The sequence below is a fragment of the Cricetulus griseus genome, chromosome 3 (genome assembly GCF_003668045.3).
Source record: "Cricetulus griseus strain 17A/GY chromosome 3, alternate assembly CriGri-PICRH-1.0, whole genome shotgun sequence".
In the NCBI taxonomy this organism is placed as follows: domain Eukaryota; kingdom Metazoa; phylum Chordata; class Mammalia; order Rodentia; family Cricetidae; genus Cricetulus; species Cricetulus griseus.
Window position 1 is genome coordinate 36765214 of NC_048596.1, and position 288358 is coordinate 37053571.

Below are 288358 nucleotides of genomic sequence, written 5' to 3' on the forward strand. Positions count from 1 at the left end.
CTTTATCACGATAAGGCAGGGTTTTTTTTTTTCCATTCTATTGCTTCATAAATATTACCTTAATTTTTGTGGTTTATTTTTTCATGCTAAAAAATGAAATTTTAGAGGGAAACTCTATTTCTTTTAAAAAATTTACTTTTGTCCAAAAAGAACTGGAAAGTATCCTTTAAGCCAGACAGTGATTCTGTAAACCTTTAGTCCCAGCAATTGGGAGACAGAGGCAAAAAGATGTGAGTTCAAGGCCAGCCTAGTCTACAGAACAAGTTCCAGGACAGCCAGGGCTACACAAAGAAACCCTGTCTCGGAAAACAAAACAAAACAAAACAAACAACAAAATTATCATTGTGTAAAGTCAGAGACAGGGCTCTAACTTGATCTTTTTCAAAATAGATAAGAAGTCAACCATCATGATACAAAAATCTTTCTTTTGCATTGATTTGAAATGCCTTATTAATTGAACACTGAATTCCAGTCTTCTTTGTTTTATTTTTGAGACAGGGTTTCATGTAGTCCAGGCTGACTTTGTTGGTGTCTGAGTCTGGTCTTCAACTTCAGATCTTCCTACCTTCACCTCCCAAAAGCCTGAATGAGAGGCCTCCCATCATGCTCAACAGTCCAGACTGTTTTTAAAGAACTGAACAGAATAGGTTTCAGTTCCTATTGCTGATAGAACAGTTTGATAAGTTCTAATGTAGGCCAAACTTACTTACTCATTTTTTCTCCCAAAATATTCATAAGAATTCTTGAAGATTAGTCTTCAAGAACTTTACAGTCATTTTGTCAAATTATAAAGAAAACCTCTGATGGTATATTAGTTATAGTTTAATATATACATGATATTTAAAAAACCTTTTGGGGGAGAGAAACCCTCACATTTATCCTTAGCTTTAACATTCATTTTATCACTTGATGAACACATCATTTCATCATTTTTTCTTTTATATCCTATCATAAAAATGCACAGCTTTATGTACATTTCTGTTTAGCTTCTGGTGGCTTGTTTAGTGTCTTTTGTTAGTATCTCTTGTTAATAAGCATGAATTTTAGCCCATATATAACAACTTGGTTATCCCTAGAATGAAGGGAACTTGGTTTTTGCCTGGTGACTTTGTTTAGTTTTAAAATGATGCTATTACAGTTTGCTAATATCATAGTATCATAATATCATTTTGCCAAATATCATAGTATTTCTTCATATTAATTTCATCTTCCAGCTTCCATCATTTATATTTTTATTGCCTTAAGTCATGCATGACTTGTAGCTTTCTTCTAGGACTTTGGCAGTGACAATCTTTTTTTCCCCAAAAAGATGTTCTTAGTAACACATTACTCTTGTGTGACCTACTTGATACACTGCCATGAATGCCAGTTGTCTAGTGCTCCTACCCACTAGAAGGTGACCCACCAACCCAGTAAATGGATCTATTTTAGGGAGCGTCTGACAATTCTCTGACTCGATGCTGTGCTGGTTTTGTAAGATCTATAAAGAAGAAATGTGAAGTATAGAATATCCAAGTTAGAAAAGTAGATCAGCAATCCATGAATTTGTGTCCAGCCCTAATTTTCTGTGAAAAATTATCAAGACTTTGGATGTATAGAATAATTGAATACCCAAAGTGTACACTTTTACTTTAAAAGATGAATTAATTTTTGTTTTATTGTGCCCTACTTTAGGATGCCCTTTCTAAAGAATTACCTTTTGTCTAAAGTACTGATCCCATTTGGGGGTTTAGCAGCATGGATATTTTCTTTTTTTTTCCCTTTGTTTTTTTTTTCTTTTTTTTTTTTGTTTTTGTTTTTGTTTTTCAAGACAGGGTTTCTCTGTATTATTTTGGAGCCTGTCCTGGAACTCATTCTGTAGATCAAGCTGGCCTCAGACTCACAGAGATCAACCTGCCTCTGCCTTCCGAGTGCTGGGATTAAAGGTGTGTGCCACCAACACCCGACCTAGCATGGATATTTTCAAAATTTACTTGTGAGTAACCATTGTGTAAGGATATCAGCAACAGTTTACAAAAATGTGTTTGATGCCAATGTGAAAGGAGAATACTAATTTATAACATATTTGTGTCCTTATTTAGACATAAACCTTTCTTATTTGTTGGGCTCCCTTTTACAAAAAAATCTGATTTAATTAAATTATGTTGTATGAGTAGTATAGGATTTACCTCCTCTAAAGTTGGGAACTATGGGTGCTAGAGAGATGGCTTAGCTGGTGAGATGGCTTCCTGCTCTTCTACAGGAAAAACTCACGACTGCTGCAACTCCAGATCCAGGAATTCAGCATCATCTCTGGCTTCTGAGGGCACCTGCACACATGCACACATGCATGCATGCACACACACACACACACACACACACACACACACACACACACACACACACAGATGCACCAATTTTCAAAATTTAAATGTGGAAGATATTGAATGTTATAACTAAGCTAATTGTTGTGGTACTGTATCTACAGGTATGTGTACTATCCTTTTAGCTAACATTTTAATCACCTGAGCTACCTAGATATGGGGCATGGAGAGAGTCAGAGAGGCAGACAGAGAGAACTATGTTAGTGGACTGTGAACCTGGAATGAACGATATTCTCTGCAGAGCTAGAGAAAGAGGTGGCCAAAGCCCTGAGGATGACCCAGGATGACTTCACAGGATCCACCCCCTCACACTTCTGTCCTCCAATGATCATTGACCCATGCATCCTTCACAAATCTAAAGAGCAAAGCTGGGTGATCCTGCCTGACCCTTGCAAGACTTAAGGTCACATGAACAAATACTCCTGTTCTCTGAGCTACTGGGTGGCCTCTAAAAGCTGGCCGTGTCCCCTGAGTTGCCTGTAGACTTCACTTTGCCACCTTTGATCAGTCATCTGGCACTGACCCCATGGTTTTAAGAGTGTAGGCTTCCTCCTGCTGTGCACAAAGAAAGCTGTATATAGGAGCTAGGTCACGTTGCCTTACTCCTAAGACTAAATTCCAGAACTGTTTTTAAGGGCCTTTGACCATGTGATATTTTACATAAATACTTTTAAAGACAGGTCAGTCTGTCTCCCTCCATTGTATACTATTGGTTCCAAAAATTCATAGCTGATCCATTTGCATATCAAAAGGCAAAGGAAAGAAAGGACTGGAATGAGAAGCAATGTAAAGAGTTTTTCAATTCTCTGTCTTCTTATTTTGTCAGCTTGACACATTTGTGGGTGGAAATGGTCATTTTAGAATGGGTATGGTGGCGGCTGTGCCTCCTGTGTATTCGGTTTGGGTTTCACAAGGTCACCTGCAAACTGAAAGCCAACCAACCAAAAGGAAAGCTCAGAAAAAGGTAACTTTAGTATCTTTCTTCTGATCAGCCCTCTGTGACAGTCACACGTAGCTATTAGCTGTAGTGTTTGGCAGAAGCACAGCTCTGGGACTTGGACTCCCTATCTGCTATCTTAATAACTTGACATTTGTAGTATGGAAGGAAACTTAAGAGAAAGAGCCTGGTACCACTGCAAAGATAGTGAGATTCAAAGACAAGATGCTGTAAGACAGAGTCAGTAAATTCAATGCTGCTTTATCCTGACTAAAGAGAATCAGGAACTTCCCTTTGGCAGGAAGATGTTGGGCCATGTGAGTGCCTGCCTCTTTCCAAGGGAATCCATAATGGAAGGTGGTCCTTTGATTATATTCATTCCTGCCTTTCCTTGAAGATCCTTTGATCTGACTTCCTTATATTACTGTGTCAGTAATGTAATCTGTGGCCACATATGAACACTAAGTCCTACAGAGTGGCTATGAAACTGACTTTTTACATAGTTTTAAAGTTTAAAATATGTATGTGTATATGTATATATTTAGTTTAGTCCCTTGAAAACATTTAACTATGTTTGAAGTAAATGAGTATATGAGCCTACCATTTCATTTGCAAATTTTATGAAATCCAAATATAGTCAAGAAATTCCAGTTCCCGATAAGACGAGGTAAACATACTTCGCTCTGTCCCCTCCCACTGAATGCAGCCATGAAGCCTGGCTGGAATGCATAGAACAGCTATGTGCAGACTGTGGGAATAAGTACTGGCTGTGAGATGAAGGAAAGAGCCCACAATTTGAAGTTCCACCAGGTTGGCAAAGGAGGGAATAAATCTGACCTGCCCCTCACTTCATTGTGCCCAGAAGAGAAAGCTTGTGCTAAGCCTCTGAAGACTCAACTGACTGAAACCACAACCCACAGAAAGGGGTTGGCTGCTTGAAACTTAGCAGGACAATCACCTGCAGAAACCACAGCAGACCATTCTCAGCAAGCCTTAAACAAGACCCACAGCCTCGTAATGCAGCATTCCAAATGTCCGGCACACCATGCAGAATGGCTTTATAACCAGCCTTACCTTGCCTGGGGTGAACTGGGGGAATCCTCAGTTCAGATGGAGAAAGGTACTCAAAAGAAACCAATACAGAGATTGGCACAGATGTTGGGATGCTCTGGTAGATGTCAAAGCAGCTATTATAAAGATGTTTGACAAACCAAGGAAGACACTTTGAAGCAGATAGACGATGGAAGACCTCAACACCTGCCTGGGGGATATATAGAAGAGCAGAGTTTAAAATAAGACACAGAAATACAAGAGCTGAAAACTTAAAGCCTAAGACTCAGGATCAAAGGGGAAGCGACAAAGGAAGAAGTCAGTGGAACAATGTAAGGACAAAGAGAAAAAGAGATGTGGGGTTGCGGGTAAACTAAGCCTCAGGACCAGTGGAATGATGGTGGATGAGTAATGCTTCTGGAGTGAGAGTTTCAGAAGAAAGGGTGTCAAGCATAGCGCTGGGCTTATGAATAGGGGGACTCTGAGATGTGCCTGGTGATCCAAGATGCACAAAGCTACAAGCGGAATAAACCTGGAGAATTATGCTCTCATTAGCTAACTACTAAAACCCAGGGATGCCTGTATTGAAACCAGGGGCAAACAATTCCTTGCCTGCCAAGGAACAATAATCTGGCTGACTGAGGGATCTAAATCACAGAAGCCATCAGCAAGAGACACTGATAGGGTAGAAAATTATTTAGTTGTCAACCCAGAGACCTATGTCCAGCAAAAACATTCTTCAGGAACTTAAAGATTTTCTCAGGTGAATGAAAACTAAGAAAATCCAATAGACCTGACTTAAGAAAATTGCTGAATGTTGTTCTCCAGAAAGAAGGAAATAATGCCAGGAGGAACTTGGACCATCTGAAGTGAAGGCAGAGAAATACTGACTAACTGAAGAATACCTCTAATCTCAATTGGGGCCCTCAAATATGTGGACTGGTTAGAGAAAAAAATAAACTTGCATTACCTGGTGAGGCTTTCGGTGAATGTGCTATGTGAGAACTGCATAAAAGAGGACAAAGGTACATACATGTTAAGGACTTTACATTCCAACTGAAATAATAGCAATATACATCAAATGTGATGCCTGTATTATAATCTCAAGATGAACCATTTAAAATCCACTGGATGGGACATGTAGTTAAAACAAACAAAAAACCCAAAACAACAACAAAAACACATATACACACAATAAAATGGATACTACAGAAATGTACATGAAGCCAAAACAGGGCCATGAACAAAACAGAAGAATAAACGCAGGGAGAAGAAATAATAAGATGCAAATGCTCTAAGCAGGCCAATTAAAGGGCATGCTATCAAATGGATAAACACAGCCAAGCATTTCCAATGAAAACTTAATATCTGAGATGAGGCATGCAGCAAGTATAACTTATGGCAAATTATGTAACAGAAAATGTATAGTTCCCTAGTATTTGTATTTTAACTACCTGCTAAAGTGATATGTGGAGTTAAAGTATTAAAATGTCACAGTTCTTTATACTTTTTAAAACTACGAATGCTGGGAGACTTCGAATTACTTGTGTATTGTGCATTAACGTTACCGTTGGGTAGCAATGCTGCAGTAAGGGAAGGCTTCTGCAACACGATGAAAAGGAATATTTCAAGGGCCAGGCAGGAGCTGCATTGTTTTGTTTTCTTTGATAAGACATTAGGAGATTTGGAAGTTCTTTCAGAGCTTGATTCCCAGAATCAGGACCCAGTATAGAGCTGTCAATCAATCTGGGCACACAGAGCACTTATGGCCACTAAAATGTCAGCATCACAGTACAGCTCCTGTGACTCTGCCATTCCCACAGCTTTCTTTAAGGATGGTGCAGCTGTTCAGCTACAGTGGAGAAGGAGCAATACTAAGTAACTATTTTACCTAGTGCCTTTCACAAATCAGTAAGTTTTATTAGCCAGGTCTAAAAGTGCTAAAGCCAGATTATATCTATCTATCTATCTATCTATCTATCTATCTATCTATCTATCTATCTATCATGCCATATATAATATAATATTATATTATATCATAATATTATATTATATTATATTATATTATATATTATATATATGCCATTATTCCAGTCTGGAACCAATAAACAAAAGTCCCTAGTTCACAAGCAAATGATCAATAAAATGGTTGAATAATTTTTATGTAGCAAAAAATCATTCCATAACTTTGAACCAACATACAATATTGTTGAATAGTAATAATTGTTATAGAACAATAAGCAGGCAAAAACAAAAGCAGAACAAGACTACCCAATAATAGGCAGTGTGGTAGAGAATGCAGAGTGGGGTCTGTGCACTGTCTGCCTCTAAAGAAGCTTTTCTTAGCTGTGAAGGCTGGAGCTTTGCAGGAAGGGAAGTCATATCCAAAACTCTTGGCTGATGTCCTAATTCTTAGCAATTATAGGCAGTCCAAGGACCATGGGCATACTCTAAAGGTGAACTCACTCTCTTGGACTCATCCTCTCAATCAAAGCTTGACATTCAGCTAAGATCCATTCTGTTTACCTCTCTGCCTAGAGTGTAAACTCTGTGAGTACAATAAGCTGTCCGTTTTGCTCCTAGGACCAAATGAAATACTGCCTACTTAGCTCAGAGGTGCTTACAGATATGCTCAAATCAGATAACAAGTGCCAGAATCTCAACTTAGCCTAACTGGCAGGATGTGGGAAAGCATTTTGGCCTCTCTAAACCATTCTAAAGATCACTTCCCTTTAATGTGTCTATTAAAACATTTACCTCATGGAGTGAAGATATACTTGTTGACTGAGGTCAATCTGACCAGCAACCAAATTATGGATAGCAGTTGGTTCTAGTTACTAGGAGCATAAGGAATTGAAAGATAACTGCAGGTGTGTGGTTCTTGTACTGGACTACAGTGAACTTGCTGTGAGACCTGGAATGTGGTGTGGCTCAAGGCCTCTGGCCTGAATATCATAAATTTGAATCATTGAGATATTCTCCATGTTAGTCTGGCTCTTGTGAACTTTTTTGTATGTACAAAACTTCAGAATTCTATACCAGTTTTGAATGTGCTTCAGATCATTTCTATGGACAGGCATGAAGAGTGATAAAAGAAGGAATGTCTGCATTAGAGATTATAGAAATAATATGTTCTCTTTTTTTCAGGTGAAATTTCCAGTATTTTTTTCTTATTCCTGCTATGTACTGTCTCTGTCCTATTTTGGCCTTCTGTGGCTGTGATAAAACACTGATCAAAATCGATTTAATGAAGGAAAGGTTAATTTGGCTTACAGATTACAGTCCATCATCCAGGAAAAGCCAGGGCAGGAGCCCAGAGCAGGAACTTGGAGGCAAGAACCGAAGCAGAAACCTGGAGGCTGCCTCCTGGCTTGCTTCTCCTGACTGTTATACAGTTCAGGGTGACCTGCCTAGGTATAGCACTGCCCACAGTGGGCTTTGCTCCGCTGTATCAATTACCAAATTAAGAAAATGCCTTACATATATAGCCACACACCAATCTAAATTGGTGTCAAGTTGACAGCTATGACATATTGTCCTATAATTCTGATTGTAGGAGGCCCCAAATGGTCTCACTTATATAAATGCTACAGGCCTGCCTATCTTCTGGAGGCTCTGGTAAGAATCTATCATCTTGCCTTTCATGGATTCTAAAAAGAAGCCCAGAACCTCCTTTTCTCTTCAAAGCCAGCCATAACTGGTTGAGAATTCTGTACGTGTACCACTGGAATGCTGACACACCTGTCTCCCTGTTCCATTTAAAGAAGCCTTACAGTTATATCAGGCCCACAGGATAATCCAGAATAGTCTTATTTTAGGTTGGCAGAGTATCCACCTTTCACATTGCCATTCTGTATAAGCCAGTCATTTCAGAGCTGGTGATTTTTTTTTTTTTTTTGTCCCTCCATCCTCTTTTCTCATTCTAAGTTAGTTAGCTCGAGTCAGTGGAAGAAGTTAGAACAAATAGCATCCTAGGACAACTGAAGAATTTCTCTTCAATGGAGCCTGCCTAGTCTCTAGCTGTTTGTCATTTTTTAGAGATTTGTTTTAAATTAGGTGTGTGTGGGGTGGGGGGCGTGTGCACACAAGTTTAGGTGCCCTTGGAGGCCAGGGCATGCTGGAGCGACAGGCAGTTGTGAGCCATTTGACGCAGGCACTGGAAGCAGAACTTGGCTACTTTGCGAGAGGTGTAAGTGCTCTTCACTGCTGAGCCATCTCTCCAGCCTTCTAGCTGTTTCTTAAAGCTGGTAGAATGCTTTTTCTTAAATCCAGGACCTTGTTCCTGTGTGTGGAAAGCCAGGACCTGTATCCTCATAAAGGAGTGTGGACGTGTTGCCTCACCTTAAGTTTTTAACTTCTAATAAAAGATACCATGAATGTTTTTGAGTTCAGGAGACAGTGTTTTTCCCCCTCTGATGAGCAGGTGGTTGAAAGTTGTGTAATGCTGTTTTTCTGAATCTAAAATCATAATGTCCTTGTGAATATGCTCATTAAAATAGAAAAATTGGACTGTCTTCATTTGCATTCCGGTCCACTCTTTTGAGTAGATTTTTATATCTGGTTCTTGCTATAATTATTTACATCTCTGGTGGAAATGCCACATCCATTTGCAGATTAATTATGCAATTATCAAAGGCCTAGAGAGACATCTCAGAATTCACTGTTAACATGTAGAGACAACCCATAGGAAGCTGAGGAGCTAAAGCAGAGATTTCCTGAATGTATTTCTAGTGGGCAATGAGATTCATACATGCCTTTAGGTTGACAGTGCCATGCAACCTTCCCCTTATGAAGGGTTTTGGAGGAACACAAGTGAGTTGGGAAGGCTCAGTGCCCAAGCTCTGTGGCACATTTACTGAGATCTCCTTTGAGCCATTCAGTTGCCCATAAATGCTAGCGAAGTGTATCTTCCTCAGTGCCAGGACTTTGAAATGCAACGAACGCTCCCATGTTGTCACATGCTGCAAGGCATGAAGTGGAGGATACATCACTCCTTAGCCTGTACAAATTGGGGGTCCCGTGGAGTTGTACAAATCACTATTTTCAAGCCTTACCCTGGAGGCCTGGAAGCTGCAGGAGAATGCCTGCAGCTCAGTAAGGAACAGATTCACAATTCTTGTGTCCCATGTGACTAGACATGTGTAGTGACAGGGACATAGAAGGAGTACCTGAATTTTCCTAGTCTCTAGGGTACTGAAAAAGTTCCTTAGAGGGTGAGCCCTGCCTGAACCAAGTCTTGAAGGATCAACAAGTGACAACTAACAAGAAACAAAGTGAATGGTTTGCTTGGCCCATCTAGCAGTCTAGGACAAGAAACAGAGCTGCTTGCAAAAGCATCACGCAATGCAAGAACAGCGGACACAACCTCAAATTGTGTCCTTGGGGATCGTCTTCAGAATCCCTGGAGGACACCAAAATCAGTAGATGGTCAAGGACCTGAGCATAAAATAGCAAAGATTCTGTATGTAAACCACTTATATCCTCCTGTGTACTTGAAACTATCTCTAGATTAAACACAATACCTAGTTCAATGGAAATGTTGTTGTCTTGGTTAGGGTTTATGTTGATGTGAAGAGACACCAGGTCCACAGCAAGTCTTAATAAGGTTAAAACATTTAATTGTGGCTGGGTTACAGTTTCAGAGGTTAGTCCATTATCATGGTGGGACAGCATGTAGACAGAAGACATGGTGCTGGAGAAGGTGCAAAGAGTTCTACATCTGGATCAATAGGCAGCAGGAAGAGAGAGTGGCAATGGGGCTGGCTTGTGCTTCGAAAACTTCAAAGCCTGCCCCCATTGACACACTTCCTCCAACAAAGCCACATCTATTTCAGCAAAGCCACATCTACTCCAACAAAGCCATACCTCCTGATAGCACTACTCCCTATGAGCCTATAGGGAACATTTCCATTCAAACCATCACAGCTGTGTAGACAGTTATTATGCTACATTTGTTTGGAAAATAGTAAGAAGAAAGAGGCTGAATCTATTGAATGTGGGCCCAGCCTTTTTTTTAATGTTTTTCATCTGTAATTAGTTGTGTTCATTCATGGATGTGGAGCCCAGAGCAGCAGAGAGCTCACTGTGTGCCATTGTGACCCAAGGGTGAGATTCATATGGCCATTGGAGGAGTGGGGTGTATACACAGAACACTGGACATTTCTGTTCCCTGGTTCCCCTTTAGTAAAACAGGTGTGGGAGTTTCAGATGAGTTATCATAAGTATAATCTTTCAGACAGGGCCTAACATAAGAGCAGGCAGTACATGCTAGCAGGTATTGTTGACAAGGGTGATCACAATCGTATTATACAAGGTTAAAAAAAAAGCAGTCTGCACTTCCCATGCCAGTAAGTGTTGACATAATAGTGTTGTCAAGGTTTTCTTTGGGTTTTTGTTTGTTTGTTTGTTTGTTTGGAAGCTCTGTAGATTTATAAACTTTATGTCATCAGTTTTGCAAACTTGATGATACCCTGGTAAATCTGTTCACAAAGAACCATCAGAGACTGAGGAAGACAAATGCCATTTTGAATCCATTTATACTCACAATGGAACCATCAGATGGAATGTTTATGGCAAACTGGAATGATTTCTTCCCATGAGCCCATGTGTAACAGCCACTGGCTTCTTAGGGAGTCATGGGAGTGGGGGCAAATGTATTTATAGAACAGTAAACAGCTTTTCAAGGCACTAGACTAGCCTCTAGAATTTGGGCATCTTCCTTTAGCTTTAGGAATATAAACATTTCCATCACTGGCTTGTGGTTACCATTGAAGACTAGAATATTACTTGTATGTTCTACAAGTAATATTGTGAAGAAAAGTTGTGAAGATAAATAAATTCAGCAATAGTTTGTCAGAACAAAAAGTAATAGTGTTGGCAGATCCAAAGAATTGAGTCTTGTTATTGCTGATAAAGTTGAATCCTTCATTCTGTCCTCTATTCTATCTTGTGGTCCTTGTCATGTCTCTGAACTGTAAACATGAGAGTAGCCAGAAAGTTTGATTTTATGCTTTAAAGTGTAACCAACAGGGTTTCTTCAGTGATTTTTTTATTAAAATGCTGAAGATTTAAAATACAATGCATGCATTTTTAAATAAAATTAGACTTTTTAAAAGTGAAGGAAGTCCATACTAAGACGTGGTTTTTGAGATATGCATTCTGGGCATTGTTTTTAAGTGTTTCAGCCCCAAATGCTTTACTGGAATGTTACAGTCACTGCTCATTATCTTGAATTCACTTGCAGGTCATTTGTTCTTAACTGTTTTTCTTTCTTTCTTTTTTTTAAAAATGAAAAAGTGAATATTCACCATGTGTTGCTCTAAAGGAAATCAGTCACAATTGTTCATAACAAAAGGCATGTTTTAAAATGAAAGCTCTGAGCAAAGCTGCTTTGGTTTTTAGTACTTCTACCAGTACAGATGTTGGCATTGTGAACAAACAGCTTATCTTTGGCGTCACTGTAATGGTCCATTCCCTGGAGCAGCTGGAGATGAGATTGTGTTACAATGAAATGTTGATCAAATGCTTACACTGTAATGAGGAGTTGCAAGTGTGACGATGCTGTCCTTAGTCTGCCCTGTAACAAAACATACTCAATCTGTATTTTTATTGGTGCCACATGGAGAAAAATTGTCCTCCTTTATCTGAGTTGGAATAAATTTGAAGTAAAACTCTAAGCAATAGGGCCAGAGCTGTCTTTAAAAGTACAAGGCATCCTTTTTCTATAATTCTGCAGCAAAATAGCACCTAAGATTTTAAGAAACAGATGTAATTTATTTGTGCTATCTTGTATGTGGATAGATATTAAGCAATCCTATAAAGTGATTTGCTGACTTACTGGGAAGGAACAATGAACACACCAGAAAAATTGAGACAGTAATGTTTGAAAATACACAATAAAAGAGCAAGCTTAAAAAAAAAAAAACCCACTGCTTTTTGTCATTAACTCTCCGAAGAATGGGAGTACCAAGGTTGAAGTGAATGCAGTGAGCGCTCCCAGGTCTTCTTTGGGATGTCACTGCTCTGGGCTTTCTCAAAGACTTTCACCAAGCTGTGGAGTGCTTATCTCTGATATAAATGTTCTGAACTAAGGAATTCAGTTTAAGAAAATAATTGGATTAGTAAGGGTCATTATATCAATTGCTGGGAATACCATGTTTTCATCAATACATAATTAAAGTGTGGTCCTTTTATCTAGTGGATGCCTTGTAGGTATATAGAATGAGGCACAGTGGGACTTGTGGGTATCTACTATACAACGTTATAAGAAGTCCATGATATACTCATACTTCACATACATTGAAATTGAAGGTGTAAGTCTGTGTTGATATAGAAAAGGTGTTCACAGTAGATAATATGGAAATGGCAAGTTAGTGAGCATTGGATGTATAAAAACAGACAGGCTTGGAGATAGATGAACACCCAGAGTGTTTCTGTGACAATATCACAGGTAGTTATTTCTGGTATATTATTGGTCATTTTCATCTGTTACCTCCTGTGTGTTTTTAAATTTTTGTATAATTAACAAATATCTCACAGCCAAAGCCACCGTGGAGGGGTACCGCGGGCCCTGCAGCAAGATTGCCTTCAATGTTGATGAAGCACGTAATATAGTCAGAGTGTTAGGGGGTGAGGGCTAGTCAAAACAACCAGTGGACCACAAGCATGGTAGACAATCCCCAGCACACTAGGTTTAGTTGGGAAAAGCTTATAAATACACTGTAACCTGTGTGGTGGTCCAGAGGAGTGCATATGGGTCTCACATGGCCAGTTCATGTTTTTTGGAACACTACATTTGATGGAACCTGTGCTGTAAGATGGGAGAGCCATACTATGAACTACATCATTAATGTTTTTACAGTCTTGATTGTCCTGTAACCAACTAAATATGTTGGGCTAGAGCTGTTAAGAGTTTCTGAGTGTATCCTTTCCCAAACACAAAACAGTTACTTATTAATGTGCTAGATAACAAGCATGCAATATGCGTCAAAGCTATCTCTTTGACCCCAAATAAACACACGGACGCTATATTAATTATTAAACTGTTTGGCTGATGTTTAGGCTTCTTATTGGCTAGCTCTCATTTCTATTAATCTATGTATTGCCATGAGGCTGTGATTTACCTGTAATTCGGCATGTTACTCCTTTGGCAGCATGGCATCTCTTTGAGGCCTCCCACCCCCACCCCCCCATCTTCCTTGTCTGGGAGCCCCACCTATACTTTCTTACTGGCTACTGGCCAATCAGTGTTTTACTCATCAACCAATAAGAGAAACATATATACAGAAGGACATACCCCATCAGCTATCAGCAATCAGTGGATGGTCATGTTACTATTTCACCTTCTTCAATATAATGTTTTTATTAATACTTTTGAAAATTTCATACATACATACAGTATTTTTGATCATATTTACCATCCACTTTTGCCTTGAACTCCTTCTGTGCTACTCTCACTCCCTGACCCCTCCCAATTTTGTATGCCCCCCCTGTTTTTTTAAATAACCCATCTGCACTACCTGTAAACTCACAGGTAGTGGGGATCCATCCACTGGAACTTAGTTGACTTACCATAGCCACACTTTTTTTTTTTTTTATGCAAACAGCAAGAGGCTTTATTGCAGTTGTTTAATGAGCTAACCCCATTAGCAGCTAACCCCATTAGGTTGGGCCTTTCATCCATCCACCATGGAGGATGGCTGGGAAAAGACCCTGAGAAACCCCAGGACAAAGATCTTATAGGACAGCACATAAGGGGAGTGTCTAGAGGTATGCACAGGCTCAGGATTGGTGTGCCCCCAGGCGTGGAGGACTTGCCCTGTGTTGATTGGTCAACTGGTTGTTATGGCCCATAGGGCCTCCCAGGATGGTTGCTATGCTCTACATGTCATTGCTGTGCACTTGTCCATAAAGCACACCCAGAGCCATAAAGCATAGTGCCACCAGCTAACCTCTGATTGGTTCCTTGCCACGAGGCAGGGATCTGACCTCCTAGTGACCAAGGCAAGGTCAGGCAAGCATATGTTAGGCTGTTACAGCTGCAGGGCCACACTCTTAAAAAAACCACACCAGCTCCTCCTTTCTCAGAAGCCATCAGTCATCAATAGTTCCTCATGAGGGGTAAGGCTCTGAGCCCTAACCTGTTCCACATTGGAATGTTAATTGGTCTCCTGCAGGTGCTGTACAGGCAGCCACAGCTGGTGTGAGTTCTCCACAGCTGGTGTGAGTTCTTGGGTGCTGTGCTCCTGCCACCTCCAGAAACACCGTATGACTCCAGCTCCCCCCCATCTCTGACACTCATTCTGCCCCCTCTTCCTCAATGGTCCCTGGGCCTTGGGAGATAGGCATGTGACACAGATGTCCCACTTGTAGCTGAGCACTTCACAGACTCTTATTCTGTCTGCCCTTTGACCAGTTGTGAGTTTCTGTGTTAACCACTGTACACACATACTTCTGTGTTAATCACTGTACACACACACACACACACACACACACACACACACACACACACACACACGCACACACGCACGTGTGTACTCTCTTCTTTGATGAGGACTGGAGCTGTACCAATCTATAGATACAAATATCCAAATCTATAGTCTATAGGGCAGTTTGATGCTGTGTCTACTTGGCAAAAATAAATAAATAAAATTAGTAGTTTCACTCTTGGGCCTATGAGCTCCCTAACCATAGGTTCTTAGCCAGATTTATAGTACCAGGGATGTAATTTCATTTCACCTTTTCCTGACCATACTGAAAAAGACTTCCAAGTGTTGTTAATATGGCAAAATGATTCTAATCCCAGAAATTGGCAAGCATGGACATGTGCACTGCAGATCTATCTTTTGTGTGCGAATATTGATGGAAAACATTTCAACAATATGCCATCAACTCGAATCTAGGCACTTAATAAATATCTATCGTGACAAGGTTGATTCCATCACAAGAGTGGAAGTGTAGCTTGATAACAGAGAAGGCTTTCTGCATATTAAGTGGACTAAGTGGAAAAATCCTTAGGATCATCTTAAAAGGGACCGGGAACACTTTGCTAAAATTCAGTAACTGGTTATAGCCATAGTTACTTGACTACGTACTTGACAAAACCCAGCAAACTGTATTCTTAGGAAGAATTTGTTTACTTCTTGTAAATTTGTCAATTTAACTTTAAAAAGAAATATAATCACATTGTGATAACAGAAAACAATCTGATATGCCTTCCTGAATACATTAAAATTTGGTAAAATAAGGGGTTTAGGAGATGACTCTGTGGGTAAGAGCTCTTGTTGCCCAATCTTGAGGATGTGTGTTCAATTCCTCAGCACCCTGCCATCACTGAATACACCAGTAACCACAGCACTGGGAGGAGGGGCTGGAGGCGGCAGGGAGAGACAGGAGAATGAGGGTCCCTGGGGCTTGCTGGCCAGTCAAGGTAACTGGGAGGGGACAAATCCAGGTTCAGTGAAGAGACTCTGTCTTATTGGGATCAGTAACTCAGAGAGTGATAGTGCAGGATGCCCAATGTCCTTTATCTGGCTTCCCCTCATGCTCATGCATGCACGTACACACATGCACACCAAAATTTAAAATTTGGTAAAATAAAAATAAATAGAATATGTCCTTTTGGATACTTGAGTTAAAATATGTGGAAACTGTCTGCAAATTATGAAGCATTGGGCCTTCTTGGTTTTTAATTGAAATGTTGCTTTTCAGTTAAAATAAGATGGGTGTTAGAGGTGCACAGCTGTAATCTTAGCATGTGGAAAGCAGAAAGTTCACAAGTTCACAAGTTTGAGGTCAGCTTAGGCTAAATGGTCAGACCCTTTCTGTCTCTTTGGGGAAAAAAAAGATGCTGATATCTGTGGGAAACTAGTCTTCACCATCCTCAGCGTGTTCATTCTTCTGAATTCTTCGTGCGTGGAGATTGTTAGCCTGGGGAAGTCTTCTGTTTTTTGACACATTGTTAAGATTAATTGAGCCTCTAGGTTTTACATTTTCTAAAAGCAATTTAGGTATGAAAATAGGGACAGATTTTTACTGTCACATCTGCTGTGTCCCCTTTCTAGCTCACAGCCAGGTCTAGATGTTGTTGGAGCAGTGGCACTAATTGCATTTTCCCTTTGCTTTTGCCAAAGAAAGGGAGACATATTTATGTTGTTAGTGAGGAAATGGATGAAACAGAATCAGCACTCTAAAAGCATTGTGAGTTACAAATCAAGAAAGAGAGGGGAAATAAATCCTCCCCAAGTTTGCAGAATGTAAAACCAAAGACTGTTTAATAGGCTTCGAATAAGTATTTGTAGCCAGTTACTGTGCCCTCAATTCCATCTCCATCCATCCTAGGTCACTTTATTCCAATGACCTCAACTTTGTCTCATCCATATCTCTGTTAACACCAGTCACTTCTCAGGCAAGAACAAGTGTGTCCCTTGTCACACTCCATGTGATTCTGTGTTGCTTATTTTCCTGTGGCTCCACAAGAAAATAGGAAAAGGTGCCTCTCTGGCATCCAGATTTAAAATTGAAATTTAAAATTTAAAAACGGTGGTTCTCAATTTGGATTTGGTAAAATGCCTCAAATGTAACCCATTTCACTGTTCCACCTAATCTCCTCTGGCCTCAAGTAGAACCTTCCCTCACAGTCATCAGGCGCCCCTAGTCTCCAGTCCCTACCCAAAACAAAATCACAGCCCTATTCCTCCAGCATTTCTGCGATATATGACAAGAGACCTCTGTCCTTTGTATGTAACAAGCAGCACTCACAGATGCGCACAGAATTTCTCTCTAATTTTTCCTCCCCTCAAACAGTGGTCAAAAGCCTTCCTTTGCTTCTGAATGAACTCAGAGGAGCCTTTCCTTTTACTCACTCTTAAAAAAAAAATCTCACTGTTTCATCTGCTGACCAGGGATGCTGTGATGTTGGCAAAGACTCCACCCTCCTGGTAGGCGACTTCCTTCCTCAGTGAGAATGTGGGCAGGCAGGCAGTCTTCCTGCACCTTGCTGAGGTCTGACCTGTAGGGGTCAAGGTGAGAATGAAGGAGAAGCAATGGGAATGTTTTGACTTAGTTGTTTGGAGAAACTCTTACACAATTTGGATTCAGGAGGGAAGATGGGAGTCCATTCATTGTCAAGAAAAGCTTGAAGAAGCTTGGAGCACACAATAGGGAAATGTGATATGGTCTAGAGATAGGTCAGCCTTCTCTAAGGATTCAGATTTGAGTGCTTTTGGCATACTAACCTTAGCAAACACTGTAGGGGTGCATGACTAAAGTGAGAGAAGAATCTCAGGCACACTAGGGATCAATCCTGATGGATAGAAAATACCCTCACTCTGTGCGATAGATGCCCTTTTGACTTGAAAGAAATCATCTGCTCCCTCTGAACACTGATTTAATACTCATTGACAAGCATTTGGGTAGGGACTTCTAGTTTCTATTCCTTTGCAGGAGTTTTTAATGACTGCTTTGGGATGAATAGGGAATATTAGGAAAATTTTAACTATAACTATCTTGTATTCAGAGTTTTTGTCAGGACCTCTGGCTCCAACATAAATGCACAGAGAATTAATATGAATTATAAATGCTTAGTCAGTAGTTCAGGCTTATTACTAGATAACTCTTACAACTTAAATTACCTCTCTTTCATGTTGGACCTCCTGTTTCCTCTCTGGCTGGCTGGTGACTCTCTGACTCTGCCCTTCTTCTTTCCAGTGTCCTTAGTCTGGTTCTCTTTATTGAACCAATGACAGCACCATATATTGACACAGTATAAAGGAATATTCTACACTATCTCATCTTCAACTCCATCAGAGATCTGAGCAGGATATATTACTTGAGTAAACAGAAAGTGCAGAGCAAACAACTTCCAAAACTATAGAAATGACAGAAACAGCTGGCTGCCTGGACTGTCACCCAAGTTTCCTCTGCAACGTTGGGGCATCCATCAAGCCCACTAATATTTTTGAACACATCAAGCCTGATAATATTTTTTTAAAAAAAAATGAGACCCAGGAAGATAGCAAGTTTGAAGAATCTTGGTATTTATGAGGTTGATAGCAAATGATAATTAGCACTCTGCCTAGTGCTCAATGCTCAGCTGCTTACTCAGCTGAGATCAGTGAACCTCTCTAAGCCTTATTTCCACATCTGTAGAAGAAGATAATGATCCTTGCAATGATTAGCAATAGATTGAGGAATGCTCCCCTAATACTTAAAAGATACCTGGGACCAATGCCCTCGCTAGGCGTAAGCTGCCACTCCACACTCACAGTGACAGTGGCACTGTCTGCTGAAAAATAGGCTTTATTTTAAGGGCAGAAGTTTTCAAAAGGTGTGCAGGGCCAATGAGATGGCTCTGTGGATAAAGGTGCCTGCAGCCAAGCCTAAGGCCCTAATTTAGACATTGAGAGCCCACAGAGTGGAAGGAGAGAAACAAGCCCTGCAAGGTGGCGCTGGCTTCTGCATGATGCACATGTACTTGCACACAAACTAAAATTTAACTTATAAAAAGAACTGAGAGTGAAGAAGAAAAATCCTTACCACTTCCTAATACATGGGAAATTTAGCTCCATGGGTTATAAAACTCCATTTCCTACTAACAAATTAAACTACAGGTTTAAAAGCCATGCCTACTAAATTTCAGTTGTATTCAGTTTAACAGCTTGCATGAGACAGAAGGTTTCAGAGCATCTAGCCCTTCCTGTTTTCTGTGGCATTTGCTGTTTAGCTCAGAATACAGCCGTGTAAAAGGCCACCACAAACCACAAGCTCTCCTCTTTCTAGGTAGTAAAACCTTACTATCTTCAAGTGTCTTGGAGGCTAGGAAACTTGAGGCTGTGTCATCCTCTCAGCCAAAAGAATCCCTAAAATGTGTTGCTTAGGAAGCTTTAGGTCGGGACGTTAGCTTCAGAGTTCTTTAGAACGTTCCCTTTCTCTCAGACTCTATTGGTTTCAGCTACTTAAAGGCAAAGACCTGCCTCAAGGGACATTAGCAGTTGACACTGGGGTCTCCAGATATATATGCTGTTCAACTTGTTTGCCAGGCACAGTCAAATGTGTGTATCCCTGTGCAGCGTGTTGCATGCTGAGAACAGTGACGTGACTGCAGTGATTCAAAGCAGGGTTTTAAGTGAATAAATCAGAGGAAGCCTCTGGGATTAGTCCCAATTGAAAAGTTCAGCACGACCAGGGAAGGTTGCATTGCTGCGGGATTAAAAAATGGCTGGCTGTGGAGAACAGTATTCATGATCCAGCCACATTCTGAGTGATGGACAGACTCAGCCCTGTGCCACCCATCTTTCCTCCAACACACAGACTCAGAGCGGGGATCGCAACGGCATGCTTTGGACCAGCTTTCCTTCTCAGAAACCCTCTGCCTGATTGTTAAATGAATCCTTTGTTTCATACCTACCAAGTTCCAGAAAGGCCTGGCTTTAAAATCGCTACAGTCTAGGGGAAGAAGATGAAGTGAGACTCTCCTTCCATAGATTAGCCTGGGAGCGAGACAACAGAGAAGGCCCTCTGGATAGTGAAAGACTAGAGCAGGATCACCCTATGATCAAGGCACAGGGTATGTTAACAAAAAGAAACCTGTTTGTGTGGGGCCTTTACTGTCTGCAAGCCTATTATTGGCACCCTATTATTTGATCCTTATAACAAAGGAAATGTGTCCCCACTTCACAAATGAGGAAAGTAAGGCCTAAAAAAGTTTCCGGATTGATACAAGGCTGGAAGTATAATAATCTGATTTCAGGTTTGGTGCTTTCTTTGATTATAGTCCTGCTGAGTGCTAATTTATGGAGATTGTATAGAAAATTTCTAAATACCCATGTGTTAGTCAGATTTTCATTACTATAACAAAAGACCTGAGGCAATCCACTTAAAATGAGGAAAAGCTCATTTGGGCTCACAGTTTTGAAGGTCCCCGGTCCGTAGTTATTTAGCCTTGTATTTGGAGGCAGTGTATTATAGTGGGAGCGCATGGTAGAAGAACCCTGTTCATGGAGCAAAATACTGATGTTTCACAGCCACTTCAAGAGTACAATCACCAGTGATATAAAACCTCCTTCCTTAGACTCTGCCTTCAAAGGCTTCCTCACCTCCACAACACCCATGATCTGGAAGACCCAAGAATGTACATGCAAATAGATTCTCAAACTTGAACATTTTCATTTTATTAACTTTATACATTATGTGAATCTATCAATTCTTTTTACTTTATACATGGTTTGAAAGTCATCATGTATTTTCCCCCTTCTTGACAAATGCATTGAATCTTGCAAGGAAAAGAGTACACAGGAAGAGAGAGACGCATGTAATTATAGAAAATAATATTTATTATAATCTTGAATTATGACCTAGGAGAAGTTCAGTGCCAAAGAGAAAGTGCCAAAAGATGAATGCTTATGGTGTTGAGATGTATGAGAACGAGATGTTCCAATCTCATTATCTATTCTATCTAAAAGATATAAAGGAGCAAAGAGTAGGGATTAAAAAGATATTTGAAATTAACTTAATTTCTTTCCTGATGCTCTGCTTTGAAAAACATTAGAAAGTAACTACTGTTCGCATCTGTTTACATGAACCTGACTAAAGGTATGGACTGAGTGTAAGCCTTTCTAGCCTTGGACTTTCTGTACATGAATATGGTTCCATGCAATGGTGTGATAGTTTTTAGCTATTATTTAAAATGAAAGTTGAGAAGGGTCTGAAGATCTATATCCCCTTGGTAAATTTCACATTGTTGCTACTACCTGTATAGTTGGTAGGTAAGAGTTCCCTCAAAGGTACACACCATAGACCTCTCAATAATATAGAGTGGAGTGACTGGTAAATTTGTGAGACTCATAATTCTCTTTCATCCTAAGTTTTTGGTAGCTAGACTTGTGACACTACACCTATATCCATTGCCCATCTGTGCTTGAACAGTCCCCTCTGAGCTCTGTAGATGCTAGTTTAATTGCTCCATTTTGTACTGTGGGGGTACCAGCAAAGCAACAATGCTGAACTGGATCAAACACCATACTCAAAGCTTGCCATGAAAACAGCAGGAGATAGTGGGCTGGGCTTCTTTCCTTCCTGCTTTCTCAGAGGTAGCCACCTTTGAAGCACTATGGGATCAGAGCCAAGGCCCACTCACAGCTCTTTTAGTGATGTATAAATGGTATCAGGAAGTTTTCAGTGCTTTGTGAGGCCACTGGAGTCTGGGTGCTTCAGGCTTCAGGCAAATGTAGCTTCAGGGGTGTGTTTCTGTGTGCTTTCTGCCTACTATCAAGGATAGAAAGCTGATCTTTCATCCATACCGTGTCACTGGGATGGAAACATTCCAGTTTAGAGTTAGAACTGGGGTTAATATTTGCACCAAGCATCTTCCTTTCCACTGAAGTGTATTCCTATTACTGTTCTGTTCTTTCCTCCTCTGTTTGCATTCCAGGGCCTTGTGTTTCTCACCATGTGCACATTTTGAGATCCAATACTATACATAGTGAAACACATACATTTCAAGTGTTTGTATTTGATGTATGCTTACTACACATATGCACACCTTGTCTCTAGCACACAGACAAGAGTGGGGCATCTTCTGTGTTCCTCCTGGTCAGGACAAAACTGTACAGTCAGTTTGGGTTATTTTCACTGGTTTGGGTTATTTTCACCCAAGAACAAGACCATAGTGGGCATATTGGAGTAGGCCTTTAATCCTGGCACTTTGGGAGGTAGGGACAGCCGGTCAAATCTCTGTGAGTTTGAGGCTAGCATATTCTACATAGTGAGTTCCAGGCCAGCCAAGATAGAAAGACCTAGAAAGACCCTGTTTCAAAACAAAAGAATATGACCATAGAGTACATACTGTGTTTGAATTTTTCTACCCGGGATTATGCAGTGACTAAAACACCTCTTTGAGTAAAGAATGCCTTTGTGTAAATTATATATTCATTCATTTGTGGTTATATGGGTGTTTTTTTTTTACTTGGGATTATTAAAAATAGCAAATCAGTAATATTTCTCTTTTAGTAGAATTCAGCATTCATCTCTCTTGGATTTTCAATATATCCAAGAGTGAGATGGCTTCTTAGGTAGTGCATAATTTTTTTATGCTGACAGTTTCTCCTAAATTGATGTACCAGTAAACACCCCTAAGCTCACGTGTTTTCAGAGTACAACTTTCTTTTGCTTTAGATTAGTGATGCCAGTTAATATGGGATGTTGAGATATTTGCTACCCATCTCAGATTATGCTCATAAACATACATGTGTTTACATTTCTCACTTATTTGATATAGATTGACAGAAACTTGCCTTGTCAGTGAAAAATGCCACAGAAATGAAAAAGGCACCATCCATTAATTTTCAAAAATCCAATAGTAATCACAATAAAGTTTACTGAAGATGTCTAGTTTTATGGTGTAGAAGTGAGCATGAATTTCAACTGCACACACATAATATTTAATTCATAGAATAAAATCAGAAAGGCTATTTGACTGGGGTTTGGTCCTTCAGATCCTTCCTCTCACACAATTCATTTGCAACAGTTTGAATTGCATTTTATGCCTTCAATTTTCTCTAATTTGTTCTTGATTGCTTTGAGAGGAAGCAGTAACTCAATATATTAAACCCTGCTTAGAATCTTCAGCACTGAGCATTTTAATTCTGTCAAGCTTGTGTCATGGAAGGCTGAAAAGAGATGGAGCCACAGAGCCCAGGTAACTTACCTGTGTGGGCTGGAGGCAATATAACTAAGAATAATATTCCTGGTATTAGAAAACGAATTCTAAAAGAGGTGCCCAGGATCAATCTAGAAAAGCCTGTTAGGCTAGATTTCCAAATAAGTCTTCACTTCCCTTTTGGACAGACTTACTTATTTCATTCAGTCATTATCATTCATTCACACAGTGGCTCAAGAAACACTGAATAGTGTGTGGCAGGTTATCCTCTTGCTACTGGGCATATAGCCCAGAACAAATCTGATTTTGTTCATAAGGAACTTACATTTTTAGATGGGGAAGAGGCAAGAAGATATAGACATAGAGATTAGAGTGAGATAGAAGTAGAGATAGCAAGATCATGTGATACTCCCAGAGGAAATATGAAAAACAGGGTAAGAGGCCTGGAAAGGCAGGCAGAATACAGGAAAATGCTTTTTGGCAGGGGGGGGGGACACGACATAGGGACTTCAGAGAGAACAGCCAGTGGGACTTGTGCAATGGTGGGAAGGAACTAAGCAGTGTGGATGTCCACTAGAGGAAGTTTTTTAAGAGGGTTAGGACAGTATCTAGATGGCCTGCAGGGCAAAGAGGCCTCTGGGGTTGAAAGTTTAGAGGAGAGGTCAGCAGGAAAGCAGAGACTAATCAGGGAAGCTATGGTCATTGGAATGGCCTTAGCCTTTTTTTCAAGAGAATACTCAAAATCCAAGGATTCTGAATAAGAAAGCAATGAGTCAATTTTCAAAAATGATTATCTTGAAAATTGGTTAAAGTGGACTATAGGGGAAAGGCATGGAATAAAAGTAAGTTGAGACTTCTAACTGGTATGGCAAAGGTGTTTTATTTTGTGGGATCATCAAAATCACTGTTCTTTAATAATTTACACTAATACCTGGACACCAGACATGGGTAAATAATGACTGGCTTATTAACAATAATTAGTAATCTTCTATAGATATTTTAAAATAAATTCTATGTCTAAGAGTCTTTCATTACCTTCTATTTTTATGAACATTTTTCTCTCTGCTGTTTTAAGTTAATATACCATTCCTTGCAGCCATCCACACTGGACACACCTGAACCTTGGTCACTTTTGACTCACCCCTCTTTATCCTCTGAGTAAAAAGGTGTCTCCCAAATAAGTCTTCTGCTAATCCCAGCCTTTAGAGAATCCTTCTGTCTCAGAGTTAATCATCAGATTCCCCCATAATCTGTGCAAAACTCATCAAGCAACAGCTATCAGTTTTTAAATTGGGACCTTGATTTATATTGGCTCCGGCCTTTGTTCTTCCATATTGCTGGCAACTGGGCCTTTTGAGATTTTTTTTTGACAACTGGCCCTTTCTAACAATATCAGTAACTGATTTATAACATATAACATCTAGATCCGTATTTAATTTACAAAACTGCAATAAGGCAGTGGGAATTTGGAGTGCTGAAGTGACCGGGTTGAATAGTGACTGCTCCTTCTATATAAAAAGTCATCCATGAAAATCCTACCTGTCCTTCAAATCCTGTCTCATACCACTGCCTTTATACTGCCACCAATATGCCAATGATTTCTCTGAGTCCTGAAACATCACTGCACGGAGAAACAGCAGTAGGCATGCTAAGGCCTTGAACCCACAGAGGCCAGGTTCTCTGTGGTTGTTACTTCACCTCTGGTCTTCCCTGGAAATTGGAGTCAGTAATTCCTACCACATGAGGCTGTTGTGAGGATTTAATGAGTTATGGCATCATGTACATTAGTTCTGTAACAGTTATGAATACTTAGCATTATTTTTAACATCAGGATCCATATTTAGTAGACACTTCAAATAAAACCTGTTTGAGATGAAGGGGAAAGACATATGGACTGAGGAAAAGGAGACCTGGATAGCTGTGCAATGCTGAATGTCACCGATCCCTGTATCTTACTTTCTTCAGCTGGAAAAAATTACTATCAGTTCATAGTGGCCACATCTGTATCTAAAAGTCACCCCAACCCTACCAAAACTGAACTCTTAACCCCTGTGTACCTTTCCTATCTACTTGATATTACCATCTAAATTACCCATTTCTTTGAACACCCAAACTTAATCTATTGGCCAATCTTGCTGATGGAACCCTGATTATACTGAGTCCATCTACTTAACTTCACTACTGCTACAACCCTAGTCCAGTACTCTGCTCTCTGCAGCAGCTTCCTAATCTACCCTTGCCCTCTTTCCACTCATTTTCCACATAGCCACACTGGTGTTCAGAGCATAAACCAAGCTTAGAGTAATGCTGTCTGCCCTGAAGTCCTACTTCCTTGGGGGCTGAGATGGATCACTGGAGCTCAGGAGATTGAGGTTAGCCAGAGCAAAAACACAGTGAGACTCCATCTCAAACAATAATATATAAAGCACAAACCGATTGTTCCCCTGTCTAACACTCCTCAGTGGTTTCTCTTTATAGGATGAGATACTCAGTTCTTTGCCCCCTAGGGCCACTGTCCCCATCACTCTTTTTCCCCCTGCCCCTCCCCAGACCAGCCTTGGCCCTTAACATTGGTTGGAACACTCAGCCCCCAGCAGTCCACATGACTTGTCAAGTTATAACCTAACTCTGCCTAAGTGCCTCTTCTATGGGTAGTGCTCTACACAACATCCTATTCTTACCCTAAAGGCTTGTCACCAAAAGTCCCCTATTTTGTCATCCCCACCCAGTAGAAACTAAATGTCCTCACACAAGTCTCATTTCCTAAGCACAGTATCTGGTACACAGGAAGTAGGTATGCTGGGATAGGAGACTTGACTGAATAAATGAACAAATACAACCACTCTTTTAATGAGATACAAAGCTCTGTATTAAGTACATAAGCCAAAACCAGTTATTCTTTAAATGTGTCTATTTTTTCCTTTCATTTAATCCACATACCGAGTGATCATTAGCGATAGAAATATGACAACTTAAAAAAAAAAAAGTCAGAAGTCTTGTTCCTCCCCTCAGCCTTCATTTTGCTATTCTCTTCCTCGGTCCTCCCAGACTCTGCCTTAGTGTAAATTTCCCTCGTCTCTGGCGTTTTCCCTGTAGGTTCCAACCGCCCTATGTCTTATTCTCCAGACCGCAGCCAAAGAACAGTTCAGCTGCTCCCATACCCCTCTGCCGTTCCCTGAAAACGCCTGGGAGTTTTCCTTGCTCTTAGGAAAGACCAGAACTTGCTCTTGTCCACCACCAGGCTAACACTTCTGGTTCCCGTCTGCCACCTAGCTGGGTAGCAGGGGCTTCCCGCTTCCAGGACGCTTTTACAAAGCGCCACCAAGTTGCCTCCTTTAGATCTTAGAAGACCGTGTTCCCTTCCCTCTGGAAGCCCATCCAGAGTAGGCTGTGCTCCATCATAAAGCCCCGCATCGCCACGGGCCCGTCTTTCTGAGCTCATACTTGCTTCACAAACATAAACTTCTGAATGCCGGGGCCTTCACAACCTGTCTTCCCGCGAGCCCGCGCCCAGCGACTATTTGCGGAAGGAACGAACTGATGAGCCGACCAACCACAGCTCGCCCTTCCCCGCCGCCGCTGCGCCGCAGTCGTGACGCGCTAAGCTGGCGCCGCGAGGACGGGCGTGTCGGGGCGCCTGCGCGACGGGCACGCATGCGCAGAAGCGCGAGCCTGCTGACAGATTCTCGAAGGCGGCGGCGGCGGCGGCGGCCTTCGGCCGCGGGGAATGGGAGTCTCAGGGCCCTGACTGAGCACCGCCCCCGCCTCCCTGCCGAGACATGGCTCAGGAGAAGATGGAGCTGGACCTGGAGCTGCCCGCGGGCACGGGCGCGAGCCCGGCGGAGGGCGGTGGCCCGGGCGGTGGGGGCCTGCGGAGGTCTAACAGCGCCCCCCTGATCCACGGCCTCAGCGACTCCTCGCCGGTTTTCCAGGCCGAGGCGCCCAGCGCCAGGCGGAACAGCACGACGTTCCCGAGCCGCCACGGCCTGCTGCTCCCGGCCTCGCCGGTCCGCATGCACAGCAGCCGCTTGCACCAGATCAAACAGGAGGAGGGCATGGACCTGATCAACCGGGAGACGGTCCACGAGCGCGAGGTGCAGACCGCAATGCAGATAAGCCACTCCTGGGAGGAAAGTTTCAGCCTGAGTGACAACGACGTGGAGAAATCCGCCTCCCCAAAGCGCATCGATTTCATTCCGGTGTCTCCAGCACCGTCACCCACCCGGGGAATTGGGAAGCAGTGTTTTTCACCGTCCTTGCAAAGTTTTGTGAGTAGCAACGGATTGCCTCCAAGCCCTATTCCCAGCCCAACCACCCGGTTTACTACCCGGAGAAGCCAGAGTCCCATCAACTGCATCAGACCAAGTGTTCTTGGACCATTGAAAAGAAAATGTGAAATGGAAACTGATTATCAGCCAAAGAGATTTTTCCAGGGCATCACCAACATGCTGTCTTCTGACGTTGCACAGCTGTCAGACCCCGGTGTGTGTGTATCCTCCGATACCCTGGATGGAAACAGCAGCAGTGCCGGATCTTCCTGTAACTCACCAGCGAAAGTCAGCACTACCACCGACTCTCCTGTGTCGCCTGCCCAAGCAGCCCCCCCCCTTTATTCCAGTAGATGAACTTTCGTCTAAGTGATTCACCAGTCTTGAGCCCCCCTCCCCCAATGGAGAGACAGAATCAAGTTAGAGCAAGCACTGAACTTTGTCGATTAAGTTGAGGCTGTTTCCTATTTGACTCTTCCCCCTTTTTTTGGAAGTTCCTGAAATGTTATTCTAGAGAATTTCTATGTCAGGTTCCTGCGGACGCCCTTAAATTCAGTGTAGTAATATTTTCGGACTTTTTATCAATAAGTGTGTTGAAGCATACATTTTACGCTGCTAATATGTCTAAATACATATGTTATCCCTTGATTTTTTAAATAATTGAGAGCTCTATTTATTTATGGGATTATTAAGTTCTGATGAAAATATAAATGTTGAATTTCAGTTTAGTAAACTGATGTTTTAAAATTCCATAATTCATGGCACACTAATTTTTAATGTTTTCAATGATTGCTGTTTTCCATCTATTGAAGAACTTACCTACTTACAGCTTTAATGAAAACTGGTAGTCATATCAGTCCATTGGTTGTCTAGCTTACCCAAGAGTCCTTGGATGTTTAATGTCCTAGGCACAAGATAGGAGGGGAAATAACAAAAGGAGAAATTATAGCATTTTGCAGCAAATATTTTTAAGTTAAGTATATAAAAGTAAACATTTAAGAAGGACATTTTCTAACAAAACTTTAATAGTAACTAGTAAGTCACACCAACATAACTACAAAAATGAAAAGTTTCTTTTTGAAAACATTTTTAACCCGAAAGTTCATTCTCTTGGGTATAATCCTAAACATTCAATGGGACAGTGCCTTGTAGTCTTAGCTCACTGTAGAAGGCAAGGCTACCCCTTCAGAGATAACACTGGTGAAATGGAAACATGTGGGAAGCCCTATTGACTGTTGGGAGAACACCCAGACAGACAATATTCTCTCAATCATTGATAGACTTTAAACTATCCAGTCATGTTCTTAAAATTCCTGCCAGCAAAAAGCCAGAGCAGCATTTGCCTCGTTTCTGCTCTGCCCATCTGTCACCTTTCCCCTTGCTCAGGAAGGAAGCCGCTGTTTCCTTGCCAACAGGTACTTCCCACCTCCTACCAAGCTAAGGCATAGCTAGACCAAGGTACCTCTGATTTGGATTTCTGACAGTGTGATACACATCTCTGTGGTTGGAGCTACATTGACAGCATTGGAAATGTTACTTAAAGGCCCATGGTGTACAGGAGATCAGTGGATAGTCAACACTGTAATTCATCACTTAGGTTTTCTTCAACGTGGAATTATGGGGTGCTTTTCTTTTTCGATTAAGATAAATAGTAAATGGCTTTTATATTACACTTTATAATACTTCATCTTTCCTAGATAGTTAAGGCAGAGAGGCAGATGAAATGAGTAACAGATCAAAAGGAAAAGGTTAAAGAAAATAATACTAACACTTTTAAGAAAAATCATGACAAAAATTCCTACTTACTTTTTAAAGTCGTTGCCTACAGATTTTAAGAATTATATGGAATTTTTACAACTATGAGAATAAATGGAACTGGTCAACTCTTGACAGTTGCATCAGGTTTCAGTGAAATGACATCAAGGGTAAGACTGTGTCTGTATGTTTAACATTTTCTGGGTAATAGTGTATTTGTCCTTACATCCTAATTGTTCCTCATCTTAAACCTATATATCTGAGTTTCCTGTTGGGTATCTTGACCTGCTTCCAGAGGAACTTTAATAACTGCAAAACAAAATTTACTGCCACATTTAATGTGTTCTTGTAGGTTGATGTCATCGATGCCTCATTTCCTAAACTAGATGCCATGACACATCTGACTTCTTTCTGTTACAGTGTGACCCCAAGTTCTGTCAGTTTCTTCTAAACTGTATCTCTAATTCTACTCCAGCTCCCCTTGTCACCTGCCTTCCTGCGTCTTCCCTCCCTTTTGGTTTGGTCCTCACACTGGCTCCTGAATAATCTTGTTACACTATAAACTTGATGTTTTTCACTTTTGTACCCCAAAACTATGTCATAGCCCTTATAGTTAAGGTAGTTCTGTAACAGCTGGCTATTGTGATCTTCAGTGATCTGGCTGTTAAGTACTAAAGTAACTTCAGTTCTGATCTCATCTTAGTGCTCACTTCCCTCCTGCTGCTACAGACACTAGACTACTTGATAATCCTTAAATAGGCTATATTCTTACATGGATTTACGTTTAAAATCTCTGTGTGTGTGTGTGTGTGTGTGTGTGTGTGTGTGTTGCACACACACTGGTCAGGACAGTTTGTGGAGTTCATTCCTTTCATCGTGTGTATTCTGGGAATCAATCTTAAGTCATATACATATGTACATGAAGTCAGAAAGCGGCTTGTGTGAGTTGATTTTCTTTTCACAGTATTGGTTCCACTTGGTGTTAGGAGTCTAAATTTACCCACAGAGCCATCTTGATTCAGCAGCCCTCCCTCAACTTTTTAATTCCACATGAACTTTAACTGAAAACAGTGTGTATATAGTTTATAAAATACTTAAACAATGTATACATGTGTATAGTCTAAAATCTGCCATTTACTATGTAAACTTCATTATCTCTTCCTACAGGTAACATCTGCTGACAGTTTGGTGTGCACTCTGCAAGATGCATTGCTCCCCATTTCCCTACAGGGAATCAGTATGAGTCGGCAGCTCTCTTCATTTCTTTTACCCCATGTTTAGTCACTCACCAAGTCTTACTGATTTTATCTCCTGGAATCTAACTCCTGGTTTTAGTCTCCGCTACAGCAAGATCCAGTCTATTGTATCCTTCTTGGGCTTCTCTCCCAGTGGTACTCAGCATACTCACTCCTGTCTGCTATCTGTTCATTTGCTCAGAGTTGCCCTCTTAGAGTTGCCTATTTCCTGTTCTTATGAGTATACCAAATGTATCAGTTGTGGCTTAGGAGGCCTTGAAGGATTGGCCCTTGCCTCTTCCCTTGTTTTTCTGTTCTACCCTTGGTATAGCTAGCTTTCCTCTTTTTTAAAAAAAAAATTGTATTTATTTATATGTTTATGGGTGTTTGCCTGCATGTATATCTGTGCACCATGTGCATGCCTGGTGTTCACAGAAACCAGGAGAGGGCCTCAGATCCAATCTTCTATAACTGGAGTTACAGTTGTGAGCTTTCATGTGGATGCTGGTAATTGAACTCAGGTCCTCTGGAAGAGCAGCCAGTGCTCTTAACCTAGAGCTGTCTCTACAGCCCCCACTTCTGCTTTTTAAATGCCTGGTATTCACTTTTATCTACATCCTTTTGCCAGGTCATTTTCCTACAATGTATTAAAGCCCTTCTTTTCCTTAACTGCTGCTTTTTTATGGGTGGTAAATCTTAAGTAAGCTAAGGCTTTAAGAGTTTGTATGGGCAATTTGCATCACCATAGCAACTTCAACCATCCCTCCTTAGCACATGGACATCTGCTTCCAAAAACACATTTTTTAAAATATTAGTGTCCCTAGTTCATAAACTTTGACCTAAAGCAATTAAAAGCACTTAATTAAAGGTCCATTTTGTCATAACTAATAAACTTCTGCAGTATATTTTCTTTTATTGTGGCTACTTAAAATATATATTGTGAATGAAAGAAGTCACACTGGTTACCAAACCCAAAGGCTGCTGGATGCTGGGACCTTTAAGAATACTTAAAAGTGCTTGCCCTCCAGAAGGACCTGGGTCAGGTTGCCTTCCATTCACATTGATCACATTGATTCACATTGATCAGTTCAGCCCATTGCATAACCTACCTCAAGAGACCATTTGAGATGGCTGGCAGGAAAACACATAGCCTGAACTTAGTGAAAGACTGGGGTTTTTTCCCTTTCATTTTCTGGATTAGTAGAAGATTAGAGAGAGGAAATTGCTATAAGATGAGGCAGGGAAGGCATTGTAACAGACAGTCCTCAGTGGGTATCAGAAAATAAAGTGTTGGCCTTGGAAAGCAGAACTAGAAACATCGATTTCTTCTATAACAACAGAACGACACCTGCAGCTGTTGGTTTGCTCATGCGGTGGTTTAGGGTTCAGAGTTGTGGTGGAAGAGTTTCCATATATATGATCAGCAGTAAGTGGGCTTTGCATCTGCTCCTTCAGTCTTGTAGTTAATGAGGAACATGGAATATTCGAGGGCAGGGTCAGGAGTGAATTAAATGATTAATAGCCTAAGAATGTGTAAAGGAGAGGCTTAGGAGTGAATGGAAGGCTAGCCAGGCCACAGCGAGTTCCATTTGAATCCACACAAAGAAGCCAGTTGAATTGCCTAGGTTTGGGAGTTAGCTAAGTAAGTACTAGTTAAAGGGCCCTGTGACACAGTCATTCCTTGGAAAGGCATTGGGGATGGTCAGAGGAGTGCAAAGTGATGTCCCACCTATTCATAGTTGAACCTTATAGTCTGTCACACCAATGTGTATGAGAGCCGGTTCTCGTTGTGGCACTTTTGGTATATTTTTTCACAGATGATTTTATTTAGCTAAAAGAGCTGCCCGAGAGGCAGACTTCCATCCAAATTCCACTTTATATCATATTGCTCCTAAAAGCCCAGACAGTTTGTTTGTTGACATCGAAGTAAATTTTTTTTCTGAAAAATTGAGAATCTTTATATAAAGTGTGATGAAGTACTTTCTGTGTACCCAACATTTTTAGGGTCTGGCTGGTTTTCAATGTAATCATTTCACCATTTACCCGAGATGAGTTTGATATCTTGGCCTTTGTTTTTAAATAGGAAATAGGGGTACATTGGTGAGGACATTTGCCTGGGAGTCCTAAGCTGGAAGCTTTGGTGCTGGTTGCAGTGATTATGAGCAGACTGCAGATCCAGGTTGCTGGGTTCGGGGGCGGGGACATGTTGCACGGGGGGAGGCTCAGTGGATGCAAGGCCCTAATAACAGTGCTGAACAATGAAGGAACATTCAACTGACAGCTGTCATTATTGTATGCTTCTGAGCAGTTATTTCCTTCTGTAACTTCCGCTGGAATCAGGTCCAGCTCACTGGAAATGCAGAACAAGTCTTATTCCTCTCTTTTAGCCATCCTTGCTTTATGAAACCAGAACACTGATCCTTCTCTCATGGCTGCTGCTTGCTTGGGATTTTAGAAACCTTGGCTACCTTCTTCAGTGAAATAAGGCTGTCAGTGACCTGGCAGCTAAACTGTTTTCAAATGATAATTCTCTGAAGACCCTTTGCCTTCCCAGGTGGGGGAAGTCAGACTATGTAATAACTCAACTTTTGTTGACAATAATAAAAGTGACTAACAATATTATATACTATTTACATCTGGAAGATCTCAATGCAGCATTTAGTATGGGCTCAGGCACTATTTTCATCACACACACACACACAAACACACACACACACACACACACACACACTTTGTTTAATCCTTCTGATAACCCTCTGAGGTGGATACTATGAATTTACTATGACTAACAGATGAGAAAACCAAGTTCTTTTTTAAAATCCCAGTTTATTTTTTCCCTTTTGAATTTAGTTCCTTTTTGTTTTTTGTTTTTCTTGGCACTTTATTTTATTTGAGAAGACCCTGTTTCCCCAATAGTTTATTTGCTTGCTAATTTTGTTAGTGCTGCCATTCTGTTTTTAAATTAAATGATATATTTCTTTAAAGAAACAAAATGACACATTTAGGCATCATTATTGTGTTACAGGAAACTATCAGGAAGATTATTTTCTTTCATCAGAGGTGGAATATTTGTGTGTATGTGAGGAAATCATTGCAGAGCTTTGCATTTTAAACTGATTGGCTATTTGAAACTATAAGAGATGCTTGAACCCTCTACTCTTGGCTTTTTAATGTTTTGTCTAAATAAATATGACTTGTTATTCTGTTGAATGGATATTCATAGATTTTGTTGTATTTAATTTAAATTGATTCAGTTGTTTTTACATTTACTATTCCTATGAAACCAAGCCAAGAACCTCTGCTATTAAAAAAGACAAAGAAAGAAAAGGGGGAAAAGCCCTTTTGTGCACATTTAATCCAAGCACTCAGGAGGCAGAGACAGGCACAGATCTTTGAGTCTAAAACCAGCCTGGTGAGTATAGCAAGGGCAGAGGTATATAGTGAGACCCTGGCTCCTAGAAAAATAAATAAATAAAACAAAAAAACACTGTAAAAACTTCTAAAGGAAAACATGGAAGAATTTAAAGATGATCCCAAACTTCTTATAAATAATAAGATCCACTGGTTTCTACAGAAGCGCCTCCACTGCCCCCCCCAAGACATTTAAATGTGGAGGACTCAGTCTTTGAGAAAGTTTTCTCATTTTTAACTTTACTTTGTAGAAAAAAAATACTACCTCATTGTTGACTAAAAAGGATTCAAACAAAGAAAATCACTCTTTGCTTGTATCTTAGAATTGGTATTTGGCATCAAGAGCCACATCATGTCCCTTACTGAACTTTTGAAACAAACCCATTGAAGACATGCCCCCACTTTCTTCCTTGTTTCCTTTCTCAGTTTTCCTAAATAGGTAGGCTGGACTTTATTTGTTTTGCAAGGTTTACCGAACTGTGTCTGTGTCTGTCTGTGTGTGTGTGTGTGTGTGTGTGTGTGTGTGTGTGTGTGTGTGTGTGTAAGAGAGCACATGTACTTGTGAACACACATAGATTATTGTGCTTTTTATAGCATGCTTTATACTTTGATTTTTAACTCCTCAGATCTCAACTGCTGCCCTTTAAGTGACAGCTATAATGGATGTGGTAGCTGTACTCACAATCCTTTGGTTCCTGATTTTTTTTTAAATTTGTCCTTTTTGAACTTCTGAAATAAATACTGGTAGCGATATACAAATCACTCGTTAACAAAAGCTAAGGCAGCATGCTTCAAAGTGAAAACCCGAGAGCCCATCTTCACTGTCTGTAGTAGTGAGACAGGACCACTGTGGCTCTTCTTCCAGTTGCCTACTGGGGTCCCTGTAGCCTGACTACCCTCTAAGGCTTCGCTAACCAGGCATCTGTGAACCAAGACAATAGAGAAAGAGCCTTTATGCCCAAGTGAAGCAAGATGGTTATTTGAGGTAATCATTCTTCCCCCTCACTTAAAGGACAAAGAAAGATTTCAGTGTGGCCAAGCAGGATCACCGAAACTCGAGTGACAAGTGGCTATTCAGGTCAATGTCTTCCCCTCTGAGGGAGATCTATGAGCTGTCACTGAGGGAGCAGGTATTTCTTTTAGCATCCGTAAATGTCTGGAGGGAGCTGTCACACAGGGCTGTCCTGTGAACAGAGTGACAGTATGGCTTTCTTGCACATTTGTTTATTCTTTGTTTCCCTTCCTTCAAGATGTAAAGTCAGGATGCGTTTAAGAATTACTTAACGTTACTCTCTTGTTGGTCTCTGTTTTGAGTCCACTGGAGGAGGAGGTAACAATGAAAGACAATATAATATTAAGTACCAGGTGACTTGGGGTCAAGAATTAAAATTCACTGTTATCATTTAAAAAGAAAAAAAAAAACAAGCAAACAAAAAAAAAACCCCAAAACTCTTGCAACTGAAATTAAAATACCCTATCTTTCTCAAGGCCTCATTTACTATGCTGCTTACTACAGAGACTTCTGAAATGTGCTTGAGTTGCACCTCTAATGACTACCACTTAATTCTAAGATTAAATCAAAGCAAGCAGTGTGAGAGACAGCTCTTCCTCCTCCACATAGCCCTTGGATTCCAGGACTGCCCACACAGCTGCCCATAGTTCCCGCTCTCACATCTGCCCGTGCCTTCTGACAAATGTGCCTGACCTCTCCCTAACATGACTCTTCCTCCTTTCTTCTACACCCCAGTTGGCCCTTTAACCAACTCCTTAAAAACTTACCTAAAGGGGAGCAGTGGTTCTGATGGTCCTTGGTCCTCCCAGGGCACTTTTTGAGGATCGTCTCATCAACAGGACTTCTCCTTATCAAAACCACAGCAGACTGAGTTACTATGGGCTTCCTTGCCTCTTTCCCATGCAAAAGTCAGAACTGAGTCTTTTACTTTTGCCCCTAAGACCTGAGCACAGCACATTAATTACCCAAGCTCTTATTAAGTGGATGAGTCAGTGCATAAGTGGATGAATGAGTGACACATCTTTGTTTTTGATTCTTGTGATATTTGTGGGGAGATTCTACTTCTTGAATCGACTGTGACAACAACTGATTGAAAACCTGGTCATTAAGCACTTACTTGGGAACACTGTGTCTTTAAGTGAGAGGAATGCAGTAAGATTCTTGGTGGAAGGAGTCTAGTCACGTGGCTAAGCTCTTAATAGCTTCCTAAGAGACTAGAAGTTCATTCATTAAGCAATTTTGATTTGGAAACCTATTATGAGCCTCCCACTGGCTAGTCTCTTAGGGTATATTCATATGAGAAGCCAAGCTCCCTGGTCAGCAGAACACATATATATTGTAATGGGAGGGGGTGTTCTGTGTGTGCATATATGTAAAGTGTAATTTGTTAGGTATTTAGAACAATAAGGAGGTGTAGGAGGCAGAAATAGATTTCTTGAAAGAAAAAAATTATCTGTGCAGAGGTTAGAGCAGTGATGGGTAGAGAGTTCCAAACATGGTTGGCATGTGATTATTGGCTTTGATTTTGAGTGAGGAGAAGCATAGAAATGACATGATCTGTTTTAGGTTTTTGTAAGGGACTTTCTTGCAAAGTTGAGAATAAATTTAGGGAAAGGGGCAGGGTAGAAAAGAGGCTCATTAGGCAGCTTTTTTGGCAATCTAGGTATGAGACAATGGTGATTTGGGTAAGGTTGATAGTAGGAGTCAAATTCAAGGTGTATTTTAAAGGTAGAGCCAACAAACTTTGCTGGCAGGTTGAAGGTGGACAGGAGCAAGAGAAATCAAGGGCAATTCTGTAGGTCTGAACCTGAGTAACAGAAAGCATTGGAGCCGCCATCAGCTTAGCCTTGGAAACCTGTGAGTGGAGTGGGATTGCAGGGCTATGTATGGCTGTGGAAATACAGGTCCTTGGTATCCGCATTTTGGATGTTTTGGTTTTTGTTTTTAAGGTGATCTTTAATAGACATCCAAGTGGGAATGAGGTCAAAAAAGCAGCTAGATGACCAAGTCTGGAGTTCAGGAAAAAGGGCTACATTGCAAACACACAGGAGTCAACTGTCTGCACGTGTATTTAAAGTTGAGACTAGATGAGTCTGCTAAAGAATTAGGCATTGGCAAAGAGAATAATAACTATGCCTCGGGGTACATCTAAGGCTTGGGGTACACTGTGACACTGAAAGACCAGGAATGGGGAGATGAAGAAGGAGCAATGAGGGAAGTAGGAAAACCAAGAGAGTTCTGTACCCTGGAAGCCATGGGAAGAAATGGGTATGGTTATTGATTGTGGGTGTCCACTGCAGCTGGTCTGACATGTAGGATGAGAATTGGTCAATGAGCTCTGTTCACGGAATTCGGTGACATTTGAGTAACAGGTCCCTTTCTTCATGAGAGTCATTTCAGTGGGGCACTGCGGGTGGGACCCTGATTAGAGAGGCAGACATGAAGAGGATGATGAAGAGAATGGAAGGAGCGTAACCAGAGTCAGACGAGAGAAAAGTCAGATGGAGGAAAGAAAAATGAAAGAGGTTCAGACAGGAAAGTCAGATGTGAGAAAGAGCAACAGAGGAAAGACAGACAGAGGGAAAACAGACAGAGGAAAGACAGATGGAAGAAGTTCACACAGGAAAGTCAGATGGGAGAAAGACAGAAAGAAGACAAGTGGAGGAAAGACAGATGAAGGACAAATGGATGGAGGAAAGACAAATGGTAGAAAGTTAGATGGAGGAAAGATAAACAGAAGAAAGACAGACTGAGGACAGTCAGATGGGGGAAGGACAAACTGGGGAAAGTCAGATGAAGGAAAGACCACAGACTGATAGAGGAAAAACAGTCTGAGGAAGGTCTGTCTGAAGAAGGGTTTGAGGCCAGAGCAACTGGAGCAAAAGGTCACCTCCTGCTTCCTTCCACAAGAAGTTATTATAAAGCACGTCACAGGAAATATTCTCTTTCACATATATGATTGTAGTTTCAGAAAGAAATACACAGGAAAAAAATCAACTGACAGTTTTCTCCCATGTCCACTTTGGCATTTTGTAGTGGAAAAAAAAATCTATAAATTAGTGTTTCTACTGCAATCATGACCCAACTGTTAGAACTAAAACCTTATGATTTGTCTTCACATGTGTTGTCTGATTCATTTTCTCCTTTATCATTTATTTTTCTTTATGACTTTTTCTCTACTTATAAATTAAAACAGTTTCATGGCACAATTATTTCTGTAAGTTTGGCCCAGTTTCTTAGCCTAGAGGCATTTTCTTCTTTGGTGAGTGCTGTGAATTTTAAAGTAGTTCATGATCCGCTTTGGTTTTATTTAGAAACAGAGGGGTTTTTTTTAATCCATTTTGAAAATTATTGCTTAATAGTGAATGTATTCTCATAGTAAAGTATCAGTAGATGTCATCTGGAGCATTTTTTTCCAGTCTGTTCTGATCCTTTGTAGATGACTTAGGAACAGCCAGACCATGTTCATACCCCAGAAGGCATTCTTCCTTCTGGGATTACTGATCTTGGTCCTGAGGTTACATTTTGATCTTTCAAACTGCCTGCTCTGTGGTGCATCTCTCGACTCTTCTCCTGTGGGTAGTGTGAGTTCCCTCTGCATCGTAACTGCCTACTGCCTGAACCCTTAATTTCTTGTTCAATGTGTATGTCTGTAAATATGTATGTCTGCATGTGCATGTGCGTGCGTGTGTCTGTGAGTGAGTGCATGTGTCTGTGTGTTGTATGTGAGTATGTCTTTGCATATGGTGTGTCTGTGTGTGAGTGTGTTCGTATCTGTGTGTAAAGTGTGTTTGATGAATGTGTGTATGTGTGTGATATCTATGTCTGGATGTATGGTGTGTCTCTTTGATATATGTGTGTCTGCGTGGTATGTGAGTGTGTGTAAGTGTATGAATGTGTGTTTGTGGTATGTGTAACTGTGTCTGTGTAACTGTGTCTGTGTGTATCTGTATGTATTGTGTGTGAGTTTATGTGAATGTGTCTGAGTGTGAGTTGTCTGTGTATGAATATGAGTGAGGTCTGTGTGTGAGCCTGTGTGAGGTGTCTTTGTGAGCATGCATGAGGGTTCAAAGAGCTCAGCCTCTGCAGACTGGTAAAACCATGCTCCCTTTCCTATTCTCAGCTTTGTCATTTTAGGCTAATTTTATGAGCCTGTTTCTCACCTATTAAATGGGAGTAGTTTCTACTTCCCAATATTGTAGGGATTAGAAAGGAGGAAGATGTAAAAGTATTGAACAAACTAGGAGCAAACAAATGAAAATCTTAGAAATCTGAAATATATATAAATGCATATATATATGCACATATGATGTCAGTACCCTTCTCTTCATAGACCTTTCCTGAAGAAAGGTCTGTTTGTTTATTCTTTCCCTTCTGCTGACCCTCAGCTATGGAGAAAATGCAATGCGTGTTTGTTGGTGACAGCAGATGCCTATTAGGAGCCTTTGGAGCTGCAGTGTATGTGTCTTGATAGGCTTTGCCCTCTGATGAATGTGTTGACCTTAGAAAATCTTCCAGCCAAACTCCCAGTGCATAGTCTAGAGAAACAGTCTTTCTGATGGCCAAGGATTCTGCCTAGATTTTCAAACACTTGTGAAATCTGCCATCTTAGCCCCTTGTCATACATTTTTTTCATGGCTTAGAAATTGGCTCTTCGTCGGTGTGGATGGTAGGCTTGCAATCCCCTGATCCATATCTAAATCCACGTGGCCAGAGAGGCTGGGAAACAGGGAGTACCCTAAGAGAGACATGCATGGTACCCTGGAGAAGAGGAAGGGGACAGGATATCCTGAGTGGATTGGGAACATGGGGTGAGGGGAGAGGGAGCTGGGAGAAAGAGGAGGGGAGAGGAGGAAATGGGGTAGCAGGAAGGTTGAGTTGGGAGAAGAATAGAGGAGAGCAGGATGAGAGAGATCATAATAGAGGGAGCCATTATAGATTTGAGGAGAGATCTGGCACTAGGGAGATTTCCATAGATCTATAAGGATGACACCAACTGGCAATCTAAGCAATAGTGGAGAGGCTACCTTAAATGTCCTTCCCCAATAATATATAATATATGCCACCCTAGAGACTTCATCCAGTGGCTGATGTAAGCAAGAGGCAGACACCCACAGCAAAACACTGAACTGAACTCCTGGAATCCAGTTGCAGAGAGGGAGGAGTGATGAGCAAAGGGGTCAAGACCAGGCTGGTGAAACCCACAAAAATAGTTCTCCTGAACGAGGGGGAACTCATGGACCCCAGACTAATGGCTGGGAGGCCAACATGGGACTGATCCAGACCCCCTGAATGTGGGTGTCAGTGAGGAGGCCTCGGCAATCCATGGGACCTCTGGTAGTAGACTGGTATTTATCCCTGGTGTATGAATGGACTTTGGGAGCCCATTCCACGTGGAGGGATGCCCTCTCAGCCTGGACACATAGGGGAGGGCCTAGGCCCTACCTGGGATGACATGACAGACTTTAGTGATCCCCCATGGAGGGTCTCACCCTCCTGGGGTAGTGAAGGGGGGATGAAGTAGGGGGGGGAGAGGGAACTGGGATTGACATGTGAAGCAGGCTTGTTTCTAATTTAAATAAAAATATTAAAAAAAGAAATGGCTCTTCACTGAGCCGTACACCTGGAATCCAGTTGTAGAGAGGGAGGAGTGATGAGTAAAGGGGTCAAGACCATGCTGGGGAATCCCACAGAAACAGCTGACCCAAACAAGTGAAAGCACAGGGACCTCAGTCATAAAGCTGGGGAAGCAGCATTGGACCGAACCAAGCCTGCTGAATGTGGGTGTCAGTGAGGAGGCCTAGACAGTCTATGGGACCTCTGACAGTGGAGATCATGTCATCCCAGGTAGGGCCTAGGCCCTCCCCTATGTGTCCAGTGTTTATCCCTAGTGCACAAATGGACTTTGGGAGCCCATTCCCTATGGAGGGATACTCTCTCAGCCCAGATGCAGGGAGGAGGGCTAGGTCCTCCCCAAAATGATGTGACAGACTTGGATGATCCCCCATGGAAGGCCTCACCCTCCCTGGGGAGTGGATGGGGGCCAGATGGGGGTGCTGTTGGGAGGGAGAGGGAACTGGAATTGTGGGATTGGGTTTGTTATGTAAAATAAGATTGTTTCTAAATTAAACAAATTAAAAATAAAACCTTTAAAAAGAAAAAAAAGGAATTGGCTTTTCTTGTAACATAGTTCATCAATTTTTATAAATTTAGGAGAGGCGCTTAAATCACATTCAGTTTTGAGCAACCTTTTGTATGCTTTGCACCTGAATAGTGTGAATAGGGTTGGAAGTAAAGAAATAAATAGGCGAAAACCAATTACATACCCTATGAATATAAGAGATAAGCTTCCATTTAAAAACCAGAAATGAAGTGAATGTCACTTCCCTGCCTTACCACTGTTTGTTATGCACATCATTCCAGACCCTCTGTGATTAAACACGTACAGAAATAGCCGGCTACTGCCGCCCAGCCAGTTGGGGGACTGTTTTTGCTCTATCTAACGGAAATCATGAGCAGCGATGGAAGCCCACAGGTTCTTGTCTTTGGCTGCCACTAGAATGGTGGCTATTGCCACCTTCACTGCTGTTCTGCTCAGCCACCACATCTGCCATCTGCTCTTGATGTTACCAGTTCAAAAATGGGGGTGGGGGTGGGAGGGACAGACCCTTGATAGAAGGCAGTGGATTTAGTGTTGCAGCACAGGGAGATGTCTTCTGGTTGACTCAAAGAGTGAGCCAAACAGCCTCAAGCCTGTGGCAAAGATGTCCATTATGGGCAACCCCTCATGCAAATGAAGGATTGTGTTTACACCAAGACTAGTCCTCTATTTGACTGCCTGAAGGCAGTCCTCAGTAGCCCAAGCCAGGCTAAAATAGCCACTAGAGCTTGGTAAGGCTTGTGTTGGGAAAGCATCTGATGTGACTATTTGAAACAATCATCATTAAAAAGTAGTTGCATTATTGAGCTCAACTTGTGTGTCAGTAGCAAGCAGCTGTGTTGCAGTAGAGCCTCTTCAAGGTGTCCATGAACTATTCAAAGCAGCAAATGGTCTACTGCTCAAAACAGCCAAGCACCAGGGAATGGTTTAACACCTGTAAGTTACAGAATCAAATCATCTGGGGGGGGTCCCCAATAACACTAAAGTGTTGCTTGTGATAAAGGCCTATCATTAACACTGATAGTATTTAATAGACAGGTGGTATCTGTCTCATTATTATACACTTGGCTCTGTTGATTGCTTTTATCCCTTGTAGTACACTCTATCTGTTAACCTTGTACTAGACAACTAGAGCACTCCTCTGGGTATGTCCTACAGGGCATCTCCAAAGATGATTAAGTGGCTAGAATTGCCTTAAATGTGGTGACATTCTGTGAACTGGAAGCCCAGATGGAATAAAGGGAGGAAAGGAGAGAGCCCTCTAACACAGGCATGCTCTGTCTTCTTGGCCATCATGGTGTGAACTATTAGGCTCCTCCATGTCCAGCCTTGATGGACTGAAAACTCTGATGCCGTGAACCAAAAATAACTATTTGCCTCCCTTAAGTTGTTTTGCCTTCAGTATTTTGCCACAGCAGCAAAACCCCTAATGCATTGATGTTTTAAATGCTCTTCTGATTCATTGTAATAGTTGAGTGTTATTTTCTTCTCTGAGTATACCATATCATAACTGCCCAACTGTCACTGTCTCTATGGGAAGTTTTTTAAAAAAATTTTAACTTAAACTGCTCTGATGTACACCTATACAAATTTAAAATGTGAAGACCACAAGTAGCTTTTGGCTGTCTTAGTTTCTTTTCTATTGCTGAAGAGACATCATGACCAAGGCTGCTTACAGAAGAGTTTATTGCAACTTACAGTTCCAGATGGTGAATCCGTGACTGCCATGCTAGCAAGTGGCTCCATGGTAGGGAGCAGCACCATGGTAGAGAGAATTAGGCAGGCAGATACAGTGCTGGGGCAGTAGCGGAGAACTTACATTCTTATCCACAATTAGAAGGCAGGAAGAGCTAACCGTGGGCTTTTGAAACCTCAAAGCCAGCCCCCAGGGACAGACCTCCTCCAACAAGACACACCTCCAAATCCTTCCTATAGTTCCAGCATTGCAGACCAACTATGGGGGCCATTCTCATTCAAACCCTACCATATTTGCCTTGCCAATATAAAATGCCTGGTATGTGAACTTGATTCTGTTTTGTTCTTAAAATATTTTTTAGTTTGGAATGATTTATTTGGCAGTTGTGTTCAGAGTTCTTTTGTCACTGGAAAAATAAACCAAATGTTCTCTGAAAATAGTCTGTATTTCAAATTTAAAAAGTCTGAGAGAGGCTTCCCCCCTCCCCCCATTAATCCAAACTAGAAATCTCTCTGTATCACCCTGAACTGCCTGGATCTCCATATGTAAACCAGACTGGTCTCAGATGCTCACAGATCCGACTCACCTGCCTTTGCCTCCTGAATACTGGGATTAAAAGCATGTGACATTCTACTCTACATATGCTAGATTTATGGCTATCAAATGTGGGCACCAAGCAAGAATCAATGTTTGTTTTAAACTGTAAGGGTATTTTGGTGTGTGTATGTGTTTTAATTTAATGTTTTTATTTCTCTATATTTCTGCTCTTTCAAAGAAGATAATTGTTATTCTGTTAGGAAATTGCTACACCATTTTATCCCAGAATGTAAGAGGCATGCATATGGCATAATCAGATGTTCTTGTAACTATTTCCTGTCTCAGTGGCATACTTTTCCCTAACTTGGATTTAATTACTTGCAAATTAAGATCCACAAAGAGATTAAGAGATAAGATGCACAAAAACTATGCAGTCCAGATTATCTTTTAGATTTTGTATATGCTGAAGATCACTGTGCATATTGCTGTCTTTACATTGAAAAGGCCTTGGGCTGCAAATTCCAAGATGCCAAACAAAGTTGAAGGAAACAGAGGAAGGAAACAGATTTAGACTAAATAGACAGACAGGCTGTAAGCAAACTACAATGCTCTTGTTTAAGTATTTTCCACATTAAATAGGTGTGTAGTATGATTATCTTACCATAAGTTTTTAAATAAATGAATTTGCATCCATGATGGCTTTAATGACTTGTGAATTGCCACATAATAGCCAGTGTGGATATCTGAAGTTAAAATCTGTTAGAGCTCAGATTTGAATTAAGCTCACTCAAAGTATAATGACTCTGTTATTAATTTTGGCCTCGTTTTGTAAGGAAGATTTTTTTTTTAGTTTAGGAAGCCAAATTAACAAAATCCTGGGGAGTGATAATTGGGATGAATTTCTGATACAGTTATAAACTTTTGGCTTGACAAATATTTCCTGAGCATTTCCAGCCATTGAGTTAAGTGAAAAACTTTAGTCCATTGAAACCTTGACTTCATGAAGTTTGTGTTATAGCAACAGGGAATTGCAACAGAAAGAAAGATAATACAATAGCCGCCAGTTATAAATGTTAGGAAGGAAATAAACAAAGGCTGTGACCTTGAACCACACTGAAACACCTGCTTTGGGAAGAGTAGTTGAGGAGAAACATCATTGGCAGAAGAGCAGGGGCATAAACAGACCTAGTCAAGAACGGGCTTGGTTGTTTGAGCAATTGAAAGCAGGCTTTGCAGGCTAAGGCATAGTTAGAAGAGCATCAGATGAGGTTGCAGTGCGCGGTAGACAGTGACTGGATAAAGGCTTGTGGAACAATGAAAGGAGGTTGAATTTTATTCTAGCGCAAGGAAGGCATTATGGAATTAACACGAGGGACAAATCTAAGTCAATTTCTATCATTCTTGTCACATGAAGAATGGTGGCAGGGGCAAAGGGGAGGATCCCAAGTTAGGGCTGCTATGTTTGTCTAGCCAAGACACGTTGGTTCCTAGGCTGAGGGTAGCAGCCGGGAAAGAAGAGTGAAAGGTGGCTTTGTAGGTTCTCGGGACATAAGGAAGGGCATTCTGAAAGGGCAGAAGAGAGTCTAGATTAACTCCTAGCGCGCTGACCTGGATGAGATGGAAATCCCAGAGGGCCAGCAGGACAGAGGTATGTGAGTTTTGTTTAAGGCTTTAAGATGCCTTATTCTAATAGGCTTGTAAGGGTTCCAAAGGGAAGTGTCTCTGGAGCATGAGCTGATGACTAAGGGAAGATCTAGAATCTAGCTAAAATTACATGTGATGCCAGGCAGGATGGCTCATGCCTGTAACCTTGACATTGGGGAGCTTGGGGCAAGAGGATGTTGAGTGCAAGACTATCCAAGGAACAAATACTTTTTTGTTTGTTTGTTTGTTTGTTTTTCAAGACAGGGTTTCTCTGTGTGGCTTTGGAGCCTATCCTGGCACTCGCTCTGTAGACCAAGCTGGCCTCGAACTCACAGAGATCCACCTGCCTCTGCCTCCTGAGTGCTGGGATTAAGTTGGGGTGGGTGGGGGAGTCAGGAGAAAGAGAAGAGGAGAAGAGTAGGGGAGAGGAGGACAAGAGGGACCAGGAAGTTAGAGTCAGGGGAAGAATAGAGGAGAGCAAGAAAAGAGATATCATAATAGAGGAGTCTTATAGGTAGGTTTAAAGAGAAATCTGGCACTAGGGAAATGTCCAAAAATCTACAAGGTTGACTTCAACTAATAATCTAAGCAATAGTCGAGAGGCTACCTTAAAAGTCCTTCTCTGATAATGAAATTGATGACTACCTTATATGGTATCCTAGAGCCTTCATCCAGTAGCTGATGGGAGCAGAAGCAGACACCCACAGCTAAACACTGAGCTGAACCCTGGAACCCAGTTACAGAGAGGGAAAAGTGATGAGCAAAAGGGTCAAGACCAGGCTAGAGAAACCCACAGAAACAGCTGACCTGAAAAAGGGAGAGCTCATGGACCCCAGACTGATAGCTGAGAAACCAGACACCTTGAACGAGGATGTCAGTTTGGAGGTCTGGTTAATCTATGGGGCCTTTGGTAGTGGATCAGTATTTATCCCTAGTACATGAATTGACTTTGGGAGCCCATTCCACATAGAGGGATACTCTCTCAGCCTAGACATGGGGGAGATCTAGGCCCTGCTCCAAATGATGTGACAGACTGTGAAGATCCTCCATGGAAGGTCTCACTCTCTGTAGGGAGCAGAAAGGGGATGGGATGGGGGCTGGTGGGGTGCAGGGGAGGAGGGTAGGGTGAGGGAACTGGGATTGACATGTAAATGAAGCTTGTATCTAATTCAAATTAAAAAAGGAAAAAGAAAAAAAAAAAAAGACCATCCTTGGTGCTTAACAAGTCTGAGGCTGTCAGACCAACCTAGTAAGAACCTGCTTCAGAGAGAATTGCATGTGTGAGTCCTGCCATTGACAGGCAGGCTTCATTTGAAAAGACATTTGAGTGGAATGTAATACACTTATTTTGTCAAGGAGGTAAAACATTTGCCACTGAAACTACAAAATAATAACAAAAGAAACTAAAGGCTATATAAAGGAATGAAAATATGGCCTGAGTTCACAGGTTCAAAGTTAATATTATAGCCAGGTGTTGGTGGCACACACTTTTAATCCCAGCACTCTGGAGGCAGAGGCAGGTGGATCTCTGTGAGTTTGAGACCAGCCTGGTCTACAGAGCGAGTTCCAGGACAGTCTCCAAACCTTCAGAGAAACCCTGTCTCGAAAAACAAAACAAAACAAACAAAAAAAGTTAGTATTATTTAGATGTCCATACAATCCATTTTATAGACATTATAATATCCTAAAAATCATTTGGAACTACAGAATACTTAGATATGCAAAGAAATTTTTAAAAAGTAATGGAGGCATCACACTTCCTAATTTCAAAGTGTATTACATACTATAGTAATCAAAGCAGCATGGTACTGCCATAAAAGCAGTAAATATAGAGACCCAAGAAATGGAATTAAGAGGCCAGAAACAAACCCAGGTATATATATCGTCAGCTGGTCCTCAACTACAATGCTGGAAGTTCACACGAGGGAAGGGGTAACTCATTCAACAATTTGCACCAGGGAACCTGGGTGTCTGTATGCAAAATAACAATACTTACATTATACACAGAAAGCAACTCGATGTAGATTAAAGACTTAATAAAATGCCAGAAACTATAGAAATCCTAATAGAAAGCACAAGAGAAAAGAATCAAGAAATAGGTCTTAGCAATTATTTACTGAATATGGCTAAAGAAAAAAAAGACAGGAAGCAGAAACAAAAATAAATAAAGGAACAACATCAAATTCAGAAGCTTTTGTGTAACAAAGGAAACCATCATAAGCACCCAAAGGGAACCTATGGCATGGGGGTAGAATGGGAGGAACCCTTGCCAAACATGCCTGATATGTGATTTAGATCTAAAATGAGTATAGAAATCCTACAAATCAATAGCAAGAGAAAAATAACCCAGTTTTTAAAATAGGCAAAGCATGCTTGCTCATGTCAGTTCTGATGAAATGGGTGACTTGCATGGCAAGTCGTCAGTTAGAACCTGCAGATTTGTGGCTAAGTTCTTCGTTACTTCCAAACTGTAGGAATTGACATGGTTTTATAGTAAGATTTTAAAGTTATCCCTGTGGTTATAATATGCCCATGAAAGAATTAGATTAGGTCAAGGTAGACTGAGTCTCATGGAAGATATATAAGCAAAAATCCAGAAATAGTTTTTCAGTTAAGGATCACTTTGCTTTGAACTTGGAAATATATCCATGCAGGGCCATAAAGGTCATTTTCTGTGCTTAAGAATTTGAGGTTGGGGCTGGAGAGATGGCTTAGGGGTTAAGAGAGCACTGATTACTCTTCCAGAGGTCCCCAGTTCAATTCTCAGCAACCACATGGTGGCTCACAGCCATCTATAATGAGATCTGGTGCCCTCCTCTGGTGTGCAGGCATGCATGGGGGCAGAATGTTGTATACATAATAAATAAATAAATAAATCTTTTTAAAAAAAGAAAAAAGAATTTTAGATCTTAACAAAAGCAATAGGAAGGTACTGCAGGATTCCAGAGAAAAATGAGGTACACAGATTAGCATGATGGAAATGTCACCTTAGCAATAGCTGTCCCAGACAGGTAGACTAACTAGGGGTCTACAGGAATCCTCCATGCTAGAAATGATTCAGTCTCTACCAAGAGAGTAGCAGGAAAATGCAGAGAAAGTTTGGGTTAAAGAATATTTTAAAAGATGGATTGGAAAAACATTGATTCATCAGATGGTGCATTGCATTTTGGCTTGGGGGAGACTAACTGGGTATCTGCAATAGCATTCTCCAAGTTGGGTAGAATATGACTAGCTGGAATTGGAGCACAATTGATATGTCACACCTGCACAACACATAGGAACCGTGAAAACAACTGTGACTATAAAGGTTGAGCTCTGGAAAAGGTCTGGCTGGGTTCAAGAGTTATTTCAGAGTCATCTCAAATAGATTATGGTTGAACCCATTGGTAGTGGGGATTATGCAAAGGGAGGTAGCCAGGCGAGGGGAGGGGAGACTCCAAGAAGCCTGGCGTACATGAATATTTGATAAGTAACCTGAAAGAGAACTTGCCAAAGAGATGAGAACGCTTGGCAAGTGTTTGAGAAACTGAGGGATGATTGAACATAAATAGTCCTTGTTGTGCCCTCTCTGAAGCCATAGAAGAAGATGGAAAACATATGACAAGTGTCCAAGATGCCCTCACTAACAAAGCTTGTCTTTAAGTCTCCTCAGACTTAAACACCAGTGCCACAATGACTGAGAATGCCAACCCCCAAAAGGGGGGATGGCACCAGGGTAATGTTAGTAAAGAATGTGAGGAAAGGAGGTTTGGGGTAGGCAAAGGACAGCATTGGCTATGACTAAGCGAAAGTTGGCCCCTCAGTGCAAGAAGACTGATCGTTTAACAGTTCAATCAAAATTTGAGAGCCTGAATGGATTGTGAGTACCAGTACTTCAGAGAACTCAGGGAAATGCTGGATGAAGAAAACAACAGGCATCTACTTGCATACTTGGGGTTACCTTGAGAAAGCAGCTTTGTTTTTCTCTTCTGTCAGTAAGTCAGGGGCGGGGGTGAAGTGAAGACGAAGAAAATCCATTAGCATTGGGGATTTTGACCTTACACATAAAGCGAGTGAGACAAGGCTACAGCTTAAAAGGAGGAATAGCACAAAGAAAGCTTTGGGAGCAAGGGGTAAGGTCCCCAGGCAAGAGGTAAATTCTCATGTCCTCTGGTTGAAGAGCCCTCTGAGAAGAAGAGGTTCAAGACCATGGAAAAAGCATGACCAAGGGTAGAAGACTCAGACGTGTGTGTGTGTGTGTGTGTGTGTGTGTGTGTGTGTGTGTGTGTGTGTGTGTTTATGTGTGTGTGTGTGTGTGTGTGTGTGTCAGTTTTGTGTTACAGTGACAAAATGACCTGAACTAAACAACTAAAAGGCTCAGTTCCAGAACTTTCAGTATGTGGCCCGATTGTTCCGTTGTTGTGGGGCTGGGAAGCATAGGCTAGAGCAAAGCAGCTGACTTCATGGTGGCCAGGAAACAGATAGCCAGGAAGCCAAGGACAAGATACGCTTCCAAGTTATGCTCCCTGGGACTTTCTTCCTCCAACCACACCCATTTCATAATTTTCATCACCTCCCAATAATGCCATTGTATTACAAAACCATCAAGGGATTCATTTATCCATTGATTAGAACTGAGCCTTCAGGATCTAATCACCTTTCAGTGCTTGGATCCACCAACAGGAGGCCAAGCCTTCAATATCTGAGCCCTTGGGAGTGAGGGTCACCATAGCTACCATGCATGACAGAGTACACAAAGCTGTGAGAAGAGAAACCATGGACCCAAATGAATGGGCATGGTACATGTGGTCTCAGATGGACAGGGTAGGAAACAAAAGGACCATCATTCCTCTGTGAAGCAGGAGCAGGGTGCAGACAATTGTCATGCAGAAGACTTGAGATAAATGGAGTGTTCTGTGGCCAGACTAGCAGACTGACCAGCTAGAGCACTTTGAACCACTGCATTCCCCACCTCAACACTAACATTGTGATCTCTGACAAATCATTTAGGCTCTTAATTGCCCCTGTGTTCCCTGTCACCAAGCAATGAGCTATAACAATGAGTTATTGGAGGAATTCCATGAGTTAATTCATGTCATACTTATTAGAATGCCTGGCACACAAGAGAGTGTCATGTGTGTTATGGCTTGGAACCATCATTGTGGTAGAGCTGAGGGTGACTGCAATCTTGGGCAAACCAACCACCTATCTAGGTAAATGAGAGTGTATTGACCAGGGGAGGGTGAGCTTGGCAAAGAAGAGTCATGTTCTGCTGGGAAGCCCTCAGAGGAGAGAGGCACTCAAGATGAGCACACCAGGTCATGGAGAGGCTGGTTCAAAGAACACAAACATTGGAGGCACAGGCAAGGGGCCTCTAAGAACCTGCTAGTTTGTAAAGGAGTGAGCCCTTGTGAGTGCTTACAGGAAGCCTATGAAGCCAGAGTGCCTTCTGTATATAAGCCCTTTGCCGTGATTGGGCAGTATAGCGGAGGGAGTGGCCAAGTGACACATGATACCATTCTGTAGGGAGCCTCACGTGTTGGGGCCTCTTGTAGCTGAGGGTTTGAAACTGATCGGTGATGGGATCACTGTTGCCCTCTGCTTGTTCTCCATGTGAGAGTAGCTACAACTAGTAATGATGCTGGATGCAGAGCAAAAGCTACCTGCTGGTGACACAGCTGAGCTGTCTATGTTGGGCACTCCTCACAACCCAGACAAAGAGCACAACTCTCTTTCCTGCTCTCAGATGATGGAACGGTGGCACAGATATGGCGCTGTCTGGCCAGGCCATGCAGCTGGGGGGAGGGGCGGGGGAGGCAGTGCCATCATTAAAGCCGGCAATGTGGCTTCACAGACTGTTTCTATCCACCCAGCTACCATAACTTGCCTTTTTGGAATTAGCTGGACAGAGAGGGGATTAACATGTGTAGTTTAGGGTGGTGACAGGGTCATACCGGCTCATGGAGAGTGTACTATAAAGAGCTCCAAAGAATGGGGTGGATGCATTATAGAACTATGAGGCCCTCCCAGACCAGCAAATAGCCGGGGAGAATGGCTTGACTTAGCACTGCTGGAAGGTCATGTGGCTCTGTCTGTCTTTCTACAGTCTATTAAATTCCCAAGTCCAGACTTCTACTCTGCTGTAATCCTAGCTAGCTCTGCCTCTGTGGGACCTGACAAAACCCCTAGCCTCTGTTGTGGAGGTTCTGTAGAAATAGACCCGCTGGCTTAGCCTACTTGGAGTGCCCCTCCTCCACTGTCAGCCAGATTGGGCGGTGGCAAGAGTTAATTCTAAGCAGAGGGAAAGAATCTCTCAGGAATCCTATAACCTTCAGGAGTTAGTGAAGCTTGAAAACTTTGACACTTTTGACTTAACCCCAAACTTCCATGCCCCAGATAGAGCCCAGATGCTGAGCTGGTTCCATTTCGCACCCCACATGGGGTTACCTTTTCATCTCTAACTGGATTCAGAGCCTTTGAGAAGTTTCCAGCCACATTCCAAATCTGGTGTTCCATTACATATTTTCTACTCTTGAGCAAAGTTTTTAGAGATACACTTTATGTGTGGTGTAGGTGGCTGCTTCCCAAGGCCATCCAGTCTGCAACTGACCATTCTCTCGGTTTGGCCTACCCTGAAGGTTAGGATAATCATTGTCTCTTACCAGACACACCAAGGTCAGGCCCTTTCCTGCCCCTAATGGCTCTTTTTAATCTGCTCTGACATCTTGTCTATCCTTGAGGCTGCAAATTCTAGACCTCTGTCACCTCTGTCACCTCCCTCACCTCCAGACCTCCTTGTTTTGCTTCTTTTTAGCCTTGATTCTTCCAGTCAGTCACTGGTTTATTGACTCATTCGGCTCCCTACAAGCCTTAAGCCTACAGACAGCCAAGCACATGTCAAACTTTCTGTGGAATTTTAATATTCAGTGATTAGTAACTGATTTATGATCCGATGGCCTTGATTTTTTTTGGCTTTGATTTTTTTATTGCATTTTTATAACATTACATATAAGCCCTCTGACTGTGATGATTGAATACTTGTTAGAGGCAAAGCCAAGTGAAAGCATTAACTCCTAATCCTGCTAAAGACATCCTCATTATTACTGTGCTTGTGTTTTGACTTCTCTTTTGGGTACCTTGACAACAGTACTCTTTCTTATAATCCCCAGTGTGCCTTATGTAAAGGGTCCTGGAGGAAGTGAGTAAATGAAATGCCCTTCTGGCTGAGAAACAGTCTCTTAAGCTATCATTTTGATACCCTTTTCGCCTCTAACTAGATACTTATATTTGTGCATAGTTCAGAATCATTTTGGTGTGTCTTGCCTGTTGTGCTGGTTAATTGTATGTCAACCTGACAAACTAGAGTTGAGAGAACCTCAGTTAAGAATATGCTCCCAGCAGATTGGCCATTGGCTTGATTAATGCCTGATGTAGGAGGCCCTGCCCATTGTGGATGGTGCTACCCCTAGGTAGGCGGAGCTACTGCTACCTTTAGGCTGGTGGTCCCTGGTGGCACAAGAAAGCAAGCTAAGCAAGCTAGTAAGCAGCACTCCTCCATGGCTTGTGCTACAGTTCCTGCCTCCAGGTTCCTTCCCTGCCTGAGTTCCTGCCCTGATTTCCCCTAGTGATGGATGGACTATGACCTGGTAAGAGTAAGATGAAATAAACCTTTTCCTCCCCAGATTGTTTTTGGTCTTGCAATTTTATCACCACAATAAAAACTCTGACAAGCAAGCTTATTATTAGACCAGAGCCATAGAAAAACATTAAAAAATTTCCTGGTTGAACATTTTCCTCCTGCATATAGTTTCCCTTTCCATAACTTGATTTTCCATCCTCCCCTGCAAATGATTTCTAAGGTCTTTCCAACTCCCCCACTGTGTTCTTTCAGACTTCCTGAAAGGCAGAGGCCCTGATACCTGCTTTATCAGCGATTCTTTAGGGTCATTAGCCAACTGTCCTTTATAGTAATATTTCTGACCTATGGGATACCTGTGTTGCTTTGGCTTTCTCAAAAGAAGACAAACCAACCCCACAAGTACTTTGTAGCTTAAAGCAGAACCAAGCATACAACCAAGTTAATATGTCTTCTACTCATAACTGCATATGGTTTATGTCATTGAACAATTTCTAGGGCATGAACATTTAAAATAAAGGGAGGCACAGCTTATGAAGATTGAAAGCAAAGTATAGAGAACAAAAAATTGAGAACTTACATCATACCATCAAGATTTGATACTTTGAAATTAGCCCTTTGCTACATCTTCCAAACAGTGAGTAAGAGACAGTGGAAGAATTATATGGAAAGAAGTCCAGCTTTTGAGGTTTGCTGTGATTATCTCCCGGTGTGACCAGAAAGATCTTTTTTAATGATATTTTAAGTTAGTAGAGTCCTTTTCCACATGCCTAATAGCATGGCTTTATATGTATTTACTTTCCTGACTGGTTTCTTCCTCCCTCTGGCATGCCTGCCAAATATGCACAAACACATTAGGTCTTTGTGTGTTTAGGATTTAAAAACAAGGTGGGGAATATCCGGCTGTGTTGGTGTTTCCATGAGAGACCCAGTGTGTGACACTAGTCAGAAGGCAGCATGTGACTCGGAGCTGTTTGTACCAGCAACTTTCTTCTGCCCGTTGCTCATGGTGAAATGGTTTAAAAAAAAAAAAAAGGCTTATGAATTCTTTTGGCATAACCTTTGTTGGGAAAATGAGTTACAAGTGGTTCATTTTATGCTGAGCCTTTTGTTATCACCATTTAGAGCCGTTCTGTTTGTTCAGTTGGTGGGAGCCATTCTGTGGGTTGATGCATGTGTTTTATGATTGAATACAAGAGCCTACAATTTGTTTTGATTGATCTCCATTTGGATTCAAAGAGAGCAGGTGCTGTCATTTGGAATTAGTTTTGGCAGTGGCTTGGTTATATAAATATTAGAAATACAGACTGAAGCTTCATTTAAATTATCTTTCTCCATAAGAATAGGAGAGATTTATATTGGACATTAGACTCTGGTTCTATTTTTACAACTTCTCATATAAACATGTAACATGCCATATATCTGGACATATGTGTGTATATGTGGCTTCCATTGTGCAGAAATATAGCATGCAGACTTTCTGCACTTCTTTAAGAGTTTATGCAAATACTATTTTCTTTAAAAATCTGAGAAGAACGTGATTTCTTAATATAACAAGAGGGTTTACTTTTCCTAGTCTGAAGAGTATAGACATTTCTAACTTTGGAAACTATGTCAGGGGTTATTTTCAGTTTGGTGTGGTTTGGGGGCTTATCTTTACATCTTTGAGAATGACCCTTTGCAGTTTCAACTCTCTTTCCCCTTCGCATGCTTGTTATTGTTGTTTGTTGCCAGATGCCCCCTTGAGGGATGCTGTGCTGCTTCTCAAATGCAGTGGGAGGGTTAGGGCAGTACTTCCTTCCCAGCGTGGCTGTTTACACTTGCACATAGCTGCCTCTCAACTTGTGTCCTCCACAAACTGCTTATGTTAAGTTTCTGTGCTCCTCAGATATGGACATGGGACTTTCTGTGACCCTCACAGACTGGCCTGACCCAGTTCCTCCTGCAAAATTCCAGCGCAAAGTACATGCCACATTGTGTGTAACTGTTTGCATGTCCCTCCCTCCCTCTCTCCCTCCTTCCCGCCCTCCCTCCCAGTCTCCCTTCCTCCCACTGGTGTGATTTCTTTGAGGATGATGGCCCCCTGGAATCAGGCTCACTACCTGACAGGTGATACTGGTTAATCGTTTATCGAATGAATGAAAGAATGGATTTATCTTTGTTTTTATAGCGAACATGCAAGGAGAATGACTACAGTAAAAATGATTAGAAGTGAGTGACACGCACAGATGACCAAAGGCCACACATTTTATCTGTCTTTTCTTTTTGAGGAATTTAGAAAAGGTAAATGTGCATGCAGCCTGAATGGCATGAAAACATTTAAATATGGCTGTCATACGGAAGCTCAGTTTCCATAATGATTAAATAATTCATGACTCCTCTCACTCCAAATAGGATTGAAGTGAGGCTGCATCTGAGGAATATGTTAACGGCATCACACCAGAACTCCTTACTGGGTCAGCAGAACCCAAGGTAGAAGAGAAGTGGATCAGAGCCATAGGTCACAGAGGGTCAGCAGCAGAAATGGACAGAACACCCAGACTGTGAAGCTTCATTCAGCATTAGTCCTAGTTAGCCCACTTCCTAGGTGTTTAATGAGCTGTTTTGTTGGTGAGACCAGGAAGGGCTTGGACTTAGTATCCCTTACCTCTGGTGTCTGTTTGTTGACCTACTTGGGTAATTAGCCACTTTTCCTCTTCATTTGACCTTGCCTCAGACTCATCTATGGCAGATTAAAAAGACTGAATTATGTGAATCTAGCTGGGAATCTGGGGCTGTAGGCTTCCTGCTGAAGTCTTCCAACATGGCACCCCCAAGGATAATTTAGCATCTAAAACATTCAGTGGCTGTGGTGTTTTAAACAGTTCCCCTACGACCTCAGAAAGTAAGAATGCCCTCTGGGTTAAGACTCACTAATGTAGAACATGTTTTACATGAAATAATTATGTAAACTAATATTGTAGGCCAACCTTTAGTTGTATTTACAAATTCAAAACTGCAGCCTAATATGTACTACTCTTCTCGTTGCTTTATTTAAGGAGTAGAAGGTGGGGTGTTACCACACTGGAAAGAACATTAGAGTTGAAGTCAGATAGCTCTGAGTCAGGTCTCACCTCCCCCACCTCTAACCTGGACTGCACGCAAACTGTCCAGAGTCATAGTCTCACTCTGCCTGTCACACTTAAGCTCAATGAGGCCAGAGGTAGAGCTCAGCAGCGTTTGGTTGGGATCCACTGGAGCTCTTTCCCAATTCTTAGAGTCACAAAAACTAAGGGTCTTCCGCCAGCCGCTCACAGTCTACCTTTCCCTTGAGAACCATGATCCTTAGACTCCTTCCCTCAAATCCACCCTCCCACTTTCAATTTCATTTCCATCTTGGTCTTTGTCCCAACACTAGCATGCTTGTCCTCAGTTTTTCCTCACTCTTGATCTCTTCTGTATCACAGAGAATTCATCCGCCTAGCTTGGTACTCTATGGGATCAGATGGTTTTATCAGGTGGTCCTTAGGAGCCTCAGCTGTAGTTTAGCTTCTGCATTCTGCCAGATAATAGGTTTCCTCTACCCTGATAATGGGTTTTTCCACCGACGCAGTAAGCCAGATCAAGCTGAATCGGAAAAAAAATAAAATAAAATAAAAGAACACGTTTATTTGAACAAAGCTACTCCCCGGTGGGTTCTCTGGTCCCAGAGATCAAGGCAGGAGAAGTCACACGTACAAACTAAAGCCTGGAGCTTATATAGCCTGTAGATGAGGGGTGATGCCACAAGCTGGGTTTATGCCCAAGTATGGTCAAAAGCTGACTGCTTTAGGTGGGGACTTGGGCAGCTGGTAACTTCAGTTGAGGAACTGCCATAGCTGCCAAGAATGCAGAACTGGGCTTTTGGTGCCTTTTCTTGCCTGGAGATTCTCAGAGAGGGTGGGGTTTGGAGAGAGAGGAATGGGGTTTTCTGGATCAAGCAGGAGTGAGCAGGAGGTTCCAGGGGAACACTACCTTAGCCAAAATGCTAAGAAACTAATACAGTCCATGTCTCTACCTCATCAGCAGACACCTCTGCTTTTGACATCTCTTAGCACCCTCTCCCCTTGAGCCTCTGGCCATGAAAGCAACAATGAGTTCCTGCTGGTACCCATCCATCTCTGCCTGTCTTTAACCACTACCTCTTGCTTAGCATTTTTTTTAAAAGATACAGTCTCCCTCTACAGCCCTGGTTGGCCTGGAACTCACCATATAAACCAAGCTGGCATTGAACTCACAAAGATTCTGCTGCATCTGCTTCCTAAGTGCTAGGATTAAAGGCATACACCAACCACCCAACCCTTGCTTAGCTTTTCAACTCACCCAGCACTTTGATACCCAATTCCATGCATTAAATTCCTTCTGATTTCTCTAGTAGCCTCTAATAACACTCCTTTTTTCTCTGTTTTTCTCCATTTTTATTTAAATTAGACACAAGATTGTTTTACATGCCAATCCCAGTTCCCTCTCCCTCCCCTCCTCCCCTGTCCCCCACTTACACCCTACCTATCCCATACCATTTCTGCTCCCCAGGGAGAGTGAGATCTTCCATGGGCGGGGGGTGGAGGGGTGTTCTTCAGAGTCTGTCATATCCTTTGGGATAAGGCCTAGGCCCTCCCCCATGTGTCTGGGCTGAGGGAGTATCCCTCTTTGTGAAATGGGCTCCCAAAGTCCATTCCTATACTAGGGAAACGTACTGATCTACTACAAGAGGCCCCATCGATTTCCGAGGCCTCCTCACTGACATCCACATTCATGGGGTCTGGATCAGTTCCATGCTGGTTTCCCTGTAATTCCTTTACTAGTTATAGAGGTTTATATAGCCTCCAAGCCTTTAAGGCATGCTGAAAATGCTGGTTCATTACTCTTGCTCTGCATGGGTAGTAACTAGTAACTTGCTTTTGTGTGTGGCCCAAGAATTTGAGTTTTCAAAAATTCCTACAGGAAGCCTACACTGAAGTAGGAGATTCTTGAGGTATGGATAGGGAGCATCACTAGGTTCTTCCAACCTAAGGCTTCCTTTTTACAAATCAGCCTTCCAACAAGAGTACTTGCCCTCAGGAGGTTAAAATGACTGTATCCCATCCACTTTATGAAACAGTGTACTACAAGTATCAAAATAGCATACTAAAGAGATGGCCCAACTGTTGAAAGCCTATGTGGACCCGATTCCCATCCCCACCTCCAGTGGCTCACAACCACCTGTAACTCTTTAATTAAAAGTAAAAATAAATTCTAAAGCAGTAGCAAAGCTAAATTGAGGAATGTTGAGAAGCTGTTTGCAATGTTAAGTGAGATAATGTGTGTGGCATCATTCCATATGTCATAGAGACTCCTGAAATGAAAAATCACAGTCATTAGGCATGATGGCATACACTGGTAAACCTAGCACTTGGTGGTCTGAGGCAAGACAATCTCTTGAGCTTAGGCTGGCCAGTGAGCTCCAGAGCTCTACCTGCTAGCCTCTGCAGCACTAGGATTAGAAGTATGCGCCACCCACCATGCCTGGCATTTTACATGGGTGAGGGGATCAAAATCCTTGTGCTCATACAGAAGTACTTTATCAACTGAGCCTTCTCCCTGGCTCCTAATTATTTGTTCTTTAAGGTAACAGAATGCAGATAGTACACACCAGAAACACAGATAAACAATCAGATTCACAAACAACAACAGACCCTCTCATTTCCCGGCTTGTGCCATGTTAACCAGCTTTCTATCTCAATATCTTACTATATGGCAGTAGAAGATGACTGTTTAATTTCAGAAGCCTTTTTAAAATGAGTTTTAACTTGGAATCATGAGTCAGATTGCATTGCAACACATTTCCTAAGGAGATTATTTCCCTAATTGGCTGTTGGATTTTCTACATTCTATGCCCCTGCAGATACTATGAATATAACCCTGTCCAGTTCTTATCAAAGTGTTTATTGTGAAGCATGCCATTCACAGAGGACTGCCTGGAGGATATGCAGTCTGCTCCTCACTGGGAGAGTCTGTATTTTCCTCACAGTTTGTGTCAGATCATCAAATAGCTGCCACCTGGGATCTCTACATATTAGTTTCTTGTCAGTTTCACTTTACCAGGGAAGATGAATGAAAAATAAAAGCTTGGTCATTGGGGAATTTTGAACTGTGTGTTGAAAAAAGAAAACACACAACTTTCCAAATGAAGAAGAGAAGTCGGTCCCAAAATAGACTCATGAGGTTCTACCATGAAAGTGCTTACCTATAAATGAGGGACAAAGTAGAGATATAAGAAAGGGATAGAGAGCTAACAGCCTTCTATTGCCCAAAAGATGTATTCATGAGGATGAAGGGAAGATATTTCTACACATGGAATGAGTTGGGGTGAGTCTATGTGCTACTCCTGGAGAACTACTAGAAATATTTGCATCAAATCAGAATTGAACCAAAAGCAGCACGATAGGAGAGACAACCAAAGAAAATGGTAAGCAGCAAGCCTAATCAAATGTACTAGGTATATTGTCCTTTGCTCTGACAAAATACTGGACAGAAGCAATCCAAGGAAGGGAGGGTTGGCTTTGCCTGACAGTTCAAGGGGATACAGTCCATAAGGCAGGGAAGCCATGGAGGCAGGAATATGGGCAAATGGTCACTGTATCCAGAGAGCCAAGACTGATGAATACTGGTGTTCACCTTACTTTCTCCTTTCCCCTTTGTGTTTAGTCCAAACCCCACCCCATAGGATGGTGTTACACACATTCAGGATGCATCTTCCCTTCACAGTTAAACCACTCCAGAGTCTCTTACAGGCTCTTAAGGTGTATCTTCAAGATGATTCTAGTTGACATATCCAGCCAAGTTGACAATAATGATCAACTGTCACAATTTATGGCCAAGTCTAAATGATGATGCTGGGACTGTGAGCCTATCTAATGTGCCTGTCTGTGGTTAAGGAAGAGAAAAGAGAGGTTACAGGTTGGGCTCTCTAGAAGCAGGTGCTAGAACTCTATGTTTTGGGTGCATGGTATTTATGAAGAATTACCTGTTGTGAGAATTGTGCTAACTTCAAATTCTTACACACATGATCTCAAGTGAGGATGAGGTTGTTTGGTTAGGCTCTAAGCAAGAATGGTTCAGGAAATAAGGAAAATGTCCCTGTGTAGACAGGGACACCTGGTGAATGTGCTGTGGGGTGAAAGAGGCCAAGACTGGAGTGATGAAGCATAAGCCAAAGAATGCAAAGATGGATTGCCCCACCAAAAGTTAGGTAGAGGTGAGGAACGGATTGACCCAAAGTCTCAGAGAGATCATGGCCCTGCGAGAGCCTTGGTTTTGAACTTTCAGCCTTGAAAACTGAATAAAAACCAATTTGTCACCTTAAGCCTATGGTACTCTGATAAAACAGCCCAGGGAAGCTAAAACAAGCTATGAGTAAGCACAAGGCCAAACTCCCATGAAGAAACCACAGAGCCTGGGCTCACTGGTGAGGAAGAGTACTGCCTTGTCATCTGACCACAGAAAGGGCTGCCCCAAGGAGGTTATGACTGCCCCAAGGAGGTTATGACCTAGGGTGACTGACTCCCTGCAGAGGCTGACCTAGAATGTGCTAGCTGTGAGCTGAGATGTTTACTGACCCTCCCCCCACACATACACACACACTGCCATACTGGCAGTTGTTTCTTCTCAGAAGATCTGATTGGTAAATCTTTGAGTATGCTACAGTAAGCCATGAGAAAAGTGCCTGGGTATCAGGGACTTATATAGTCATTTTGTTTTTACTGGAAAAAGTATCATTGGGGATATAACTCAGTGGTAGAGTGTTCATCCAGTATGGTAAATGTATTAGGTTTTATCCCCAGCATTGCAATACCAAAAGAAAGCTTTTAAAAAATGATTTAAAGTAGAGAGATAACTAAGAGCAAGTATATATGAAAGTTTTAAATTACCAGGAAGAAAAAAGGAATTGAATTGTAAACTTGATAAATCCAGCAAAGGAATGAGAAACAATGCAGTAACAAGTATAATTAATCATAAGGACATATGTTGGAAGCAAGCCAAAATATAATTTTCACAACAGATGTTTTTTATCTCTTATAAAATGGCAAATTCATATTTAAAAACATAGAAGTACATTTTAAGCTATTTATAAGAAATACTAGTAAAAACAAACTGTAGAGTTGGTGGGAGCAGACTGAATCTGGTGTTTTGGTTATTTGGTGTATGGTAAAATTTAGAATAGCAAACTTGGGGACGTAGCTCAGTGGTAGAGTGCTTACCTAGCATGCATCAGGCCAGAGGTTTGATCCCCAGCAGAAAGGGGACACTGGGGAGAAAGCAAGCCCTTCCATTTAACCAGGTATGTATGGAGATGCTTATGTATAATCCCAGCACCTGGGAGGCTGAGAAACAGGAGGATCGTGAATGCAAGGACAGTCTGAGCTGTATAGCAAGATCCTGTCTCATTTACTACTGCGTAGCTAGCCCTGCATTCAATCCTCAGTGCCACTGATTTCCCAACTGTTCCCTTTTTTCTTCAAGCTACTTCCCAATCTCCTTCATAACAAGATTTGAATCCAACACCCTTGAACTGGTAGAAGTAGCTTCAATCTGATGCATTCAAAAAGAACTGGTGGCTTCAAAAAAGACATCATGTAGAATGCCTTCCGTTTTATTGTTAGTACCTTTGCTTTTCCTGTTAATAATTCCTCCTTGGGCTAGAGAGGTAGCTTGGCAGCAGAGCACTTGTTTAGCATATTCAAGGATCTGTATTCAATCCCTAGTACTGGCAAAAATATTTCTTCTCTTTGGGGTTTAAAACTTAGATAAAATCATTTGTTTTTTTCTTTTCTTTTTCTTTCTTTCTTTCTTTCTTTTTTTTTTTTTTAAGAAAAATGTACATAGCATTCCTCAACAGGTTAATGATATCCCCATTAAGTGTTTGTTTTTGTTTTAATGGTATGTCAGGCAGTCCAGACTGGCCTCCACTTTGGTATGTGTGACATACCAAGGAGGCCCTGGGATCTTCGAGCCACCTGAGTGGTAGACACAAGGAGGGTCATGAGATGGGTGTTTCCTGACTCAGACACAAGGGCCAGCTTCATCATCACACCATCACCATGGCTGACTCAGCCTCGCTGGCTTTGGTGGCTGCTAAAACTGAATCCTCAATAAGCCTTCTTTTAAGATAAATGGGAAAAAAAAATCACTGGGAATGTGGGTCTGGTGATGAAGTTACAGCTTCTTTGGCTTTGGCCAGGTAAAGCTAAGTTGTGAGAAACTCCCTTTGGCCGCTTTGGAAAATCAAGATAAATACTCAGATATCCATAAAATTCATTATTGGAACCTAGGCTGAAACATTAGCAAATAGCATGAGATTTAATTGTTCTTAAGTGGGTATGACCAATCCTGTTTTTCCTAAATCTGGGTGAATAGAGATTGGGGATATGCTATTGCTTTATGGAATTGCATACAACTGTTCATGACCGAGTTAATATGCTAATTACGAACTGGAGTAAGTTTGGGTTTCAGGATAAAATAAGAACTGTAAATTCTAAAGAGTATACATCAAAAGCTCTCATTTTACTTTTAAATATATTTAGGAATTATTCTGTTGAAAAATTCAATTTAAGAGTTTTCCTTGAGGGAACTAGGAAAAATAGAATGCCAGTAGTTGACAGTAATTGCTATTGTATACCTATTTGTCTTTATCAGTTCCCATGTAGTTATTGAGAATCTGAACTGAGATCTTTTTTAATCTTCAAAATTTTCATTTCATGCCATCAAATATATATATCATATATATTTGATCAAATATCATATATATATAATCAGAATGTGGGGGAGAGAAGCTGAACACAAGCCTAGTTTTAAGTAAAAATAATTTTAGTTGAATTTCCTCCTTGAAAAAGCAGGGTCTTAAAGTCATACAATGATAAAAATAATTTAACAAGCCAGGCAGTGGTGGTGCATGCCTTTAATTTTAGCACTAGGAAGGCAGAGGCAGGCAGATCTGAGTTTATGGCCAGCCTGTTCTACAGACCTAGCTCCAGGACACCCAGGGTTAGACAAAGAAACCCTGTCTTGAAAACAAAAAACAAAAGTAAATAAATAAATGAGCAAGTAGCTTGTTTTTAGTTTCAGAAACTGTATACGGTTACCAGACTCTAATCTCATGTTAATAAGTCTATAAAACTGAGTCTTTTGTTGTAATTTTTCTTTTTCATATGTTTAGGTTTTTTTTGCAAATAGTTTAAGGGACTTTTCCAATCCTAATTTTATTGTATTTATTTATTTTCTCTGACTTTCTGTGCACTGTGTCTGTGTAGGAGCCCTTGGAGGCCAGGAGAGGGCATTGGAAGTGGAGTTACAGTGTCACATGGGTACTGGGAACTGAACCTGGGTCCTCTGCAAGATCATTAAATGCTCTTAACCACTGAGCCATCTCTTTAGCATCCTAATTTTATTTCTTACAATGCAGGTATGCATTTAATTGATGCTTTGGGGAGAGGGAGTTAATAGAAAATTAAAATAGCTCTTCCTTAAAAAATATAGTGAATGGAAATATCCATAGAACAATTAAAAGGAATTCCAATAATAAACAGGCTGTGTACAATATTTGAGTCTGTGTACATACCCAGAACATCAGAAATGAGGGAATAGATGTTTGTCAGAGTGCAAATGGTTTGAAATAATTCATTAACAGTTTAATGGGAAATATGGCTATAGAATTTAAGATCTAAGTAAAATGGATGTTTTTCTCACAAATTGCCAATTACTAAAATTTTATACTGAAATGTTCTTGAATTTTATGAAATGTAGCATTAGTACCAAAACCTGATAACAAAGCATCCAGTGTCACCCTTCAGTGTATACTTTTTTTTAAAAGATCTTGTGTGGTGCACAACTGCAGTGAGTTCATGACTAAGTTGATGATGTCATGTCCAGGAAACACAGTTTTCACTAATTCCTCCTCAACCTCTGTCTCTTATGATCTCTCTGCCCCCTCTTTCATGGTATTCCATGAGCTTTTGGGGTGGGTGAGTCAATATAGATATTCCATTTAGGATGTCCACAGTCATTTAATTTCTAATGTACAGTTATTTTTAAACAGGAAGATTCATATATATACACATATATATATGCATGCAATATATATATATATATATCAGTACTGCTAAGAGCAAATAGAAGTGTGTGTGTGCGTGCGCACGCACATGTGCACATGTGTGCACATATGTTCAAACAACAAGCATAGAGAAGAGTTGTTTACAGCAGTGCAACAAATTGTTAATGTTGATTATCTCTAATCAACATTATAATTAGTATAATTAGTATAAGACCTAATTTATTTTTACATTATACCTGTCTATGGTTTAAAAGTTGAATATGATCACAAGGCATGATGGCTTGTGCCTGTAATTCCTGATACTCAGGAAGCTGACGTAGGAATATTGCAAATTCAAGAATACCTGGGAAACTTAGCAAGATCTTGCCTGGGTATACAATAAAAAGGTACGGGGTTATAGTTCCATGGTAAAGTGCTTGCCTGGGTTCAATCTCCAGAGCTGATGTCTCTTCTATGCTAAATATAATTATAGCCAAAAAGTTTGTGGAAGTATTATTTGGAGTATAACATCTAAGCAACTCTGATAAAAATCAGTCGATTATCATATAACTACTGCTGGAAGACTATTCACATGTTAAGAAAAGAATCCTGTATGAAAACTAGTAGGGCAATATCCAAGCCAGCCTCTGTTGGTTGAGTTACTGCTTTTATCTGTTGGAGACTCTGTATCTAGAAGCCAGTAGTGTTGTCCTTCACTGTGGCAAGTAGGGACTTCGAAGTTAAATTGGAGACTACAGTTTATTTAAAATATATCCGGTCCTGTGGTTTATCCTCTTGTCACCCTCTTTATTCACTCCTTTATGTGAACCCCTTCCTAAAGTTTTACTACTCAACCCTAGAGCCACACCTGCTCCTTTGGGGGAAGAGGAAGTGAGGCTATCTCTTAATATTGACCAATGATCTCTTTTTTAACAGGAACCTGGGGGGACAAAAGCAGTGTCAACAATGAATAGGCCGCCCGTCGCTACCAACTACAGATGACTTGCCATTTTATTTACAAAGGTAAGGAAATGTATTCTATATCCCTCTTCCTGACAGATGCTCTATACAGCACTTAGTTTTTCTGCTGTATCTGTATTTGCCTACCTAGTTCATGACATTCAATTTTGACCATATCAAATTCCAAACAAACATCAAACAAACAGGACACAGAAACTTTTGAATGTGTGTCTGTATGTGGAGGGACAAAGCATGCAGGGGAGGAAAATGCCATGAATTATGATGCATGGCTGACTTTTAATCACCTTAGAATTCTCCTTAATTTTAAACAAATACTCTACAGCAAAATATTAAAAAGGATGCTGACTTCATTTACAACCCTCTTTAGGTAGCTTACCAGTGCTTCTCAGACTATCTTCCCTCCTTTCTTTTATAGAAATAGGATGATTATAATGTTGTCATCTATGCTTATCTTGGCTTACACACTTGTAAGTACATATTGTACCCAGTGCAGAAACATAACAAGCCTAAGTAAGGGCAAAGTGTAACCCCACTATCCCAGTTTAATAGTCCTTTGTAGTTTGCTGCTGTGACCCTTAGTGTTGTCATCTTGGGAGGTCTGGTATCTCCAGGGAGACTGATCTTGGTTGAGTCTACTGAAGTGGGAAGACTGGCCACCGTGGGTGAGAGTTTTTGTGTTCCCCGAGCACTGGTTCTGGACTGTATAAAAGAGAGTGAGTAGAGAACAGGCAAGGAAATCATTGTTTTCTCTGCTTGCCAGAGACATAATGTGAGTAGCTGCTTTGGGTTCCTGGGCTTTGATTTCCCCAGTGATAAACTGAAATAAGACCGTTCTCTCTTAAGTGGCTTTGGTCATAGTGTTCTATCACAGCAACAGGGAGAGAAGACAATAACAACTTTGAACTCAGTTGACCCTTTAGGGGTGATGAAGGGGGGATATCAGTGAATATTGATCAGCGATTTCATTTCTAACACTACCCTGGGGCAGAAGAAGCACTGTCAACAGTGAATAGGACACCCATCACTACCATGACCCTCCCTTATCTGTTTTGTGCTTCTCAGAAGAAATTTAAATGAATTGAGTAAACTGGCATAGTTTCCACCCCCTCTTCCCTACTGTCAAGTCAGGACTGATTCACAAAGTAAAGAAATATACTTTGAGACTACCTGCTCACTGCCCTTCATTCATGTCAATTAGTCCATTTCCCAGAGGGTTGTTTCTCAACTCCCTGCAGAGTGGCTGTTGAAGTGTTTCCATTTTCAAAGCCTAGGGTCTGAGAAGTGCAGCTGCTCACATGGCATGCTTCAAGGAGGTCCTTCTACTCTTTGCTCTAGGTTGCCTTTTTATCCTGAGCTGGTATTGCTAAGTCTTTCAAGCATTTTAATCTTCCTAGCGTTTTATTCAAAACCCATCAAAGTACTATTCTAGGAAAAAAATTCAGTTCTTCTTTAAACAAATAAAGCAGACATTCTGTGAAACAGAATTAGACTCCCCGTTCTAATACAGACAGGTTGAATGGAGTCCCTCTGAGAATAAAAAGAGTAAGAGGGAGGTTGATTGTGTGAGCAATACACCTAGTGAGGTGAGTTCATCCAAGTCCATACCTTCATTCTCCTGAATGGCCTTAGTCATGTTGGACACCCGCCATCAGGGGTGAACTCAGTTATTTAGCTCAGGTGTAGAGACATGGCTGGCTAATTCTTTGATGCCACAAACACTGAACTTATTAAAATCCCAGGATTCAAAGGCTTGTAGGGAAGTCAGATCTGTCTCTCCCTGGGGTATTAAATGCCCTTCATGTAATTTAAGATCCTGAAGTATTTTTGGAGCCAATGGTAATTAGCAAAGAGTTCCAAACTGGACAGTGAGCAGAGAGTAAGAGACTTTGGAGCATTCAACCCTTGATGCTATGTCTTCATCAAACCTCTCCCTTCAAGGCTCAGGGATCTAAATGACAAAAAGAGGCAGAAAGATTGTAAGAGCCAAGAAGACAGCATCTTCCAGACTCAACAGGACTGGAACACATCTGAACTCACAGAGACTCTGAGAGCACACATGAGACCCCCATTGGTTCAAACCAGACAGAATCCACACTGAGAGAGGGAGTAGACACAGAGTCACACCCCTAATCAAGAAACTATTTGCAGTTGATTCCTGCTAGGAAAGTGAATATCAGTTTTCTCCAATGGAGTTTCACAGAGTATGTCAACCACACTCCAGAGCAGGTCCCAAGCCTAGGAGTAGTTGACCAACAAAAAGCTTACTTCATGTTTGTTTTGATATTCTTTTTTTAATTTGCTTGTTTTTTTTAATAATGTTGTTTTTTGTCCTTTTCTTTGAGAGGGATAGACATGAAGTGAGTAGGGAGGTAAGAAAGATTTGGGAAGAGTTAGGGGAGGGGAAAGAATATGACCAAAATATAATATATGAAAATTTTTTAATAATTTAGGAAAGATCCTGAAGTATTGTGGCTCCCTGATGATGTAGGTACCCTTAATTATCACAGAAGTAACTGGCTCTAATTTTTTAATGGATTTGAAGTCAAATATGAACGCCTATTAAAAAGTGATTAAAATACATGTTTAAATATCTAATGTCTATCAGTTAGAAAAATGTTTTATCTTAAATGCATTAGAAAAAACTCACAGGTAATAGTTTTGCATATGTCAAAATTTAAAACAGACTAAAAGGCCCATACCAGCATGGAAAAATTCTAATAAAGTGTTTAGTAATAAAATAATAGTCCCATAACTTAGAATTGAAAATGAAATTACTAATACTACTAGCAATTATAGGTTTAAAAACCAATGATTAAAATACTAAAATACTAAAGACCCTAATAGATAGAATAGCAAAAGTATGGACTTTAATCTTCACTAGTAATTTTCAAAAATGAAAATTAAAATGAGGAGAGAGCCCTTATTTGACCCATCAAATTATCAAAGATATCTAAACTAGAGTAGTCATTATTGCTCGATAAGGCAAGCTCCCACTCACTACAGATAGGGCTGCCGGTGAATATAGACTTCTTGGAAGGCAATTTACTAGAATATTAGTAAGAGCGTTAAAGTGTTAATACTCTGGTATGGCTTAGTCATTCTTGGAATTGAATCCAAGATAACATTGATATTGGACAAAGACATAAATAAGCACAGATAATTACTGTATTATTTGCAGAAGCAAACATTTTGAGCCACCTCAACTATCTAGCAATATTAGCATTATTAACTAAAGTACTGATATACAATTGGATTCACACAGTGATGTCTTATTGTATCTAAAAGAAAATATTCTTCTCCCAGGGAGGATTTTTTTATCATAAAAAAAGACACATGCTTTTTATATCAGTGTTCACTGAAAACACCAAGATGGATACTATCATTTTTCATATCAAAAAGCATATGTCAAAAGGAAGAGACAACTGTGCTAAAATGTGAATCATGGAGCTGCTTACGGGAAATAGTATTAAGAGTGGAGTTCTGTGTGTGTTCTGATTCATAATTTTGGTACTTTCCAGATATTTTTTTACAGTGAGCTCTTACAACCTGAAGCCAAAAGATTTTAAATAGCTTTTAACAAGAAATCTATCGACACGAAAAGGGTTTAGGCTTCTTCAGACTTACACAGTTAAGTATACTTGCAATAAGTACCCTTGGATTTTCTTTTTTCTGTTTACTTTGTTTGTCTTTCTTTGAAACAATGGCAGTAATGACAACAAAAAATATGTAAAATATATTTTTCTTTAATAGCATTATTATGTTGTATTGAAAGAGTAGCATTCAGATTTCAAATGGAAATATTTCTCCTTTGTAGATGTCGTCAACTGCTGAAAATGGAGACACAGTACCTGGCAAACAAAACGAAGAAAAAACCTACAAAAAAGTGAGTGTTTTACTGTCTTCAGAAAGTAGGAGCAGTCTTCTACTGTTTGCCAGGTTGATGTTGGTAGGCCTTTCTTCCTCCATTGTCTGCCATCTTACTTTCTCTTGCTGTTCCACTGAATTAGCAAAACCTTGGTGGCTTAAATGATATAGTTCTAAATGTCAGATGTCTGACGGGGTGTGACTGGTGTCCATTGAGCCGAATTCCTTACAGAATTGGTGGGGGACAATTTGAGTCCTTGTTCTATCCAGTTACTAGATGTTGCCCATGTACCCAGTATCTCAAGGTCAAGAGGAGTCTTTATTGGGCTGTGTCCTTCTAATACTATGAAGGACCAGTGAATTGCACCATGCCCTCTCAGATAATGCAAAATAATTTCTTTATTTCAAACTTAGTTGATCAACAATCTTAATGTTCATTAGCCTAAACTCTTCATTGGCACATAGCAAGGCATATTTATAGGGTCCAAGGATTAGGGCGTGCCTATCTTTGAGGGACATCTTTCTGCACACCCCAGTTGCCATGTGAACATATCTGGGGAGACAGTTATTTTTCTGCCTCTCTTATTATTCATAGGAAGAAGACTCTCAGTAGCATGTGATATTCTATGTCTAGCATATGAGTCCTCTGACTCACTGCCAAATACTAAGTACAGTCTGTCTTTAAATTAGGGGGGTGGGGGAAAGGTGTAAGTGTGAATTGCTGGCACTCCCTGAAGTTTTTAAATCTTCTACGATCTCGTGTCTATTTCCCACAGACCTTTTTTTCTAGGCTTCCAAGTATATCTTACCAGTCTTTGAATTTGATAAAATTCTTGACTCTTATCAATAATTAGCACCATTGTACCCAACTGTAGGTTAACCTTACACGTTACAGCTTTTAAAAGTACCTGCCCTCCTGTTCCCTGGGATTGGGAGGTTTGTGCAGTGGAGACTTACTATATCTCTTTTTTTGTTGTTGTTGTTTCTCTTTGATATTCTTTGATGGACAACTGGTGTGTGTTGTGATGTGAACATTTCTCAAGATGTCTGCTTTGACTGTGTTTTTAGGTCATGTGTCTGTGTGAAACATTGGTTTCCTAAGTACTCTTTTACTGTAAATCTTTTGAACTCTTCTTTTCTACTCAGAGAAGCCTAGACATATGAACATGGACATTGCCATCTAAAGTGATGGTGTGGTGAGGGAAAAGATGCTTCAGGGTGAAGACTAAAGAATTCCAGATGTCAGGTCTTAGAAACCTTCTGTATCCAGCCAATGATACTCATACCAGTTCTCAACTTTAGACATGGCTGGAACATCAGTTGTTTCTTCTTTCCCTAGTAAGCATGGTAACAGTTTAGAGTCACTTAAGTCACCAGACTGTCATTACTTTAGGTCAGCATCAGGCAGTATCCTCAGTCAGCATCAAAGTACACCAAGGATCTGGACTGAAATCCTTTGTCATACAAACATAATAAAAAGAACATGATCACAAGTGTGCCCTGGTCAAAATACAGCAATGCTGGGAAGATTCTACAATTAATGGATATTTTGAGTCAGCAATATTGAGAAAGTCCTAAAATTGTAAAGCTCAAGTGCTATAATAATTCCTATAGATAGAAAGAGACAAAAGAAGATTAAGAAGACCTGTGTGTACACTCACATGCACTTGCAGATACACCAAGAACCTTTTAAGAAACACAATAGTATAGGAATCTTTTGATGATCTAATTAGTAAAAGGAATCTTCTTAAAAGGAATTACTCTAGCTGTGAGGATGTTCAGAGTTAATGAATGTTGACTTGAAGGGGGGAGGGGAAACTAGTTTGGTTTTTTTCCAACAATATGGAGAAGTGTGGATTAAATACTGCACAGATTGTTGGTACCTGGTTGGGTAAGTAGTCCCAAAGAATGACAAATTTGCTTCACTCCCTTCTTCTCCATCAGGACAGTGCGTGAGTTGCCCCTGTAGCTTCATATTATACCCATGATCATCATGAAAACATAAAAGTAATATTTTGTAAGCATACAGAAATATTGGAAATGGTGCTCACCCCCAGCATCATGCTACCTTGCATTTCAATACATGTGTCTTCAAGTTTCTTTCCTTGTTCTGGAGCTCTGATGATGCAGTATGAATCTGTTTAGTAAAGAGCCTTGGTGAGCCATTGTTTCTCAGGGCTGAAAATAACCCAGGTTAAGGACATCTCCCTTCCCCATGAGCTGCCAGGAACAAGAAAGACCCCAGAGGAGTCTATGACTGGGAGAAGGAAGATGTGAAAAACACCTGTAGGGCTCAGTAGCCTCTAATGAGGAGCCGCTGTGGACTATTCTTAACCAGTGGTCTTGTGCTTTCAGTACGGGGCACCAGATTTGACTGGCAGCAGCCAGCAACATGCAGCTTCATCAGTGTAAAGATTTCCACGTGTTTTAGGGAACAGTCAGTGTTGGTGAACTCCATGCTCTACCACTGCCTTGATCATTTGCACGTGATTGTTGAGTCAGCTGCTTTTGGTTCTTCCAATTGCTCATTTCTCTAATCTATTATCAATTCTTGGCAAGCCCAGGAGGAACTAAGCATAAACCCATAAGGTTAATGCCTTCAACTAAGGGCTAAAACAAATCGGGTTTTAGCTGTGTAAAACAAACATGTTGCCCATTAAGGCAGGCATTAATGGCCGCCTCTCTGTGTTTACAGAGTCTAGGATTTCCACTCTCGGTTAATTTGCTGAATGTCTTCCGCTGGAGTTGTAAACACAAAAGCCTACAGCAGCCAGGCAGGAAACAGGTTTTGCTATAACTATGGGAACTATCGTAAGGATGAATGCCTTCCTTTGGGAGTGGGTGGCAGTCAGCTGCTGCTGCCCGAGCTGTGCATGAATGTACACCCCAGCCTGTCATATACTCCGGTTTTTGGGTTTTTTTTTATTTTTTTTAGGATCTTGATGTAAAGTCTCCCAAGTTTTTAATCGTCAACTAATTCAGACGTTTGTTTGTAAGTTCACTCCGGGCAAAACAACATGCCAGTGTAGTGGAACCTTTCTCACCTACAGACAGCAGCCTGTTTGCAAACTCTGACACATTCTTACTCTAAGAAAATGAAAGAGGGAAGAAAAGCATGCAAAAGAAATGTTTTCAAGAATTTGTCACTGCTTCCCAATATGGTTCAGTTTATTTGGGAGAAAAATATAGTCCCATATTTAAAAAAAAATTAGATAATGACCCAAACCAGTATTAAGTGTCAAGACAAGCATCGGGCATTTTGTTTGTCACAAGTCCCCAGGAGCTGGAAGATCATTGCTGTCTCCCAAGTTCTCCGAAGCTTCTACGCTCGGAGAGCATTTTACTGGGGTAAAAATTTCTTAATGTCACCAGCATGGTGATTCATGCCTTTAGTTAGTCCCAGCACTCTAGAGGCAAAGTCAGGCAGATCTGTGTTTGAAGCCAGCCTGGTCTACAAAGCAAGTTCCAGGACAGCCAAGGCTACACAGAGAAACTGTCTCAAAAAACAAAAAAAACAAAACAAAACAAAACAAAAAACCCTAATGTCTCTTCTCCTTCTGTCACTCCTTTAGTGTCTGTGCCTTCTAATTTTCTTACTTGTCTATATGATGGGGCATTTGATGAGCATGACACACACTTGGATGAGGGTGGCTTGCTAGAAGGATGTGTGTGTGTGTGTGTGTGTGTATGTGTTTGTGTGCACATGCATGCCTGTGTGTGTGTGTGTGTGTGCACATGCACACACGTGCATATGTGTGAGCACACACACCCACAACATAGACATCCCATTTAGGGTTGAGCAATGAGCCATCATTTATTCTCAGTGCTTTAGCAAGTCATGAGTCTCTGCATTATTACTGCCCACTGTAAAAAGAAGCTTCTCGTTGTGACGCACGCCTTTAATCCCAGCACTCGGGAGGCAGAGGCAGGTGGATCTCTGTGAGTTGGAGGCCAGCCTGGTCTACAGAGTGAGTGCTAGGAAAGGCTCCAAAGCTACACAGAGAAACCCTGTCTCAAAAAACCAAAAAGAAGAAGAAGAAGAAGAAGAAGAAGAAGAAGAAGAAGAAGAAGAAGAAGAAGAAGAAGAAGAAGAAGAAGCAGCTGCTTCTCTAGCCAGGGTTGAGGGCAGCACTAAATGTATGCATATAAACAGAAATACTTAGAAGGCAGTTTGACAACTTGTTCATTTATCATAACAATAGCAGAGGTTCCCTTGGGGGCTTATGATCTTCTTTTGACAACATTTACTGTGCAGCAGGCCCCAAATCCAAGCAAAACATGGTTTGTTATCCCCATAAGAACTATTGAATCACTGGGCACATCTTGCCTGGCAGGTCAGTTTGTAGCAAGCAGAGTCCACCAATGGGTAAAGCCATTGGTGACTTGATGACTTTTACACACTAGCTGGCTAAGGGACTCCATTTTTAGTCTTTGTTAGTAAGCTTGAAGCTTAAACAGGTATGTGCTGATTACTATAATGGATGGTGCAGTTGTAGGCACTAATGCTTTAGTGTGTACAGCTGGTAGTGATGGCTGTACACACCTACCAGCGGTATAGGGTGCATGACGTCAGAGGACTGTGGCACCATTGACTTTTCTATTCAAGGAAATGAGAGTTGGCCACAAGTTAACAGAGGAAACGATGATTGAGGCAAATTTCTGAGAAAGTTTGCTCATGTAGTCAAGACCAGCCTCAGATTCACAATCCTCCTGCCTCTGGCTCTTCAGTGCTGAGATTTCAGGTGAACTTGACCATCCTCATCAAGACAAGCAATTTTGGAAAAGCATCGAAATGAAGACTTGTTTGTGACTGGAGTGACTATCAGAATTTTCCTGCTACAAGTAGAGGGTATTGTCTTGTTTGTGGGACTTATGTCCAGATAAGAGACTTAGAAGCAAGCAGGAGTCAAGGCATGCATCTGTAGGGGTGGTCAACACTTGAGTGAGGAGATGCTGATGCTAGAGATCCAAGCTTCTGCATTTTTTGTATGGATTTTGAACTCACTAGGTAGACCAGGCTGAGCTTGAATTCACAGAGATCTGCCTGACTCTGCCTCCAGTTGTTGGAATTAAGGATATGTGCCACCATACCTGGCCTCTGTGTTTTTCTATAAAGATGTATGTGTGTGTACCACGTGCATGCCTGATACATGCAAAGGACAGAAAAGTATGTTTAATCCCCTGGAACTGGAGTGATAGGCAGTTGTGACCCACCCATTGTGGGTGCTAAGAACCAAACCCAGTTCTTCTGCAAAAGCAGCAAGTGGCTCTTAATCATTGATCCATTTCTCCTGCTCCCAAGCCCCTTGAATTTTCAATGTCATGAAATTGCTTAGTCCTATCCCTCGGAAAACAACAGATGTCGGGATGGCTGAGTAATATGTCCCAGATCACCTGGCAGTTCTTTGCTGGGGAGATGGCTACTCTTGGCTGATTTTTTGTGATCCCAAAGTTGGAATTGATAGAGTTTCCCAGCCACTGGGGCACCTGCTGTTATAGGAAGTGTTTGTTGTTTGCCTTTCTGCCTCCATCACTTCACCTCTGTACCTTGTCTTTCCCACCTACTTCTTTCTAGGCCTGTCCACAGCACCCTTCCTCCCCTAGGAGAGCCAGTTCTGGGGACTACAGGCTACAGTGGGAATGAGGGGGAGGGGCGGCAGATGTCTGCTGCTTTTGATACCAATGAGTCTCTAACCAATTTCCACCATGTCTGGTAGGAAACTGAGAGACCAGGACACACATGCATAGAGGCCTTGACCGAAGTGCCCCTGTTTCTTTCATCTTCTAATCTATTTTTCAAGACCTTAGAAGTTTCACTGCAAAGCATCAGCCAGTTTCCTGTTGGTGGAGCAGGCAGTGATGAGGTAGTGGTGCCTGGCCCTTACCACGTTTACAAGGCCAGATGGCTTTTATTACTTTTAAAGTATGAGTAAGGTAATGGCCCAGAGACACTTTGATCTAAATCGAAGCACTTGTTTCAACCTAAGCTCCTTTATGTAGTCTTTGTGAAGACATACAGCTGCCTCTGGAGAACTCCGGAGTGGGGATCTCAAATTGAATGAAACATATCTGTGTATATCTGTTCATGCATACTTAGGTTGGAATCATATGCATATATTACCTATTCAAAAATTGACTAAGTCCTTTTCATCATTTGGGTAGGGAAAAGAGCTGGCCTGTGTCTCATGTCCTGATCACTCTTTCTTTCCCTTGATTCTAGAAAGCCAACCCCACCTCCCTAAAACCTGCAAACGTATACCCTGTCCTGTCCTCTTCAGCTTAGCCTAGATATCTGTGTGAATGTATTGAGCAGCAGTTGCCATGAACAGCAACTCCCAGTCTCTAGGAAGAGGAACCCTGTGACATTTTGAACAGCTTTCATGTTTCACCATAATCTGAAAACTGCCTCCCACTTCTCAAACAGAAATTGTCTTACATGGAGAGCATTTAAGGTCTGAAGACATTTTTTTTTGTTCTCACAGCTTGAGAAATGGTGCTGTAAACTATGTGGAGATAGGGGCCAAGGACGCTGTGTCTTAGAAGGCACAGAACAGGCCTGTCACAGGGTTGTCTAAATGTCACTAGTACCAAGACTGAAAGTCCTTGGCCTAATCAAATTCGGTCTTTGAAGAGGAGGGAGAATGTGAGTTCTTCTCTTCGGATGCCAGTCTATAATCTTGTGCTTTTTTTTTTTTTTTTTTACATTGATCTGTGTCTTCATTTTCCTCATTTATAAACTTTAATGGATACATGCCCTGGCTATCTCACAGTGCTATAAGTTTCAAAGGATTTAACAGATGTGAACACACCTGGATAAAGTAGGATGCTAATGAGTAGAGTCCCAGTATTTCTTAATGAGAGTAAGATCTCTCCACCTGAGATTCTCCACATTCGTCTGTAGGAACAGCAGGATGGTCATGTGACTGACACCTCTCGACTAGACTCATAGAAATGATTTATTAGCATCTGGAGGTCAGCCTCAGTTGACCTGGACATGGCAGAGGGAATGGGGCGTGTTGAAGCTGGATACTGTCCTTCCCCAATGCAGTGGCTTATGACATAAGAAGCAAAGATGATAAGCTTCTAATAGTGGGCTGCCACTGGGATTTTAAATTTGAGCCACAAGGAGGTGTGGAGTATAATTAAACAACCACATCAGATTTACAAGCATGTATAATGATAAACCATTATCTCCTTCTCCACATAGTACATGCCGAACTCCAGACATCTCAGCTTCTGTAATACATGTTTTCAAAGATTCCTTTATTACTTTCTGAAAGATGTCACTTATCATTGAGAAAATAAATCAGCAGCTTCAGAGAGAGCCCCCAGGGAAGCAAACCATCTTGTCAGTCTCTTTCTCCAAATGGGTTATTGGAAGGTGGTCACGTTCTGCATTTGCGTTGGAGGAAACCCTGGAGTGGTCAGGTATGCCCCATCTGTACCCTTCAACCTCAAAAGGTCTATCTTTTCATCCCCAATTCCTGTAAACATTACACTGGTGTCCCTAAAACTCTCCCTATAGGAGCTGCCATTCTAAGCTCATAACCTGTAATAGGCCAACAACCACTGCAATGCAGTTGTTTGATACTAGGATAGAACAGGGTGGGGGGGTGTTTCTGTTTGTGCTTCCAGCCCCCATTGGAGCTGTTGTTCCTGCTCACAGTGAATAATGCTACCTTTGTTTTCTAACCTAAAGACTGACTATAAGGTGCTAAGCTGCATGCCTCCTACACAGCATGGCCAGGGGTTCTCATCTGACCAGAAGTCATCCTTATCCTAAGGGCCCATGACTTGTCCATTTTATCATGACCTCCCAAGCTTTGTCTGTTTCCTTGCAGATTTTTTTTAAAGAAGTCACATATGAGAAATATCAAATGATAGAATTCTGGAGTTTGAAAAAATAAAACCAGTAACATAAGTTTTAGTTGTATACATACTTAATAAATACTCATAGGATTCTCACCAGAGTATTTTACTTAGAGTTTTACAGTTGTGTGGAGTGTTGGCTATTGGATAATTTTTATGGAGTTCCATTTAGTTTATGATATTTAAAATCCTATTTATTTGATGAATGAAAGCATATTATAAACAATTTCAAAAACCAAGCTAATGAGAATACTAACATTAAATGTTTACTATATGCCTGATACAATTCTAAGTAGTTAAGAACTATTCATTTTATCTTTGTAAGAATCCAGTGAGGGCATCAATGAGACGGTTCAGTAGGATAAGTCACTTGCCACCAAGTCTGGGACATACAAGGTGAAGAAAAGAACTGACTCCTGAAAGTTCCTTTTGGCTGCCACATATGCACTGTGGCATATGTACACATACACACACACACACACACACACACACACACACACACACACACACACACTTTAAAAGAACCCCATGAGGAGATGCGCCTGGTTCTCTGTTTTCATGAGTTACAAATCCATGGACTCAACTGTAAGCATGAGTTTTCTGTCTCACTCAACCAACCATGGACTGAAAACATTTAGGGTGAACTATTTCATTTGTATTGAAAATGTACACATACTTCCCTCTTGTCATTGTTCCCTAAATAGCACAGTGCAGCAGTAATTGGCATAGCATTTACAAGGTATGGTATGTTTTCACTAATGTGGAAATGATTTAGAGTATACAAAAGCATGGATGCTGAATACAGGCGATAGTCAAATTTAGCACTGTTCTATAAGGGACTTGACAGTGTCTATAGATTTGCATTTCCATGGTGGGGGGCTGGAACCAGTTCTCCTCCATGAAAGGAGACAACTGTTCTGTTATTCTCATTTTAAAGATGAGAAAAATTTGTATGGAGAGGTTGAATAACTTGTTTCCCAAGCATAGTAAGTGGCAGACTAGGATGGATGTCCAACCCTGACTGTATTCAGAGTCTGCCACACTCCCTTCACTAAGGTCTGGACACTGTGTCCAGAGAGTGGTGCTGCCAATGATGTTAGGATGGCCATTCTCAGCCTCAGGTGATGGTGCACATCTTAATAGCTCACCTGGGAAGCCAAGGCAGGAGGAAAGCAAGTTCCAGACTAACATGGTCCTTAGAGTGAGACTCTGTCTCACAGGAGGAGGTGGGGGGGGGTTATGTATAGTCATTCTGAATTATCCACTGTAGTACAAAACCAGTGACACAAATAAACCTGGCAATTTGGGAATGAGAAAAAGACATTAACATTATACTAAAACATTTTCCCTGCTTCAATGATCCAAAGCCAATTTTTCTACTCCAAAGTCTTACCTTAATACAGAATCCAAGCTCTAGCATGGAAGACACCTTCTCTAGACAATAGTAATTTTCCAATAATTTTGAAATGAGAAATGAATATATTTTCAGGATATTGGCTGAATGCTGAAGAGAAAAGATTAAATAAGGTGACTGATTCAAGATGTTTTCTTGAGGGTGGAGCTCAGGATTGACATCGAGGAGCGAAATCTACTTGACAGATGAGAAATATTTTGAATGAGAAAATTAGGAGGAAACCACCTTGGAAAACCTAGTCAGCTGAGAGTAAGGTAGATTCTCAGGGGCAATGCTTCACTGTTGATCTGCTTGGAGCAAACAAGTGGATAGAGAAAGCACTGGGCAGGTGTGTGACTGCCCAAATGCTCCCCTGGGGGAATCAAGTTCTCCCAAATGAACGCCTACATTCTCTGATGAGTACAGCCCACCATCTGTTGGTCCTGAGTCAGTGACTCTTATGCTAGAAAAGGGAAGGGTGCCTGCTTAGTCCTCTGTGGGGAAGTGATGATCTTTGAGACATTCAGCACATCATCAAGAAGGGAAGGGAAGGGCTGGGTATCGTGGCACACACCTTGAATTCCCACACTCAGAGAGAGGCAGGTGGATCTGTGAGTTTAAGGCCATCCTAGTCTACATAGTGAGTTCCATAATGGCCAGGGCTATATACTGAGACCCTGTCTCTCAAAGAAGAAGGGGGTGGGACAGAGAAAGGAAGGGAGAGAGGAAGAAAGGGAGGAAGGAAGGAAGGAAGGAAGGAAGGAAGGAAGGAAGGAAGGGAAGGAAGGAAGGAAAGAAGGAAGGAAGGAAGGAAGGCAATGTGTAGGGAGCCGTCCCTGCATTCTCCATTACAAGATGGCGCCTGCATCCGGCAGGCACCGAATGTAAACAAGATTATTGCGCAGGCGCTGGGTAATTTTCCATTCCTTGATCTCTGCCTATTCCGTGGCGTCATATGGCCTGATGAGCTGCAGCCAATCATAGGGTGACACGTCCCAGGCGGCGGCTGCCAGCCTTTATTAGGGGACGGGATTCTTGGCTCAGGGTCTCCGCTCTGGGAAGCTTATGCTCTCCACTCTCAAGATGCATTAAAGCTTGTCTGCAGAAGGATCCGAGTGTCCCGTGTATGATTTCTTGCTGGCGAGAAATACAGAGCGCGCGGGACATAGCTTTAATGCATCTTGAGAGGAGAGCATAAGCTTCCCAGAGCGGAGACCCTGAGCCAAGAATCCCGTCCCCTAATAAAGGCTGGCAGCCGCCGCCTGGGACGTGTCACCCTATGATTGGCTGCAGCTCATCAGGCCATATGACGCCACGGAATAGGCAGAGATCAAGGAATGGAAAATTACCCAGCGCCTGCGCAATAATCTTGTTTACATTCGGTGCCTGCCGGATGCAGGCGCCATCTTGTAATGGAGAATGCAGGGACGGCTCCCTACATATCCCCCTTTTTTTATTAATTAATGAAAAGGCTTTATATTATTACAAGCAAATAGGTCACCCATATGTTGAGGGATAGAGGTAGAGGTTGTACCTTCCCAAAATCAAACATTAAGACTGTGTACGGGAGTCGCCATCAGGCTGTTAGCTTGACCCGAAGCGCTCTCGACCTGTCCTCTGCCGTTTTTCTGGGAAAGGGAGACTAGGGCAGGCAACCCTTATGCAGGACAACATGCCTCCCAGAGAAGCCTGCATATTGTGTAACTCTCTGTGCGATGCCTTGCTCGACATCCCTCATGGGCTGCTCAAGCCAGGCATTCTACCCTGTGCAATGAGCCTAGGCTCCGGGTGTGCAAGAGCTGTCTGGCCAGCGGCCTATTGCTTCCTTGTTCCAAAGCTACAAGCGCTTGGGCGATAACCACCTTGTCTCTCTTAGTTTGAGCCCTGAGCCTACAGACCAGCCAGAGAAGCAACATCAATCCGCAGCAAACGGCTGCACCAAACAATCCTACCTCCACCCATTTCCTTAAAATAGGAGACAGCTGAAGCTATCTATGATGACAATCTCTCCGTCAAGGACAGGAGTTAATCTGGATAATAGCGGCTCTCAACTCCCGGGGAGAGGGTGGAGTTCTGACTTTTGAAGGTCCGAAGAGGCTCTTCGGGTTGAGTCTTTCTGGGATCCACAGGGGATTTTCTTCATCCTGTGGAAAAACACATATAGCTCCCCTGGATCTTATGAGAATAGGATCCGGGCCTCTCCAAAGACCAGTTAAGATATCTTTCCATTTTACCATCTCCTCTGAGGTATGACGCTTGGCCGCTGTATGGCCCTGAGCGTCGGTGTTTAGAAAATTAAGGGTAAAGAGTGCCATGGATATTGCAACTCTTGGCACCGAGGGTAAGGATGCTCCCATTCCCTCCTTTTGTTTGATTAAATAAGACTTAAGTGTGCGATGGGCACGTTCCACAATGCCTTGTATAAGGTAGGCCAGTTAGATGGGTAATTTCCATCTGTCTGCAGAAGTGCTGGAACTTTTGAGAGGTATAAGCCGGCCCATTATCTGTTTTTAAGAAGCATACAGGTGGCTAGGTAAAGTCTTATTTCTGTAATACAGCTGAACTTCCTTAAACAGTAGCTTAACTTCTTTCTGAGGCAGGGTTTTTTTTGTGACTTTGGAGCCTGTCCTGGAATTTGATCTGCCGGACCAGGCAGGCCTTGAACTCATAAAGATCCATCTGTCTCTTACTCCCGAGTGCTGGGATTAAAGGCGTATGCCGCCAACGCCCAAAACTTAAAGGCGTGTGTCACCAACACCCTGAGCTTAAAGGTGTGTGCTACCAACATAATAGATTAGCATCTTTTACAAAACAAGAACTTTACATTGTCAGGCTTTGCTTAAAAATTCTAAATTGAAGCTCTTTAAGTATAAACATTAATAAAATCAAACATTTGAAAAACTGGTTTTAAAAAGAAATTTAAATTCCCTTAAGGTCTTTCTGTAATATATAGAAGCATTAACATTTTAAATCTTAACTGAAAAACTTGTTTCTAAGATGGTACCTCTGATTTCCATGCGGTAACCTTTAGTTAAGATGGCGGTCTAAGTATCCTTTTTTTAACTTTAGCAAAATGGCTACCGTCAGTCATGTGACCAGCTACAAAATGGCCGTACCAGGAAATAGAACATTTTAAAACAAGCATACATAAATTACTTGAGCAACTTTAGGATATGAGGCTTTTCCCAGGCATCCCAGGCCTCCAAGTAGTGTTGAATAACATGTACGGCCTTTTCCCCTATCAAAGACTGGGAAAGCCATCTGTAATTTTCTCTGCTCCTCTGATGGTAAAAAGGAGTCGGTACCAAATTTTTGTTGTAACTCATATAATGGGGGTGCTGATGGAAGTACACCCGCTGGATTAACAGGTCTCTTAAATTTACCGGGGTGTGACCGGTTATCCCCTATTTTCTCTCCCTCCATTTTTGTTTCTTTTTCACCTAGCTGAGCTGTTTCCTCTAAAACTTTATCTCTTGAGCTTTTAGAGTCATCAGAGCTATCAAGATTTAAAGCTTTAAACTTATTTACAGAATCATCTAACAAATTATTTACTCCCTTGTCAGTAGACATTCCAGGAGGTCCTTTTTTCTTATTTATTGCTGTTTCTCTTAACAAATTATTCACTCCCTTGTCACTAGACATCCCGGGAGGTCCTTTTTTCTTATATTTTATTGTTAGGCGCGCCCCATCTCTCACCACATTCGGTTTCTGATATGTAATTCTGGACTTCTTTAAGATTGCTACAACAGTGAGAAAAGTCAAAATAGCTCCTAGTAAAAGCATAGAAGCCTCTATATTAACCTCCCACAATAGCAACATTCCCAAGCCAAAGTCCAGAAAAATCATACCTCTCCGAATTTACCACCCTGCAGTTCTGAATCCGCCTCGTTAGAGGGGTCTCCGAGGTGCTGGAAATGTTCACATGTTCCCGGGTTTCGGCACCATATGTCCCGCGCCCGCTCTGTATTCCTCGCCAGCAAGAAATCATACACGGGACACTCGGATCCTTCTGCAGACAAGCTTTAATGCATCTTGAGAGGAGAGCATAAGCTTCCCAGAGCGGAGACCCTGAGCCAAGAATCCCGTCCCCTAATAAAGGCTGGCAGCCGCCGCCTGGGACGTGTCACCCTATGATTGGCTGCAGCTCATCAGGCCATATGACGCCACGGAATAGGCAGAGATCAAGGAATGGAAAATTACCCAGCGCCTGCGCAATAATCTTGTTTACATTCGGTGCCTGCCGGATGCAGGCGCCATCTTGTAATGGAGAATGCAGGGACGGCTCCCTACAGCAATGGAAGGAAAAGAGAAAAATGTCTCTCTGTGGAGACCTGAAAATTCCTCATTTATCCTTTGTGGGGGGTGGACTTCAACATTTGAGTACTCTCAGTCACCCCCAGACACAATGTAAGTTCCATTCAAGGAAAATGTTGGAACTTAGGTAGGGTGTTGTCACCTTGTGCTGATCTCACCCCCTTTCTGCCCCATGCCCAGCCGTCCATGACTTCTGCTCATCCAGGAAGCCCAGCTGCCTGCCTGTGGAGCAGGAACACTTGCTCATTGAGCAGAGAATTGAAATATAAATGGTCTGGGTAATCTCCTAATTTCCCTGAGGTATGTTTTCATAGTGTGACCTTGTCATTTTCTGTGGGTGTGGTTTGGGCCTGGAATATAAGATGCATTTGGTTAATCAGTTGACAAATATTTATTTAGCTTGGCTCAGTGCTAGGCCTTAAAGGTAAAACAGAGGCCAAGAAAGCCAGAGTCACCACCCTAAATAATGTTGTCATTGTCTTGTTAAGAGATAGGCTATTTTAATAATTATGGAGATCTGATGAAAATACTGGAGGTCAGGAGTGCTGCTGTTGAGGCAAGGCATTCAGGAAACTTCTCTAAGGAGTTGACATGGGGGCTGCGGTCACAAATATGAACATGAAGCAGCTGAGAGAAGAGTGAAAGAAAGAGCACTCTTGTCCAAGAGAATGTCATTTGCCAAGCCCTGGAGGCAGGAAGCAACTGGGTGGCTTCCAGGAACCAAGAAGAAGCCAGTGAGCAAGTGAGATGGGCAAGCTAGGTAAAGAGCAGCAGTTCCCAGCTAGAGCCAGTTTTGTATGCATGGGGTCAGCAGACAGAGCTGTCACAACTAGCAGCTGATGAATCCCAGGGTTTCTGGGACATATTGAAGTACACAGAACAACCCTTCAGGGCACTGGCCCCAAATGTCAACCGAGCTACATTAAGAATAGGTAGTGGCCTAGACTAAAACAATAGACTGGGGTGAAGGGTGGATTTTGACTTGGGTATGGGCCGAGGAAGTGATAGAAATAATTGATGATCCCATGATTCTAGCTCGAGTTCTTGGATTGTATCACTGGTAGAGATGGAGCAGGATGTCTAGGGACGGTGTCATCTTCCAACTTAAACATGTTAGTTGGGTAATGCCAATGAGGCCTTGGAGAGAAGAACCAAGAGTTTGAAAATGTGGATTGGGAACCCACAGGACAGGTATGGAGTTCAGCTTCAATTCATGAAATTGTAGGTCTACAGGAATTTGTGCAACACGACAAAGAGAGGCTTTGTTGCCTGGCAGTGGTGGTATATGCTTTTAATCCCAGCATTTGATTAATCCCAGCACTCGGAGGCAGGGGCAGGTGGATCTCTGTGAGTTTGGGGCTAGCCTGGTCTACAGAGCTAGTTCCAGGACAGTCAGGGCTACACACAGAAACCCTGTCTCTAAAAAGAGGGTGGGGGGGGCTTTTTCTGATATTACATCTCAGAACCCTCTCTACTGAGGTATGTAGACTAAGCATCCTTAAGTGTTTCAAACCCCAAAACTTTAAAAAATATTTTTATTAATTCTTTGAGAATTTCATACATGCATACAGTACATTTTGCTAACATTCACTACCAAGTACACAACTTTTTCAGTGTCTACATAACACCACAAGCGGAAAACTCCACACCTGACCTATGTAACAGGTTATAATCAATACATAGGCACAGTAAACATATGGTATAAAATTACCTTCAACAGATGAGTTTCATGTTTTAACTTCAGTCTCATACCTATAATAATATCTCATCATATATGCAAATATTCTACAGTACAACGATGAAGTTATACTATTGCTACTTCATAACTGTAACTTTGCAACTGTTATGAATCACAATGAAATATTTAATATGTAGGATCTCTGATATGCGACCCATGTGAAAGGGTCTTTTGGCCCCAAAGGGTCATAACCCACAGGTTGGGAGCCATTGTCCTACAATCTTCCATTGGCCTTTTGCTGACCACTAAAAATATCCATGGTCCATAGCATATGAGTCTTATATGCTCCATCCCTGGGGCAGTGTCATGATCTGTCTCCAGTCAATTGTGCGTAATCATAGAGAGCGAGGTCCCTGGCCAACAGCTTGGCATCCACAGGGTCCGCACAACAGTTGGTATATAAGGTTTAAGAGATGTATCATTTTTCTTCTTAACCCTAAAATTGTCGTAGACTTTCTGTGGGCAATTTGTTCCGAAGTCTTCAATTTGGGATCTTCAGCTAGAGTTGAGATATGTGGTACACCAGGTGGTGGCGGTACATGCCTTTAATCTGGGGGAGGCAGAGACAGGTGGATCTATGTGCGTTTGAGGCCAGCCTGTCTATAGAGTTAATTCCAGGACAGGCTCCAAAACTACAGAGAAACCCTGTCTCAAAAAATAAACAAACAAACAAAAAATCGCTGAGATATGTGGTACAGATGGTCAGACAGGGTAGAGTTTATACTTTGTGTGATTGAATTATGACACGTATACTTTGAAAGGGTTCAATTTCAGGCCATTGAGATGTCACAACAGGTAGAGGAGCTTGCTGTCCCCAGAACCTACAGTGGTGGGAGAGTACTAACCCTGAAAGTGGTCCTCTGACTTCCACATACATGCTGTTGCACTCATGGATGCTCACAGACTTGTATACACACCCGCACACATGCACACAATAAGAATAACACAGTTTTTTAAAAAATAAAGAGGTATGGGTGGTTTCCCTGGCTTTGTCTGAGTCAACTGCAGTGGTGATTTGGGTCATCTCTCTCTGAGGTCACTTCGTGGAATTTGAAAGTTGATATTGGTGATGTGTCATCCCTAAGTCTCTTTGACTGTGGTCCATGGACTACTAACCCTTATAAGAGAATTTAGCAATCAATGCCTAACTCCATCGCTTAAGGTTCCATTCGTTCTAGATGTTGTCCCAAGCAAAAGCTGCTCTTTGATAGTTTCCAGTCAATATTTGGAATTAGCCAGCAGCCCAATTCTCCAGTCCAGCAGCTTGATAGACATCTTCGTCAAAAAGGAACAAGGTCAGTGACTGTCCAGATTTGCTGTTTGAAAAGTGAGAAGGAACAATAAGATTGTTTGAAAAGCAAGTATAGGCTCCCAAAAGCATGGGAAAGGGTAGAATGCAAAACTGTTGTTTGTACTATAGCTGATTCAATGATGACAGTGGGCAGAGCACCTACCCTTGTGCTCACTCTTCAGTGTATAACGCCTTGGTACCCCAGGAGCTCAATCTTGTGCAGGATACTTAACATGAGTATAGCAAAACTGTGGTATGTCTTGAGTACTAAATCTAAGAAGAGGCACTGAATGGATGAAAAAAATAACCCTAAATTACTATTGCTCTTATTGGACTCCTCCACTTGTGCCCCAGTGGACTTTAAATCCCAGGGAAGCAGAAACTGTTAGGTATTGATTAAGTGTGAATTCAGTACTTCAATAAGGCACACATATGACTGTCACCCTCTTCATCCTAGTCCCCTTCTCAAAGTTTGGAATTCTGTAGTGTAAGGTCCTGTTTTTCATTTGTGGCTGTCTGTATTCTTGAGTATGAAGGGGATGGGTTATTTTCAAAAAGCATTTGAAGACTGTTAAGTGTTTCATGCATTAATGACATCTCAAATTTAAAAAGCCACATCCAGAGAGGGGCAGTGTTCTTTGACTTCTTTCACATTCAGAAGGAAAGAATTGGGTGTCAAGAGCCCTTTCTTCTCCTCCATCTCTGTGTCACGGGGTCCACCTGCTCTTCTGGTGACAATGGAATCCTCATGACAAAGCAGATGCCATTCTTTCTAAGGACTGGATGAGAGGGTCTATGGTTAAAACAGCAAAAATGGGGGCGGTTGGGGGGCAGGCAATGTCCAGCTTTGCATGCATCTTAAAGAAAATCATGAAAGAAGTAAGTCAGCAGGGCACATAGCAAATCCTAACTTCCAGGTTACGTGCCTATTTTTAGCTTGTTAATTATTGAAACAGAGACAGGTGAGATCTACTATCTCCCAGTAGCATATATGGAACCTAAGATCAGGCTTATCTTCAGGTTTCAGATACAAAAAGAGGTCTGAAGCAGTGAAGTTGAACTAGAGAGCAAAATCAAAATGTGAAGTCTCCTGAGAGTCAACCTCGTAAAAAGAAACCTTTTTTTTTCCCAGGAAGTATTCCATGTAATAAAAATGTCAAAAGTTTCCATTTCCTTTTGGAATTTAGGGCATGCCAACTCAGGCTGCATTGATGTTTATCTCCGTGCTTTTTACTCATCCATTTTTTTCTAAACAAGTATTTTTTTAGCCTATCACTGTTTTTTGTTTTTTTTTTAATGTAGGCTTTTTTGGATTGTGTGTGTCTTGTATTGCTTCACATGTGTTCACAGATGTGTGGGAAGAAAGGGTATGCCACCACAGGTCCCTACTCAACTCGACAAGGACGGGGTCTCTTCCAAGAGATTAGTGGTCACACAAAGCAGAACAGCATGTGACATCCCTTGGCTCTCAGAGCCCTTGCCAGGGAAGCACACTAGCTAGTTCATAAGGCTGGCCCTAGCCACATCTGGGCTTGGCAGGCCTAACCCTCCAGCCTGAGGTTCCATTTCTACCCAGGAAGAGTGTAAGCCAAGGCTTTCCCCACAAACAAGAGCAATTAAAGGCATCCACACCCTTCCTGCTCTCACCTAAGTTTAGCATCAGCATTTATGTGAGTTTTCCTGGAGAGATGTGAACACATTTCTATTCAACCCAAATGAGGCACCAACAATCGGCCAGAGAAACAAGTCTACCTAAGACTGGTTTAGTGAACCAGTGAGTTTTGGAGAGTTAACTACAGAATACAGTGATGTGGACGTGTAAGCCAAGTAAACCAAGTTGGTTTTGGCCATGGTGTTTCATCACCATAATCGAAATCCTGCCTGGGACAGACACTAATTCACAAAAGCGGCATCTCTACAGCTCAGTGCACAACTTGAGAGAATGTCCGATTCAGAGGGAGTGGAGCCACAACAGCACCAGATCCCAAGATCACTGGGCACCTTGGTGGCCCAGAACATTGCCAGTTTTCTAGCCACACCTCTAACCCCACATTCTCATTCAGTAGATATGGCCAGGCACCTATTTGCATTAAGCAGGGAAAGAGAATTTGATGTTTTTTCAAATAATTTGCATTGCCTTCCATGTATTGTTTTAAGAATTTCTTAGGAATACTTTTGCTGTTTTATTGCTAATTTTACTTACAAGTTAAGAACACTAACAATAATTTTTGTTACAAATATTTTCCTGACCTAAAATTAAACTTATAATTTTAACTGTTACCTGTTTTTAAGTTAAAAATGTTATTTTATTTTCAGCTAGTGGAAAAATTATACCTATTTGTGGTTGAAGAATGATGTTTTTTGTGTGTCAGCACTGTGTGATAATCAAATGAGGATATTTAGCACACCCGTTGTATTATATATTATCATTCACTGTGGTGAAAACACCCTGGATCTTCTCTTCTAGCCATTTTCGGTAATGGTGCAGCATTGTTACCCACAGTCACCCCTCTGTACTGGGGACCCACACCTTACTCCTTTTAACTGTGACTTCTTACACACAGACCAGTCACTTTCTCCCCATCATTCCTTTGCTTTTCCCAGCAAAGTTTTCATAAAGTCAGACTTACTGCTACTTCCCAAGGCTCAGTTTCCACTTTTATTTTTCAACTTTATTTCTAGTAATGCCTTGTTTAAATTATAATAGTTTACAAGACATACTTCTCATAGTATTGCTTAATTTTCAAGTTTTTCCTGGGTGGTCCCCACCAGCCACCTGAGTTCTGCCCATCGAGTTAGGGCCCAATTAGTACACAGAGACTTCTATTATGTACAAATGCTGCTTGGTCAATGACTAGGATTCTCATCGATTAGCTTAGTCTTAATTATCATAAATCTATATATTTTATAAGACTTATCTTATCCGACGCCTTCCATCGGCGTCCCCCCTTGTCAGTGGATCACATCGAGCTGCTGGAAGAAGAGCACAGAGGAAAAAGGGCCTACTTCCTGTTTGTCCTTCCTTAAATGAGTCTCCCTGCTATGTCACTTCCTGCCTGGATCACCACTTCTTACTACATTTCCCAGAATACTCTTAGACTCCTAGTCCCAACTAACTTGCTGCCTCATTGGCCAAACAGTACTTTATTCAACAATCAATAAGATGAACATACACAGAAGTACATTCCCTATCAGGGAAACAGGTGAATAGTGGGGGGGGGGGGGAGGCTGCATTTCGTTCCTCATTTTCTTCCAAAATAATATGACTTACATTCCTCTCCTTTAGCACATTTCCTACCCTTCCTTAAATACCCTATGGATTAGAAACTCATAGTATTTCAAAAAAATTGCTCCTCTGGGGTGGGGGGGGAGGATGATCTCCCTCACCTTGTTCTGTCTGTGGTCTAGGAAAATGAACACAAAAGAATTTCTAAAGCATGTCATGGCCATTTCAATACTGTTGGAAAACAGTGTGGGTAAGGTATGATGTGAGGCAGCCCACCAGATCTCTTCAAGCCTAGGTGGATCCTGACATAACCAGTGAAAATATGGGGTCCAGCCTTGCTCATCTGTGGTCTACAGAGCTCCTAGAGACCATCTTTGACCCTGAAGGCCAAATGTCTACTATTCCATGTGAAAAATTCATCACCAATTCATCTGTTCATTAAATGAACTAATGTCCATTTGTGCCATCTCTTGGGTCCTTATGCAAACCAGTCTCCTTAATTGTAGCCCAATGCAAATTACCAGTCACTTTTGAGACTAGTGGGACAATGAGTGAAAAGGGAGGGGCTGCCTCACATAGACAGGACCTGGAGATATTGAGTGTTTTAAAAGTAATATAGGTATTGTCTTTATTTAAAACAACACAAACTTACAATTTTATAGTTCTATGGGACAGGCCTCCAACACTTAGCTCAGTGACTTAAATCAAGGTGTTGGTATGACTTTCTTCCTTCTTGGACACAAGGGGGAAAAATGCTCTCCTATCTAAGTCTTTCTTTTCCCAGATTCTTTATGCCACTTACATTCCTTGCTCGTGGCCTCTTCACCTTCTTCACAGCTAACTGTTGACTGCTTTCTTGCATTATGTATTATTCTGCTCTTTGGCCTCTTTCCTTTTTCACTTGCAAGGACATGTTATTACATTAGAATCACTCAGGTAACCCAGGACAGTCTCTCTATGTAAGGTGAGCTGTATAGAAACATAGTTACAAATGCATTTTGCCTCTTCAGGTAACACATTCACTTGCTCTATAAATTAAGACATGAGCATCCTTGGGAGCTATTGTTCTTCATGCCTCAGTGTAGACTGGCAGCCTATGTCTGTGTGTATCTATAGTGCTTTGTTGTCTTGTAATGACATTTCTATCAGTTTGCCTGGAGCTCTTTACAGATTGCCTGACGTCCGAGATGGAACCAGTCCATCCCTGCATTTCCTTCTCTTATTTTATTCTCTCTTCTGTTTAACTCCCTCCACTGAATCACTGAGCTCAGTAACTACAACCCCTGTGCCTAAATCTCCCAGCCATGATCTTTTCACCCACTACACACATGAAACTAGACTTCTGTGACACTCCCAGAGATTAAAAAAGAAATGTGGCCAGTGTAACTGCTATTAGAATAAAGCAATTAATATTTGAATTTTCAGTCAAATGTAGAGCCTGGTGCTGTAGATGGTCTGGTCTCTTTCGTTGCCTGGTTCAGCTTGCCTCTCCCTCAGTACCGTTTGCTGTGTTATTCCTTTGTATTTACAGAAGCAGGGCATGTTTATGAGGCATGTCCGGAAGAAGGAAATGATATATGGAAAGTATCTACATAGGGTATAGAGACAGCTGATTCCCTCAGCTGGAGTCAGGGGTTATAAATATACCAGTGACTTCGTATGTGCCATGGGACTGGTATTTTCCATCTTTCAACACACTTTTAATAAGCTTAGATGAATTTACTTTTTGAAAATAGAACATTAGTTATCCACAGAGATTTTATCCTCTCTCCCTGTCTCCTTCCTCCCTTCCTCCCTCCCTCTCTCTCCTCTCTCTCTCTCTCTCTCTCTCTCTCTCTCTCTCTCTCTCTCTCTCTCTCTCTCTCTCTCTCTCTGTTACACACACACACACACACACACACAGGAATAAGGTCTTTACCTCCAATAACAGAATCAATCCTTTTCCTTGGAAGTAATTTGACATTCACTGTGGTTTTTGCAGTCTGCTGAGTTGAGAATAGTCACCATCGTTTGAGGTAGAAATAGAGGAAATGATTAATTTAGAAAGGAGAAGGATTGTGGGGTGGGTGGAAGTGACATTTTCTGCATTGTATTCTTAGAAACTTAGACTTTCTGAATTGTATATGTCTCTGATAAAACTGTTGGTTAACATAAGAGGAAACAGAAGCTAAAGAAACTTTCAGTCCCTAGGACAATTTTGTGCTAAGTACAAAAACCCAAGCTGGAGTCAAGTTCACGTCTCTGGATATCAGCCTTTCTCAGCCCTCCCACTTAGCTCAACACCTTCATTAGCTTTCGAGACCAGAGCCTCAGCTCCAAAGATGGCCTGCATGGCTGTTCCTACTCCAGGCTTGCTTAGTTAGCAAAAGGAACTGTGTGTAGTTTATCTGTTGTAGAACCCAGCACCCTCTGTATGTGCCTGTGCCTATGGAAGGGTGGTGGGTGAGCACACAGAGTTACCCACACACTACAGAGCACTTCAAGGACCAGAATCAGGACTAAAGTGATGGGACCTGCGCTCGGGGACTTGCTGTCACTTCAGTGTTTGTGTTTCTCCCATGGCTTTGTGCAACAAAACATGAATTAAGACAACTGTGCAGTTTTAAAACGCTGTTCTCAATGAGCCTGTGACACAGGACATTCCTTTGGTTCAGGGAACAGGACAGCAGGCATGCTGATAGTGGAACAAGCATTCACATGACATGTTCATTCAGATAGAATGACTTATCTGATGTATGCCTTGCAAGTTTTACAGTTAGATGAAGAGATGGTTCTCAACAGGGGCACTTAGCAGTGTCTACAGATACGTCAGGGTGTCACACCATGGGAAGAAGGATGACTGGCATAGAGCAGATAGAGGCCACACAGGGCAGTCCCCTAGAGCATAAAAGTATCTGGTCCAACTTGTCATTTGAGCCAAGGTGGAGAGACCCTGACCTGCAGGAATTTTTTGACTTGCCTAATTCTTGGCTTTAGAAGGTTATGCAGAGAACTGATTCATTTAGAAACAGGCCGGCCTAAGCATATTTGGTCTGGAACAGTCTGTGAAGAGCTCTGTAATCTAACAGGGTGAGGGGACATGGGTGCTAGGAGCTCACTTGGAGAATGGCAGCCAAGGAAAGCAGCCACTGAATTACCTGGCCTCCCTCCCAGGTCTCTGTTCTCAGTTATCAGAGTGGAAAGGCCATTTCTCTTTGTCCTATCCATCTGTGGATTCAAGGATTTAGGCATACTGTTTTCCTGTTGCTGTTGTTTGAGGGAGGGGAGGGTGTCCTGAAATAGTTTAGATAACCGGATTGGAAGAGTTAATTGTGAATATACCGGACAAAAGGACACTGTGCCATTATCCAGTCTTTACACAAACAGCTGCAGGCAGAGAGCGTGTGCCAGGTGAAGGATTGGGTCTCAGCAAATGCCACCATCACCGAGGACACCGAAGAAGGACAGGAAGGCTCAGGAGGACAAGTGGGTTGGGAGAATGCCCTAAGCCTCCCTCTTGCTCTGAGCTCTGCTCAAGGACAGGTGTCCTGAGAAAGATTTGCATTTCCTTGTTCCTTTATAAATCTTTGAAAGAAAATTTCCATATTGTTTGGGGTTCCCTGCCCCCAACACCAGGTGGTTACCTTCCATACAGATTGAATCGCTGAATAAAGATGCAAGCCTTTCCAATTATGCTTCTTGTTTAGGGCTCCAGCAACAATGGTGACCACACCCCTCCCACTTGTGAGCCCAGCAGCTATGGTGCTGACCTGCCTCACAGCCTGAGACATTAATGATTGGCAGGCGTCAAGGCTGCTTGCGTTCACTTCTGTTCACAAACTAATGCATTCTCTCAAAAGCCCATTCATTTACTCAACTGGATGGCAGAACTTTCTCCCAAGCCATATACCAAATCAGGTGTGTTAAGTTCACAAGCCTGCCTGTTGCTAAGCAACCCTCTTGGTAGACTTCTAGAGCCTGTGTCAGATGCTAGTGCTGGAGTAAAGATGAAAGGATTCTGCCCAGGCAAAGAGTCTGTCCAACAAGGACTAGAAGAAGGCAAGATAGAGGCATGGTACATGGGGCAGGGTAAGCTATTAGAGAGGTGCAGAGTGCACAGAACAGCAGCTACCATGGGGGCAGGGAGCTATGAGCAGGCCTTCTGTACAACAGACTCATGTAAGAGAATGTATGATAGGAATCTTCAGGCTGTTAATTTCTTGTTTGTGTGCATGCTAAGTCCTTACTGTTATGGGGTCTGCACAAGGGAGAAGCCATACAGTAGGGCTATTTATCCGTAGCCTATAGAATCCGAGTGTTGAGATGATCTTTTTCCATCCATCAACTACTAAGTCTCATACTTAAATAAAGCACATTTGTGGCTGAAGAGCCATATAGATCACTTTGCCCTGTTCAAAATGGAGTGGTTTTCTGGGATGATTGTGTGTATCCTTGGATTCTAATAAAATGGCTGGTTGTGTTCAGAAGTATTCTCTTTAAGTGGTTGTACTCAGAGACTGAGTTGAGCTCTGAACAAAGGCTGTGGTTAGATGGCAGAGGGGTGAGCACAGTTGGACAGAGCACAGGGTCCCTACAGAAACATTCCAGTTAACTGTTCCTCAGAAAGGGGGAAAGCAGCCATGCTGGACTAAGCAGATAATCATGGACCGGACACTTCTATTTGTGCAATTATAACAGGCCATGCATCTACAGGGGCCACCAGGGGTCCTCTTAGATGGGCCACTGGAGAAGGGTTTGTGGGGATCAAGTTGAGAGGGTCTACAAACCTCTCAGAGTAGTCCCCACCATCAGAGTAATGATCAGCTCCATGGAAGAATCCTAAATAGTTTATTGTTAGCTCAGACATCTGTGATCTCAGACAACACCAAAAACTGTTCTTTTGGAGTTCAGGGAGGACTCTGGCACCCTGTAGCTGGTAATGCTGAAGGTTGCAGGCAGGTGAAGCAAGGGAAAAAGTACCTAATCTGTTCTCCTTTCTCGATATCAGTCTGACTTGGAAAGTTGTAACCCAAAGAAGGCACAGCACATTTGCTTTCTGTTGTACTCTCCTTGAGTAACTATGACTGAAGAGTGTCTACTGGTGTGACCATGACTGGAGAGAAAATACAAGACACATAAAAAAAATGGTGGAATGAAAAATGTTAAACCATATGAAACAAGTGGCTTTTGGTTGATGACCATAAATACTGAAAACAATAAAATCAGATAGTAGAATTTCAACATTTTGTATGTATAAGAAACCTTTACAGTCATTAGTCGACTGCCTTCATTTTATAGAGGAAGGAAAAAAACTACAGGATGTCAGGACCCTTTCTCAGCATCACAGCTCCCTGATGGTGGAAGAGGCTGGAAGTCCAGATTTTGCTGTGTGTTGCTGAGCCCATCAGATCAGTTTGTCCTACTTGCAAATTACTACAGTGAGGCTTACAAAATCAAGACAGTAGTCATTGAATGCTTTGTGTTCTCTTCTACCCTTGGACTCTAAGCTAACTTGTGGAAGAGCCTGGGACTCTGCTCCCACATCCCTGGTGTCACATGGGTGTCTCGCTGCATTCTGATACAGCTCCTCAGACAAAGTCCTCAAATGCTTCCCTTGCAAAAGAGTCCATCATCTCCTCTGGACATAGAACACTCTAATTCAGGAAGCTATGAGGGACAGGAACCTACAGGGGCTAAGGGGAGAGCCAACTGACTGGGTGTGAAGAGGCCAATAACAAGTGAGAAAGGCCTGGAGATTGTCATGGTTGTTTTGTCCAAATGGCCAAATAAATAAATAAAAGGTTTTAGAAACTATTCCATGGCCCTAAAAGAGAAGTGAAGTAGGGGAAATTGTGTCTTGATTACAGGTTGAGCCTAGATGTTGGAGGGAGCATAGAGATTGCATGGACAAAGGCTACTTCACCTAGGTTTTCAAGAGTGCCCTCTATTTGAAGTTACCACCCAATTTGGGTACTATAACCTTGTTGTGGAGTTCTGGAAAGATGTGTGAATGGATTTTCACCTATCAATCTATGTGCTATTTTTTTTAACAATCTTTTTTATTTTACATACTAATACCAGTTTTCCTTCCCTTCCCTCCTCCCGCTCCTCCCCCACCTTCCCACCCCCCATCTACTCTTTAGAGAGGGGGAGATATCCCATGGGGAGTCAACAAAACATCACATCACTTGAGGCAGGACCAAGGCCCTCCCCTCCCTGTATGTAGGATGAGCAAGGTAACCCTCCATAGGTAATGGGCTCCAAAAAGCCAGTTCATGCACTAAGGATAGATCCTGGTTCCACTACCTGCCCAAGCCACACAACTGTCACCCACATTCAGAGGGCCTAGTTCGGTCCTACGAAGGTTCCCCCTGCTGTCAGTCTAGAGTCAGTGAGCTCCTACTAGCTCAGGTCAGCTGTTTCTGTGGGCTACCCCATCATGGTCTTGACCCCTTTGCTCATATTATTGTACCTTCCTCTCTTTGACTGGACTCTGGGAGCTTGGCCCAGTACTTAGCTGTGGATCTCTGCCTCTACTTCCATCAGTTACTGGATGAAGGTTCTATGATGACAATTAAGGTAGTCATCAATCTGATTACAGGGGAAGGTCAGTTCAGGCACCCTCTCCACTACTGCTTAGAGTCTTAGCTGGGGTCATCCTTGTGGATTCCTGGCAATTTCCCTAGTGCCAGGTTTCTCACTAACCCCATAATGGCCCCCTCTATATCTCTTTCATGGCTTTCCCTCTCTGTACTTCTCCCAACTCCACCCTCTATCTCCCCCACCTCCGTGCTCCCAACTTACTCAGGAGATACTGCCTATTTCCCCTTCCCAGGGAGACCATGTATGTCTCTCTTAGGATCCACCTTGTTTCCTAGCTTCACTGGGGTTATAGACTGCAGGCTGGTTATCCTTTGCTTTATGTCTGTTATCTGTTTATGAGTGAGTACATACCGTGTTTGTCTTTCTGAGTCTGGCTTACCTCACTCAGGATGGTTTTTTCTAGTTCCATCCATTTGCTTGTAAATTTCAAGATGTCATTGGTTTTTTACCACCGAGTAGTTTCAGCCACTTTGGAAATCAGTATGACTATTTCTCGGAAAATTGGGAATCAATCTACCTCAAGACCCAGCAATACTACTCTTGGACATAGACCCAAAGAACACATTCTCATACCACAAGGACATTGCTCAATTATGTTCGTGGCCACATTATTTGGAATAGCCAAATCCTGGAAACGACCTAGATGCCCCTCAACCAAAGATAAAGAAAATGTGGTACATTTACACAATGTGTGCTATTTCTTTAACTTTTCTTTTTATTTTTATGTGTGTATGGGTGGAGTGGGGAGGTGGGTTCCCGTAGAGTTCAGAAAAGGGCATTGGGTCCCCTGCAGCAGGAGTTACAGGCAGTTGTGAGTCATCTGACTTGGGTGCTGGGGACCAAACTCCAGTCCAGCCTGTGAGCTTTTCAGATTCCACTCAATAGCCTTTCTGTGAAAAGTAATCAAGGATTTATCTTTCAGACATGCAATCTTTCTGTACTTCACTTTCACCCTCTGTGGTGGTAAGAAAGTTGAAGATAAATATTACAAACAACTCAACCTTCTTATGATGAGCACTTTCAGTAATTTAAAGGAATAGTATATTAATATGTAAGTACAGAAAAATCTCAGAAAAATTATCACATTCAAGCCTACTAAATATTTAAAACCAGTCTTCTCTGGGAATACCTGAGTTCCAAATCTTAAAGCCTCATCCGATAAAACCAACACTGGTGTTTCATATCTCTGTGTTTAATATTCTCAGCATTGTTTTTCTGTAGCTTCTCAGGATGGGCCAGAACTATTAGGCAGTTAGTAACAGTTCTGTTGAAGTGCTAAACAGTTGCTAGAATAATCACTTCAAATAATCTAAGGATAAAGGGCAGGTGTTTTTCTTCCAATTTTTTTTAAAAGAGCTTGCTCATTGAGATTTAGAGAAAACATATTATTACTTTTTAGGGTGTTTCTGCCTCATTAGCAGTCATAGCCCTTCCCTTCTCAACTTTGGCTTTATATTGCATAATTACTCTTTATTCCCATAAATATATAATATATTCATAATATATCATATACTTAGATATATTAAGGTATGTATTTCTTCTCATTCAAGAGTTTATCATGAAAAGTAACTGGTAGAGATTTGAAAGCAAAGACAAAGCTGTTCTTATTGCTTCTAGCCCTGCCTCTCCACTGTTATTAATTTCCTCTCCATATCTAATTTTTCATAGATCAAGAAGCTTAGTTGTTGACAAGTGATGAATACAAATTGAGACACAAATAGGGAAAATAAAATATAATTCCTGCTTCTCTAAAGTGGTTCACTCCTGCTTTTGTTCGCTCTATGGATAAATGGTGGTAGGAATCTCCTGCTTTGTAATTTATCTTCTGAATTAAGGAGTTGCAAACATGTGCCCATGGCCTTGTTGGTACTCTGAGAAGAACCATGTTATCCTTCTACTTAGCTGAACAAATCAGTTGGTGGGGTGGGGAAGTTCTGAGGTCTCTCGGGTTAGACAATCAAGGTATATGCAATGAAAGTTTACAGATTACTGATGTGCCCAGAAGTAATGTCTTTTTCCTCCATTTTCTCTGCAAGTCTTACCCCCTTAAGAGTGGTAATTGTCCTGGCTTAGCCCCTGAAATCCAATATCCCTCTCCTCCTCCCTCTCTTCTTCTCTCTTTTCCCTGGACCCCCTTGTGAGGGAAGATGTATTTGTCTGCATGTATGTGTATCTCTGCATGTGTGCAAATCTCTCTCTCTCTCTCTCTCTCTCTCTCTCTCTCTCTCTCTCTCTGTGTGTGTGTGTGGGGGGGGGGTGTCATATGCAGCAAGAGAGGGAAGGCATGAAAGAAGCATAAGGCAGGGTTAGGGGTAAGAATCCTCTCAAGGTAGGAGGGGACAATATAATTCCAGAAAAGATGGATGAAAAAGTAGACGTTGCATAGGGTTTCTTCTCAAAAAGAGCAGTTGGTCTTTACCCCTATCCCACATAGAGCTAGTTAGCAGCCCAAATTCTAATTAACTTTCTAAAGACCCCAAACTGCCACCATTACATTGGTGGTCTTCTTGGGCCTCTTAGTGCCCAGGTCTCTGTGTACCTGACCTCAAGAGTGTTTTGTGACAATAGAACTCTGTGGCAGTGAGGCTTGGCTTTGGCCCTCACCTGCCTACATACATGTGGAAAAAAGAGTTAACCAAGAGTGATGAAAATAAGAAGAGTAACTGGCTGCATTGTCTGGAGACAGAGCCATTCAGCCACCAACAGCATGAAGAGTAGCCAGAGGACTGAGCTGGGCCTGTGCTCCCTTGAAATGTAAAACTGACAGTGCTGACGCATTCCATGGCCAGTGACAATGTGGGGTAATGTGGTCTGCATGTGAACTTGGGGAGAAAAGACCTGGCTTCCAGGGCTAGCTTTTCCATGTCTGTGGTATGTGGCTCAAGATAAACTGCTTTGGGTTTCAGTTTCATCATAGGTAAGTCAAAAAAATAAAAACTGAGTGGAGTGTGTGGGTTACTGTGAGCAATCACAAGGGCCATTGTGCCAGAAGAACACTGAAGGGCTCGTATGCTCCGCCCACCCCACCACAAACACGAAGGTTATAAAATGAGGTTATGACACGAAAACCACCACAATAATGAAAAGGTCTGGCTAAAGACACAAGATTGTTGCTTACTACCTGGAAACCCATCTGAAAGGGCTTTGCTAACCCATGAGATGAGGCTATTAAGTAACAGGTAGACAGACACTTAGACCGCATCTATATATCGATCACTCCAGCCAGGAGTGTTCTGCACACTCGTCTCATCCACGTCAGGATTTTGTGTTCCTGCCAAAGAGGGCCCCCTGCCTAACTGAGCCCATTGTGGAATGCATTCTTTATGTATTATATAAAACATTAATTGTGTGAGGATAAATGAAGTTCTCCTAATGGACTATTTCAAACACAAAAGACTAAAGAATTATAAATTTTATTATAGGAATAAAGAACTTTACATTGTGGATGCAAAAGAATAGCTATAGTCTTTATCCTTGGACAATTTACAGTTTCCACAATAAAACCTCCTAATAGAAAGCATAGAATCTTTTCCAGAGCTTCCAGGGGGAGTATTTTGCAAGTGCAGTTTAGCTTTAATTAGCCTGAGGTAATTGAGTATGGTTATTAGTGTGTGACCATAAAAAATGAAATTTTGAAGTTATCAGCAAATATGTAATAAGAACATAGTAGTGATTAAGAAAGTGGGGGTTAAAATAGCAAGTTTGAAAAAATTAACATTGATGGTGCTGGCATTGGTAAGAATATTACAATAAGAACATTCTCATACTCTAATTGGGAAGAGTGTAAGTTGAAGAATCTCTTCTAGAAAGATCTCGGCAGATGCTTGCAAAAGTACGAATGTATATATCCTTTAACCCGGCAATTCTTCTTGGTGTCTACGCTGCAAGTTACTCAATAAATAAGTTCAGGAATAGGTGACCAAATACCATTATAGTATTTTAGTTAATATACTATTACCTAAACGTGAAGGGTGAGCTAGTTGAATGGGGTAGCTTGTGCTTGCAATCCTAGCTCCTTGGGAGGCTGAGTCAGGAGAACCACAAGCTCAAAGCCAGTCTGGACAATGTAACACACTCCTGTCTCAACAGTAAAAGCTGGGATGTAGCTTAGGGGTAGAGCACTTGATTAGTACGCACAAGTCTCTGGGTTTAATCCCCATGGGAGGGAGGAGGCATATTTTATTAGGAAGGAAAAGCATATTAAGCAACCACTCCTCGTTAACTGAAAATACTGCACTCTTAAGGTATTCACAACTCAGCAGTGGAGAATTATGCATATTCAATTGCCCTTAAGGAGATATGCCAACAAGTGCAAATGAAACTCTTGATAGCATGGTATTATGTTTTCTACTTTATTGGTCTTTTAGAAATGTTACAGTTTAAGCTAAAGACACTCATCATAAACATGACATCGGAGGAAGGAAGGGAGAGAATGTGTATGATTACAAGAACCATAATCTATCACTGGGAGAGCAATTGAACCAATTGTGCTGCCTACAAGCTGTGAGACTCTATGTAACCACCAACAGTAATGTACTGGTTAGGTTGGCAATTCTGTGACAAAAATATCTATCAGAAGTAATGTAAGGGAAGAAAGGTTTGTTTTGTCTTTATCAGTTTCAGACTCACGGTCTATCATGGTACAGAAAACAGCAGAGGCACTCAGTGCATGTAGCAGGAGCATGCAGTGGTGGCTTTTTCCATTTCCTAAAGGTTCTATAATATCACTGGCTGGGAGCCAAGTGCTTAAAGCCGAAGCCTATGAGGAACTTTCCAGATTCAAAGCATGGCATATAAAGCCTGTATAGTTGGACAGAGAAAGAACCAAGGTGCAACAAAACCTAAATGTAGGGGTCTCACTTTTTATTAATTTACTTTTTGTGGTGTCATGGCTGGGTACGTGATGAACATGTGCTTAACACGGAGCTATACCCTCATCTCCAATATACACATGTATGTGTGTGTTTTCATGTATAGAGAGGAAAAGCCTTGGGTACATACTAACAGTTTAGTATAGTTAACCCTAGCATGCAAGGAGGGGAAATGGGTACATTTGTGTTTTACCTTCTGTAATGAAGGACTACTTAACTTTTCCCTCAATGAGCATGGGTTACAATCTGATGATTTGCTTATTTTTAAGTTACACAATGCAGCCAGGCATTGGTGGCACAATCCTTTAATCCCAGCACTCGGGAGGCAGATACAGGCGGATCTCTGTGTGTTTGAGGCCAGTCTGGTCTCCAGAGTGCCAGGATAGGCTCCAAAGCTACACAGAGAAACCCTGTCTCAAAAAAAAAAAAAAGTTAGGCAATGCAGTCTATTATACATTTGTTTCTCAGCTTAAGAACATTTTGAATCAAGTTTAGGTTCATAAGTTATAGCACTTGGAACATAGGTTCAATTATGTGTAAAACAAAAAGTGCAATTGATGATGGTTGAAGCCATGCTCCTCCCTATTTCTCTTCTCAGTAACAGAGCAGCAGTCCTTGCCTCTACAGAGTCATTGGGGACCCCCAAGCTCAAGTCATTGCTCTTCCATTCTTAATGCACAGCCTCCAAACATGTTCAAGAAAGGCTGCCTCATCTGACGTCACCTCAATACAGTCCACACTCTTTCCTCTTTAGGGCACAATCTGGCACCTGGGCATCTCTTCTCACATATCATCACCAGAAATCAAGTTATATTACTACACCTACCTTCAAGAAAACCAGGCAAAATGCCCAATTCAAATTTCAATTACTGTGTAACAGGGTTTCTCAGTATTGGCTTTGGGGTAATTCTTTGTTTAGGAGCCATTAGAGCTCCCATAAGATGTTGAACACACCCCTGACCTCTAACTAACAGTTGGTAACTCTCTCCAGCTGAAACCACCAAAATCATCTCCATATCCTTCCAGGTGTCACCTGGGGAAGGCACAGTCACCCTTCATTAACAACAGCTGCTAAATAAGAATAGCTGCTGAGGGCAAGTAGCAACATCTGTGAGAAGCATTGTGACATCGCCCCCACCCTAAGTAGAGATTAGTACTTCTGTAATGTTTGGACTTTAAAGCTGACAGCTCCCTTTTCAGGAAACGTAACATTCTAAGATTTTGTGGGATCTAATTTTAGTTGGTTTTATAAGGTTGAAGGAAACTCAATCTTTATTCTTTTTTTGCTATTGAATCTAAATTTTGTGTTTGTGTCAAATAAATACTGTTTCTATTTGACTACATGAACAAGTAAAAATTTCCCCCAGTGTGTAGGAGTGATATTAAGAATATATTATGCCATATTTATGATGAATGTCTTCAGTTTAAACTAACATTTGTGCAAGACTAATATAGTAGCATTCATAATGCCACACTGTCTTAAATCATGAGTTTCATTTGCAATTGTTGGCCTATCTCCTTAAGGGCAATTGAGTGTGCCTAATTCACCACTGCAGAGTTACAAATACCTCAAGAGTACAGCATTTTTCCATTAATGAGGAGTGTTTGTGTAACAGGCTTTTGCTTGCCGTGAAGTCCGCCTCTCTGACGGGCCTGTCGGGGAAGTGGAACTGACTTAAATGAAACCGTCAACATTTTTTCTTTTTTCTACCTTTTTATCAACATTCGAGAAGCAGATCTTCCATCAAACACTGGAATCTTGATAAAAAGCTTCTTGGTGAAAAAGGAAAATTAAATAGAAATTGTGTTTGCCTTGGGCTTCTTCCAGGGTTGTTTCATGCCCAGTGTGTCAGGGTGACATATCCCAAGGCATCTCCTCCACACAGAACGCAGCCCAGAAAGAGGCCTCATTAAAACAGGGCTACAATATTCTTATTTTGAAAAATATAGATTGTAGATGGAGTACTTAATTGGTCTAAATAATAAAAACCCAGAGTCAGGTATAGAGGAAAATGCTGAGTGATCAGAGAGAAGAAGCAAGTGAAAGCCAGCTTTACCTCATTAGCCTCCCAGCGGTAAAGAGATTGAGTTCCTGTTTCTTCCCACTTAATATCCTCTCTCTGCCCAGCCATCTCACTTCCTGTCTGTCTGTACAGACCTCCAGACCTCTATGGTTAGCTAGTGGCAAGCTCCATCCTCTGATCTTCAGACAAGCTTTATTTGTACAAGCAAGATATCACCACAGTAGATGGCTGCAAAAAAAAAAAAAAAAAAAAATGTATCAGTAAAGTAGTTGCCTGTCATCAAAGTAATAGAGCCACACCAGTGTCATGTATAGAGCTAATGATGGCAAATGGAATTTGTCATTTCTGCCTATTGTCACGAACAGAGACAGTGTCGAGGGGCCAGTGGGAGAACAGGATCCCAGGGTGATGGTGGAGTATTAAAAAGCAAGTGGAGAAAGAGAAAAATAGAAAGCTGGCTTTCTGAGGAAGTGGAGACCAAGGAACACAGAGCAATTGTCAGTGATTTAGTTTGTCCTCCATTGATTGTCAATGATTTAATTTGTCCTCTATTGATTGTGTAGACACAGGAGGATCTCCGGCCTGCAACCAGTACAACAAACTGTCTAAAGTTTGTACCTCCTCTTTCAAAGTGCAGATGGAGCTTAGAATCATTTGCAAAAAAAAAAAAAAAAAATACTATCCAGGTGAGAGGTGATGTATTTCTTCCCCTAAATATGAGAAGGTAGCAGCCATTTACAGGGAGTCATTACTAATCCCTTGAGAGCACCCAGCAAGAAGCAATGCATATATCTGGCAAGACTTTGGAGCATCTTACAGCTGAGCTCCTCACAAAGGACCTTCCCTATCTTCTTCCTCCTCCTCCTTCCAGCATCCAGCAGAAAAGGGAAGAAGAGCCCCTCCCCTCCCTCTATTAGATGCCTATGGGTGCAGCTAGAGAAGGGATGGAGACCACTGCAAGCAAACCCAAATCTGTCTTTATTAATCTAGATAAAGCATATCAAATGTCCATGTGAAGCTATTTTTTATGGCTCTGTGCCGAGATATGAACAGGGACACTGTTGTTCTGAGTCAAAAGATAGACAGGTCCTAGAGCTGCTGTGAATTTCTTCTGAGCAAAGGTGGATCCCACCCCAGAATGCATTTAGAAAAACATCGGGAGACACAGTGAGTCATTGTGATGACATTTCCTAACAATCTAGTGGTTACATGGGTTTATAGTATCGTAAACCTTAAATACAGACCTACCCCACAGTACAGAGATAATGTCCATTCAGGTACCTTTATTTCCTTTCATTATCCTGTTTGTGTGCACACACACATGCTTGTGGGGTTTGTATCTCCAAATTTCCTTGGGTTTGCTGTACACGCTACTGCTCAAACATAATATAACATTTTATTTCTCCACATTATAGAAGTTTTTTTATTGTGCTGATGGTTTAATTACATCCAGTCACTTTCTCAAATATTCTTAATTCAGATTGAGGTTTCTGTGTGAATCCCTGACTTGAATAAAAACAAGTAATTTAGCTCAGGGTTCTTGATGTTCCCTCATTGATGTGTGGAATGAAAGAACCTCCACCGTGGTCCCCCTTCCTTCAAAATCCTCTCTCTGTTCTACTAAAGCCACCTTTCCTTAAGCTTCATCCCACTACCCTCAGTGTTGCTAATTTGGGGGCCCTTCTGCTCCCTATTTTTTCATTACCTCCTCCTGCCCCTTGATTTTCAGTACCACCTATGTAATGAATCTTTGGCCAATACCAGGCCAAACTTCTGCTCTGAGATCCTAACCTGCTTATCATCTCAAACAGAACTCATCATCTTTTCCCAAAATACATTCCTTTTCACTCTGCCCTCCCCAGATCAGGAAAAGCAACATCACTTCTTGGAACTGATAAAGAAAAGTGTCCTCATTTCTAGCTCACAGAAAGCCCTGTCTGTCTGTCTGTCTGTCTGTCTGTCTGTCTGTCTGTCTGTCTGTCTTTGTCTGTCTGTCTTCAAAATCTATCTCACATTCGATTCTTCCATCCACCTTGTTCATCAGCATTCTCTACACCACTACCATCTCCATATGAACCAAGCAAGGGCCTCCTAATCACTTGCCCTCCTACCATCCCTCCAATCTATTCTCCTCACAATATCCAGTGATCCTTTCAAATTAGACACCACCTCCCCACATAAAATCCTTCACTAGTTTTTGCCATCTATTGACCAACACAACTGAAAACCATCAGACCTTTAGAATGCCTTCAAGAGACCAGTTCTACATCTGCCTAGTCTTTCCAGTCCCCAATGCCAACTCTCTACCTGTTGCCCACATTGGTTTGCTTCCAGGTCTCTATAATTTGCTTCATCTAATCCTAAAAATGAGCTTCCCTAACCCACTAATGGGACCTTTTCCTACTATATGAAAGCCCATAATGTCATTTTGTTAAGTACAACCATATTTAGGCCACTTCCATATCCCTGAGTTGTAGAGAATTGCCCAACAGTGGTAAACACAATGCCAGCCTTCAGTGACATAACCTGCTAACTGCCCCATGCCGGCTAGAGTTGAACTATAGAAGTGAGAGAGAATAGTAGAAATCTGCCTGCCCCAACATAGATTACCATGTTGACACAAAGGGGTGCTATATAACTACTTTCTTGGACTGGTAAGATAAGAGACCTTGTCAATAAACATACCTGATTTAGAGTTAGACTCTCTAAGTATCTTACTCGATGACATCCTGGGCTGTGCCATCTTTTTCATATTTCATGAAGATATCAAGAAGCAGAATGGAGGGGATTGGATTAAAAGATGGCTTCCAGAGTCAAGCTGTGTGAGGTTTTGACTTGATCCTAGAGTGAGGACGCTGAGGATCCATTCAGAATTTTCAAGTAAAGTAATAACATGATCACATTTGTACTTTTGAAGCAAATCTCTCTAGCAACATATATCCAAGCTGTAATCCCATAATTAGTTCAGATAGCCTTAGGGGGAAACTGCTGTGGACATCAAATGTTCCAATACTTCCTTTAAAGTCCATGACATCAGATGGCATATTAAGTGATCCAATTTCACAGACAATAGTTTGTAGGAGGCAGTTTCCTGTTACCAATGTAAGGTCATTAAACCCTTGCTGTAGTTGGGATCATTGTTTTCCTTCTGGTGGGTCTCTGTAGACATTTCTTCTTACTGTTAAGATGCTCTTCATTATTTCATTTTTCAACTTCTTCCCAGCATCTGTCAGCACCATCTTCAACAGAAAAAAAGACATATGTAAAGCAAATGTGTAAACTCAGGCTTGATAAATGATCAGAACACTGAACTGGGAACCTTCTAAAGATTGGGGACTCATTCCTCGCTGTAGAATGTAGTTCTAGCCAGTTAATTCCTAGCAAGTTAATTCCTAGATCCAGGTTAGCTGTGCAGTGGGCATTTTGCATCCCTAGCCATCTGACAGCTCTGATGATCAGATGCAGTCATTGTAAGATAATGCTTTGACCATGTAGTCCAACAGTAGAGCTCTTGCCTAACATGAGCAAGGCACTGTGTTCAGTCCCCAGGACTGCTACAAATAGAGCCCTAAAACTTCAATTCATCACATTAATGCAAGTCAATATCCACTTTCCTTAGTATTAGCATCATACCTGGACAAGCTATGGAGATAAATAAGTGGTTTGCCTTTGTGCTGTTTTGTGGCTCTCTCTTTCCCTAAGTATCACATGCTTAGTATCCAGGCAACATATTGCCTCCACTTATCCCTATGATGTCCAGACTTAAAAATAGATTGTGTTGCTGTTCCAAATCTAAGCCTGTATTAAGCCTCTACTAAAGGAGCCAAAGGCTTCCCCCCTGGAGTTAGAAGGGGGAATGGTCGTGTTCCAGCACTTGAGGGATACAGCATGCAGAGCCTGCCTGCGGTGGAAACCTAAGAACAAGAATGCTTGCAAGTTGTTAGCTCACTGCAGTCTTGCTGGTATCCCAAAGAAAGGAAGGGAGCCCTAGGGCTTCTGAATTGTGGGGAGAATTTGACTGATTGTAGGAGAGCAGCCTCCAACACTTCATACTGAATGCTCTTTGACATCATCACGACTCGCTGATCTGATAATCATGCACACACCAGGCAGGATTTTAAAGTGACTTCAGTTTTAGAGCATATATATATATTGTTGGATTTAAAACCAGGCCTCATGCTCAATGTGAAAGTGGCAAATGATAGGACCTTTGCTGCTGGTGGCCTATGAACAATTATGTGTCACTGAACACAAGCAAGAATTTCCATGAAGCAGGTGGGGTGCTACGTAATTATACCTAAATGTACTCATGCTGAAGCATTTAATTTTTACCCAGAGATTGGGAAGAGGAAGCACGAGGGGTCATGTCTACTGAGGCAGCCAGATACGGCCTCATATTAATAACTCCTCATGTTACCAGTGATGCTAATGATGTGGTTTGCTGAGAGCTTTGTGAGCTTTTGTTTGGCTTGCCTATGGCTGGGTGTGATTAGCAGCTAATTAAACATTCTTATCTCGGTTTATCCAAAGGAATGGCTCCTTCGGGGCTCCTTCTTTTTTGGAAGTCAAACAGGCAGACTTAATAGAGAACTTTCAACTTTGATTCTTGACTCTTTGAAAAAGATGTGGAAGCCACCTGCACCTGGTGGTCAGACTCTGCCAGATGCCAGCAGAAAGACTTGGGACCATCACCTAACCATCCTAAGCCATAAGTGTACATCTATAAAGGGAATCATTGTCACCAAGCCCAGCTACTTGGTTAAGTGAATTAAGGAACTCTGCTATTAGAGACCACAGAGCATGGTTGTTTTGGATTCAGCCGCCCTTGGCTTAAGTCCTAGCTCCCCCTCTTTACCTTGGAGGAAGTTACTAAACATACCTGAGTCCATGAAATGGAGATGGTAATGCAGGATGGAAATCCTTTACCCAGAATCCTTGGGACATGTTTTGAATAAAAGATTTGGGTGCATTTGCATATGCCTAATGAGATAGCTTGTGGATAGAAGCCAAGACTGAACACAAGATTTATTTCAATGTTATGAGTGCCCTCCACGATTAGCCTAAATATAACTTCATACAGTATTTCTAAGCATCTTATGCAGGTAATGGACTCCCTTTGACTCCAGCAAATGAATAACTGCTGTGCTGGTGTGCTCTATGTTTTGTTTTGGTCATGACCCATCATTGGGTATGGTATTTTCCATTCATGGCAATTGTCAGTAACCAGAAACTTTGAGAAGCTCACCCTATCACTGGAACACATTATTGATAGTTCCCAATGGTGGAGCATTTGGGATTTCAAATTTTCACATTGGGGCTGCTTACCAACTAGTACTTACCTCTCCAAGTTACTGGGAGGTTTAAAGAATCAACAAAAGTCAAGGGCAGTGGGAGCCTTGTAAGCATTGTGGAAGTATGCACTGTGGTTACGTTGGGAAAATTATCATTATCCATATTGTCAGTTGTCTGGCATAAATGAGTTGCTCAAAAATAATTGTTTCTATTACTTTATTGCTATGCTATTATTTCTCCCACTCAAGTACTTGTTTTTAAGAGGTCTGAAAAGAAATTAATGGGATTACGATATGTTGTGGGTGTTTTTTTTTTTTCCCGGTCTTTTTCTTATTTAATTAAACATGTCAGTGGGGTCCTCATTCCTTCAGGAGCTCAAAACTTGATCTCATACCACAAGAGAAAGGTTGTTTTCAGTATTTCCTAGAGCGAGGGGTCATTGTTTTACCCTGATCCTGGGGTCCTTCTTCATATATTCTAGGGAAGTGACCCACTGTCCATGTCAGCAGCATCTCCAGTGACACTCACACCCCCTGAAGTCTGAGGGTTCTGGTCAAGGTTACAGACTGCTGGCAGCTGAGACTGCCTTCTGTTCCCAGGGTGGGGACAGCAAGGAACATGGTACTCTCTCTGCTGACAGACTTGCACAAAGTGATAAAAGACTGCTCTCATGGCTCTGGAAAACAGTGGGGGATGAGGAGAGGATGCAACGTGCACCAGAACACGTGCTCTGTTTGAGGACTAGACAGAACATTCTGGGTGCCGGTTCCTCTGAAAAACATTGATGTCACATCTTGTGGCAGACTACCCCCAGTGACACGAAGGAAGAGAAATGGCTTTTGAATCTTTAGACAGGGTTAAAATGAAAGAAATCCATTTGTGCCTTCAGAATGCAGAGCCACCGGTACAAAAGGTCACTGACACCAACTGCTGGCATCGCAGAATACAGGGAAGGAGTACTAAAATAACAAAATTGTTTTTTCAGGCACTGGATGCACTTAGCTCTCAGTCTTTTGCAACGTGCTTCCTCCAGTCCTAAGTCAAAGGGTATGTGGGAAAAACAACACCAAAAATTTTCTCAAGTTCTACATGGTCCAATATGCAGATTGCTGTCCTCGGATGAAGGATGACAGATGTATGGAGTAGAACAAGAAAGGGGCTTAAAAGATGATTTAAGAAATTGTTCTTACTAGTTGTATGAAGAGGCTTCTGAACAGTAATAGTTGAGTGTGGCCATTTCAGGCAAAACCAACAGGTATTAATGTGGGACTCACCCGATATTAAATGTCTGTTTGGGGGTTCCATTTGACCGGCTGAAGATGACAGGGCCTTAGGAGAAGCAGCAGACGTTGGAAATGGGGTGGACAGGTTCTAGGATACTGCCTTATGTGTGTGGCGGTAGAATAACATCCAAATAGATTGAGAAGATCTGAGAGCCGTATGCGTAGAGATGAGACTGGAAGGGCTTAATACTAGGCTGTTATCATTCATAATGGCAGCAAAGGAGCCTGAGGATCACGAATCAAACTTGTAGGGAATTCTTCAGTTATAGGAGATAGATTGTGAGAGAAGCCAATGAAGAAGCTACAGGAGACACCATCAGGAAAGCTGGATAGTGGTCCCAGAACCCAGTGCCCTCATAGAATCGAGAGAAATTTTCTCAAGGAAAGATGTTTTTGATATTAAAAAAGAAGAAGAAACAAAAAAGAATAAAGGATGGAGGGAGATGGGGATTGGTGTTGGATTTACAAAATGAAAATATTGCCTGGAAAGAAGATTTTCCTTTGGGATATATTGGATAATCTTTATGCCATTAGCTCTGTGGAAGGGAGCTTTCCAGTACACTGCAGGATGCTTAGACCCAGTTGGTGCTGGTGGCATCCACGACACACGAATGTGCTAACCAAAAACAAAAAAAAAAAAACAAAAACAAACAAACAAAACAAAACCTCTGCAAACATTGTCAAATGCCTCTGGTTAAGAATTACTTATTTTCTGGGTGGTGGTGTCGAGTGCCTTTAAGTACCAGCACTCGGGAGCAGAAGCAGGCAGATCTCTGAGTTTGAGGCCAGCCTAGTCTACAAAGAGAGTGCCAGGACAGCCAAGGCTACACAGAGAAACCCTATCTCAAACCCCCATCTTTCCCCCCCAAAAAAAATCATTCATTTAACTTACTGTTTCCTGCTGTGGTCTATGGTACTGCATTAGCACTGCCAGATATAAAAAGTTAAACATGCAGCCGGGCGTTGGTGGCGCACGCCTTTAATCCCAGCACTCGGGAGGCAGAGGCAGGCGGATCTCTGTGAATTCGAGGCCAGCCTGGTCTCCAGAGCAAGTACCAGGATAGGTTCCAAAGCTACACAGAGAAACCCTGTCTCGAAAAACACACACACACACACACACACACACACACACACACACACACACACACACACACACAAAGTTAAACATGCTAACCCTTAAGAACACTGTACTGAGGTGTTGGGGAAATGGCTCTGTAGATAAATTACCTACTGCACAAGCACAAGGACATGAGTTCAGATCTCTGGTGTCCACATACAAAGTTAAACTGGGCACAACCAGCTTTGGAGAGCTAGAGGGAGGAGGACCCCTGGAACAGAATCAGTGAATTCCAAGGTCAGTTTGAAGGTGAGGAACAATCAAGGAAGACAGTTCATCATCACTTTCCATCCTACACATGCATGTGTGTGTGCGCTTGTCTCTGCTTGTGGAATGCTTGGGTTAAAGCACCCAGCTATTCTAACTTTCCTAAATTGAATTATTCTATTCTATTATTGTTGTTTATTATTTTATTAAAGCCAAATACATACATTGATATAGATTTTAAGATTCTGGGCTTAATTTGCAGCAACCTACATACAAAAACAAACAAAAAACCTATCAACGTGTACATGTATGCACTTATGTGTACACATACACAAGGTAGTTATTCTCTAATTTAACAGCATCTCTGTTTCATTATTAAGATATTTGAAAAGTAATAAATTGGTATCCTCATGCTTCTTCATCTTTTATCATACACCAATGCTAAATCTTCTATCACAGATTAATGAAGAAAAATTTAGATCATTGCCAAAACCAGTAGGCAATTTTCGAAATTAAATTTTGTGTGAACACCAAAAACTCCAATAATGTTTTTGCCCTACCACTTCTTGTGGAGAGAAAATATTCTTACTGATCCACAAGTATGTTGTAGGGGGAAAAAATCAGATTTTTTTTTTGACAAGTCCAACTATATCATTTATCTTTGGGTAGAAACTATAGTGCTCCTTATTGAAAGGGCTCCACAGAGTTTCCAAGTTCTTAGTTTAAAAAAAAAAAAAAAGGAGAGATTTTAGCCTTTTAACCTAAGACTCATTTTGTATGAAAGATGTCATACTTACAAAAATAATCTCATGTGTGCCAGTTTACTTTTCTTCATGGTGACCAAAATGCCTGGCCTAGGCAACTTAACGGAGGAGAGTTCATTAGGGCTCAGTCATCATGGCTGTGAGGGAATGGGGAATGAGTGTGTGCCACTGGACGTATACACTGGAACTCTTCATCAACAGCTAGATAGGCACAGTAAAAGGCACCTGATGCAGGGCCAGAATATGAGCCTCTTGATGACCTATGTCCACCAGTAGAGTCCATCTTCCACAGGTTCTTCATGCTCCCAAAACAGGAGCTGAGGCTAAGTGTCCAAATGCATGAGTCCTCTATGGAGAACATTCCACAGTCCGTGTGAGAAGTCACACCCCGAGAAGGATCCTGAATGAGAAGTCACACCCGATCCTGAATAGAGTCCAAGGCCCAGTTCCATGCCATTTGGGAACAAGAAGGAGAAAATAGCCTCACCCTCCAGTTTGCTGCCTGTAACCCTGAACAAAGCCCTCAAAGCTAACACGGCACCCTGTGTTTCCTCTACAGACCGCATCATCAGCTATTAAAGGTGCTATTCAGCTGGGAATAGGATACACAGTGGGAAATCTCACTTCCAAGCCAGAACGCGATGTCCTCATGCAAGACTTTTATGTGGTGGAAAGTGTGTTCCTACCCAGGTAAGAACGTGTTAGTTTGAAATGATTCCATGCTGAAACAATTCACAGTGGCATCCTTTGGTTGAAGGACTTTTCTGCCATGTTCATATCTACATGTTCTGAAGGGTGTGTGGGTGGGACCTGTGACTCCACCATCTTTTTGCTTGAGAATGTCCTGCATTTCCTCTGTGGAGCGGTGAGTGTCATCCATGGGTCAGCTGTAATTAGTTGTGATGGGTGCCTGGAAGACTGTGCAAGAAGGATCATGGGATTTTGTGGGTGAGGATAAAGAAATCTCAGAGTAAAGTCTGCCTCGTGTTTTGAGAGAACTTCCATGAATCAGCACTGGTGCCAAGATTTTTCTATGCCTAATTTAAAAGAGGGAGCTGGAGCTATATAAATGGCTTAGTTGTTAATAGCACTGGCTACTTTTGCAGAGGAGCTGAGTTCATTTCCCAGCACCCACATGGCAACTCACAACCATCTATATATTCCAGTCCCAGGGGATTCAACATCCTCTTCTGGCCTCCAAGAGCACCAGGCATACATATGATACACATACATTCATACAGGAAAACACTCATACACATAAAATAAAAATAAATAAATCTTCTTAAAAATAAATAAATAGTTAAAGAATGGACTGGAGCAACCACAAATGGTCATAAATCTGAATTAAGCCAGTAAGTTGTCTTTTATGATGACTTTAACTTAAATTTCCCCCAGGAAAACATGAGATAATGCTGCTGTTTTGATGCCATATTTGTAAAACCACCAGAGTTGTCCATGCATTTATCAGTCTGGAGAAGAAAAAAAACTGTTTAAAATCCTATGTGGGCTAATGAGATGGCTCAAGTGAATAAGGCACTTACCTCTAAGCCTGACTACCTGAGTTTGATCCCTAGGACTCATATTGTAGGAAGAGAAAGCATCTCTCACAAGTTGTTCTCTGACCTACCCTCACACCATAGTATGCAAATGTGCACACACACACACACACACACACACACACACACACACACGCACGCGCGCACGCACGCACGCACGCACGCACGCACGCACAAAAAAATGTGATAAAATATTTTTAAATACAAATACATGTGGAAATGGAAAACAATGATGGAACTGTATACTGGAGGTGTTTGTTTCTATGTCGTGTCTACTATGCCCTAATAAGTAAAATAATTTAAGTCAATTCCACTATTGTAAAAGACAATCATTGTTCAGTTGAAGTGTCACCACAACTGCTGGGTTTTCCAAAGAAAATGGACTACAAATGAAGACATTTTCCTTGGCGATGCTTACTTTGTCTCTGTGACTCTGACGATTGGCATTTCAGACTCACATGTTCAAAATGAGCCGTTTTGCTTATGCTGGGCTTGATCTCATCCCTCAGTGTTCGTGAGGGTGTGTAGTTGCATCCCAAAGCATCAGAAAATCGATCTGTGCAAAAGTCCCTTAAGTAAAGGAGCACAAACCTGCATATGTCTTTCACACATTCTCCTGTAAACTTTTTCATTGTGGTTATTTTTATGAATGGGTGTAAATATGTGCACATACACCACTATAGTCAAACTTTCTTTGAACTGCCAGCTCCCAAATAATGACACGGAGATTTCTTACTAATTATGAAAGCTTGGCCTTAAGTTAGGCTTGTTCCTAAACTCTTAAAACTTAAATTAACCCATTTACATTAATCTACATTCTGCCATGTGGTTTGTTACCTCTCCTCATTACTGTATCTGACTTCCTCCTCTCCTACCTAGCTGTTGGCCATTCAGCTCTTTATTAAACCAGTCAGAAATTGCCTTAGTAGGTGAGGAAGTACAGACACATATTCGCACAGTGTGACCAAATTTCCCACAATACCATGGATAAATCAGTTCTGTCTTTCTACCATGTACAGCCTGGGGATCAAACTCAGGTCATTAGGTTTGTCAGCAAGCATTTCCACCCACTGAGCCATCTAAACAGCCCTACCCCTTATCTCATAGCATCTCTAGACTAGTCATGCAACCTGCTACCCTATGAATAGTTGCTTACTCCACCACTCAGGGAATATTGACAAGAAAAACATCTAACCATGTTCAGTAGAGATAGAATTTTTTAAAACTATTTTAATCCATAATTGATTGATTCTGTGGTCATAGAAAGCACCCTAAAGGGAGCTTGCTGTATGTATGCCCCTTTTGTTCTTGGGTGACTTGTTACAAGCCTATGCCATCCTTATGAGGAAGAGAAGATGGTGGCTTTTCATTTTTTTCTTTTTGAGTGGGAGGCTAAAGTTACAAATACCTGGACTTATGTCTTTGTTCTTCACATTATCGTCTCCACGAACAGCAGACCAGACACATCACTAGGGAAGCAGGCTTCATCCCTTACAGAAATCTACTGTCACATTTAACATCTACCACTTTAGAGTATTGCTGCTTTTAAATGTCAATACAACATTTTTTAAGACCTATGTGTCCTAGATATAATTACAGGAAGACAAATGAATTTATGCTGTGGGTCCCTTGATTCCTTCCCTGGACTCAATGTCTTCATGAGTTTAGCAAAGGATCACTGTAGCCGAGCTTTCTTTGGACTACCAGTTCCTGAATAATGACACAGAGAGTTTTTATTAATTATGAAAGCTTGGCCTTAGCTTAGGCTTGTTCTCAACTAGCTCTTTTTTTTCCCAACTAGCTCTTAAAACTTAGATTAACCCGATTATATTAATCTACATTCTGCCACGTCTCATTACCTCTTCTTAGTACTGTACATTCACTTCCTCTGAGTCTCACTGGCTAAGTCCTGCCACAATATTCCTCAGAATCTTCCCCTCAAGTTCCTCTCTCTGCCTGGAAGTCCCACCTGCCCCCTTCTGCCTATCTATTGGCCATTCAGCTCCTTATTAAGCCAATCAGAAGGTTCCTTAGACAGGTGAGGAAGTACAGGCACATCTTCACACAGTGTGATCAAATATCCTGCAACAGTCCACCCCAGGGTTTCTCACGGGAGGTGTTGTTTTAGGTTAGATAACTCTGTGTGTAGGACTGTTTGCCCCAAGCCCTACCAGTGATGATGTCCTAATTACCACAACAGCCAAAATCCTCCACAAAGTGATGGATACATTGAGTATGTTGATTGTGACTATGTTTTCACAGTTAGTTGTGCATGTAAAATTAGCAATAGCCAGACTTAGTGGCACATGACTTTAATCCCAGCCCTTAGGAGGCAGAAGCAGCTGAATCTCTCTGAATTGGAGATGAGCCTGGTCTGCATAGTGAGCTCCAGGAAAGTCAGAGCTACATAGTGAGACCCTGCCTTGAAAAAAGCAAACAAACAAAAAGCAGTTCATACATTGAGTATATGTATGTGTGAATGTATCAAATAGTTCTCCCCATGCCCACATTTCTAAGCTCATCTGAGGATGTGGACCAGGATAAGTGACCACACAGGCTCGGGTTGTAAACAACTGAAACGTTCTGAGGTCTCTCTGGTAACCCTAAACCATGGGTTTGCCTCAGTTCTAGAGAACTAGTTGTTTGAAGTGACATGCTGCTTATTAACATTGTTTTATATGTATTGGCATTTTTCCTGCATACGTGTCTGTGCACTACTTGCATGCCTGATGGCCTCAGAGGTCAGAAGAGGAGGAAGTCAGATCTCCTGTAACTTGTGGTAGAGATGGCTGTGAGCCACCATGTTGGTGCTAGAAATTGAGTCTGGGTCCTCTGTAAGAGCAGCTAATGATTTTAACCACTGAGCCTCTAGCCCCTGACAAGCTGTTTTAATTTACTTCCACTCTGAAGCAACAGCATCGGTTTCCCTTAGCAACCAAATGCATTGTGTTCCTTTTTTTATTTTGAAATCTCTCAAAGCTAATTTTAGATACACGTATTTATTCTACAGATTCATTTTATAGATAGAAAAAGGCCTGGTCATTTAAGATTGGAGGAATATGTAACAGTGCCTGACCAGTCTCTGGTTACCTGGTCTTCCAAAATCAAAGTAGATTAGTAAAAGAATCGTGAGCATCCACCCCCCTGACGGGCTACTCTAGAAAATTTTCATTTCTGGTGAGATAGAGAAGGAAGAAGTTTTATAAACTTTGTACCATATGACCATGAACCTGAGATGACAAGGGAAAACAAAGCTCACGTCAAGCATGGTGTTGTTTATTTGACATACAATGTGTATAATTACAGTTTTAACTTACTCTTTTTTTTTTTTTTTTTGAGACAGGGTCTCAGGCTAGCCTTTAACTCACAGAGATCTGCCTGCCTCTGCCTCCTGAGTGCTGGGATTAAAGGCGTGTACATCATACCTGGCTAACTTACTCTTATTACCTTACACACTTACATGGAAGGAGGAAGGAAGGAAGGAAGGAAGGAAGGAAGGAAGGAAGGAAGGAAGGAAGGAAGGAGAAAAGAATAGTCTGCTGGCATATGAAATAATTAATACCCTAAGATCTTGTCACTTAACTCACAAGTAAATGGTAAGACACAGTTCTGGAGAAGTGTTTTTGGGCCCTGTGCCCATAAAAATCTGTGCTTTTCCTTCTGCTCTCCTGCAGGAAATCCTGTCCCTGGTGATGCTCCAGGCTGGCATTTGTGTTTCAGAAGCTGAGAGTAAAGTTTAAAAATCATTCCATTCCTGTGAATAATTACCTGGCTGAACACAGTAGCTGTTACCCAGCACTGGAAAGAAAGAGTCAGGGGGATCCCTAGTGTGCTGTGACCAACATAGCTGCATTGATGACTTCCGGGCTTAGTAAGAGACCTTGTCTCACATAAAGGGGAGAATAATTGAGAAAAGGCACCGCATGTCAGCCTTTGGTCTCTATATCCATGTATTCTCATGCACACAAATACACACACATGCCTGTACAAACACTCATGTGTGTACACAACCACACTAACAAGTATATATGCCACACACAACATAATATATTTTCGAAGGGAACAATGTTCACATTTTTTACCTCGAGTGCACTGCTGTATGCGCACATATATCATGTGTATGCATTTGTGTCAGTCTGTCTCATTTCCAAGGAAACCTAAGACTATCTATTTGATACTACTCCAGACTTGAGCATAGTCATCAAGTTGCTGTTCCCTAGAAACCTCTTTATAAGCCAAGGCGATCAACACAAGAAGCTCAGAATCAACCAAAAACAAAACAAATTAATGCAGCATCCAGCTTCTTGCTTGGACTTGCTAGCCAAAGAATGAAGGAAGCTGACGAAAGGAACACTTTTGTTGGTCTTACCTCAGACTGTTGAAGGAAATCTGCCCAGCTTCGATGGTATGAGCTAGAGAGCAATAAGCAGGAGCCTGAGAAATAAGAAACAGGCCATACTCTGAGCCCAATGAAAGCAGCCCCCTTCCAAAACAGGCGTTTTCTTGTTTGTTTCTACTTGTTGACAGTCAAGTGGGAGGTCAGAGTCCACACTGACTCTGTTGGCTTCTAACTCTTATTCCTCCATAGCTGGCATTTGTAAATTATTACATGTCACATAAATTCTGAAGTCATCCCCGGGGACGTGCAGCTGAATGCATTTCCTCTCATAAATCGCAAAATGTGGACTGAGGAACTGTTTGGCTGTGTTGACAGGTCATCACACATGACTAGGAATATTCAGCCCTGCTTGCTTAGGGCAACAACAACCATTTATAAGTTGAACATGGTGGCACACACCTGTAATCTCTGCAGTGACAAAGCTAAAGCAAGGGAATCAGGAGCTCAAGGCACTTTGTTCTACATAGTGAATTTCAGGTCAGTTTGCATTTCAAAATGAGTGTCTGTTCCAGGACCCAAAAGGGAGAGGCTAGCAAGATGACTTCATTGGTAAAGGTGTTTGCCACACAAGCCTGTCACCCTCAGTTTAATCCCTGGAACCCACATAAAGATGGAAGAGAACCAACCCCACAAAACTGTCATCTGACCTTGTATATTTGCTGTGTGAATGCATACACATATACACATCATTTGTGTGCCTACACATACATAATTAGACTAATAATAAATTTTAAGGTTTTTTTAAACCCCCAAAAGGAAAACAGCCCGGCAACTATTTATGATAAGTATACTTTGATATGGAAATTGACAGTTCTTTTCTCTAGATCTTAGGATATTTTTAAAATTATTCATCAGTTAAGAATCCTGGCTGCTCTTCGATTCCTTGGTTTGATTCCCAGCATCCACATGTCAATTCACAACTCATTAACTCCAGTTTCAGGGGGTCCGACCTACACCCTCTTCTGGTCTCTGAAGGCACTGCCCACATGGTGGCACACAAACATCCATTCAAATAAAACACTCATACACATACAATCAAAATAAATAGATCCTTTTAAAAAATATTTCAGATGTTCCTAGTTACAGATATTTATCCAGTATACAAAATTCATGGTGAAGTGCTTTAATTTGTCATACCCCATGACTGGCATGTTGGGAGTGGCCCATCACTGTTTCAATGTGTCCTTATCCTCGGGCCATGGTCCTTCTTGATGGGAGCTTCAAGACACCCATGAGCAGAGTGTATTTTTTTTTTCCTAGAGATAAAATTGGCCCAGGACTAATAGAGTTAGAATTTCAAGGCAAAATCATTTTTGCTAATGTTCTCTGTGTGTCTCCTTTGTGGTATTTGAACTGCAGTGAAGGTAGCAACCTGACCCCAGCGCATCACTACCCAGACTTCAGGTTTAAGACCTACGCTCCACTGGCCTTCCGGTACTTCCGAGAACTCTTCGGTATCAAGCCTGATGATTACTTGGTAAGACCCTATCATTTTCCTTTCTACAGAATGCATGGCGCTATCTTGAATAGCAGTGGTGACAAGTGGCTGTCTCTTAGAAACCTCAGGAACATAGCAGACGTTCCAAGTTTTTTAATGTTTACATATTTGGCTTCAAAAATGCAATTTGATGCCATAGCTCTTAATAGATAACTATAAAATCTGCTGTGTGCTTAATATTTAAATAACTGTGGCATTACCGTTCTGGGTAATTATCCTAACAGATACTTTATAATTAACTTGAAAGACTTGGGAGTTTTAATGAGTAGACTGTTTGGATGTCTTCCTACTTTGTCTTATCTCAGACCTGCCTTGGTCCACAACCATTTCAATTGACCTGGAATTTCAGATGACATTTAAAAGAAGCCAGCTAGTTTTGTGCACCACATCTCTTCCTACGGTCTCTCTCCCTCTCCCCTTTCTCTGGTTTTTCAAGACAGGGTTTCCCTGTGTGACCCTGGCTGTCCTGGAACTCACTCTGTATACCAGGCTGGCCTCAAACTCAGAGACTCACCTGCCTCTGTTTCCCAAGTGTTGCAATTAAAGGTATGTACCACTACCACCTGGCTCGGCAGTCTCTTTTTTAAGCATATTTTCAGATGTACATGAGCACATTCTATCCTCAGCTCTGTCTCTTCTCTCTATCCTCCCTCGGACACAGCAGCAGGGACAGACACAATAGCCTGTGTGTGATGTGCAATGCCACCCTCAGGGTTTTCTCATTCCCATTCAGAGGGCCACAGCCCAGGTTTCGGTGAGAGGGATAGCTTATGTCATAAATTGATTGCTGTTAACACCTTGGGGCTTTTCAAACTCTGTTTTTAAAGGAACCATAGGAAGGATGCCATCTAATACTCACTGTTTTCCCATTCAGGATGATCTCAGTCAGACTGAGAGTGGTACTTTTCAGGGGTGATACAACAGTGTTTGTCACTGATGATAGAGTGTTCTGAATGTATCTTACAATATGGACAAGATATATCTGAATGTATCTTACAATATGGACAAGATATAAAGAATGAAATTCAAAACTGGTATCTGTTCCATGCTAATGAAAACCCATCTCTTTAGTTGGTACTTAAGAAAATGATGATTTCTTTTTTAGAATGTGTATGTGTGTTTGTTGTTTGCATGTATGTATTTCTGTGTGAGGCCACACACATGCCACGTGGTATGTGTAGAGGTCAGAGAACAGCCTTGAATGGAGAAGGGTCTGTTGTCCCCCACTGTGCTGTGTTCTAGTTGCACTGCACTAGTTTGCCTGTGAGCTGCTGGGATGTTCTCCTGTCTCCACCTCCAATCTCCTTGATGGAGTGCTGGGATAACAGACAGACACCACTTCATCTGGCTTTTACCTGGGTTCCTAGGAGCCAGACTCAAAGGAACAGGTTTTTGGCAAGCACTTTTACCCACTGAGCCATTTTACAGCCAGAAAGTCATTATTTCTTCCCAATGACATAAGATGTGGAGAGAACCAAGTCTCTACAGAGCAGTGATGGTGATATAGCAAGGTCCTGGGCACCCTGGCCTCTACAAGTCCCAGTGGCTCTTTTTGTCTCTCTGACCATCTGAAATACCAGCGCCTGTCCCAGTCCCTCCCAACTCAAGCACATATGCCTGTTCTGGAGGTGTGTCAGGGAGAATTCGTGGGTTTCTGGCCATTGGGTAATAATTGAAGGTCACCATCTCTCAGAAAATATGTTTAGGGAATCCAGTGGGGTATCATAATGAAAAGGGCAAGGCCACTCTTTTGCTTTGGGCCACACACTGGAAACTAATGGCTTCTCCTTCTGGATATCATTAAACTTCTGACCAACCAAGGAGATACCACAACAGTTCACAGCACGGCTGATACAGGCATCTGTCCATCTGTCACGGCACTGCTGATGCAGGAGTCTGTCCATCTGTCACAACACTGCTAACACAGGCGACTGTCACAGCATGGGTATGATGTGACAAGATGGCTGCTCATCTCAATCCTGCTGTGTCCATTGCTTCACAAACTGGGAAAGCTCACTCTGTCATTTCTGATCACACACAGTTGCTCTCCTTAGAAAAGTTCTTTTCTGAACAACTTCCCATGTAGCTTACCTACATTACCTTAATGAGTCTTTGAAACCAACAAAGTGTTCTTCACAGAGCAGGAGAACTTACAGAGGAGTGTAGGAGGCTAGGCCACTGGTTTCAGTCATCTGTCTAGCTGGTCTCCGGATATTGGGAAGATACTTTGCACTAGCCTCATGCTCCTCACCCAGCAAGTCACAGGCATCAAGCATGGTCTCCAGGTAGCCTCTCTCCACTCATCAGAGTGTTGATCCATCCTGAAGAACACACCCTGAAGAAGTCCAGTTCATCTCACGAGGCACATTTTGGAGCCACTAAGTTTAAATAAAGCACAGAAGACAAATGGGCATGTCTCAAAAAGGTCTCTGTAAAGAAAGAAAGGATGTGACACAAATACCAAGTCCTGACATCTGCCAAGCGGGGCTGTTGAAACACACACTGTGAAGATGCATGGCTGTAAGCAGGGGATGAGAGACAAGACCATTAATGAGTGATTGCCAGCTCCATGGATTTGAAATCGCATCCCCGTTAGTTTTATGCTATCCTGTCTGGATTTCTGCCAGAATTATTGTGTCTATGTTCTCAGTTTCATTAAAATTCACCATGTGCTTGCTGGTTACAAGCTTCATGTCGAAGCATGTGTAATTTGGATAGGGAGACTGCAGGGTGAAGTGCTTCTACGTGCATAGCACTGTGAACTCTTCCTCATTTGTTCCTTGACAAGCATCTCCCACCCAGGTGGCCCTGGGCATGTCTGTCTCTATTGCAATAACAGGATATTTGCTCCTTCCCTCCCCTCCAGGTTTTCACAAATCCAGTATAACTCATAGGAATTACTCAAAGGAATTTGTAAGCTTACCTCCACCAGTAAGAGTGAAAGTGGATTGAGAGTTGTATGCCATGGGGAAATAATAGGCAAGTTCATCTGTGCCATGTGGTACAAGTTTACATTGTTAGTTTGCCTTGGCAGAGCCCCGTTGGGATATACTTTCTGATGGGTGGATATAGCAGGGAGGCCTTGCAGCAAATTGAGATAAGAGGATGCAGGCATTTGAGCATCTTTCACAAATGGCATGTGCCTGGAAGGCACATAGAGCCCAGGAGTGCACATGGAGACTTGTTGATCACAGTTGATTAAATTCTCTTTCTTTGTTCTTTAAAATCAGCCTTAAGAAGTTGCTGAGAACATAGTAATGAAGCTCTAGAGTTCTGGAGTGGAAATCATATTCCTATCTAGTATCAGAATCTCAGTCACATACATACTGATGGTGTGCTATTCCTAATGTTCATTCAAAATGTTACCAAAATAGGTAAGACAATTGTCTACTGATAGTCTTTTATAAATTACATACTAAAAGAGTATTTGGCAAAGAATTGATCAAGTTGTCCCCATAATAGATCAATGCTTATAGAGAATTTTGATACTTTATTGGGAGAGATATTTAGGAATGAATCTAGGTTTTGCCAGACAGATTTTTCTTGCTTTTGTTTTAAATAATAGTCTTATTGTGAATTTCATACAATGTATTGTGAATATAGTCACTCCCTCCACAGCTCCTCCCATAAGTACCTTTCTACCCTCCCCTCCCTACTCACCCAGCTTTGAGGCCCCTTCACCCCACTGTTTAGTTTCTACTGCCCAACTACTCTTTGTAGTGGGGTCCACCCTGTAATGTGGTTGACCCGCCAAGAGTCACTTCATTAAAGAATACTGAATCTCCTTCTCCTAGCTGACATGAAACGCCAATAGCTCCTTAGCTAGTGGTGAGATTTCTTGTCCATTTCCCTGCTCTACGCTAAGATTTTGTTTACCTTGAACTTGTATGGGTCTCGTGCGTACTTCTAGACAGATGTTCTTATACACCCCATGATTCCTCTATTTGCTGTTTCTGTTCTTTTATTTTATACTCTCAAAATTTTCATTCCTACTCATGGGGAGATTCTATGGGCAACTGAGTTTCAGTGAATAAAGTCAGAATTTCTAAAGAAGTCTGTATTCTGTCTTCATTTTTCATAAGAGCCTGGGATCAGCAGCAGGGTCTTGCATTTGTGACTCAACCTTCTTTTCGTCTGTCAGGGTGTCTTCATTGTGTTTGGAGATAACATCTCATGACTGTTTGTCTAAAACGCACAGTGCATACTGGGTAGAACCAGTTCTTCCTTGCCTGGGAAAGTGTGCAATGAAGGCTAGGTGCCTAATTTACCTGCATATCATCATGTAATAATTTTTAAATAGTTGTAATAAGAAATTACACTGCCTTGGGCCTTAAGGGCATTTACCTTAAAAGTCTTTCAGCTGCTTTCAAAATTAGAATTTCTTTTTGAGACAAGGTCTCATGCTGTAGCCTTAATATGGCCTTGAACTTATAAAGACCCACCTGACTCTGCCTCCTAAGTGTCAGGATTAAAAGCATACACCACCATACTTGTTGATATTATGTTTATTTTGGAGGGTTTCCTGGACCTCCAGCTTAGTCACTCAGTGTCACATAACTTATGACTGGAAGAACCACAGTTTTATAAACAGCAGTTGATCCATTCATGCCCTGTCCACTGTCCACCCAATCCATGTGGATACTTTGCTTGCATAAAGAAATGTCTTGTCTACAGTCTGATGGCTACTGTGTTTTCCCAACCTCTCCTCAACATGCAGGGGAGGTTGTAAGCTTTTTTGATGTGTCAAGGGGCTAGGCCAGGTGGTTGTGGCCAGCATTTGGAAGGCTGAGGAAGGATGATCATGGCTTGCAAGGCCTTATATCATAAATAAAAATAAAAAGCCGGGGGGGGGGGAAGATAGGAGTTGCCAGTGACTTATAAATAAGTACTTGCTTATAAGTACTTTCTCTTCTTACATAAATGTACTCCCCATGTCTATGATGCTGTCAAAGCAAGATGATGTTAAGGATGACATCTACAAATGGCCTCTAGTCATTTCTATTAGTCTTTGTCTCTCTGTTTCTCTCTCCAAAACCCCTCCCCATCACTTGCTTTCTTTCCTGTGTTGGGCAACTCTCACAAAAAGCTTTGAGGAGTTTTCAACTTTGTTTTAAGCTACCTACATCTTCAAGATGTGGTCCCATGTGTTATGACACTGTATTAAACAGAACAGTGTGGTTCTGGGAAGAGGAAGCAGACTCATGAGCCAATGGAATAAGATTGTGAGTAACCAGTGGAATAAGAGACCAGAAATAAACCATCAAATCTAGTGCAAATAGATTTTTCAACAACAATGTCAAGAATGCCCACACACACAAAAAGGACTATCTCTCCTTTTAATTGTGTTGGGAAAACTGGTTATGTAGGATCTGGAAAGATAGCTGAGTGGTTAAGCGCACTGGCTGTTCTTACAGAGGACCTGAGTTCAATTCCTAGCACCCACTTGGTACCTCACAGCCATCTGTAACACCAGTCTCAGATCTATCATCCTCTCCTGGCTTCCACCGGCACTGCATGCATGTGGTGTACAGCCATGCATTTGTGCAAAACACTCACACACATAAAAGTAAAATGAAATCTTAATAAAGAACCGGGTTATCCTCATGCAGGAAAGTTAAGCCAGACCCTTGTCTCAGGCTGGGAGTGTAGCTCAATGGTAGAACATTTGCCTGTGCATGAAGATTGTTTCCACACCCAACACTGCAGAAACACAGTGAAAAGGCCTGGAGACGAGAGTTTATATCATATTTGAGAAGATGACAATAGAGCTTTGGGGAAGGACTGATGAGTGAGACAGCTAGAAAGTGGCACTGGGCCACTTGTGGTCATAAGCATGCTGTCAGAAGCCATGGGAAGATGTGCCACAAGGATGGTCAAGATCAGGGTTACATTTGGAAAGACCCCTGGTTTCCAGAGGAGAGGGCACTACAGTTGAGACCAGGAGTGTACCCTAGAGGCCAGACACAAGTCGATAAAACCACTGAACCTGGGGTATCGGCAAGGGAGATGGTGTTCAGGACACTGGTGGAATCGAGCATTTGAATACAAATGAGGAAATAAGAAGTATCAAGGCTAGTCACCAAGGTTCTGGCTTGGGGAACAAGACATATAGAGTTTCACCTCTGGAGATAAGAAAATAGAGGAAAGACAAAAGATAAGGGCCAGATGATTTCGAGATGTGATTCTCTGCTATGTGGGAACTGGAATCCAGCCCTTCTTCTGCTCACCACACTTGTATTCTGGCCACAAGCTAGATCTGCCATGGTTTAAAAAAAATCCTTCTCATTATGACAAAAAAAAGTCATATATTTTGTTTGTTTGTTTTTTGAGACATGGTCTTTTCTCTGTAGTGGTACTCACTGTCCTGGAACTCACTATGTAGACCAGGCTTGCCTTGAACTCACAAAGGTCCACCTACCTCTGCTAGGATTAAAGGCATGTGCCACCATTCCCAGCAAAGCCATATAATTTAATCATGACCTTGAAATGAATTTGATTGCATGCTTGTTGTGTGTAAAGTATTGAGTTATAACCAAGTAGAGATATCAGTTATGTTAGAGACTTCTAGAGCCCTGGTGGCCTGGGATGGAGATGTCACATTATCCTCTGTATAGTCAGTGACAGTGGAGAGTGTCCCCTGGGGGAGTACAGGAAAGAGAAGAGAGAGGTTCTATGTTGAAGTGATGAATATGCAGGGACACTCGACCTTCATGGTCATGCTGTAAACAGAGTATCTTCTCACAAGACAGATATGATGACCCCAGTTCTGTCGAGTGGCACTGGGGATGGGCAGAGGGGAGAGCATACCTCTTTTCCATGATGGAATTATAAAAATAAATGGGAATCTCCCAGGAAAGTACCCAAGGTTACCTGGCACTTCCTTGTACAGCTCATAGATGGTAATTACTCTTTCCAAAAGGCCAAGGGAGCTGGAGTGAAGGCCAGGGGCTCAGCAGTTAAGAGCACTCGTTCTTACATAGAACCAGGTTCAGTTCCCAGCATCCACATGTTAGCTAATAACCATCTGTAACACCAGTTCCAGGGTAAATGATTCCCTGACATATATGGCCATTGCATGCACATACCTCACAGATATACATGCAAGCAAAACACCCATACAGATAAAATAGAAGTAAAGGAATCTTTTTTAAATTTCTCAAAAAGGCCAAGATGGGCATTCCTTGGCTCATCCTCCGTGGAAGCATCATACACATTAAGAATACTTCAGTGCTGGTGATGGTGGTGCACACCTTTAATCCCAGCACCTGGGAGGCAGAGGCAGGCAGGTATCTGAGTTCAAGGCCAACCAGGTCTACAGAGTTCCGGGACAGCCTGGAACTACACAGGGCTACACAGAGAAACCTGTCTCAAACAAACAAACAAAAAAAAAACAAAAAAAAAAAAAGATTACTTTAGCCAAACTAAGAAGATGGCTAAGACAGCAAAGTACTTGTCTTGAAATCATGAGGACCTGAGTTCAATCCCCCAAACCCACTTTAAAATGACAAGCTTGATAACATACTCTTGTAATCTCAACACTGGAGAAAGAGAGATGGGATCACTGATACACGCTGGCCAGCTTGTCTAGCCTAATTATTTAATTTATTAATTAATGAGCTTCAGACCAATGACAGACTGTCTCAAAAGAGCTGGGTGGCATTCTTGAGGATGGTACCCAAGGTTGTCCTTTGACTGATATACATATGCATACACAAACATACACACACACACACACACACACACACACACACACACACACACACACACATACACACACACACGCACACATGCACACATGCTTGCATGCACTTAAAACAAGGGTACTTTAACCATGCACGGTGGTATAGGCCTGTAATCACAGCACTGGGGAAGTAGAAGCAGGTAGATCATCAATTTGAGATCATCTTGGCCTGCAAAGAGAGACCCTATCTCAAAAAAAGAGTATAATTTTGCATGTATTTGATGTATCTATGTGTACATGTTTTTGTATGCACATAAGTGCAGCCACATATATGTGTGTAGAGGGGTAGAAAGTGAGAGTCGGTGTCAGATGTTTTCCTCTACTGTTCATTCTCTGTATTGTTTTGAGACAAGACCTCTCACTAAACTGGAGCTCACTGATTCTGTAAGACTAGGTGGCTTTGGAGTTCCAGGGATCTATGTTCCTGTCTCAGCCACCCCAGGTCCAGTTACAAGCCACTTCACCCAGCTTCATACATGGCTGCTGGCCCCAAAAGTTAGCTTTAAATGTTTGCTTAGGATTGGGCATTGAGGCTCATCAGAGAACATCTACCAAGCCTGACAAGGTCCTGGGTTCAGTCCAGCACTGTGAATACATCAATAAGTATGTACATACATACATGAAGTGATTTCATGTGTATTTACTTTTTTTTCAGTACTCCATCTGCAGTGAACCTCTGATAGAACTGTCCAATCCTGGAGCCAGTGGATCCTTGTTTTTTGTGACCAGCGATGATGAATTTATCATCAAAACCGTTCAGCATAAAGAAGCAGAGTTCTTGCAAAAGTTGCTGCCGGGCTATTACATGGTAAAGGGCTGCACAGGGCTACCATCTCTGCCTTAGGATTTAGAGGGCTTTGTTCTTTGGAGGGCTTTGTTCCTGTGTGTTTTCCTTTCTTTGCGTTCAGACTATTCATTGAAGAGATTTTAAGAAATAATAACCAGGGCCAGCAAGATAGCTCAGTGGGCTACTACGTTTACAACATAAGCCTGGAAAAGTGAGTTCAATCTCCAGGATGGCCATGGTAGAAGGAGAAAACCAACTTCACAAAATTATCCTCTGATCATGGCATATGTGTGTATACAAATCACCTCCATATATATATATACACAATAATAATAATAATAATAATAATAATAATAATAATAATAATAATTTTTTAATTCTAAGAAGTGATAACCAAACATAGAGGTGCACACCTGTTAGCCCAGCATTTGGGAGGCTGAGACAGAAGGATCACAATTTCAAGGCCAGCCTGAGAGACACTGAGAAACCCTGTATCAAAAGAGAAAAATGATGTAAATGAGAACCGAGTAGTGAAGCATAGTTGTTGCATCACGGGCCTAGGTTTAAGCGCACCTCAATCGTTATCTCACTGTGGCCCTGGTAATCGAAGCTGCTGCTGAACCTCTGCACCCTTGTCCTTTAGAAGCTGAGAAACAGTGTTTTTGCAATGTCGTTGTAATGATCAAGGAAGGAACAGGAAGTAATGTTCTTCACACCCAGCAGTTGTCATCCAATGGATGGTGACATTCATTGATTGCCTGTACTGGTTAAGCAAGGCTTTGGGTATTGATCCTATTAAGTCCTTTAATCCTTATAGTAACTTTAGGCACCATAGATGTTGCCAGGGCATAGATGAGGCAACTGAGACACAGACAAACTGGCAAAAAAAAAAAAAAAAAAAAGGCAAGTGATTCAGAGAGCGAGAGCTACAGAAGTCAGGCTACCAGAGGCTATATCCCAGCTCCTAGGCCATACAGCAGCATCTAATCTGTACTAGCTTTTCATACACACTGCATGCCAGAATTCAGAACCATAAGTTGAACAGGCCTCTTAGGTACTTTACTATTGCTGTAAGGAGACACCGTGACCAAGGCAACTCTTACAAAGAAAAACATTTCATTGGGAGCTTTGCTTACACTTGTAAAGGGTTAGTCCATGGTCATCATGGTAGAAAGCAGATAGGCTTGGCACTGGAGCAGTAACTGAGCTTCTTTGCATCCTTATCTTTGGGCAAAGGTGGGGAGGTAGGGGATGGGGCCTGGCATGGGCTTTTAAAACCTCAAAGCTCAGCCCCAATGACTCAGCTTCTGCAACAAGGCCACACATTCAAATAAATAAATAAGGGCACAAATAAGTTCTACATTTATCGATCTATAAGGGTTCTGAGAAGCCAGGCATGATGGCTTGTAATCAAGCACTTGAGGGGCTGAGGTAGAATTACTCCAAGTCCAAGGCCAGTAATTCCAGGGCAGCCTGTACTTCAGAGTAAGACACTGTCTCAGAGGGGGATGAGGAGGGGAGACATGTAAGATCTGGGGGAGCCAAAGTCTTCCCCCTGGAAATAATAGGGGAAGAGCCCTGCCATTATTGACCCTTGTTACAACTGTGTTGGAAGCGCAGGGTGACTTTGTGAGAAGTCTCTGGGACAGAGAAGAGTATACTCAATGTTCTTGTGACACAATTTACAATGAGAAGATCTCCCAGGAAATAAGCCAGGGACTGGAGAGATGGCTCAGTGGTTAAGAGCACTTGCTGATCTTTCAAAGAACCTGAGTTCAGTTCCCAGCATTCAGTGGTCCATAGCTCTAACTCCTAAGGATCTGGCAACCTCTTCTGGCCTCTGGGAGCACACACACACACACACACACACACACACACACACACACACACACACATGTACAGCATGACACACATGTTTACACTTAAATAAAAATAAAGAAAATAAATCAGAAGTTTCTAGAAATAATAAGAGTCCTTCTGAATTGCAAAACAAGATAAATTTGTGTTCAGGTAGATTCCCATTTATTTCATTTTCTAGAAGATGCTGGAAGAAAATGAGGGGAAAAGATCTTGCTTGTGATGACAGTAATTCATGACAAAAATTATTAGAAAACTGAAGGTAAACATATAGGAAGACATTGTAATTCTTTTGGAGAAACAAGTTATAGTGAGTGTAACATAAGAACCATAATCAGTTCAGGAAAGACTGTAAAACTCATAAATCTTTCAAGACAAATGTTCATAAATCTGTCTGACCTGAGAGTGAAGCTGGGGCTATGTGTGGAGGAGGAGGACCAGCGAGCTGGGGTGTAGCATGAATAATATAAAGCCTGAGACAGATATTGGGGTTCAAACTGAAGATTAGAAAAGTAAAACAACCAATACATTAGGGAGATCTTACCTCCACCAGGGCTGGGGTAATCCTGACCTCAACATGGCTGAAGACTAATTGTCCAAGACTGAATGCCAGCTCTGAGACCCTGCTCCTGTCTTATTTACCTGTTTTTCTTTTTCCACCATGTGATTCCCAGGGACCCGACTTGGATTGTCAAGGCTTAGGAGCAACTGCTGTTATTTACTGAGCCATCTCAATGATCCTTTATATCCATTCTTTGTTTTATGTCCTTTAGTAAGCTATTTGAATGTCCCACTTACTCTTAAAATACATCAAGAATGGGTATGTGTGATGGCTAGTTTTGTGTCAACTTGTATATGCTGGAGTTATCTGAAAGGAAGGAAACTTCATTGAGAAAATGCCTCCATAAGATCTAGCTGTAAGGCATTTTCTCAATTAGTGATCAATGTGGGAGGACCAGCCCGTTGTGGGTGGTGCCATCTGTGATCTGGTGGTTCTGGGTTCTGTAAGAAAGCAGACTGAGCAAGTCATGAGGAGCAAGCCTGGAAGCAGCACCTCTCCATGGCCTTTGCATCAGCTCCTGCCTCTGGGTTCCTGCCCTGCTTGAGTTCCCTTACTCGCTGGTTTTGATGATGAACTGTGATATAGAAATGGAAACCAAATAAACCCCTCCTCTACCCCAAGTTGCTGTGGCCATGATGTTTCATCACAGCAATAGTAACCCTAACTTAGACAGTATGTCTTCTCTATTTTTATAATAAAAAGACCATATACTATGAAAAAATATTTACTCCATATAGAAGAAGAAAACCATAGAAACGCAGGATGGATCAAGAACTGCAACAGTGAGGAACCTCAGAAGAATAAGCAAATGATAATAGCACCGAATTATCTTTGAGGTAGCTAAAATGTATCAAGAACAGTAACTTTCTACAATAACCTGTGACACTCAGCTTTTTAAAACTGTAATTTTCATCAGCCACGCCTAGAGAGATATTGGCATCTGGTAGCATTTGGTGTTGGTGAGAGTAATAGGAGTGCGTGCATAATCCTACAGGCTTGCTTGCAAATTGGTCTCACCGTTTAGGAAGACAGTATTGCAAGGGGAATTAAATTTTAGACTGTTCACCACTTACTCCCCAGCAATCAATTTTCTCCTTAGCTACCTTAGAGAATAGTCACTAGCAGTACCCTTCAGGATTTTGCCTGTGTTTAGCTGTAGCTAATTTGGAGCATTATGTCCGTGTTTGATTCAGCTTTTACTGCTGTGAGTTTAGAATGGTTATTGCTATTCCAAGAGCAGATTTAGAAAGAAATCAGCAGAGACTCTCGTGCATCCATCCATTCTAGCTGTTCGTCAACAGAGGAATGAGCAAAGACAATGTGGTGCACATATTCAATGGGACTTCTTTTCAGCCATAAAGAGGGTTGAAGTTATGCCATTTATAGGGGGAAAACAGTGTAACTGGAGGGAATTGTATTAAGCAAACTGAGTCAGTCTCGGAAAATATCACATTTGTCATTTGTGACTCTTAGATGCATAAAAGTCATGTATGTAGGGACAATGAGACACCTGCCACCAAGCCTGATGGCCTAGGTCCAATCCCTGGGACCCACATGCTGGAAGGAGAAAAGCAACTCCCAGACACTGTCATGCCATAGCATCTGCACACCTGCCTGTTCCCACACAAATAAATGGAAATGGAATTCTAAAATTTGAGCAGCCACTTGGTTATCCAATACCAAATATTCATCCCTGAAGACATACACATACAAGGAATGTAATATAGACTGATGAGGTCATATTCATATATATATATATATATATATATATATATATATATCATTAAAGAAAAAAAGGCCATGAGTTTGAAAGAGAGTAAGGGAGGCTATATGAGAGGATTTAGAGGGAAGAAGGGGAAAATAGTGTAATTATTGTAATCTCAAAAAAGAAAAATTTCAAGTATATAATAACATGTGACATGAAAGGATGAAATTTCTGAGGCAACAAAAGGGATTGATAAGGCTGGGTGAGAGAAGGTAGGAGAGGTCAGGAAGTGGAAAGCGTAAATTGAACTTTTTTACAGTGGACATTCACAACTCATCCTGTGTTTAGTCATGTTACCTTTTTTTTTTTTTCATTCTAGAATTTAAACCAGAATCCAAGGACTCTTCTGCCAAAATTCTATGGGCTATATTGCATGCAGTCGGGCGGCATCAACATCCGGATTGTAGTGATGAACAATGTGTTGCCGAGGGCCATGAGGATGCACCTGACCTATGACCTCAAAGGGTCCACATACAAGCGGAGAGCATCCCGAAAAGAGAGAGAGAAACCCAACCCCACATTTAAGGACCTGGACTTCCTTCAGGACATGCACGAGGGGCTGTATTTTGATACAGAAACATACAATGCCCTTATGAAGACACTGCAGAGAGACTGCCGGGTAAGGAAGTGTCTCTGTGATTTCCTTTGAAGTAATCTCAATTGTGAGAGCTCTAGCTGCTACATGCCCATAGCATAGACATGAGGAAGGTCCACAATGGCTTTGTGGAGTCCAGTCTTTCCCTGCTGACCCGGGCTCTCCGGATCTCTGAGGAAATGGTGGGTGATAAGAGAATGACCTGGGGTCTGTTATCACATCTTTGTTGGTTTTTATAATAAGCTCTGTCAGCTTTCTTTGATAAAATGAAATGAGAACTTTTACTTTCCTTCCTCCTGGGGCGGGGCGGGGGGGGGGGTAGTTGAAAAGGAAATGAAACTTAGATTTAATGCAGAAACCAGCAAGGAAAGTCCTATTCAAATCTTGGATGAAATGGGATTTCGACTGTGGAGACAAGTTTAGAGAAAATATACTTAGAGGGATTAATGAAGGGCTCCCTGGAGACCCAGTGTGAGCTGAGCCTTGACAGACAAACACTGAATATTTGCTGCAACTGTTTTGTCTAGGGGGCAACAGGAATGAGGCTGCCAGACAGAGCTGAGTGCTCTGTGAAAGTGTGGTTGTCTGAGGTGAGAATGGGCTCCCCAGCCTGTGTTGCATAGATCGTATCATATCCGTTTATAAATACATATGGCCAAAACCCTAGAGGAATTGTTCTGATATGGTAAAAGTGAGTAAAAATCCTTTTGGAGAAAAAAAAAAAAACAACCTGAAGATATAATCCTGAAGAATGATGATGATTTATTAAATATACACCTCAGAAATAACCTTGGAATGACTGATGGGGGGCGGGGGAACTTGGAAAGTCCAGTCAGGCCAGCTAGCCATTTTGAACATCGTTGGACTGAGCAGCATAATGGTACAGGCTGGGGCCTAGGCTTTGCCAAGGTTTTCTAGGTAACCAATAACACCACTAGTGCATGCCACTGAGAAATAGCGGCTATGCTGTTCAAGCTGTGGCTTTCTTGATCTCCCCTGGGCCTGGACAAGCGATGGGCATTATTGTGAGGGAGAAAGGGCCTCTCCCACAAGCCTGGCCACGCTGCTGGTGAAGGAAGGCAGGCTCAGCACTCTAATGTGTACAGCAGAGAATCCCCACTGAGGAATTCCCCTTTCACTGGGCTTCCTTTTCTCCTGCCGCGGGATGTATGGTAGCACATGAAAATAATTCTCTGGATTCATTTTCCCCATTAACACTACTGCTGTACCATTACTTATTATATAGCAATGCTAGATCAACTGCACAGTGTTTCCTGGTAGCCCAAGACTTATTAGTCGTCACTTCCTTCATTGAGTGCTTTGTTGGTGTAGGCTTTTAATCCCACACTTGGGAAGACAGAAGCAGACAGACCTATGAATCTGAAGCCAGCCTGGTCTACACAGCCAGTCAGCACTACAGAGCAAAACCTGGGGGGGGGGGATCAGAGAGAGAGAGAGAGAGAGAGAGAGAGAGAGAGAGAGAGAGAGAGAGAGAGAGAGAGAGAGAGAGAGAGAGAGAGAGAGAGAGAGAGAGAGAGATTGGGAGAAAAACTTATCCAGAGGTCAGAGAAATGGCTCAGCAGTTAAAAGCACTGGCTACTTTTCAAGAGGATACAATTTTGATTCCCAGCCCCAACATAGTGGTTCACAGCCTTCTGTAGGTCCAGATCCAGGGGATCCAACACCCTCTCCTGGCCTCTGCAGGCAGGAAGGAAGCATACATACATGCAGACAAAATGGCCACATATGTAAATTTTTTTCTAATTAAAAAAAAAATTTAACTTATCTAGTGTTGCTTAGCAAGTCAGTGACAAAGCTCACATATATCTGGGGACAAAGCATGTAATCTAAACAAAGGAAATTTAAAGATTCACTCTAAAGATCTTTTTAAGATTTACTTTTTTATTGTTTTGTTTTGATTTTTGAGGCAGGGTTTCTCTGTGTGTAGCTCCAGCTGTCCTGGTAGACAGGACTGGTCTATAGACTCTGTAGACCAGGCTGTTCTCGAACTCACAGAGATCCATCTGCTTCTGCCTCCTGAGTGCTGGGACTAAAGGTGTGCACCTCCACCACCACCCAGGTACTTTTTATTTTTTATTCATGTGTGTTTGTGTGCCTGCCCTGGGGGATAGATATGTCTGTGGAGGCTAGAGGAAGGTGATGGATCCCCTGATTCTGGAGTTACAGGCTGTTGTGAGCCCCTGGCATGGGTGCTAGGAAGTGAACTCAGCTCCTCTAGAAGAGAAGCAAGCAGTCTGCTCCAACCTCAAGGAGTTTCTCCTAATACTATCTTTTGTCTTTTGACAATTCATAGGAGGAGCAGTGGGAACCAAGCAAACAAAAAAAAATACCCTGCAGAGCTATTCAGCTATCTCGAGGACTCATGTTTTTCCTTTAAAAAAAAAAAAAAAAAAAAAAAGGAAAAAGAAAGAAAACACACACACACATTTTGATGGAAACCTTTTATCTTGTGTTTTTTCTATGATTGCAGGATGTGGGTGAAAAGTTATTTTCAAATCCCCAGAGTGTAGTCCAAGGCCAAGGCTCTCAGGTCTTGGATTTGTTTTTTTCCTTGCCCCCTGCCTCTGAGTGTGTGTGTGTGTGTGTGTGTGTGTGTGTGTGTGTGTGTGTGTGGTATGCCTTTTCTCAATGATATTGAAAACCTTTGTGAACAATCTGCTAAGGCCACATGCTTCTATGCCAGGAAGAGAAAAGGTCAAATATGACATTGCACAGGATTTTTTGTGTGTGTGTGTGTGTGTGTGTGTGTGTGTGTGTGTGTGTGTGTGTGTGTGCTTGTTTCCTGAGCCCAATCCTGAGAGAACAAGGTCAAACATAACTTTTCATCAAAAATGAGACTCTGCAGGTGTGCCTGTTGATTTTCTACTTTTTTACCATGTTGTTCTAAGAAACATAGAAGGTAGTGTTAAGGAATCAAATTCATTTGAAATTTGTATGCAACGTAAGTCGTGGAACTTGCTCTTCTCATCATAAATACTTTCATCCCTGTGATATGGGAACATGCAAATGCTGAGCCTGACTCCAGTCCCTGACCTGCCAACTTATCTGTGATCGGGATCCAGTAACTGGTACTGGAGGCAGAGCTGTACTTTGCAATGCTGGGTTTGGAACATTGTCATGGATTGCTTTGTAAGTCTGATGAGTGTTGTGTTAGAGTTTCTATTGATGTAATAAACACCATAACCAAAAGCAATTTGAGCAAAGGGTTATTTGGCTTGCCTATCCCAGGTCCATTAAGGGGAGCCATGGCAGGAACCACCCAAGTCAAGAAATGAAGCAGAGGCTATGGAGAAACACTGCTCACTGGCAACCCCATGTCTTGCTTAGTCGGTTTTCTTATACCACTGAAGACCACCAGGGAGCCCTGGGATGGCACCATCCAAAGCGTACTGGGCCCTCCAACATCAATTGTTAATCGAGAAAATGCCCCACAGACTTGCTTGCAGGCTAACCTTATGGAGACATTTTCCCAATTAAAATTCCCTCTTCCCAGATATCTATGTTTGTATTGCATGGTAATTTATCATTATGGTTAGTGTTTAACCTTCTGCTTTCCTTAATTTTCATTTATTAGACAGATACAGGAATATGTTGATTTTATTTGTTTTTAAAACTTGTTTATTTTCAAGTTTTGGCTTTCCTTCTGTGCATCTCCTCTACTCTTCAGAACTGAGCTTTAGTGTGGCTATAGAGTACAGGGATCTAGTGTGGCTGTGGGGTCACTCACAGACTGGTGCTGGTACCTAACATCTGGGAATCTCTTCTGTTAAAAATCCTACTGTCTATGTGAGGCTCCAGATACAAGCCAAACATAGAACATTTTTATGGCAGTGCTCCAGTTGGAGAAAGGGGAACCAGGCTTATATTGGGACATGACCTCATTGCTGAACATGGGATGAGTGACCTCAATGTTTGATCAATGGCCAAACAGTATGAGAGATGCGATGATGATAGTGTACTGTAAGGGTCAGAGTAGGTGATGACATAACTTGATATTGAAGGGTGAAAGGAATTCTCTTGGTAGGCAAAGCAGTAGAAACATTTTTAAGAAGAAAAAAAGCAATGTATATTAGATATGAAATAGCATGACACATTCCAGTGACTATAGTTGTTTGTCATTGCCGAAGCTAATAACTAGGGAAGGCATGTGAGGTAAGAAAGAAGTGCATCCAAATATTTGTCAAAAAACGTTTTCAGTGTTATGAGGGCCTTATCGAGGACTTAAAATAACAAATCCACTAGACCTCTAGAACTCTTATGCACTGTTGATAGAAATGTAAATTAGTCTAGACACTATGGAAATTAGTAAGGAGGTTCCTCAAAAAGTAAAAATAGAACTACCATATAATCCAGCCTTGCTACTCTTGAATATATTACCCAAAGAAACCTATCAACCTACCACAGAGACACTTGCACACCCATGTCTATTGCAGCACAATTCATAGTAGCCAAGGTTTGTAATCAGCATAGGTGTCCATAGATGGATGGATGAATAAAGAAAATGTGATCTGTATACACATTAAGTCCTAAAGAATGAAATTAGGTCATTTGCAGGAAGACAGATGAAACTGAGTATCATCCTGTTAAGCAAAATAAGTCTGATTCAGAAAGGCAGTGTTGCATCGTGTGTGTGTGTGTGTGTGTGTGTGTGTGTGTGTGTGTGTGTGTGTGTGTGTAATCTAGAATATATACATGCATGCATGATAGGGGATAGAAGCAGGACTTATTTGGGGAAACAGAAAGGAATCAGCAAGAGGAGGAAAAGGAAGCAGGAGAGGATGAATATGGTCATGATATATGACACAATTAGATGAGATTTCATTATTAACTATATCACTGTGCACAATTAACTAAAAGTAAACAAATAAAAATAAAGGCCCCATAGCAGCTGCCCCCCAGCTTCTTCTCTGTGGTTTTCTGGACAGGCACAGAGAACCTGCTAACTGCTTGTTGTTAGCTTTCTGCCCACTCTCCAACCTTTCTTTCATATTCTGCCATAACATCTCAGACTAGGAGATTCCATTTCCCTTAGTCTGCGTGCTGTTGGGAGACCCCTGTGTGACTCATTGAGCCAGCTTGATCTGTGTTGTCCGCTATTCCCTGTGGATTGCTTCGCTGCTTCCCGTCGAAAGCTGTTCTGTCTGGTCTCTTTTGGATTGGGCTACATAGATTCACTGTACAGCAAGCCCTCTAGGAAAGGTCCCCATCTCTCTGTCTGATTTGCCTGGTGATACATTATCCCCTGGGTGTCAGCCTTCCCTTTGTGATGGCCAGTCCCTCACCACCTTCATCCTGTGGTACATGAAACACTTGAAACTCTTCCTGAAAGCTTATCATATACTCCAAACCTGCTGCATCTGGTTCCCACACGGAATCCAAAGGGCCTTTTCCATGTGAGCATCTAGGTCCCAGGACCTCCCTGTCCCCACATTGGTACTCCCTACTGCCTGTGCATGGGGGAATTCAGATATGTAAATAACTGCTCCCCTTTCTTGAAGCATTTCCTATCCACCCAACTCTGCCAGTGCACTGTGATGGCTATCCACTTCTACCGGTGAAGTTGTTTCAGAGAAAGAGTGATGGTGACTGATGGTATCTCATAGGCCACTTGCTGTCACAATCAGAAAGTAGGAATCCAATCTCCTCAGGCTTTCAGCATGGTAGAAAAGCCAAGATGGGCATCCATGTGAAAACTGTTCTTCCGTGTGCTGTGTTGTCTTCCCCAGGCCTGCACCCTTTTCTTGGCTATCCTGGTCCAGACAACATGACCATCAAGTAGCTGGTTGCCCAGATCAGTGCCCTGACTCTGGATATCTTTTCTTTCTTCCTCTCCCCCTCTCTCCACACACAGTAAATTGCCATGTCTCATCCAGTCTGTCTCCTGAGTACCACGTGAATCCACCTTACTGGATCGGCCTTGATGGAAACTATGGGTATTCATCTGGAACTTCAATAGTCTCTTCACTCATTTTCAGTACCACTAACTTCCAACTCATGCCCCTCAGTGTACCGCCTTATTCTCTTGGCTTACTCTGCCAGACCATGTTTTCCTATCTTCTTTTCTTATCCTCCATTTCTCATCTGAGGACTCCCAGGACACCCCTTCCTCTGAGATCAACATGCTGTGTTTCCTCCTCTCCCAACCTTACCTCTTTCATGAGATTTAATACCCTGTTATTTTCTCATGATCAGATCCGTAAGCCCTAGCCGTTGTCTCTGCATGCTTGGTGCTCAGTGGGTAATTAGCAAATGGCTCTTGGAAGCTGTGTTTAAACAAAAGAATAATAAAGAGGATATTGGAACATAAAGAGAGGAAGGCATGGGTGCTGCTTCAAGAAATGTCTGCTATGACTTCTGTGTCTCCAGCTACTCTTGCAGTCCCATTGAAGGCATCATCCAGTTTTGCTGAAATGCATACCAAAAATGGCATTGAGAATTTAATAAAGCTGATGATTTCCACTTTGAATCACTTGGGACTAGAGCTGCACTGGATGTCCTCATATTGAGTTTAGCAGAAGTGTGTTTATATTTCAGTGATTTTTCCCATGGAAGCCATGTTGTAATGACCATCAAACCCTTATTTGACACTGACCCCTGCCTCCCTTAGGTATGAGTCTTGTCTCTCCCTGGGAGAGGTTTTTAAAGCTTCTTAATTATAACACAAAAACCCTCTAATAAACAATCCTTTTGCTTTCCTCATGCAGATGGTTATCTGCTTCAAAATTAAAATGGAAGCAAAGTAGACCAGCATGATTAATAAACAGATTCATATCTGAATTTTACATCCAAATGACAGATTGCCCTCTGGGTTATATTTGACACAGCGAAGAATTATGCTAGTTTATTTAAAGGATATGGGGGGTGGAGAGAAGAGGTGAAATACTTTGAAATGGGTGTTACTTAAGAGGCCATGGTGCTGTTCACATTTGTCAGTGAACAGGCTTGCTTATAATGCAAGATTTATACACATGTCTGCTGCTGGGTGTTTGACTTTAGGATCGAATGGGAAGGGGAGAAGATGCGACCCACTGGCTGGGAAATCTGCCAGTCTGCAATGACAGATTCAGTCTTCCCCTTCCTGCATGCCCATGTGAATCCTGTATAAACTGCAGAACCCAGGGCCTGCCAGGATGGCTCAGTGGGTAAAGTACTTGCTGTGCAAGTGAGAATGTCTGAGTTTGAATCCCCACAAGCCAGACTCCATATGCCGCAGAGGCCCTTGTTCCTTCCTGAGCCCCCTCTACGGTCATGTCACTCGCTCCCTGCTGCTCCCAGAGCATAGCAAAAAAAAAAAAAAAAAAAAAAAGTGATTACGATGAAATTTTGTAATTGAAATTTTATGTGTGAATTTTGGAAGAGCAATTATGAATTGTTTTGTACTTGTTTTTAATTTATGGGGATTATTTTTTTCTCTGTTATAATTTATCTATGAAAATATCTAGAGACCCATGTCATTTAATAAACTTGACAAATTAGTACATCTTGCAATATTTTGGGAGCACTCTAGGGAAAGTGAGAGAATGACAAAGTCTATTACTGGGAACTTGTGTTTATAACCTAAATATTTCTTAATCCTTCAAGTGGGAGTCATATTAGAGACAGTCTGGATAATTAATGGCCTAAATGAGTCATTCTACATTTATTATCATTCCTTGTTAAGCAGCAAAGTTATTAATTTTTCAGTAGCGCAAAATCGATTTTCTTTTCTCCCACAAATCACTGTTATCATAAATATTAATAGGCCCAGAGAATTTAATAAAACCGGCTTCTACTGAACATTTTGATGAGCCAAGTGAGCTGCCCCAGTGTATGGCAAGCTCTTGGTTTACAGACTGGATGCTTGTGTGCCTGGCCTTTTCTGGGTGGGTGCATGAGGGCTTATTTCACGTTAATTTGGCATTATGATTAGTACTTACCCTCTAGGTATATTTTCTGTTAATTTGTTTTAGTGTAATTTAGACAGATTTGAAGGTGGATTGTTTTTGTTTCTGATTTTTGTTGTTATTGTTTTCAGTGTTTATTTGTTTTGGATTTGGGGCACAGTTGCTTTCTACATACTACAGGACAGTGTCAAATTCCTGGTCCTCCCGCCTCAGCCTGGAATTCTGATGTTATAGTCATGGATCACCAGACCTGTCTTGCTGTCAAAGATAACCTGAAAAAGAAAGGACAAATGAATTCTTTTTCCACGCAGATCTTTACAAGCACTATAATGCCACATGATACTGAATTTGCTCGACTGTTTTAAATTACATTGGGGTTTTGCTATCTAACATATTAGTTACTCTCATGCTATAAAATGTAAGAATAAATCAAATTTGGAGTCATGGGACAAATAAATGAATAGAACTAACTCTAAATGAAAGACAGTTTGAGCTGGGAGGAATTCCTGGAGTCTGTGGGAAACAATGGCACAGTGTCTGACACTCTCTAGCCTGAGCTAAGGAGAGATAGAAACACCTAGCCAAACCAAGCACCTAGTGAGAACAACAGACAAAAACAGAATGTGTTTGCAAGGACTGTAAATGTTTCCACCTGTAAAGTTTTTTTTTCCCTTTTTTTGTTTTTTATTTAAATTTTTTAATTACTACTCATATTAACATATCCATCCCCCCCCCATTCCCTTGCCCTCCCACCCTCCATGTTCCCACACCCCCCAACCCAGCCCCCAACTCCTCCCCAGGGATAGTGAGACCCTCCACCAGGGACCTTCAAAGTCTGTCATATCATTTGGAGGAGGGCCTAGGCCCTCCTTGCTGTATCTGGGCTGTATAGGGAATAGGCTCCCAAAGTCCATTTGTGCTCTAGGGATAAACACTGGCTCCACTGTTAGAGGTCCCATAGACCGTCTTGGCCTCCTAATTGACACCCACATTCAGAGGGCTTGGTTTGGTCCAATGCTATTTCCCCAGCTTTGTGACTAGGGTCTCTGTACTCTCACCAGGTCAGGTCAACTATTTCTGCGGGTTTCTGCAGCACCATCTTGGCTTCTTTGCTCATCTCTCCTCCCTCTCCACAACTGGATTCCAGGAGGATGGTTCAGTGCTTAGCTATGGGTGCCTGTTTCTGCTTCAAACAGCTACTGGATGGAAGCTCTAGGAATGGTAACCAAGGTAGACATCAATCTCATTATAGGGGAAGGACATCTCCACCACTGCTTGGATTCTTAGTTGGAATCATCCCTATGGCTCCCCTAACATTTCCCCTGTGCCAGACCTCTCTCCATACCTGTACTGTCTCCCTCTATCAAGGCATCTCCTTTCTTGCCCTCCTCCATTCCTCTCCTGTCTCAGTCCTCTTGTTCTCCTCCCCCCTCTCCTTCTTTTATGGAAGTCACTTACAACAGTTGGGGACAGTCATATACAAATCACATACACCCTTCACCCCATGTCCCCAGTGGTAGCATTTTATATGACTTCAACATAATATTACTGCCAGGAAATAGACTTGAATAGACTTTAAGACTTCTTAACTTTTCCAGTTTTTGTGTGTGCTTATGTGTGCTGGAGGTGGCTTGTGTGCAGTTATGTACTAAGTAGATTTACATATCCACCCCACCAGGGTCAAGTACAGAACAGCTCCTTCTCAAGGGTCCCCCGAGCTGCCCTTTCCTAGATTCAGCCACCTCCCTCCTTTATAGTCCGTCCCTAATCTCAAGCAACTATGAATGTTTTTCATGCCTATAATTTGGCATTTCAAGAATATTGGCTGGGTGGTGGTGGCACACACCTTTAATCCCAGCACTTGGAAGGCAGAGGCAGGCAGATCTCTGTGAGTCCAGCCTGGTCTACAAGAGCTAGTTCCAGGACAGACTCCAAAGCCACAGAGAAACCCTGTCTCCAAAAAATAGAAGAAGAAGAAGAAGAAGAAGAAGAAGAAGAAGAAGAAGAAGAAGAAGAAGAAGAAGAAGAAGAAGAAGAAGAAGAAGAAGAAGAAGATTGTATCCAGGACAGCCTGCTCAGAGACATCTGACGCCAGGGATCTGCTCACCGGATCCGAACTCGGCAGCAGGACTCAACACACCCAGACACTGCCAAGGCCCCGGTAACAGTGCCACCTCCATCCACTAGAAGAGAGCAGACATCAGAGTATTGGAACTGTTTGCATCTACCAGAAGGGAACCTTGGTCCCACACCCACCAGGAGAGGAAGAGATTCCTGCTACACCCACCAGAAAAAAGGATGGGAAGAGGACAATGTAAAAGCAGATTCAACAACAGAAAACCCAATATGACATCACCAGAGACTAGGAACCATACACCAGCAAGACCTGCACATCACAATGCAGATGAAGCAGAAGAGAATGGCCTTAAAAACATCTTCATAAAAATGATAGAAGGCCTCAAAGAGGACATGAGAAAATCCCTTAAAGAAATGGAAGAAAAAACAAACCAAAGAATACAAGATATCAACAAATCTCTCAAGGAAACAGTGCAAGACCTAAAAACTGAAATAGAGACAATAAAGAAAGCACAATCTGAGTGAATGCTGGAAATAGAAAAGCTGGGTAAATGATCAGGAACTACAGACATAAGCATAACCAACAGAATACTAGAGATGGAAGAGAGAATCTCAGGTGTTGAAGACACACTAGCGGAATAGATTCATCAACCAAAGAAAATCTTAAGTCCAACAAATCCCTATCACAAAATATCCAGGAAATATGGGATACCTTGAAAAGACCAAACCTAAGAATAATAGGTATAGAAGAAGGTGAAGAAATCCAGCTCATAGCCACAGAAAATATATTCAACAAAATCATAGAAGAAAACTTTCCCAGCCTAAAGAAAGACATGCCAATGAAAATACAAGAAGCCTACAGAACACCAAATAGACTGAACCAAAAAGAAAAGGTCTCCTCGCCACATAATAATCAAAACAACAAACATACAGAATAAAGAGAAAATATTAAGAGAAGCAAAGGAAAAAGGTCAAGTAACTTATAAAGGCAAACCTATCAGAATTACACCTGACTTTTCCATGGAAACTCTGAAAGCCAGAAGGTCCTGGATAGATATTCTACCCACACTAAGAGACCATGGATGCCAGCCCAGACTACTATACCCAGCAAAGTTTTCAATCAATATAGATGGAGAAAACAAGATATTCCATGACAAAACCAGATTCAAAGACTACATATCCACCAATCCAGCCCTACAGAAAGTTCTGGAAGGAAAACTGCAACCCAAGGAAGTTAACCACAACCAGAAAAATATAGGCAATAGATAACCCCACCTTACCAACAGCCAAAAGGAAAAGGGGATAGAATCCCACACATAATTTCTCCACCATCACCAAATCAAAAACAAACAAGGATGAACAATCAATGGTCATTAATATCCATCAACATTAATGGTCTTAACTCACCTATAAAAAGACACAGATTAGCAGAATGGATAAGAAGATAGAATCCTTCCTTCTGCTGCATACAAGAAACACACCTCAACTTCAAAGACAGACGGACAGTACCTAAAAATTAAAGGTTGGGGAAAGATTTTCCAATCAAATGGACCCAAGAAACAAGCAGGGGTAGCAATCCTAATATCCAACAAATTGGACTTTAAAATAAAATCAATCAAAAGAGATGGAGGAGGTCACTTCTTATTCATCACAGGAGAAATCCATCAGGATGAAGTCTCAATTCTGAACATTTATGCCCCAGATACAAAGGCATCCACATTTGTAAAAGAAACATTACTAAAACTCAAATCACACATAAAACCACACACACTTATAGTGGGAGACTTCAACACCCCACTCTCACCACTTGATAGGAACACCAGACAGAAACTTAACAAAGAAACAAAGGAACTAATAGCAGTTATGACACAATTGGACTTAACAGATATGTATAGAACATTCCATCCAAATACAAAACAATTTACCTTCATCTCAGTGCCACATTGAACCTTCTCTAAAATCGACCACATACTTGGAAACATAGCAAACCTCAACAGGTACAAAAAAAAATTGAAATAACCCCACTGTATCTTGTCAGACCACCATGCTTTAAAGTTAAAATTCAACAACAACACAAATTACAGAAAACCTACAAACTCATGGAAATTAAGTAACACCCAATTGCACAATTCCTGGGTCAAGGAAGAAACAAAAAAAGAAATTAAAGATTTCCTAGAATTCAATGATAATGTGGACACAACATATCCAAACCTATGGGACACTTTGAAAGCAGTGCTAAGAGGAAAGTTCATAGTGCTAAGTGCCCACATGAAGAAACAGGAGAATAATCACACTAGAGAATTAACAGCACAACTGAAAGCTTTAGAAAACAAAGAAGCCAATACACCCCAGAGGAGCAGATGCCAGGAAATAATCAAATTGAGAGCTGAAATCAATAAAATGGAAACTAGAAAAACAATACAAAGAATATAACGAAGAGTTGGTTCTTCGAGAAAATCAACAAGATAGACAAACCTTTATCCAACCTTACCAAACAGCAGAGAGTGAACATGCAAATTAATAAAATCGGGAATGAAAAGGGGGACATAACAACAGACACAAAGGAAATCCAGAGAATCATCAGGTCATACTTTGAAAACCTATATTCCTCAAAGTTCGAAAATCTAAAGGAAATGGACAATTTTCTGAACAGATTTCACTTACCAAAATTAAATGAAGAACAGATAAGCAACTTAAATAGACCTATAACCCCTAATGAAATAGAAACAGTCATCAGAAGTCTTCCAACCAAAAAAAGCCCAGGGCCAGATGGCTTCGTGCAGAATTCTACCAGAAATTCAAGGAACAGGTAATACCAATTCTCCTCAAAGTATTCCACACAATAGAAGCAGAAGGGTCATTGCCAAACTCTTTTTATCAGGCTTCAATAACCTTGATACCCAAGCCACACAAAGACACAACTAAGAAAGAGAACTACAGACCAACATACCTCATGAACATTGACACAAAAAATTCTCAATAAAATACTGGCAAATTGAAGCCAAGAACACATCAGAGAAATCATCTACCATGATCAAGTAGGCTTCATCCCAGGGATGCAAGGATGGTTCAACATATGAAAATCCATCAGTGTAATCCACCATATAAATGGACTGAGGACAAAATCACATGATCATCTCACTAGATGCTGAAAAAGCATTTGACAAAATCCAACACCCCTTCATGATAAAGGTCTTGGAGAAATCAGGGATCAGGGATAACAGGAACATACCTCAACATAATAAAAGCAATATACAACAAGCCGACAGCCAACATCCAATTAAATGGAGAGAACCTCAATGCAATTCCTCTAAAATCAGGGACAAGACAAGGCTGTCCACTCTCCATACCTCTTCAATATTGTCCTTGAAGTTCTAGCTAGAGCAATAAGACAACAAAAGGAGATCAAGGGAATACAAATCGGAAAGGAAGAACTCAAACTCTCACTATTTGCAGATGATATGATAGTTTACGTAAGTGACCCGAAAAACTCTACCAGGGAACTCCTACAGCTGATAAACATCTTCAGCAAAGTGGCAGGATACAAGATTAACTCAAAAAAATCTGTAGCCCTACTATATACTGATGACACATTGGTGGAGAAAGAAATCAGAGAAACATCACCCTTTACAATTGCCACAAACAACATAAAATACCTTGGGGTAACACTAACCAAAAAAGTGAAAGACCTGTACCATAAGAATTTTGAGTCTCTATAGAAATTAAAGAAGATACCAGAAAATGGAAAGATCTCCCATGCTCTTGGATAGGTAGGATCAACATAGAAAACATGGCAATCTTGCCAAAAGCAATCTACAGATTCAATGCAATCCTCATCAAAATCCCAACACAATTCTTCACAGACCTTGAAAGAATAATTCTCAACTTTATGTGGAGAAACAAAAGACCCAGGATAGCCAAAACAACCCTGTACAATAAAGGAACTTCTGGAGGCATCACCATGCCTGACTTCAAGCTCTATTACAGAGCTATAGTCCTGAAAACAGCTTGGTATTGGCACAAAAATAGACAGGTAGACCAATGGAATAGAGTTGAAAACCCTGATATTAACCCACACATATATGAACACCTGATTTTTGACAAACAATCCAAATATATATGCTGGAACAAAGAGAACACCTTCAACAAATGGTGCTGGCATAACTGGATGTGGACATGTAGAAGACTACAGATAGACCCAAGCCTATCACCATGCACAAAACTTAAATCAAAATGGATCAAAGACCACAACATAAACCCAGCCACACTGAACCTATTAGAAGACAAAGTGGGAAATACCCTTCAATTAATTGGTACAGGAGACTGCTTCCTGAACATTACACCAGTAGCACAGACACTGAGATCAACAATTGATAAATGGGACCTCCTGAAACTGAGAAGCTTCTATAAGGCAAAGGACACAGTCAGCAAGACAAAACAGTAGCCCACAGACTGGGAAAAGATATTCACCAACCCCACATCTGACAGAGGTTTGATCTCCAAAATATACAAAGAAATCAAGAAGCTATTCTCCAAAACACCGAACAATCCAATTTAAAAGTGAGGTACAGAACTAAATAGACAATTCTCAATAGAAAAATCTAAAATGGCTGAAAGACATATAAGAAAGTGTTCAACATCCTTAGCCATCAGGGAAATGAAAATCAAAACAACTCTGAGATACCATCTTACTCCTGTTAGAATGGCTAAAATCAAAAACACCAATGACAGTTTATGCTGGAGAGGATGTGGAGAAAGGGGAACACTCCTCCACTGCTGGTGGGAGTGCCAACTTGTACAGCCACTTTGGAAATCAGTATGGCAACTCCTCAAGTTAATGGGAATCAGTCTACCACAAGATCCAGCAATTCCACTCTTAGGCATATACCCAAAAGAAGCACATTCATACAACAAGGACATATGTTCAATGATGTTCATAGCAGCACTATTTGTAATAGCCAGAAACTGGAAGCAGCCTAGATGCCCCCCAGCCGAAGAATGGATAGAGAAAATGTGGTACATTTACACAATGGAGTACTACTCAGTGGGAAAAAAAAAAGGCATTTTGAAATTTGCAGGAAAATGGATGGAACTAGAAGAAACCATTCTGAGGGGGGTTACCCAGTCACAAAAAGACAAACATGATATGTACTCACTCATATGCAGATTTTAGACATAGAATAAAGGATTACCAGCCTACAATCCACACTGCCAGAGAAGCTAGTAAACAAGGAGGACCCTGAGAGAGACATACATACATGGTCCCCTGGAGAAGGGGAAAGTTGCTCATGATCCCCTGAGCAAATTGAGAGCATGGTAAGAGGGGGGAGGAAGCTAGGAGAATGAGAAGGGGAGAAGAGGAGGGATGCAGAGGACATGAGGGAGCAGAAAGGTTAAGTTAGGTGAAGAATAGAAGAAAACAAGAATGGAGATACCATAATAGAGGGAGACATTTTAGGTTTACAGAGAAATCAGGCACTAGGGAAATGTCTAGAGATCTACAAAAATGGCAGCAGCTAACAATCTAAGCAACAGAGGAGAGGCTACCTTAAATGCCTCCCCTGATAATGAGATTGATGACTGTCTTATATGCCATCCTATAGCCTTCATCCAGTAGCTGGTGGAAGTAGAAGCCGACACCCACAATTTATCACTGAACTGACCTGGAATCCAGATGCAGAGAAGGACGAGTGAAGAGCAAAGGGGTCCAGACCAGGCTGGTGAAACCCACAGAAACAACTGACCTGAACATGGGGGAACTCTTGCTCCCAAGACTGATAGCTGGGATACCAGCATGGGACTGATCCAGACCCCAGGAACATGGATTTCATTGAGAAAACCTCGGAAATCTACAGGACCTCCTGTAGTAGTTCAGTACTTATCCCTAGCATAGGTGTGGACTTTGGGAGCCCATTTCACATAGAGGCTAAGACACACAGGGGTGTTCCCAGGCCCTATCCCAAAGGATATGATAGACTCTGATGATGCCCTATGGAAGGCCTCACCATCCGGGGGAGGAGAAAGGAAATGTGATAGGTAGGGTTTTAATGGAGGGGGGGGGGTGGTAGGGGAGGATGGGAGGGAGAAGGGAACTGGGATTGACATGTAAAACAATCTTGTTTCTAATACAAATTTTAAAAATCTGAAAAAAAAAAAGAATATTGTATCCAGAGCTGAGTGTGGTGATGCACACCTGTAGTCCCAGTACTGGGGAGGTAGAGGCAGGAGCTCAAGGCCAGCCTGGGCTAAAAAAACTGAAAAAAAAAAAAAAAAAAAAAAAAAAACTGTAAAAAAAATGCTATATACAGTATGAAGCTTGTGGGTTGGGTTTTTTCACTCATTATAGTGCCCTTGAGATCATTCGCATTAGATCCTATATCAACAGTTTGCTCTGCTGAGTGGTATTTTGTGATATGAATATACTAGTTTAATATTAACCTGCTAAAGGAGGGGTTACTTTTGTTTGGTTGGTTGGTTTGGTTTTGTTTTTTGGGTTTTTTTCAAGACAGGGTTTCTCTATGAGATAGGGTTTCTCTGGTTGTCCTGGAACTCACTCTGTAGATCGTAGAGATCCATCTGCCTCTGCCTCCTGAATGCTGGGATTAAGGCGAGTGTCACCACCACCACCCAGCTAAGAGATTAGTTTTTGAATGGTTCAAGAAAGCTACTGTGAAAATCTTTACCCTGATTTTTACCTGGTGCAAGTTTTCCTTCCTCTGGGATGAGTGCTTGAGTGTTATTACCATGTTGTATGACAATTTATAAAAAGCTGGTGCCCCCCTTTCCCACCTTGCTGCCTATTCCCCCTTCCCAAAAGTCAGTGTGAATGATCTGTGTTCTCCTTATCCCCACCAGTGTTTACTAATGGCACTTCCTTGTTTAGTTTTGGTCATTCTATCAGTGTGTACTGAAGTCTCTTGTTGAAACATCACCTGAGTTTGTACTCCAGGAAAGCAAAGGCTGAGACCAGGAGAGAAGCAGCTGAAGAGTGTTAGAAAGAGAGCTGAAAGGGGAAATGAAAAAAATACCAGTAGCTGATAATAGGCCTGTGGGTGATAATACAGTGAAGCTTAAGGCTCTGGGATTTCAGGTGTGTGTTTCTCATAATAAGCATTTCCATGAGCCTAAATTCTCATTAGTGCTTCACCCAAAACCATTCTGTAGTCATCATTGCACAGACATTCTGTAGTCTACATTGCCCAGGGATTATTGCTCTGATTTTAATGTCTGCACTAGACTCTAACTGTAAGAAACCAAGTGGCTTTGGTTCCCCATCCACAGCCTGCTGGACAGCTCATTCAGTGTCACCTTCTGAGGGCTAAGGAGAGCAAAAGTTTTCAATATAGTGGGCCTTACCTATGCCAGGTGACAAAAGCAGATTCTAGTAATAGCCAACTCATGACTCATGTCCTGAAAGGGAACCAAAGTCAGTTGTGTCGTTTTTACACGTTTGTTGGATGTTGTATTGTATTGCTCATTTGACTGGTGTGTGCAAATGGCTAGTAAGCTGCAGCTGTGTGGATGTCTCATTCTCCTCAGTCTCATTCTCCTGAGTTAGATGATGACTAATTCTCCCATTTAAGACTGTCTACATGTTACAATTGTTCATGAACCTTGCAAGAGGCTGATGTTTGTCCCAGTTTTTGCCAGTTGCTGCAGGTTAGCTGCAGTGTGTGTGACTGTTGGTAAAGAGTCTCCTGCTGATAGTAACAGAAGGGACAGATGGTCAATGTGGGATGGTGACAGGGTAACTGTAAAAAAAAAATGTATTATTCTATGTTGCTCATTCCCAACTTACTACCGAGCAAAAGATACTTCAGTGTAAGCCAGACACATAATTCTCAGTATTTTGCAAAATCAGTTATCCCAATTTTGGAAGAAAAAAGATTCTATCTTCAATATAACCTATAGATACCAAAGTATTTTAAACCACTTAAAATCCATAGTATCTACTATGATTTCTTCAAATATATGTACAATACATGATAATGGACAATAAAGACATATTTCCCAGGTTCAGCTCACCCATAGACTGCCTCAGTTAACACTGATTGTGGACTTGCTTTGAATTAGGCAGTACTCGCTCTTAGTGGCAGATTTTCTCTGTCCTTACATCAACACTAAGAAACAAACAGCACAGGCTCTTTCTTGGCAGATGGAAACTGCATAGGATTACGCTTCCTGGGTCTGCTGAACTCACAGGGCCTCATTCCCAGGTCCCTCTGAGCCCAAACCCATGCTCCTCCATCATCTCCCTTAACCTGTAGGCATGATGGAGAAAGACATTGAAATTAAAACCTTATATCATAACCTAACTAGTTATGAAAGAATAGAAGGCCACTATGCCAGGTCCTCAGGCTCTGATGATGAGGTGCTAGGGTAGGTTCTGGAGGAATCTTGGAAAGGCTTTGCCAAAGTAGACAGTTTGGAACAAGACAATTGGATTTTCACAGCCTACGTCCACGAGGGAGAAGGGGAGTAATCGGATAGTGGTAAGTGATGGATCACAAGGAAGATAAGTAGTCCAAACAGCTCATTCTTAAAGCTCAATGAGAAACATAATGAAGGCTGTTGACACTTGCCAACTCTTGCAACATGTGTGATTAGGAAATCCTACAAACATTAAAATAAGACCTCTTTCTGAGCTGTGAGATTGTTACAGGGAACAGCTGGGGACTAGATCCATGACAGTGACTCCTGGGTGAGCAGCCGTTGAAAATTCTCATTAGTTACAGAAACTGCCGAGTTATGACAGCACTAATTTTTATAACCCTCCCTTTCATTCAAATGGAAACAAAAATATCTACAGAAAGAGTAGAAAAGGGAAACTGAGGGTTGGGGACCCTGCCAAGCCTGAGAAGTAACTTCCTTGTCTTAAAGTCCTAGACCGGAAATGTGTCCTGATTTCTGTAGTTGTTGCCATTGTCGTCTTCATAGTATTTGTCACTACTTGTGATTTTAAATAGCATGTCACAGAGAAATTCCAGTGAGACTGAGGTGGGTTCAAGGCCAACCTGGACCATGTAGACTCTGTTCAAAACAACCATATATATGATGATATATATGTGTTGCTGTACACATAGAAATACATGTATGCAAGTAAAACCTATCTTGGATGATAGTTGATTGTTTCTAAAGTACAGAATATAATTCTGTTACTTCAAGTTTTTAAGTGAAAAGAATAACAGAAAGTCGCCTTTGTGCTGGTCAGTACTGCATAGTCCAGAGTTCTGGATGACCATGGTGCCAGCCTATAACTAAGCTAAGGATTTAATATTTAATCCATTCTGATTTTCTAGCTAAAATTATATGTCTGTATTTTCTCTTTATTACATTAGCAAAGAACACTCTGAGCTTTATTGAGGAAATTTAATTAAATGAAAAGGACAGCATTCCGCTCTAACTGGACTTGCACGTACACACAATCTAGTGCTATACTCTGAGGGGCTGACTTTGCAAGCAATAACAGGTCACTGAATTCATTTTTCCTCAACTCAGTTCATTTCAGGGACAGCTATTTGCATAAAATCTCCAGGATACCATTTTTAATTGACTTATTGGATTACTACAAATATTTTGTAGCAGTTAGTAACCCTTTATTTAGTGACTATATACAGACCAGTTAGGGAAACTACCCAGGGGCCTTGATGAATCTCCCGATCAGCTCCACATTTTGGTGTTTGTTGTTTGGTCTTTGGACAAAGAATGACCAGTTGAGAGGAGCAGAGTGTACAAGCCAGGCTTCTGCTTGGCCCACTGTGGTTTCTGTCCCCTGTTTCTGATCTGTGTTTTCATAGTTCCCATCAGCTGCTGCGGCAGAGGCAAACTATCTAACCAAATATCAAAATGCATTTCTTCTAAGCATCTGGAAGAGGAACCTGGAACTTTATTTTTTGAAAAATTCTAACATACATAAAAATGGGCAGAATGCTACAATTAATATACATATGTATGTATGTACATATATGTATAAGTACACATACATATTTGTGTATATTTATACATGTATGTATATATGTCCCATGTCCATTTTCAACTCAAAGCCTATCTTGCACTCTTTTTTCGTTCTTTCTTTCTTTCTTTCTTTCGTTCTATACAATTTGAAGCACATCCAGCCATCATATCCTTTTATTGATATGTGTTTTAGTATGATTCTCCTAATATTAAGGACCCCTTTTTAAATTAAAGAAAACAAGGTCATGAATTTGAGAAAGTACAAGGGAGAGAGACATGGAAGGGATTTGGTGAAGGGAAGGGAAGAGAAGGGGGCATGGTATAATTACATTTTAATTTCAAAACATAAAATACCCAATACATTATATCATACATTTAAATTCATATTAAATTTTAAATGTTATATTAAAATAATTCTAACCATCAAATAGGCAGTATCCAAATTTCTAATTATTTCTGAATCCTTTTTAATTTTATGTATTACACAATTCAGCCTCCATCTTAGAGCCAGTCCCAAATGTTCTTGAGTAATTAAAGGGTCCATTCTTAACTGAGCCTATGACAGGCTTCCCAAAGAGCAATGTAATAGGCTCTCCAGCCTACAACCCAGCCTCATTTACAGCAAAACAACCTCCCTTTTATTGGCCCTTTAGTTGTGTGCACACTAAACAGTAAATGGCAGTGTTTACAAATAGCATCTTAGTTTTCCCTTTGAACAGAGTACAAAATGCCCATAATGTAAGTAGCTTTGAAAACACAGGGAGCTTTTATGTTTGTTTTTCTGACAACACAGCATACAATCACAGTAAATGTTTTCAGGGCTGGAATTTTTTTTTTTTTTTGAGTGCTGGTATTTAAAGCCCAGAAGGGTAGTATTAGACATGCTTTGTTGCTGATTTTTTTTTTATTTATATGTAGACATGGACCAATATGACCAATGTTCATTCCTTCCACCACAGGAAGCACAGAGTAGAACAAGCCTTTGGTGAGCCTGGCATCTTCTTTTATGATATGAAAACTATAGGTATAACCTGGGCTCGAGCTTTGTAGCACAGAGGGACACATAATGTGTTTGGGACTTGAGAGAGAACACTTGTTCCCAACAGTTTGTACTATAGTAATATAGTTTTCATGGAATTACCATATGAGTTAGGATGTAAAACTCCCCTCTAAGTTAAAAAACTGAGAAGTCTGTAGAAGAAGCAGTATGAACAAAAACATGAGGACTTACACCTTCTGGGAACCCTTGGGAGCAACTTAGGAATTTAAGTAGCCGGCTGGTGTCAAACAAGGAGACATAGACTGCATCCCTGAGAGCAAAGGCCTTTGATGTGAAATTGAGGGTGGCCTTGCCAGCAAGCAGCGGCAGGTCAGGAGGCTTTGAGTAGGGATGTGACATGACCTAGCCTGGCAAGGGGGTCACTGAACCGATCCGAAAGGGAAGTTGGAATGGAATGATTAGAGAAGGGGAATGTTTTGATAACACCAGCTGCAGGACTGGGCAGCTAATGAAAGGAAAGGGGTCCTTGGAGTCTAAAATTTACATTGCAGTGATTTCAAATAAAAGAGGGAAGCCAGGGGAAAGAATTGGTTTGGGACAAAACAAGAGTTTAGAGTTACAGTGTGGACTGTTTAGAAGCTTCAAAATCCCCAGAGGCCACTGGGAGTATACAGGCTATAGTTTAGGAATGAGAACAAGCCAAAGGTAACAATTCAGGAACTTCCTATAGGAAGGTGGTAGCTAAACCTGACCTCTGAGTTGCACACACATAATCTAGTGCTGTTCTCTGAGGGGCTGACATAGCCAGGTCATCTTTGTCATGTGTCCCACTGCTCTGCTGCTCCAACCCCTTTCAAGTATCATGGTCTGTTACCAAGACTGTTGATGCACTCCCCAGTGTGTGTTCTGGTTATATTCCTGACTTTAAATGGTTCTGGAGCGAGAAGGAAGCATCGCCCTTTAAAGCCTTGCCACATCTGACCTGATTCGAGTTTCCTGTAGCTCTGACAATGAGTCCTGTGTCCTTTCTCTTGGTGAGGGGGTAAAGCATGTCTCAGCTAGATGGAAAGGCACCTGTGTTTTTATGATAGCTTGTGTTTCTAATAGTAACTGTACAGATACAGAACCCACCAGCCACAGTGACATGAGACAGACTTTCCGGAAACAAGTATGCACCTGTGTGATGAACTCGAGTGGGGTTGTAGGCATTGCTCACTCTTAAAGCCTGTGAGTGTTATGTGTCTGGCAGATAAGTCAGTTCCTTTAATGAAGTGGCAGGGAGAATATGAATACAAATGTTTGGTCTATAATTAATGCAAATCCCAAAAAAAAACATGATTAAAAGCCCACAGCTTTTAAAGAAATCAGGACTGCCCCCCCCAAAACCATACCCATGAGCAGGCTGGAATGCATCTGTATTTTGTTGGATTTTTAATGAATTTTTTTGTTTTCAGAATTGGAACTCCATAGATGTTTGCTTCTAGTGACTGGTATGTGTGTTTTCTCAAACTAGTACAAGGAATGGCTTGCAATGAAATTATCGTAATGAATCTAGATAGCAATTAATTGAGTGGTTACTTTAGATGAGGAATTTTCCTAAGCTCTTCATCAGGATTACCATATTTAATTTTCACAAGCACCATATGTAATAGGCAATATTGTTCGAACAATTTTATGGATAAGGATACCCACCTAGGGTCACAGGGCTTATGCTCTTAAACCCCAACTCTTTATCCACCAATGTCTCTAAGAAAGGAAGCCCTAGTTTTGATAAATATGAGCAGAAAATTCTTCTTCTCATGGCAATGATGAAGTGGTTCTTGGGCTATCCCAAGACATCATTTCTATATGGGAGAGAAGTAGGGCTGAGGCTCTTCCTCCTTGTTTCTGTGTGAAGGACAGATAGCTGCCATTTCTCTTCTGTATTTCTCTTCAGAGGCTGAGCCAATGGCACCGTGACACAAAGCAGTCTTGTTTTCCATGGTGTCCATTGCTTTTGTGGAAGGGCAAGACTGAAGTGACATGCCTCTGTGGAGAACTGACTGATGGTGCTGCTGCTTGAGCCCTAGGCCAGTGATCAGCATCAGCACCCATCTCTCCAACCTCTCCTCCCATGCTGACGTCACTCCTACTTCAGTTAGTTGCAGGGAGCTGGTTTTGCATGACTATCAGATCATGCACAGATCTCTGGAAATATAATTTCTATGTCCCAGGCCTCTCAAATAATATGATTCTACTCTCAATTATTATGTCTCCACTCTAAAAATATAACTTTAGCATATCAAAAGATGAAGAATATTCATAAGGCTCTGATTCATTCCTAATGCTATTTAAAAATCAGTTGAAGGGCAAATTCTGTGGAATGACTGAAACTTGTTTACAGCCTGTTATATGTTCATCATTAATGGCAAAGATGAGTAGGACCCAGGGACCAGCATATTTCAAAGATTAAAAGACTATGCATGTCCTACTTCATGAAGCCTTTCTCACCTAACCTTCCTGAAGTTGAATCCACAAGTATTCTCCCTCCCATCCAACCCTCTCTCAAATAGCATGAGTATCTGCTCTAAGAACACTTAGGCTCAAGGAAAATGAGAAGCATGAACACTTCTGGGATTTTGATCCTACATTGGCCAATGACCAATTCTGATTAAGAGTGTGAATGACAGAGTCTTCCTCATGGATCTGTCACTGATGTGCTGCCTCTGACTGAACAGGTTTTCAGTTTTGAGCAGCTTTTTGTGGAAAATGGCAGGTAATACAACCGTCTGTGGTCTGGACAACTCACACACACTGGTAGAAAAGAAGAATAGTCACACAAGAAAAGATCTCATTTTCAGGCATAACTCCTCAACAGGCACTTCCTGTCTAAGGCTGGTCCAGGTGTTCCCTGCACTCTAAAAAACGTTCTGAGGGATGATCACCTAGACCTTGTGTCTGGTCCCTTTCCCTTCGAAGCTCTGCTTTCTCTTTTGTCTGGCTGCATTGAACCATTTTTGATTCCTTCGCCTCCCCCCTGTCTACCAAGTGGATAATTAACCATTAAGTCCTGTTATTCATTGAGATCACATATATTAAAAAGACCTGCTATAGGGGGAACAATTGGCAGCATTGAGAGATAGGTTTTGAAAAACAGTCATCACTAAACTCAAGCTCCAGTTGTAGAGAATGGAATCCAGGCAAAAGCTGAATTCCTGCTGGGGTGTTTGCACGCATGAGACTGGATTTCTCGGTTCCTGTGTTGAGTAAGAGTGTGAATGCCAGCGTCCACCTCATGGATCTGTCACTGTTTGGCCTGTGACCAAACAGGTTCCTTTACCTTCTGTCTCTATGGTTTTCATCTGTGTAACAGAGACAGTGGTAATACCAGCTCATAGGCTTGGTGTGATGGTTGAATCCAAGGGAGGTACTTGGCACTTGGTATGTGGAAAGTATTCAATAAATGCTCTAAGTGAATCAGTTGTGGAAGGAAGAGCTGCTTCCTTTAGATTTGCATAAAAATTTCATTTTCCTACCGCCATAGCATTACTTCCTGTTAGTAGCCTAATAATAACTAAGAGGGTTTTGTTTGATGTTTTCCCTCTCAGTGGACAAGCGCAGGTGTGCCGTGTCTGCTGACCCCAAGCTCTAGGATTCACATGCTCTTTGAGTTGACTGACCTTCTGGGTCTTTTCCTTCCTCAGGTGCTGGAAAGCTTCAAGATCATGGACTACAGCCTTTTGCTAGGCATCCACATCTTAGACCATTCCCAAAAAGATAAAGAAGAGGAACCCTTACAAAATATTCCCGATGCAAAGCGGCCTGGGATGCAGAAAGTCCTCTACTCCACAGCCATGGAATCCATCCAGGGTCCAGGCAAGTCTGCAGATGGCATCATTGCAGAGAATCCAGACACGTAAGTGTACCTATCCTGGTTTTGGGTACCCCAGTCACCGGGTATTCGCATGCAATCACCTCCCCCAAAAGATGGCACTCTCGGAATAGATCCCTGGTTGGCAGTCAATGGCTTAAACCATTATTTCTCTTTATCTCTAGACAACTAGATGAGTGGCAATTTCTCAAGTTTCTTTCACCCACATGGTTTCTGGTTTTAGTTCCTTTTTATTTTATTTTATTTTTTTTAACAATGACTGAAAACATTTTCCCTTCATTTACTACTCATTCAAAACATCTACCAGAAGAGAGAAGAATGAACCCTGGGCTTGAATAAATATGAATAGATGCTTATTCATGTTCATTTATTTACTTAAGAAAACACATGGTAGGAATGATACTTCAGAGCTTTTAATCTGCGTAAGGGGATTCTGTTGGTCTTACCTCTGCACCCTGGCAGATGTCTCTCTCCTCAGCCAGATGTGTTGGTAACTGTGGGCTTCATTTGCATATGTAAAGTGCACATTTGACAATAGAAACCATTACAACCACGGAAGGTTGTTGAAATGGTTGACTCATCACTTGTGAACTTGCTGAGCAAGGAGACAGAGGAAATCACTTCCCAAGGCCTTCGTCACCCACCTTCTAGGATTCTCCGGCAATGACTAAGCCAGGTGCACATTTGTCTCTTGTAAAGGAAACTAACACGTGGTCAGCCTCTGTTCAAATACTTGCTTGCAATTCTGTCTAAATAGAAAATAATCCACTGAACAAATTATTCTATGTCCTTATTGTAAAATGCCACAGAGCTATTACTCACATGGGCATTGCTATGAGGAAAGATTCCTCATTAACAAATATAATGCTTAGGTTACAAAACTGCTCAATCCAATAATCTCTTCAGATTAATACACACACACACACACACACACACACACACACACACACACCCTGCAAAAACATCTCAGGAGTTAATTTCATAAATTTCTTCTATGTGCTTTTCTATGTTTTTTGGGGGGGTGATTAATTGGTTAGGTTTTTTTGAGATAGGATCTGTCTATTATGGGCTCTGGCTCTCTTGGAACTCACTCTGTAGATCAGGCTGGCCTCAAACATACAGAGATCCACTTGCCTCTGTCTTCTGAATACTGGGATTAAAGGTGTGCTCTACCACAACAGGCCTCTGCTGGAGTCCAGCTCCAGATGGAGGGAAGGGTCTCAAGATGGGTGTATGCAACAGAGGTGACAGGAGGAATCAGACATGGGACACTTCTTAGTTTCATTTTAGGAGAGAAGGACAGAGAAGCAGCGCATCCCCTGTAGACATATAGGTCCCAGCTGGGGATGTAAGGAGTAGGTGAGGGAGGGAAATGAGCCAGACCATGGTGGTCGGGAAAATCTTGCTACCTGACTGACTAGCAGTAAATGGGGGATACATTCATGTTGTTCCAAAACATAGATCATATCAATTTTGGTTTTGGACATGTGTTTAACATTTTGTCTTGTTCATCTTTTAGTCATCATTAATAAACTATGACAGAACAGAGTTACCATTTCCAATCATTTTCCCTTAAGTTTTGACATCATTGTTTTCTTTCATAACCATCTTTACTCATCAACCCCATAACCCAATTTTTAAGAATCTAGAGGCATATGACTGCTTGTTTTCAGGCTGGTAGCTTTTGTGGGTACAAGGACAGTAGACCAAAACAATCTTCAAGCCATTCTGGGCATACTGCCATGTCCCAAGCAGTGTATTATTAACTCTTAATGGTCAGAGTGCCCAAGATATATCCTCAGGCCAAAGCTGCTGCAGTTATTATTCAAATTCTGGCATAACACAATGTTTACCTTTTATGTATTTACAGAATATTTTTATCATCTTTCTACATCATTCTTTGTTCATCAGTATAAGTCTCTGTGTAGGACAGAGGTAACTTCAGCTTATCTAATTTTGTTGTTATATATGCCACATAGTCATCCGAGTGTAGAGTGAGAAGAAGCTTGGATTCTGAACTGTGGCCAGCTCCTCTAGCCCACCGAATCATGTTGACTTTTTAGAGTCACTTTGTTTTGGATATCTTGTTCCTGTGTAAGTACAGGGGCAGATGTTTCAAGAGTGTCTCATAGCCTCATAAAGAAGCCAGAGGTTTCTTTATGAGTATCACAACCTGCAAGGCATAAGGAAGACCTGGAAGAGGGGTAGTGTGTTCAGGACTTTCCTGGAGAGGCTTAGAAGCAGTACTCCTGGGAGAAGGCACAAATGGTTCATAAGAAATTTTCCATCAACCCAACATTCCTAAATTGTACAAATATTAAAAGTCTCCCAAGTATGCAGCAGGTAAAGATGAAAACCAAAGGTGACACGGGAGCCATCATGTGGCTCAGCTTTGCTGGATTTTGCCTAACAGCTGTGCTGGCCTTATGACTTTTGCCGTTCCCATCAGATATGGCTGTGCCAGGCCTCTGTATTTTTCAACCTCACAGTAAACATATAATTCTTTAGATCAGGAAAAATAATATTACTTTAGAGCAAGCTGACCTTGAACTTTCTATGTAGCCAAGAATGGCTTTGAACTCCTAATTCTCCTGCCTCTACCTCTTGTACCTGCCCCTATGCTTGTGGTTTTATGCAGCACTGGGGATCAAACCCAAGGCTTCGGGCATGCATGACAGGCACTGTTCCATGCTAGTCTTGCCTTTTTAAAAAAGCAATATTTTATACTGCTCTAAAAAATCCTTCTTTGCTCATATTTTTTAAATAGAAGTGGTTTTGTAATTAGATTCTTCCCATCCAACTCCTCAGATTTGACAGCTATGAAGTTATTATCTTTAAACTGATGAAAACTTATGGCAATAAAGGAAGCAGTAGTCTAGAATCCTTAATGTTTCAGGGTATAATTAGTAATGAATTGTAGCTTTCTGTACTCATGTTATAAAATATTTTCCCCTTTGCTCTATCCACAGGATGGGAGGCATTCCAGCTAAAAGCCATAAGGGAGAGAAACTGCTTTTATTCATGGGCATTATTGATATCCTCCAATCATATAGGTAAGAAATTTGGGAAAGTGGTCTTTCATTATTTTAAAAGTAATCAAACCTCTTTTTTTCTGGAAATTCACCAAAGAGAGCCATTTTGCTTTCTCAATGTTATTTTCTCCATCTGTTTACTTTTTAGATTAATGAAGAAGTTAGAACATTCCTGGAAAGCCCTTGTTTATGACGGGGTGAGTGACCTGTGCTTTATTAAACTGTAGACACTTCTAGTCTAGCTGTGGCTGTCACTAGACTCAGGGGAGAGCAAAGGTCTTTGCATGCTCAAGTCTTAGGCTGGAAGAGTGGTTCCAGTCTGAGAACAAGACCACATAAATTTGAATAGCTGTTCAAATAAATGACTTTCATCCCAACAGCCAGGTTCACAGGCCTAGAAAATAAAACTGTGGTTGTTTCTATGTGGGGTGCAAAAGTCCCCTTTGGGAGGTGGATGAGCAAGGTGGAGGAGCTTTTTCAAAGGCCATGAGAAGATTGAAGCCCTTTAAATGAAGTTTCTAGAACATTGGGCTAAAGAGGGTTTTGAGCCCTTACTGTGATTGCGAATAACCCTGGATTTGAACCAGCTTCCTACTTGACTGTCCACATGAGAAAGCAAGTCAGTTTTCTCATGAGTCAGGGTCCAGAGCCTGCCTTCTGTGAGTATGACAGGGGATAGTTCATGTTAGTGTGCAGCACAGTGTCTAACACACGATAATAACATAGGAAGTGAAAATGTTGACATGGAATGTATTTACAAATGCTGCCAACTTTCTTAAACGTTTATTTTATTAGTTTTAATTATGTGTGTATATGCATGCATGTGTGTATGTGTATGTCACCTGAGTGCCCGTGCCATGGAGTTCAGAAGCATCAGATCTCCCAGAGCTGGAGTTATAGCACCTACCTGACACGGATGCTGGGAACCCATCTTGGGTCCTCTGCAAGAGCAGTATGTGCTCTTAATCTCACATGCTGAGTGACAGGAAATCATCAGGTGAAGAAAACATCAACTATGGAGGGCAAACTCCCTCCTTACTTCTCCTCACACACATACACACTCATTGATGTTAGAGTCTAGATTTGATGCCTCCACTCTGGCAGAACCGACCCTCTCATGGTTAATGACTGACGGTGACATGTCCACAGAGTCCATTGGTCAAAGACTTGATTGCTCATTCCCCTTTAAGACATGACTGGACACCTTCTTTTAGAAGAGAATAAATTATGGAATCTGTTCTCCTCCTTTCTGGAAAGGAATATGCATTTTTCAATTCTGTGGCAGATTGTTAATAACCTTCCAGCATGAAAGAAGTACATTTAGTTCACAGGCTGACAGCTGGCTTCCATCAAGATGCACCATTAAATTATAGGCTCACAAGGCTGTTTCTAAGAATCTGCCACAGGCTTAGTCAGATCAGGAGTTCCTCTTATGAAAAAGTCAAGGTAGGTTGATTTTAGGTGTCCCAGCTGAGGAGGACAGGAATCTCATGGTGCCTTGAATGCAGAAAGTAGATGCCGAATATCCCAAGGTCATTCAGTGTTTTCAGCGACACTTATTCCATTACCAAGTCAGGGGCCTAGTCTTGTGTTGACAAAGGGTCTCTTCCTTTGTCTGTCGAAAACATGTCTTCTAATCTTTAGTCATAAGAAAGATCTCTGTACTTGTTATACATCTGTGAAACCATAAGTGATAACCAAGACTTACTTTTGTTTGTTTACAAATGTGTTTCTTATTTAGACAGGTTTTTTATTTTTAGATAAAAGATAACAATTATGGAAGGAAACCTTTAAGGGGAAGGGCTGGATGTCAGTCAGCCATGGATTCCCCTTGCTTCTTACCAGTGTTTCTAAGTCGTACTATCTGTTGTGAGAAACTGTCCACAGAGACAGAAGCCATTAGTACCATTGGAAAAGTACATGTCACACCAGAAACAAATGTCAGCCACATCTCCAGCTCCCCAAGGGAACTTAGTGTTTCTAATGTGACTGAAGAGTGGTGCCCTTTTAACTGCCATTTGAGGAACTGCAGATTTGTGGATCAGTGTGTTCATAGATAAAGGAACCAAGGCCCCAAGACTCTGGCTGCTCCCAGAATCATACAGCCTGTTAAAATTAGACCTCACAACCAGGTGCAGGTCACCTGACTTCTGGCTCACCGCTCTTTGAACCCCACTGCACACCATTCGTGGTGTCTACACTTGAACTTTTAGAAATTTCCCTGTTGAGATCCAGAAACCTACATTCAAAATAGAGCATCTACCAGATGAACATAGACAATCAGCCTCTCTGCATCCAGGCCATTTTCTGGATTATAAGAAAATGACCTGCACTCCTAAGGATTCCTGCAAAACATGAGAGGAGCCTATCGCTTCAATTCAATCCAGTCCTGTGTGATCAGTGACTAGCTCAGTCTCACCTTGTTACCTAGTGATGAACCCCCCTAATTTAAATGTCACTCTTATGCCTGGGATCTCTGTCTGTTTCTGATCTTTACCATGTAACTGAGAACTGTGTTCTTCTTAACTGCCCCTTGCAGATGTTCCTAGCTATAAATGCAGATACCTCATATTCACTGCAAGTGCCCCCTTCATTCCAGATTGTGCCTGGATTGCTAGTGGTCTGTTAGAAAGAAAAACATTCAAGTCCCCCCAAGCTCTGGTGGTGTTGTGACAAGATGGACAAATTTTGTTTATGGAGCAGAGTCATTTGGCTGTCTCCCCTGTCCCTTTATGCTCCATTTTGTCCTAAGCACATAGATTCTCTGTGATGACTGTCTTGCTGGCTGCCCCAGCCCTTGCCTTCTGGTCCTTCTAATTGTTGGCCATGTTTTATTTCCAACTCTAAGAGGCAAACCTGTCGTCTTTCTTTTTTTCAGGACACTGTTTCAGTTCATAGACCGAGTTTTTATGCAGATAGATTTTTAAAGTTTATGAATTCCAGAGTTTTCAAGAAAATTCAAGGTAAGAGCCTCAGGAAAGCTTCTGGGTTGTAGCACTTGTTACTGACGTCACCATATATGTGTGGGAAGCTTTTGTTGGAAGAGTTGGATGTTTTTACCGAAGTGGTAATAATGACTAATTGCAGTTAAATATCATAATTTAATGATGTCATAATCATTAACCCATTTTATGTTAAAAAGAAAAAGTACAGGCTGGAGTGTGGGAGATGCTCAGTCAGTAAAGTAAAGTGAAAACCTGAGCACCCTAGTTCACACCCTTAGCACCCATGGAAAAAGCAGAACACGGAGCCAGGGGTGGTGGTGCATGTCTTTAATCCCAGCACTCAGGAGGCAGAAGCAAGAGGATCTCTGAGTTCCAGGCCACCCTAGTCTACAGAGTGAGTTCCAGGACAGCCAGGGCTACACAGAGAATCCCTGTCTCAAAGAAAAAAAAGCAGAATACAATATAATCTCTGCACTAGAGAGGCATAAACAGGTAATTTGCTCCATGTTCAATGGGAGAACCTTTCTCAAAATAAATAAATAAGCAAATTAGGTGGAGAATGGTTGAGGAAGAAACTCAGCATCAACCTTTTGGCCTCCACATGTGCACACACACACACACACACACACACACACACACACACACAATGTACAGTTAGTTGTTGAAATAATGGATTTATTTGTATGTAGCCATTGGCACCCATAGTTTAAAGAAGAAACCAAAAAGAAAATAGAAAAAAAAAAAAAACCTTAGTGACAAATGGAAGCATACACACCATCCAGCAACAGTGACAAATACCTAAATAATCCCAGCACTTGAGAAGCTAAGACAGGAGAACTCAGAATCCCCAGGCCAGTCTGGGGAATGCAGTGAGATGCTCTGTCAAAAAGAAAAAAAGGAAACGCATATGTCCCACAAGTGGTGGGAAACTCCAAGGGCAGGGCTCAAGGTCAAATCTATAGATGAAAAATTCCTGGGTCAAAACTTGAAGAAAGCCCCTGTAGGTTTAGCTCCAGCATGCACAGCGTCCCCAGGCTGATCCCAGCTCTGTAAAAAAACACAAGGGAGAAAGTTCTCACATCAGTATCCTGCCTTCAAACCATGAGTACTTAAATGAATAGAACAAACTAAGCCCAAAGTTAATAATGATTATTTTGAATCAAGGTAAAAATATAGCATCTTATTTGTCTTTGTACTCATGGGAAATTTACTAAGTGCATACTGTTGGTGTTCAAACTGTGTGGAAGGTAGAGAATAAGCATATGATATGCATATTGTTATCTTATCATTTATTTATTCTGTGGTCCAACTGTATAACTCAAATCATAATACATTAGTCACCCCCAAACCCTGACATTAGGCATCATAAATTTTTCTTGCAATATTTGCTATAGTTTGGAAATGCAAAAGAAACTGAGATAATTACTTTGAAAGCCAATAAAATTGGGAGGAAGCTGCCTAGTACTAAGATGTTATGTACCTCCTCTTCATTTTTATTTTTTTTTTTTACTTTGTCTAATTTCTTAAATCTGGTGTTCAACAAAGTGCAGGACTGCTGTCTGCAAGCTCCGGGTTTGATGTCGTACCACGCACACCCACGCCCACGCCCCCACACACACACCCAAAGAGCAGTATGGTGGTGAATGCTTTTCGGCTTCTACCCTCTGATGTTTGCATATCATTATAATATAAATAGTATCTTAAACCCTTGAATATTCTAAACATCATTTAAAACTGAAAGGCAGCATGAAAATTCTGAGGGTGTACCATCATCTGCTAGCCATTCTCTTAGTGTTAAGCGTTCCCATCCTTTCTGCTTCTCCTATTTCTAGCTAATATTTTTTTATGAACGTAGTTTCAAATAAATGCTGTGTCTAAATTAGGGTTGTTTACTTGGGATACAGTTCAAGCTGTGGAAGTAGGGTATTAAATGTACATAACTGCAGAGACCAAATGCAGCCCTCAGCCTGCATTATGCCACCCAGATAATTAGAAAAGGACCACCTGGTTGTTTTATTTTGTGTTTTTCAAGTACTGCTTAGGTTCAAGCATTACTCATGGTTTTTCAGCCATTTGTAATTCCTTTGAGAATTGGGCTATGTAATATTTGACCATTTATGTACGGTATTTATTATTTTTCCAGATGATTTACATCAACTAAATCTATATAAACCTTCATCTTTTTATTCTTTTTTTTTTTCATCTTATTATTCCAAAACCAGCTTTCATACACAATGGATAGTCTCAATGGTATCTTTAAAATGACTGTCAAATTGAGACCCAATATAAATTAGATTTTTCTGCCCAGGGTTTTCCTGACCATAAAGTAGTGTTTATTCAGATTGCAAGTCTCTGTGGTCAGGTTTGTGGCTCATGTTTTCAAAGATTTTCTACTTCTCTTCCCCTTGAGCCAAGATTTCTTTGAAGTGCTTCACGAAGTTTTAAAAGGATGTGGCCCTTTATTGCTTCACATACACACCCAGTTCTGGAAGAGGGAAGCTCCTCCTGGGACCTTCTCCCCTCGGTAGCTATTTTTTCCCCTTAGTGTAGTAAAGTATAAACTGATGCCATAATCAATGGTTTCTTTGGTTCCAAAAAGTACAGCATGCAGCATGTGTTACAGATTTTCCCAGTCTCTGACTTAATGCAGTAAGTCTTACTTTTTTCTTTTCTTTTTTTTTTTTGTTTTTTTTTTGTTTTGTTTTTGTTTTTCGAGACAGGGTTTCTCTGTGTAGCTTTGGAGCCTATCCTGGCACTCGCTCTGGAGACCAGGCTGGCCTCGAACTCACAGAGATCCACCTGCCTCTGCCTCCTGAGTGCTGGGATTAAAGGCATGTGCCATCAATGCCCAACTCTTACTTATTTTTAAAGGATTAATTTGTTTCTGTTTTATGTGTATGCATGTTTACCTGCATGTACGCATGTGCACCGTGTGCATACAGTACCCACAGAAGCCAGAACTCCTGGAAATGGAGTTACAGATAGTTGTGAACCATCTTATAGGAACTGAGAACCAAACCCAGGTCCTCTGCAAAATCAGCAAATGCTCTTGACCACTGAGCTCACTTTACAGGCCCAAAACTTCCTTTTTAGGTAGTAAATCTGTTAACTTTCTCCCACTTAGAGTTATTTTTTATAACTGTTTTTGCTAAGATATACATTACATATTGCAAAATGCACCTCTTCAAAGTGTGCAGTTTTGTGGATTTTTGCATATTCACTGATTCATTCAGTCATCATATCTGTTTCATTTTAGAACATTTTTATTACCACCCATTAGCAGTCACCGTAGTCTTCCTCTTCCCAGCACTTTATTCTGTCTCCATTGCATGGTGTTACCAATTCAGGAGACGTCATAGAAACCCACAGTATATGGTGTGTGTGAGAGACAGAGAGACATTTTACATTTAATAAAGTTATGTTTGTAGTATCATATGTTGGAACTTTATTTTTCTACTGCTGAATAATATTCCATTGTATATCACATATTATTTATTCTCAGTCGATATTCCTGTCTTCCTGGGTATTCTGAAAAACATTGCTGTGAACATTCATGTGTGAGGTTTCGTATGAGTGCACATTTTCATTTCTCTTGTATAGGAACCTAAAAGTGAAGTTTCTGGGTCGAATGATAACTCTGCAAACCTTTCCCAAGCACTGCACCATTTCACTATCCCACTGACAACGTAGGAGGGCCTCGTTCTCTCTATCTCCTCACCAGCCGCTTGCTGGTTCTCTCTCATCTCAGCCGTCTTGGTGCATGTAGGGATGTAACTCACCGTGCTGTTGATTTGTGGCTCTCCAATGGCAAATGATGCTAAACACCACTTCATTTGTTCACTGGCCATTTGCATATTCTTTGGGAAAATGTTTACTCAGATTCTTGGCCCATTTTTAGTTCAGTTGCCTGCCTGTAGCTGAACTTTTAAAAGTTCTTTATCTGTTCTGGATACAAGTGTGTTATCAGAAACATGATTTACAAATGTTCCATGCTGTAAGTTGTCATTTGATATTTTTGCTGACTTGGGTATAGTCCTATTCTTTCTTTCTCCCACCTCCCACCAACACATTCGGTGTGGTATAAAAAACGTACCATCTCAAGCCGGGCTTTGGTGGCGCACACCTTTAAATCCCAGCACTTGGAGGCAGAGGCAGGTGGATCTCTGGGAGTTCGAGACCAGCCTGGTCTCCAGAGCGAGTGCCAGGATAGGCTCCAAAGCTATACAGAGAAAACCTGTCACGAAAAAAGCAAAACAAAACAAAAAAAAGTACCATCTCACATTTAGGTCTGTAACTCATTTTTTTTTTTTTTTAATTTTTAGACATGGTATGAGGTAAGGTTCATCTTCTGTTATTTGTATTTCTGTTTTTCCCATCACGGTTTGTTGAAAAGCCTGCTTTTCCTGTGGTGAATTACTCTGGAACTCTTGTTGGAAATCAATTAACCACAGATGTAAGGATTTATTTCTAAACCCTCATTCCATCTTGTTGATCAGTATGCCTGCCTTGATCCCAGCCCCACGCCCTTGTTTTTCAGCTGTTAGTTTTGCATTTGAAAATCGTGAGTCATTCACCTGCTCTTCCTCAGATCCTCCATGCTAATCTGGGTCCTCGGTGTTTCCATGTGACTTCAGTAATCATCTTGTCAGCTCATGTTTTCAAAAGGAAAGCAGCATCTTGGCTTTTGTTGGTTATGTGGATCAATCTGGGGATCTCTGCCATCTTAACAATATGGTGTCTTCCATTCTGTGAACATAGACTGTCCTTTTATTTGGGATTTCATTAATTTCTTTCAACAAAGTTTTGTGTTTTCGGCATAGAGGTCTCAATTTTGCTCATTATATTCCTAGGTTTAGTTGGTTGATACTTGGTTTGGGGTCTTATTGTTCTTTTTTTTTTTTCACTTTGTTTTTTGATGCTAGAGATTGAGCCCAGGGCATCCTCACACAAGCTAAGCAAGAGATCTGCTACTACTGCATCTCCAGGCCCAAGTAGTTCATTTCTATTTTTAAACTTATTTTGGTTTAGTGTGTACATATGTTTGTGTGTGGTGTATATTTGTGCTTGCAAATGCATATGCAGATGTTTATGAAAAACTGGAGGCCAGAAGCAGGCGTCGTGTGTCTTCCTCTATTGCTCTCCACCTTTACATACATACATACATACATACATACACATACATACACATACATACATACACACACACACATACATACACATACATACATACATACATACTCACTGAACCCATAGTCACCAGCAGGCTATGAGTACTAGAGCTCTGAAGGTAAGGCTTCATGCTTGAGCCATCACTAAGTCACTCCTGGACTTCATTTTTGTAAATGGAATTATTTTCTTCATCCAATTCTCTTTCTTCCTACAGAAGATCTCATCACTAAGTAGTCAGATCCACATGACCCGGATTTTTCTTTTACTTTATGCAATTTTTTAAGAGAGGGAGCATTCATTTTTCCAGGGCTGGGAAATGAAGTTAGGGCCTCTTACACTCCAGGCAAGTCTTCTATCACCAAGCTACTCCCTAACCCTACTTCCTGCAAATCTCTGAAATTCTTTTACTAGTACATGCGGTACTTTTTTTGATGTATGAAGTGAGTCAGGACCTAACTTTGTTTTTCCCAAGTACTTAACAACATGATGAAAGTTGCTTCTGTCTATGCACAGTGAGCACCTCATCATGGTTGCCTGGTTCCTAGCAGCAGTATTTCCATGTGACTTTAATAATATTCAAAGTCCTGTCACAGTAACAAAGGTGATACCCTCCTCTGACATTCAGTAAGCTGATGGACTCCAGGTCTGGCCTCTTTATCTTAAAATTTTCACTTATTTTATTTGATTCCTTTGGGGGATGTAAGCTCACTCTCCAGCCCCAGCACCTAGGGCAGGAATGGAATGCATCAGAAAAGGGAGGCAGGATGCCACACATGGATGCTGGGTCTTCTCAATGTCTTCAGCAGGTCCCTCCAGAGAGTCCCTTCACACCAGGGTGATTTTTACCTATCCATCCTTGGCCAGCACCATGCCTAGGTCTTCAGTCCACTCCTTCTCATGTAACTGAAAACAAACCTTCAGTGCTGCATCCCTCGGCCTCTCCTAGAGTGCCTTTCTCCTCTTGAGTGCTGTTTCCTTGTTTCCCGTCACTCTGCAGTGCGCTCCAGTTGGATGTTGATCCCACCAGTCCACTTGAGGTGGGCAATAAGCATTCCTCAAGCTATTTAACAGCTTTTGATCTGTAGTGTGTGTGTGTGTGTGTGTGTGTGTGTGTGTGTGTGTGTGTGTGTGTGTCTGAAGTATCTGGGATTATTAGCTGGAGTTCTCTGAGAAGTAACTCTTCACTGTCCTTCATGACTCTGGATCCCAGTGACCTTTCAGACTCTTGTGCTCCTCTTTGATGACCTGAGATGTCTCTCCAACTGTGTCTTACCATTATATGTGCATGTTCTAGATCCAGGCCAGGACTTTTGTCTCTTTTTTATACAATTCTCCCTGGATGACTTCCCCTTAACCATAACAGACAAGGTCTGTTATCTTCTGTGAGCCTAAGGTCTCTTTCCACACCTTTGTCACATTCCCGTTGCCTCTCCAACCTTCCTACATAAGTGTTCCCCCTACTCCATGGTTGCTTGAGCCCATCAAGTTCAGAATTGAATGTGGTTGCCGCTCAGCACAGAGCCTGCCTCTCTTTCTGAAACCACATCCCACCACCGACCACCAGGCCAACCCAGTGACCTGGCCCGCTAATGCTTCCATCACACCTTGACTGCACTTCACATAGCTGCTCACCGACACCTGCAGTCTTGTGCTAAGAAACATCAGGGGGCCACTTCCATCTTTCATGAGGCCACTGTGGGCTTTAGTTTGGATCTTTATTAATTTTTGCATAAAATATAATCATAGCTCTCCACGCAGATCTGTTTGCCCCCAGTTGTGTCCCTATACAACCCACTCTCTCTACCATGCAGCCAGAAGAATGAGTTTGGCATATAGCTCTATCCTTGCTAATTTCCAGTTAAAAACTGGTTTACACTAAAAATAATTATGATCATAAGTTTGGGAGAGGGAAACTTCTTAGGCTTCCAAGTTATTGTTTGATGAGCATGAGACGAATGGGTGGAATTTTTACCACCTGCCACCATTTCCAAGAGAAGTAATTTAATTGGTAAACTTTGCACTTTACAACAAAACAATTAGATGTTTCATCAGTGATGGCTCCATGAAGCCCTAACGCTTAAGGACATGTCTTTATTGCGAGTCAAGACCCTGTTCCCCCCAGAAAAGAGAACTGGTCTTCAATCTTTAAGTAGCTTTTTCATTCCTGTTTTGTTTTGTTTTTACTGTGGGGGATTTTGCCTTCTTAAATGCACTCATGCACCCTATTAGGCAATTTCTACAAAGTCCTATATTTTCTAGAAATATTAGTCACTGTTGTGTTAAAACTTCTCTGAAATTCTTGGCTCTGATCACCTGCTGTGACTGATAAGTTTTCTCATACACTGCTATGGGTATACCAAGAGAAGTAACAGGTCTTCTCAAAAAGAGTTTTAGGGAAAAAAAGATGTTCACATAAGTCACAGTAGCAAATAAGAGACCCCGTCTCAGACTGGAGAGATAGCTCAGTGGTTAAGAGCACTGACTGATCTTCCAGAGAACCTGGGTTCATGGTACCTCACAACCATCTGTAATTCCAGTTCCAGGGGACCTGACACCCATGGCAAAACACCAATGCACATAAAATAAAAATTAATAAATTTTTTAAAAAGTGAAAGGACCCTGTCTCTATTAAAGTAGAAGGACTGACACTTGGAGTTGTCCTCTGACCTCCACATGCATGCTGTGCCTGAACTCATGCATATACAACACATATATATATATATACACACATACATACACACATACACACATATACATACACACACATACCCACACACATACATACACACATATGCATACACACACATACATACACACACATATATATATACACATACATACACACACATATATACACACATACATACACACACATATATACACACATACATACACACATATACATACACACATATACATACACACACATACATACACACATATGCATACACACACATATATATACACACATTCGTACACACACAAAGATTTCTTAAGTATGTTAACATAAATTTACAATTTTTGAAAATAAAAATAATTGTGATGATAGTTATGGTTCCTAAAATAAGTATTGAGAAAGGTAGCATTTCTTTGACTATTTTAAATTCTGAGTAACTGTCTTAGTCGAGACTAGTTGAAATCTGGCATCTGCTTCTAAATTTGGCCCATGATGACAGCATAGTTCATTCAAACTCCCTTCACCTTCTTGTAGCAATAGTTCAACCTCGAAGCTCATCTGAGGGGTCAAGGACCCCTAGCAGTCCACAAACCATAACTCATAGACTCTGACTTAAACATCCAAAAAAAAAAAAAAAAAAAAAAGCTTTACTTTGAAATCTAAAGATTCTATAGCAAAGGGCAGGAATGTGTCACAGTGTCACAGTTTATAAAAGATTAACAAAAGCAGAGGGAACCTTATAGCAGACACCAGTGGTGGATAATCACTTGCATTCTGTAAAAGTGAAACAGTGCCAGGGAAAACTTCCTCAGTCCACTTACCCAGCATTAAAATCAATTGTGAGCAACCAAGAGGAATGGCCAGGTTCACACACACACACACACACACACACACACACACACACACACACACACACACACACACACACCTGAACCAGAAAATGGAATGCTAAAGAGTTAGAAAATCAACTATCAATTAGACAAGTGAAGACAACAAGAAAGGCCTCTGGGGTTCGGTCTCTAGCCCTGTGACTGGAACAAGCCCAGTTTTCTGCCTTCCATATCCAGGCCTGTAAAAGAGCCAGCCTCCCTTAGACGTTTTGACAATTTGATATATGCAGTGTGAGTGTTGGCCTCTGGACTAAAGCTGTAGTCCACAAACATCATTAATCATGATGAAGATATTAACGTAAAACTCGAGGAGGCTAAGCCTTTCCCTTCCTGGAAGCAGGGAGATTGCCCTCCCTCTATTCTTCCTCATTTGTGAATCCCAAAGTCATTCTCCACCTAATCTCTTGAAACCTGTCCACAGAGGGAGGACTGATGAGCCATGTAATCCAAACTCAGGGGAGTCCCAAAGCTAACCACAGTGACTAATCTAGTTGCTGTTGGCTCACCACTTCAAGCAAACCTCCAAAGGGCCCTTGCCAATAAATAACAAGTTCAGGGGAAGCATAAACAGGTCTCAGTTTCCCTCCCTCCCTCCAACTTCCTCCAAGGAAATTCTTCTCTAGCCATAGTCAGCCAAGAAGAGTTACTGTGGGAGAGCATGAACTAAGTGATGACATCAGACTACAGCTTAAGCAGCAGCCGCCAGTGTGTCCCCTGTGGAAGCGCATTTTCACTGGCCTGGGTTCTCGCCATGCCCCTGAGATTGGAGAATCCCATTTGGATAGAAATGGGAGTGAATTATACATCTGACAAGACTGAAGAGAAGGAAATTTCAGTGGAAAATCACAAAGAAAGAAGCAACCAGAAGTAACTTGGCTAAATTGGGCAACATGAGTATACGATTAAGCACTGGCACATTTATAAGTCCCGGTCCCCAGTTAATAAAGCTGGGGTCGTGAGAACTCTCTGCACTCCACCATCTGCTCTTACCAGCTTACCCAGCCTCCTCAGCATAAGAAAAACAAGGAGGAGGAAGGGCAGTTCTTTAGCAAACAACAAAATAAAATCGTTGAAATTTGCCTCAAATAAGACTATTTCAAAATCCAAAGAAAGTCCATCTTAAATGTATTTTACAATCTTTTTCTCTAAATCAAGCCATTTTGAACAAATAATACAGCCAAAAACACAGATATTTTAATATTTCTTGCCGTATATATGAAAAGAGCCCTTACCCTTCTATACCCAAATTATTTCTAAAAATATTAACAATAAATAGAATATTAAATTTAGAAATCTGAATCTGATTTTGTAAGTTTTATTTATTATTTTAGTTCTGTGGTTGTTTTAAAACAGGATCTCACTGTGTAACTCAGGCCAATGCTGGGACTGCCAAGGTGCCTGGCTTTATGATAGGATACACTCCACTGTGCCTGGCTTTACAATTATTCTTCCTTGCTGTCTAGCTCTGAAGGCCTCACCTTCTAAGAAACGGTGCAACTCCATTGCCGCATTGAAGGCAACCTCCCAGGAGATTGTGTCCTCTGTTGCTCAGGAATGGAAGGATGAGAAGCGTGATTTGTTAACTGAAGGACAGAGTTTCAGCAGCCTGGATGAAGAAGGTAAATGCTTGCAACTTCCTAAAACTAAAAAGCTGTTGGAAATTCTGTGAGTAATGTAAAGTCACAACAGAAATTGGAGAATGCATACTTCAAGAGTTAGCCAATTCATTAAATTTCATAGGCTACATGGCTATTATAATACAATAAATTTATATAAATATGAAACCCCATATAAATAATGCATGATATATTATTTATCTTAAAAACTAGTAAATGTTAAAATATTTAAAGAAAACACCTATAATCTACCTACTTCGTGATTAAAAAATGCTAACACATTGGTATTTTTTCCTAGATTTTATTCTGTGTGTACACATGCATATACACCTATGTGCTCACATACGGAATTGATGTAATAAACCCTTTCAATTTATTTAGAGCTGCTTCAGTGAGTTTAATTAAATGTTAGAATTTCCTTATTTAATGTGGATGTAGATGTAGTCCTTGGATAAACAGAGAGAGATTGATGTGGACATTTTGTACCTTTTTAAAGAACTGTGTGTTCTGGCTGTTTGATACTACTCTGTAGACCGGTATCTCTTTCTCTATTGCTTGCTGCCTAGGGCTGCTGATACAAGTGATGAACAGAAATGGTGGCTCTAGGTAGCCCTGCCTTGTTCTGATTTTAAAGACAATATTTCTAATGGTTCTTTGTTTAAAATGAAACTTACCATATTTTGTACCAGTTGTCAGACCAAGGAACTTCTTTCTTGATTCTAATTTGCCAAAAGGTTTTTAACCAAAGAAGAGTACCAAGTTTTATTAAACTTTCTCTGTCTACTGAGGTGATCATTTGAATTTTCCATTTTGATCCAATAAGGGGAAATAATGTTTTACACATTTCTGTCGATTGTTTCTTGGTTTTTTGGTTAATAGCAAATATAGACTTTTTTTTAATCATTATGTTCTTTGGAGACTCTCCAAAGTGTCTTCTACTTCCTATAGAAGATTTAAGACTTCTTATAGGCAACTTCCTTCCCTCAGAGTCTTCAGATTGCTATTTCTTTTCTCTTCTTTCTCAGCATTTATCTCCTTATGAAAATTGAATTTCTTTATCATATTCTCATGTCAGGGAGAGTTAATGATTTGCCTATGGTGGTTAATATTGTCAACGTGGCAGGATCTAGAGTCACCTAAGAGACAAACCTCCAGGCGTTCCTGTAAAGAATTGTCTAGATTAGTTTAACTTCTGGGCATATCTGGGAGAGAGTGTCTTGATTAGGTTAACTGAGGTGGAAAGGACCCACCCTAAAACTGGGTGCCACCATTCCCTGGGCTTTCATCCTCAACTACACAACAGGGAGAAAGCCAGCTAAGCATAAACGTCCATCCCTGTCTGCTTCATGACTGAAGATGACTAGGACCAGCCACCTTAAGCTCCCGCAGCTATGACTTGCCCACCATGGTGGACTTTGCCCTGGAACTGTGAACTGAAATATAACCCTTCCTTTCTTGGGTTGCCTTTATCAGGTTATTTTGTTACAACAGTAGGGCAGGTAACCAGGACATTGCCCTTGGTCCTCTCTGTATTGACAGCAGTTCCTGGTAGTTAGTACCCACCTCCTTTAAGCTGGCATCCCTTGGCCTCTCCCCCAGCAGGCTGCCTGATTTCTGAGAACACACAGAAAATTATAAATGTCCACAATTTGAAAAACAGGACCAAATTTATTTTTCTTAAGTAATTCTCATTTTAACAGACACTTTTCATTTTGTTTTTGTGTTTTAAATTGAAACCTTGTTCAGTTTCTAGTCTGGCCTCGAACTCCCAATCTCTTTGGCTTCCCAGTAGCTATAGTAAAATTAAATATCACTATACCCAGAATGCCTGGAAACAGGAAGTAATACACCTGTTCAGCATTTCCTGTCCCTGCTCCACTTTCCCTCCAGGCCTGTCCCTCTACCTCATCAAATATACTCCTTCAAAAATATAATCCGAAATTCAGGGGCTGGAATTACATTGGTGGTGGCACACTTGCCTAGGATGTGTAGGGAGGGCCCTATATTAGGCCCAAATTACTATCCCCCCTACCCCCTAAAAAAACTCAAACTCATCTAACAATGCCTAATGTGGCCATTTCCCATTTACACGGTGAAAATATATCATCTATGACCCTTTGTGTGTATCAAGCAATGTCAGAAACACCCCAAGGCTGTGCTGTATTCATTAACATGTTTTCAGCTCAGTTTGGGAAAAGATAAAGAACTCATGTAAGCCAGATATGGTGGCAATTGCCTTTAATCCCAACACTTGGGAGGCAGAAGCAGGCAGATCTCTGTGAGTTTGAGATCAGTCTGGTCTATATAGCAAGTTATATATAGGTCTATATAACAACCCAGGACAGCCAGGGTTGTACAGTAAGACTCTGTGTGGAGCAACTGTGCACTGCAGGTCCCTGCTGAGCCTGAAGGGTTCATCCTTCCTGACCTTGGAGGGCCCTGACATAAATACTTTTCTTGAACTCCTAAAAAGAAATAGGAGTTTCTCACTTTTTTAAAGGCAGCCTTGCTATTAAAACAGGATGTTAAAAAGAGCCCTGAGTCATGTCCATCAGTCCGTGTAGGCTACAATGGGATTGAGATGCTGCAGGCTGCTGTTCTGCTAAAGGGTTTGTTTGTGTCCCTTGAAGTCTGCCTCTCACGTGGAGAGTGAAGCCCGACTTCTCTGTTCATGCCTCTGCCAGTTGTCCTTTTAATCTCTGCCACATTACCTCCTTAAACTCCTAGGAGTTTTTATGCCATCATTTTGAAAGATTAAATCACTTTATTAGGTTTTTAAAAGAGCATCCCTAATGTCATTTCCATAAGCCATTTTGTAAATTAATGTCATTTCCTTGCTGTTTAACCTGTTTGCAAGCAGATATTTTACATTTCTGTTGTAGTTCAGGAGAGCACAGTTAATTCATAATTTCATTTGCAGCCTGATACATAAAATGAATGCTTTTGACTCATGTAAGTTATTGCAGATCTAAAGTAGCATGTATTGCTGAGATTCATGAGTGCATGCGTTTGCTTTCACTCCCCCAGCCCTGGGATCCCGACATAGGCCCGACCTGGTGCCCAGCACTCCATCATTATTTGAAGCTGCTTCCTTAGCGACCACAATCTCATCATCTTCCTTATATGTCAGTGAACACTGTCCACATGACAGGACTACGCTTTATTCAAACAGGTAACATTCAGTTCAGTTCCACCAGCTTGCCAATCAGGCTATTCTTCTCTCAACCCTGGGCCAAAAGCAGTACCGTTGAGATTGTGTTTCTGCCTCATGGATAGGAGAAAGGGCTTGCCTTGTTTTTACTGTTACAAAAATACACTTAAAGAAAAACCCTTCCGTTTCCCTTTGCCATTAATTATTACGTTTTGTAGAAATGAGTTCTTAACAGTTACACGCTGGACTCCATGCAAAGAAGACAAAGTTTTCATCATGTTTATTTTAGTGAGTGAGTGTGCTTGTGTACATGTGCTCATGTGGCCATTCCCATGCATGAATGTGGGTATGCATGTGCCAGTCAGTGTACCAGTGGAGCTCAAAGGGCAGCCTCATGTGTCCGTCATCACCTTCCACCTTTTTTTTGGCAGGGTCTCTGCTTCCCTGCTGCATAAGCAAGGCTGGCCCATGAGCTGCCAGGAGTCTCCTGTCTGCCTCCAAGATTATGGGAATAGAGATGCTCATGCTGTGTGTCAGCTTTTATGCAGGTCTGGGGATTCAAACTGGGGTCCTCACATTCATTATTTATATAGCAAGTACTTTTGACCCACTGATCTATCTTCATGGCCTTTTACTTTTCTCCCCTCCCCGCACCGCCTTTTTTGAGACAAGGGTTCATGTAACACAAGCTAGCCCTGAATTCATGTTCAAAGTGTGTGTCATCATACCCAATCGAACCCATCAGTAATTTCATATATATACATACGTATGTATGTATGTATGTATGTATGTATGTATGTATGTATGTATGTATGCATGTTTTTGATACAGGGTTTCTCTGTAGCTTTAGAACCTGTTCTGGAGCTCCCTCTGTAAACCATGCTGCCCTCAAACTCAAGGAGATCTGCCTGCCTCTGCCTCCCGAGTGCTGGGATTAAAGACGTGCGCCACCACTGCCTAGCTAATTTCTTACATTTTTTTTATTTACTGGTGGTGCTAGGGGTTGAATCCAGAGCCTTGGGAGTGCTTGTCAAGCGCTCAGCCACTGTCCTACATCTTAAATGCCCTCTCTTCGTACTTACTACTCATATAGCTACAAAGAAGTTGCATGCACTGTTTTGTACATACGACCTTAATGACTATGGTAAAAACGGTGGTATTAATGGCTCTCAGAACTGCCACTTCTGTCAATACCGAGTTCAGCGTGATCTTCAGCAAGCAAAAGTTTGGTGGTTAAATCTGCTTATCAGTTGTATTTTCTTACCCCGCCTGTTAGACCCCCGAAAACTCAAGTATCCGGGGTCCCAGGCCACGTTCGCGGTCACCCCAATCACCAGGCGGATTCAAGAGCTTGCTGCAAACTGCACGAGGCTTTATTGTAATTTAATGAGCTAACCCCATGTTAGCTCGGGTCTTTCACCCACCCGCCATGGCGGATGCCAGAAAAGACAGCTCCTAGGGGCTCCCAAAAGATCTTATAGGGCAGCGTAAGGGGAGTGTCTAGGGGTATGCACAGGCTCACGATTGGTGTGCCTCCAGCCTTGGAGGGCTTGCCCTGTGTTGATTGGTCAACTGGTTGTTATGGCCCATAGGCCCTCCCAGGGTGGTTGCTATGCTCTCTACGTCATTGCTGTGCGCTTGTCTGTAAAGCACACCCAGGGTCGTAAAGCATAGCGCCACCAGCTAAATTCTGATTGGCTCCTTGTCACGAGACAGGCATCTGACTTTCTAGTGTCTGGGACAAGGTCATAGAAGCACATGTTCGACCATTATGGCTGCCGAAAGGGAAGCTGGTTCCTTCACGCCTTTCTCTCTTGGCTACTTAGAAAGTAGATGCAGGGGTAGCAAGTGAGGCAAACACTAGCACTGGAGAAGCAGATCAAGTGCGAGCCAGCAAGGCATGGTGTGGACTGTTTCACCTGCAGAACCATCAGTCACTTCAACTACATAAAGGGCATTTGATTTGGCCAGCTCTCTTGGCCTGAAGAAATTTAAAATAACACATATTAGCCTAATCTGAATATGGACCGTGAATGTTCAAATTTGGTTTCTCTATTAGTCAGTCCTCTCTGTGTATGGTGTGGCAGAATGCACGGGTTGTACCCCATGATTGTAAGCAGCAGTTGAGAGGGAAGAAGGAAGGTCCAAGGGAGGTCTCAGCAAGGCTAAGAACAACTCTCATAGGATGCTATGGTGCTTTTTTATGGTGTGCTACTGTGGCCATTATCAGGAACATATAATTCAATGTGCTCCTGAATTGTTTACTGACATTTCCAGCTCTAAGAAACATTGTTTGGCAAAGGAGTTTCATTTTTTTGTTTGTTGGTGTTGTCACTGCTGTTGTTTGGTGTCAGAAGGGTTCTTAAATGCCCTGTCTCTTGGTGAGAGGTATTTAAGTCCTGGGCATTTGCACAGTTTCTTCGGGTCTCCTCCTCCTGAAATCAGTCTTTGTGGCCAGCTGGAAGCTAGCTACCTCTCCGGGCTCTTTTTGATGCTGCATTGTTTTAGCAGTTTTCTCTGACACTGTTGCCACTGCCTTGTTGCAATTTGGTATCTTGACACTTAGCTATCAGACAGGGTTCAGTTGCAAGAACAAAAAAGTATTCCATCCAAAGCAGAAGGAAGCTGGTTGCTTACCTAGTGTGTGGGAAGCCTGGTAGGCCTTGGTCAGTCTTGGTCACTCCACTGAACCCACCCTCCTACAGCACTGAACTCTGGTTGGTACTCACCAGGTGTTCTCCCAGGGCCGACTGAGGAAGCATTTAGGGATCCCAGGATGTCCTTAAAAACAGGCCAACAAGGAAGCTCAAGCAGCTTCACTCTTCCTGGAATTTCTCAGCTAGTGAGGAGAGCTCCAGGACGCTTCAGGAACCACCCTCTGCTTCATTTCCTTGCTGTCACCTTCCTGCTCCCTCCCACAGGTGTTTCTGCTATTAGCCTTGATGTGTAGGAAAAGCCAGAAGATCCTCCACAGTCTTAGCTTTTGCTTAGGGAAACCCTAGGGAGCTAAGATTCAGAGATGCTAAAATCTTGAAGAGAAATAATGGCCCAAGAACCCCTGGGATTGAACATTCCTGGATGCCTGTCCTGCTTATTCAGCACGGGAACCTCACCAACAAACTAAAGACATGTTCATATCATGGTTCCGTCACTTTCTTTAGTGTTTGTTGTACATGATATTTCTTGAGGTAATAAGTTGACGTAGTCCTAAGTCTCATCTGGCCCACTGAATTTTAAAACCAGATACAGACAGCCTGAGAAAGTACATCAAATACTGGCATTGCAATTTACATCTGAGATTTTTCTGTTATTCCATGAATCATATTTCTCTTCCAAGTGGCCGGCTTTCTCATTTTAACATTATGTTATCCTTATCTCAGGTAACAGCTGTCATTCTTGTCATTCTCAGTCTCTATAGAGCCCTTAACTTTAACGCATTGAATAGCACCTAGGAAAGTCCACACCTAAATTATATAGTGCAGTGGGAAACAGCTGTCTCTAGAATTGTTTTATTTTTAAAGGATCATTGTTTGTGACATTTAAAGCCACACTGTTACTTAGAATCCATTCTGGTTTAAGTATACTCTCGAAATTGACTAGGAAGCAAAGAAAAAAGTTAGGGTGACCTTAAAAGTATATATTTAACTGACTGAGCATACAGTCTCTCTCTCTCTCTCTCTCTCTCTCTCTCTCTCTCTCTCTCTCTCTCTGTGTGTGTGTGTGTGTGTGTGTGTGTGTGTGCGCGCGTGTGCGTGTGCGTGTGCGTGTGTGTATGTGTGTGTGTGTGTGTGTGTTCATGTGAATGGGTATGCACAGGTATGTGTGGAAGTCAGATTCCAGTAGCTAGCAGTCTTGCTTTCTGAGACAGGGATTGGCCTGTCTTTTCCTCCCCTGTGCTTAGGTTACAGACTTGTGCTGCCCTCACCTGGATTTTTACATGGTGCTAGGGATCTGAACTCAAGTCTTCATGCTTGCCTAGCAAGTACTTTACCAACTGAGGCTTCTCCCCGCCTCCAGGAGTCCTTATTTAAAGGCTCTACTGCATGATCTCAGGTTAGAGTGTACAGCCCACAGGAACAAAGTTACATGCCATCATCAACCTGCTTCACAAACAAATGGTGGCTATGTAAGTTCTGAATTTCTGATACTTGAATTTTTCTTTCCTACTAAGAAATCTGTTCTTTAAAGGAGGCATAAATTGAGCTCTGAGAACTAGAGAGGCAAATAGTTTTTAATCTCAAAACTAAGAGTAATTCAGCTCAATGTTGTGGAATATGTTGCCCACATGAATATTCATTCACTCCATGATTTCCTGCACAGTTGGGAGCGGAGCTGTGACTCTGATTATGCATACAGATTGAAAGCTCACTTCATCCAATTGCATCTGTGTGCTTACATCCCAGAGGCCCTTGCCAGCATCACCTTGGTAGCCAGTCACATATTTTGCTCATGTTTTACTAGTGGCTATTTCTAATAGCTTGTCCGCTGAAGAGACATGGGGTTTTATGAGAACAGCAGATACCATAGGAGAAGCAACTGGCCATTTCTACATGGGAGACCATCTGGCAGAACCTTCATAACTAATGAGTCCAGCATCTAGATCTCAGGCTGACCCAGAAGATGTGACAGCAATGCTGAGCTCTTCTTCCTGCCTGAGCACTGTGAAGCTGGGAGCGGATGAGCTGATTCGTGTAGCCACATAGCTCCTCTACCAAATTGCATACCACTCAGATTAAAGCCATGGAAGGACAGCCATACTACAGTAGGTGAGAGACCCTTCTTTAGAATAGGTCAAGAAATGGCTGTGCAGACTCTGGTGGCATGTGTAAGTCTGCTACGAGTCCAGTTGGAGCTCAGGTCTCTGGGGTCTAGACCTCCTATTCTTTCCCTACACCATCCTTGCATCAAGACCTACAAAGGCTTTTGGTCTTCTTATTGTGTGCTGTAGGCAACGTTGGTTGACTGCCTTTTTTCCCTTACATCAATTCTTCATGCCCTGTATTTATGCTATCTTCTTTTGCTACATAATAACTAAAAAAAAAAAAAAATGGTAATAGACAAAGTGACAAGTTCACGTTACTGCCACCCTAATCTACTTGTGTTCTAGTGGTCATTGGCTACTTTTCTCACTAAAAATGTTGCTCTGGCCATCTTTCTATCATAATACCAGCCATGTTTCAACTCATCAATAATTATATAACAAAACTTAAAAGTATGTCATATTAATTTGAATTCACAAGAATACTGTCGTGGCACTTTTATTTCCGCCTTCCTGGGTGGACTTGGAACTGCTGCTCTACCCATTGAGAAGTGACTCTTGGTGGGAAAGTTTCCACTTGATTTACAAAGACTTGCATCTGTTCTCAATGGAAGCAGAATTCAGGGGAACCTTTACTAGGTCAAATATGACTGAGAGAGGTTGCTAAAATGTGCTAGCATTCCAGATCTTTCCTTCACCCTGTTACAGGCAGAACATACTACTGTGTTTCTATGGTTGCTGCACCTACCTGCTGGGCCTGGACCCCAGTCCAGGACTATTCAGCCCCCATGGCTGATATCCTTTGGATTTTAAATTTTCAGTCTGTTGTCTCCAGACTCTTGGCTTTTCTGTTTCTTCCTCTGTATCTTCAGCCTTGCAGACAGTCTGGCTTACTCCCTTGCCTCAAGTATTTCTCTTACTTTTTCATCATAATAAATCACCATTTAGAACTTCAGCCCTCAAACTGTCACTCTGGCCACGTAACACTGGGCAAGCTGATTTAGTTTCGGTGTGGCACCATTTCCGAATCTGTAAGAGGTTCCCATTTGTGTTTGTTTGTTTGTTTGTTTGTTTGTTTGGGATCCCCATTTGTAATAAGTGAATTGTTTATAATAAGTGAATACCCTGACCCAAAAAAATTGCTGTAAAGAGTAACGGAAATAATGATCAAAAAGCAATTGTAATGCCTCCTGGAGCATGCCACCATCAAACCATTTGTAAACATAAATAACCAAGCTCTTCAAGGCTTGAACACCTCACAGCTTCCTCCTGAGTTCTACTGCAAGAGGCAGCATGTCATTGTTTTTGGCAGAAAGCCTTGGGTGGTACTTTACCACCACTCAGAGGCCAGTCAAGAAAAGAGAACATCCCCTTGGAATTTTAAAGGGAGAAGTGGCAGAACCCCAAGGAATCCCCATAGGAAGCAGCTCCCACAGTGCCTCCTGCTACCTGGGACCTATAGCTGACTTTCAAGCAGGGCAGTGGAAGATGACACCAGCTAAAAGATCTGAGACAGTGGCAGGAACACAGCCAATACTACAGTCACTGCACAAATAAGGAAGGAGAAAAATGAGGGTGAAGGGAGCCAGGTGCTCCTGTCCTCACCTCCTCATTGGTGTTCTGCCATATCTCAACTGACAGGACCTGCTGAAGGAAACTGTCCGATACTGTTTGCCCTAGCATAGAGGCCCCAGGGTTGCAAAGTACAGTGCAGACCAGATACAGATAGTGAAACAAAAACCAGGTTTGTGTAACATCTTTTTTAAAAAAGAAGGAAGATGGGAAAGGGATGAGGAGAGAATTTCAAGGATCAAGGCTTCGCAAAGGAGAGTGCACACAAGAACAGGAATCCGCTTCAACTCCTATAAAACGAATCACAGAGCCTATTTATTAGCATGCCGATGTAATAGTACTATGTAAAGTGGCTGCAATTTTTCTAATGATCTGTGTAATTAGAGACTGCAGTATTTACCAAAGTGTCTGGCTTTCCCAGGTGCTGCGCTAGAGTGAATGCTGGTTATAAATATCCTCTTGGCTAATTTCAGGCACATGGAATAGACAGAGCAGTTTTTTAGCTCAAGAATCCAACAGACAGATCTGATGAGGCCTGAAGAACCCAGGTGAGGCTGCAGACACACTGTGGAGGGAGAAGAGCTATCTCTGGCTTCTGAAGTTACCACCCTAACCTATCCCTTCAACTGTTATTCAGCCTGGAGCAAGAACTCCTGAGCAAGGAAATTCAATGTCCCTAATAGCTTATGAGAAAGTAGATCACCAAACAGAAGTTTGCATCCCCAAGGATCCTGAAGCAAAGACTTCCCCCAAAAAATCTCCTGTTAGGGAGAGGCCATGCTGGGGTTACCAGGGTCTCTGAAGGGGGCGTCACACATCACTCCTGTTGTATCCATGACATGCAGAGCACATCACACCCTGACAGAAACTTCACAATGTGCCTGTCAGTTTTGCTTGTCCTCTGCCCTCAGAAAGCTAAGGGAGGACCATGGATTTCCATCACGTCTTCTGCACCTGGATTTTACCAGATGGCTGCTTTTTTTTTTTTCTTTTTTCTTTTTTATGAACTATAGAACTGCTTCTGAAGTGATTGACTTTTCAAATGATCCTTCACAGATTTCTGCATGGGCAGGAAATTGAAATGAATTTTTCAGATGCATGACATTTTATGAGTAATTGAGGGCTCAGAGGTAATTTTTGTGAGTACTTCTCTTTTTTTTAAGGGATTGATGCATGGTATTATTTCTAGGTACCTTTCATATAATAGTAAGATTCTTTTCATGGGTCCAATTTATTGATAAGCCATATTGCCAAAAAGGAAGTGGTGTGGGTGGTGACTGCTAGCCAGACAGTAGATATCCTAATTACACACACACACACACACACACACACACACACGCACGCACGCACGCACGCACGCACGCACACACACACACACACACACACACACACACACACACACGGGTGTAATGATTTCACTACACCCGAGATAAATGATAAATGGGTGTTTTATTGGGGAACAACTTACACAGAACAATAAAGAACCACTGCAGCATTTCTCTGCCCTTCTGATCAGATCCGGGACCCAAAAGAGAGAGACTGAAAGAGAGAGACCATACCTCACACTTTCTTCTTTCTGCTTCTGACCGCACCTGAAGCCACACCCAAAGGAGTGTGGCCACTCATGTAGGTTCACAGGAAAAATGCCACTACAGAGAGTGGGGGGAGGGAGGGAAAGGGATGGTGAGAGAGAGAGCGAGCTTGGGGATAGAGAGATGGAGATGGATCAGTGGTTAAGAGTACCTATCACTCTTGCAGAGGACTCAGGTTCAGTTCCCAGACAATTTCAGCTCCAGGACCTGGCACTCTTGACCTCTCTGGGTACCTAAACTCACATGCACACACACACAGAGAGACATCCACATACAGATAATTAAAAATAATGCCTTCTTGCCAGATATGGTGACATATACCTTAAATTCCAACACTTGGGAGGCAAAGATAGGTGGATCTCTTTGAGTTCCAGACAAGCTTGGTCCACATAGGCAGATCCAGGCCATCCAGGGCTATATAGTGAAACATTGTCTTTAAAAAAATAATAATAAATCAAGCTTTGTTTTCATTCTCTGTATTTCAAATCTCAGCACTAAGAAACTACATCCTTACTGCGGTTGAGGCAGGCCAATCTCTGAGAGTTGAAGGACAGCCTGCTCTACACAGTAAGTTCCAGGCTGGCTGACCCTGACTCACAAAACAAAAACAAACAAACAAAAATTGCATTCTTATTTTCCTTGACTTCAAGGGAAATGTGTCACAGTGGCATGTCTCTGTCAGCTCTCCAATTGTCTAGCCTCCTTAACTGGACTTTTAGAGGAATGCTTCTCTTTGTGAGTAGGTTCTGCATTCCAGGGACCTGCCTGTCCAAGCAGGGTCCTCCAGGGCTTCTTATACACAGAAGAGTTCGGGGAGGGGAGGACCATATGACTGAGGGTAACAGTGTTGTAGCTGAGGCACTTCTGGGAGTTAATGCCTGATGGTGATGCATTATCTGAAATACAAAACAGCAAAATTCCGGTGTTTTCAGATTATATTAAGAATAGGACTCTGGTGCCTTTCTTGATTTATTTGCAAAGATACTAAGTGAAAGTACCTTTGACTCTGGCCAATACCAAATTTGTGTACCAGCTCAGGCCTTTGGACCTGAGGCCAAAATGCCTTTCTGTTCCCCATCTGTTCTTGTCCTCCCTGTACCTAAAGTCCTTGGTTATAGCTCAACCGAGAATCTGTAAACCCCTTGAACTGAACTGCCTCTTTTGTTATGTGTGAGGGTCACCTTGGGCCTTCTCAGCCCTTAGAAATCCCCCCTCTCTGGGCTGGAGAGATGGCTCAGAGGTTAAGAGCAGTGGCTGTTCTTCCAGAGGTCCTGAGTTCAATTCCCAGCAGCCACATGTCACTCACAACCATCTGTTATGAGATCTGGTGCCCTCTTCTGGTGTGCAGATATACATGGAAGCACAATGTTGTGTACATAATAAATAAATAAAATCTTTTTTTAAAAAATTACCTCTAAAAAAGAAGAAAACAAAGGAAGCACCCCTCTCACCAGGCGGTGATGGCACACACACCATCTCTCTGAGTTCAAGGCCAGCCTGGTCTACAGAGCAAGTTCCAGGACAGTCAGTACTACACAGAGAAACCCTGTCTCAAAAAAACCAAAAAGGAAAAGAAGAAAGAACTCCCCTTGGAAGCCATCAGTTTGGTTGGTCCACCTGAGAGTAACTGGCTTGATCATTTGCTGAAGTTGAATGTTTGGGTGTTAACTTCCTACCCTGGACAATTCCTGATCAAGTGGTCTTTCAGAGGCCAGCCCTAGTCAAGATAATCTGTCAATCCAGATGCCCTCACTACCTTAGCATCTCTTTAACGTAGTTCCCACTGGCCCACCTATCATATTCCCTTAGTGAAGTCCTTGTGTCCCCTGTAAATTAGTGGTGAGAGTCTGAGCCTGCTCTTCATGGTGGGTAAACTTCAGGCTTGTGTTAGCAGTCCGGTCGCTTCCCCTCCATCCAGGGCCTTCCTGTGCAAGATGTTGCCTGAAGCCTGGGCCTAACTTCATTTTTCTCACAAATATAGAGGAAAAGGAGCCAACATCCTGTCTCCCAATGCAAGAATAAAGTAGATCCATTTCCTGTTTAGTCTTACTGCTATCTATGGGGTGAGCTCCACAGTGTCTCCTTTATTTCACTGGAATGGAAGGATTTTTACAGTCAAAGCCACCATGGAAGCCTGCTACCCAGAGTCACTAACTTCAATGAGATGGCCATGACTGGCCCCTGGAGGCCAAGTGCATCCACCATCCCTGCCTGCCTTTAGCTTTTATTTATGAGAGTTAAAGTGTTAGAATAGGAGGTAATGACAGACTCCTAGTTTCAGAGTAATAGTAGCCAAAATGCAATTATTAATTGTCTGCTTTCTGCAATAAGGAAAGATGAAATATATGATGATACATGTGAAAGATAGTGTTTGGAGTGACACAAAAGAGTTAAAAACAGCCAGACTTATTTATTCAATAACTGGTTTGGCTAAAATGGAAGTGTCTGCCCTGGTTGCTACTTGGGAAGATGTTGACATTTCTCTTTTCTTTTTCTCATCAAATGTTAAGGATGTTTCTGAGTCTTTAAGCACTTAATCTGCAAGGAGTTGTTTTTTATTATACACACAACTTGCTGTTATTGGATGTTGTCTGTCTTGCTAATGAGTGGGCAGGAGAGTGGGCAGCATTCCAGGGTATAGCATGAGTTCTAATAGGACTTAATAGTAAAAACCCAGTTAGATATTAGGGTAAATGATCCAGCCACAAGAGAGATCTCTTACCTCTACTGAATCTTCAGACCAAAGGGGACATCCTCTCCCTATGAATCCTAATACTGAACACAATAAGCTCCTGTCTCCACCTGTCTCTGCCTCCCTAGTGCTGTGATTAAAGGTGTGAGCCTCCCAAGTACTGGGATTAAAGGTGTAAGCCACCACCACTTGGCTCTATTTCTCTTTTAGACTGGGTCAATCCTGTATACCCCAAGGTAGTCTTGAACTCACAGAGACCCACATGCCTTTTGGGATTAAAGGCGTGTGCCAGCACTGCCTGGTGTTCATGGCTAACTAGTATGATTATCCCTGCACTCTGATCTTCAGGATTGATCCAGTCTAACCCTAACCTTGAGAATCTTGTTGTGACTTTGCAAATATCATATTACATAAACATGAGTTGCTACCTGAGAGGGACTGGAATTCCAGGACCTTCTTCAGATGCCAAAATCGGTGGGTGCTCTTTGCTTTACTCTTTGTGAACCTGAAGCTCTCTACATTGTTTTTATTGTTGTTCATGTCATTGGCCTATAGAAGTTTCCCCAGAGCCTCTGATGTGTTCTGGTCTGTACTAGGGTCATTACTTGGAGGCGTTTCTCCACCCTTCTGCATACCCTAGTCAACTCTTGTCTGCACTGGCTCCCTGCTGGCTCCTGCTTTCTCTGTTTAGCCTCTACGTTCTTTCTATGGATGCCATCTCTGCTTCCCCTCCAGTGTGTCAGGATTTCCTGAGGTGATACCTCTGTGTTGGCTTGTTGTCACTTGATGTGCAGAACCGTCAGAGGCCCTCTTTAGTCTGCATGGTTTTAGAGTGGGAGAAGGGGAGTCCCTAATTTTTTTCTCTGCAGTTTCTCTTATGTGTATAGGAATCTTCTAGATTTATCTTCCAGTATCTCCAATGTCTGAGATATTGACTCAGCTTCTAATCATTCCGCTGAGGTTTTAATTTCCATTCCCATGTCTTCTAAGAATTCTTTTTTGTTCTCTGAGGTTCCATGTTGTAGGAACCATGCCTTCATGGTTGTTTTTTGTTTGTTTGTTTGTTTGTTTGTTTTGTTTTTTGTTTGATTGTTTTTTCTCTTTTCTCCCTGGAGATAATAGAATGAATGCCATAGAAGAAAGACTGCATATCCCTGATAGCACCCTTCCATATCAAATACCTAAATACATTCGAGGTGCTTAGGCTTGGGTGAATTAAGACAAGACCCCCACAATGAAAAAAAATCACCTCACAAACAGGAAGACATGTATTTGCCACTTGCCTCTGTCAATGCTTGTAACTGATGTGGCTTTTCCCAGCGTACTTCATCCCAGGACCTGAGAGGTAGAACAGTCCCCATCTTGCTAGGTTGTCATTCTTTGCATGTACTATGCTGTAATTGAGACAGTTTTTAAAATTCATGTCCTTGCCTCCATGACCAGAAGTGGTTCATAATAAACAAGGAATTCTGAGAAAGGCTCTCTCAGTGGGAACTATGACAAGCAGGGAGTGGTGTATTTTGTTGAAAAGCGCACAGCCCTGATGTAACTTGAGCCAGGCACTTCCCTGCCAACACGGGAAAGTCGGCTGCAGATTGAAATCATTCCATGACTGAGGGATACTGTGAGCTTCCTATTTCTGCAGCATTTATTAAGTAAGGTTTAGAAAGTCACTATATATTGATATGGAAGCTAAACTTCCAACCTGTCAGGTTTGATTACCAGTAAGTAATGTTCAATTTTCACATTCTGGTTTAAGGTAATCCTGAAACACGTGTATTAGACGCCTAGTGTATACCACATACTCTGTAAGGTGTGCATTCTGGAGGTAGCAAAGGAATCTTCTGGAAACATACATGATAGGAACAGAAAAAAAAAAATCAGTTCTTACCAAGCATGTATACCTAAACCTAACACCATATAAGAAACATTTGTCACGGGAAATGAACTCACACAGACTGATGAAACCTTTATCCTCTCAATCTATAATTATGCAATCACTATAAAAAAAATACTCTCAAAGGTATCCACTTGGAAGTATCTCTGTTTTAATCTCATGAGGTGTGATCAACATCCATCCAAAAGTGCCCCAAAGGTTGACAAAAATGAAGATGAATTCAGTAGCTAGGAGTGCAGCCAGTGGGAAGTAGTGGGATCTGGACTCGGGCCAGGCTGGCTGCACAGCTGTGTGGGGCAGAGGTTTTAGGAGACATTTGATGAATGGAATCGTCACTTGTACCACATAGCAGAGGCCAGCCCGTTACAAAGGCTTTCAGCCAAGCAGCAGGAAAGTATGGCTTAAACTGGATATCCCCATGGTAAGGCATGCTGGCCAGCCACAGGAGATTACCCTAGAAGTCCAGGGTAATTCACCGATGGTGTTGGTAGTCACTGTCTATATTCCCCAAAGGGTAGAACAAACAGTATGTCCAGTGATTGTCGTGACACTTAATGACACAGTGGGAGATAGTGGCTTAATTTATATTAGTCACTTACTTAACAAAGTCTGGAGACAGGGGGACAGCCCGGTGACATCTGCAAAGATCCAAGCTGTTTCCATTGTTCTGTTCTGCTATCCTTCGAATTTTGATTTTTTTTTCCTATTCTACTGCCCTACAGTCACAAGATGGCTGCCATAGTTTCAGACATTATGTCCTCATTCCATGAACTACTGAAGGAAGAAAATGGAGCCAAGGAAAAAGAGGGTGTGAGGCTTAATGAGAGAATGAGACCACCAGAGCCATGTTGAGAACAAAAGGCAAAGTTTTGTATTTTAGGCATGAACTGCTGGGCTGCCTCCTAGAGAAAAGAGAGCAGCCCCAACAAAAGGAGAGTTTGGGTTTTCTAGGGTGGTTTTAGTTGGCCAGGAAAGTGTCTGGAGAGCATTAGGGGAAAGAGAACTGCTGCAAGCCAAAGTTACTATTATAAGCAAAATCTATATGAGGGGATATCTGGTCATTAAGATATCAGGGTGTGGGCTGGAGAGATGACTCGGGGGTTAAGAGTACTTACTGTTCTTGCAGAGGACCTGGGTTCATTTCCCAGAATCTACAAGGTGACTCACAACCATATGCAAACCCAGCTGCAGAGGATCCAACACCCTCTTCTATCTCTGTGGGAGCTGAACACAGATAGTACACAGATGTACATGCAGGCAAAGCATTTATACATGTAAAAATAATAAATAATTTTTTAAAAATTTTATTTATTATATATACAATGTTCTGCCTGCATGTATGCCTGCAGGCCGGAAGAGGGCACCAGATCTCATTATGGATGGTTGTAAGCCACCATGTGATTGCTGGGAATTGAACTCAGGACCTCTGGAAGAGCAGTCAGTGCTCTTAACCTCTGAGCCATCTCTCCAGCCCCCTAAATAATTTTTTTTAAAGATAACAGGATGCTGTGGTAAGACTGTTCTGCTAAGATAAGGGTTGGGTGGCTTCTGAAAAGTACAATACATTCCATTTCCCAAAGGGACTGGTTCCCACAAGGGTTGTCCATCTTGGTGCCTTAGGCAACTTTGCCTTGGGCTGGGCTAACAGGGGATTGGGACCTCTCATTGAAAAGTATCTGCTTCTTTATGGAGAGGGGTTGTCTAGTTGCACCTTTAACAGCAAATTATCAGATTCAGAACTGTATCACATGACCATCAGTAGCTGCGAGGGAGGCTTGAAAAAATTGCTACCTGCCCTAAGACTGTCTTAGAAGAGGAAGAAAATTTTTTCTTCTGCTGCTACTAGGTTCACAGTTGAGGCCCCTATAATAAGATAGATTAATGAAGGAAAGCATACAGATTGATTTAGTAGAGCTTCTTGTGACAGAGAAGCCTTCTTAGGTGAATCCCCAAAAGCACGGGGACACCTGTGCATTTTTTTTTTTTTTTATGCTTTTTGACAAGTAGACCAGGGTCCACAGTTTCCTCTGGACAAAGGCAGTGCAATCCTGTAGTGATAAACCACAGGGAGCTAGCAAGCCTGCTGCTGGGATTCTTCTCTGTGTTCTTGTGTCTCAGAGGTACTAGCAATTCTTCTCCCTTCTCTAAAACCTTTCTCAAAATAAACTGAGGGAGGACTTGCTTCTGGGGTTTGGGCAAGAGGAGGTCAGAGAGTATATAGCCTTCCTACTTTTATGACCTTGTGTTTTCTGAAATGACAGTACCATGTTTTAGAGCAATACATCTGAATCTTCCATTGCAGCAAAGTCAGAGCTCTGCCTATTGAGCAGCAAACAGTTCCAAAAAGGAAGGTGAAAAGACCCAGGATGTTGGGGGTGGTAGTTGCTGTTGTTGATTGAAACAGTGCCTCACTCTGTAGACCAAGCTGGCCTCTAACTAACAGAGATTGCCTTCCTCTTCCTCCCAAGTACTAGGATCTTTGTTTTTGTTTTGTTTTATTGAAGCAGGCTTTGTGCTCATGTTTAGACTACTCCAGCTACAACACTGCCCATGAGTCTCTGCCCCTCAGACCAGAGGCCTACTGTGTAAAGACATTTTGATACTGTGTAACCTATACATCAGGATATTTTGTAGATATTGGAGACATTTTAATTTTATCAGAATTAATTTTAATTGAGGGTTATCCAAGCAACATTTAGTATTTTTATAACTTTGAATCATACTAATAGGCATGAGTATTTTGCCCTTTTCCCTTTAATCAATAGTTTACTGGGATATTAATAGTGTGTGCAACGTGTGTGTGTGTGTGTGTGTGTGTGTGTGTGTGTGTGTGTGTGTGTGTGTGTGTGTTGTGTGTACACATGCACATATTTGCATGTGGAAACCAGAGGGCAACCTCAGATACCATTCTTCCTTAGGTACCACATTCATCTTCTTTTGTGAGACAGGGTACCTCACAGGATCCTGAAGCTCACCAATTAGCCTAGACTGGCCAGCCAGACAGGACCCGGGGTCTTATGTCTCTGCATCCCCAGTGCTGGGATTATAATGGTGCACTGTGGGTTCTGTGAACCAAACTCAGTCCCCACGCCTGTGTGGCAGACACTTTACCAACTAAGCAATTTCTGCAGCCCAGGACATAAATATTGTATTTCTTTCAATAAAATGGGCTCTTGGCATGTTTGTGCAATGTCTCAAGAATTGGCACGCAAAGCCAATTGTGTTGCATTTTATAAACATTAAACTGAAAGTTGCCATAACTCAAGTGTCTCACACTACAAATTTTAAAAGATAAAGGGGTTTTTGGTTCAAGTAATATTGACTTTGGAGATTTAAAGTGACCTTCCAAGATTTATTTTTTTCCTCAACCCAGAACTGATAGCAAAACAAAGTATTATTTTTATCGAGTTGCTGTGACTACAGAAAAACTGTATGGCCCTGAGGGGAGAAACAAAACACAGTCATTAGCTTGATCGATTAATAATCCTTAGGAAGTTTAATTATAGTCATCTCAGTATCAGCTTGGTGAAAAAAAAAAAATGGAAAGAAAATGCCATCACACAGAATATTCCCTAGATATACTGGAAAGGAGTAGGTTCTCTTAATAGAAATAACTGTAAACCGACTTAATATAAGAACTAAAGCTAGGGAGCTGGAGAGATAATGGCTCAGAGGTTAAGAGCCCTGGCTGCTCTTCCAGAGATCCTGAATTCCCAGCAACCACATGGTGACTCGCAACCATCTACAATGAGATCCAATGCCCTCTTCAGGCAGGCAGGCATGTATGCAGGCAGAATGCTGTGTACAAAACAAATCAATTTTTAAAAAGAAAAGAAATAAAGCTTGCCAGGCCTGGTGGTCCATGTCTGTAATCCCAGCACTTGGAGGGCAGAGACAGAAGGATCAGCAGCTTTGAGGCCTGGTCTACACAGCAAGTTCCAGGCTAGCCAGGGCTTCCTAGTGAGATCCTATCTGAAAACCCAGAAAGAGGGGGCAGTAGGGGAGGTAGGAAGTGAACCTATTTGTGAATTCATTTTCTTTTTTAATTTTTTAATGTTTTTGAGAATGTCATACATGAATACTGTTTATATCATTTCCACCCCTCCCCTACTCCTCCAGTGCCCCCACCCCGCACTCAATTTCTTTCATTATTATTGTTACCCTCGTATGTATGTATGTACATAGATATACACAACCTATTGATAGTGAGCACATTGAGTTTTGTGAATGTGTACATATGTTTAGGGCTGACCCCCTTGGTTTTTCAAGACAGGGTTATCCTGTGGCTTTGGAGGCTGTCCTGGAACTAGCTCTTGTAGACCAGGCTGGTTTCGAACTCACAGAGATCGGCCTGCCTCTGCCTCCTGAGTGCTGGGATTAAAGGTGTGCGCCACCACTGCCCGGCGACCCCCCCTGGGATTGGATCACGTATGAGAAGTTTATCCCTGGAGAAGACTGATTCTCCCTCTCACAGCAGCCATTGGTTGCCTGGAGCTCTCCATCTAGGGGCGGGGTCTTTAAGAGTTCCCCCATTCGTGTAGGCCTGTTAGCTGGTGTTGCCCTTGTGAAGGTCTTGTTTTGCAGCTATATTGTTAAGATTACATGGGTGCAGCTTCCCTGTCATGTATAGAAAACACTAACCAGCAGGAGGTGGCCTAACCCGCTTTTCCCATAATGTCCTCTGAGCCTTGGGTATAAAGGTCATGTTGTAGATATATCAACTGGAGTTGGGCACCCCATGGTCACTTATTCTCTGCATTTTGACCAGTTGTGATCTCTGTAATAGACTCCATGTCTCGAAAAGAGGTTTGTTTGTGAGGACTTAGAGCTCGCCTTTTTCCATGGGTATAACTGTATTTAGAATACAGTTAGAAATTACATTGGTTCATTTTCTGATTATGAAAATTAGTCAACTGCTTTAGAATATTGATAATTTAGAAAAGAAAGGCCAGGCGGTGGTAGCACACTCAGGAGGCAGAGGCAGGCAGATCTCTGTAAGTTCGAGGCCAGCCTGGTCTATAGAGCAAGTTTCAGGACAGATTCAAAAACAATACAGAGAAACCCTGTCTCAAAAAAGAACAAAAAAAAAAAGGCAAGGAAGGAAGAAAGAAAAGAAAGCAGTTATTCTTAATTCTACTATCTTATTTTTATTGTTATTAGTATTACTATTATTATTATTTATTATTATTTTTTATTATTATTATTATTATTATTATTATTATTATTATTATTATTATATATGATGTGGGGGCACACTTGCCTTGTCACATGTATGGAGGTCAGAGGACAGCTTTATATAAGGAGTATATTTTCTCCTCCACTTTAATGTGAGTTCCAGAGAACAAGGTCAGGTTGTCAGGACTGTGCAGTAAGTGCTTTACCTGGTGAGTCATCTTGCCAAACTCTCTGCTTCCTTAGTATAGTAAATAGTGCCTAAGTGAACCCCAGAGGGCTCTTCGCTGGAGAGATGGTTCAGTGGTTAGGAACACTTACTGCTTTTTCAGACTACCAGGGTTTGGTTTGCCACACCCTCATGGCAACTTATCATCATCTGTAACTCCAGGTCAGAGGATCCAAAACTCCCTTTTGACCTCCACAGACACCAGACACATGCATGGTGTGCAGACATACATGCAAACAAAATACCCATATACATAAAAAATAAGTAAATCATTAAAGGTTATAATAGGGGTAGGGCTATAACAACTCAGTGGTAGAGTGCTAGCCTCTAATGCATGAAGCCTACCTACTACTGCCAAAACACAGTAATCATAGTGTAAATGCAAATCGTATCATGTTGTCAGTATTTCTGTTGCAATAAATATACCCTGCATACATCTCTGTGTCTTCTAGGCTTTATTTTTATGAAAGATGCACTATAGAGCCAAAGACTTCCTCATAGACTATTATTCAAACCACCAACCCATCTGTCCCCAGCCTCTATTTCTTCACTAAAGGCAGTCACCTTTCATGCCTAAATTTTTTTCAGTGAATTCTTTCCAACTCTGCAAACAAAATTCTCTTGCCACTAAGGACTGGGGAAGGATGAGTTATTTCTGGACAGCCAGGGATGTTCTCCAGGTTCCACAAGCATGGACCATTAGCCCCCCTCATCATCCCTGCCTCCATACTAACCAGCTCATCATCTCTGTTCTCCTAATAGAACCATGTCATCATTGTAGTTATGCTATCGTTGTCCATATGTCATAAACACCACTCACAACTATGCCCTGTTATAAAACATCATGATATTGCCTTGTATTCTTTTCCCCAAAGTGAGTTCTGTTCTTAGTTGTCTTCTACTTACTACTAGTTAACTCTCAAAGCTTCCCAGCATGCCTTGGGAGCTCAGCTATATCATAGATTCTATTAGACCCATACACCTGAATCCTTCCCCCAGAGACTTCTGACCTCATCAAGTCTGCTCCCCATGCCTCGTACCTGTCATCCTAAGGACATCATCTGTATTACTCTAGGCTCTGCTTTCTCTCTGATGTTGGTTCTGCTGCTTCGGGATTTTGTATTTTCCTCATATTAACTTATTCCTTGTTTTTATGGAGCACATTCTCCAGTATCTTTTTGAGAAAGGGCTCATAGGAAGTCTTGAGATTCTGGTATCTGACATGCCTTCATGCTCAGCTGACTCGTAAGTAATGGTTTAGTAATGCATTGAGTCTTCTTAGGGATGGTCTTCCTTAAGGCCTGGGGGTGGGGGGCGGGCATTATTGAGTTGTTCTCAGGCTTCCTGAGCTGATGAGGGAGGGGTTCAAAGTTACCATTCCCTAATCCAATGCATGTAATCTATTTTCTCACCCTCTTAAAGTTTAGAAATCTTCTCCTTTTTCTGATAAAATACATGGAGTTGGGTTTATTTTCACCCATTACAAAGTACACAAAGTAGACCTTTCCAGTCTACATGCATGTCCTCCAGGGTGAGACATTTTCTCTATTTTCTTTCTTTCTTTCTTTCTTTCTTTATTTCTTTCTTTCTTCTTTTATCTGAGTTGGCTTTTGTAATCAGCAATTTTCTTTTGATTTCTTTGCCTCTGTTTTTTTCTCTTCTGATCTCATTTGAAAGCCCCAAGCACTGACCTTGTCAATGTTTCTTTTGATTCTTCCCACCTGCCGTCTTATCTTTGGGACTTATTGTTAAGTGTGGTGACCTTGATTTTTCATGTAACCTGATATTGAATCCATCCTACTATTTTAGTTTACCTTCCAAGACCTTTTTCTCCTGACTATTTCCTTGTTTAGGTACCTCCTTTTATTTCAGATTTTCAGTAACTTCACTGAGGATCTAAGTGGTACTGGCGGGGGAGGCGGGGGAGAGACGGGGTGGAGGGACGGACGGGGGACTATTTTCTTCTCCTTTATAATTCTACCTCCTTACAATTAGCACTTTTTTTTTCCCTGTATATCCCCCCACCCCCACTTTTCTTGGGTTGCTGTAATACTTAGTTGTCTGCTGAGACTTAAAAGTGTGCCACTGTTAATCTTCAGAGACAAAGTGTAAATTGACTCTTTCCTGGTGCTAAGTAAGGACTTGAGAGAAATGGGGTGATTGCTAATGAGTACACTTATCTTGCAAGTGACAAGAAACATTGTTAAATTGATTATGTGATTGTCACATAACTCTGGGTCTACTAAACAACACTGAATTACACGATTTCAGTGAGTCAGTTGTTTGATGTGTGTGTGTGTGTGTGTGTGTGTGTGTGTGTGTGTGTGTGTGTGTGTATGTGTGTGTGTAATATCTAAAAACTGTCAAACAAAAAGTGGGATACTACTCGAAGCATGTGGCTGGGGCTTGTCCTGCATGGCATCTGCTCTGGGGTGATTTGGCAGAGCTATGAGTGTTAGGAGCCTCTTAGATCAGATTCTGTCTTCCAGAGTATGCCAGTTTCCCCCTGAAGAGGTTGCCCAGTCTCTCCAGCCTGTAGGATAAAGGCTGGCTTTATGGACTAATCCCAGCTCACACCCATGTTGGTTCCTAACCTGTGCTTTGGTGCTCTCTGATCCGAAGGTCCCCCATTCTACCCACTCCAGAGACTAAGTCTTTTTATTTTACTTTTTTTTTTCTTCTTGGTTTTTTGAGACAGGGTTTCTTTCTCTGTAGCTTTGGAGGCTGTCCTGGAACTCACTCTTGTAAACCAGGCTGGTCTTGAACTCACAGAGATCCACCTGCCTCTGCCTCCCGAGTGCTGGGATTAACGGCATGCGCCACCACCGCCCAGCCAGAGACTAAGTTGAGAAAAGATAGTTGTGTAGCAGAAAGGATTCTGGGAGGTGCTCTGCCTGCTTAACTAGACTTTCAGCCAGAGGCATCTGTCTTAACTGCCTCCCTCTCCCCAGCTAAATGTACACTTTCCCTCTCATAACTGATTTTTTTAAAGGGGGTCTGTGAATCAAAATTGAGAACAGAAAGTGAAAGGGAAGCATGTATCAAATACAGTTAATTGTGGGGCTAGAGAGATGACTCAGAGGTTAAGAGCACTGACTGCTCTTCCAGAGGTCCTGAGTTCAATTCCCAGTAACCACATGGTGGCTCACAACCATCTATATGAGATCTGCTGCCCTCTTCTGGCATGTAGGCATACATACAGACAGAACATTGTGTACATAATAAGTAAATCTTTTTTTAAAAAAAATAGGCAATTTGCCTTCTCTAGTTCCTTTGATGCATTACATTATGTACTACTGATATTCCATTTTCATTTAAAAATTTTGATTTGGAAAAAAAAAAAGACAGAATAAGCATTTATTTCCAGACAAGTTATTCTTGTAATTGCAGAATCAAAAGGTCTGGGCATATCCCTCCCATACCAAAAGTAAAAATATTATTTTTCATGTGCAAACAGAAAGATCAGTCCTGTCTGAATTCAGAGACCTAATTAAGTTCACTTAAGCATAAGGTTTATGGTTGGCTATTTTAAAATTTAAAAATTAAAATAAAAGCTGAGGCTCCCAGCCAAGTGCTGAAGCGTTCCCTTGGCTTTGCCATTATTGAAGTTCTCACTTCTCACTGCCCCATAAAGAGTAGACAGATTGCATGGCTCTGATAGAAACGGGAGAGAGAGACTTGCTATTTTCTCTACATTCCCCTCACATGGCTCTTTGGTCCTAGAGGAGTCAGTCAGTTCATCTGCACCGAGTGTAGGGCCCAGAGTATTAAAATGATGGGGGAGGAGGCACTAGCCAACCACAATCCTCAGAGATGATCAGGCAGCTGGCTAGGCTCTGCTTGCACTGCTGGTGCCTAGGATTACAACCAATATCCAGGACATAAGTCTTAAAGACATAGCCAGTGACTCACCGAGGAGAGAAAACCATTCATTGTTTACAGTGCCATTTTGCCACATGTACTGTCACATTCAAGGCAATTCTGAATTGCCTTGTGACTAAAGCACTTCAGTGTCATAAGGTGTTAGTCATGACTGATGGCTCCAAAATCAGCTGTCCCTCTCTCAAGCCTGGAAATTCTTTTCCCAATCTAAATTTTGAAGAAAGAAAAACCAGCTTTTGTTTTCCATACTGGGGGCTGGGTCTAGGCCTCCCATGTGCTCTGCACAGCCCTCCCACTGAACTCTACCATAAAGCCCTGAAAAGACCCTGCTCTCAATGCTATAATTGTGAGGTTTGTAATCTGACCTCCCCAAGCCATCACGACCATTTAAAAACTAACTCTATAGTGTGAAGGGTCTCATGAGAAATGAATATCTGAGAGACCCCTTTCTCAAAGATTGTTAACAAGAGCATTGTGATGTATTTTGATTATCCTAGAATTCTAAAACTTAAGACAAGAAGAGCATAAGTTCAAGGCCAGCCTGAGCTATAGAGTACATCTGGGGCTAGCCTGGGCAAGGTAGCAAAACACACACACACACACACACACACACACACACACATACACACACACACACACACACACACACAATGCAGGGCATTAAACTAAAGTGGGGCCTCCCGAGTATATGAATTGCACATGTCCATAAAGCCAGCCCTGAAAGGAAGACACTGTTTGTGTCTCTGCTGGTTATATATATAGTACACACATTTTAGGCATTACCATAACTAACACCTCTGCTCAAGGGTCTTTACTCCCAGATCAGCCAGAGCTAATTTATTATGAAGTAATTTCTAAATTTCCACCACTCAAACCCTGGAGTTAAGTCACAAGCCTAGCACACATCATACAATAGTTCCTTCCTTGGGGTTCCCTGCCAGGGCACTCAGGGCTTTCTTCCTGCTCTGGCAGTAGCTTTCAATAAGTCAGTTCTTCAAGCCAAATTAAATTAAAATTTGAGATCTCCTATTTCTAAGCTCCTGGCAGTTAGTAGAGCTACCCTCCCCCAACACACACACACATACACACACACACACACACACACACACACACACACACACACACACACACACACCTCCCTTATTTTTTAGTTCAGTTCATCTGAGCACCTGCTACTCATTTTAGAAGGAAATTAAATCACTAGCATTTCTCTTCCCCGTTGGCAGTCTTTAAACATCCTCTCATGTTCAGGAACACTTTATATTCAGGCATGTCCACGTGTCTTTTAACTTGTTGATCTTGAATTCCGAATCTGATCCACGCTTAGAAATTCATGTAGCTCCACCCTCACCCTTGGAGGCACTCTCCACTCACATGACCGACTAAAATGTCTCTTAAGGGTTTCCAGAAAGATTTAAAATGCCATTAAGAGATGTCAAGGCCCCGTGAGGGAGGAAAAGGTCTAATATGTACTTATCATAAATAAACCCCCTATCTTCCTATCTCAGAGCAGTGCATGCTTTGATACCTTGAACTTTGAATACATTGGCATCTGCTCTGTGGTTGCCTTTCTGTGAAGGCTGTTCCCATGAGTCCGCCTCCAAACAAGCAGAGCCTGACCTGGGACTAACCTGACTCCCTATGTAGTCCAGGAAGCTGATGATGTTTGTGTAAGAGCTTATAGCTCCTCAACCCTGAGAGGAAAGAAACAGAAACCAAGTGTGGAAGTGACAAAGAAGGAAATTATCCTAGTGAGCCAGAGGGTAACGCTCTGGTTAAGAAAGAAATGGATGCCTGGAAGATGCCACACTTCTCTGTAGCTAAAGGGCCTGGGAAGACTATTGCACAGAAAAGAGAAAGAGCTTGGAGCTTTTTGTTTGAGGGGGGCAGGGGGGACAGGACAGAGTTTCTCTACATAACCCTGGCTATCCTAGAACTCTCTCTGTAGACGAGGCTAGTCTCAAACTTAGAGATCCAACTGCTTCTGCCTCCCTAGTGCTGGGATTAAAGACGTGTATAGTGGCATCTTGCCTTCAGAAGTGCACCACCATCGCCAGTGCATGCATGTAGCTGTTAAAAGTAGACTATCCTTGAGTTTTCCTGAGACCTGGCCTCTCTGGGAGTGTCTTGAGTCAGCCCCCCACCCCCCAGAGAAGATCGCTCAATCACAATAAATACAGAGGAAAAGGAAGAGCATCCATTTCACAAACAATGCCTCTTTTCTCTCCTCATGAGCAGAGAGCAAAGGCAAGCCATCAAGCATGAAGCCTTAAGGGGGTCTGAACTATAATCTGTTCCCCTGGATGCACGCTGCCTCCTTTGAGGCATTTGTAGGCTGTATCACTTTTCACAGAGTAACTTTCACAGAGCTTGGGTTTGTTCACTCAGTTATTAGCCAGCTGTGTCACCTAACATCACCAGGCCTAACTAAGGATATCCACCACAAACAAAGTCATTGCAATAGAAGGCATGGTGACTCACACCTACAGTTGTGATTACATGGAACACGAAAAATAAAGGACCCAGACCCTGACGTTAGGGTTGAAACTTCAAGCTGAAGATCAGAAAAGCAAAGCAGCATGCCACTAGCTTCTTGCCTCTACCTCAGGCTGAATGGGCTGATCCTGTCTCCCTGAGCTCTCACCAAGTCTCAGACTGTAACCTCTCCTCATCATGGCTGGAGAATGAACGCCTCCTACTTAAATACCTCTCATGAGTCCTGGGATTAAAGGCGTGGGCTCTGTTTCTTCAAACATGTCAAGGTCATTAATAAATGAAGTTCTGACAAACATCACAACCCACAAGTGACCAAAGAAAGATGCTGACTAAATGCTGTGTTGTGTCCTGAATGGGGCAGAAAGGGGACTTTAGGGAAAACTGACAAAAACCTGGATGTGCTGTGGAGTTTGTTTTTAAAAAGAGAGCTGACACCTCCCATGTCAAGTAGCATCCTGAGAACCTCCACTGGAGCCAGAGCCATACTTTCTAGGAACACTCTGTCATCCTGAGACTATTAGGCAGTCAAGCTTTAAAACTGTCTCTTGGGGGCCAATGAGATGGCTCAGTGGATAAAGGCAGTTGCCACCAAGCCTGTGTTCAGGGACCTACATAGTGGTGGGACAGAACCAACTATAGAAAGTGATGCATGCACGCATACACACCAAATAAATTTTTTCTAACTGCCTTGTAAAGGTGGCCATGATGGCACATGCCTTTAATCACAGCACTCGTGAGGCAAAGGCAGGAGGGTGGCTATGAGTTTGAAGCCAGCCTGGTCTACAAAGTGAGTTCCAGGACACCCAAGGCTATTACACAGAGAAGCCCTGTTTTAGAGAGAGAGAGAGAGAGAGAGAGAGAGAGAGAGAGAGAGAGTCAAAATAAATCTTCCCTCCTTTAAATTACTTCTCTTCAGTATCAGTCACAGTGGGAAATGTCTAACCCCTCCCAGACACCCTCCTCCCAGACACCCTTCCTTTAAAAACTGCCTCTTGACATCACGGGTTGTACATTCTTTTAATCCCCTGCACAGAAGCAGGGGCAGGCAGATGTCTATATGTTCAAGGTTAACCTGGTCTACATAGCAAGTAGTAGGCCAGGCAGAGCTACAGAGTGGGACCCTGTATTTAAAAAACTAAATAAATAAATAAATAAATAAATAAATAAATAAAATTAGTTTTTTAAAAACCTGCTACCCGAAGCCTGAAGTAATGGGAATTTGAATATACGGACTGTTTACACAGGATACAAATAAGTCACTGTTGAGTACCGTGAGTCCTTTTGCAGATGGTTTAACTGTGATTAATGAGTGACATGGGTTGTATTTTAACCTGCTTTGGAATCCCAACCTCTAGAAGGTTAGCTGTGTTCAGCTTCATAACTCAGCTCAAACTTCCTAGCTCCCAGAGCTTGAGGTGAGATCAAAGAAGGTTTTTTTCTTGTTTGTTTGTATATGTGCCAAACGTAAGAAAAGGTCTCTGCTTCTCTCTAGCTGCCCATACTAGGCACACAGCCCCTGTGATTTCAGCAATAAAAGATAGTTATATTCTCACACAGCCGTGACATATGCATAGCATCTCCTGGTTTTATCCCATGCTTTACTTAAAAAAAAAAAATGATGTTGTAGTACATTCTGTGTAATCTTAGAGTTAAAATACATCCTGGGTGGTCAGTGTCGGGATCTCTTGGAGGGAGACTCGGATCAACTGTTGTATTCACCCCGTCGCAGCTCTCACTGTGCTCTATGAGACCCCAATAGTGAGGTCTGTGGGCTTCGGTCTCAATCTCTCTAAAACTGTTGCCTGTTCAAAACCAGGACATCCCAAGGTTCCCTGGGATGTGCTGCTGTTATCCCGCAGCCAGTCAAGCCTGGGCTAGAAGCCCGTGTCTTTGCACAGTGTTCTTTGCTTCTTGTGTGAAACCTTAATGGTAATGCCTTCCCTGGCAGGTTGTTCAAACTGTAAATTTGATGGTGAATGTAAAGTGTCAGGCTTAAAACTACAGGAGGGAAGGTTATCACTCTTTGAGGGGTGGTAATTGCTGTTCTTTAGTCTCGGCTGCAGTACGCTTAGAACTGCAAGATTTTTTTTTTTACTTTCTTTTTATTTATTCTTTGTGTTTTTCACACCATGCACCTTGATCCCATTCATTTCCCCATCCCTTCATGTCTGCCCTTACAACCCCTCCCCCCAAAATAGAATAAAATTTAAGAGGAAGAAAAGAAAAACTGATAAAAGGAAAACATCTCGTCATAGAAGCTGCAGTGTGACACAGGAGTCGGGCAATATATCCTTTTGTCCATATATCGTTACTTGCAAGCGTTCATTGGAGAGAGTCATTGGTCTGGTTCAAGGCCTCTGGTTTCTGCTATACTATCGATGCTGGGTCCTCACTGGGACTCCTCTTGGATATCCTGCTGTTTCCCTGTGTTTTGGGGACCCTGGAGCTTTAGATCTGCAGAACGGGCCCTTGTATGTGTTCCTACAGACCAAAGATGGAGTGGATGTTGGGGTGGACCAACTCATAACCCAGATTCTGGGTCTGGGTAGTTTCAGGGTTGGTAACCCTGCCAGCTCTCCCTATCCTCACCACCAGGGTGAGCTCTCCAGCATTGCCCCTGCTAGTTCACCCCTTGTAATGAGCAAGGTACAGGGCCAGTTCTGCTTTTGTGCCCTCAGGGTCAACTCTCCCTCACCTGAACCATAAGGTCCAGCTCTTCTGTGTTGCCCAGGTGAGATGTGAGGGCCACTCTCCCAAGTGCAGCAGCTGGTGAGGGGCAGGGACAGCTCTCCCACTCTAGGCCAGGGCTCCCACCTGCCTCGGGCATGGTGGGGGGCCTCTCTTCCCTGCCCATGCCGCTACATGGCAGATGAGGAGCAGGGCCAGATCTCTCATGTTCTCCGGTGGCTCACCCGTGCCCCCGTAAACAGAGTCAGTTCTACAATGCTGCCCAGATGAGGTGCAAGGCTCGCTTTCCCGAGTGTTGCAGTTAGAAAGGAAAGAGTCAGCTCCCTCACCAGCTGGAGGTGGTGGGGGGGGGTCATCTTTCTCTCACTCCCACTACCACACTGCAGACAAGGAAGGAGGTACCAGCTATGCCCCTCTCACACTCTCAGGGCAGGCTCATCTGCCCCATCTACAGGGTCACCTCTACTGTGCTACCCCGGCAAGGTGCAGGGCCTGGTCTCCTAAGTGCTGCAGCTGATAACGGGCTGGGTCACCTTTCTCTTACCCATGGTACCACATTGCGTATGAGAGAGAGGCACAATGCCGTTCTCATACACTCAGGGCCAGCTCACCCATGCCCCTGTGAACAGGGTCAGCTCTATTGTGCTGCCCAGGTGGGGTGTAGGACTCTCTCTCCTCAGTGCTTCAGCCAGTAAGTTGCAGGGCCAGATCTCCCTAGTGTTGCAGCCAGTACCCTCTTGGTCTTGGGTGGTATCAGGAATCATGGCCATCTACAGAGACCACACATCGGTGCCATGAACCCAGACATGGGCCCCAGCAGCAGGAAACTCGGGTGAACAAAAGTGACATTACTTACCCCACACAATAGAGACAGAGAGAGGCAGAATCAGCCTAGAGTGCCAAGACCTCTCTGTTGATCTGTCCCCCTGTGCTGAAAGAAATGATGCCAACTTACTGAAATCATTAACCAGTCACCTAAGCTGCTGGAAGGAACATGTGTTTTTCCCTGGAATTGTTTTTTTTTTTCCTCTGGAACTATGTCATGGAGAATTACAATCTAGGGTTAATTACATGTTGTCGAGGCCAGGCCCTGTGCCAAGTCTTCTGGATGCTTATTCATTATGTGCTTGTAGCAAGGCTGGCCTAAGCTCTCATGATTACCACCAGTGCTGGGTTGCTCCTGGCAATTGGTAGACTGTCCTAGACAGCAATATTGCACCAAGGGGAGCTATTTGAGATCATCTTTCCCTCAATGGGAGAAAGTGTTGCTAAGAAAAATTAGGTCGTTAACATGATGATAGATGAGTCTGTGTTCATCAAAATGCTGTGGGGTTAATTTATTTCCTCGGATATATTCTGAGTGTAAAGGCACCTTTTTAAATTTCAAGATTTTAGAGCTGTAAAGAGTGAGCTATAACTTTTAAAAATCAAAATATTGTCAGTGAATTCTTTTCACTGAGTCGTGGATTTAGCACCTGTCAATTAACAAATCCTATAGGAGCCTGTGGATTTGTGTGCCCCTTGTCACAGTTCTGGATTCCCACCAGGATCTTTGACTCCCTGAACAGTATCCCTTGTTCCATCATTTTGCCAGTAGCTGTAGTTATTCCAATGGGAGCAGTAACTTCAACAGCCCATGGTAAAATTGGCCCACAATGTTTTCTTTTGCCTTTCCTGTAATGGTGTGCTGACTCTCTACCCTTCTGACTTATGAAAATCAACTGTTAACTTTTTCAATGCAGCAGCTAGTAGGCTCTGCCATTATTTATCACTAAATAGCATGAACTTTCACTTAATCATCTTTTTAGAAATTAGCACTCAAATTGATCTCTTACTAAGTCTCTACCACACTTTTGAGATCATGTGTATGTGTCCATATAATGTAATCTCCTGATAATATGGATTTCTTCCTACCATTCAGTGACATCACATTTAAAATGTTTATTCTATGGCAATTGATGGGAATTCTTAAGTCAGAGCTAGATTTATTGTTTTGTTAATCATCTGCTGTTTTAGCTTGCAAGTATGCTGTAGCTATGCTGTTTCATTGTCAATGTTACACATAAATTGAGGAAATAATCTCTTAATATTAGAAAATTATTCTCCTGTGTATCAACAAAACATCAAATCATTGGCCAGGTGGTGGCACACACCTTTAATCCCAGCACTCAGGAGGCAGAGGCAGGTGGATCTCTGTGAGTTCAAGACCAGCCTGGTCTTCAAGAGCGAGTTCCAGGACAGCCTCCAAAGCCACAGAGAAACCCTGCCTCTAAAACCTCCCCCTCCCCCAAAAAAATCATATCATTGATGACTGGGTGGAGTTCTGGAAGACATTTATTTTACTCTCACTTTATTAATGTAAAGTCAAATACCAGCTGTCATCATTTCAGAACTGTGCATCAGTGGAAGGCACGCTATGAACACAAATACAGAAGTTCTGCACAGTCTACATGGCGATCTGACAGTTAAGGGATTATCTGGACCTTATAGTGAAACTGTTGAGTATTTTACTATGTATAATGCACCATGTGACCTTTTTTAGTAAAAACTTCTGTAAATAATAATTTTATGATAATACTAATAATGGCTGATATGCATTGATCATGAGTGACAGATGTAAGAGTTAACTTCTCTGGATCGTCACAGATGTTCTTATATTGCTGACACAAGGAGGCTAGGATGAAGCTAACCCCAGGGACTTCCAGCACTAGATGAAAAAGAAGGCATTTGTTTACTAGATCTTTCTCATTAACAAGAAACATGGCAGATCCTTGGACTTGTGTAATTTATCTCAACCTTGTGTAAATAAAAGGGACGTCTGAGTCAGCTTTCCATTACCTCAACAAAATACCTTATAAAGAGAAAAGATGGGGCTAGAAAGGTGGCTCAGTGGTTCTCAGTGGTTAAGAGAACTTGTTGTTCCTCCAGAAGCCTCCAGTTCCATTCCAAGAAGCCATGTCAAGTGGCTCACAATCTCCTGTAACTCCCACACCAAGAGATTGGACACCTTTGGCCTCTGCAGGCATCTGCACTCACATGCACATATGCCCATTCAGACACAAGCATCTACATGCAATTAAAAACAATAAAAATACATTTAAAAATAGAAAAGGTATGGTTAGGCTCAATTACAGAGAATCCAGTCCAAGATCCATCAGTCCCGATGCTGTGGGTCTCTCTGGTAGTCCAGATACAAAGCAGGCAGAAAGCACATGTTAAGAGTTAAGTCCCTTCCATGAAATAAAACAAACAAACAAACAAAAGAGATGGGTCACACTGTCCCTTTTAAGGTCATACTCTGAAGCAACTAAGGACCTCCCACTGGGTTCTACCCCACCTTCCAGCACCATCCTGGGAGCCAGCTCTGGACATATGGGCCTTCAGGAAGCATCCATCCAAATGACAGCATAAGGTGACTTTATCCCCATCCTATGGGGATATGGCTAGAGTATGTGCTCCAAGTGATTTGAATAATGATCCGTGTCCAGCTAAATAACCCTGTAGATGGGCACCCAGGAAGCAAGGGCCAAAGCTTCTGAGAGACTTCTAAATCAAGTCATGTTATGAGACAGCCCCTCCAAGGACATGCTATGCAGGAGCCTCAGCGTGAATATTTCCAGATCTTTTGGATTAATTGCCAGTAAGTTGTTTCATGCAAATAGGACTCAAGCACATGTGTGAATGACAGGCAGTTATTAAGACAACTAGTGATTAGATCAGACTTGGAGACAGAGAACTGAATGTTCCTCAGAGTAGGTAGAATACATGTGCCTAGGGGGGCAATTTCAACAACAGGTTTTACACTTTAATATTTATATTTGCAAATTGCTTCTCATGTTGACACATAACAAGAAGCCAGGTGTGTGAGCAGGGTTAAATGATGGTTTCTGTGTTTAGCACAACACTGTTGTTTTCTTGCTTACATATGGCACCTTCTGTAAGGTGTGACTTGGTAAGTGGCTGCATACCCATGCTATTCAAAGCTCACACACACCAATGAGGTCCTAGCCCACTGACCAGAATACTGGCTAGCTCTGTGGACAGACTGAGCACCCGTTCTAGTTCAGGGGGCACAAGTACCTCAAACACAAAGCAATGTCTGCGTTTAACAGTGTCCCTACACAAGCATCTCCCATCCCATTCTTGGCCGTATTCCATAAGATGGCTCTTCCTGGTCCATCATTCTCAAAGGTATGCCACACCATTTCTGGATGTCACTACTTCACCATTCCCTTTCACTACAAATCAGTGGTTCTCAACCTTCCTAATGTTGCATCCTATAGACGGGGGTTTCTGTCCCACCAGGTCCTGCAGTCCTTTAGTCCCAAATAAATACATAGAGGCTTGTATTAATTATAAACTGTTTGGCTAATGGCTCAGGCTTCTTATTGGCTAGCTCTCTCTTAATTATTAACCCATTTCTATTAATCTATGTATCTCCATGTGGTTCTGGCTTACCGGAGAATGCTCCAGCACGTTACTCCTTCGGCAGCTACATAGTGTCTCTCAGGTGGCTCACTCTCCCCAGAATTCTCCTCGTCTGGTAGCCCAACCTATACTTCCTGCCTGGCTACTGGCCAATCAGTGTTTTGTTCATCAACCAATAAGAAAAACATATATACAGAAGAACATTTCCCCCATCAGCATCCCTTTAATACAATTCCTCATGTGTGGGGACCCCAAGCATAAAATTATTTTCATTGCTGCTTCAAAAGTGTAATTTTGCTACTGCTACGAATTGTAATGTAAATATTTGTGTTTCCGATGGTCTTAGGTGACCCCTGTGAAATGGTCTTTTGACATCCCAGTCCAAAGGGGTCTCAACCCACAAGTTAAGAACCACTGCTTTAAAGTAAAGACAATTCTAGATTCAGCTACCTCAAAACTAATTATTAAAAATGTAGCTTCTGGGCCTGGAGAGATAGCTCAGCAGTTAAGAGCACTGGTTGCTCTTCCTAGAGGACCTGGTTCAATTCCCAGCACCTACATGGCAGCTCTTGACCTCCTGTAACTCCAGTTTCAGAGGATGTGACACCTTCCCAAAGACAGACATGAGAGCAAAACATGAATGCGCATGAAATAAAAATATTTTTTTAAATTCAGCTTCCTAGGCCTGTTGGCATTGCTAATGCACATGAAAGTTTGAGAATCTGACTTGAACAGCTGTAATGAGCTGACCTATGATTCGAACACACCTGGCTATGATCCATAACTCACAGCTAACACTTTGATCTATAGAGCTACAACTAGAAGTAATTAAAGCTCAGCCATAATTCAGAAACCAGAGTAAGTTCTCCATTCTTCCCAGCACGTCTATAATGCCTGATCATCTCTGCCATGGGGGAACCAGACAGGCGCCTCCCTTGGTGGCCACTGCAGCTCTGTTCAATTTATTTGTCCCTAAACTGTTTATGTCCCTAATGATTCAGGACGTGGTGTTGACATGCACCTCAGAGACTAGCAGTTACCATGATATTTTCTCATTATTCAACTTAAAGCCCATAATTAGAGTGGTGTTAGCCAAGCCATGTATGAGAAACCCTCCTGTCAGTTTGCTCCTCTTTGATGCTAACAGTTCAGTAAAACCCAGTCCTGCCTATGATATTCCAGTAGCAGTGAACCCTTATAATTGCAAAACACATCTGTGAGAGCCAAGCTGCCCTTCAAATCCATTCTCATATTATTTTTTCCAGCGTCTTTTTCAGCTTTATTGTTGACAGACTAAATGATGCCCCCTTTGCCGAGTGTGGACATCTCATCATACAGTTAGAACCAGAGTAATGTCTAAAATCTAAAGCATAGGCACACAAAGAAATAAAAGTTGTTGTTAGATTTTCCTAAAGAAAAGCCTTAAGTTTTTAAGGACAGAAAATATAGTATCTAACAGTGGGTAGGAATTGTGCTTTTTTTCACGTACTTAAAAATACCATTTTTTCCTATTATTTATTTGGTTAGCATACAAAGTAATGGGTTTCTTTGTAGTATTTTCACACTGAGTGTCACTACACTTTGTTCTCACTCATTCTCTTCCTCTGCCCTCCCCCATTTCCTTGCCTTCCTCCTTTCTCATTCCTTTCCTTCCCCCAGATCACCCCACTTAAGCTTTCTTATCATAGTACAATATGAATTTCTTAAAGGATTCCTTTCATGTATGAATTCACATCAATAAGGGGTTCTTTTCCAGTCAAGCATGGTGGCACATGGCTTAAACCCTAGCACTCAAAGTGGGAGCAGGTAGCTTTCTGTGAGCTCCAGGCCAGTCAAGGCTACATTACAAACAAAGCGAGGCTCTGTCTCAGGAGGAGAGGGATGCTCTTTCCTCTCAAATGGTGCCATGAGTTACCAGAAGGGAGGGAGGGTTAGTAAATCCTTCCATTTGCTGAGCCCAGGCTTCACAATAACCATTTAACCCACTATGGCTCTTGTGCGAGGCTGCCATATGAAGTACCACTGACTGGGTGGTAACATGGCAGAAATGTATTGTCTCTCAGTTCTGCAGCCCAAAAGTCCCCAATCAAGGTGTTGGCAGGGTCCGTTGCTTCTGGGGACTGTGAGGAAACTTGTCCCAGCTTTTTGTGTGGCTTCTGGGAGTGTGCTTGCCATCTTTGGCGTTCCTGGGGTGTAGCTCTTTGCTTTTATCTTCACGTGAAATTTTCTGTGTGTGTGTGTGTGTGTGTGTGTGTGTGTGTGTGTGTGTGTGTGTGTGTGTGTGTTACCAATTTCTCACTTGCATAATGACACAGGTCATGTTGGAACACAGTGCAACTGCTTTTATGACATCATCTCAACACATTAGATCTATAACAGCCCTGTGTCCAAATAAGGTCTCTTTCTGGGACACTGGGCAGACACAAATCAGCTAGTGACATCATCAATGAAGAAAGTGTGCTTGTTCTGGGTTGGCATCAGGAAGCACTGAAGAGATGAGAGAGAAACAAGCTGCAAACCTCCCCTCAAGAAAGCTGCCTCGTTGTGGCATAAAATGGAGGGAGGGTGGTGCCTAGCTTGGGAACCACTTCCTGCTCACCTTGTAGTAGTACTTTTCTCATCAGGACCACCATCCTAAAAATAATGGCATGGCGATGTATATTAATTTTAAAAGGTTGGCCTTTAGCTTAGGCTTGTCCCTAACTAGTTCATATAGCTCAAACTACCTTGTTTCTATTAATCTACTTTGGCCATGTGGCCTTTATCTTTTCTTAGTATGGTACATCTGGCTTGTTCCAAGTTTGCTGGTGAAATCCATTTACCTAGATTCCTCCTCCTCCTCTCACTCTCTCTGCCCAGAAAGCCTGCCTGTCCTCTCTTGCCTAGCCATTGATCATTCAGCTCTTATTACACCAATCACAGCAGCACATCTTCACACCATGTAAACAAATATCCCACAATACAAACTTTTATCTGTTTCTTTAGTTTGGCAAAGAAAAGGCATTCCCAGTTCACCATGTTGTATTTCTAACAGGCCACTCTAGTAGCACACTTTGTGAAGAGGACATTTGAAGCTATGAATCAAAGTCTTTAGGGATCCAAAAGGACCTCATCAAATCCAAACTCCTTATTTTTAAGATGAGGCAACCCATGGTCCAGAATGATTCAGTATCTAATTCAAATATGGCATACTCAGCCCCTCAGAGCCACATGGGCACCAGAGCTCAGCTACCGGGATTTTCGTTCTAGCTCTTCCATGTACCATACTTCGTCTGTGAGCCAACAAAGTCATGGTTGCCTCATGATTAAAAGGTCCCTGTCCTATTGACTTTGCATGTTATTTCTAGCTGGAGAGGGGAATGTAGTCTGTTTTGGGGGAATAACCCCCTTCTGGGGTATTTGGGGAAATGCCTGAGCTGCAGGATTTTCAGGCACTTCTTAGCCTCACCCCTGGAAGCCACTCAAATAGATTGTCTCTCAAAACCACAAGTATGAGCTCTGGGCAGGAATCATATCTGACCATTAGGAATAACACAGTTTCCTAAAGAGCAGAAGCCATTGATGTTACAAAATGTGAAAAATTAATTTAGTAATCGAGTATACATTTTGATTTATTGTTGTTATTCTTGGACTGGTTGGGGATGTAAGGCTGTTTTGTGTTTTATATGTTATAATAAAATGTGTAGGTAGCCATTTCCCAAAAGATTTTGGTTTGGGTATTTTGTTCCCCCACTTTAATTCGGTATAGCTGATAAATAAAAATAATGTCTGGGCGGGGCGGTGGTGGTGCGCGCCTTTAATCCCAACATTTGGGAGGCAAAGGGAGGCAGATCTCTGTGAATTCAAGGTCAGCCTGGTCTACAGAGCTAGTTCCAGGACAACCAGGCTATACAAACCCTGTCTTGGGAAAAAAAGAAAGATGTATATTTTAAATATGCAACATCATAGTGTTACATATATATAGATTGTGGAATAATACCATTATCAAACTAGCTTACATGTCCATCACATCACATGGTTAGATTTGTGGGTAACAAAAAGACAAGTCAGTTGTCTTATCAAATCTCAAGTGTAGGATGTACTATTAGTAACTGTGCCCTCTGTGCTATGAACTGGGTCTCTAAAAATTTGCTCATCTGGCATGGCCAAACCTTTGTACCATCTGACCAACATAATTTCCCCATTTCCTTCCTTAAAATTCTGTACCTATGTGAACTCTTTCTATATTTGTTCTTCCATGTCTGTCTTATTTTACTATGCATGATATATATATATATATATATATATATATATATATATATATATATAGTAAGTCTATTTGTGTCAACTTAAATAGCCTGATTTCTTTTCTTTTCAAGGCTATATAATGTTCCACAGTATGTATGTGTATGTATGTACAGTGTGTGTGTGTGTCCATGAATGACGTTTAAAATGTTCTCCCGACTTTTTTTTTTTTTTGAAAGTTTGCTCTATTGATGACCTAGCTATGTCTAAACTATTTACCAACTTACCTTTTTCTTTTAATATAGTACCTGGTATGAAACAGGCTATCAATCTATATTTGAATGGTGTATTGTTTTGTAAATAGAAAAGTAGAATCAGGTCTTTTAATGCTGATAGTTCATTATTAAAATATAATTTGGGGAGGGGTTGGCTTTTTGTTATTAAGACAAGTCTCACTGTGTAGTCAAGGCCAGCCCAAAACCCAGTATATAATCAGGCTAGCCTTGAGCTCATGACAGTTCTCCTGACTCAGCATCATGAGTGCTGGAATTGCAGATATGAGCCATTTGAAGTTAATTTATATTATGAAATGCTGAGATCTTACAAATCACTCAATGAACTGTGACAAACATGTTCCATTCACTGGTAGCCATGGAAGACCACAGTGGGGAGCTTTCTCCCTTCTCAGGATGTTCCCTTCTGCCTCTCCCTCCTCCTAACTCCAAGGTCAAAACTAATACCACAGTCTGTCTGTCTGTCTGCCTGCTTTGGGGGTGTTGGTCATTTTCACTTACACATCTCTTTTAGGATCTATCTCAATTAATGTTTCTCTGTCATGAGATAAGGCTGGCATGGGTTTCTTTAGTTTTTGTTCTTGTTTTAACACCCACACAGCCGTCTTGAGGGGGGTATATAGGCCAATGGTAGAATGCTTCCCTTGCCTGCATGAAACCCTGTATTCAATCCCTGATATTTTCAAAAAAAAAAAAAATATCATTGATTCCCACTCCTTTTGACAAAGCCAAATAATGAAGATGTCACTCAGGACGATTTGTCACTTGTCAGGTTTTCTCTTGCTCTTCCTTATTAACGGAACCTTTATTGCTGGGACTCAGACTCTCTTAGAAAGGGGAGACTAATTCTCACAGAGACTGGGTGGATTGAGACAATATATATTTACTGTTGCTCCAGGTCAGGCCTGGGTTTAATTCCAGGTAACCTGTGTTTAAACAAGGTAGAGTTAAAGCTGAAAAGTACAAAATACAGAGCAAGAGGCTCAGCCTTCACAGGCTCATCTTAGTATGTGTAACATGATCATAGCCATATAAGAAATGACCTGCTTTAAATGGGCATGTGCATGCTTGTGTGTCTTTGTTGGGCTAGGCTGCTAGAAAGACAAGCGAAAGAGAGATGGTGAAGTTCCCTGCAGGTTCCCCCTTCCAGCTACCATGGACACTGAACTGACTCCTCTAGAGAGCAGCAGATCCTCAGCTGCCTTCTGAGGCCAGCTCTCTGAGCAGCAGGCCCTTCCTGTTTCATTCTCTGTCAGTTCCAAGCCCCAGCTTTGTGCTGTCTCTGCGGCAGGCTTTATGCTGGTAAACAGGGAGGTTAAGCCAAGCTCTACAGCCACAGGCAGCCATCAATCAGTACTTGAGATTGCCCGCTGCTCTGCATGCTGGCTGGAAACAGGCAGTCTCCTGGCCTAAAAATAGCAGAAGTAGAGCCAATGAAAAACAGCAGCCATGCTCCTGACTGCAGAGCAGAAAAAGACAGGAACTCTCCCAAAGGTCGTGCTCCCAGAGGCAGAAGTGGCTAGGAGTGTGGACAGCTGGCAGCCGTGGTCAAAGCCTCCCACGTTCCTGGGTCCTTTGGGTAACCCTGTGGACATGCCTCCTCTGCTCCACCAAAGAGCTCAGCATGTAGGGATTCTGTCTTGGAGGGACATGAGCCTGCTGCATAGTGACATTTCCCAGGCTATACATGGGAAGTCGGGTGCCAATTCCTGAGAAGAGCAACAGCCTCTCCCCTCCACCATCAGAGTAGGGCCAGAGGTGGCATTTTGACCTTGGCTTCCCACCTGGGCATTGTGGGAACAAGAGCAGCATGTGCCTCTAAGACCAAATGAGGTTTGGCAACCAGCAAGTGAGTCCCAGCTGTATTTGTGGTTTTCCCTACAAGGAGTGCTCTCTACCCACAGTGTTATCGGTTAGTGTTCCAGTAGCAAAGCTTTGAATACCAAAACAGGCATCCTTTCCAAGCACTTGTGATAAATCCATGCAAAGAGACCTCATCAAAGGGCAAGGCCCGGGCCCAGAGCTGAGAGGAAGCCGCTCTCCTCTGTTCGTAATGAAAAGCCTTCCCTCAGGTTGGCCTTTGTCTCACCCGCATAGTGGGGCTTGGTCCCTTGAGTGACCGCTATGAGATGGGCTGGCTGGGTTCCCTACGAATGAGGAGCCAGGGTTCTGTGTCCAGGTGAGGAGTTGCCCTACATCATGGCAGGTCATCACAGAAGCCGGGCTTTGGCTCAGCCTCTGCCCTTCCTTTAGACACCCTTGGTTTTTTTTTTTGTTTTGTTTTTTGTTTTTGTTTTTTTGGTTTTTGCCTAATGTAGTCAGCTTTAAAAGGCAAAAATTTTATAACATGGAGCAGCCTAAAATGTGGCATGAATTTAAGCAAAAGTGAGGAGGGAGTTGGAGACCCTACTCACTGAGCCTTATAACCTTGATGCCAGGAACATTTTTCTTGGCATGGCCCAGCAATCATGACATTGAGCCCAAAAACAAAAACATAACTCTAACTTGCCATTGGCCCAGCATTAAATAGTATTTACATAGCCCTGATACTATAAACTCTGTGTATTGATTTTCTAATTTTGGAGGCAACACATGAAGGAAATGAGAAAATTCTAGTTATCATTGTAAGATAAAATATATGTATTAGTAGCCATTATGAAATGGATGCAAATTTATTTTTTATGTGCCCAATACAAAGTGAGAGGAGGGTAAAGAGAGAGAAGGCAAAGATGAAGTAAAGTGGAATGTAACAGATATGTTACATTCTGTTGTAATGATATGTGGCTGTTGGAATTAAGACAGTTAAATACAATTTATAGTTGCAAAATAAAATATATATAGCAGGTGTTTGAAGGAAACTCAACATTAGAGAGTATACATGCCCCCTGGGGAATCAGTGGATACCACTCTTGAGTGTCTTTTATTCCAAGTTTCATCAAAAGATATGAAGAGGGCTGAAAAGATTGCTCAGCAAGGGTTAAGAGCTCTTGTTGCTCTTCCAGATTCCCAGTAACCACAGGGCTGCTCACAACCGTCTGTAACTCCAGTTCCAGGAAATCTGATGCCCTCTTTTGGCCTCTGAGGGCACCAGGCATGGACATGTAAACAAAGCACTTCTACCCATAAAATAATAATAAATCTAAAAAATTCTCACCAGAAAAGCTAAAAAGAGCAATACTGATGGGAATTCCCTGGAAGAGGCAGTATTCAGATGGGAACTTCCTGGAAGAGGTGGTATTCAGGCTAGAGCTGTGTCTTCAGACCCTAACTTACCTCCACACCATGTGATATTTTATGCTATTTCTTTTTTAATCGAGGCAATGAAAAGATGGCTTTTAAAAGACAAAAACTGTGGCTAGGTCCATCTGTTCCCCGAACACATGGGCCTGTGAGAATGAGCTGTAAAAACACTCATTAGGTCAGCAAACAGAAATCAGTGTTCCGGGATTTAATTGTTGATGACAGTTTCAACGGTCCAACCAAGCTAATGCTCTGTGTGAAACCAAACTGATGTCACTTGGCAGGCGATAGTACCATGAATGCCCACTGCCAAAAGGACAATGATGAGATGAGTTCCCCTGCAGCACACTCGTCTGTGAGAAGCTTAAGGCTTATCAGGAGCAGAGTGGCAGCCGGTACCAGGACCCTAGGCATCTACGAGACAAAAGCAGAACCAAATAGATGCAGTTTCTTGTGCAGCTCATTGCACATTAGAGGTACCTGGCCCTCAAAAGCTCTAGATGGAACCCTACGGTACAGAACCAGGCAGGCTGCCAGGCTCTTAAACCCAGTCACGTAGCTTCTCTTCTAAAATGGACCTACCCTCGATGTTAGTCCAAGAAATGGTGGGCACTCTGACCCTGCCACTAGATTCTGAGAGCGGTTTTTCCCAAGAGAGATACCCTCACTTATTAGTGATTCCTAAAACAGAACCTAGGAAATTCGCAGGCTGAGAAACTATAAATTGATTACAAATAGACGGGTCCCTGGGAAATCAACAGTGCAGTTTAAAAGGGGGGGGCAATTCCCAGTGGACATTCTCTTACTCCATAGCATTTATCTGAAACCCTTTGGGGGACAGATCTTTTTTCTATGTGGGCCATCTCTAAGGGATAAAACAATTTGCTGTAGACTGTGACTTAAGGTGGGGTTTATTCTTGCATTATCTCTTTATGCTTTGTATTACATTATTTTTTATTTTTATTATTTTTAAGTGGCAGTAGATAAACACTTACATATTCATATAAGTTACCCAGGAAGACCACAAATGGAATTCCTTACACCTCTTGGCGAGGCACAGACCCAACACCAATATCACCCTTTTGTCTTGCTGTTTTCCAATGTTCTGTCCTTAGAAACCTTGGGAAACTTCCTATGGGTAAAGGCATCACTTTATTTCAGATGCAGAGGGATAATTGTACATCCCTGGCTGATACCCAATTTAAATACTGTCAAAACAGACCAGCTCAGCCAAGCATAGTGGCACATGCCTTCAATACCAGGGCTCAGGAGACATAGGCAAGCAGATATCTAAGAATTTAAGGCCATCCTGGTCTACATAGTGAGTTCCAGGACAGTCGGATATGTCTCAAATAAATAAATAAATAAATAAATAAATAAATAAATAAATAAATACCAGCTCCTTCACCAGAGAATACTGGTTATAATACCACAACAAAACATCACTTATCTGTATTGCTTGGGCTTTTATTGTTTCCCAAGGTGGTCCTCATAGGGGATCTGTACTGAGGCTTTTTCTGTCCCTTCATCCGACTCCCAGATAATGACATGGAGACTCCTTATTAATTATGAAAGCTCGGCCCTAGCTTAAGCTTGTTTCTACCTAGCTATTATAACTTAAATTAACCCATTTCTATTAATTTACTCTCTGCCTCGTGGCTTTATTACCTCACCTCTGTATTGCCCATTCTGCTTTCCCTGCATCTCCACCTTCTTCCCAGCATCCTCTCTGCCCAGAAATCCTGCCTAGCTATTGGCCATTCAGCTTTTTATTAAATCATTCAGAGTAACACATCTTCACAGTGTACAAAAGTATTATTCCACAACAGGGATCCTCGTAGAATACATAATAGCACTCCATGTTGTTAATCCAGATGTGGTCCTTGGACCAGCCCAGCATGAGCATCATCACCTCAGGCTTGGTAGAAATGTACTCATGGGGGCTGGAGAGATGGCTCAGAGGTTAAGAGCACTGACTGCTCTTCCAGAGGTCCTGAGCTCAATTCCCAGCAACCACATGGTGGCTCACAACCATCCGTTATGAGATCTGGTGCCCTCTTCTACTGGAAGCAGAATGTTGTGTACATAATAAATAAATAAAATCTTTTAAAAAAACAAATAAACATCTTGTTACAGGTATTTAAAAAAAAACAAAGAAAGAAATGTAACTCATGGACTTTACACTAGACCCTCTAATTCAGAACTGCCAGTGGAAGGTCCTAGAACTTGCATTGTGACCAACCCTCCAGAGACTTTGATATATACTGAAACCTGAGAACCACACAAGCCTTTGAACCTTTCAGACCCCAAAATGGGAAGAAAAGAAAGGTGGAGGCAGAGGACTTTTTGTAATGTATGGATACATTTTGTAACCTAGCAATGTACGGATACATTTTGTAAACTAGCAATGTACGGATACATTTTTGTAAACTAGCAATGTATGGATAAATGAGAGGGGCACAGCAGTCAGAAGTGAAAACCAACCACTCAAAATCATAGATGCCAGAGGCTTCTAGCTTCACAGAACCCTTGGTTTACAAGACGGTACCCACAAATTACCTCCTGCAAACGTTATGAACTGTCACATATATGGGGGTGGAGAAATGTTATTAATAAAGTTTTATTTAAGTTTAAAAAATTACATATTTCTAAAAGATTTTTTTAATTTAAACCTAAATGGCCACATTTTCAGGGTGACTCACCACCACCCCCACACACAAAAAAGATTTTAACCCAAAATTCACAGCCACAGCCTCTTTAGCCAATAACTTGGGACACATACTTGAATCTGTTCTGCAGGCCACAAACTCATTATTCATCTTTGTCTTTCTAGCAAAGGGTTACCTTCCAGTTCAACCTTCACCTTGGAAGAGGGAACCATCTACCTGACGGCTGAGCCAAACACTCTGGAAATACAGGATGACAACGCCTCTGTGCTTGACGTCTATTTAGTGAGTGACTTTCTCCTCTTCTTCACACATCCTCTTTCATTTACACAAGACTAAGTTGTGTAAAGCCAGGTGCTCTTGGGGATTTTAGAGAAATGTTTGCCTCCTGTCCCTTCTACAGACGACAAGTCTTACCAAGCTGTTTTTCTCCCATAGTTTGTTAGAATGTTGGCAAGAATTGGTAGGTTAATTGTTGTTTTAACTTCTGCACACTGGCTGCATCCTAACCTACTGCTATTTCAACCAACAGTTGCGACTCTGGAGTTACCAGCCTGCTTCTCTAGCAACAGCCTGGCTGCTCAGGCCACAGCCTGGTAGGAATTCTATTCCTGCAGGCACTGGCTCTGTCGCTGCCACGAAAGGTGGCTTTAACTAAATTTTTATCACTCTGTGTATAAATAAGACTGGAGATTCAAAGGCTGGGGTGAAAACCTGCTAGCTCAGAGAGGTTTTGTGGCAAAAAAGCTAACCTTCTCTCCTTGTTGATGTCTCCAAAAGACCTGTCCTGGATGCCCTCTGATGCTCTATGATTCCTTTCTGTCAACTAACTGATAACTCAGCCTCCTGACCCAAGGTTAATTTTATTTAATCAATGCAAATGCAAATTTGTGGTTCACAGAGTGATCGAATATCCCCCAATAGTTAATACTAACTAAGCAGATATAACCAGATATAACCTCATGAAGTAAAGGTGAAGCAGGGCACCTTGATATCATTCCAACAAAGTAAGCTTGGCCTTTGACTCAAGTGGTGCCATCATGGTTGAATCTTCTTTATTTTGTCATTGCCTTTCTGATAAAGCAGTAGGCTAGATGGCCCTGAGAAGAGCTCAAATTCAGAACCCAAGAGTTGTCTGGATGACACCATTTAGGGTTGTCACCAACTGGCTGTGTGAGATGAACCTGACTTCTTTGACTGTGCATCCTTCTCTGACAGAGAACAGAAGAACACAGAACAGAACCTGCCTTGACTACCTCACAAGGCTGCCTTGAAAATACACAAGTGTTGGGGGCAGGGGGCAGTCCTCCATTAGTGCCTGTCTGACTGCCCGCTCCACCTTGGTTGACTGTTAGATAGTGCAAGAAAAATACCTTGGCAGGCTAGAAGCAGTGTTTGCCCTGCAAATTACTCCTCCATGTGCTGTACTCATGCCCAGTGTCACATGAAGTAGGGAGAATGTTGAGTGGAATGGCAGGTATCATTTGCAATATTGTGTTTCTAAGTTTAAACTTAAAAGACCCTACAGCCTATAGCCTGGTCCCCTCTGCCCACGGGGCCCCTCCCCCCCTGACTTTTGTGTTCCAGCCATGCACATCCTCAGCATTCCTCCCACAAGCCCTGTCTCCCCGTCTTCGCTATTCCTATCTACGTACTCTTTCTCAGGGCCGATCCATGCTTGTTCCCTTGCTTCCTTTCTTCATAACTCCACTCAAACAGCTTTCCATCTTGACCAACTCTGGAAAATAGCTAGCCATTGTGAAGGGTGGTCTTTATAACTGCTAAATACTATTTATTCTTTTCTTTTCCTTTTGGAGACAGGGTCTCTCCATGTAGCCCTGCCTGTCCTGGAGTTCACTATGTAGACCGTGCTGGCCTCACTCACAGAGATCCTCCTGCTTCTGCCTCCCAAGTGCTGGGACTAAAGGCGTGCACCACCAACTCCAGCTTTCTTTTCTGCTCTTTTTCTTTAATGTTCTAGCACAGAAGTCCTCAAATCTGTTGATCCCAAAACATCCTTGTTTTGGGATCCCAAGAATCATTGAGGGGGGTAGGTTATGTCTCCAAAATGAAAACAGAAGATGTTTACATATTCATTGATTTAGGATGATGGTCATGATAGCTAAGTAATACCTGTTGTATTAATATAACATGTGACTTTATCTTACAAAATACAAATAAACAGTGAAAATAGCATTATTTTGCTTCCTGCAGACGCCTAGCATCTCTGGCTTAATAGAAGCTAGAGTGGAGGCTCCTGTCTTACCTATTTCCATAGCAACTTTTTTGTTTGGTGGTGCTGTCATTGTTTCTTGAGATAAAGTCTCAGGCTACCCTCAAACATACAGTCCTCCTGCCTCTGCCTCCCAGGTCCTGTAGTTAAAAAAAGTTGCACCACCACACTGGGATTATTTCTGTATGAGTCTTTGCCACCAGGCTCGAAGTTTCAGTTCTGGAAGGAATTCTACTGTAGATGCAGAAAAGATGGAAAAGAAAACAGCATGTGAACACTGATAGGAAACCTTTTGACCTAGTGGCCCCTACACAGTTTTTCTGGGTTTTGGAGATAGCCTCTTCACCTGTTGCAAAACCAGAAGAGCTGTAAATTAAAGAGAACTGGACACCTGGAGTCAGCGCCTGCCTATGCGCCTCAGGGGTCACTGACCTCTGCTCCTCAGGGATCACTGACCTGGGCTTCAGTTCTCTGAGACGCCGTGCCACTCTAACAGGCAGATTCATTCCAAATCACACAGTTGCACAGGGTGGCTTTCCAGACAAGCTACAGTTGTTCTCCAAGCTCTGCCATTTCATACCCTGCTCTACCACCATGTCTCACTTCAACGTTAGGGCAATACATCTAGAGCATTCAACCCCATTAACTTGTAGTTCTGGGATATGTTTTCTTGCCAGAGATATTTTCATTTTTTACTATCATTTTGAATGCTGTGCTACATGTGAAAGATTTAGTTCATTGCTCGCCCATCAGTGTTTTCATTTGCCTCTACGTTATGGAAGAGGGATAGAAAGAAAATCCAGTCTGGCCTGGGCAATTTCTCTTTCCTTTCTTTTTGACCTAATTCAGAAGCTTTGGATCCCAGCCATTTTTATCCCAGCCATATTTAATTGAATGGCCCTGGAGGCTTCTGTGATGACATTCTGTTTGGTGTTGTAGCCCAACGAAGTCTGATGTCTCATGGGAGGTTTTCCCCTTGAAGATGAAATTTTTCTTTATTAGCAGTGATATCTTAATCCACTTTCTGTTTAACTGATCCACTAAGAATTTATTACGCTATGAAATATACAAATTTAAACCACACTGATTTGCACATATCAGATAAAAGGAAATTTCCTTTTAGGGATCCATCCAAACTTGAGCCTGCTGGCTAAGGCAGCCTTGCGACTTTCCTCTGTAATTTGAACTGAAATTTAAAAGGATGGTTGACCTCTGAAGAGAGCTACCAGTTTCATCATCCATATTCAGGTGTTTGATTCAGGTCCCACCCAAGCTTGCTCCCACACTGCTTTCCAGAGACCCTTCCCCTTCTCCCAGTGTACTGCCAGGCTTTCTGGCTCATTTGCAAATATCCAAATCCAGGGAGATGGGCTTTCTCCAGTGACCAAAGATGTTTCCTATTGAATGCTGAGCTGATGAGACGCAGATTAGAGTATTGAAAAGAATACAACAGGGCTGAGTAGCTGCACTGATGAAAAATGGGCGCTTCTCCCGCCTTCCTAACAGGACAGTCGCCCCCCTCACCCCCACCCCCAGTATTGTAAGGAACCAATGCTATTGCTTCAGATCCTAAGGCAGGTTTTGCTTGATGCAGAATGCAATTTGATGTTGCTGGAAAGAGGAACAACAAAAAGCCATTCCCACTGGAAGATAGAGCAGAAAGAGTGCCCTTTCATGGCTCCCTGGGAATGGGCTTGTAAGTGAGAGATGAAGGGACTGCATTTTTAATAACAGAAGTCTAAAGCATGGTGCCACCCAACAGCGCCTTCTTTACTTCTATTACTGGCTCCCTGAGTTTATAGTCTATTGCCTTGACACTTCTCACATTAGCATCCTCTCAATAACACAGCCTTTATCTGTGAAAGTGCTTCTGCAAAATGGCCATTTGAAGTGCAAAAAATAGCTGCGTGTAAGGAAAAGAAACAGTTAAGCCATTTTTTTAGCCATACCAGTATTGGAGATTAGTGCAGGCAGCCCTTAGACAGCTTGATTATTCGGTGTGTTTGGGGTGGTTAATGGTGCTCTTTGATCATAGGAAGAAGGGTGGCAAAGAAGTGAGAATGATTGAATTAACAGCTGCCACGCCATTATGCATGAGGAAAGCCTGAGAAAATATGAAGACAAACACTCAACAAATTAGGTCACAGGGGTCTTAGAAAATTCACAGGAGGTTTTGGCAAAAGAAACTGCATTTCTAAATTTGAATTTTTAGACTTGGAGATGAATGACCCCTGCCCAGCCTCACAGCAGTGGTTGGGTCTCTTTAATCATTCCTTGCTTAAGCTAGTATGGGCTGCCCCAGGGGGTGTTGATTGGAAATAGTGGCATTTCCACAGCCTCTCTAGATGAAGCTGGATTCCTAGCAACCTGAGGAACTGCTCACATGCCCAGTGGGGTTTTGTGAGAGCAGAAAATGGAGAAAAGGCACACAGCCCCTCAGGTTTGGAAGCTCTGAACTAAAACACCTTTCCCTTTTGTCATATGCGTGCACTGTGGGGAACTGAGATTTCAAAGAGAGTAAAATAGGCCTCTTAGCCCAACGCACTGGACTCCTTATTTGACTAAATAACGTTTTTAAGACACATGAAAGAGCTGGGGGAGTCATATGCAGACATAGTGGTGCACACCTTTGAGTCCAGTGCTTAGAAGGCAGAAGTGGGAAGATCTCTGTGAGTTTGAGACCAGCCTGGTCTACATAGCAAGTTCCAGGTTAGCCAAAGCTTTGTAATGAGATCTTGACTCAAAAATAAAGGAAAGGATGCCCCTGCATGTGTGCTAGCACACTCAGAGGTGACAGCTATTATTAAAATAGGATAGTATATGCTTCAGGTAAGAAGCCTGTCTGGTTTAGATGGGCAATCACAGATTTTTTTTTTTTTTAAACAGAGCATTTAACTGCTATTCAAAATTAGAATTGGAGCTGGAATTACAAAGGCACACTGGCTTTCCAGTTCGGTTAGGCTCAGTTTCAGTGCCAGTTTGCAGGGCTGTGGCAAGGGGATTTCTTTGAAACATCCTGGCTGCAGTGGCCTTGCAGCCCAGTTTGACTCTCACCTTTGAAATAGCTCAGCTCTTCAGTTCTTCTAAGGCCATGCATGGGGGCCCTGCTATTTCCCTTTCTGTGTCTTTTTCTTTGTCCTTGTCCCACTGGCCCCTGCTGCTTCTCTTTTTGGGTCAGTTCCTGTCCCCTTCTCAGTCTTAGGAAGCCAGTGTTTACTTGGCTCCTAAGATTCTCCAACTGTTGAGAATGAAATGTCTGAGAGGAAACCGCCACCTCAGGTATGAACTTCATGTCTTCCAGGCTCAGAACCCGTAGTGATCAAATGACGGAATTACACAAGATAGAACTTGGGTCTGGTGAACTCAACTTCGCTCATATAGATTTCCTCCCTGGTCTCTGAAGTGTAAGAGCCAGGTTCCAACAGAGGGTGCTTAAGGACCATCCTTATAATAAAAAAACAGGGGCTGGAGAGATGGCTTAGTGGTTAAGAGCACTGGCTGCTCTTCTAAATGAAGGGGGTTCAATTCCCAGCATCCACGTGGTCTGTTGTAACTCCAGTTCTAGGGGATCCAGTGCCCTCTCCTGGCACCAGACCTGCATATCATGCACAGATATACATGCAGGCAAATACATATACATAGAAAATATATTTTTAAAATATAGGTGGGTCGTGTCCTCGCGCCGTGCAGGGATGCGATCTGTAGCAACGGCCCTCAATGTTTGAGTCGTGTATTGTGGAGCTTGAGGCTACAAGCCTAAGTATCTCCAGCTCAAGGAGAAGCTAGAACATGTATTCCCCGGATGCCTGAACATCTGTGGCGAGGGGACTCCCCAGGTCACCGGGTTCTTTGAAGTGACAGTAACCGGGAAGTTGGTTCACTCCAAGAAGAGAGGTGATGGTTATGTAGATACAGAAAGCAAGTTTCGGAAACTGGTGACCGCCATCAAAACTGCCCTGGCTCAGTGCCAGTGAGCCCCGGAGGCAGGGTCCTGGGACCTCCTGACAGCTGCCTTATGACAGGAAGGACTGAAATGTGTCAAAGACCTGTGGTCTTTCCTTGATGATCCTGCAGCCACCAAGTCAGGCCAGAGAGTGCCTCTGTGAGGGGGGGTGTGCCTCCCAGAATCCACCTGTGCATGCATCCTGCCCTACCCTTCTGCCCTCTTCCTCATCTCTCCCTGAATTCCTCCATGTCTCCCATCTATTTACCTGCCTCGGTTTCCCTTCTCCAGCTCAGACTGCAAGAAGATAAGCAGCCATGTTGCCAACTGTTCCCAGTTGAATAAAAGTTAGATGAGGCAAATATATATATATATATATATATATATATATATATATATATAACAAAAGTGACCGTGTGTGGTAATGCATGAGGAGGGGTCTAGAGAGGGAGCCTGAGGGCCTGGCTTCCCTCTTTGTGTCTGCCTATATTAATCTCCTGCTGTAAGGAATTGCTACAAACTATGTGGCTTAAGCAACACAAATGTGTCATCTCCTAGAAGTCAAGGGTCTGAATGAAAATTTCCCACAGTGTCTTGCTCCCAGTGAAGGTGCTGAGAAAAGATGTCTACCTGTGCTTGCAGCCTCTGCTGGCTTCACATATTTCCTGGCATTTTTTTTTCCTGGTTTTTCAATTGACGGTTTCTCTGTATAGTCCTGGCTGTCCTAGAGCTCGCTTTGTAGACCAGGCGAGATCACTGGCCTTGAACTCAGTGATCTGCCTGTCTCTGCCTCCCGAGTGCTGGAATTAAAGGCATGCGCCACCACATCCAGCATGTTTCCTGCCATTCTTAAACCTGCACAGTGCTCTCCTCCTCAACTCCAGGGTCACCCAGACTTCCTTGTAACCTTCTGTGTCTTCTCTTCTTTTTGGTCATTGAATTATGGTCTCCTCTAATCTAGTGTGACCTTAACTTCTTATGTATGAGAAGACCCCAGGTAAGATCAGTTTCTAAGGTCACAAGTAGACAGTAATTTTCAGGGCCATCCATTCAGCCCACCACAGACTGACACACAGACCTCCTTCTGTCTATCCTCTTCCTTGGCTAACAGCTAGGAGGTTGGGGAGATGTTTCCAGGTTATTTTGGATTCTTCACAAAATGGTGTTGGATAAATGGCTGTGTGAAAAGGCTTGTCTTAGGGTGTGCAGTATATTTCAAACTAATTCCCTGGGGGTGGACCCAAGCATTGGTATTTCCAGGGCCCTTCAGCTCTGAGCACCCTGTCAGTCTCCTGTAAAGGAGAACTGTGTCACTCCTAAGACCCCCTTCCTAAGATCTGATTTGAATCAAATGCACCTTTCCTCTGAATTAGAAAGTAAACCCTATGAATGACTGCCCACTGATTGATGCCCCTCCTTTCGAGAAACCCTCTGCTGCCACCTACTGGTAAGAAGGCAGCTCTGCACATGGGGATAGTGAAGACTCTGTATTGAAACCTAATGAAGAGTGAGTATGGGGTTCAATATATAATTTCTGCACTTGACCTTATCCTTCCAACATTGTGCATGTCAGTTGAGAAGGCAGCAGTCTTCAGGTATCAAAGGCAGCTCACATCACAGGCCCAGCATCTGCCACCTTTCTGGTTGGCCTGGAGGCTACAGTTAGAACTGTGCACAGGAGAGAGGAGAGGCTCATCTCCCTTGAGATCCATGCACGCCCTACTCATCCATCAAAACAAGTTCCCCTTGAGTCTCTTTGAAAGGCGCCCATTAGTGGTTTAAGTCAACACTCAGCAGCGCAGCACCGCAGACAGCAACTGTAGCAAAGTATCAACAAACGCCCAGCTTTAAAGGCTTTCCTTACCAGTAGTCTGAATGACCTTGGTTTACAAGCTGATGAAATGACAGTGGGGCTCACTCTGGTACCAGAAGTCCCCTGTAGAATTACCAGGACTCATAAATCATTGATGCTCTCCATCATCTCCCTGCCTTTGGAAACAAATAATGAAGCAGCAGTCTGTGTACTAACAGCTGCTGTACAACAGATTTGAAATGAGAGGCCTTGGTCTCCCAACCTGTCCTCTGAGATGTGGGAAATGAAGGCAGCTTCTCTGCCATCTACCTGCTGCAGGAATGGGGCTCTTTGATGGAGCACTGAGGGTTGGCAGGCAGCCTGACAAGTCGCAAGGTTTGGCCAACACTCAAGAGTTCTGTCAGTGACATTCTACCAGATTAGACCCAAATGGATGTCTTCATCCAAAGTGTGCAAATCCTTCAAGAACAGCGACATTCCCAAGTTTCTATGGTAACAGAAGAAAGAATGTTATAAATCAGGTCACTTTTAAAATACATTGGGGTGACATCAGAGAGATGGGTCACAGCAAAGCATAGTGGTATCTCTTTCTGTATCTAATGCTGTCTGATGGCATTCTTAGCTTTGGGGTTTGGTGGAAGCAAGTGGTCTGTGTTGTGTAATATTAACTAAGGATGTGTTACATTCGTTTATGCTGTGGAATGTTTGTTTAGGGATACAAAAACATGTTGCATTTATTTAATTCGGTGAAGCTGTGTTGGTTTGCCTGCTTAAAACACCTGGTTGGTCCAATAAAGAGCTGAATGACCAATAACTAGGCATGAGAAGGAGAGGCAGGGCTTCCAGGCAGAGAGAGGTGGACAGTTAGACATCTGATGGCTTGTTTTACTACTGGCCATGAGGATATTTGTTTGGAAAAGAGCAACATGTGAGTTCAGGACTGTGTTCAAGTTGTACTGTTTGGCTTTAGGGCTCATGTACCAGAGCACACTTCCTGAGCCCTGTGCCCTGAGAAGGCAGAGTGGCTCTTGACATCGCTTTGTCCTAAGGCCCCCAGCATCAGTGCTATGGTGTGACTGGGACTTGATCTTTATGAACCATGGGTAATTAACACATCACAAGCCCCCAAAGAAGCATATGGTATTCTAAGAAAATCCCAAACCTAATACATGCTTTTCCAGGTGCAAGTTACTGGGAGAAATAACAACATAAGGTCCCGCTTATAGGCAGGAGTTCCAAACTGATATTAAAAGTGAGTCTCACATCTGCTTTTTTTCCCCTCTCTCTCTATTTTTCCCTCAGTAAATGAAAGTAGTAGCCACCTAAGCACATGGATGGAACCTGAGCACAGCTGTGGGAGAGAACTTCTCCCACTGCAGAATTCTCCAGAGGAACTGGGCTGAGCTCCAGCACACACACAGTGAGAATCAACTGGACCTTCAAGCTCCTGAGATGTCAGGGGAGCTTTGGTCCGTGGCTGATCAGCAGGTGGATATGAAAAACCCCACACTGTTCTGTGACTGCTGTTGCTTGCTGACTGTGAAGAACTGCATGAACTATACTTAAGCTGCTTTTCTATACCATTGCCAATCACCTTCCTGGACTGGGAAGTGCTATTTTCCTATAGGCTCTTGCATTGTTTCGTTTTGCATGCATATAGTGATTACACATAAGCAACATATGGAATCTGCTTCTATATTTTTTAAAAATCCATACATGCAAAATGATAATTAAGATATAAATCCTCTCTCTTTGTTTAAAAGATTTTAATCATAGCCCATGTCATTGAAAGTTTCAATCTGTTTCCTTTAAAGATCAGTATAATAAGTCTGCCTTTACTTTATAGAAAGCTAGCTTCTATAAAGATTTTTTTTCACTGTTTACTAGTGAAATGAGAAAAGCAAAGCTATTTATAAAAGGCCTTATGTTGTGTATATACATTGTCTTTGAAATATTTGTGATTTAGTTTATTGCTTGTAAAAGAGAAATTATATAATTTATTTAGTAAATACTACTGTAAACTATAGTTTTATTGAAAGAAATAAAATATTTTGTTCTCAATTGTGGTCATACATTGATTCCAGTGACATAGTCTGTGTGTGTGTGTGTGTGTGTGTGTGTGTGTGTGTGTGTGTGTGTGTGTGTTGGGGGATTTGGGTGATGAAACCTTGGACTTTCCATACAGTAGGCAAGTGCTCTACCACTAAACTATAACCTCAGCCCACATTTATAGATTGCTTATTAAATAAGTAAAGCTTTTTAAGAGAAATAGCTGCAGTGTTGTGATTTAAATAAAAGTAGCCCCACATAAGCTCGTATATTTAAATGTTTAGAGAGTGCCACTATTTGAAAGGATTAGGAGGCATGGCCTTGTTGTTGACGGAAGTGTGTCCCTGGGAATGGGCTTTGAGATTTCAAAGCCCAAGCCAAGCCCAGTAGCTCTTTCTTCCTGCTGCCTGCAAATCTGGATGTAGAACTCTCAGCTACTTCTCTAGCACCATGTCTAATGCCTCTGAAACTGTAAGCCAGCCCCAACTATAAATGCCTTCCTTTATAAGAGTTGCTGTGGTCATGGAGTCTCTTCAAAGCAATAGAACACTGACTAAGACACCTGGCTGATGTGGCTGTCCTTCTGTATGCTGCCAATATGTGTTGTTTTATTGGTTGATGAATAAAGCTGATTTGTCCAAAGGTCAGGCAGAATCGAGCCAGGCAGAAAATCCAAACAGAGATATGTAGTGAAAGAAGGTAGAATCAGGGAGACACCATATAGCTACCAGGGAAGCAAGATGTGAGGTAACAAGCCAGGAGCCTCATGGTAAAATATAGAATATTAGTGATGGGTTAATTTATATGTAGAGCTAGCCAGTGAGAAACCTAAGTCCTTGGCCAAACAATTAAAATTAATATTAAGCCTCAGAATGATTATTTAATAAGTGGCTTCAGGGACCAGCAGGCAGGAGAGAAACAGGTCCAGTAGGACCAGGCAAGACAGAGAAAAGCTTTCATTTACACCTGGCATAGATTTTCTGGAATCCTAAGAAAACAAAGCTCATGACAGGTAGAAAAGAAATAATGCAATTCCTAGTTCTAAGACAAGATCTACCTAACAGTAGATTCTGCTCAGCAAATCCAGTGGACATTCCCAAATATACTGGTGTATTAGCCACTGTGGTGTGCTATGGTAACCAACAACTCCAAAATTGCAATAAATTTAGTCAGGACAGTTTTCCTTTTCACTCACACATGTGGGCATGATGCAGCTCAGCTCTGAGGGTTGTCTTTATCTGGGGACCTGGAGCAGCCCTGAGGTGTGCCACTGTAAGGTCAATGGAAGGAGAACAACGGAAGAATGTAGCAATTCTACTTGCATGAATTACTTTTCCATTCATGTTCCTTTGGCCAAAGCAAATGACAGTGATGCCTTAAGCCAATGGGGTTGGAAGAGTGCTACTTCCCACATGGAAATGAAGCCAGGAGATGGGGCAGTGAATACTGTAAACAAGGAATTTACACTGTCCGGTAACCACGGCTACAGAAAAAATGTTCCTAATGAGATGCTCAGAATAAAATACTTAATGTTAAAGCAGGGTGTTTCTTGTAAACAAACAGTATAAAAATTCATAAATATAGTCTGGAATCAGCTTATACTTATTTATACACTCACACTTGTAGTGATATCTTGCTTGTACAAATAAAGCCTGTCTGAAGGTCAGAGAATGGAGGTTACCACTAGCTAACCATAGAGGTCTGGAGGTCTGTACAGACAGACAGGAAGTGAGCTGGGCAGAAACAGGATATAAGCAGGGAGAAACAGGAACTACCTCTCTTGTCTGCTGAGACGCTAAGGAGGTAAGGTGTGGTGGTGGCTTGCTCCTTCTCTCTGATCTCTCAGCATTTTCCTCTATATCTAACTCCTGGTTTTTATTATTTAGATCAATTAAGAACTCCATTTATGGGGCTGGAGAGATGGCTCAGAGATTAAGAGCACTGACTGTTCTTCCAGAGGTCCTGAGTTCAATTCCCAGCAACCACATGGTAGCTCACAACCATCTGTTATGAGATCTGGTGCCCTCTTCTGGTGTGCAGAAATACATGGAAGCAGAATGTTGTATACATAATAAATAAATAAGATCTTAAAAAAAAAAAAGAACTCCATTTACACACACTCAGTGTAAGTAGAAATTTTACTAGCAAAGTTGATGCTGGGAATCCATCTTGCATTATGATTTGTTCTAGGTTCATAGATTTTGTGCTGCTGAAGCAGAATAGCACACACTAGGTAATTATAAAGAACAGAAACCTGCTTATGATTCTAGAGCTTGAGAAGTCCAAGACAGACTAAAGCAGAAGGGCAAGATGAAAGCCAGTTCCCCAGTCCTTTTCATAGAGGCATTGATCCAGGCATGAGGACGGGGCCTTTGTGACCTGATTGGTAAGGCCCACCACACCCACTGTCAAGGTCATCCTCTTGCACTTAAAGTCATATGTCAGTAGATTTTAAGCACCTACAAAAAGTTCTTTGACAGTGACAGTTAGCCACTTCTTGGAGAAATCATGCCCAGAGACTTCTGATCTGCTGCAATTCTGGCTGACTGATTTCTGGGCCTTCTCTACCCTTGCCATTCTGGGATCTCTGTTCAGAAGCACCCTAGGGATTCCCTCCACCTCCCTCTTCTGTCAGACCTTCTCTTTTCTGGATGCTGTGCCTTCCTCTTTTTGGATTTACTAGCTCCGTAAAGCACACCAAAGTCAAAAGGTCAGGGGGACATGGCTCAAGGTGAGCCAAGCAGTTTCTCCTTGGCAACTTGAAACTTAAGCAGAGATATGTGGGCATGTTTGTAAATGAGTCATCAAAGTCAGTATCTCAGAGGGCTCTGCATATAGTTTTATAGTGATTTTTTCTAACCAACAAATTCCTGTAGTTTCTGTCTTCTGAACCCCAAAGTCTTTTAATCCTTTCTTTATGTTTCATAAATGCATGCATACGTACACTGTGTGTGTGTGTGTGTGTGTGTGTGTGTGTGTGTGTGTGTGTATGTGTGTGTTTCTGAGGGTCAATTCCATGCTAGGCAAGCACTCTACCACTGAGTGACACTTCCAGTCACCTCAACTCCTTTTTTGTGAGCAAAGCAAAGAGACAGAGATGTAGAGAGAAAAGAGCAATAAGAGAATTTATGAATAGTGATCATGAGGGGCTGGGGATGTGGCCAGCTAGGAGAATGCTTGCCTGGAATGCAGGAAGTCCTGGACCTGATTCCCAACACCACATAGACTGGACAGGACAATGCATGCCTGTAATCCTGACATTTGGAGAGTGGGGCAGGAAGATCAGGGCTACAATGTCGTCCTTGGCTACACAGCAAGTGTGAGGTCAATTTGGAATGTCTCAAGTAACAAAAGTGATAGCGGGGCATGATGGTGTGCCTCTTTAATCCCAGCATGTGAGAGGCAGAGGCAAGCATATCTCTGTCAGTTCAAGGCCAGCCTGCTCTACATAGCGAGTTCCAATCAGGGTTACACTATAAGATCTGTCTAATAAATAAATACATATATAAATAAAGAATACAGGATTGATTACATTGAGTCTGGTTTCTATAAGACATTCAGGACAGGTGTGGTAGTGCATACCATTATCCCAGCACTTGGGAGGCAGAGGCAAGTGGATCTCTGTCAGTCCTAGGACAGCCAGAACTATAGTGAGACCCTTTCTTGGGTGGTGGGGGGGGGGACATTCAGGCAAGCGAGGCTAGTGGTGCATTCCAATTCCATCCCTGCCTGGTCTACCAAGTGAGTTCAAGGAGTGAGCTCAAGGCCAGCCCATGCGACTTAGAAAAACTTGGTCTCAAATTAAAAGTTTAATTTAGATTGGAGAGATGGCTCAGTGGTTAAGAGCACATAGTGCTTTTTCCAGAACCTGAGTTCCATTTCCAGCACCTGCAATAGGAAACTCACAAATTCAGTCACTCCAGCTTCTGGGGGTCCAATACCCTCTTCTGGATTCTGCAGGCATCCACACACATGTGGTATTCACTCACACAGACACACATATGCATATATAAATAATAAAATACATGTTAACTATCTTTATGCATATGGGTACATTTTAGTTACTTTTCTAACATTATGATAAAACACCATGACCAAAGCAACTTCTAGAAGGAAGGGTCTAGTTGGGATCACGGTTCCATAGGATTAAGAGGCTATCACCATCACAGTAGGCAGGCGTGGCAGCTAGAGATGGGAGCTAAGAGCTTATGGCTTGAAAATTAAGAAGCAAAGAGAGCAAACTAGGAATGGTGGGAGTTTCATCACTCTCATAGTCCACCTCCAGTGCCACACCGCCTCCAACAAGACCACACCTCCTCCATCAAGACCACACCTCCTCCAAGAAGACCACACCTCCTCCAACAAGACCACACCTCCTCCAACAAGACCACACCTCCCTCAAGACCACACCTCCCTCAACAAGACCACACCTCCTCAGCCTCCCCAGACAGCACCACCAACTGAGGACTAAGTGGCCATGTTGGTGCTAGAAATCAAACTTAGGTCTTCTATCAGAGCAGTTAGTGCTCTTAACCTCTGCGCCATCTCGAGCACCCAGAGTAAATATATTTTTAAAAAGAAAAATAAGTAGAGACGACTCTGTTTGGGGTTTTGCATTGGGGTGGGTGATGTTTATTTTTGCTTGTTTGTTTTTTGTTTGTTTTGAGGCAGGGATACTGTGTGTCCCTGGCTGGCCTGGAACTTGCTAGGTAGTCTAGGTTGGCTTCAAACTCACAAGCTCCACCCACCTCTGTCTCTGGCTGCTGAGATTGAAATCACTTGCCCCATGCCTAGCTAGAGGCAGATTTTTAGGAAAGGAAATCACTCTAAGAATGGAAAGATGATGGGGCTAGTAGTTGAGAGAAATGATGAGGTAGTGGCTGAGAAAAAGCCCCCAAGCATTGGATCACAGTGTGTTGCCCATTACAGTACCTGTCCCTCCCTTTTATAGTTTGAAGGATTTTCCACATGCTCTGTCCTTTCAACAAAGCCTGGGTCAAAAGGGACATCAGTCTTCTTTGTAAATTGGCTCCTTTCATGTTAATTCCTTGTTTCAGTCACCAGTCCCAACTCTCCTGTCCCATAATCGCTCATAGAACATACAGAGCAGCCAGGTAGCTGAACAAGGAATCACCCCTAGACGAGATGCTGCAGATACACAAATCTGAAAGGGGCATCTGCGGCCATCTAAAGTGAAACAGCAGAAGTCTTCTTTCATTGTCATAACAACTTCACTTCCTGGTGAAGCATTTGGGCCCCAAAAGAAACTCTAGAGTACTCAGGTTTTCCTTGAGAGGGGTCCCCAGGCCACTTAGCCTCTGGTTAAACCATTATACCTGCCAATTGACACTCAAAAAGGAACAAAGCTGTCACAACAGCCTACTGCCAAAACAGACCCTAGAATAGACCCAGAGGTCAAACTCGCATGTGCAGAAATCCCAAGGGTTCTCAGCCTTCTGTACACAGTGGCCACACTGGGATGATGACACCATCCTGATGATTGGTCCTACCTTAGGAAGCAGACTTAACTGGAAGACATGTGACTTGGTTACAGAACTCATAAAAATTCCCCAGGTTATTCCAGTGCAGCCAAGGTTTAGAGCCATGAATAGCCAGTAAACACATTTGCCTGACCTGTACTATAGTGGCTTACACAGTGTGTTTGACATTGTTTTGCTGCTGCTAATTAGCCTTTTTTGTTGTATCCCTTTTTGTTTTGTTTTAATTGAAGGTCCCTTACTGGTCCTGCTTCCGTGAGTGGCCAGGAGGGAGGGAGGGCAGCAGGTGAGACAAGAAGGGTAATTTCCACCATGTTCCATTTCCACAGAGAACTAAACAGACTAGCACAGTCAATATTGCTGTTACAGTGGGCAGCATGGGATAAAGATGGGGAGTAGAGGTGTCCTTAAAAATAATATACCCCCCCCCAAACTGGATGCCTGGTGTGAGGCCTGATCTGCTTCACCCTAAGAGCAAATTGGAACATCAAAAGCTGTTTGGGGCTAGTCAATGGTGGTGCACACCTTTAATCCCAGCACTCCGGAGACAGAAGTAGAAGGATCTCTGTGAGTTTGAAGGCCAGCCTTGTCTACAAAGTTCCAGGACAGCCAGGGCTACATGGAGAAATTCCATGTTTTGGCAGATCCAAAAACCAGCCAGGTGGGGTGGGGGGGCTATTAGCTGTTTAGGAAGGCCAGAACTATCAGGGATGGAGGGAGAAGAGTCCAAGGGATGGGGGAAATATTTATCAACTGGGATGAAGGGATTGTCCATACCCTGCTGGGACCCCTTAGCCCCTCCTGCCTGGCAGGGAAAGGAACAGGCTACAGGCTACAACACCCAAGAGCAGGTCTGGGGATGCTCCATGCTCCAGGCAGGGGCTGGAGGCAGCACACAAAGGCTTGCCCTCCAGGGAGATGATGGCTGCCACCTAGTTTTTCTGCCAGGGCTCAGGGGTCCTTGACCTCCTCTTAGCAGTTTGCTTGTAATTCATGCTTGATCCCTGTCAGGTTCTTCTTGCTGGCATCCTTGGAGCTGGCATTTTGGTCTTAAGGGGTACACTAGAGTGCCTTGTAGCTAACAGATGGAGCAAAGAACTAAGGAGAGGCCTCCACTCAGCTGTCTCAAAGATGAAAGAGAAGCAGACAAGCAGCAAGTTCAAAAGGGAACAGGCAGTGGTACCCAACCGGCAGTTCCAGAAACCAGGACAAGTAAGGTATTTGAGAAGTTACCATATGAAACTGTGGGATCCACAGCCAAACCCTGCCTGTGAGACTTAGTAGTGGAATGGTCACCTTGGAATTTTCACAAGGAAAACAGGGTGTTGCCACCTTTATGCTCAAGAGCTACAGCTGCCATAGCCAAGCTTAGTTCTGCCTTTTAGGCTCCCCAGCACTGGCACTTTCCTCACCAAGCCTCACAATCCACTCAGGTTGTCCCTGTCAGGTTCCAAAGAACCTCAGGCCAACTGCTAACAGTGGTGCCTATTAGCATATCAAAGCTGAGGCTGGCTTCTAGGCTCACTCAGCACCTGGCCTCCTCTCAGCTCTTCCCGCCACACCCCTACCCTAATCTTCTCTAGCTCATGGGTTCACTTCCCTTTCCCCAGTTTCTCTTCCCTAGTACAACCCTGCCCTTTTAGCAACACGGTCTCTTGACTCTCTCTTTCTTGGCTCCCCCTTTCCTCTCTCTTTGCTCTCTCCCTTCTCTCTTTCTCTTCTCATGTCTCTTCTAGATGCCTCTGGCAGTACTCTCCCTCCTACCTCGAATGAAAACCTTCTCCTCCACCACAACTTAGAGCTGTCATTGTCCTCACTTCATTCAGTCTCCTCTGCCATTGTGCTCTCCCTCACTGCCCTCCTTTGCCTAACCAACTTCTGACCTCTTGGGTCTCAAGGAAGTGTACCTTCATCACCCCTCAAATTGAGACAGGGCCACACTTTTGGTTATCTCTTTGGAACACTTCCATGGCTCTGTAAGACCTTTTAAATTATCTCCTTCCCACACAAGACTATAAACTCCACAAGAACGTGTTGATTAGATACCTTATTCACTGGTATCTTCAGCAACCACAGGGCCTGGATCTGTAGGATGTTTAGGTAGCCGGATTGGGGGAGGCGGGGTGGGAGGGGGGGGATGGAAAGGCAAATATGAGTGAGGAAAAGGAATGGAGATTAAAACCAGAAAGCAGACGACTCCTGCGGTTTGAAGGTATGAAAAGAAGAAAAACTTAAGATGACCAGACTACACATATAGGTAGCATACGAAGTCCATCCCGAAAGACAATTTGTGGTGAAAATTTCATACAGAGATTTCACTTCATCAGTGATCCGTGTGTGAAAATGGAGACTCGTGAAAGCTAAACAAAGCAGGAAGCTGTACTGCTTTCATTACAGTCAGAGACCACTGCAAAGTGGGTATTCTCAGAGCCCTGGAGCGAGGCTTGTCCAGTGGAGGGGAGGACCACAGAGGAAACCCCATTACTACTAGAGATACTATCTGAATGGGATGGAGTAAAACAAGAAAGAGGGGAAATAGCCAGCCTTTTTTCCTACGCATCCCTACCCTCAGCCTCCCACAATGTCTGTCCTTGACTGAACCTTTTCTGAAGGTAATTGGCAAAGGAGTTTGGGAATGTAATTTGCAAGGATCAGAGCCCCCTACAAAACAGAAAAACAATCCAGACATGTGAATACTAACCGCATGAGAAGACAGGAACCTGGGAACCAGGAGGCTGTAGTTATTGCCTGACCTTCCTTCCGAGGGTGAAGAAGACAGAGTACTGTGGCCTGGGGCCAAGCAGCTCAGCAGGGGTCACTATTTATAATGACTTGTAGGGTTGGATAAGGGTGCTTGTGATAACTGGGTTCTGTTGTTTTCGTTTTTTTCTGTTTTTGTTTTTGGGTTAATGATTGATGTAGAAGGGCCCAGCCCACAGTGGGGGGTGGTCCTGAGTTGCATAAAAAAGCAGGCTGAGCAAGCCAAGAGGAGCAAGCCAGCAAGCTGCACTCCTCCAAGGCCTCTGCTTCAATTCCTGCTTTGAAGTCAATCCCTGACTTCCTGGATGATGGACCCAGATTGGGACTGTGGGGTGAAATAATCCCCCTCCACACAAGTTGATTTTGACTTGTGTTTTATCGTGGCAGTGGGGAGCAAACAGACTAATTCAGTGTTCTTGGTATTTCACAAGCCTCTCCTGGAAATAGCAAAAGACAGGTAGACCCAAGTTTGTGTCCCAGCTCAGGGACATGCTAACTGGAGGATTAGGACAAGGGAATTTGCCTCTGGGCTTGAGTCTGTGAAACGGAGGCTATACTGGCCTCAGTATGATTGTTAGAAGAACTGAATGAGAGTTTTTGTAAAGCACTTCACCCAGTGTGATCTATATTATTAACAGAAGATGCTAAGAACAGGGACCCTCTGAGGATCTGAGCCCTCTTCGAAATCCTGTCCCAGGTGCTCTTCCCGCAAGCTGTGCTGGCTCCCCTGTCTTTCCCTGGTGTCGGGAAACCATTAGTTCTTGCGATAACTCAGCTGTCAGTCACAGCTGCAGCCATTGGAGCAAGAAGATCCATGCCCAAACTTGTTCACATGGACGTTGGAAGACACCATGTTTGGTCAGACACCTCAGCCCCTGGACCTCCTCTTCATAGCATGGAAGCTAGCATGCCCCAGAGTCAAGAGAAGCAGCTGTCATTCAGTGATTACCAAGGGAAGGGCAACCAGCGATGGTCAAGACCACCCCATGCCTGTCCTAGGGACAAATACCACTCCCGGCTACAGAGCCCTGGATTCTCCATCATCTGCCCCAGACTGAAGTCTCCGCCTGCCAAGCTGAAGAGATATGAAGAGTGCTGTCTGTCCCCCACTTTCACAGGTGTAGGACTGTGCCCCTTAAATAACATCAAGATCAGCCACCTGACCGTGCACGCGACCTACACTTAATGACTGCCGTTTCTCATGTGCTGTTCATTCCATCTTCATGCAAAGCCCTGAGACATTCACTCTATCTGACAGGGAGGAAACGGAAACTCAGAGAAATGAAATACGGAGCCAGTCACGGAGGCACACGCCTATTATCCCAGCTCTCAGAAGCTGGGGGCTTGAGAATTGGGAATTCCACGCCAGCCTGGGCTTCATAGCAAGTCCCTGACTCAAAAAATACATGTAAGACAAAAGTTTGAAGGGATTTGGGCAATATCCAATTTGAAGGGATTTGGGCAATATGAAAATTATCTCAAACCTGGAAATAAGTAAAAAAAAAAAAAAAGATTGCTATAACTCTTTAGCTCAAAGTTACACTAAAATGGTGATCGTGAAGGGGAACAATTTCACCCCAGACACTAGCAGAGACCATTTTACAGGGTCTGGAGACATTTGATTATAGCAACTGGATCTGGAGTGGATACAACTGCCATCTAGTGGCTAGAATCAATGATTGCTGCAACCCCACAGCAAAGAAGTCAAAGGGCTACTATTGAGACATCCTATCCAAGGACCATGTGACCATGTTTGATTTACGATAACCCCCAGCAGTACAAAGTGTGTGTAATCTTCAGAAATAGGTTCTAGTGGACAACCAAGAGCAATAACGATAGTCTGTATTGGGGGGCAGGGAACTTTGGGACCTCTCAAAACAACTTGTGGGGAGGTACCCTATACCTGGCTTGTTCTTTTTATGGTGCTTGCAATCAAACCAAGAGCTTTGTGTACTATTGAGCTATGACACCCCCCAACCTCATTCTCACTGGATTTGGGTCTCATCTTTGCACACAAACACACACACACAACACCCCACCCCACCCCCCAACCTTAGTCACTTCTCTAAAGGCCCTTGGTGTAAATACAGTATTGTTCAGAATGCAATGAGGCTTAGGATTTTCTGGAAGAAATTGGAGGCACAGTTCAGCCCATTATACCTTTCTGATTAATTTTAACACCCCTTGGGCAGGTTGTATGAAAAGCAGGCTGAGCAAGCCATGTGGAGCAAGCCAGGAAGCAGCATTCCTTCCATGGCCTCTGTTTCAGTTCCTGTCTTAGGTCTTGCCCTAGCTTCCCTTGTGTATCCGTGAGAAGTGTTTTTCTCTCCTGTTGAATGTTATGCTGTCTAGATGTAGATGCTGAGCCAGCAAAGCCGTGCATGTTTCTATTATACCACAGAGCTTCCTTGAGGGACAGGAGCTACACGTGTGCCAACTCCTTAATCAACACAAGCACCCTCTAAAATGGGTGTCTCAGGGCCAAGGGTGTATGTAGCTCAGTGATAGAGCACTTGCCAAACATGCTGAGTGTGGGGGCACACACATTTAATTCCAACTCTGAAAGGCAGAGGCAGACAGATCTCTGTGAGTTTGAGGCCAGCCTGGTCTACAGAGTGAGTTCTAGGCCAGTCAAGGCTGCATAGTGAGACCTTGTCTCTAAAACAAACAAAAACCAAAAATGAATAGCACAATATCCCAGCCACACCAGCTGCCTTTTTCCTCATCACCCCTTGAATAAATCTCCAAAAAGGCCTTTCCACGTTTCATGGTTAGCAATTATTTCTTTAAATTAGTCCTGTTTCGTATTTATTCTCAGTAACACTTCATATTGGTTGATTAATTCAAATACCTTATGAATAAGTTAGGTTTTTGTTGTCTAGTGTGGGTTTTTTTTGTTTGTTTGTTTGTTTTTTCCCCGAGACAGGGTTTCTCTGTGTAGCCTTGACTGTTCTGGAACAATCTTATTTTACATACCAATCCCAGTTACCTCTCCCTCCGGTCCTTCCACTCCCTCCACCGTCTATCTCCCCATCCCACCCTCAAACCACTCCTCAGAGAGGGCGAGGCCTCCCATGAGGAATGATCAAAGTCTGTCACTTCATTTGAGGCAGGACCTACGCCTCTCCCCTGTATCTAGACTGAGCTAGGTAACCCTCCATAGGGAATGGGCTCCAAAAAGCCAGTTCATGCAGTAGGGATAAATATTGGTTCCACTGCCAGCAGCCCCATAGACCCCCCCCCCCAAAGCCTCCCAATATTCAGGGGGAGAACTAAGTTTTTTGAAAGCAAGACTATCTTGTTCATTAGCGCATCTTCAGAATCGCCCGCTGGCACTCAGTAAAATGGTTGTTAGCGAATAAACTCGCCGAGATCAGTATCTACACCACTCGTGTTGCCCAAGACCTGCGTCGCATGTTTGCCACAGAGCAGGCTCTGGGCTCTGGTTAAACGTATGCACAGTGCATCGCTGGGCACTCATCCTCACAGCGGACCTGCGCGCAGGAGGCCGGCCGCGGCGCTTGCAGGGCACGGCCACCAGGTGGCGCCACCGAGTCCTCGCGCGGGGGGGCGAAGCGGCCGCAGAGCCGGAGCGGTATGTGGGCGCTCGGACGGCGCGCAGCCGTGGGCCTGCTACCCCGGACGGCGTCGCGGGCCTCGACCTCGGTCGGGATCCCGCGCGGGAGGGAGCCGATCGGAGCGTGCGGCCACCGAGGCCTGCACGTCACAACCAACGCGGCCTCCGCCGGCCGCCAGTCGGTGAGTATGCGCGCTGCGGGGGCCACACTCCGGAGCGCAGGCCGCGCCCGCCTCTACGCTCGGGGACGCGCGCTGCGCGCATGCGCCGGGGCGCACGGGTGGGAGGCGCGCGGCGTTTGCGCGGGCTCCGGTCCTCGGGTGGGAAGATGGCTGTGGGGTGAGGATCAGTGCCCGCGGGGGGGATGTGTGCAGTCTTGCAGCTGGCCGTTTCCTTTATGAAGACTTCAGTTTCAGCAATTAACACACGGGGTACGGCGTGTGCCGCCAGGCGTGTTTATTACTGCGTGTACTCCGGAGGAAGCACGCAGACTCGTGGAAGCCTGGGCTTCCGAACCAGTTCCCTTTTTCGTGGCGTGGGGGGGCTAGCGGGGCTTGTGGAGGAGCTTGGAGTACGGTTCTTTGTCGTTTGCCTTTGTCGTGTAGCCCTGGCTAGCCTAGAGTTGAGTGTGTACCCCAAGCTGGTTTCGAACTTGTGATCCTCCTGCCTCCTCCCGAGTGCCGCGATCACAGGTGTACCAGCAGGACCAGCTTTTGGGAAACGACGGGACCTCGGTTCCACATCCCGAGTCCGCGGCTCTCAAGAGCCCTGTGACCTTGGGGGAATCCTGGCTCTCTGGGGGCAGGGCTTGACTTTCTGTGCCGGGGAGATTAAAGGGTGACACCCACTTTGCGATTTTGGCGGGAGTGTTAAACTATAGTCACAAAGGCCCTAGCACTTCAGAGAAGTTCTGGAAGACGCAAAGAAAAGAATAGATTACTCCACGGCTTAAAAAGAGAGCACCCAAAGGATAGCAGCGGAGTTAAGGAAGGCTTCCTAGGGAGGGACTTGATAGATGACAAAGGAGGGGACTCAGGGAGAATTGCAGGAAAAAGAAGAGCTGGGGAAAAGGTGGAGTAGCCTGTGGGTAGTGCTCTCTGCAGGTTCAAACCCGGCCTAGGATACATGAGATCCTGTCTTTAAAAATTAAAAACAAAACAGGGCTAGCCGTACAGCTCAGGGGTGGGGTAGTCACTTAGCGATGGAGAGGTCCTGGGCTCATTTCTTAATACTGAAAGAAAAGTTAAAAACAAAACAAACAGAAGCGGGGCGGCGGTATGAGAGAGACAGGATTTGAAGGGCGGGACCCAGGAACCCTGCTTTCTCAAACGCTCTCCCAGATGTTTTCAGCCCTGTTCTGCTTTCCAGCTATCTAATTCTTCCCTTGCCTGGCACCTGACAGCTGGGCTCCAGTCCCAGCTGTGCAGTTTGGATCTCTGCGTCTTTGTGAGCCTGAGCAACTTCCTCTTTGGCATCTCAGTTTCTTCGCCTGTAAAATACAAATACCATCCATCTTTATTGTCAGCTTGGGTTCTCACTGACTCACTAATATTCATTGTCCCCAGTTGTCAACCTTGATGCTCTTGCAGTCATTTTGAAGCGACAAAATGCTCTAGACCCATGGCGGGTGTTCCCAGTGGCCCAATAGGGCATTGTTCTGCTTGCTTCCACTGTCTCAATGTGAGCAAATGTTCGGCCTGTTCAGTAACATGTTTTTTTTTTTTTTTTTTTTTTCACATTTGTGTCCTTCTTGGTGATTTTGTTGGTTGAAAGTGGTCCCCAAGCCTAGAACTGCAGTAAACACAGTGAGACTGTGACATGCCTTACAAAGAAAATGTGTGTCAGATGTGCTTCACTCCGGCATGAGTTATAAGTGCTATTGCTTCGTGTTCAATATGAATTAATCAATAATATAATACTAAATAAACTATCTTTAAAGAGAAACAGGTCCCAAACAAGATTATTCATCATCCATTTGATGATGATGACCCTGGGACTTTCAGGACCTGTGTCCCCCTAAGAACGAACAGCAACTTTATAGGGACACCCCCCTCTTGGTGATGTGTGGGCTGGGGAGATGACTCAGCATTTAAAAACACTTACCCATAATAAGGCAGCTTGCAGCCTTCTACAACTCCAGTTATTGGAGATGAGATGCCCTCTTCTCCCTCCAAGGGTACCTGCACACATGTTGTGAACACTCATATACCCAGGCGAACACAAAATAAAAAATACATATTTTTTTTTTTTAAATGGCTGCTGCTACTGAAGTCCTTCCCTCATGGGGTCATAATGAGGACTCTGTGTCCTGTCAGCTACAGACAGAGCAGTGCCAGGCAGATAGAGAATACTGTAGGAATGTGGTGGCTGGAGCAGTGGTTATCAGGACTGTTGTCATCACTTCCTCAAAGCCCCCTCTTTGAAACATGCCGCCGCCCTTATCCTACCTCTCTGCTCACTTCCAACCCTGAGCCCTGTGTCTTCCCTTTTCTGAGCTCACCATAGTCATCGCCTGCTTCAGAGCAGTAACTGTCTCTGACCCTCTGCATTTTGAGACAGTAAGTCTTAACGTTAAAACTTCTTGCTTTGCCAGATTGAAGTCATGATGATTGTTTCACCGGCTCTGTGGTCACCTCAGCCTCACCCCATCGTCTCTCTCCACCCAACCCCATCTCCATACACACCTGCCATCTGGGCTAAGACTACACCACTTTTCTCTGGCTCTCCACTCAATCTCATCTGGTCATAATCAACACACATGTCATTGCCCAGTGCCCTGTAGTTAGGGACTAAGAAAAATCCACAGGTCACACCTTGCTGGTAGAATCCATCAGGCACAGGCAGTCAGTCAGCTCTTGTTTGGACTTTAGCAGAATTCTGCCTCATTTTTTGATGCTTTTTTTTTAAGTCAAATTCTAGGGGTACTGGTTGCTTCCCTGTCTCTGGTGAGCCGCCAAATCTCCTAAACACTTGCAGCAGTACTACCATGGGGGAGATGGTCTGTCTGTTGCTACACAGCCATGGCCACTTGAGATGCAGTCAGCATAGCCAAGGACCAAATTCTATTTTATCTCAGTAAATTCAGAGAACTCCTTAACCTGGCGGTGGTGGCACATGCCCTTAATCTCAGCACTCAGGAGGCAATGAAAGGAGGATCTCTGTAAGTTCAAGGGCGGCCTGGTCTACAGAAGGAGTTCCAGGCCCACCAAGGCTGCACATAGAGACCCTGTCTTGAAAACAAACAAAAAGCAAGAGAGCCCCCTGTGTCTCATGACTATCCTATCAAATAGCACAGGCTTAGCAAAGAGACTGGGAAGGCCCATAGGAAAACATTAGGGGGTGATGGGATGGGGGCATCAAATCCTAAGAATTGTCCCTGAGATGATGTCATGTGGCCGCTTGTGAATCTAGAAGTGCTGGTCTGTGAATCATGTGTTGCTGGATTAGACTAGACTCAGGTGTGGTCATTAATGCTCTTTACTTTGGCTTTTAGAGTTTGAATCTCCACTACCTCGATCAGATTCTGAACATCAAAAAGCAGAGTGTCTGCATGGTACATTTGAGGAACTCGGGAACTTTGGACTACCCAAGGTGAGAAGAAAACACCTCCTGACTCAGGCATCTCTTCCCATGTAGAAACTATCTTCTCCTTGGGAACAACCCTTGTTGACATCGTTCCAGGTCGCTAAGCATCTGCCATGTTACTTTTAGTGACTAGTATTACTGTGTCGATACCCCAGACTTCCTTTAATTCCTCCCTATTGTTAGATATTTTGGGTTTCTTTTTTTTTTTTTTTCAGAGTTTTATTATTTCCTCCAGCATCCTAGTTGAGGAAGGCTGTCTTAGTTAGGGTTTCTATTGCTGGGAAAAGACACCATGACCATGGCAACTCTTACACTGAAAAACATTTAATTGGGTGGGTGGCCTACAGTTCAGAGGTTCAGTCCATTATCATGTTGAGAAGCATGGCCGCATGCAGGCAGACATGGTGCTGGAGAAGGAGCTGGTAGGTTTACATCATAATCTGCAGGCAGGAAGGAGACTGTGTGTCACATTGGGCGCAGCTTGAGCATATGACACCTCAAAGCTGCTTCCACAGTGACACACTTACTCCAACAAGGCCATACCCCCAAATAGTGCCACTCCCTATGGGCTAAGCATTCAAACACATGAGTCTATGATGGCCATTCCTATTCAAACCACCACAAAGGTCATACAGCTATAGCAAATAGACCACAGACACAGTGCTTCTCCAGGCTGTTGAAGGCTAGATTTCCACCATGACATGAGTTGGGGAGCCTGACTCCTGCCTCCAGCTAGCCCTTATCTCATAGTTTGTTGTCTAGGTTAGGCCAGCCTACCCAGGTTCCATTTGGTAGGAAGAACTGGAAGTATCGAAAGGCTAAAAATGGCACTTGTTCCTCGCTCTGGTTTCAGTGGACCAAGCTCAGTTGCTTAAGGAAGCTGGAAATGAATCTACAGTGTCTTTGGGAAAATAGCATTGTATTCCCTGTAGAGTCAGCACTGCCTCGGGCAACCCTTTTACTACTTGATTATCTACTGGACCCTCCTTTCACATGCAGAGGTATCCCCAGCCCCAGGGACCAACCAAACACACATGGGCGTCTCTGTATACACTCTGAAGTCCAAGATTTCTGAGTGATGTTCAGTACTATCTCTAAGCTGTAGGAATGTTCCCTGTGTCTGTCTATCTGTACCTTTCTCTCTCCCTCTGTGTGTGTCTCTCTCTCTCCCCCTTTCTCTCTGCCTCTCTCTAATACACACACACACACACACACACACACACACCCTATAACAATGGCAAAAGGCAAAATAACCAAAATAATTCCTCCCACTGAGACAATAGCTTCATTGCAGCCCTTGGCAGCAGTGGATAGCTCCTGGGCAACCTGGGACAAGCTCTACCTTGGCAAACCAGGAATCCCTGACCCCAGCCTTGGGTGAGCCCACCTTGCCCACCATCCTTTCAGATGTAAGGAAGACAGGCAGTGGGAAGCATGCTCTCCTTGAGGGCAAACAGCCATTAGAGCCCACTGACTAATGACAATACTCTGTGCCTCCAAAAGCTGTTTCAAGGGTCCAATGAACTGATTGGTAGTAGATTTTCCTTGACACATCTAGGAGCTCTTGACTACTTACTTCCAGCCCAGTATGCCACCCCTTTATCCAAATGTCTTCCTACTTGAAAGCTGCCTTATTTTTTACATACCTCTATGCCCAGATCTGTGCACGAAGGGCAGATCCCCTGAGGTCATGTCCAACAGTAATATTCATAATGTCCTTAGTTTGCTTTGTACAACTGAGTCAGGCTCCCCTTGCATCACCTCACACACACATACCCTGGCAATGGGGTGGGCCGGGTAAAGGGTGGATCAGATGCAGTTACCACCCAGCAGCCACTATGGGTCCCTGGGAACCTCTTGGATAATGGAGCTGCCCAGTGAATGTCTCATATTACTGGGGCACAAAAGGCCGCAGAAGGAAGACTGGTAGAGCAGTACATTCTTTCTTTTTGTTGTTGGGGATTAGACACCGGCCGTTATACATGGTACATTCATATCCAGCTCTGAACCACTTCCCAGTGCAGCAATAGTTTATGGTCATAATTCAGATAGCATAAAAGTCATCGGAGGTGTTAGTATTCATCGGCTTCTACAGCTGTCACCACTATCTAATTCCAGGAAATGTTCACTACTCCAGACTGTGCCCTTCATTAGTCATGGTCCATCCCTCCCTCCCTCTGCTCCCAGAAACTACTAATAACTAAACCTGTGGAGTCATAGCAACATGCACGGAGTTGGGGTCCTTTATTTGTTTGTTTTAGACTGAATCTCTATATAACCCAGGCTAGCCTTGCACTCACACTCCTCCTGCCTCAGCTTCAGGAGCGCTGAGATTACAGGTGTTCAGAAAGCCCAGCTTGCCCCTCATTCTGTGTCTTTCATGACATATCTCTTTTATGTGTTTGTTTGTTTTGTTGTTTTTTGAGACCGGGTTTCTCTGTGTAGCCCTGACTGTCCTGGAACTCACAGAGATCCACCTGCCTCTGTCTCCTGAGTGCTGGGACTAAAGTTGTGTACCACCACTCATATCTTATTTTTTTTAAAGATTTATTTATTATGTATACCTCGTTCCTCCTCATGTATACCTGCAGGCCAGGAGAGGACACCAGATCTCATTATAGATGGTCGTGAGCCATCATGTGGGTACTGGAAATTGAACTCAGGACCTCTGGAAGAGCAGCCATCTCTCATCTTAACCGCTGAGCCATCTCTCCAACCCCCCATATCTCATTTTTTTTAATCTTCATTTTAAAACCATTAACAAAGCTCAGTATCTTTTTACATGCTGACTGGCCATTTGGATATATTTTATGAAATGTGTGTAAGTGTTTTACCCATTTTTCTGTTGGGTATTCTTTTTATTTATTTGTATTCTGGATTAGTCCATTTTCAGATACGTGCAATACAAACATTTTTTTACCACATTATATCTTGCCCAACAAAAATTTAGTAAGCCTCAGTGTCCAGCAGAAGTAAATATGTGAAATAAAGAAAATCTAATGAACTAGACACAGTAGGACACACCTGTAATCGTAGCTGTTTGAAAAGCCGAGGCAGGAGGATCAGAAATTCAAGGCCAACTACCTAGGAAGACCTTGTCTCAAAGAAAAACAGACAAGGTACTTCATTTTTATATATTTAAAATTTAAGATAGTCTAGCAGAACACAGAAAAAAACTTATCAGATGCAGCCACCTCTAGGGATGGTAGTTGTTTAAAAAAGAGGCTACTTCTCTCGTAACTTGTTTCATGCAACTTGAAGTTTTTGCTCTGTGCATGCTAGATATTTCCCATCAATTTAAACATATAAATGAGGGGCTAGAGAGATGGTTTAGCAGTTAAGAGCACTGACTGCTAATAGGTTTTCTGTATCTCAGTAATAGGTTTCTCCCCCAACACCGTAAGACAGATCAAGCCAAGTTGAAAAAGTGAAAGAACAGGTTTATTTGTGCTAAGCACCTCCTGGGTGAGTTCTCTGGTCCCAAAGATCAAGGCAGAACTAAAGCAGGGAGGTTGTGTAGCCTGTAGGTGAGGGATGATGACGTGTCTGCCACAAGCTGGGTTTGTGCCCAAGTGTGGTCAAAAACTGAAAACTTTAGATGAGGACTTGGGCTGCTGGCAACTTCAGGGGAGGAGCCAAAAATCAGAACTGGGCTTTTTGGTGCCTGTTGTTGTTGTTGTTGTTGTTGTTGTTGTTGTTGTTGTTGTTGTTGTTGGAAATTCTCTGGGGGTGGGGGGTTGGAGAGAGAGAGAGAGAGAGATAGGGCTTCTCAGATCCTGCAGGAGAAGCTGGAGATTCCAACCAAGCAGCTAGTTTCCAGAGGACCTAGTTTCAATTCCCAGCACCCACATGACAGCTCACAAATGTCTGTAACTCCAGTTCTGGGGGATCTGACACCCTCACACAGATGTACATGCAGGCAAAACACCAGGCATGTAAAATAAAAACAAATGAGTCATTAAAAAAATACACTCAATTCTCAGTTAAAAAATAAATAATAAAAATATAAATGAAAAGTAAATGAGTGAGAAAAGCTAGGTGTGGTGGCTCTCAACCATGATGTCAACACTGATAAGGCTGAGGTCAGCCCAGGTGTTGCCCTTCGTTTGAAGCCTATCAGGACTGCAAGACAAGACAGAAATAAAAGTTGATACATGATCTTGGTACTAACCAGCCAAGACACGCAGAGAAGCAGAGTAACTGGCAGAGCAGGGCTGTCATGAACCCTAGGGTTTTGGGTCTCACCCACACTCCGTGTTGCTAGCTGGTTACTTCCTCTGGGAGGCGTATTTTCTTTTTAGTTTGTATTTATTGTGATTGTGCATTGGTGACCATGCGCCACTGATGACCATGCTCTGGTGGGTTTCTTTTCTCCTGCAGCTCTCTAGATGAGACAGCTTATGAAAGACTTGCAGAGGAGACGCTGGACGCCCTGGCAGAGTTCTTTGAAGACCTTGCAGACAAGCCCTATACCCTGGAGGACTACGATGTCTCCTTTGGGGTACCTTTTGCCTTTTTTTTTATTCTGTGTTTCCTCCTTAAAAGCTGTAACTTAGATGGGTGGTGGTGGTACACGCCTTTAATCTCCGCACTCAGGAGGCAGAGGCCAGCTTGGTTTACAGAGTCAGTTCCAGGACAGTCAGGGCGACACAGAAAAACCCTGTCTCAAAAAAAAAAGCAAACAGAAAATCCTGTAACTTAGCCTGGAGATATAGTTGGGTTGGTAGCGTGCTTGCCTAGCATACACAAAACCTTGGCTCCAGTCCCTAGCACTGCACACAACTGAACTACTGGCACATCCCTGGAATCCTAGCACTCAGGAGGTGGAGGCAGGAGGGTTAGAGACTCAAGGTCATCCTCTTTGAACCTATCTCAAAAACACAAAACCAACCAACAACAAAAAGAAACCTCCCATATACACATTTAACTGTAGCTTACTAAAACAAAAGAATACACTCCAGGCAGGCAAGATGACACACAGTTGTAACTCTATAGAATAGAGTAGAGGCAGGAAGATCACTGAATGTTCAAAGCCAGCTTGGTCTACACAGTGAGGTCTAGACCAGCCAGCACTACATACTCAAAAATAAATAAATAAATAAATAAATAAATAAATAAATAAATAAATAAGTGGGGGTGGGGGATGGTGGAGGGCACAGTGGGTAAAGCTGCTGTCCCCCAAAACCTTATAAGCTCAGTTGAATTCTAAGAACCCACCCTGCCATGCGAGTGGAAACATACTCCTCATACACAAACATTCAAAATAATAAACAACAAATAAAAACCCCACCCCCAAAACTCAGAATCGGCTGTTTAAGGTAGAATGGAGCAAGCATGGGACCACATGTGGAATGTGAATCACTCCTGGGCAGTAGTCCACACGTTGGATCCTGGAAATCTATTTTTTTATTCTTTAATACTAGGGCTGGGTGAAGGGCTCTTTCCCTAACTACCCACCCCAGGGACACCCACCCAACCCCTGGGAATCTGTTTCTGAACAGAAGAGGTTCAGAGAGGCAGAGTGACTTGCCCAAAGTCACTGACAGAGCTGGGCTGTCACATAAATCCTATCTTTTTTTTTTTGAATCCTATCTTTTAAGATCCAACCACAATCTATGTTGCTAGATGGTTATGTCTGTTGGGGACTATTTTTTAAATCTGTATTATTATTTCTTAAATTTACTTATTGTTTTTGTTTGAGTCAGGGTCTCTCTATGTAGACCTGGCTGTCTGGAGCTTGCTGTGTAGACCAGGCTGGCCTTGAGATCCACTGGAAATACATGTGCACCAGCACACCTTGGCTCACATGGAATTCTGATTCGCAGCCCCTAGGAATTTTGATTGAATTAGTGTGCAGTGTGCTCTAGGCAAGGAACTGGATTTGCAGATGGCCCCCATGATGGTTGAGAACTGAGTTGGATGGCATTAACCCAGCCAATGGAAGCTAGAGAAGTTTACATGCTGGCCACCAGGGGGCAGACTAAGCAAAGGTCTGCTCGGGCCTTTACCATTGGGAGAAAAATGTCTCCTTTTCTTACCTATCCCCTCTCCACCACCATCCCAATCCAGGCTGAGGTTAATCCTCTTGACAGCAATTAATTAATTCCAGGAAATGTCATAAAGTGTGCGTTTTGGAGTAAATCATAGGATTATGGAGGGCAGATGGTTGTTAAATGATAGGAGAAATGATTTTTTTTAAAAAAAAAAAAAAAGGATTTTCAAATTCATTATTTTTATTTCTTAATGAGAAGTCACACGTATATGAAGGTCCCTGGCTCAACATGACATCTCCCATGTGCCTACTTCTTCAGATGACCAAGTGACAACAGTGTGTAGTTTTTGCGCCTGCAAGGGCAGGGCTAATCTTCACTGGCACGAATCAGTAAGCCTGGCCAACTGGGCTTGTTCTGCTCTGATTGGTTGGTTGGTGTGAGGGTCTCCTCCAATTGGTCAGTGCGCCATAGTAATGGCTCGGTATTTTGTTTCCCACAGAGACTTGTGTTGAAGGCCAGGTTCCCAGCTGAGAGGTGATTGAACCATGAGGCCCCTGACCTGACTAAAGAATTGCTTTGCTGATAGATTTATGATTCAGTGGACTGTTGCGGGGACAGTGGAGAGTATGGGAGAAGGAGGAAACTGTGGGATGTCGGAAGAAGTGGGTCACTGGAGATATGGTCTTTTAAATAACTTATTTACTTTTTATTGTATGTGCACTGGTGTTTTGCCTGCACATGTGTCTGTGTGAGGGTGTCAGGTCTTGGAGTTAAAGACAGTTGTGAGCTGCCATGTGGGTGCTGGGAACTGAACCCAGGTCCTATGTAAGAGCAGTCAGTGCTCCTAAGCAATGCTCTCTCTCTCCAGCCCCCCCCCCCAAAACTCTTGTTTTTAAAGATTTATTCATTTATTATGTATATAGTGTTCTATTTGCAATGTGCCTGAATGTCAGAAGAGGGCACCAGATCTCATTATAGATGGTTGTGAGCCACCATGTGGTTCCTGGGAATTGACCTCTGAGCCTTCTCTCCAGCCCCCTGGAGATATGTTCTGAAAGATGTTCCTTATCCCTGGAATGTCTCTTCCCCCTTTGCTTCCTGGCTGCCATGAGGAGCCCCTCCCCCACCACACCCTTCCGCCACTTTGGTGCTGTGCCATGCCACAGACCGGAAACAACACAGCCAGTATAAATCTTGCCTTGTGTGGTCTCAGATATTTGTCATAGCAGGGAAAGTGTGAATAATGTGCCCACTCTTTCCAGATGGACTAGTGTTGGCTAAAGAATGGCAGTAGAGAGCTGAAAACCTTTGCTGTGTAATCTACTTGCAGACAGTTCTAAATGTCTTGAGATCCCTGGTAAGCCAGCACTGCTGCTGGTTCAGTCCCTCCTGACACTGACCTTTGGAATAGCTGAAAGCGCTGGGGAAAGATTCCGATTACAGTAACCAGGCTGGGAGAGGGAACTGAGCTTTGTGATTTCTGCTTTGGTAACCGTGCCCTTTACTTTGGCAGTTAGTTCCACAGGCTCCCCTTGGTCACTGTTTGTCCACCGGTCCATTCTTCCACGAATATAATAAATACTCTTACATCCATCCTGGGTTTGGGTGGAAGCTTGTAGGTGCTACTGAGTAGCTTCTTCCTAGGCACTCGAGCTAGTAGAAGTGGGAGCCAGGGACAACAAGCTCCTTCACACACAAGTCGTGCTAAATAGTTCAAACCAGGAGAGGCCACAGGGCTGTGCCAAGTGGAAAGCCCCAGATAACCTTCTCAGAGACTCCTGCACGGGTCCTGGAGCAAGAGGGGCCTACAGGGAAGATGCCAGAGGACAGCTATAGCACTGTGGAGCTGGGTCTCCCGTGGCTGGTTTTCGCTTCTTTTGTCTTGGGAGCACATATCTGTTTAATTTTTTTAAGATTTTATTTATTTATTATGTATACAACACTCTGCTTCCATGTATATCTGCACACCAGAAGAGGGCACCAGATCTCATAACGGATGGTTGTGATCCACCATGTGGTTGCTGGGAATTGAACTCAGGACCTCTGGAAGAGCAGTCAGTGCTCTTAACCTCTGAGCCATCTCTCCATATATGTTTAATTAATATGCTCTCCGGGATCCCTCCAAAGATTGAGGATCAGAAAGAGTAAATGGAGGATGCCCTGGTTAAGTGGGCCGTCCCTGGTGTGGTCACTCATTGTATAGTAGCCAGGTGCAGATGTGGAGTCCTTAAGCAGATTTCTTGAGGAGGCAAGCCAGATGTTGAGAGCCTCACCAGAGAGACAGGACTTCTGCAGGGCCCGGGCTGGTTAGGAAGGAGAGTGGACTTGGAAGTCACATCTGGAGAGTTAGTCAGCCCTTAGCATTTGTGCTGGAGCGCCAAGCCTCAGCGTGTGGGGCAGAAAACATAGGGGGACATTTATCAACCACGGATACGTATGTAAGTCAGAGGTGAGCTTGTAGTTCCACTGAGTCTGTTGGTTCCAAGGGGGAGCATGAAACCATAGACTTGGATGAAGAGCCTGGTGCCTAGGGACTGCTGAGATAGGGGGAATTAGCATCCCATGTGCACAACACTGGAGGGGGGGCACATTAACATTGAATGTGTACAGTGTTTCAGTTTTGCCAGGTGCACAGATTTCTGAATGGCTCTAGAGTAACAGTGTGAATATACTCAGTACTGCTGTACTGTGTGACTTAGTTATAAGCAATTTTCCAAGATAAAAGAGAGAAAATACATAAACTAGCAGCCAAGAAGGAAGGTTCAGGAGGGTGAGGGGGTTGCCTAGGATAGGAAAAACAGTATGTTTGAGTCCAAGCAGCCTTGCATTTCAAATCAACTCTGCTGGTTGCTAATAATTTGTTTTGTGTTTTTGCCACCCTGGACCTCTTCTATAAAATTGAGATAGTGATTCCTACCTCCACAGCTAGTTAGAAACAGTTCCCATGTGTGTCCAAACACAGATCCTGGCACACCCTCCGCTCTAAGTAAAGAGGAATCAGTGTGCCTACTTGCTGTGTTTATATGCCTGCATTCCTGACTTCTCTAACAGGAACCTCTGTGTATTTGGTTTGGGGTTGGGTTTGGTATAGCTTGGTGTTTTTGTTTATTTTTTAAAAATTTTATTTATCTATTATGTATATAACACTCTGCTTCCATGTATATCTGCACACCAGAAGAGGGCACCAGATCTCATAACGGATGGTTGTGATCCACCATGTGGTTGCTGGGAATTGAACTCAGGACCTCTGGAAGAGCAGTCAGTGCTCTTAACCTCTGAGCCATCTCTCCAGCCCCTAGCTTGGTGTTTTTTAGATAGGGCTTCATTTTGCCCAGGCTGGCATCAAACTGGAGTGTAGCCAAGGGTGACCTTGAACTTCTGACCTTCTACCACCTGAGACCTGGGATTACAAAACCTGATGCACCTTGGGATGGAACCCAGAGCTTTGTGTGTCATAGCCAAGCACTCTCCCAAATGAGCAACAGCTTCAGTCCCTATTTCTTTTTCTATTTGTTTTTTGTTATTTTTGTTTTAATGGGGGGGAGCACATGTTATTTTAAAAGAAGGAGGAGGAGGAAACAAACTGGGCATAGTGGCACATGCCTGTGATCCTGGCACTTGGGAGACTTGGGGCCCAAATATTATAAGTTTGTTGTCTGCCTTGGCTACCTAGTGAAAGCCCATCTCAGAGAGAGAAAGAGAAACCACTAGTGCCCCCCTTCATGCCTATTGGTTTTATTATTATTGGTCCCTTAGCATTTATTTAAATGGCTGGCTGTGTTTGTGAGGGTGTGCTATGAAAATCGTGTCAAGACTCCTGATTGGACCCACACTCTGCAGAGCGAGGAGCAAGCATTGTTGCACTAGGCTCCCACCTGCTTACCAGTAGCCATGGTACAGGGAATGTTTGTTTCATAGCCGGCCCATTCTAAAGTGTCTAAGGCCTCAGAGAGTGGAGGTCTCCTTTGTTGAGTGTTTGCAAATTTAAATGTTCATTTATTGAACAAAAATGGACTGGCCAGTCTTGTGAGAATGCAAGGCTTTTTAGGTGGAAATGAAGACTTTTGGAGTCTCTAATCACTTGTTAGATGCCTGGGGAGTGTCTGGATAACATAGGTGGACGGGGGCTGCCCCACCTGCTCTTCTAAGACAAACAAGGCTGAGCTTTGGTTACTTTTTTTCTTCTCTCATCTTTTTCTGTTTTGCATTTCGGTGTGCAGCCTGCTGGCCTCAAGCTCACAATCTCCCCTTAGGTTCCCAAGCACTGACAATAGATTCTTTTTTGTTTTGTTTTTTTTGTTTGTTTGTTGGTTGGTTGGTTGGTTGGTTTCTCTGTACTGCTCTGGAGGTTGTCCTGGACATTACAGATTCTTGCCACCACACCTGCTTTCTTATGGACTTGTCAGGTCTGAAGTTTATTCTGCATTTGTACGTGTCCTGATTGGCAGTGGAGGGCAGAAAGCTAGCGGTCGGGTTTACTATTGCAGAGCTCTCAGGCAAGTCTTGACCTTTCTTCTCTTGCTGACCACACAGGCAGAGAGAAATCAGTGTGAGTGTAAGACCCCCGTAAGCTCTAGGATCTCAGCCCAGGACCATGGTCACCCCAATCACCAGGCGGAGTCAAAAGCTTGATGCAAACTGCATGAGGCTTTATTATAGTTGTTTAACGAGCTAACCCCATGGTAGCTTGGGTCTTTCATCCACCCGCCATAGCAGATGGCTAGAAAAGACAGGTCGAAGCGTCTGCATAGAGATCTTATAGGGCAGCGTAAGGGGAGTGTCTAGGGGTACACGCAGGCTCAGGATTGGTATGGCTCCAGGCTTGGAGGGTTTGTCCTGTGTTGATTGGTCAACTAGTTGTTATGGCCCATATGCCCTCCCAGGGTGGTTGCTATGCTCTGCATGTCATTGCTGTGCACTTGTCCGAAAAGCACACCCAGAGCCATAAAGCATAGCACCACCAGCTAACTTCTGATTGGTTCCTTGCCACAAGGCAGGAACCTAACCTCCTAGTGACCAAGGCAAGGTCAGACAAGCACGTGTTTGGCTGTTATGGCTGCCGAAATGGGGAGCTGGTCCCTTCATGAGCTTCAGGCATTATTCCTAGCCCACTGTGATGACTGCCGAGATGTCTCAGTGGCTGAGAGCTTGCTACTCTATCGTGAGAACCAGAGTTTGGATCCCAGTACCCACATCACATCAGGTGGCTCACAGACACCTATAACTCCAGCTGCAGGGGTCCTGTGTGTCTTTGATCTCCAAGATAACTTATGCACATATGGATGAATGGAAGCAACTTATGTCTATAAGTAAAAGTAAAACAAGTCTCTACCCCACTCTGATCCTGATGATAATATCTTTACCACACACATTCCTAGTTTTGAACACTAATTTTTGTTTGGTTTTGGTGTCAAGAATTGAACAGGGGGCTTCCCAGCTCCTGAACACATATGGCCAGTGCACTGCATCCCCAGAACCCTTTTTTTATGATGTGTATTATATCCTTGGATACATGAAAGGCATTGAGATCAGAATAATTATTTGCATATATATTTGTTCTTGTGCTAACTAATCTTGTTTGTTTTCTTCACATTTTCTTCCACCTGACCCCTAGGGCGGCGTTCTAACCATTAAACTGGGAGGGGATCTAGGGACCTACGTGATCAATAAACAGACCCCGAACAAGCAAATCTGGTTATCTTCTCCCTGCAGGTATGTTCAGAAGTCAAAATCTGTAAGGAGTGAACTCTTCTGACCAATTGGGGACCACTTGAGAGGGTGTCTGTCACTGGCTTTGCCATGGTTTTACAGTTGTCTGCCTCCACAGGAAGGCTCGCTTCCAGGTGAATGTTTCTCCCCATCAATAACTTGGTTCCTATCCTCAGGCATCAGGATGTTGACAAGACCTGAAGCAAAGGGAAGTTTTCAGAATCTGGCCCAGATTCTCTTTCTCTGTTTTGTCATTGCCCAGAAAAGAAAAATCACTGACTTGCCTTTGAAAAAGATACTTTGCTGGGCCTACTGTTACTTATCTATAGTTCAGTACTCAGGAGGCAGAGGCAGTAACTCACAGTGCCAGCTTTACAACATAACCAGTTCAAAGGCTAGACTGGGCTATCATGTAAGACTCTGTCACAAAAACAAATAGGCCAACCTGGTCTATATAGTGAGTTCCAAGCCAGCCAGGGTGATACATAAGCTACTTTTGTTATGTATGGCGGCACAAAGCTGGGGTAATAAATAAATAAGTAAATAAATAAGCAAATAAAATAATTAATTAAAAAGCTACTTTAAGTCTGGGGTGTACACCTTAGTAATAGAATGCCTGTCTGGCTATCTATAAGCCCCGGATTCAATTCCCAAAATGGAAAGGAAGGAGGGTAAAAAGGGAGGAACTTTTTATATTGTAGCATCTGAGAAACCTGTACTTTGTCCTCAAAGTGAGTTAAACTTTTACTCCCAGCCTGTTTTGAAGGTCTCAGTAATTCCGTTGGCAGAGTTGGGCTCAGACTCTGTGGCAGTGGGACAGTGATTTTTAGCAGCAGCTTCAGGGCCCCCATCTTCCTGCCTGCCCCGTGGATGTGCCTGCAGTTGAAGGAACATCAGGGTGCACTGCAGGCAGCGTGGGTCTCAGAACTAAGAACTTACTAGTGAGCGAGCATACAGTGAGCTGCGGCAGTGGTCTGGAAACGGCTGAGAGATGCTCACGCAGAGACATTCACACAGAGATGCTCATACATAGATTCTCACACAGAGATGCTCACACAAAGATTCTCACACAGAGATGCTCACACAGATTGTGCACACAGAGATGCTCACACAGAGATGGTCCCATAGCAGATGCTCATACAGAGATGGTCACACAGCAGATGCTCACACAAAGATGTTTACACAGAGAAGCTCACACAGAGATGCTCTCACAGAGATGCTCACACAGAGATGTTTACACAGAACCTTCACACTAACCTTGCTGAGACTCAGCAGTGCCACCAGAGAAGGCATTTTGAAGAAGTGGGAAAAGCTCAGCTAGAAACCAGTGTGGAATTCTTTGAAAGCCTAATGGCATTGACAGTTTAAAAAAATTAAAAAGTGCCAGAGTATGGCTTAATGGCAAAGAACTTGCCTAAAAGGTGAGAGAAGGCTCTGGGTTGGATTCCCAGCACTGCAACAAATGTACAAGCAAACAAAAACTATATTGAGAGCCTGAAGAGGTGACTCAGTGGTTAAGAGCACTTGCTGCTGTAGCATGAGAACAAGAATTTGGATCCTGGCACCCATATCAGGCAGCTCACATACACCATGGGGAAATTAACCGCTTACAGAGACTCCAAACAAACTCTTTAAAACCTGCCATTTATGTGAGGGACTTGGAGGGAAGTCTCCTAAGTCTCCCTTCATCACGTGTGCTGTGTTGCTTTCATGGTGGGGTGGCGGGGTGGTAATTTTTCCTTATGTGTCTATGGGTGTAAGTGTGAGTGAGTGCCCGTGCCCACAGCAGCCAGAAGAGGGAGTCGGGTCCCCTGGAGCTGAAGTCACAGCAGTTGTCAGCAGCCCAGATTGGCACGAGAAGTCAAACCAGCCCTCTGGAAGAGCAATGAGTGTCCTGAACCATTGAGCCAGCTCTCCAGCCCCCCAAAAGTAATTTCATATTTATCCAGAATATCTTTCACAGGGCCATGGTTATCATTTATTTCAGAAGGTGACTTTTGAGGTCCTGTGGAGATAGTAGTATTTCCTGGCTGCCTTGCCGTAGGATCATAGGATGGGTAGAGAAGAGAGCTATGGGGACACCTGGAACAAAGGACATACTTATGTTCTTTGGTTTCCTCTGGTTTTATTTTTGTGTTTTTGTTTTTGTCTCTTTGGGGGTTGGGGATTTAAGACAGGGTTTCTGTGTGTATCCCTGGCTGTTCTGGAACTCGCTCTGTAGATCAGGCTGTTCTTGAACTCACAATTGCCCTTAGGAAGACACTGACCAGGGGAATCAGAAGTGTACTTCACTGCATGCCACTGTAAAACTGCAGTTGGTCAGTCTCTGCGTGGCAGGCAGTTCTGAGGTTCTGTTAGTTCTCCAATGAAAAGAGGGAGCATTTGTTTGGGCTCACGGCATCAGACACTTTAGTTCCTATTGCCTTTGAGCCTGTGGTGAAACAGAACATGGCAGGGGGTGTATGGTGGAAGGAAGTTGACTCCCTGGTAGCTGGAAGCAGAGGGAAACAGGACAGGCTCCCAATCACTCTGCTGGTGACTTAGCAAGCCACCGCTAGGCCCTACCCTATAATGTTCCCACCACCTCCAATAGAGTCATGAGCTGGCCACTAAGCTTTTAATCATGGGCCCCAGTGGGATATTTAAGATCCACTCTAGCCAAATGTAGCTGGACTTTCTTTGGACCACCAGTTCCCAAATAATGACATGGAGACTTCTTATTAAATATGAAAGCTTAGGCGTGTCCCCAACTAACTCTTATAACTTAAATTAAACTATTTATATTAATCTACCTTCAACCATGTGACTCATTACCTTTCCTCTATACTGTACATCTGACTTGTTCCCAATCTTGCTGACAAATCCTATCTCTCTTCTTCCCAGAGTTCCTGTCCCTGCCCAGAAATCCCACCTATCCTCTCTACCTAGCTATTGGCTATTCAGCTCTTTATTAAGCCATTCAGAATGTGCCTTTCACACTGTGATCAAATATCCGCAACAAAATGTGGTTGCTCTAATCCCAACATTAGGAGACAGGAGAATTGCTACAAGTTGAAGGCCAGCTTTGGCTATATAAGGAAAGTCCAGGCCACCTGCATCCAGGTCTAAGATACAGAGTAAGACTCTATCTTCAAAGATAGATAAGCCAGGTGGTGGTGCACACCTTTAGTCCCACTACTCAGGAGGCAAAGGCAGGCTGGTCTTTGAGAGTTTGAGGTCAGCCCAGTCTACAGAGTGAGTTTCAGGACAGCCAGGGCTACACAGAGAAACCCTGTCTCAAAAAACCAAAAAGAAAAAGATTGATTGATTGATTTAGCCCAAACACAGTGGTGCTCCTGAAGATGGTCCTCACTGACTTAACACACATTCATTTTGTTTTACAGTGGCCCCAAGCGCTATGACTGGACCGGGAAGAACTGGGTGTACTCCCACGATGGCGTGTCCCTGCATGAGCTGCTGGCCAGGGAGCTGACTGCAGCCTTAAAGACCAAACTGGACTTGTCTTCCTTGGCCTATTCTGGAAAAGGCGCCTGACCGTCCACCAATTCAAAGACATTAAAGCTATCAGGCCAAGACCCCAGCTTTCTTCTGTGGCTGAGTGTCTGCTTTCCCTTGCCTGCTTCTGAGGACAGTCACACTGTGTGTGACAGCTCTGTGAAAAAAGTGTGTTACCTCCCACCCTGTCCCCAGATCTGACTCTTCATTTCTACAGAGGTTTGTGTTGAGTTTCTTTCCATGATACCCCCTGATCACTTACAATGTCTTACCCCCTGGGTGCATGATGACAGCCTCAGGAACAGGAAAAGGGCTTCCAGGGAAAAACATGTTGTTCCCACTCTTCATTCTAAGGACTTATGGTAAAAGCTTCATGAAAAGTCTCAGGCTGACCTGCCATTGTGTCTGAAATGACACCGTAAGGTATAGCTTCTAAATGTCACTACAAGTATAAACATTTCAGAGCCCTTTAGCAGCTAAGTGTCAAAAGGAACACCTGTTTGTGATTTGTGGCCTATACTGGGCACCCATGATGTGTGCTTTGTGGTCTATACTGGGCACCCAGGACCTGTGTTTTGTGACCTGTACTGGGTACCCAGGATCTGGGTGATGTTGTCTCTATGCTATCAAAGACAGTGGTCATTACAGAGTCATGCTACAACATGAACCTGGGATATTTTTAAAAATTGAAAACTGGGCTAAAATGATCTTAGTCCACAAAGCTCTTACCACACAAACACGAAGACAGATCAGGTTTGATCCTGGAAATCCACATTTAAAAACCAGGCATGGTGGTGGTTTGTAATCCCAGCACTGCAGACTCAGAGCTGAGAGGACCCCTGGAGCTTGCTGTCCAGCCTGTTTAACCTCATCTGTGAGCCCAGGGTCTCTGAGAGGGACACTCTGTCAAAGCAACAAGGTACATGACTTCAGTTGACCTCTGTCCTCCACACATGTGCACATGTACCACACAAACATGCTTATACACCAATTCACACATGCTAAATAAATGCACAGGTAACTACAGACAAGGAAGAAAGGAACTACCACAACCCAAAGGATTAAACAGTGTCATGAAGCTAAGTATGTATCCATGAGAGATACCTGGCTGGCACAGAGAGCCCTGGCCCTCCACTTCCCATCTAATCAGTGAGAGATAGAATTGATATCCGACAGTCAGTGGAGGGGACCCATCAGGCAGTCCACCAGGCTTTCTTTTGTTCCCACTAGGTAGATGGGATGGGCAGCAAACAGGCCTTTTTCTTTTTCTTTTTTTTTTTCTTTTTTTTTTTTAAGGTCTGCAGAAATGGGATTGTCTTTGCTTTTGCTCTGTTGGATTACAGATAAATTCATATTGAGCTAGTAGCTGCCCCTTGTTCTCTGTGCACTGAGTCCAGCACACCATCACACTGTTTCAGGGATTACAGGCTGCACTTTGTACAGGAAGCAACACTCCAGAACATCTACACTGAGCCACCGTAAACTCAGGTCCTGGTATCCTCTGACTGAAGGACAGTTGCGGGCTGGGATTCTAGCCCAGTGAAAGGCCCTGAGTTCCATCCCCACACTACAAAGGCCTGGGAGATGTGTTAATGGCAAGTCCATGCAAATAGACAGCAGAGGCTATGCACTGAACACATTACATCATAGAAAAAACAATGGGACAGTGTAAACAAAGGCTAAGTGGGTATTTAAGAAATTTCCTTCCTCACAAATAAATTTTTTTGTTGTTTTAGTCTGGTGGAAATTTTTGAGTGGGGTAAGTCAGTGCTAGTGAGATGATAAATAGAACCATGTGTGGACAAAACTACGCACCCGTCTGTCTTCTAGTGAAAGTCTGAGCACCGACTGCATGCTTGAAACAGTGAGATGGGATGTTTACCCACCTGAGACTTAACGGAACTTGTAGTATGCCCTGGCTGCTGTAGCAGATGGAAGCTGAGGTGTCTACTGTTAGGACTGCCTCATAGATCATTCCTGGGCTTCTTAACTCTCACTTTACATGTCTGACTGCTTTCCAAGGCAAGGGAGGATATCCACACCCTGCTGTAGTGATTGTTATAGCATGATATATTTTACTCTTTTGTGGGGGGAAGGGAGCGATACCCAGCTCCAAATAACTCACTCACAAAGTCTTATTCTTATTTATAAATGCCCAGCCTTAGCTTGGCTTGTTTCTAGCCAGCTTTTTTAAACTTAAATTTCCCATCTACTTTTTGCCTCTGGGCTTTTAACTTGATTTCTGTGTGCCTTACATTCCTTACTCCATGGCTGGCTGGGTGGTGGCCCCTGGTATCCCCCTCTCCTTGTTCTCTCATTGCTCCTCCTATTTTTGTTTTGTTTTGTTTTTCAAGACAGTGTTTCTCTGTATAGCTTTGGAGCCTGTCCTGGCACTTGTTCTGTAGACCAGGCTGGCCTTGAACTGAGAGATCCGCCTGCCTCTGCCTCCCAAATGCTCTGCTCCTATTTTAACTCTCTACCTGCCAGTCCTGTCTAGCCTTTCTCCTGCCTCACAATTGGCCATTCAGCTCTTTTATTAGGATCATCGGGTGTTTTCGACACACAAAGAACCACAGCTTCACTGAGTTAAACAAATGTAGCATAAACAAAAGTCACACACCTTAAAATAATATTCTGCCACCCTGCTGGGTGAGAGATCATCCTAGCACCAAGCATGGTGGTGCAATTCTGTTGTCCTGGGACTTTGAACTTCAAGGCTCAAAGGTAACAAAAGCAATTAAGTTTGGGCTTGAGTTTTTTGTCATTTGCTTTTGAGACATTGATATGTAGCCCAGACTGACCTTGAGTTTAAAACAATTCTGTCTTTGTCTCCCAAATGTTAGGGTTGCAAATGTGCCACCAAACTTGACAATAATTAAAATTTTGATAGCAGGCTGCCCAGGTTTTGCACTACACAATTTAAGACACCACTATCCAGAGATGACAGTAACTAGGCTGGGATATAAATGATGCCACCCACCAAGAAATGTTCAGAATATAAGGCTACAGCAGGAGATCACAAATTCAAGTCTAGCCTGGGTCACACAAGACCCTGTCTCCACTCATATTCTAGCCAGGTATGGTAGCACATGTCTTTAATCTCGGCACTCAGGAGCCGTGGGCAGGAAGATCTTTTGAGTTTGAAGCCAGCCTAGTCTACATAGTGAGTTTTAGGCCAGCCAGACCCTGTATCAAAAAACAAAAGATAAACTCATATCTGGAAGCAAGCTGAAAAAAAGAAAAACACTACATTATGAGCCACAACTCAAGCCGAAGACCCAAGAGCATCACCTCACTCTCTATGGTCTAGTCACCACAGGCAAGGTTGCTACCTTTTCAGTCTGAATTTTAGAAAGCTATTTTGTTGTTTATAGTGATATATTATTTATGATTTATTAAAGCTTGCCTGAGGATTCAGAAAGCAAAGTCAGCCTTAGGCTATAGAGATCAGGCAGTGGTGGTACACACTGCTAATCCCAGGACTCAGGAGACAAAGGCAGATGGATCTCTCTGAGTTCAAGGCCACCCAGGGCTACAAGAGATTGAATCAGTCTAAAAGTAACAGAGCTCGCACCTTTAATCCCAGCATTAGAGAGGTATAAAAGATAGGATCAGGGTCTTCAGTAAGTATCAGGATTAGTCTCTAGCCATATTGAGGAGAGCATAGCAGTCTGAGTGAATCTGAGGAGCAGTGAAGTCAGGAGCAGTTTGAGGATTGCCCCTTTGGTCTGAGCTGAGGTAGGGGTAAGAGCTAGTGGCTGGCTTCTTTGCTTTTCTGACCTTCAGCTTGAAGCTTGAATCCCAATATCTGTCTCTGGGTCTTTTATTTTTCGTGCTACAGGTGTGTGTGTGTGTGTGTGTGTGTGTGTGTGTGTGTAAAGATTTTATTGATTTATTATGTATACAGTCTTCTGCCTGCATGCCAGCAGAGGGCACCAGATCTCATTAAAGGTGGTTGTGAGCCACCATGTGGTTGCTGGGAATTGAACTCAGGACCTCTGGAAGAGCAGTCAGTGCCTTAACCACTGAGCCATCTCTCCAGCCCCTGCAGTTGTTTTTCTACTTTCTTTTTTCTTTCTTTCTTTCTTTCTTTCTTTTTTTTTTTTTGTGGTGCTGGGAATTGTGCATGCTGGGTAAGTGGTTTGTTACTAAACCACACCCCCCAACTTCTCCGAGAGAGAGAGAGAAAAAGAGAGAGAGAGAGAGAGAGAGAGAGAGAGAGAGAGAGAGCATGTGTACGTGAAGTTTTATAAGTTTGATGTTTTCATTAAATAATAAGTTTACAATATGTCTTCTCCTATTACACTTGCCCAAATTTTAAACCCTGTAGCCACCCCCCAAAGACCAGTGTCTGTAGAGATGAAGTTTGTGGAGATCCAGGATTGCCAAGGTATGCTATCTTCCATCCTCTAAGGTAAAAGCAACAGGAAATAATTTGCAGTTGCACTCTTTTTTTTATTTTTTTAAGGTTTTATTTATTTATTATTTATACAACATTCTGCTTCCGTGTGTATCTGCACACCAGAAGACGGCACCAGATCTCATAACAGATGGTTGTGAGTCACCATGTGGTGCTGAGAATTGAACTCAGGTCCTCTGGAAGAGCAGTCAGTGCTCTTAACCTCTGAGCCATCTCTCCAGCCCTCCAGTTGCACTCTTGGCGCAGATTTGTCTTTTACAAACTGAAGCAGCTCCCTGCCACACAGAGATGGAAGGAGGCACAAAGCTATGGAGCATCTCATGAATGTAGGCTACTTTTTGGCTGGGGATTAAGTTGGGTTGGTAGAGTGCTTGCCTGGTGGGTTCAAAGTCCTAAGTTCTATGTCCCCAGCACTATGTAAGTGGCATGGTGACACATGCCTGGAATTGCAGCACTTAGGAGGTGGAGGCAGGAAAATCGGAAATTTAAGATCATAGCAAGTTCAAGATCAGCCTGTGCTATACACATCCTGCTTCCATGAGTAAATCTATGCCACTTTTTAAGGTAAGGTCATGACCGGGTGCATAAGAAATTGCTTGGAGGGGCTGAAGAAATGGTGACGTTGATAAAGTGCTTACCACAAAAACATGGTGACCTGAGTTCAGATCCCTAGCACCTTCATGAAAAAGTAGGGCTTGGCAGCACACACTTGTAATCTCAGTGCAGAGGTGGCAGGGACAGATGACTCTCGAGTTCCTGGCCTTGACCTCCAGAGCCACTGAAAGACCCTGCCAAAACAAAAGGTGGAGAGCAACTGAGAAGACGCCCATCATTTGTCATGAACCTCTCACCTCCAAGTGTGCACACATAAGTAAGTGTCAAGAATCCTTGGTTTAACCTAACTAGTTATTGGAGTAGATAGGAGTAGATACTGAGGCCTTGATTAAGGGCCTGCAGTGTGTACAGGGACTTACTTGTTGATTTTTTTTTTTCCTTCAGTACCAGGAACTTAGGGTTTCACATATGTTAGGCAAGCCTACCTCTGACCTATACTCCCAGTCCAGATACTCACTTTCTGAGTCCACATCTGCTAGAGACAGAATGCAGATTCCAATGTCCCGTCTCCCCTGCTCGTGTCAATTAAGAAATAGAATGTACCAGAACAGATTCATTGAACCATTTATGAGAATGTTGAGAAAAACATCTGTACCCACCAGCAACATTGCTTCCCAAGGACTTATCTAAGAAAGGAGTCAGGCATGACAGGCCATTGCAAGCACAGAGCTTAGTGTAAGCCACGCCTCTGAGGACAACTGGCATGGTCTGTCTTGGCACTGGGAAGCCCACCTGATGTTTTATTTTAGGGGCTGGAGAGATGGTTTGGTAGAGGACCAGAGTCCTCCTAGAGAGAAGTAGGGTCTTCAAATCCCAGCATCTATGTATGGCAGTTCTTAACTGCCTGTGACTCCAGCTCCAGGGGATCAGATGCCCTCTTCTTGTTTCTGCAAATACTTACACATATGTGGCATTTGTGTGACAAACTTCTCCTAGGGAGATGCAACACACATCTACTTACCCCAGATAGGGAACCCATGACAGACCAAAGTGCAGATACCACCAAAGTTCTACTTGGTGAACCAGTGAGTTTTATTGAGGTCACTTACAGGAATATGAGGGGGTTCCTTACAGGAGCAGAAATGACTCTCAAGACAGCTTCATCACCAAGGCCCACCCCAGTGTGGGTAACAGCTCAAAAAAGCAGGGAAACCTGGAGCACACTTCACAGCCTGTGGGCAGCTCAATAGGTTGGAGAGTGTCCTGTCCAAGTGACTCTGTCCAAACCTCCTCCAGGCAGCTTGAGCGGTCTCTGCTTCTCTCAGGCAGCTCGCCTGGTCTCAGTCTTCTTTGCAGCTTGTCTGAGAGGGACTTTCAGCTTTTATTGCTTTCTTTGGCAGGTAGGAGTCCAGTGCATCTGGTCAGTTTCAGGGACTTCCTGGAGCTGTTTTGAATGGTTTAAGGACCTTGCCTACATACTGGAATGTTTCAATCTCAGAGAAAACTATTACACAACAGGCATACATTCACACACATACATATATTAATTATATATATTTGCAGGCATACATTCACACATACATACACTAATTATATATATTTCACTTGGGGCAGATGCAGGTGGATCTCTGAGTTTGAAGCTAGCTTAGTCCACATATCAAGTTCCAGAACATAGTAAAACCCTGCCTCAAAGGGGGGAGAGGGGCTAAAAAGATGTCTCAGCAATTCCTAGCACCCACATGGTAGCTCACAAACACTGACAGACGCAAATAAACCTTTAAAAAAGAAACAATTGGTCTTTGCTAGCCTTCTCAATGGCAGGTGGGTGAAAGACCCCTTAGCTCGTTAAACAACAATAAAGCCTCATGCAGTTTGCAGCAAGCTTTCGACTCTGCATGGGGATTGGGGTGGCCAAGGTCCTGGGCTGAGATTCTGGAGGCCTGAGCTTTCCGGGGGTCTTAAATTTGGGGGCTCGTCCTGGATTTTCGACCACCCGTCACCTGAGTGGAGTCGATCTTGGAGCTGTCAAATGTAAAAAAAAAAAAAAAAAAAAAATCACACTGAGCAAAACCTGTGAAGCAAGCCAGTAAGCAGCACCCCTCCATGGCCTCTGCATCAGCTCCTGCCTCCAGGATCCGGCCCTGCTTGAGTTCCTGTCCTGACTTCCTTCACGATGATGGACTGACTATGATGTATGTGGAAGTGTAAGCCAAACAAACGCTTTCCTCCCCAACGCACTTTTGGTCTTTCATTGCAGCCATAGAAACTTGATCTAAGACAATAATACAGAATGAAATGTGACTAAAAAAGAAAAAAAAGAAAAAAAAAAGAAACAATTGCTGAAGAATCACTTGAATCCACCAATGAGCCAAACAAGGGTTTTCTGTGTTTAAAGGATTTTGTTCACTGTCATAATCATCATCATTATCATCATCATTATTATGATTTTTTTCAAGACAGGATTTCTCTGTATAGCTCTGACTGTTCTAGATCTCACAGTGTAAATCAGGCTGGCCTTGAACTCACAGAGATTTGCCTGCTTCTGCCTCCCAAGTGCTGGGATTAAAGGCGTGCACCACCAACGCCCGGCTTTCAAACATTCAAAATGCAATTTATTTTATTTCTTTCTTTTGTCGCTAGCATTTGGCATATCTAGAAGAGGCTAGAGGAAGTTAGAATCTATATCATTCAAAGTCTAAAACCAGGGAAGAAACGAACAATTTGAAATTCCTCATTTGGCCAGGTCCGGAATTAAAATCACATGTACTACAGGTGTTTTCAGTCAGAAATGCTGTGTTTTGTAACTAAGGAGCCCAAACTTGGACTTGACTAGTGAAGATTTACAGGTGCTGTCTGAAGAACAATACTAGCAGCCAATTGGCTGATTCTAGCATGTATACTGCTTGGCTTGTGAAAATTGTATAAATATTTCTTAAATCCAGCCTCCAGGTTCTCGGAAATCAGTTGCCTTCTTCTGATTCCCATGACTTGTTTAAACAAATACGCAACTTTTTTTCCTCTAAAAGATCACACACTTAAGTGTCAGCTGCCTGTGGGTAGAAACAGAGAAAACAGGCCCTGCTGTGAATTTACAAGCCAGTTGAGCAGCTGTGCTTCTTGGCTAAGAAAGCCCCACCCAGAACCCTGGAAGGGTGTATATGAGCCCATGGGGTAACAAGCACCCATCAGCTATATGTGACGTCATCTTTACTCATCCATTTGCTGATGATGCACCTGTTAAAGGTGGGGGCCACTAGAAAGCCACAACAGCCTCAGCTGAGGACCCTCACCCACTGACATGCCTTGCCAGAGCGTTTGGGGTAGGTAAAACAGGGCTTCCCTTGCGGGATGGAGTCTGAGTGACGCACAGAACTAGACCCAGGGACAGAACTTTAAAAAGGCCCCACCAGCCGAGGAGGAGGAGGCATTCTCAGAGAAGGCAGCCACACCCTCTCTGGTAGAATTTGGAAGTCACTGGAAGGTCTGAGAACTTTGCCCTCTCCCAACCTCAGGGCTGGCTGAAGCAGCTGGACTCGAAAAGGTCTGCAATGCCAACACTATGGCTTAAATAAATCCTAAGAGAAAGAGAATTCCTAAAATCTCTAAGATTAAAAAATAACAAGGGACTAGAGAGGTGGCTCAACAGTTAAGAAGAGCATTGGCTGCTCTTCCAGAGGTCCTGAGTTCAATTCCCAGCAACCACATGGTGGCTCACAACCATCTGTAATGAGATCTGGTGCCCTCTTCTGGTGTGCAAGCATACATGCAGATAGAACACGGTATACATAATAAATAAATCTTTTTTTTTTTTTTTTAAGTGTGATGTAAGGCTGTCCAGGCTTTGAGTTGCACAATTCAAGATGCCACTTGCCACAATGTCTGTAGGATGTAACTGATGCCACCAAGTACTGTACAGGACATTTAAGTGTGTCCATCTAACCCTGCTGGACCTTATCTTGCCGGTCCACCCACGATCCATCAGGATCCATGAAAACACCCTCGGATCTGCCTTCTCCAGACCCCAGCCAGTAACTTGCTGATCAGGTGCCCCTGTTAAATACCCTGAGTGCTCAGGCTGGAGAAGGCCAGCTCGACTCTCTTCCTTTCCTGCACTACACAGAAGCAAATGTAATGGAAAGATGGCTCAGGGGTTAAAGATTGAAGACATGGCTCAGTGGTTAGGAGTGCTTACTGGTTGCTTTTGCAACGGATCAGGGTTTGGTTCCCAGCATCCATGTGGTAGCTCAAAACTATCTGTAGTTCCAGCTCCAGGGGATCTGACACTCATTTCAGACCTTCCCAAGCACCAGGTTTTCATAAGATGTGCATACGTGTGAGCAAAAATTTCATATATATGAAAAGAAAAAAAGAATTGCAAGTTATACCAAAAAGTAGAAAATGACCCAAGTCTAAAGGAATGCTGTTCAAGTGTGCAAAGCCCTGGACCACAAGGGGAACAGAGTGAAGTCACACCCTGAGCAGCAAGGCAGGAGAGCAATCCAGAGCCCGGAGAGGACAGAAAATATTCTTTCTTCTTAAGGAGAATCAAGACCTTTGCTTTCTTCCTGCTCAGAGAGGGGGCTGAGGAGGATAATTACTTCTTGGATCTGGTGGTTATGTGCCTTCATGCCTTCAGAGGAGTGCAAGACTGTAGAAGGGGGAAGGAGGAAAGACTAGGGCTATTAATAGCTTTGGCTGTGCCTGAAGAATGACACAGGGCTCTACAGAACTGGAGGGTAGGGAGGCTGTGCAGGCGGCCACTTCCTTTGCTGTGCCCTGGTGCCAAGGCTTTGACATGGAAAGAGAAGGAGTCCCAAGAGCAGCTCGGAAAAGAGGGAGGTCCCCCAGAAGCTTGGGGAGGTGAGGTTCACTTGGGGAAGGCTGAAGACTCCCAAGAGTAACAACTCAGGGACACCCACATGGCTACAATCCCCAAAAGAACTTATTTTCACTAAGGTCAATTAGAAGCAGTGTGGAGATCGGTCATTAAAATTTAAACAATATTAAGCAAGGTGTGGTATTGCAAAGCAGTGATGCTAGCACTTAGGAGCCTGAAACAGGAGGGTTGCCACCAGTGTAGATGCAAAGTAGCTTCCAGGACAGCCTGGGACACAGAATGAGACCTTGTCTCAAAAAAAAAAAAAAAAAAAAGAAAGAAAAAGAAAAGAAAAGAAAAGCCTCCTTACCATGGTGGTACTTGCCTGTAATCCCAATACCTGGGAGGTGGAGGCAGGAGAATCAAAAGTTCTGGGGGCTGGAGAGATGCCTCAATGGTCAAGCATCCTCTTCCAGAGGTTCAGACTTTGTTCCCAGCACTCACTTTGGCAGATCACAACCATTGGTACTCTAGGTCCAGGGCATCCAACACCCTTTTCTGGCCCCTGTGGTCATTCAGGAATATATAGCCTGCACATAGATGTAGATTAAAATTTTCAAAATTTAAAATAAAAATATTTCAAGGCCAGTTTCAGCTACATAAGGAATTTGAGGCCAGCCTGGGCTACTTTAAGACCCTTTCTCAAAAAACTAGAATGAGATGATCATGGTTGAGGAAAGGATGGGGAGGGTTATTTAGACCAAAAATAAAAATGCATGAAAAACCTTCATGGAAATCAGTTATTTTTCTTGAAAAATAAATTTTTTTGCATAATATATTTTGATTACAGTTTTCCCAGTACCCACATGTCAGCCCATAACTGTCTGTAGCTCCAATTCCAGGGGATCTGTCACCGACACAGGCATGCAAGTAAGCAAGACACCAATGCACATAAAATAAGTAAATCTTTTTTAAAAAAAATAAAGAAATCCCCTAAAGACACAAAACCAGAAACTGTAATAGAGTAAAAACCTATAGGGTTAAAAAGAATACCCAGACAAAGCACTGAGACAAAAAAAAAAAAACCAAAAAAACAAAAACGAAACTCCAAATTACCAATGAGTTTGTTTTGCGTTGGCCATCTACTGCCGGGCATGGGGTCTGCCCTTATATATGGAAACTAACTACTTTGTAGTCTAATTTAAAACTATATTTTATAAGAGGGGAGCAGTTTTGTAAAGAGTCGAGGCCTGAGTCAATGTGTATGACATGGACACAGCCATTTCAAGGACAAAGGCCTCAGACCCATGGAAAATCCACAAAGCCTTCCCACTTGGTCAAACCGGGCAAGGTAAACCCTTCTGGTTCACGTGTGTGCAAAAACTGGCAACTACAGATTCCTCTTCCTGGAAGTTTACAGCTGGGGGCTGCTCACCTCCAGACTACTCAACTTCTCCCTACTGTGCTGTATAAAACAGATGTACCCAATATCTGGACTGTTGTAGTAGTTGGTGCCACCCATCACTGGGCACGCAGCTCACGTCACTCCAGCTTTTCTGTGTACATGGCTGTCATTTCTTCATTCCCTCACCATCCTAGTCAGAGTGTCAGGATCAAGGCAAGGTAATGTAGCAGAGTTTGAACACAGGTACCCTGTAGGAGTAGACATGTTTCCCTGAGAAGACATGAATTATTACATGCAAATATCTCCATGCATGTGGTATTAAAAAAATCTCAATGCAGGCTGCATTGAGAAAACATTAAAGAGAGAGAAAGACAAGAGAATAGAGAATATGTCTCAGTGCTAGGCAAGGGATATCTTCCTACCATTTATTGGCCATGGAGGCCACAGAGATGTCCAAAGTAACAAAGGCTCTTGCCATTACTCTTGGTTGTCCACTATAACCAAATAGTAAGGCCCTACTGCTAAAGGCACCAACACATTTTAATTGTAGGACATACCGAAATCATTAGGACTCCAGGAAACTTCCTCCCTGCTGGCTAGTTTTCATAGTGCTAGAAGGTGCAATGTAGCCCACAGGGAAGAAAAAACATCAACGGTGTTACACAGGTGAATGCCAAATGATATAAAACTGACCTGCCAGCAAGATGCACCCACTGGTGTAATAGTGGCATAAACGTTATGGGAGGTAACCACCTGCTTTCTGATTGGTTTGAGGCCTGTTCCACAGCAGGGAACTCATGCCTTGCTCTGTAAGCTTGATCAAGAGCCCATGGCTTTGGAGATCATAACCCTAAGGGGGAAGCTACTACTGTCGTTTTACTAAATGGACATGTTATCAGATCTAAGTATTTGTTTTACCTATAGATTAGGGCTGCTCTCAACTTTACACACAGAAGCTTATTTTTTCAGTAGCTAATAATTAATGGAGAGGCTTATACCTGGCCACAGTACTAAGAACAAGTGACTATTGAGTCCTCAGACTTAAATAGGACATCTATATTTAACCCCTCCCCTCAAGACTCAGAGAACATGGAGGAAAGGGGTGTGGTGAGAGAATGTAGGAGCCAGGAGGTGTGGAGGAGTACTGTAAAATGCTGTCTCCTGGACATGATAGTATCATTGCACTTACGAGCTCTGGCAGAATCCACTCAGGCAGCACCCCGGTCAGCCCAGGCTTCCATGGGAACTGAGTCTACACGCAGGTGTAGAGGACCCCTTTAAAAGACAGACCCCTGCCCACTTACGCTCTCTCTGCTTCTTCCCCTCTTCTCCCACCTACGCTCTCTCTGCCTCTCTGTCTCTTCTCTCTGCCTCTCTCTCTATGTCGACCAGCCACGGCGGTCAGCCATTAACCCTGTTCCTCTTCTCTCTTAGTCTCTCTACTCTGCCGGGCCTATAATAAACTGGTTTAATATGTCTAATAGTCTCACGTCTCATCTTGCGCCTCTTCTTTATTTCTAATTTAAGCAAAATAATAACAACTGGACGTATCAAGCCAACAAGACTGATCAAGTCAGTCAGCGCTTTAGCAGGTAGCATTAACTGAACTAAGTGGGTTTAAGGGAGAAAGAAAGGGAAAGAGAGAGAGGGGGGGGAAGGAGAGAGAGAGAGAGAGAGAGAGAGAGAGAGAGAGAGAGAGAGAGAGAGAGAGAGAGCACCATGGGCAGGTAGGAAGGATACAAGTTGGTGGGGTGTGTGGGAGGGGAGTAATTGAAGGTGGATATGATCAAGGTACATTATATACATGTATGAGGTTGTTAAAGAATAAATGAAAGCTATTTTAAGAACAATTAAAATAATTAGTAATATTAATAACATGGGCGTAAGTAGTGTTGAAATTTTTTTAGAATGCTTTTCCAAGTTGCTTAAAGCCTAGAGAAGGAAAATGACATGTTTAGTAGACATAAATTATAGGATCAGCACAAGCAGTCATTGAGATGATGAGTCAGAACTTATAAATTGACTTTGTGTGGGTCTTCCCAAGTAGGTAGGAGTGTGTTTGTGTATGTCTGCACGTGTGTGTGTGCATGTGTCTGTGTCTGTGTGTCTGTTTGTCTGTGTGTCTGTGTCTGTGTGTTTAATGGCATGATTCTTTTTTGTGTGAATTATTTTATTTTAAAAAATTTATTTTTCACTGGGTGCTGGTGGCACACGCCTTTAGTCCCAGCACTCAGGAGGCAGAGGCATGTGGATCCCTGTGAGTTGGAGACCAGCCTGGTCTACAAGAGCTAGTTCCAGGACAGCCTCCAAAGTCACAGAGAAACCCTGTCTCAAAAAATCAAAAAGAAATTTTTTTCATTTTACATACTAGCCCCAGTTCCCCCTCCCTCCTCTTCTCCCACCTCTCCACCTCCCCCTTTCCCACCCCCCATCCACTCCTCAGAGAGGGTAAGGCCTTCCTTGAGGAGTCAACAAAGTTTGGCATACCAAGTTGAGACAAGATCAAGCCCCTCCCTCCTGTATCAAGGCTGAGCAAGCTATCCCTCCATAGGGAATGGCAACCAAAAAGCCAGTTCATCCACCTGGGATAGGTCCTGGTGCCACTGCCAGTGGCATCTGATTCTATCAGTTACTGAATGTAGGTTCTATGATGACAATTAGAGTAGTCATTAATCTGATTAAAGGGGAAGGCCAGTTCAGGCATTCTCTCCACTATTGCTAGGAGTCTTAGCTGGGGTCATCCTTGTGGATTCCTGAGAATCTCCCTAACACCATAATGGTTCCCTCTATCAAGGGAACCCATTGCTCTCACTTGCCATCCATCCCCCAACTCAGTCTTCTGGATCCCTCAGTTCCCATCCCGATTTTCTCCCTTCTGCCTCCCCTCCCAGTTTATCCAGGAGATCTTAACTATTTTTCCTTCCCGGGGCCCTCCATGTGTGTCCCTCTTAGGTTCTTACCTAGCTTCTCTGGAGCTGTGGATTGTAGTCTGTATCCTTTGCTTTAAATCTAATATCCACTTATGAGTGAGAATACATACTGTGTTTGTCTTTCTGAGTTTGGGTTACCTCACTCAGGATGGTTTTTTTCTAGTTCCATTCATTTGCCTGCAAATTTCAAGATGTCATTTTTTTTTTCACTGAGTAATACTCCATTGTGTAAATGTACCACATTTTCTTTATCCATTCCTCGGTTGAGGGGCATCTAGGTTGCTTCCAGGTTCTGGCTATTCCAAATAATGCTGCTATGAACACAGTTTATCAAATGTCCTTGTGGTGTGATTGTGCATCCTTTGGGTATATGCCCAAGAGTAGTATTGTAGAGTCTTAAGGTAGATTGATTCCTAATTTCCTGAGAAACCGCCATACTGATTTCCAAAGTGGCTGTACAAGTTTGCACTCCCACCAGCAATGGAGAAGTGTTCCCCTCACTCCACATCATCTCCAGAATAAGCTGTCATTGGTGAAAGGTTCAGGATTTAATGCTGATTGGCTCTACCTCTTTAAGAGACAGACCCCGCCCCCCTGACAACAGTCAGGGCAGGCACAGGAACGTGCCATCACCACATCACCCACCACGCATTTACAGCCTGCTTGAGGACTCTGGGCATGCGTGGAACCTCAGTGTGCATGTGCAGTCTTCCCTTTAAGTTTCAACTTCCCTGCTTCACTCTCTCTCTCCTTCTGCTTTTCTCTTCTCTCTGTCTCTTCTCTCTCTCCTTCTGCTCTTCTCTTCTCTCTGCCTCTCTATGGTGACCAGCCATGGCAGTTAGCCATTACCCCTGTTCCTCTTCTCTTTTAGTCTCCCTACTCTGCCGGGCCTATAATAAAATGGTTAATATGTCTCATCTTGCGCCTCCTCTTTTTCTTTATATATAATTTAAACAAAAACCTAACAATTGGTGTTTTTTATCTTAGCCATTCTGATAGGTGTAAGATGGAATCTCAGAGTTGTTTTGATTTGCATTTCCCTGATGGCTAAAGATGTTGAGCAATTCTTTAAATGTCTTTCAGCCATTTGAGTTTCTTCTACTGAGAATCCTCTGTTTAGATTTGTACACCCCACCTCCCATTTTTAATTGGATTATTTGGTATTTTGGTGTCTAGTTTCTTTAAATATTTTGGAAATCAGCCCTCTGTCAGATGTGGGGTTGGTGAAGATCTCGTCCCATTCTATAAGCTGCTGTTTGTCTTATTGACCATATCCTTTGCCTTATAGAAGCTTCTCAGTTTCAGGAGGCCCCATTTATTGATTGTTGCTCTCAGTGTCTACGCTACTGGTGCTATATTTAGGAAGTGGTCTTCTGTGCCAATGCGTTCAAGGCTACTTCCCACTTTCTCTTCCATCAGGTTCAGTGTAGATAAATTTGTGTTGAGGTCTTTGATCCATTTGGACTTGAGTTTTGTGCATGGTGATATATATGGATCTATTTGCAATCTTCTACATGTCAGCATCCAGTTATGCCAGCACCATTTGTTGAAGATGCTTTCTTTTTTCCATTGTACAATTTTGGCTTCTTTGTCAAAAATCAGGTGTTCATAGGTATGTGGATTAATTCCAGAATTAAGTTAAACAAAAAAGTTTCTGTTTTGACTCCTTGTTTAATGTGTTATTGGACACAGTCCATTATAGCAGGAAAAGCATAGTAACATGTGCTTGAGGCAGCTATTACATTGGCCCTGTATTCAGGAAGAAAAGGAGTGAGGGAAAGAGAATGAGGGTATGGAGAGAAAAAGAGAAGAGAGGGGAGGGGAAAGAGAGGAGAGAGAGAAACACTTGTATTCAGGTTGATTTTTTTTACCCAGAGTATTCAGCCCAGGTCCCAGTCCATGAAGTGGTGCAACCCCGAATTCAGGGCAAAGGTTTGTCATCCCTCTTGTACTAAATCTCTCTGCAAACAGCCTCATAGATACACCCAAGTATCTGAGAGTGATGCTAAATCCTGTCAAGTTGACAATGAAAATTGTCCATACCAATTTTATCAATTAAAATGATTTTAATGCTGCCAAAAACAATATCAGGGTCTTCAATTCAATTCCATTGATTCATATGTCTGTTGTTATGCTAATATCAAGCTGTTTTTTATTTCTGTAGCTCTATAGTAGAGCTTGAAGTCAGGAATAGTGATGCCTCCAGAAATTCCTTTATTGTACAGGTTCGCATTGGCTATCCTGGGTTTTTTGTTTTTTCATATTAAGTTGAGTATTGTTCTGATGGGGGAAGCTCTTCTATGTATGTTTATCTTATTGGTTGTTGAATAAAGCACTGTTGGCCAATAGAGGAGCAAGATAGGTGGGACGAGGAGTTGAGGAGAACTTTGGGAAATGTAGTAAAGAGAAGTCTTGTGATCCAGGCAGGAAGTGACATAGCAGGCAGACTCAGAATATAAGCAGGGACAAGTAGGAAATCGATCTCTTCCTCCTCCTCTCTTCTCTGTAGTCACCATGTAATCACCGGCAAGAGAGGGCATATGCGACCAGCGTCCTCAATAAGATAAGTTCTTATAAAATATATAGATTAGTAGTTATGGTTGATAATAAGACTGAGCTAGCAGATAAGAAATCCTGGTCATTGGCCAGCAACATTGTACCTAATATAAGTCTCTGTGTGTTATTTTGAGTGCCCATGTGGCGGCAGGGCTTGGGCGGCTTGGCAGAAAGTTTTATAGTTACATTATTCCATTGAAGTCTGTGAAGAATTGTGTTGGGATTTTTATGGGGATTGCATTGAATCTGTAGATTGCTTTTGGTAAAATTAATGGCATGATACTTGAATCTCTAAGTTTCTAGTGTTTACTTATTTTTAAAAATAAACTATAAAATGGTAAGGTGTAGCTAACACACACTTGTCCAGTCTGTATTTCTGTTAAGGAATTGCCACTGGGCAGTGGTGGCACCACACCTTTAATCCCAGCACTTGGGAAGCAGAGGCAGGCAGGTCTCTGTGAGTTTGAGGCCAGCCTGGTCTACAGAGAAAGTTCCAGGAAAATGAAGGCTACACAGAGAAATCCTGTATCAAAAAGAAAAGAAAAGAAACAAAACAAAACAAAACAAAATGTTTTGGTAGCTGTGTGTGATGTTACATGCCTGCAATCCCAGAATTTAGGAGGCTGAGGTGGGAGAATTGGGAGTTCCAGGCCAGCCTGAAACTAGAGCCTTGTCTCCAAAAAAGAAAAGCAAATATACAAAATTATTGCCTTGGTAAATTTACCCAAGATGTTAAGCACTATATGTTTGCCTTTATTTAGTATTTCATTCATTCAACTGATTTTTGTCAGTTGTTTGTTTTTGGAGGTGGAAGGTTCTGGATCAGCTCCAGGTCTTGTTTTCACACTGGTCAAGTATTCCAGCAGTGAGCCACATATATTTTCCTTTATTTTTTAGTTATTATGTGTATGTATGCCTGTGAGTCAGGGATGGCCCATGTACATGGGGTGTGCATGGGGTGGCCAGAGGGCAACTTTGTGAAGACAATTGTCTCCTTCCGTATTTATATACATCCTAGGAATCAAATTCAGGTCATTTCAGGCTTATACAGCAATCCATCTTGCCAGCCAACAATTGCATCTGTGTGTGTGTGTGTGTGTGTGTGTGTGTGTGTGTGTGTGTGTGTGTTTTCAGATACCCATGGAACCAAGAGGACTGGATCTCCTGGAGCTGGAGTTATAGGTACTGTGAGACTTCCATTGTTGGTAAAGATGATTAAACTCTGGAAGCCCAGGATTGCATAGTCTGATCCCAACTACAAATAGTGAATAAGCCCTCCACTCAAGAATCCATGCTCTAGTGGAAGAAATAGGAAGAAATTAATGGCATGGATTGTGAAAAGAGTTATGGTCTGGTGGCCAGAGTTTCATGGCCAAAGACCTGGCTCCCAGAACCCTGTCAAGCTTGGCTCAGCCATCTGTCTGGCTGTGCCAATTAAAAAGATGAGTAACGGTGAGAAGCAGAGAGGAGATTTAATCAGTGAACACTGGGAAGAGGAACAAATAAAGGGGTTAATGACTCCAAGTTCACCTGTCAAGTATTGACATGAGCTTTAGGTTCAAATAGTGAAAGACTGGAATGTGGGGGAGGTAAGAAGTTGGCATAATTAAACAGGTCTGGTCAAGGTTTGGCCCATCTGTTCATCTTGATCTCAGCTCTGATTGTGCAAGGTGGTCCAAAGAAGTCCTTATTGCTTAAGGAGATCAATAGAGTCCCCAGGAATTGGCCCTCTCCAGGTTGTAGCCTTGCCATTAGAAGAGAAATGACCCCTCTGGGGTGGGCCAGTGACTGTTGTGTGAAGCCATCTCTCCAGCCCCTGACAGGAGAACTTTTGGTGCCTCTTGGGGATATGAGTCAGGACATTGTAAAAAGTCACAGTAAGGCACCTCAGTTATTCTGATCATTGTGTCTTTAGCTTAAAGAGAAAAAGGTGGGTAAGTTTCCGCACATATACTCCTCTGGGTCTTTCTGATGTCTGTGTGCAGGAATAAGCAGACAGCGCCAAGTACAGGGGACAGTCACAGAATGAGGGCAGAGATGCTGGCTTTCATCCTCCCTTCAGTTACCTTGTGGGCCCCGTGAGGAGTCGGTGCTTATTAGCAGTTCCAGTGCTTGGTATAATCAGTGTTTGCTCCAACACGCAGCAACAGTCTCTGCACAGAGACTATTTGTCCTTTTGTTTTCTGCCTGGCTGCATTGGGGTTTGTTGACTGTTCAGTATCTTCCTGCAGGATTCCACCTTGTAGCTGAACTTTATTTGAGACAAGGTCTCACCATGTAGCCCAGGTTGGTTTCTAACATATAGCAGATCTCCTGTCTCAGCCTCCCAAGTGTTGGGATTATTGGCATGTGCTACTATTCCCAACTGTAACTGAATGTAATAAATAGACCCTCTGGCTACAGGTAAGCAGAAGGCAGGAAAGATGAGGAAGGGAATGTCAAACTAGGGAGAAAGAGTAGGCAGAGAAGTTCCATGGGAGCATGCTTTTATTATTTACTGAAGTTTTAAGGCTAAAGCCAAAGTTCTGTAGTCCTCATAGCTTGGGCTGGCCAGCAGTCCTTATGTGGTAATAAAGGAAAAGAGCTGAGAGGAAAGGAAGAAAGAAGGCTTTAGCCAGTGTGACCACATGACACGCAACTTCCGGTCTCTTCAAGGGCTGACAGGAACTTTGAGTTCTTATGGGGGAAGGTAGCAGAGGAGAAATTGATACCTGCTAAGCAGGTGATCTTAGTCTGTTGATATTCTAAGCCATTACATCTTAGTCACAGTTCTGCAAGAGTTCTAGAGACATTTTCACCCTCTGATCTCTTAAGGGAAGCAGCCTGGTTCCCACCAAGATGATTGTTCAACATGCCAAGAAGCCTCACTTCATGGGGAACAGCCCCTGCTTGGTAGCAGCCTCATGGAGGGTGACCACTCTGTGGGGCTCACTGTTGCTGGGGGTACTTATATTCCTTATCATAAAAATAACGATAACTTAGTCATCTCCCTCTTCCTAGAATTAAAGGTAGCTGCAGAGCAGAGTGCCTCAGGAAGAAAGAAGAAGCTCAAGATGCCCAGAGGACAGTGGAGACTCAGGTAGGTCAGTGACAGGGCAATGTGGTCTCCTTTAGAGGCCTGATGCTTTGGGGGGAGGAAGGCATCCAGGTGGGCTTGGTCTACGGGTCCCTTCACTCTTGCCCACAGCTCCTACTTCTCTAGTGGAAGAGAAAGGATGTGTCACTGGAGTCAGGAGTTCACACACCTGGAGAGCTGCACTATTTCTACCTGAGACATGGCGGGTTGAGCACCATGCTGCTGTTCATTGCTGGTCTCCCACAGTCACTGAGGCAAACCCAGCTCCCGACAAGGCTCTTATCTAGGTATGTAAGTCCATAGAATGGTGTTAGACACCTGTGCTCCAGATGCAGCCATCAGGGACAAGAATGTGAAGACCGTAAAATGGCGGCTTTCAGGCCAGGTGTGGTGGTACATGTCTGTTATCCTGGCACTAAGGGGACAGCGGCAGCAGGATTGCCGCAAGTTCAAGACCAGCTTGGTCCACATACAAGTTCCAGGCTATCAAGGGCCATATAACAAGACCCTGTCTCACCAGGTGGTGGTGGCGCACGCCTTTAATCCTAGCACTTGGGAGGCAGAGGCAGGCAGATCTCTGTGAGTTCAAGACCAGCCTGGTCTACAAGAGCGAGTTCTAGGACAGTCTCCAAAGCCACAGAGAAACCCTGCCTCAACCCCCCCCAAAAGACCCTGTCTCAATAACAATAACAATAATAATAATAATAATAGCTTTCAGTTTTTCATAGTGAGTTCAACTCTAAGATCTTATAATCTTATTTAGCCATTGAGAATAACTTTGATTTTGGTAGGGTTAAATAAATAAACACTATCAATTTGGAGATGATACACCCTCACCCTTAATACCTGACCTCTGTAACAGATGGGGGTGGTGGCAGAGATGATGATCATGATGGTGATGATGATGAGTAGGAATTACATCATCTAGGCCATGGCACTGAAGGTGTGTGTGGGGGGGGGTAAGATTATATCCCTCTATTCCTTCTCCTTGTAGGAATATGGGAATATGCTTATCAGTTATATAACTCTATTAACTATTGTATGAGGCTGTTATGTTCAAAGAAATGAAGATGTCATGCTGGCTGCTAAATTTGGATCTCTACCATGATAACAGGTCACAGCTAGTTTGGAGGATTTTTAAATTGTTATTATTCATGGTATCATTATGCTTATGATAAAACATCCTTATTCTTATGCGAGACTCTGGGATCTAGAGAAATTATGTTAGCACTTATTTTTCTTTCTATTGTGAAAAACAGCATTTGCAGTTTCTTTTTCTTGAACATGGAAAAATTTAGGGCCTGGGAACAATAATAAGAGCATGTCTGTGTTTTTAAAAGATAACCCTGATAACCCTGGGGTCAGTGTTCTGGATGGACTGGATTAGAAGGGAGAACATAGGCACGGAGAGACTAATTTTGGACCTAACTGTATTGCTTTTTTCATTCATTTGTTCATTCATTAATTCATTCAAAAATTCTTTAGGCATATCTTTAATATATCCAGTGTAGTTGTGGACACCATAACACAACAATGAACAAATAAAGCACTTGCCATCTTAGAACTCTTCATTGTGGAAATACCTTCAACCTGGCAGGAATATTGTCCATCACTTGTCAATATACAGCATTGATATTGGCAAGTGATGGAGAGAAAAGTTAAACAGGTGAGGGCTGGAGAGATGGCTCAGAGGTTAAGAGTACTGGCTGTTCTTCCAGAAGTCCTGAGTTCAATTCCCAGCACCCATAAGGTGGCTCACAATCATCTGTAATGAGATCTGGTGCCCTCTTATGGCCTGCAGGCATACATGCTAGCAGAACACTGTATACATACCAAATAAATCTTAAAAAAAAAAGTTAAACAGGTGAGATGGAGCATGCTGGGTACATGCAGAAAAATGTAATTGACTCACCACTTTTTAGTGTACCATTCAGTAGTATTGAGTCTACTCACATTGGTGTATGATAGTCCGCCAGCCATCTCCATAACTCGTTCAGGTGGAGCTTTTGATAGGGTGTTTGAAGGTCCTGGCAACATACAGTCTCATGGGAGCAGAAGCCTGAAGGAGGTGAGAGAATGAGTCTTGTACATCATTAGACAGATGTGGTCTAGCGTCCCCCCCCCCAAGCAACCTAGACTATCATCATAGCCCAGCTAAGAGGTGGTACACAAATTTACTACCACTTCCAGAGCTTCAGTGAGGATGGGTTGGGTATTTAGTTTAGCGAAGAGGCCAACTTAGGTCCAGGCAGAGACAGAGAATGCATTGCTGTCCCAGTTAGGCTTCTGTTACTGTGATCAAACACTGACCAAAAGCAACTTGAAGAGGGAAGGATTTAGTTGGCCTATGTATCCAGGTCACAGTCCATTGAGGGAAGCTAAAGCAGACATGAAGCAGAGGCCATTGTGGATGGACTGGATGGACTGCTTACTCCTCACGGCTTGCTCAGCCTGCTTTCTTTTTCTTTTTTCTTTCTTTCTTTTTTTTTTGGTTTTCTTAGTATGTTTAATTTTTTAATATTTTCTTTTTTATTAATTTATTTTTTATATTCCAAACCAACCCAAGTTTTCCTCCCTCCCCACCTCCCATCTGCTCCTCAGAGAGAGTAAGTCTTCCCTAGGAAGTCTACTAAGTCTGTCCCATCATCTTGTTGAGGCAGGACCAAGGCACCTCTCTACTCCCACACCCCTGTGTCTAGGCTGGGCAAAGTATCTCTCCATATAGAATGGACTCCACTAAGTCAGTTTGCATTAGAGTTAGATCTTGGACCCACTGCCAGTGGCCTCATATATTGTCCCAGCCATACCATTATCACCTATATTAAGGGAGTCTAGTTTGGTCTTATGCAGATTCCCAATTTGTCAGACCCGAGTCAGTGATCTCTCACTAGCTTGGTCAGCTGATTCTGTGGTTTTCCCCATCATGGTCTTGACTCCTTTGTTCATATTGCTCAAATATGTTCATCGCAACATTATTTGTAATAGCCAGATCTTGGAAACAACCTAGATGCCCCTCACTGAAAAATGATTAAAGAAAATGTGATATATTTACACAATGGAGTACTATTCAATGGCAAGAAACAATGACATCCTAACATTTGCAGGCAAATGGAGAGAACTAGAAAAAAAAAATCATTCTGAGTGAGGCAATCCAGACCCAGAAAGACAAATATAGTATGTACCCACTCATAAGTGGATACCAGACATAAAGCAAAAGATACCCAGCCTACAATCCACAACCCCAGAGAAGCTAGAACCCTCTTCCAGAGACAGATGGAAGCAGATGCAGAAATACACAACTAACCATTGGGCCAAGCTCCTGGAGTGCAATGGAAGTGAGGGAGGAGTAATAACATGAACTAAGAAGCCTGCTTTATTCTACAGCTCAGGACCTCCTTCCCAGGATGGCATCACCCAGAGTGAGCTGAGCCCTCCCACACCAATCATTAATCAAGAAAATGCTCCCACAGACTATAGGCCAGTCTGATGGAGACAACTCCTCAGTTGAGACCCCCTCTTCTCTGATATGTCTAGGATGGTGTCAAGTTGACAGAAACCAACCAACACGATTGCTAAGCACAAGAATGATGTCTAAAGCATGGAGAGGATTTTCCTGTTTATCCTAGGATTTAACATCAAAGAGCACATGGTGATAAAGGAAAATTTATGAGACGGAGAACCTAATGTGTTTGTTCCCTTTCTGCCGTTCTTCCATCAGACATGAGCCAAGACTCATGAGTTTGTTTTGATTTGAAATATGCCCTTTAAGCCTGTTCATACATGTTTTGCTTCTGATAGGAGCAGTTACTCATACATTTCTAAATACATTCCATTTTTCTGGGTACAGAAGGCAAGAGGGAAATGGGCACATCTGTACTTGGTAAACAGAAAGACCTGTAGATCAATCAGTCAAAAAATGTTGTCATTTCAGGAAGCCTTCAGGTGTTCTGTGAGTTGTGTCCAGTGCCAAGTTCTGCTTGGGAAAGATTAACTTGCTTTGGTAATGCCATGCAGGACTTCTTGTCTCAAAGACCCCAAGGGAAATAGGAGAGTCAAAAATGACGTTGTGTCCACCTTCGTAGTCACTCTTCTGATTGTCTTTCTCTGGAAACTTGCAGAGAAGCTTGAGCATGTTTGCTTTGGGTGGTTGTTTATTTTCTTACTGATATGAAAACCAGTAAAAGGAAATGGCATTGCTTCGCCCACAGGGAGGATCAGCCCTGTAAATATAGGCAAACCAGCAGCATAATTCAGTGTTTCCTTGGGGGTATAACAATTGTGAATATTTTCTACAGGACTGATATGGTTTAGAGTAAGGGTTGGTACACTATAAAATATTTGGGCCCAGAGACCAGATGTTCCTCTTATAAAAATGCTCCAGGTGCCATTTTGGGTGTGAACAGCACTTCTTACAACCACTTACCTTCTGGAGGTCTCATTTCACAGGTCCACAGTCTTCTATATGTTGTTACTGTTTTTTGTTGTTGTTGTTGTTGTTGTTTTTTTAAGACAGGGTCTCATGTATTCCAGTCTGGTATTGGGGACTTACTATGTACCTGAGGATAAACTAGAACTTCTGATCCTCCTGCCTCTACTTCCCAGTGCTGAGATTGCAGGAGTCATACACTGTTTATGTGGTGCTGAGATCAAGCCCTGGAATTTACACATGCTTAGTAAGCCCCTGACCAACCGAACTTCATTCCTAGTCCTTCATCTGAAATCCTTGAACTATGAATTGTAGAATTGCTAATTTTTTCAGAAATATGGTAATGCATATTATTGTAAAATACCTTTAAGGAAGACTGAACCAGTCCTCTATAATTCACTGGTTCTCAACCCGAGAGTCACAACCTCTTTGGGGGTCAAACAACCCTTTCACAGGGTTTGCCAAAGAGCATCAGAAAGCACAGATACTTACATTATGATAAATAACAGAGGCAAAATTACAGCTAAGAAGTAGCAGCAAAAATAATTTTATGGTTGGAGGTCACCACAACATGAGGAACTGTATTACAGGGTCACAGCTTTAGGAAGGCTGAGAACCACTGTTAGGATTAAATATGTGGATATGTACCCAACAGAGTGTACAATTATTTACACTCATAGAATAAGGATCGTGGTGGATTTACATCAGTTCAGATCAGATTTTACTGCCAAATTCATTTGGGGCATCAAGCTTTTGGTTTCAGGGATAAAATATTAAAATTTCAGAATTATCTTGGGAGGCAAAGGGAGGCAGATTTCTATGAGTTTGAGGCCAGATCTACAAAGCAAGTTCCAGGACAGCTAGGACTGTTTTACAGAGAAACCCTCACACACACACACACACACACACACACACACACACCAAACAAACAAACAAACAAAAAACAAACCAAAACCAAAACTCAGAATTGTAGTGATGATATCCTGGACTTGTATAAAACTTTAACTAGGGAAGCAGAAGCAGAAAATTCATGACAAGTTGGAGACCACCTTGGTCTACATAGTGAATTCCAGGCCAGCCAAAACCCTGTCTTTACAAAATCAAATATTTCTCCAAGAGCTGGGGCTGTATCTCCAAGGCAGAGTGATTACCTTACCTTCTTCAGGCCATGGGTTTGATCCCTGGCACTGCAATGTAATAAATAGAAAAATTTAAAAAAATCTCTAAGTAACTCCAAAAAAGCAAACAACTGTGTGGGCCAATCCCATGAGTAGCAGTGATTCAGTGAATCTACACTGAGTCTTTCCACTGCATGTCCTGCACCTGAGTAATAGCCACCAGGAGCAGATGAAGGTTCAGATAAATTGTTAGCATTCACCTTCTGCCCCCAGCCTCTGCCTCTGGGGTCTTGGCTACCTGAAGAACAAGATGAACACAGGGATGTAACTGTGCAGGTTGAACCTCCTTAATCTGAGTATCTGATGCCAAACTTTGAGTGGCACACTCCTTCAATCCCAGCACTTGGGAGACAGAGGCAGGTGGATCTCTGCAATTCAAGGCCAGCCTAGTCTACAGAGCAAGTTCCAGGACAGACAGGACTGTTACACAGAGAAACTCTGTCCCGGGAAAAAAAAAAAAAAAAAAAAAAAAAACAACAACCAAAAAACCAAAACCAAAAACCAAAACCAAACAAACAAAAAACTTTGTGAGTGCTGATGTGGAAACCCCCATATTAAAAGTCATGTGGGGGCTGGAGAGAAGATGGCTGAGCAGTTTAGGGCATGTGTTGCTCTTACAGAAGACGCGGTTCAATCCCCAGCATCCACATGGTAGCTTACAACAGTCCCAGAGGATCTGATCTTCTCTTCTCACCACACACCCACATATACATGCAGGCAAAATATTCTTAAAAATAAAATAGATACATAAGAAATTAATAATAAGGCTGGGCGGTGGTGCCACACACCTTTAGTCCCAGCACTTGGGAGGCAGAGGCAGGTGGATCTCTGTGAGTTCGAAGGCCAGCCTGGTCTACAAGAGCTAGTTCCAGGACAGCCTCCAAAGCCACAGAGAAACCCTATCTCAAAAAACAAAAACAAAAACAAAAATCAATAAAAATAAAATGACACGTAGATGATTCCTAGTCAAAATGAAGCTGTACTAGATATTGTAGAAAATTACTCTCAGACTATGTATAAGGTATGTGTGGAGCAAAACAAATTTGTTGTTTACACCTGAGTGTTATCCCCAAGATGTCTCATGATATATATGCAAATATTCCAAAATCTGACCAAAAAATGTTGGATACAAATAATGGATCTTCAGCCTGTGCTTTCCTGCTATTTCCTCCCTGCCCAGGCCTCTCTGGCATCAGCATCCTTCCACATATAATGAACCTATAGCAGGATGTCCTTAAGTGGGGAGCCTTAGGGTACCCCAGTGGGACTTGCAGGGACACTAGAACTGATCAGTGTGCTTTTGCTAGCTGCCTGGGTAATTTTTCAGAGGCAAAGCCCCATGGCTTGTACCCAGCTAGGCAGTTACAGGCAACTGATACCTCCCAAGTGAGTTGGAAGAGATCTTGTTGCAAAGGATCCTCAGGGAGTTGTTGCTTTGGGAACCATGAGGTGAGGATAATTAACTCAGCTACATGTTTTGGCAACTCCAGTTTTACACACAACCTTTTACAGATATGGCGACCTAACAGTTGCTAGACCCATCTGACACATTTCTTCTTTTGGAAGACTAGTAGTGCTTGTGGCTGCTCTAACTGAGGAGAGAGTGAGGACCATGCTCTCTCAACAGGCCACATACTGAGCAACCTGTGCTCTGTCTCCTGGGATTCCAATTGGCCAGTACCATGCACAGCTACCTGGACAGTGAGGTTTGGAAGATGGCATGGAAACCAGGTGAGCTTTTTGTTGTTGTTGTTGTTGTTTGGTTTTTCACAATGAGGGCTTTAAATACTGAAGGAACAAAAGAATATAAACAGGAGTGTTATACCATATCAAGTCAAGAGATTTATTAATTCTGATTTATTCATCTAGCAAATTATATAACCCATAGAACCCATGCTTTGTGCTGTTTTGCCAGATATGAGCTCTATCTACAGAGTTTAGGCTTGTATGCCATGTTTGGGGTATGTATGTGGGTGTGTGCCTATGTGACAAAGGGAACTTCTGGAGCACAAGACAAAGGACAAGCCGACAGAGAAGCAGACAGCCAGTGAGATGGAGAGAATCCGAAGGATGGAGTGCGTGAGAACCAACACACATGGTGGGATCATGGGAATCGATAAACTGAGAGGAGTTAGACGATTTTTATTGGTAGATTGGGCAGGAGGGCACCTTAGGAAGAGCATCCTTCTAAACAAAACAAAACAAAAACAAGAGTCCAGGCCGGAAGAAATACATTGTCTAGATAAGCACTAGAAAAAAAAGTTCACTGAGTTGTTTTGTATCCTGAGTGCCAGGCTAAAGTCCTCTCCTTTCAGGACAGCAAAAAAAGAGGTCTAACCTGGAGAACCCTTTCAAAGAAATTCAAGCTGATCATGATATCACTGTGGGAAAGAGCCCTTCCACTGTGTGGAAGCCTGAATCCCACAGGTTACACTAGGAGAGCAAGGAGAATGAGAGGCTGACAGGAGAGAGATTTCAATGGAAGCCTTGTACTAGCTGCTGACTGAGTAAGGTCACAAGTGGGTCAGCAGGATGCCTCTGCCTGTAAGGATGGACATCCGCAGCAGGAGTCAGTGTGAAGGGTGTGTGCTGGTTCATGAAAATCAAAGCCCTAAAGGAAGTGTGGCTCAGCCTCAGCATTGCCCAGGGTTCTGGATCTTTCCCCTGAAGTTCCTTCTCAGGGCAGAGCAGGTCAGATGGTTGTAGATGACTGTGTGCCAGCTGGAGATAGTTGTAAATGGCTGGAGCAGTTTGGGCTATAGCTTGGTGGTTCAATTCCTAATACCCAAAACAATCAAACAATACAAAACAGGATGGAGCAGTTTTTAAAAAGGCAATAGCAAGATACCTGTTTTCAAACACTTTGCCTTGGGTTTTCTTATTTTTAAGTTGTTGCTACTGAAGAGTTCCTTTTTTTCTTCTTGTTTGCTGGTTGGTTAGTTTTGGCATGGTATCCCACTGTCACCCACGATGGTCTTGAATTTGAATCCTCCACCTCAGTTTCCTTAGTGGTTGGGATTATAGGGACTACAGGTGTGTGCATTGCACCTGGCTTGCTGTTAAACATGAGAATTTTGTCATCAGTTCGCATGCTTTCTTAACCTCAGTTTCTTGTTACAGGAATAGTGTACCAATTAAATACTCATTAAATAGAAGCCATTATTTTGGTTGCATCCCTAATAGGTCCACTATTACCCAAGCATAATAAGCATGTGTTCAATTCAGTTGTATCTCTGCCCCTAATTTCATTATTGGACTACAGTAAAGATTGCTAGTTGTAATTAATATCAAGCAGTTATAGTATTGTTCATTAGTTTTGAGCATAATGAGTGTGCTTGATTTTAAATTAGATCTTACCAGAAACGATGTCTTCTTTTCTGCAAAAGCACCCAATCACTGTACTCATACTGTTGTGTAACAAAACATTTCCTGGGGAGACACAGCACACACATCTATTTACCCCAGATAGAAGCCTATGGCAGAGCAAAGTACAGATACCACCAAAGTCAAACTTGGAGAGCCAGTGGGTTTTATTGGGGTTACTTACAGGAGTATGGGTGAGGGGTCACTTACAAGATCAGAAACCACTCAAAGACACCTGCATCCCAAGGCCCACCCCAGCTTACACAAGCTGGGAAACCTGGAGCATACTTCACAGCCTGCAGGCAGCTCAACAGGTTGGAGAGTGTCCTTTCCAAGAAACCTCTTCCAGGCAGCTCAACTACTTCCTGCTTCTTCCAGGTAGCTGGTCTGAGTCTTTTTTTTTTTTTTTTTTTTTCCAGCCTGGCCCAGAACTGCTTCATAGAAGGTTTAAATTGAGGGCTGCTGTGTATAGTACACAGTTGTTCTCAAAGCACCTGGGAGGCTGAAGCAGGAGAATTGAGAGTTTGAGACCAGCCTGAATTTTACAGAAAGACCCTATCTTGGGGAATAAAGACAACACAGCATAATAGAGTAGGCAAAAATTTGTGTTAAAAAGGATCACAATCACCTTCAACCCAGTGGCTGCTGAGTATGGAAAAGAGAGCAGCCCTGGTTATGGCTCTTGACTTTCTTCCCAGCACTGACTGGTGCTGCAGCTTGCCTCTTCACAGGCTGCTCAGAGAAGGTGGAAGGTAGGCTTTTGGCTGCTGAGCTTCCTCTGTGAAAGGAAGACCCCAGGCTATTCCAGATCTACTAGCCCCACCCTACAGCCAGACAGGTATGGCTGGGATGGAGCCAGTACAAGAACACTGAAAGGGTCCTCGAAATCACATGACCTCCACACACTTGGCTGACCTATTTCTTAGAGCCACAGCTGGCTCCATTCCATCTTTAGGAAGTGCTGGGATCTCATGGCCACAGCCTTTCCCTGGGTCCCCTTTGAGATCTCTTCCATTTCACTAAGGTAACTGCACTGACCAGACAGATTCTTAGTCTATTCCATGTTTATTTTACTTTGGATATTGAATTTTTGTTTATTCTTGTGCTTACTTCTGCAATGCTGGGGATTAAACCTAGTGACTTATCAATACTTTGTCAGTGACCTACATCCTGAGCCTCACTTTTCCCTTTTCAATTAAATTTAAAGTTGTTCTTGAAATGTGCAGGCCAGTTTTCACCACTTCTCCCCTCACCCATCCAACCCCCTCCCTATCCATAGAACTACTATTGCCAAATTGCTAAGCTGCTCTTTTTTTTTTTTTTTCTCTCGAGACAGGGCTTACTCTGTGTAGCTTTGGAGCATATCCTGGCACTTGCTCTGGAGACCAGGGTAGCCTCAAACTCACAGAGATCCGCCTGCCTCTGCCTCCTGAGTGCTGGGATTAAAGGCGTGCGCCACCAATGCCTGGCTGCCTTTCTAGCTCTTTTCTGCTAATTTAAACATATGTGTTGTGGTTGGAATGTACAGTGTCTTCCCCTGATTATGTGAATTCTAGGAATTGAACTTGGGACTTCTGGAAGAACAAACAGCGAGTGTTCTTAATCATGAGCCATTTCCCTAGGTCCTCATGTGTTCATTTTACTACATCCTCCCAAGTCTACTGAGAGGTGATGTATATGGGTTTTGCATCTATCAAATATTATATAATATCTTTAGGGATGGTTGAGGCAGAGTCTCATGTAACTCAGTCTGGTCTTGAAGCAGAGGATGGGCTTGAACTCCTGATTCTATGCTGTAGCCTCTGCTGCTTTCCCAGTTCTGGGATTATAGGCCTGTACCATCATGCCTAGTTATATAATAGC

At 42.6% G+C, this 288358-nt stretch overlaps 3 protein-coding genes and 1 pseudogene across 3 annotated transcripts; all 4 read left to right on the forward strand.

Moving 5' to 3' along the window:
* Window positions 1-26668: 26668 nt before the first annotated feature.
* Fam122a (family with sequence similarity 122A) lies at window positions 26669-32896 on the forward strand. Its single transcript, XM_027406499.2, has one exon. It carries the CDS (start codon window positions 26785-26787, stop codon window positions 27628-27630), a length of 846 nt encoding a protein of 281 aa, XP_027262300.1. The 5' UTR covers window positions 26669-26784; the 3' UTR covers window positions 27631-32896.
* A 35323-nt stretch (window positions 32897-68219) lies between these two features.
* LOC100750926 (phosphatidylinositol 4-phosphate 5-kinase type-1 beta) lies at window positions 68220-217454 on the forward strand. Its single transcript, XM_035441570.1, has 12 exons — window positions 68220-68288; window positions 110800-110930; window positions 117555-117672; window positions 126090-126242; window positions 130725-131024; window positions 155618-155829; window positions 158775-158858; window positions 158986-159034; window positions 161716-161800; window positions 171982-172137; window positions 175162-175306; window positions 217283-217454. The coding sequence occupies exons 1-12, from the start codon at window positions 68220-68222 to the stop codon at window positions 217452-217454; spliced, it is 1674 nt and encodes a 557-aa protein (XP_035297461.1).
* Window positions 217455-223040: 5586 nt separating this feature from the next.
* On the forward strand, window positions 223041-223341 carry LOC100755052 (annotated as a pseudogene).
* A 15620-nt stretch (window positions 223342-238961) lies between these two features.
* Window positions 238962-257958, forward strand: Fxn (frataxin). The gene is made up of 5 exons (XM_027406500.2): window positions 238962-239170; window positions 242482-242579; window positions 246954-247074; window positions 254181-254278; window positions 257659-257958. Exons 1-5 carry the CDS (start codon window positions 239009-239011, stop codon window positions 257807-257809), a joined length of 630 nt encoding a protein of 209 aa, XP_027262301.1. The 5' UTR covers window positions 238962-239008; the 3' UTR covers window positions 257810-257958.
* The last annotated feature ends 30400 nt before the right edge of the window (window positions 257959-288358 follow it).

Excerpts from the sequence above, each read along its gene's own strand:
- Fam122a (XM_027406499.2), top strand. The coding sequence starts at position 26,785 with ATGGCTCAGGAGAAGATGGAGCTGGACCTGGAGCTGCCCGCGGGCACG.
- LOC100750926 (XM_035441570.1), top strand. The coding sequence starts at position 68,220 with ATGTCGTCAACTGCTGAAAATGGAGACACAGTACCTGGCAAACAAAAC. Across the intron at positions 131,025-155,617 it reads CACTGCAGAGAGACTGCCGG|GTGCTGGAAAGCTTCAAGAT; the intron begins GTAAGGAAGTGT and ends TTCCTTCCTCAG. Across the intron at positions 161,801-171,981 it reads AGTTTTCAAGAAAATTCAAG|CTCTGAAGGCCTCACCTTCT; the intron begins GTAAGAGCCTCA and ends CTTGCTGTCTAG.
- Fxn (XM_027406500.2), top strand. The coding sequence starts at position 239,009 with ATGTGGGCGCTCGGACGGCGCGCAGCCGTGGGCCTGCTACCCCGGACG. Across the intron at positions 239,171-242,481 it reads CCTCCGCCGGCCGCCAGTCG|AGTTTGAATCTCCACTACCT; the intron begins GTGAGTATGCGC and ends TTTGGCTTTTAG. Across the intron at positions 242,580-246,953 it reads GGAACTTTGGACTACCCAAG|CTCTCTAGATGAGACAGCTT; the intron begins GTGAGAAGAAAA and ends TTTCTCCTGCAG.